We start from the raw sequence: 230,787 nt of genomic DNA, 5'->3' as shown, positions 1-230,787 counted from the left end.
TTAGCCTGGATAACTTTAGTCCTGTCCTCTAGGAAGGGAAATCACAGAGGCCAAGCATCAAACACCGACTCACCTCTCCCCTCACTTCCCCCAAGTCAGGAGGTCTGGCTCTGCTGCAGCTTCCATCTGGAGGACGGTTGGCCGGGATTTTACTCAACAACGCAATGCAGTTGGCACAAGCCACAGTGGGGGAATCTAGGAGAGAGAGAGGCTGTTGATGTGTCACAATCCCCATGTTCTCTGATTAGTTCATCATTCTGGAGGATTTGGTTAAGTTGTTGAGGAATATCGACAGCATTTTTCTATTGCTCCTGTTGATAAAAGGCTTTAGAACTAGCTGTAGGTCACCTGCATTGAGCTGCTAATCATGTCAATATTGCGGAGAATGTGAGATAATGGGCCTTGTGGGTATGTATATGAAGTCAGGGGAGGGGATTAATGATTTATTCTGCTCTGCTCTATGAAAAGAGCCTAATTGATGAATGAGTGTTATCTCAGTACCAATTCTGTGGCTCTGAGGCAGACGTTAACAGAGCATTAAAAGGCTCTGTTATTTATCATTCAGCATTAAAATGCCAAAGAGTTTATCATTGAGCCCCATATTTCCTTGTATTTTGAACAATGCTTCTTGGAGTTTACAGTTTGACAAGTATTGGAGGATCAAGGGCATAAGTGTACTTTGACCGAGGATGTGCTCGGTTTGTTGTTTATTCTGGCATAGAATCTATCAGGGTGGGATCTGGTGAAGGGTGAAAGTAAGGACATAAGGAAAGTGGACATTTCCTTGAGCAATGTGCTGTAATGGTTGGTCCAGTCAGACAAGGGGGTAGAGGACAAAAGGCAGCTAGTCTGGCATATTGACGAGGAAACTAAATATGGCTGCACTTCAATTCATTATTCGTATCTCATTTCACATCTTTACAAATATGATGTCATATATTTATGAATTAAATATGGGCAGAATTGGTGACTTCTAGTCATTTCAATAAATGATTCAAAGACTTTCTTCACTGGTGCCATGCAGTTTTTATGGTAGAATATGTAGGCTACACCATTGGCCAGAAATATAGCTTTGAGTGCCTTTTGAAAATGATATGAGTGATATGAGTCATGACTGGTTGCCAGTCCATTTTTTAACAAGATAACAATATGGTAATCTCAGTAATCAATGCTCATCAAATGTATATAATTTACTCATAATTATTTTATCATCACTTCCACAATGGGTAAAACCAGCTATGATCACATAGCTGCCTGGTAGTCATTGTTGAATTATTCTGTAATACATGACTGCTGTGTTTTTGTTCACTCTTGTGTGAAATATCACCTCATTGTTGTAGCTATCAGAGGAGTGAAATAACCTTGGCAGTGCACACACAGGTCCACAGTGACATTGTGTAAATATGAGCACATGCAACTGCTCTAAAACCCTCTTCAGCAAAGCCTTGAAGGACGTTTCACCAGCTTCTGTATCTATAAGAGATGATATCACTTATTGTGTCCTCTCACCTCCCATGTGTTGACACAATGTAGTGATCTGGAGCTGATGATCACTACACAATCAGGATCTGGAGCTGATGATTGGTCATGACCTCCTCTTTATCCCACCTCATACAGACACAACAATGGGGCCTGTGTACCATTTTCCTTGTATACCTTCTCTGAGTCTAGACATAACATGGGCAGGCTGGGTCAAGTCAATGCTTTGTGCGATAACAAAATATGGGCATATAATTCCTCTGCAACCCATCCTTCCTGCTCATCCCTGGATGTCGCACCAGATCACGTCACACGGTGAACACACACACATTAGAGCGTTGGACTAGTAACCGAAAGGTTGAAAGTTCAAATCCCCGAGCTGACAAGATACAAATCTGTTGTTCTGCCCCTGAACAGGCAGTTAACCCACTGTTCCTAGGCCGTCATTGAAAATAAGAATTTGTTCTTAACTGACTTTTTATTTATTTTATTTTATTTTTTATCTCCAAACACACATATCTCCTAACTTCTGTCAGTCCTTAGAGAGTGAAAGCAATTAAAGTGTAGGTCTATGGGCCCAAGTCTGGATTGGTCCAGATTTCCTAAACTCTCTGGTTAGTGAAATCATTAAGTTAGTGGCTGAGAGCCAGCTGTAGGGATTCTCCTGGACCTTGAGTTGAGCAGCACCTGTATTTGCATTGATACTCAGTTCAAAAGCCCTTCGGTGATGAATTTGCCAATTTGCTCCTTCAAGCTCTTGTTCATTGATTCCACCAACCAGAACTTTGAGAATGATAAGGATTCCCAAAAGAAGCAAAATTCCTAAAGCACATGCCTGAAAAAAGTGTTCCTTCATCTCAGTCCAACCATAGAAAGCTCTCCCTATGGAGACTCTCTCTGCCAATGTTTTGAGGTGGGGCCATTCTGTCTATCTTACAGGTGTATGATCTTCATGTGAGCCAGTTTGATACAGCAGGAAAATACAGGAAATGTCAATTATTATATGGATTATAATTATTGGCAATTGTTGTAGGGGTTGATACATGTTTCGTAACGGAAAATCAAGTCTGAAATTTCAAAGTGGAAATTACAAACTTCATAAGCCAATAAACCTCAAATACACTACAAGTTGAACATTTCCTGCATAGCTCTCCTGCAACAGGCTGATCAAATTAAGATCCTACACCTGTACTCCTGAGTTCATATTCTGGCAGGGCCTTGCTTTTGCTGTGTTTATACCCCTATATCAGTAAATTATGCAAGAGGTAGTCAACTGGCATGATATTACACTTCTACACCCAACACCATTTTGTGATATATGGTAGAGTGGTGTATCATAAAGTAAAATGGAAGACATGCTTAGAAGAAATTGTAAAAGTATTCGATCCAATTCTCATCCTTTATCCAAATTGATTGAAGATACTAATGTGTGTTTTAAAAGGCCATTGCCTTATTGGATGCAACCTTGTTCATAACAGCAACATGATTCGGCAAAGCTGTTTACACGTCTCTTCCCTACTTGAAGTAAATAAGACACCCAGTCTCATTGCCGTTTTAAGTCTTTTCCCTTGTTTTGTATGTCACTCATACGACTCCATGCTCATTAATCAGACAATGAATAGAGGGGAATGCAGAGGGAAAAAGTGAAACATATTCTGAGTGTATGTGGGTATGTTGCGGGCTGACTGTCAAACAATGTAATTGGAGGCAGAAGGCAACTTTTTAATTTTCCAGAGTGGTTCTAAAGCAGTCTCACGCCTGTGGATTGGGATTAAATTAGGCCCGCAATGACAGAAAGATGCACCCAGAATCCCTGGCTCCATCCATCCTGACAGCTAACTGGGGCTTCAGACTCGCTCCTGGATAAATGGAACGGACACAAGAGCATAGGGCCATTTAGAAAAATGTGCTCCCAGAAAACGAACCCCTGAGAACCCCATGGGTTGCATGGACAAAGTAGCTCTTCTCCACAGAGAATGAATTGAGTTGGATGGATAGATAGAAAATATTCTTACCTATCCAGAGATTATACAGGAGATATAAATGATTTGGCCTCTGTAATTGTGCAGAGCCATTCCTCTGAATTATTCATAAAACACCCAGGTTTATGATTTTTGAATGTGACTGCTGTCTGACAGTAAGAGGCTGAAAGTGAGGTCTGAATTCTGCATACAAGACTACTTCAAGACCTCTTTTTTCATTCTACTTCATTTTCAGCACAGTTATTTCCTGCCTTTCATGTTCTTCCACATTTACTTTATTCACAGATTTATTTTTATTTTTATAAACTGCACCTCCATTATTTTCTCCCACTGTCTTTATAAATCAGTGTATTGGAAAACAGCTTTTGGCTGGGCTTGGCTAAACTGTCATGCCTGCTCTTCCTGGTCAGGACTGTATCTGCAGGGTTTGGGCCTGTCCTGGGGGAATCTATCGCTATAGTAAGAGTAATTACCTTTAATAGTACCTATGTGGGGCTGTGTGTTTTGGACTTTGTAATCCCTGGATATCCAAGGCATATTTCTGTCCATACACTGCCTACTGGGAGAGTGGTACCTTGTCTTTTCCCATCCTACTGTGGACCCCTGGAGATAGCTCTCTCCCCATTTAACAATAGTGTCTCACAATGACTTCAATATACCTAAGAAAAGTAATTTTTGCGGATACAACATCTGGATCATATTATGATATCTAAAGGTCAAGAATGTGGCGATGTTCCCCCTCAGTTGATTTCAAGATGAAAACACAATTGACATTTATAAAGTGTGTACACAGACCTGCTAAAACACATCACCATTATAAAAACATCCTCCTTCTGTGAGGCGGCGCTTGTGGCCCGTGGCATAAGACAGCAATATCCTCCTCACTCTGCTGGGGTCTCCTTTTAACTGAAGAAGTTACACAGTGGCTTGAAAGACTATAGAAGAGGTGAAGAGTGTGCTGGAGTCACTCAGCTAGGAGTGTGATTGTGATGGGGTAGCAGCAGCGCTTTAGGTGTATGTTGTGGAGACGGGGGTAGAAGCTGTGCTTGTGTGTGCAGTTATTTTGTTTTTTTTTTGCAGCCACACATTTCTGTTCCCCTTAGTATTGAGAGTGCTCTGCTAATGAGCACCCCCCAGCATGCATTACTTATTTATAAACCCCACACCCCCAGAGGCAGCCTGCCTTTTGCCGTCTGTTTTCCTCTATCTGTAATCCTTCCCTTTTGTCTGGAGGAGCAGCTCTTCCGCTCTCACTCGATTTATCCCTCCTCAGAAGTTGCACCTTCACACACATAAATATTCATGACCGTGTTACTTCCTTTCTCAAAAATATCAGCCAGTGAAAGGGCGAGTCACCATTGATTTGTAGAGGAATGTGCATATATATATATAACTGACTGTGCATGCCACGATTTGGAGAAAAAAATATATGAAACTGCCGTATAAACTGTAGATTGTTCTAGGTAATATGCTACGATTGGTCTGTCAATCCGAGATAGTCAATGCCATCAAACATCATCCGTATACAAATCCCTAATAAAGACTGTTAAAGGTTGTTATAACAAAAATAGAAAACGTGTATCAATTCACAACCACTAATATGAATAGCATCCCACCTTGACTGTTTTGATTTATCTTCTAGGGGGAATATGGTTGTAATGATCTGTTTTTCAGCTTTGTTTATAATCCTGCTTGATGTTCTACATCTTTGATCTGCTGTCCTAATTAATGAAGTTGAGGATTCTGGTACTATTTTTTCTTAATATTCCACACCTAGATATGGTTTCCATGCATACCTGTACCACAAGTGCCCATCTTTATGTGTCAGGCCCAGATTAATTCATCTGTTTTTGATGAAATGTGAATATGGAAATCCCTGTACATAAAACGGTCTGCAATCCCATTTTTCTCTCTGATCTGTATACCAAATCCTCTGCCCTGCTTTTAATCCAGGAAGGCAGAGAAGAAAGCACAATCTCCCCCTTTCATGATAAAGAGATGATATCTGGAAGGTGGGATAGATTTGCAATCTTTTAAAAAGATGTGATACATATTCTGTTTTTATTATGAACATGCTCACAGCATCACTGGTCATTTCAAGTGTATACTTCTTAGACTGTGAATTGATCTCCTCGGTTAGTTTTGTAACAGTATTTTGTGTACTGAAGGAGCAAAGGAAGGACACTGAATTTCATATACGTGGTCCACTTTGGATAATCTTTGTGGAATTTTTACTAAAACACTTGCCTTTATTTGAATTCAAACATTGTTCAGAGAAAATAATCATTGAGGATCATACACGAATAAAACATTCAAGAACATACAGCATCATCCACATATTTTAATTAGCAAAACAAAACACCATGCTTGTCATTTCAACATTAAGTTAGAATCCAATCTTTTAAAAACCTCTGACTGAGTAAAAAAAAGTGCAAATATATACAAAACACTTCATTGCAGCCAGCGTTTAAAGGACTCATTACTACAACTCCTTCAAACTAACAAAATAAAATATAAAAAGAAATAACAATAATTTAAAAGGAAACATTTTAAACAAATAATTATACAAAATATATTTATATATTTATATAGAATTAAGGACTAGGCAGAGCAATCATCCATTCGTCAGTCAGTCACAAAGCTACCTTCTCTCCAGACAAAGTTAATAAATTCCATATATCTTTGAAGCAGTAAAGAAATTTGTTACGTTAAATCGATTAAAACATTTGGGATAAACAGACAAAATCAACAAATAAATTATAATTAATTTATCTGAGACAAAAGTTTAACTTTTTTACTAGAACACTGACTGAAATGTAATTATGGATCTAAAACTGACATAGCTTCTACAGTATCTACTTAGAAACATCACAAGTTTGCACTCCCTCTTTTCTTCCTTACATGTTACAGGTGCTTTTTTTTATGTTGCTGTTAATACAACATCACAAAACCAGACGTACGGCCGCGGCTCTGAGTTCTACAGCCCAATCACCTGGCCCTTCACTAGTTGACATATGATGTATGTGTAACAGTGTGGATTCAGTCCCTCTCTTTGCCTCAATCTGGGCTCGAACCAGGGACCCTCTGAACACATTGGCAACTGCCTCCCAAGAAATATTGTTACCTATCGCCCCACAAGCGCCACGTCAAGGTCTCAGAGCGAGTGACGTCACCGATTGAAACGCTACTAGCGCACGCCGCTAACTAGCTAACCATTTCACACCGGTTACATATGGCAGGCAGCCAAACTACTTTGGATATGATTACAGATTTCACCACAAAAAATGGATACCTTATTGCAGTTACTATTTGAATTGTTTACTTATGTGGGTAGATTGCAACCAGATTCAAACCCTATGAGATGGCGTTAACCAGAGGTACTAAGTCAAAATTCAAGACGTTCTCTTCCAGATTTATGATAAACTTTAATTTTGTAAAGTGGCTCAAGCAGAGCTTTGATATCTGTAATACACCTGCAATGCTGACAGGGCAGCTCTGGCAACCAGGCCGTCATTTCTGACTGAGTCATTTTCACATATGGTGGAAGGTGATATCCCCCCCAGAGCTAGATCCAGATACACTGACCCAATTTCTCTGCCCCAAAATAACACCAGGATGTTGAAACCCATTCTCCTTAATTATCCTCCTGCAGCTCTTAACATGCTAATGAGCTCCAGTTTTATTTGAAAATGTATTTCCCTCAGAGTTCCAAGACCAAATTCTAAATTGATTTGGTGGTTATCTACAATGTGCATCTTCCATGTATAAAAATGGGTCTCTCTCTCTCTCTCTCTCTCTCTCTCACTTGGTGTGGATTTAATGAAATGTGTGCAGGGTTATGACAATATATAATAATGGCTCTTTTGTTCCTGGGCTGATAAGCAAGCCTAATTAGTCTACAGTAATGAGTTTGTTTCAGATCCATTTCGGTTAGATCTAAACAGAGCATAACCGTGTTAAAGGTCCCTATAAAAAACAACACACAGACAGCGTCTAGAGGACTAACACCTGTACACTGATAGACCAAAGTATTGGTTTCATTTATTAACAATAAATTGTATTTCATCTTCGAGGAATTAATGGATAAAATAACTGTTAGTTATACTGAAATATTTATATTCAGGAACCAGGATTACCACAAACCTCTGGCTTCAGTAGTACAAATACATATTTGTCTAACATTAGTTATGGGGAACATTGGAATTTGAGGCTTTATCCTATTAAACTAAAAATCTTTTAAAGGTATGTTTGTAGCTGAATTTTTAAACGTGGTGTAATCTATGGTTAACATATATTGTAACATGTGGGTCAAGCCTTACGGCATTATTCAACCCAAAGACAAGAGCGTGATCATCTGACTGTTCTCTGTGCCTCCTTTGGTCAGTCTGCATTCCTCACTGTTGTCACCAAACACTTGATGTGGCGACCAAAGATTTACTTTTCAGTTATGGATGTGAAGGAACTCTGTTATTTACTGAATCTATGATGTATCCTAAATGAACCCGGCCCTGTGCGGGAATTGGCATCAAAAAGACTCCTGCAGCAGTGTTGCAGACTCGGCCTATAGTACAGTACAGAGCACACCAACTGTGTTCAGGTGTACAGTCACTAAAACTGTACAAAACAAGAGTTCACATTCTTGTGTAAAATGTAAATAAATATGAAATAAATAAAGACAAAACAATAAATACTTCATCATTGGATAGGGCCGAACTCAGAACCACATGTAAATGCACTCAAATAATATTGAGGTATAAGACCACCAGACTGCATTCCCTCCTAGTAGAGAAGTATGGAGAGGGAACATAGGAGTGTGTACAGTAAGCCGCTGTACCACCACTGAAACACACAGAGCTTCTACTGTCTGTCATGGAGGGAGTCAACACAGAGCAATGGCATTTACCAGCTGATCAGAACCTACAAAACAGCCTACTGCTGCTGGCTCCCTGGGACCGTGGGGTAAACAGAATGAAGGATTAAGGTCTCCTGGGTTGGGAATCAGAATTCAACACAGTAACCTCTAGCATGGTAATGGAAACACGGGCAGCATAGAGGCATTTTCTCCATTAACTACTGCGAATGACCTACAGAAGTGAACTCACAACCACACAGGTTGTATTTAGACCGCATTCTGTTTCTAGAATTAAAAAAACAATGAATACTGGTGTCCCCTGTCTGTTGTGCTTGGTGTTGCGTTACACATTTTGATCAAGCTGTCATTTGCAATACGGAAAAAATCGGGAACAGAAAGATTACTACACAGAATGATTATCGCAACATAGAGATCCTCTAACATAACTATTGGTTTAGTGTAATCTAATGAAACATGGCTTGCTGTTTTAGAACTAGACTTATTGCTCGTGACGGATCGATTAGGTTTAGGATGCTTGATATGGGTAAAAATAGTTGTTTCCACGACAGCAGTGGCCCTGGGCTCTAGATGGGAATTCCTCAGATCCTGACAGATCAGATTCACAGTGGTGCAGACTGACACGGGGATCTAAGTATAATTAGCTGGACAGTTACAGTAGGGGTGGAACGTCTACGAGGAGAGGGCTTCACTTCCTGCAACACAAAGGCAAGCTTTAAAACTCTGGACTCTGAGCTGAGCCTCACCATCAGCAAAGGTCCATTTGGCCCCAAATTTCAAGAACAAAAAAAAATAAGAAAAGGAAAAAGGCGCTTTGTCGCTATGGCATTTGAGAGACGGGGGGGATGGCCCAGCCTCAGCCCAGCCCCAACACTCCCCTCAATTTGTAACTTAATTAGGCCTCTGGTGCTTCCAGAATTTGGTCTCTTTTGTCCATACACTACCTCCTTCATCACGCACTGGCATTGAATCTCCCACCCTAACACATCAAAACAGAGCCTCAAAGCTTTCCTTTGGGGCCAATAGGTTATGGTTTCTTACAATACTTGTAGTAAAGCCCATACGTTTCTAGATAAAATCCAGTCCACACCTAAATGTTACTTTTCAGCACTTTGTACAATTATTATCCCAGACAAAAAGCTACTCATCCCATGGCACTAGCTTGGCAATTCAGAACAGTTCCCAAAGCAACTTACTGTATGCCTCTATTGGAATGTATCTCATTTTATCCACAGTAGTCCTCTTCCATTAGATTAGGCAGTTACTAAAGAGTCTGTCATTGAAAAGGCCAGTGTGGAGAAAAAAATGACTCAGAATGTTTCACTGGCAATGGCAGGTAGAGGTTTGAGGGAGTGAGGATATTGGGCACAGAATCTGGTCAGTAGACATTGGGCTTAATGTGCTGTGCTGTGGTTCATTGTGTTGATTGTCCAGTGTCTTATGTCTTCATTTTTACTAGCACAAGCTGCGGATGTTCCAACACAGGTCCGTTCCCCAGTTCAACCAACCCCCCTCCCCTCCTCCCGACCCCTGACCCCTGACCCCCTGTTCCATCCTCCGCCCTCAGCTGCTGCCCGACATAAGGTTAATGGCTTGTTCCAGTTTGTGTCGCAACTTGTGTTTGCGGCAGTACCCATCCCTGTCCAGTGCTGTCAAAATCTGAACAGAAGAGTAAGAGAAAGAATTCCTCAACATTAATAAGAACGTTAATTTACATTACATTTAGTTAACCTTAAAATAAGTTAACCTGTGCAATATGAGAAATAATAAAGCAGAGGATTGGCCCATGCCTCTTACCTCCTCTTTGTACTTGTTAATGTAGAAATAGAGCTCACTGAGAGCACTGAGAGTGTTGAACTCGGTGCCATGGAGACGAGACTGCTCCACCAGATAGGCATCCATGTCCTGGTCACTGATGGTAGGCATCTTACTGATATCTCTGTAGTACCTGACACAAGCAAAGAGACACAAGAGTGCTCAGTGTTTGACTCTTTGAGAGAAAAGTCGATATGACAGCCAATAAAATTGATGGTAACTGAAATTGTACCTCTCCACCCAGCTCTTGTAGTTGGGGATGTCTTTAGCGTACAGCAGCTTGTTGGAGGGGGAGTCCTTGCCCAGGCGGTGCTCTGATGTAGAGCAGGAGTCCATGAAGGTCTGGGCCACCACAGACAGACAGGCGTCCGTAATGCTGCTCTTGTGGATGTCAAACACAAACTGAGGGTTCTTGATCACATTCACCCAGAAACGCAGGGGCAGACTGTCAGAGAGAAAGCAGAGAAAAGGTAGGAGAAAAGGTTTGGGACCATTATAAGGGAATCTTAGAGTTAGAAACATGTATTAAAGTGTCACTCCACAATGATACAATAGTTGGCAATACAAAATACAGATTTTAAAACCACATTGTGGACCACTCAAATAGAGCTTTGAGACAATAAAAGCAGTCATAGTCATGGTACTGTACGATACAATCTTATGAATTTTTATTAATTAGATCTATATTCCAAGTGTCCCATTTTAGTCATTTGTCATAAACACTTGACTAAAAAGACTCAGTTCTATACCTTTATAAAACGAAAGCCAAAAGCAACAGTGGTGAGGGAAAAACTCCCTTTGGTTGAGGAAGAACCAGAAATTGCACATAATTCTTGTCATTACTCCCTCCTTTGAAAAGTTGATTATGGAGTGGGCTTGTAAGTATGCCTGTGCCATTCCTGCGAGGCTAGTAGCACTGCCTCATTAGTGGCCATTTCAAACAGCCAAGAAGACTGAGACAGATTGAGACAGAGGTCCCAAACTCTTTTACCAAATGCACAGATACAGCTTGGGTTCCAGAGGCTTATTTAAGGGGCAGCTATAAAAAACAGGGGCAGACAGAGAGGTGACACTGTGCTCACCAGTTGCTCTTCCAGGTGTGGCGGACGTCCGGGTCAGTGATCTGCCTCCTGTCGGCCTGCTCGTCCAGGAAGTCAAACATATACTTGATAGCCAGAGGGAGGGCACTGCCGCGGTGGGCCGTGCTGAACACCGTCTCAAACAAATCATCTACAAACTTCTGCAGAGTTCCCTGTAGGGTGATCAGACAAGTGGTGTTAATACAGTGTCCAAGAAAGGAACGTGTGCCTGGCAATGATACATTATCATGACACATTATGAGACAATTCACAAAAATACAATGAAAAGAGACCTTGGTTGCCAGTAGGCGGGTGAGATAGATCTCAGACACCATCTTGCTGCCGCGGTCGCCCTCCCGTTGGTCAGCGTGCTCGTGGTTCTTGACCAGGTGCCAGAGCTTGGTGCCAGTCTCCTGGTCAGGGGTGATCATGGGGGCACGGGAGCGCAGGCTATCTGGGCTGCTGGATGTCCTCAGGAGGCTTTCTGGAAACACAACGACACACAGTCAGATACTGTAGGAGGCTGGGTGGGGCCAGGCTTTCAAACAGTACTGTAGGTATGGAAAAACTGAAAGGGTCATTGATAAGTACCATAGCGGCTCAGAGAGCGGGTGAAGGTAAACGAGTTAGCAATATTGTAGGCTGAGACTTGCTTCTGGACCAAGGCTACCAGAGAACCATCGGTCACCTGAAGGAGGAGAGATCTTTAATGTTGTATAATCACATGAATGACCATCAATATGATAGTATTTGTCTTTGTGTGTGAATAATGTGGATGAGTATTATGTGGATGTGTCCAGCTGGTGTTGCTGTCTGACCTGATAGTGGGCCAAGGTGTTGAGCCTTTTCCAGTCACTCTCAATCTTTGTGGTGACGTCCTCATCTTGAAGGATAATTCTGGTCAGTCTACCTTGTCGCCACTCTGTGAGGACATAAAAAAACAACAGAAAATTGGTTAGATCTGATTAGTTTAATCTGTATCTTTAGTTTCAAAAGGGAATCACTATTAACCAATTTCGCAATTAGTTACAATAAATCCTTCACATCCTTCACAATAAATCCTTCATACCCAAGAAGACTCAAGGCTGTAATCGCTGCCAAAGGTACTTTAACAAAGTACTGAGTAAAGGGCTTGAATACTTATGCAATTAAGGTATTTCAGTTTTGTCATTATGGGGTATTATGTGTAGATTTATGAGGACAAAAAATGTAATTTAATCCATTTTAGAATAACGCCGTAATGTAACAAAATGTGGAAAAAGTCAAGGGGTCTGAATACTTTCCAAAGGTTCTTACCCAGGTCCATGTCGTCAGCCTGGGGTCTCTGGGAGTAGGGGATGCCCTTGTATACAGCGTCCAGCAGCTTGTCCTTCACCTGAGTGACCGTGTCACAGTTCAGCACCTTCACCGGGACCTCCGTGCCTGCCTCTCCCTCTGGAGGGATACACATCAGAGTCTGGGGAGGGAGAAACCATAGGGCCGTCAGTACTAGGGATGATGCACTGTCAAACCTTTGTATAACTTCAGACAATCATTTTGAAAATAGCGCTCACAAGCCGAAAGTGGTCGCCGAAAATTGCATACTACGTCACATATGAGCAGATATGAGCACCACGTTATTGCTCTCTCAATCTCTCTCTGCTGTGTCCACTTGGACCCGCCCTGCAACCACATTGGATAATGCTGGACAGGCCTTTTGCTAGCTGTCACTCAAATGGCGAGGGGCAAGCTCATTGGCTAAAACTCAAATTACCAGGGGGCTGGTGCACGTGGGGTAAAATGGAGCAAAAATGGCGCTGCACAGCTTCCAGAAAACAAACTAGGGATTTTGTGGCTAGTTGAGGTAAAACAATAATTCTGCTCATAGATTATGCATGTATGAACTACACATTGACACAACCATCCCAAAGCGGGAGGTTTAAAAAAAGACTTACTAGGCGTTAAAGTACCGTTCAATCTCTTTAAAGAAAGAGAGAGGTTTTGACTGCAATATCCTCAGATGTTTTTTTTTTAATGAATCACTTTATATGCAATTTTATCAATAGTCCCCCCAGATATATTAACTGTATTGTCGATAATGAAGATTTCATCTGTTTGAAGACAATCACCGAAGAATAAAAGCGATCTGGAGGACACATTTATGAGCCATCCTCAGGTCAATATAAAACTGACAGAGGACATTGATTTAACTACAAACAAGGATTTATATGACACAATGTACCATAGTTAAAAGGAGGAGATTGAGGATAGAGAGCAACCACATAACATCTTTTTAACAGTTCTGGCACCCCTTCACAGCTCACTCAGTCACAATATAGAGAAGTCAGGCTCTATTTGGGAAACTGTCATTATAACAAATGAAGATGCATTCAGCCTAATTTGCAACTTGCATTGACAGATGAACTAGCATAGAGGAGTGGTGTCACAACGAGTCCGTCTTCTGAGTTCATATACAAACTCTATGCAGGGATTACCGTGTCACTGTATAGTGGACATAAATAATAGATTCCGTATTGTCTACTGGCTAATGTCTTTCTGTAAACTAGTGTGCCATGCTGACGGACGATAAAAAATGATGCTGTAGGCCTGACAGGTTTTCTGTGTTCAACACTGTTTCGCTAGAGGAATCCTGACTATTGGATAAGCATTGATTCTTGTTTTCACACAATCTACTAACTAAAACACCATCAAATGACCTACGTTGCCTTTTGGAATAACCAAGGTGTCCAAAAAGGATAGTGACCAGAGAGTAGAGGGGTCCTTCTAATGTATTTATATACTGGGCATGTACACACCATGCTGCCAGTCCATATAAATTCATGAGGAGACCTTTGGTGTGGGCTGGGTGCGTTAATCAGGTGATTAGCACAGTGTGCAGCTGGCACAGGGTACCACAGACATCTGTACCACTGCCACTCACTGATCATTAGCAAAGTCAATTTCCTTCTTGCCATGCACTGGAAATAGTTAACAAGTGGGGCATTTGTGATTAAAAAGCAATTATAAAGCAAATTACAGGAATTCTCAAGGAATGGGAGAATCCTCATCATTTGAGGAGGTCCAAGGCCAAGCAAGTTCTGACAAGGGAAGATTTGTGGCACCTTGGTGGTAAAAGATGCCTTCAGTGCCTTCAGAAAGTTTTCATACCCCTTGACTTATTCCACATTTTGTTGTGTTACAGCCTGAATTCAAAATCAATGCAATATTTTTGAAAATATCACCCATCTACACACAATACGCCATAATGACAAAGTGCAAATTCATTGAAAAGGAAATACAAAAATATCTAATTTGCATACACTACCATTCAAAGGTTTGGGGTCACTTAGAAATGTCCTTGTTTTTGAAGGAAAACGGGCCTTCTCTAGACTACCTTCAGTTTCTTGGCAATTTCTCGCATGGAATAGCCTTCATTTCTTAAAACAAAAATAGACTGATGAGTTTCAGAAGAAAGTTCTTTGTTTCTGGCCATTTTGAGCCTGTAATCAAACCCACAAATGGTGATGCTCCAGATGCTCAACTAGTCTAAAGAAGGCCAGTTTTATTGCTTCTTTAATCCGTTTTCAGCTGTGATAATATAATTAGAAAAGGGTTTTCTGATGATCAATTAGCCTTTTAAAATGACAAACCTTGATTAGCTAGCACAACGTGCCATTGGAACACAGGAGTGATGGTTGCTGATAATGGGCCTAGGTACGCCTATGTAGATATTCCATAAAAATTCAGCCGTTTCCAGCTACAATAGTGATTTACAACATTAACGATATCTACACTGTATTTCTGATCACTTTGATGTTATTTTAATGGACAAAAAAATGTGCTTTTCTTCAAAAACAAGGACATTTCTAAGTGACACCAAACTTTTGAACAGTAGTGTATGTATTCACACCCCTGAGTCAACAGTTTGTAGAAGCACGTTTGGCCGCAATTACAGCTGTGAGTCTTTCTGGCTACGCTTCTAATGCCCTTTAAAGATATAGAACGCTGCTACAGTAACGCTGCTACAGTAACGCTGCTACAGTAACGCTGCTACAGTAACGCTGCTACAATAACGCTGCTACAATAACGCTGCTACAGTAACGCTGCTACAATAACGCTGCTACAGTAACGCTGCTACAATAACGCTGCTACAGTAACGCTGCTACAATAACGCTGCTACAATAACGCTGCTACAGTAACGCTGCTACAGTAACGCTGCTACAATAACGCTGCTACAGTAGCGCTGGTACAGTAACGCTGCTACAGTAACGCTGCTACAATAACGCTGCTACAATAACGCTGCTACAGTAACGCTGCTACAATAACGCTGCTACAGTAACGCTGCAATAACGCTGCTACAATAACGCTGCTACAGTAACGCTGCTACAGTAACGCTGCTACAATAACGCTGCTACAGTAACGCTGGTACAGTAACGCTGCTACAGTAACGCTGCTACAATAACGCTGCTACAGTAACGCTGCTACAGTAACGCTGCTACAGTAACGCTGCTACAATAACGCTGCTACAGTAACGCTGCTACAATAACGCTGCTACAATAACGCTGCTACAATAACGCTGCTACAGTAACGCTGCTACAATAACGCTGCTACAGTAACGCTGCTACAGTAACGCTGCTACAATAACGCTGCTACAGTAACGCTGGTACAGTAACGCTGCTACAGTAACGCTGCTACAATAACGCTGCTACAGTAACGCTGCTACAGTAACGCTGCTACAGTAACGCTGCTACAGTAACGCTGCTACAATAACGCTGCTACAGTAACGCTGCTACAGTAACGCTGCTACAATAACGCTGCTACAATAACGCTGCTACAATAACGCTGCTACAGTAACGCTGCTACAATAACGCTGCTACAGTAACGCTGCTACAATAACGCTGCTACAGTAACGCTGCTACAATAACGCTGCTACAGTAACGCTGCTACAGTAACGCTGCTACAATAACGCTGCTACAATAACGCTGCTACAGTAACGCTGCTACAATAACGCTGCTACAATAACGCTGCTACAATAACGCTGCTACAGTAACGCTGCTACAGTAACGCTGCTACAATAACGCTGCTACAATAACGCTGCTACAGTAACGCTGCTACAATAACGCTGCTACAGTAACGCTGCTACAGTAACGCTGCTACAGTAACGCTGGTACAGTAACGCTGCTACAATAACGCTGCTACAATAACGCTGCTACAGTAACGCTGCTACAATAACGCTGCTACAGTAACGCTGCTACAGTAACGCTGCTACAATAACACTGGTACAGTAACGCTGCTACAGTAACGCTGCTACAATAACGCTGCTACAATAACGCTGCTACAGTAACGCTGCTACAGTAACGCTGCTACAGTAACTCTGCTACAATAACGCTGCTACAATAACGCTGCTACAGTAACGCTGCTACAATAACGCTGCTACAGTAACGCTGCTACAGTAACGCTGCTACAGTAACGCTGCTACAATAACGCTGCTACAGTAACGCTGCTACAGTAACGCTGCTACAATAACGCTGCTACAGTAACGCTGCTACAGTAACGCTGCTACAGTAACGCTGGTACAGTAACGCTGCTACAATAACGCTGCTACAATAACGCTGCTACAGTAACGCTGCTACAATAACGCTGCTACAGTAACGCTGCTACAGTAACGCTGCTACAATAACACTGGTACAGTAACGCTGCTACAGTAACGCTGCTACAATAACGCTGCTACAATAACGCTGCTACAGTAACGCTGCTACAGTAACTCTGCTACAATAACGCTGCTACAATAACGCTGCTACAGTAACGCTGCTACAATAACGCTGCTACAGTAACGCTGCTACAGTAACGCTGCTACAGTAACGCTGCTACAATAACGCTGCTACAGTAACGCTGCTACAGTAACGCTGCTACAATAACGCTGCTACAGTAACGCTGCTACAGTAACGCTGCTACAGTAACGCCGCTACAGTAACGTAACTGCTACAGTAACGCTGCTACAATAACGCTGCTACAATAACGCTGCTACAGTAACGCTGCTACAGTAACGCTGCTACAGTAACGCTGCTACAATAACGCTGCTACAATAACGCTGCTACAGTAACGCTGCTACAATAACGCTGCTACAATAACGCTGCTACAGTAACGCCGCTACAGTAACGCCGCTACAGTAACGCTGCCACAGTAACGCTGCTACAGTAACGCTGCTACAGTAACGCTGCTACAGTAACGCCGCTACAGAAATGTGCTGATAGCGACAATTGATAACCTTTCAGACAATTATTATTATTTATTTTTTTATACAGTAGAATTCTGGCATAGAATGTTCTGTATTGTTTCCCTGACAACAACAAACGTTGCTGACTGATGTGCTGTTGTGCTGTTTACATGCTGTTTTTTTATGGTAGGGAAGCTAGATGTGTTTTCTTTTGACTAAATGTGTTGGTATTTAATGAACTTTAAAATACATCTTTTAGGAGAGAGTGATGTGTGTGGAGGCAGCAGACATGCAGGCCGTGCGCAGGCAGTTTATTTGATTGACAGTTCTGGTTGCCTTGTGATGGACATTAGTCCCGCTTCAAAAGCGTCATTCCTTTGCAGACAAGTAAAATGCCTGTTCAGTGGCGCTTCGAAACTATCTCCAGAGAAGGTTTCGTTTTGGCATTTAAAAAGCTGTAGTGTACCCTTACAGACACGCCGTAGCCGAGACGCTTTCAAGGCAGCACATTCCATGTGTCTGAAAAGGGTGTAAGAGCTTTTCACACCTGGATTGTGCAACATTTACCCAATATTATTTTCAAAATTCTTCAACCTCTGTCATATTGGATGTTGATCATTGCTAGAGAACCATTTTCAGGTCTCGCCATAGATTTTCCAAGTAGATTTCAGTCAAAACTGTAACTCGGCCACTCAGGAACATTCACTATCTTCTTGGTAAGCAACTCCAGCGTAGATTTGGCCTTGTGTACTAGGTTATTGTCCTGCTGAAAGGTGAATTCATTTCCCAGTGTCTGGTGGAAAGCAGACTGAACCAGGATTTGTGCTTAGCTCCCTTCCGTTTCTTTTTTATCCTGAAAAACTCTCCAGTTCTTAACGATTACAAGCATACCCATAACATAATGCAGCCACCACTATGCTTGAAAATATGGAGAGCGGTACTCAGTATTGTATTGTATTTGCCCCAAACATAACACATCCTGAATTGCTTTGCCACATTTTTTGCAGTATTACTTTAGTGCCTTGTTGCATGTTTTGGAATATTTATATTCTGTACAGGCTTCCAGTTCCCTCTGTTAATTAGGTTAGTATTGTGGAGTAACTACAATGTTGTTGATATATCCTCAGTTTTCTCCTATCACAGCCATGCCATCATTGGCCTCATGGTGAAATCCTTGAGCATTTTCCTTCCTCTCTGGCAACTGAGTTAGGATGGATGCCTGTATCTTTGTAGTGACTGGGTGTATTGATACACCACCCAAAGTGTAATGAATAATGTCACCATGCCCAAAGGGATATCCAATGTCTACTTTTTCATTTTTATCCATCTACATGTACCAATAGGTGCCCTTCTTTGCCCTTATTTTACTTATTGACTCAAGACATTTAATTTTTTATTCATTTGTAAAAAAAAATATATATATATAAAAAAATTAGTTCCACTTTGACATTATGGGGTATTATGTGTAGACCAGTGACAATATATCTCAATTTAATCCATTTTAAATTCAGGCTGTGACACAAGAACCAGCTGTCAGAGCAGCTCACAGATTACTGCACCTGTACATAGCCCACCTATAATTTAGCCCAAACAACTACCTCTTTCCCTACTGTATTTATTTTATTTATTTATTTTTCTCCTTTGCACCCCATTATTTTTATTTCTACTTCCACTGCAAATCTACCATTCCAGTGTTTTACTTGCTATATTATATATACTTCGCCACCATGGCCTTTTTTTCCCTTTACCTCCCTTATCTCACCTCATTTGCTCACATTGTATATAGACTTGTTTATACTGTATTATTGACTGTATGTTTGTTTTACTCCATGTGTAACTCTGTGTCGTTGTATGTGTCGAACTGCTTTGCTTTATCGTGGCCAGGTCGCAATTGTAAATGAAAACATGTTCTCAACTTGCCTACCTGGTTAAATAAAGGTGAAATAAAATAAAAAATAAAATAAATAAACAACAACAAGTGGAAAAAGTCAAGGGGTGTAAATACCTTCTGAAGACACTGTATATCTATCCGATCTGTGTATCTATGATGCATAGAATAACTTTACAGTATCAGAGTATCAAATACTGAAGTACTTCCCAGTAAAGTTGCCAGTCTTGGTTAATGCCATTTAAAGGGATACAAGAGATAACCATGAATGATAGTTATCGATAGAGTGCACAGATGGCCCTAGATGTATCAATAACAGAGCCTCCATCATCCATAGGTGGTACAGATTATGAGTGATTTAAGGGTATATGGAACCAGGGGGCATAAAGCCGTCCTATAGGGTTGACCTTTACTTGGGTTCCCCAGGGCCAGAGATATAGACAGCTCCTCGGGGAGCATCTGTCTCTTTAGGGCTAATTCCTCTGACATCTGCCATTCCTTCTATCGATCCCTCTGAAGGAGGTAGAGATGAACCTGTCCTGAGTTGATGCTGCAGTGTTTTACCAGGCAGTGTGCTCGCGAGTGAAGAATGGCCTCGGATGCAGATTCATGGAGAAGTGGAGGGGTGGGTGTGGGATGGGCTACTAGTGTATCCTACTAAGTCAGAGTATTGTTATTGGTCAATATAAATAACTAATATGAGGTCATATTTAGAGAATTCCTGTGCTGTTTCTATTTTTTATTCGCAAATGTGGGGTGTGACGCTTTTATGTGGAAGTCAATGGGTTGCTGACGGTGAGTAAATCAATAATTGTTTAAGTGTAGTATTTCCTGGCAGTGCTGCTTGGCCGCCTCGTTGGGGAGAGAGAGCGATGTGGTGGGAAGGTTTGTTTTATGGGCAGACAATAAATGCTTGATTTGTTTGAATCATTACTGGCCCGCAGCAGGTCATTGTGTGATTGAGTGATGAGTGGGTTCGTTCCAAGAGACCTCCCTCACCCATACAGCCCCAGCTCTGCCTACCACTGCCTACACTGGGATCCCACAGCCAATGGGGGAGCCACAGCCCACATCACTTCCTCAGTAACATGACAGGTGATTTCCATGGCAAAGCATGCTAAACATCCTCCTGTTTGTTTTGCTTCTGCAACCACATTAAGAGAGAATCAGTACATGGATTCATCTTGCTGTCCTGGGACTGAGGGGGTTGGCTCCGTTGGGCCACACTCAAATGAAACATGAAACTGGTGTGTGAGAGCTGTGTGTGTGTGTGTGGAGGAGGGTCCTTCCTTACCAGCTGTTTGTAGTCAATCTGCTGTCTGATGAGCTTGTCCTCACTGAGGGAGTAGCGCGCCTCTCCTGTGATGGAGTCTATAGGCCCCTTCTCCATCTGCTGCTTGATGGCACAGTACAGCATGAACAGAGGTTCGCCCGCACACTCCTGAGAGAGGGGGGGGGCAGAGGGGGAAAGAGTAGAAGCGGAAGAGAGGGAGTGATTGGGAGAAGGGGAGAGGGATCGGCAATCACATCCCTTTCAGACAGCGTAGTGAAGAGTGGGGAAGTTACCAATTACCCACTTACAGGCTTTTGATTACTAACCAGTGATACTGAGAACACTATTATTTAGTTCTTAAGGCTGATTAATTTGACATCATTAATTACAACGTGACATCCTGAGTCTCAAGCTGCTCGCACAGAGTGGCCTTCCAGCCCAGACACACAGAGGACAATGGACAATCTACCAGGCCTCCAAATCCTGCTGTCAATGAGCAAATGGAGCATTATTCAAATCCATACTCAAACAAAGGAAACCCCAAACACACAAACGACCCCAAATTGTCAAATGTAAGTAGGGCAATGAGAGTATGAGCAGCATTCAGTAAAACTGATTGGTCATGCTGGGATGTGTCAGGGATTTTCTGTATTACCGTACTGTTTTCAAGGACATGCTCTTCTGTGGTCTTAATCTTTAAAGTTGAGTTGACGTCATATTTAATAACATCATAACTACAGATTTCAAGTTACTCTCCAGAATTTCTTCTCAGTTGAAAACCAGTCAAACTTCTATATTTTTCCAGACCATGTCCAATTAGATTAAATTCTCAGATAATTTATTCTTCACTAAATGTGTTTATGTTGCTAAGTAAGTTTTTTTGTTTGTTTTCAGAACTTTAGAAATCTTAACATGGCATTACATTTGTTATTTTAAACAAGTCTAGAACCTTTACCTTCCCGAATAACATTTTTAAATTTTTTAAATTTAACTAGTTAAGTCAGTTAAGAACAAATTCTTATTTACAATGACAGCCTAGGAAGAGTGGGTTAACTGCCTTGTTTAAGGGCAGAACGACAGATTCTTACCTTGTCAGCTCAGGGATTTGCTCTAGCAACCTTTCAGTTACCAGCCCAATGCTCTAACCACTAGGCTACCTGCCACCCCCATCTACCGTAAGGTACTGAACTCCCCCAGTTAAGATATATATTTGTGTTAAAACAAATGTTTTGCAGTGATAAGCCTTGCTAAGAAAGATGAATATTGCTATGCAAGCTGAATATGAAAGTCAATTCTGAATAGAAGTTTAAGTAAGGCTTGTGGAAACATTTCAGGGTAATTACTTGGGGAGACTGGGGAGATGGCCAGAACACTTTAACATCTGCACTGATGTAACTTAAATTTACTTGGCTGCTATCCATAGCTACATTCCAAGAGGCATTTCAGGCATGAACGCTCAATGGGCCTGATGTTCGTGTCCTTAACGCAAATGGCCATTTCGATCCAACCCCAGAGTAAAGCAGGAGCAGCATATGGGCAGGAAAAACACAGAAAGGCCATTTTGGTTGGTGGATGTGGTTAGACAAAATGACCACAACTGCCCCTGGAGTGATTCCCCGATATGGTCCATGCTGTGGCCGTGCTGTGTGTGCACTCAACTGTGCTGCGGTCACACAGAGTGAGAATTAACAGCACCAGGACCATGATTAGCCAAAGAACTCCACCTCAAAAATATAATTACAACTCACAGATTACACTAATAATAGTCATTAAAGATCATTTTACAGAATTTCAGGTTAAAAAATGAAAACGTGAACAGAAAGAATACTACAGTCCACAGTGTTGCTTTAGGCCTACTAGTGTTTCAGCCAAACAGACATTTTTAGAATAAATCACGAACATAAATCTTCTGCTATGTACTTAAATCTCTCTTCTCTGAATCTACATTAACCCTTAGTTAGAAATAAATTGGAGCACCATTAGAATTACCTTGAGGAATCGATGCAGCAGAAACGTAAACCAGTTGGTGAGCATCTTCTCCGCCACAGACTCTGTCCTACAGGAGAGATGAGACACCGGTCAGTTTCAACAACACGTGTCCTGTACACATACAGCATGAGTAGAGGTGTTAGTGAGGGAGCGAGAAGAGAACACCCAGCCCGTTTCTCTACAGGTAAGTAGCCTCACCGTCGGAGCAGCAGTTTGGGATGGTTGCGGTTCTCAAGGTTCTTCTCGATGAGGTCTGCCAGCAGCTGTTTGAGCACCATGGTGGCATACTCCATGCGGCCCTGCAGCGCGGCCATGAGCAGAGAGGCCACGTTGCCGCGATCCCGCATGGAGAAGGACCTCTGGGCTTCCAGGGTGTGGATGAAGGTTAGCAGAAACATCTTATTGTGCAGCAGCTGGCTGAACAGACGCAGGGCTTTCTCCACATTGGCCGGGGACTGAGGGACAGGACACAGGAGGATGGGGGTGTACACAAATCAAATTTCAAAGGGGGTGGTGTACACAGAGGTGGGAATAGACAAAAGGAGGTCCAAAGGGTTAAGAGGGATAGAGAGGGGGAAAGTGTAAGAGAAAAAGGGGGAGAGAAAATGGTTTGTCTTTTGTAGTATGAGTATTACATGGAGTACCAGATAAAAACTTCACTATTTTCCAAACATTTCTGCGGCAGTCTCTAGACGAGTAGTCTACGGAGGCCTGGTGGGGCTCCTGCTTTGATTCTGCCTCAGGTTTTAATTAAAAAGAAAAGAGGTTGAGAGGAAAAGAAAAGAGGTTGCTCTGAAGCTCAGCACTAAGAGAGGAGGAGTACTGCTGGCTGAGCTTGGGGGATTTTGAAACAGGATCTGTCGCTTTTTATATTCCTTATTTTTTGGGCAGTGAGTTACAGTACAAGAAAAGTGAACCTCATGAAAGCATACTCTTCTAAGTTACCAAGACAAATGAAGATAGAAACACAAGGCAGTGAAGTGAAGGGAACTGGCGCTGTAGTTCTCTTACACTTACATCCAGCTCCTTGAGGACGGGGTGCTCCTCGATACCGGGGAACATGACTCTCATGGTGTAGGTGCGATACTCCAGGAAGGGGATCTTCACTCCGTCCATGTCATTGGTCAGCTCCTGGATGTCTGTCTGCAGCTCAGCGAATGCTGTGTTGACAGAAGCAGAGGAGACAAATCTCTGAGTCACTGTCTGGATGCTTTGATAATCCTCATACTGTACACAGTCAGCCGTGTGACATGAGTAATACTTATTTTACCTCGTACAGAGTCAACGTCTGAGAAAACATACGGTAAAGAATGTGGAGTGATTCACTTGTATCGTGTTGTCACATATCGACTACAGGAGCATCACAGTAACAGAAACTGTTCAGAGCAAGCAAATTCTGATAGCACCCTTGTCACTACTCGTACAAAAGTACACACAGCTCTCTGATAAGAGAATATCAAAATAACCTGCGAGCACTGGTGTCATTTCAGTGACAGCCATGTATGTGGAACACATACACATAAACCTGTTTGTTAGTGGTCATGGTGAAAAGGACAGGAGAGAAATAGGAGAAGGAAGACCAGTGCTCCTACCTTCTTTACACTCCAGGGCCACTCTGGACTCCAGGTTGTCCATCTGCAGCTGCAGGCGTTTCAGGGTGCGGTCAGCGTCCCGGGTCTTCCTCTTGTAGGCGATAAGTACGGCGATGATGGCGATGAGGAGCACCCCTCCTCCCGCCCCGATCCCGATGATGGCCGGCAGGGTGAGGGTGCTGTCGGAGTAGATGTGCAGGGTGCCTGGGAAGTACTCCAGACCACCCACCACAATCTGGAGGAGAAACGCAGAGATGGAAAAATGTGTCTCTGTGATACGAAGGGTTTCATAACTACAGTATGTAGCAGAGTCTCAGAGATACGTGTTGAAAGTTTTTAGATTGGACCCAGGTTCATTGGAGCCCCTTCTAACATCTCCTTTTTAAACTTCAGGCCAATTACTGATGGCCTCCAACAGGTTTGGCTAACGAGTTTCACCTTTACCCGCCCATTCCACTCTTGCTGAGTGCTTTAATTATTGAGTGGCGTGGATGGAAGGGAACAGGGAGAATACCACTCTGCTGTCTGTCTGTGTGTCTGACTGTTGCTGTGCTGTGTGTCAGGTCATTAACACAGCTGGCCCAGCCTTCTCGCTATACCATGCATCTCCATCCCTCCCTCCCCCTGGGAGGGAGATCACTCCACCTCACCCATCACCGCTACTGCTCTCTCTTCTCTCTATCTTCCCTCTCTCCCCCTCTCTTTGATCTCAGCTTTGATTTGTAAACGTACCCTTCTCTCCACAGCTGACTCTATTGATCTGATGAAATTGAGTCTGAGCGTTTCACTGAATCAACAGCCAGTTACCTCGTCCAGGCGTGTTAATGTCAAGTCAATACCATAGGATCAGGACGATGCCTTTGATACAAAAAGTAAACAAGCTGCCACACTCCAGACTAAATCTACCTGCTTCTAATCATTCTGTGCCGTGATTGTCTTGGCAGCTGGCACTGTATAAGAATACATGGATAAATGCTTATGACACTTGCAGTTATCAAATTGACCAGACTGCCCTCTGCCGATTAAATCACCTGCTCCGACAATGGTTGTCTGTCCATAAAACTGTTTAAAAAGGAATTGCATTTCATCAATCCAAGATGATTATTTTTCACCTTTACTGCTTAAGCCCACAGCTGAAATCATTGTGCGCTGAGGCGTGCCTGTAATAAAGAGAGGTAGTCCTGTCTGGCATTGATGATAATGCTCCGAGCTGCGGAGTCAACAGATAGTTAGATTAAATGGGAAATTGCTTGTATCAGCAGGCCTCCGTAATCATCATAAGTGCTTAATGCAGGATGACCCTTTCCCATTTGACCTTTACATTTGTTGGATTAGCATTCAAGTTAAAAAACATCCAGACAGCCAGAGCTATTATAGAATTGATTATGGATGTACAAAGCCCTCAGAGTCAGACATGTTCCCAAATAGCACAGATAAAAGTGCATTAACTACATGGCAAATATATTTAGGGAAATAACAGCACTGGGTTATGGCCAGAGCAGTTTTGACAATGTCAATAAAGGATACTTCACAAAAAGCTATTGTTGACATAAAATACTCAAATTACAGTAAATGGTGGGCGGGACATCTGGTCTTACCAGGACTCTCTGCTCCCCGGTCAGGTCTGGCGAATCACAGAGCAGCTGAGACTCCGAGACGGTTAACAGACAGGGAGTTTCACCAATCATCACACTATAGTTCAGGCGGGTGTTGCCCGGAGCAGGGGGAATCAGATTCTTTCCCTGTTTTAAAAAGAAGCATGTTGTTAGTTTTCAAAATACATTTTTTGGGGACAATAATATCTTTATCAGACTAAAGCACACACACAATAAAGTGTTTTTATGGGTCTTCAATCCTGACTTGTAAGTCCATCCTCAGCTCAGGGATTTGTAAGTAGACATGTAGGGAAGTTGTCTTTGTACTGGTTCTGTCTCACAGGACCTCTCTTGCTTTGGGCCAATACCCAAGACGCTTCATCTCTAGAGATTTTTTCTCTTTTCTCTCAACTGACAAAAGTAACAGAAAATGAAATCAAACGAACACAATCTACTTACTTTGAGGATAATGGGAGAGCCAGGCTTGACCTCCAGTATCCCAGAGTTCCCTAGTGTTTCAAAGGTGGGGTTGGGGTAGTAGGTGAAAGGTGTCCCATTGAGGACGAGCAGTGTGGCCACGTGATCCAGGATGAAACCGTACTCGTCGGGGTGCAGGCCTGACTCTGGCGCCTGGTGCTTGGTGTAAATGATGCCCGGGGCCAGACAGGTCATCACAGAATCATTAACCACAGTGCACACCTAGACAGGAAGAGGAAGATGAAGGAGGAGGGTCAAACCAGGAATACGTATGAGACAAAGGGCCTTGTCTTACCAAAACTAGCCCAATGGTAAATCTTAGCGCTGGCGGTAGCGCTATAGGTCTGGGGGTGTGTCAGAAATATTTTTTGCTATTTTCACAGCGGGAATTATGGGCACAAGAGGTGGCGGTGGTGTGAAAGGGCTGCGTTTTGATTAACAAATAAGTTGTAGGTGTGACAAAGGCTTGACCATTCACTGGCCAATCAGCGGCTTCCATGGCTTAATACTGCATGCGGTTTTCTCAAGTGGTGTAGCCTACAGTATGTTATTGACGGTCTTTGCTTTGTCATCAACTGCAATTGGTCTGGGGGCCGGAATATCCTCGTCCTAGTCCATTGTATATTGATATGTTTATTAAATACATAGCATAGGTTACAGTAACAAATAATACAAACAGTTTTTGCTAAATATGTTTGAAGAGTTGGCAGTCAACATTGATGTAATTGCTTCAATGAGTATAGGCCATACATGTCTTGATGTATCGCAATTCTCCTGAAATAAAAAAATACTAGGCTCCCCTTTAAATGTTATGCAGCCTATTGCATGTGTGAGTCACATTCGCAATAAGCAAGATATAGGCCTATGCACCGTTGTGGCGTTGTAAGACTGAATCATTTTGTTTGGAGGAGCGTGTCTTTGGTAACCGGACAAGAGGAGCACTATTGGAAATGGGGATGGATACAAGCGAAATGGAGTATGCAGGTAGGCCTATGTGAATTGTGAATAATGCAAAAGCATGACTGTAAAAGCCTCACGATTAGACCATTTGGAAACCTTTTATGGATAGGCTACTTTGCTAATGCATGGCCAGGACAAGAAAGACACTCGACACATTGCTGTGGAACCAGCTTTAAGGGTAGCTCACTGAGCAGGGTTGGGGCAGGGTTGGGGTCATTACCATTTAAATTCCAACCAATTCAGAAAGTAAACCAAATTCCAATTCCGATTCCAAATCTTCCTCATTGAAAAGCATGGAAGAGAATTGGAATTGGAATTCCAGTGTACTACCTGAATTGACTGAAATTGAAATGGAATTGACCTAAACCCTGCTCCCGAGGGCTTGTTTTTCAATAAAATGAAACGGAAAACAAGCTATTTTTACAGGAAATAACATAAACGTTTCTAAATACGAGGGTCATCGACATCATCTCATCTCTCGTTCCATGATGGACATATGGACATGTAGCCTAACTGGAGGGGGTTTTACGCACATCACAAATAATAACAGTAGCTGGCTGAAACAATGTAGGCCTACAATACATATACGAAAAGGGGATGTCAGCTAGATATTTGCGGCTCCCAAACGTAATCTTTTAATAAAGCTTTGGTGATTAAGATTTATGTAAAAGCGTTCTCACGAGCCAAACCCTTTCTTGATAGACTTGGCTACTTTGTGAATGCATTGGCAGGACAAAAAAACAGCCTTCATTGAGGGGAGGGCAGGCTAATCTTGGGTTTTTATTAAATTAAACAAAGTGTTTCTAAATACAAGGTTCACAGGCACAAAAAGCACATCTCTCTGTTCCATGTGCATATGGGCACTATGAGTCACGGCTGGATAGGCTACGGTTCCACTGTCCAAATTCATGCCATAACCAACAACGTTACTGCTATGACCTGCTTTTAGTGAGTCTTGAAGTCCCAGTGGAGTGTTTTATATATATATATATACACACACACTATGATCCCTGATCTCTCGTTTGACGAACATATCAAGACTGTTTCAAGGACAGCTTTTTTCCATCTACGTAACTTTGCAAAAATCAGAAACTTTCTGTCCAAAAATGATGCAAAAAATGTAATCCATGCTTTTGTCACTTCTAGGTTAGACTACTGCAATGCTCTACTTAAAGCACTAAATAGACTTCAGTTAGGGCTAAACACGGCTGCTAGAACCTTGACTAAAAAACGTGATAATATTACTCCAGTGCTAGCCTCTCTACGCTGCATTCCTGTTAAGGCTAGGGCTGATTTCAAGGTTTTATTGCTAACCTACAAAGCATTTCATGGGCTTGCTCCTACCTATCTATCTTGCTCCTACCTATTACTGGTGCTCTTTCTTGCCGTCCCTAGGAGGGGTGCGCCACTTGAGTGGGTTGAGTCACTGACGTGGTCTTCCTGTCCGGGTTGGCGCCCCCCCCTTGGGTTCGTGCCATGGGGGAGATCTTCGTGGGTTATACTCGGCCTTGTCTCAGGATAGTAAGTTGGTGGTTGAAGATATCCCTCTAGTGGTGTGGGGGCTGTGCTTTGGAAAAGTGGGTGGGGTTACATCCTGCTTGTTTGGCCCTGTCCGGGGGTATCGTCGGATGGGGCCACAGTGTCTCCCGACCCCTCCTGTCTCAGCCTCCAGTATTTATGCTGCAATAGTTTATGTGTTGGGGGATAGGGTCAGTCTGTTAAATCTGGAGTATTTCTCCTGTCTTATCCGGTGTCCTGTGCAAATTTAAGTATGCTCTCTCCAATTCTCTTTCTCACTCCCTCTTTTTCTCTCTCTCTCTTTTTCTCTCTTCTCTCTCTCTCTCGGAGGAGGACCATGCCCCAGGACTACCTGGCCTGATGACTCCTTGCTGTCCCCAGTCCACCTGGCCGTGCTGCTGCTCCAGTTTCAACTGTTCTGCCTGCGGCTATGGAACCCTGACCTGTTCACCGGACGTGCTACCTTGTCCCAAACCTGCTGTTTTCAACTCTCTAGAGACAGTAGGAGCGGTAGAGATACTCTGAATGATCGTCCTTGAAAAGCCAACTGACATTTACTCCTGAGGTGCTGACCTGTTGCATCCTCTATAACCATCTGTGGTTATTATTATTTGACCCTGGTGGTCATCTATGAACATTTGAACATCTTGGCAATATTCTGTTATAATCTCCACCCGGCACAGCCAGAAGAGGACTGGCCACCCCTCATAGCCTGGTTCCTCTCTAGGTTTCTTCCTAGGTTCCGGCCTCATCTAGGGAGTTTTCCTAGCCACCGTGCTTCTATACTTACATTGCTTGCTGTTTGGGGTTTTAGGCTGGGTTTCTGTACAGCACTTTGTGTCATCAACTGATGTAAGAAGGGCTTTATAAATACATTTGATTGATATAAATCCATTTGATTATGAGGTTGGAATAATACTGTGAAAATGTGAAAATGATGAGAATGCCCTTTTAGTGTAAGAGCTGTTTGAAAAGACGGCGACAAACAGCTGCTTTGGGCCTTCAAATCTCTGTATTTGCACTGAATGAAATTGCCATTTTCCACTTGTTTTTAAGGATACACCTCAAATATTGCCATCCTCCCACCTCAGCGCAAGTAATCTGATGTTAGACGGGTAAATTGCAGAACCTGGCACAAGGGGTACTTTTTCACATATGGAAATTTCCAAATAAAGTGTGTTGACATTTGCGCAGCCTTAGCGCCAGACAAAAATAGAGCCCATAGATTACTGTGTAAAACCACAACACTGATGTTTCACTAGAATTCCATGGGCTCAGTAGCAAAAGCTTATTGCATAAGTCCTTGCTGCTACAGATGTGGTCAAATATATTGGCACCCTTGCACTTTACAATGGAGTGCAATGGAGCAGAATGTTAAGATTTTCCATTTCAAAACTGGTTGATTAGCTATTTTTACCATGTAGACACCTGCAACTTACCACAGTTGAGATAAATTACACAGTAAACAAGAATAATTGTCTCTAACCAAATTCATTTCAATGTTGAATAATTTAGTCCAGGCCATTCTTTTTGGTTCAAAGTGAAAAATCTCCATTTCAGTTTTGATTAGTTTCTTCTTGGTCCTGTGCAGTTGTAAATCAAACAAATATACGTGTAAACACCAAATGTTTTTTCAATTTCTGTAGCTATTATACACGTTAACCAACTGTAATAATCAAAGCGATGCTGTGCAAACATGGAATGTATTATATTTGGAACACTTGCATTAGTAGTCTCTATTCCTCCATACTTGGCACGGACTTTGGGTTCCTGGATGGTGAGCAGGTTGGTACCTGTGACGGTGATCAAGGTGCTACCACTGAAACACAAACAGAAGCATGGTGGTTAAGAGCTATCAAGCTATGCTAAAGACCTGCTAGTTATTGCATACTGGTGATATGCGCAGAGAGAGAAAAAGGAATGAAATAAGAACTTCTGTGTAGCAGAGGTGCTATTTTGCTACAGCATGTTGTTTGTATGATTTATCTTACAGTACTGTTGGGATTCAGAGGAAAGGGAAGCAGTCCCCTCAAAGGTCCCATGAATTCGGATTTTATATACATTAGATACATCATCCCCCATACTGTCTATTGTGCTTTAAGTGTCATGGTGAAATGGCTACAATGGGACTGTGTGGGCGTCTGTGTGTGGCTTTGGGGATCATGTTGTAATCTCTGTGTGTTCCTGGGTCATTATTGGCAGTAATAGATGGTTGGGCTGAGTTTCTCTTCAGGACTCTCCCAGGACCCTGGTTATGCTCTGAGAGGCTCCAGCCCGTTGGCTGGGAGAGGAGAGGAAAGGAGAGTAGAGGAGAAGAGAGGAGAGGAGCCAGGCTGGGATCACCACCACTCACTTCACTATACTCCAGCTGGGCTCGATGCTGGAGATGGTGGGGTCCTCTGTGTAGATGTAGCGTGTGTCACTGCTGGTGACTTCAGCTTTGTCAATTAACAGCTTGATTGACGCGGGGCCTGAGCCAGACAGTGACGATGGTGTCACACACACAATGTCCCTTTTGGTCCTCCTGTGTGGGTTAGGAAGAGAATGTCATATAGTAGTATCTCATAGAATGAATTCACTGTCTGAAATGACACTCAAGACAATGTCATGCTGTCACACTGTCACTGTCACAGACAGAGTGTGTCCAGTATGTTCAGTTCTGAGTGTACTGCACAGACAACACTGCACTACTATACTACCACAGTCCATTCCCCTGAGGTGGGGTCAAGCTGACTGACTACTCACTTAACAAACAGACACTCCTCCTGGGCGATGAATACAGTGACAGTGCTCCCAGCGTCCAGATGACGGCCTGATATTGTCAGCCTGGTCCCCCCAGACACGGGGCCCTTCTCCGGGCGCACACGGTTGAAGCTGGGGGTCTGAGAGAGGAAGAAAACTCACTGTTAACACCCAGCACACAAAACAATTATACAGTTTTTGTGAAAAGCTACAGTACAACAAACCGATTCCCATTATATTTCTGGTAATTGCTGCAACACACTGCACTACAGTAAGTGTTTTCAACAGCACAGTGACAGTGACATGAGTGAGAATGTTACTTTTTTCTGTAATTAGCTACATACGTAATTGCTCCATTCACATGTATTCATTTGGCTGGGAGCTGCGTTTGGGTTCTGGTGGAATAGAACTGCAGGACTGCTATTGATTGCTTGTTTAAGGGCAGCAGTCAAGCCCATTCATTTCAGTCAGCTGCCCACCTTGCAGGCTGAGGAGATTATAAACTAACGCCACATTCCTGTTTCACCGCTGCTTAATGCTCTGTTGGGATAGCTGGGTAATTACTGTATGTCACATTGGCAGGGTTTGGGTAGGTTACTTTCTAAATGTAATCCGTTACAGTTACTAGTTACCTGTTCAAAATCGTAATCAGTAATGTAACTTTTGGAGAACACAAACTCAGTTGTGTAATCTGATTACATTCAGTTACTTTTAGATTACTTTCCCCTTAAGAGGCATAAGAAGAAGAATATGTTATCAATTAAACAACATCTATTGCAGGATAAATCAATGTTAATGTTTACATAGCTGGCCATATATATGGATGTTACATTTTACTTGGTTGGGTTGGTTATGTAGGCTCCTTCTAACCCATTGCTTTCTACTACATAATAATAATATGATTAAATTATATATTTACATCAATATATTTAATTTATAAGTTCAAAAATGGATGTAGCAACTACAGATTGCCCCTTTAAGATTGCCCCAAAGCATTACATGGGCTTGCTCCTACCATCTTTACGATTTGGTCCTGCCGTACATACCTACACGTATGCTACGGTCACAAGACGCAGGCCTACTAATTGTCCCTAGAATTTCTAAGCAAACAGCTGGAGGCAGGGCTTTCTCCTATAGAGCTCCATTTTTATGGAATGGTCTGCCTACCCATGTCAGAGATGCAGACTCGGTCTCAACCTTTAAGTCTTTATTGAAGACTCATCTCTTCAGTAGGTCCTATGATTGATTGTAGTCTGGCCAAGGAGTGTGAAGGTCTGGGATTCTCTGTCTCAACCTTTAAGTCTTTATTGAAGACTCATCTCTTCAGTAGGTCCTATGATTGATTGTAGTCTGGCCAAGGAGTGTGAAGGTAAAAGGAAAGGTAAGGCCTCCAGTATTTATGCTGCAGTAGTTTATGTGTCAGGGGTCTAGGGTTAGTCTGTTATATCTGGAGTATTTCTCCTGTCTTATCCGGTGTCCTGTGTGGATTTAAGTATGCTCACTCTTTCTCTCTTTCTTTCTTTCTTTCTTTCTTTCTTTCTTTCTTTCTTTCTTTCTTTCTTTCTTTCTTTCTTTCTTTCTTTCTTTCTTTCTTTCTTTCACTCTCTCTCTCGGAGGACCTGAGCCCTAGGACCATGCCTCAGGACTACCTGGCATGATGACTCCTTGCTGTCCCCAGTCCACCTGGCCGTGCTGCTGCTCCAGTTTCAACTGTTCTGCCTGCGGCTATGGGACCCTGACCTGTTCACCGGATGTGCTACCTGTCCCAGACCTGCTGTTTTCAACTCTCTAGAGACAGCAGGAGTGGTAGAGATACTATCAATGATCGGCTATGAAAAGCCAACTGACATTTACTCCTGAGGTGTTGACCTGTTGCACCCTCGACAACTACTGTGGTTATTATTATTTGACCATGCTGGTCATTTATGAACATTTGAACATCTTGGCCATGTTCTGTTATAATCTCTACCCGGCACCCCTCATAGCCCGGTTCCTCTCTAGGTTTCTTCCTAGGTTTCCGGCCTTTCTAGGGAGTTTTTCCTAGCCACCGTGCTTCTACACCTGCATTGCTTGCTGTTTGGGGTTTTAGGGTGGGTTTCTGTACAGCACTTTGAGATATCAGCTGATGTAAGAAGGGCTTTATAAATACATTTGATTTGATTTGATTTAAGTCTATCAAAAGTGTGTGATTTTGTACATGTGTCCGTTAGGCCTATGGATACATTTTTTTATCAGCACTAATTAGATTGAGCAATAAAAGCCCCACTTTTATTCCATAGGTTGGGATCCTCACTATGCAGCTGTTGCAAGAGCACATTTTTCACTGGCTGTCCACTGTCCACTGTCCACAAACAATGATTGATAGGCAGCTTAAACTTCTTCAATTCAACCATTATTGGGTTCAAATACACATTTAGATTTCTGAACAGCCATCCACAACAACCAGAATCCATAAGGCACAAATAGCTAAATGAGAGAGCAGCAGTGTGATTCACATCAATGTGCTATGTAGATATCAATAATAAGTGATATCAATATCGCTGTAGAATGCACCATTGCTCTCATCCTTACCTCCAAGCGTTTATTCAAGTTGGATAGTCTTTAGATGCTGACAGCAGTTGCACCATTGGAAGACATAGCTTGGACTGTAGTCTACAAAAGCTTATTCTTGCTCTATTCCCACGATCCATCAAACACATTTGGTGTGTCATCATAGTGGTCTCTGACTTGAGGTCAGACACGCTCAGGTGGAACAAACTTAAACTTGCGCCTTTTTTCAATGCTGATTTGAATTTGATTGAGAAAACAACCTTTTTTTTTGCAAACATCCTTTCTGAATTTAAAAGTAATCCTCAAAGTAATCATCAAATTTTTCAAAAGTATCTGTAATCTGATTACAATATTTTTTTGGCCGGTAACGTAACACATTACAGTTTCCGTTTTTTTTGTAATCTCTGACATGTAACATCGGCCACACTTTCTTTCACAACACGTTCACCATCTCTGTATTGCAGCATAAGACTAGTTAGTTGCCGGTGAAGAACCACTGCAATTGATCGGGTATCCTTCCTTCGCCTCCGGAAACGGCCAGACACTTTCTTCACAGTCATCTTTCTGGGAAAAGATGGGGTCATGTGGGGTCATACGCACCACAAAGGAGTAGGTCTGGGATGACTGAGTGCGGTACTCTGCACTGCACACCCCGATACACAGCTCCACTGGGCCACCTGGAGAGTGGGGCAGTAGCGCCTCGGCCATGTCACACACGATCCTGAGGGACAGAATACACTCAGCTGTCAGTCAAAGGCCCACTGCTTATGTTGCCTAATGTTAAAAGGAAATAAAGTTAGAAAACATATGACCAAGTGTCACTAATTTACTTGCATACCATTCAAGTGAAACCCTATTGACAAAGTCACCACACTCACCTCTCAGCGCTGATGTACTCGGAGGGCACAGGGTTACAGCGAACCCCAGCCACCTGGACGTGGGCGATCTCCCGCACCTGCAGCCCGAGGTTCTCCCCCTCGATCGTCACTCGCGTGCCCCCCTCTTTGGGCCCCGTCAACGGGCGGATCTGTCCATGGAAACAGGGTCAAGGTCACGGAGAAGCAATCTCCCTGTCAGCATGCTCGCACACAGCAGAAGGCCTGGGTTCTGAGGCTCTAGAATTAAACACACCCGTACAGTATTATACACAGTATATCTCTGTGCTCCAGCCTTACCATGGTGATGCGGGGGTGGCTGCAGCGGACGTTGTGCCTGCCGGGGTGCATCCAGTTCTGCTCCGGCGTCTGGCAGTGCTGCTTCAGGAGACACTTCTTGTTGTCCAGGCACCAGCCACACTCAAACGCTGTGCTGGCCTTCAGACACAAGCCACAGCTGTCCCTCTGGGCCTCACACTTATACAGCAGGGCTGAGCACAGACAGACAGACAGACAGAGAGGGTTAACACTCGTCTAAGATGGAGTCTGAGCCAGAAAGGTGAGTGGTGAGGTGCGCGGCACTGTGCTGTCTGTATGTGACAGCACACGTCCTGAGCTGCTAATCTCCCTTTATCCCCTTGCTCAGCCTCGTCCTCGCTCCTATGCAGCCGCCTCGATAAAAACAGGTTTGAAGGTGAAGATGGTACACAGAGTTATTGACCAGTTCAGGAGGAGAACATAATCAAATACTGTGCAGCTAGCTACATGACTAGCTCTCTCCTCTCAGCTCATCTTCGCGCAGGGCCAATCGCCCAGTGGAGAGATGGTATCTGCAGTCTGATTGTGGAGAGCTACGAGTCTCTTTCAGAGTGGTCCGATGAAACCAGTGAGATAAAGCTCCTTTGAGGGAAGTATTGACAACCACTATGTGCCCCCGACTTGCAGCTATACAAGGTATGTTCATACAAAACATGGGACTGCACATTTAATTCTTTATTTTTTACATCTTACTCATCTACAAAAATCTTTGTCAATTTAACAGTTTTGAAGACAATAAGAAAAAAAAAACTGCCAAGGCTTAATCCACATTTGCGACTGAATTATCCCACTGAATATGATTTATTGTGGTAGCCATAGCCCCAATCCCCATAGAGTGCCACTAGAGGGCTCAGCATGGGATGACCACATATTTGACCAGTGTGTCTGCTGTTTCCCTGCTGTGTGCCAGTTACGTCTTCGACTTGTCCTTTACACTACTTAGCTGCAACACTATTACGAAGAACGTTTAATTCTGAAAATTATAAAACAACATACCTTTCATGGTGGAAGGCTTGTCGATGAAGAAGTCTCCGTCCCAGACGATAGAGAAGTCAACAGGCAGGTCTCCCGTCTCGTCCCCATCATACCAGTACTGCAGGAAACACACACATATAAACCATGAGTCAATCATCATACTGTACTGATGGTGCATAAAGCCCAACATCATTCAGAGCATGACAAGCCTTCATAGGGCCCTATTAATAAAGACAGTGGCACTCATTCCACTTATTGTGGTTTATGACTTGGCTCATCAGTATAAACTGAGTTCATGGCTGGCATGGCTGGCTGGCACAGTGCAGTGGAAACCATAATGCTATACTATACACTATACTGTACAACGAAAAAACATTTAATCTGCTCTGTGTAACAACCCATTAGCCACCAGCCTAGCCACTAGTCACAACATTCCATAGTTGTGAGGGAGTCAGGGAAACATAGTGGCTTTTTTGACAGACCTGGCTTTGAGTTAATCTGGCTTTTTGCAGAGAGAGAGAGAGAGAGAGAGAGAGAGTGTGTTGCTGCTGCTGTGTGTCTGTCAAGTGAAGGAGGGGGTGTGGTTTTACTGCCTGTGTTTTAATTAGCAGCAATACTCAGAGCACTAAGCCAGCAGCAACCCTGAGAGAATATCGCTGATCAGCCACATTGATGCACGGCCAGAACACTTATGGGTGTTCTTAAGGAGGCAATGGAGGAATGAGGGCAGACTAAAAGCAAGCGAGGCCCTGAATTCAGCTTTAAAAATATAACTTATTTCAAACCACATTAAGATGACTCTCAGCAGATTCAAAGAGAGAGAGAGAGCAGCTACAGTATGACCACCAAGATGGAGATACAGTAGAACCTGTAGGTTCCTGTTGAACTGTTAAGTCTTTATGGCAGTATCAGATGTGGCACGTTTATCCATCCACAGCTCACCTTTATCCATCCACAGCTCACCTTTATCCATCCATACCTAACCTTTTATCCATCCACAGCTCATCTTTATCCATCCATACCTAACCTTTATCCATCCACAGCTCATCTTTATCCATCCATACCTAACCTTTATCCATCCACAAGCTCATCTTTATCCATCCATACCTAACCTTTTATCCATCCACAGCTCACCTTTATCCATCCATACCTAACCTTTATCCATCCACAGCTCATCTTTATCCATCCATACCTAACCTTTATCCATCCACAGCTCATCTTTATCCATCCATACCTAACCTTTATCCATCCACAGCTCATCTTTATCCATCCATACCTAACCTTTATCCATCCACAGCTCATCTTTATCCATCCATACCTAACCTTTATCCATCCACAGCTCATCTTTATCCATCCATACCTAACCTTTATCCATCCACAAGCTCATCTTTATCCATCCCACCTAACCTTTTATCCATCCACAGCTCATCTTTATCCATCCATACCTAACCTTTTATCCATCCACAGCTCACATTTATCCATCCATACCTAACCTTATCCATCCACAGCTCATCTTTATCCATCCATACCTAACCTTTATCCATCCCAGCTCATCTTTATCCATCCATACCTAACCTTTATCCATCCACAGCTCATCTTTATCCATCCATACCTAACCTTTTATCCATCCACAGCTCACCTTTATCCATCCATACCTAACCTTTATCCATCCACAGCTCATCTTTATCCATCCATACCTAACCTTTATCCATCCACAGCTCATCTTTATCCAGCCATACCTAACCTTTATCCATCCACAGCTCACCTTTATCCATCCATACCTAACCTTTATCCATCCACAGCTCACCCTTATCCATCCATACCTAACCTTTATCCATCCACAGCTCATCTTTATCCATCCATACCTAACCTTTATCCATCCACAGCTCATCTTTATCCAGCCATACCTAACCTTTATCCATCCACAGCTCATCTTTATCCATCCATACCTAACCTTTATCCATCCATACCTAACCTTTATCCATCCACAGCTCACCCTTATCCAGCCATACCTAACCTTTATCCATCCACGTTGCCTAGTGGGTAGGAGTATTGGGCCAGTAACCGAAAGGTTGCTGGATCGAATCCCCGAGCTGACAAGGCAAAAATCTGACATTCTGCCCCTGAGCAAGGCAGTTAACCCACTGTTCCCCTGAGCAAGGCAGTTAACCCACTGTTCCCCTGAGCAAGGCAGTTAACCCACTGTTCCCCTGAGCAAGGCAGTTCACCCACTGTTCCCCTGAGCAAGGCAGTTCACCCACTGTTCCCCTGAGCAAGGCAGTTAACCCACTGTTCCCCTGAGCAAGGCAGTTAACCCACTGTTCCCCTGAGCAAGGCAGTTAACCCACTGTTCCCCTGGTGCGGATGACGTGTATCTCTGAATTCCTCATCAGTCCAGGGGCATGTTAACTGGGAAATCAGCTGTGGTATGTTGTTTTCATTTTTAATTCAAATGTATTTTTCACCACTTTTTTCTCCCAAATTCGTGATATCAAATTGGGAGTTACAGTCTAGTAACATCACTGCAACTCCCGTACGGACTCGGAGGAGGCGACCTGCTTCTTGACACATTGTTCGCTTAACCCCGGAAGCCAGCCGCACTAGCCCGCCACAAGGAGTCGCTAGAGTGCGATGAGACAAGGACATCCTGCCTGGCAGGCCAAACCCTCCCCTAATCGGACGACGGGGGGCCAATTGTGCGCCGCCTCACGGTCGGCTACGACACAGCCTGGGATCGAACCCGGGAATGTAGTGACGCCTTTAGCACTGCGATGCAAGTGCCTTTGAACACGCTGTGGTATGTTTGACTGTGTTTGAATGTGTGTGACTATTTGTGTGTATGTGTGTGTGTGTGTTGGTTCTTCTCTCCTTGTGGGGACCTAAAATCTCCCAAACTCCCTACGACAATAGTAAAACAAGGAAAATTCTCCTTCGTTGGGACATTTTCCATGTCCCCATGAGGACAAAGGCTATTGTAAGTTTAGGGGTTAGGTGTAGGGTACGAATTAGGGTTAGGGGTTAGTGGTTAGGTTTAGGGTTAGGAGTTAGGTTTAGGGTTTGGGTTAGGATTATGGTAAGGGTTATGTTTAGGTTTAGGGGTTAGGGAAAATAGGATTTTGAATGGAAATACATTTTGGGTCCCCACGAGGAAAGAAGAATAAAACGTGTGTGTGTGTGTACGCTCACATGCCTGTGTGTGTGTGTGTGTGTGTGTGTGTGCACGTGTGTGCACACGTGTGAAGTCTTGAATCTTTATGCAGCTGCTCTGCGAAATATCTGGGAGCAAGTCAAGCAGGGAATGCAACAGTGTGGGTGCTGAAAGGCTGAACTAAAGCCCACTGAACCTGTTGACACGTGGCTCCAAATGTTCTTACATCTCTATAGGGTCCAGTTGGTTCTGCAGGCACCAGTCCATAATTGAGGTAACTGCAGCTCCCTGGGTGGGGTCACTGAATTAACTTCCCCCAATCATATCGCTTCACAGTGTCACACAACAAAAACTCAACTCAACTTGAGACCATCCTCACTCCTATCCATCAAACAGACATATAAACTAGTTAACCTTTGTGGTCTCCGTTTATTCAGCCGAAAAAGGGAAAGTCTATCGAAAATGCCTCATTCAATAACAGCATTTCGTGAAATGGTTGATAAGGCCAACAATATTCTTCACAGTCCAATGAGGCGTTACATTTGTTCAGTAGGTAAACCAAATCAGGTTGGTGAGTTGACAGCAGCGTTAAAGCCTTGGCAGGTTCAGAAACAGATATTCATTTGTAAATATCTAGGTTGTTGTCATGCAGTCTTCCCAAGGCCCTGATAATGAAAGCCACAGGAGAGCCATACAATGTATTTCTGGAATTAATATAATATGCATTTCCTAGCCTTCTCCCTCTTTTTCAAGTGAAAGGCAGGCAGCTTTGAGGAGATTAGTGGATATGTGTAAATGGGGGGACGCTTTTGTGTTGGGCCATACAATGCAGCTTATCTCTGCCAGTCGTGAATTGATTTTCCTCCGGCCTTGGTTCCACTGGATCTGAGACTAGCGAGTGGAGACAAATTGGCCTGGTTCTGTCAGACATGTCTCTGGGATGACAACGAGGCGAGTAAGTGAGGTAATCTTACCTTTAAAAAAACAAATCCATCACTGGATACAGATACAAACTTGCGCTACCTCTGAGACAGAGACACTATTTTCATGATTTATTGTCTACTTATCCTTCGGTTTTTATGGGTTGCAAACAACAACAATGGAAGATATTCCTTTTGATATTCCTTTTGATATTCCTTTTGATTAATGAGAATTGGGTCTATTGAAGGGATTCATGCGAGAGGTACACAATGTAAGCAAGTTCATTTTACTGTAGGAATTGGAATGGCAGGTAGCCTAGTGGTTAGTGCGTTGGGCCAAACAAGGTCGCTTATTTGAATACACGGGCTGACACGGTGAAAATATGTTGATGTGCCCTTGAGCAAGGCACTTAAACCTAATTTGCTCCAGGATGGCCGTACTACTATGGCTGACCCTGTAAAACAAGACATTTCTCTGCTGTATGTGACCAAAAAATATTTATACTATATATCAAAGACGATACACGATACGTTCAGAGAAAAAAATACACATTTAGAATTTGTGTTTATTCAGAATAAAGTCATTAAGATTTCAATTAAGCCATTGAACATTGACACAGATCGACTGTAGTTATCTGCAGCGGCTCAACCATCAGTCTAAATGAAGAGGACAAATACTGTGAGTAGCAGAATTGGCTGCAACTGTGCCGTCGATGCTGGCTCCTTGTAGTGACAGAGTGAAAATCTATTTACCTTAATGATGAAGGCTTTCCTGTTTCATTTAATTAAGTTTCAAAATTCAACCGACTTCAGCAAAATTACCTTTGAAAAAGGGCATTTTTTCCTTCATAAACATACACAGTAATTAATAGGGAGTCCATATTAGTGAACATAAATTATATTTTCTGCAAACCAAACTTTCATCATTATGATTACTGCACTAGGAAAAAATGTGTACTTCGTCACGGTGACAGATTTAAGGTCACAAGGTTTTGGTTAAAGAAACAGACAGGGTAATATGGAGTGGTCTTATTGCCCGTGAAGAATTGTGCCTGGTTCAGAGCTCACTCCATAAACACAGAATATATGACTTGCTTGTTGAGGCCATGCTTGAACTTGTGTCATCATATTTGAGGTAAGTGCTTTAACACAAGAAAACCAAAGCATTCTTTGTAGATGACTTTGGGAATCTAAAAAAAAATGTCAGAGCAGGGGTAACGAATGCCCTGATTTCTCAGTTAGGGGAATACAGCTGAGGCTCTCTCCCCTTCCATTGCTAGTGCCTAAAACAAACAGGATGAAACACAGACATGATGAAACAGGCTCATAATTCATGCTATTGATTGATCACCTCGTTTAGTGGACAATTTATTCCACCAGAACCCACCTGCTACAGAGCCTCACAGGCACAATCCAGTATATCCAACCTCAGAGACTGACAGGGGTGCAATATGCAACAATCAAAATGGAAAGGATAAATACCATAGCATTAGACTGCCATTTTCTATGGTAAATACAACGAGCAGGCATAAGATAAACCTACATTAAAATATATGCATGCAGTGTACAATATATCATATCCTACTACTTAGTGTGCACAGAAGCATGTTTCCATTGACCATGAGGTGACATATCCACAGTATCACTAACATGTAGATTGTTCCATGCTACATCTTTTTCATTAGTGGGGCCTTTGGTGTCAAGAGAAGGGCAGGTCATTTCTATACCTTCCACTTAGAAGCACCAAAGACGTTGATAGTCTGATTGGACACTTGATGAGAATAATAGAATAATGAGGGCATGCCGGTTCAGAAAGCCTGAAAAAAAGAACATGTAAGTGTTTTTATTCAAAAAAGCTTTGCCACCATCGTTCGGGAATAATGGTGTTCTTTGTGAGAGCACTTTCCATCAAAAGGGTAGTTCAGAACTTGGTCATTGTGCAAAAGGCTTTACTGTACGTTTCCTGGGTAACACCGCCAATGCCTGTCGCTAAGGGGTCAGCAGCGCTTAGCAACACTTACGTCCATGGGATTCATTTGGATTTCCTCTCATCTTGATACAAAAGATGAAAAGTCCCATGTATGCCGATTCAGCCTATCAAAGGTTTACATGTGTGCCATGTGTAATCTGCAACGTAAAGCGTGCTGTCAAGCAAAAATGCACAAAAACCCTTTACATTATCTAAGCAAATGCTTATTGAGTTTCAACGGCAAAGACCCTACTTATCATTTACTTGAAAGGCCGTGTGTATATGTGTGGGGGGTGTATCATACTGATTTACTCCGGCTGTGGCAGCACATTGTCTGCAGTACAAATCAAGCGGGGAGACAGATAAAAGAAAGAAACAAGCAGGCCTGCGTTTGAGCTGAATTACAGTACATCTACGCCTTTTGACGTGATACCCAAATCACATTTCTGAAGGATATCCCACAGTTGGGGAATGTGATTGATGGATTGATGTGGATCAGCATGAATTATCACACAGTGTTGTCTCATCTTTATGCATATGTACCTTACAAAAAAAGGTCACGTATTTCTGTTTGGATGCAGGATGCACCTGCTGCAGTAAAATTTAAATGACATGTATCCAGCCATGCCAGCAGGAAGCCAGTACAACAGCGTAACGGTATCTATTCTATTTAGCTGGAGAAAATGAATGATTGGAAATGCCAAAGTAGAGGCAGAGAGACGGAAGAGGTGGAGCATGGAAAGAGGATGGCATGTATTTGACTTCAAGTTGTATGTGGGCAGAGGCAAGGGCACAACCTTGTGTTGTATTTATGCAGGATGTGCTGTCAGACATGTGTGTTGCTCTGGTCTGTTCACTGGTCTGTCTGTCTGAGGGCAAACTGTTGTTATCTGTCTGCATCACTTACACAGGGCTACTCGAGATCTGTGGCAGATGCATCTTTCACATGCTGAACTGCACATCACGGGTCAAATTCACATACAACAGTCCTGGAAACACACGCACACCAACATGGACACACGAGCCTCAGGGCTAGTTTCTCTGGTGAATGACATCTCTATGTACTGTATAGTGGACTTTTAAAATGTACTTACCAGGACAAACCAGCTGGCTCTAAATGTAGATAAGGGTGTACATACAGAGAGAGCATTGTGAGAGTGAGAAAGGCCAGGCGGTGGGAAACAGCAGAGAAGTGAGGGAGACGGGAGGCCACTAGAACGGCCCCTCTCTCCCAGGGAGGGCCAGGAAGGGGCTCTCATTAGAAGAGAAGATCGTCACAGGGATAAGAGTGCTGATAAGAGGACAATTATGAGGCAGTGATGGGGTAATATGAGGGGTCTGGCTGTGTGTTTAGTTCCCATAGGATGAATCAAATCAAATCAGAGTTATATCTCTGTTAGTTCCCCCATGAGAACGTTTACATCATCAAGCAGGGCCAAAGTAGCCTGGGCGCCAGTCTGTTTCTGCTCTCCTGTCAACTCCTTATGGAATCGTCATGCCAAACAATGACACGGAATACAAGGAGTGAAATGTTAACTAAGCAGACGGGTACCCAGGCTAGGGCCAAGGCTACAGCTGAGTCACAAAACGATCACTCAATCTCCACATTACTCTACCTACAGTAACAGTTTTAAAGCAAGACCTGACAGTGAAATCACATCCAACTGCAACATTCAACTACACTAGAAGTTGAAGTTGCCCTGTCTGGTAAAACATACTGTCACAGCTGGTGAACATGTCCAGCAGCATGTTTAACCTAACTAACCCCCACCTCAGTGGCCTCCCATCAGAGCAAAAGTGCTGACTGATACCTGAAAGTTCTCAGTGAGGGGGAGACTAAACAGCAGATGAAATTGATTGATTCAGCATTGCCCATCTGAGGCCACTCACAATTGCATTAGCATGGACCCCATGGCCTCAAAGTCACCTGGCTGCAGCAGTCTTGACAGCCAATCGTCTTGACGGCCATACTGATTGATAGCCGTTGAGTGTGAGGGGAGGGAGGACAGCACACACCCCAGGAACTGAGTGTAATCTGCGGCATGTCTTCACTATGGCTATATTACTATTCAGGAGAGATCCATCAGATAGGGGCAGAAACAGAGAAGAAGGGATGATGTGGCCCCAGCCCACTGTGTCACAGGTAATCACACTATCAATTCATCTAAAAATCCCCTCCAAACAGAGAGAGCGGGAGAGGGGAGGGAGAAAGAAAGAGATAGAGACAGTGGGTAGTAGCTATCAGTCAGAATGGGAGAGGGGGAGGGAGAAAGAAAGAGATAGAGACAGTGGGTAGTAGCTACCAGTCAGAATGGGGGAGGGAGAAAGAAAGAGATAGAGACAGTGGGTAGTAGCTACCAGTCAGAATGGGGGAGGGAGAAAGAAAGAGATAGAGACAGCGGGTAGTAGCTACCAGTCAGAATGGGGGGGGAGAAAGAAAGAGATAGAGACAGTGGGTAGTAGCTACCAGTCAGAATGGGGGAGGGGAGGGAGAAAGAAAGAGATAGAGACAGTGGGTAGTAGCTACCAGTCAGAATGGGGGAGGGGAGAAAGAAAGAAAGAGATAGAGACAGCGGGTAGTAGCTACCAGTCAGAATGGGGGGGGAGGGGGAGGGAGAAAGAAAGAGATAGAGACAGTGGGTAGTAGCTACCAGTCAGAATGGGGAGGGGGAGAGGAGAGCGGGGAGCTAAGTCAGAATGGGGGAAGAAAGAAAGAGATAGAGACGGGTAGTAGCTACCAGTCAGAATAGAGACAGCGGGTAGGCTACCAGTCAGAATGGGGGAGGGGAGGGAGAAAGAAAGAGATAGAGACAGTGGGTAGTAGCTACCAGTCAGAATGGGGGAGGGGAGGGAGAAAGAAAGAGATAGAGACAGCGGGTAGTAGCTACCAGTCAGAATGGGGGAGGGGGAGGGAGAAAGAAAGAGATAGAGACAGCGGGTAGTAGCTACCAGTCAGAATGGGGGGGAGGGGAGGGAGAGTCAGAATGGGGGAGGGGAGGGAGAAAGAAAGAGATAGAGACAGTGGGTAGTAGCTACCAGTCAGAATGGGGGGGAGGGAGAAAGAAAGAGATAGAGACAGTGGGTAGTAGCTACCAGTCAGAATGGGGAGTCAGAATGGGGGAGGGAGAAAGAAAGAGATAGAGACAGTGGGTAGTAGCTACCAGTCAGAATGGGGGAGGGGAGGGAGAAAGAAAGAGATAGAGACAGCGGGTAGTAGCTACCAGTCAGAATGGGGGAGGGGGAGGGAGAAAGAAAGAGATAGAGACAGTGGGTAGTAGCTACCAGTCAGAATGGGGGAGGGGGAGGGAGAAAGAAAGAGATAGAGACAGCAGGTAGTAGCTACCAGTCAGAATGGGGGAGGGGAGTAGTAAAAAAACACCAGGGCCTGAATATCAATCTCAAAGTGTGGTTTCTCTTTCTGTCAGATTGAGATGAAGCAGGGGAGTGTGAGGGAGGACTAACATTTACAGTTTAATGTGGTATACTCAATGTTTCAGCCTGTCCTTGTGTGTGGTAAACAGCCTCAAATATTTACCTTTAGGTTTTTACTTTTTTATTTATTTAACCTTTATTTAACCAGGCAAGTCAGTTAAGAACAAATTCTTATTTACAATGACGCCTACACAGGTGAAGTGATTAACACACTAGAACACATCTATTTAATGCTGATTTCCTCACTATATTCATAGAGCTGTTGCATTGTTCACACAGCATCTGCAGTTTTATGCTTTGAACAATCCAAACCCCAATGCCCAATCCTCTAACCTTTGTGCACTCACTTAATAATTGTCTACCACAAAACGACTTTTCAATTTCATTTTAAATGCATAGCCGCAGCACGCGGGGCGGGGGTCAGAGAAAGACATAACGATGAGGGGGAGGAAATGAGTGGAAACAGATGGAAGGACAACAGTTGCTCTTCGCGGCAGGGTCCTTCCGAAGGCCTTCACAATGTAGTGCGCCAGACAGCATGTGTCAGCCAGGGAAAGGACAACAATCAATCCTAACCCGACCCGCTGGGGAAGGGCGTGTGTGCTGGATACGTGATCCTCATTATTAAATTGCCACGGGACATCAATTGTCCTGTCAAAGGACAGTGGCCCACAGCCTGACCTTTGACCTCCAGGGGTTAAGGGGGTTAGAGGGGAGACACTCCGTGGCAGAGGGCTAGTCAAACCCTACCCAAGGAACGCTCCAGCACCTCCACCCACACCACATTCCCTTTCCCTAGGTCACATTGTCCAACCAAATTAAGACCCGCATCCTGTGACTGGCTAATTATTTTACAAGATTCCCTGGGGTTACTGTGACAACCAGATGGGTCACAGAAGGCAGCCGTCTGTAACATTACTACGAGACAGAGGGAGTAGGAGAGAAAAGGAGAGAGAGAGGGGGTTCTAAGGAGCAATAGAGAGAGAGAGAGAGAGAGAGGGGTAGAGAGAGAGGGGTAGAGAGAGAGGGGTAGAGATGATACTCTCAATGTCAGCTCTTTGACATGCCACATGTTTCACTGGGATTGAGAAAACAAGTTTAATGCTCTGAATTGATGCCTTTGCTGATTTTGCAGATAACGTTTTTTTGTGATCAGTGACTCAGTGGAAAGTCACCTTGATTTTTCTGCCTATTATTTCGATGAGACAGAGAGGAAGAGAGGGAGAGGGGAGGCATACTCTTTCTTTATACACGCATTAGTAAAATACCTGTGGAAAAGATCAAAAGATCGGTGTAAGAAAAAATAGTTTTTACACTGGATCAAGAACTCAAATCCAACAACAATTCACATCATATTTAACAGTGAATACTGTATAAATAACAACATTCTGCAGGGCCTGGAAATAAGGCTGTCAGGGCGGGTAAGTCATAATTATAGGCCATGTACTCACTGAGGTGTTCTGGCATTGGATACAGGAGCTGTTGAAGCGCACAGCTGGGATGCGTTGCATCTTGCCTTGGATGTTGAACACACACTCATAGTTCTTCTGTCCAGACTGAGGCTGAGGGAGGTTCCGGGCTCGCAGAGTGATTGGCCGAATGATCCCTGCAGGTACCAGGATGTCACTGGTGGGCAGGATCTGGGGACAGCCCTGAAAATCAACAAACAAAGTTACAAATGAACACAGCTCATTTTCTTTGTAAACTCATCAGAATACGGAATGCCAGAACTGAATAATAAACATAATCATTCATTAAAACTTGGTCTCCATACCTAAAGAAAATGTATTGATTCCAGTTTATTGAGCGGAGAGCAGCAGTGAGTTATGTCCATTAGCAGCTCTACTTTCCCAACAGAGCAGTGGTACAGCCAACCAGATGTGAAAGATCTGCACAGAGGCCATTAAAAGTGGAATAGTTTGAAACCAAAGCAAACGGAGGTTAAAATCCCTATTACACAGCTGTTGGATCCATCTCTGATTTTATGAGCCACAAATCATACTGATGAAGCGGGAAATTAATATCTTCCTTAGTCCTGCATGTCTGCCTGTGCTAGTGAGGTGAGCACAGCTCCAGAGCCCAGTTAGGGTCCAGGCATTTATTAAAGGGATTACTAGTGACATTGTGGGAAAGAACACATAAAGGATCTCGGAAGTCACAGGAAAGTCACTATTGATGCAATGATTACAATCCGAGAAAATTGCTGATGTGCCCATCCCCAACCGAGATGCCACAGCAGGCTAATGTCCCTTCAGACCCCCTGTGTATTAAAGGATCTTTAGAAATAATCTGTTATCCATTTAGCGCTGAACAATAATCAAGGAGGCTGTAAAAGCAATTTGCCAGACTGGAGGTGATAAATCAGAGGCCTTGTCTGGGCAGGTGGAGGCGGCAAGCGACAAGGAAGGCGGTGGGGTGGAGGGGAGGGAGAGAAGCCTCTGTCTGCAGGACAGATACACGGAGCACCAGCCAACACCATGGTAACAATGATGCAACTCCACAGCTCACACAGCCATAAATCTTGCGTCTGGCAAGCGATTTGTAAAGGTTTGTATATTGGTGCATCAATAAATTTCATTTTCATATTCTGTGGATGAAGAGAAAGATTTACTTCCTGCAGGGAGGTGGTGGTGGTGGTGGGCACAGGTGGTGGTGTTAGCAGGGTTCTGCCTGCAATATGAATCCGATTTATCAGCAGCACCATTGAATAACCACCATCTCCATAGTGAGGACAGAAGACTTCAGACTGGAGATGGTTAGCCTTTTGGAAATGATGAAGTGATGAATGGCTCAGATCGCTTCTCAACCCTGCTTTGTCAATTGGCAAATTGACGTTCAAAACACCAAATAGATGAACTGATATCAGATATGCCACATTGAGTCATCAGGGATCTAGCCTCAACACCTGGTTTGCCAAAAAATGCAAAATGATGTCCAGTATGACAAATGTATAAATCAAAGGTAATGTGAGTGAAAACATTTGTGAATAGCAAAACTTTCCCTGGTAACAGCCAAATACATTTGACCACATTTGTCAATTTTGACTGGATTCATGGTGAAAAATTTGATGAGACTGAGATGAGATGAGACTAGAAACATCCTAGCAACCAGGCGATGGTGTACAGTAGCACATCTCTGATGGCCTAAGAGCTACTATCTTTGTAGAGAGCTCTAATCAATGGCTGACATAAACAGTAGGTACAGTGGATCTGGTTACTTAGAGCCTGTTTATTGGATTTTATGGCTACCTACATCAGAGTAAAAGTAGCATCACAAAGATACTTCGAGAGGTTGGCACAACAGAAACACATGGTTCATCTAACAGAGTAGTACAGTCACAACTGTGACATATTTTAGGCGAGGACTCATGATGGAACTTAATGTTTTCTTTTTTTCAATTATGTGAGTGGACACATTTTAAAACCCCAAACTACTATTACATTGCTTTGGAAGTACTTATTTCTGCTTCTTTTATCAGAAAAGCGAGAGTGTGTTTAATCCTAAATGTATCATTCTATTGGCCATTCAAAATAAACTTTAAGCTTTCTCTAAGTCGAAACACGGTGTTCTCTGTATCTGCAACACTGTCCTGTATAAGGCATTTCTACTGGTTTATCTCAGTGGATTTTGAATTTTTATGAATTCCTCTTGTCTGTGTTTCAGTGGAATTGAATATAAGCGTAACCCCAAGACGCCACCACTATTTCCCCTTCATTCCCATCTACAAAATTGCATTAACAAGCTTTAATCGGCTGCATATTAGGGTTGAAGCAAGCACAGGATAAGTGGTTTGTTTATCAGAAATGTTTGTGTGACATTCTAAAAAGCCCAGGGCAGGTAAGTGAGGTTTGTCATGATGAATTGGGACTCTTTTCATAGGCTGACTGGAAGACAAAGAAGGGGAGACCCATCCTCCTCAGTGAATTTCATACAAATAAAATAGTGAAACACTAAAAAAGTTTTCCTTTTTAGATAAAACTATACTGAATATTTTCACATCACCAAATAATTGATTAGAACACACTGTTTTGCAATGAAGGTCTACAGTTGCCTCAACAGCACTCTGTAGGGTAGCTAGTTTCCGTCCTCTGGGTACAGCTCATGGTTCTCGCCCCCTTCCATACACTTACACAATATTTATGACAACTTCGGGGGGCATACTCCAACCTATCAGATTTCTTGCAGCATGAACTGACATGTTGTCCACCCAATCAAAGGATCAAAGAATGAATCTAGTACTGAAAGCGTAAGCTACATCTAGCTAGCACTGCGGTGCACAAACTGTGGTGGGTAGTAGACTCAAAGAGAGAAAGACTATAGTTGAACACTTTTGAACAAATAAAAGTATTTAAAAATGAAAGAGAAGCAAGAGAGAGAGGGAGAGAGAGAGAGAGTGTTATGACTTCTATGAATGGTGAGTGGAGGAGTCAAGCGCAGAGAGCAGGTAATTCCGTACGTGGATCTTTTATTCCAAAGACAGCGGAGACACGGACATGCAAAACACAAGGGCGCATGAAACAACCCGTCCAAAATAAACAGGACTAAAACTGTCCGGAAAAATAGAGATCACACTAATAAACCAACACCAATAAACAGAGAACAAGCCCGCACAATACCCAGCGGGCCTAGTGCCCTTAAATAACCTACAAACAAAACTAACTCAAAACAGGTGTAACCAATTAGACCCAACTAACAGAAACAAAAGGAAAGGGAATCGATGGCAGCTAATAGGCCAGCAACGACGACCGCTGAGCGCCACCCGAACAGGAAGAGGCACCATCTTCGGCGGGATTCGTGACAGAGAGAGAGAGAGAGAGCTAGCTACAGTGGCAAGAAAAAATATGTGAACCCTTTGGAATTACCTGGATTTATGCATAAATTGGTCATCAAATTTGATCTGATCTTCATCTGTCACAACAATAGACAAACATAGTGTGCTTAAACTAATAACACACAAATTATATAATTTTTCTTGTCTATATTGAATTAGGGATGCGCGATATATTGGTGAACATATCGGAATCGGCCGATATTAGCTAAAAATGCCAACATCGGTATCAGCCCGATGTCTAGTTTAACACCACTGTTAAAAACCGATTTCAAAGTTACCGTGGATACCTATATAATGTAGGTACATAATGTAATGACGCCACGTAAAATGTTGCGCTACACGTGCAACACAGCATTCCTAACCTAGCCTACAATGTCTGCTGTGTGGATCGAGCAGTCAACAAGTCGAGCAGTCATTTTAAAGAGTAAGAACATTTCAGCAAGACAACTCAAAGGCGAAATCCATTAAAGCCAAGATAATGGAATTCATTGCCCTTGACAATCAACCGTTCTCTGTCGTGAGTGATGTTGGATTTCGCCGACTGGTCGAGCACCGGTACACACTACCAAATGCACTATTTTTCAGGTGTTGCCTCACCGGAATTACACAGTAATAGCGCCACTGCTATTAGATTCACGACATACATACTATGGAACGCCGTTTGGGTCTTTGCGTGTCAAAGCTGTAGAAAAAAGTCTGCAAACAAGCAAACACCGGCCACGAACGATGTGTTTGCAATACCGCGTTGGTAATAAAGCATAATTTGTTTGACCGCAACTTCTGGGGTAGCTAGCTTTAGCTTGGCTCCTAGCTAGCACCAATACAACCAGCCTGAAAACAATGACCAGTAGAAACTACAGTCATTTTCATTATTCTTAGCAATGATTTAGGAATCCTTGTGAGTAAGTATTAGCTAGGTTGAAACCTTTGGCATACTTTGATTTTGAAGGCTAACCGTAAAGTCCACTATTGTGGCTAGCTTCACAAAGATGGGTCCGACCACCCTTAATCAAATAAGATCTGTCTTATAAATTAGGATTATTTGAGATGATGACACCTAGCTACTGAAACAGATTATGTCATTTAGCTATGTTTTTGGGGAAGAACAATGTTATGCATCCATGAGCTAGCTAGCTTTTTTTATGAACATCAATGTAGGTGAGCGAAGCAACTTTACCAGCATCATAGCATACGTATTGATGAATCGTTGTGGCATATGAAATACGAGTGATAGTGTAATCAACGTGTAATAATTATGTAAAAAATGTATGAGCGCGTTAAATGATTATGTGACGTGCAGTCATATTCAGATCCTGATTGGTCAACAAGTTTATTTGACACGTCAAATAGTGTTATTTGACGTGTATCTTTTTTGACACGCAAAGACCCTAACGGTGTTCCATAGAAATCCTGGTTGAGAATGAATGAGCCCTATGGGACTCCCAATCATGGCCGGATGTGATACAGCCTGGATTCGAACCAGGGACTGTAGGTAGTGATGCCTCTTCCACTGAGATGCAGTGCCTTAGACCGCTGTGTCCATGTTTGTGTGTTAACTATTTAACTGTACTAGTATGCTTAAAAGGCCTTTAAAAATTTTAAGTATTGGTTATCGGTATCGTTTTTTTGGGCAAGGACAATATTGGATATCGGTATTGGCTAAAAATGTCATATCGGTGCATCCCTATATTGAATACATAATTTAAACATTCACAGTGTAGGTAGGAAAAAGTATGTGAACCCCTAGCTAATTGGAGTCAGAAGTCAGCTAACCTGGCGTCCAATCAATGAGACGAGATTGGAGATGTTGGTTAGAGCTGCCTTGCCCTATAAAACACACTCACAAAATTTGACTGTGCTATTCACAAAAAGCATTTCCTGATGTGAAACATGCCTTGAACAAAAGAGATCTCAGAAGACCTAAGATTAAGAATTGTTGACAAAAGTATCTCTAAAAGCCTTGATGTTCATCAGTCCACGGTAAGGTAAATTGTCTACAAATGGAGAAAGTTCAGCACTGTTGCTACTCTTCCTAGGAGTGGCCATCCTGCAAAGATGACTGCAAGGGCACAGCGCAGAATGCTCATTGAGGTTAAGAAGAAGCCTAGAGTGTCAGCTAAAGACTTACAGAAATCTTTTGAACATGCTAACATCTCTGTTGAGGAGTCTACGATACATAAAACACTAAACAAGAATGGTGTTAATGGGAGGACACCCCAGAAGAAGCCACTGCTGTCCAACAAAAACATTGCACGTCTGAAGTTTAAAAAATTGTACCTGGATGTTCCACAGTGCTACTGGCAAAATATTCTGTTGACAGATTAAACTACAGTTGAGTTGTTTGGAAGGAACACACAACACTATGTGTGGAGAAAAAAGGCATAGCACACCAACAACAAAACCTCATCCCAACTGTAAAGTATGGTGGAGGAAGCATCATGATTTGGGTCTGCTTTGCTGCCTCAGGGCCTGGACAGCTCGCTATCATCGACGCAAAAATTAACTCCCAAGTTTATCAAGACATTTTGCAGGAGAATGTTAGGTAATCAGAATGGCTTCAACAGAAGAAAATACGCATTCTGAAGGGGCCCAGCCAGTCCTAACCTCAACCCAATTGAAGAGAGCAGTTCACACCAGACATCCCAAGAATATTGCTGAACTGAACAGTTTTGCAAAAAGGAATGGTCCAAAATTCCTCCTGACTGTTATGCAGGTTTGATCCGCAACTATGATGTCTAAACGGGTTATTATCCTGGCTGGGTTCTGTGTGATGTCTAAACTGGTTATTATCCTGGCTGGGTTCTGTATGATGTCTAAACTGGTTATTATCATGGCTGGGTTCTGTGTGATGTCTAAACTGGTTATTATCCTGGCTGGGTTCTGTGTGATGTCTAAACTGGTTATTATCCTGGCTGGGTTCTGTATGATGTCTAAACTGGTTATTATCCTGGCTCGGTTCTGTATGATGTCTAAACTGGTTATTATCCTGGCTGGGTTCTGTATGATGTCTAAACTGGTTATTATCATGGCTGGGTTCTGTATGATGTCTAAACTGGTTATTATCCTGGCTGGGTTCTGTATGATGTCTAAACTGGTTATTATCCTGGCTGGGTTCTGTGTGATGTCTAAACTGGTTATTATCCTGGCTGGGTTCTGTATGATGTCTAAACTGGTTATTATCATGGCTGGGTTCTGTGTGATGTCTAAACTGGTTATTATCCTGGCTGGGTTCTGTATGATGTCTAAACTGGTTATTATCCTGGGTGGGTTCTGTATGATGTCTAAACTGGTTATTATCCTGGCTGGGTTCTGTATGATGTCTAAACTGGTTATTATCCTGGCTGGGTTCTGTATGATGTCTAAACTGGTTATTATCCTGGCTGGGTTCTGTATGATGTCTAAACTGGTTATTATCCTGGCTGGGTTCTGTATGATGTCTAAACTGGTTATTATCCTGGCTGGGTTGAGGTTATTGCTGCCAAAGGAGGGTCAACCAGTTATTAAATCCAAGGGTTCACATACTTTTCCCAACCTGCACTGTGAATATTTACACGGTGTATTCAATTAAGACATGAAAACGTATAATTGCTTGTGTGTTAGTAGTTTATGCAAACTGTGTTTGTATATTGTTATGACCAATTTATGCAGAAATCCAGGTATTTCCAAAGGGTTCACAGATTTTTTCTTGCCACTGTATATTTTGTTGCGAATGCAGCTAGCTAGTTTAGCCTACTCAAACACCCGGCTGAAACAGAGAGGGATGCTATGCTAGCTGGCTATGGCTATCCAACACTGGAACTCTTCCAAGTCAAGGTAAGGTTTTGGTTTTATAAATGTATTGCCATTGGGACCAGCCGGTGTAACTGCTAAACTTCTTGCTGAATTGCACACTGTACTCCATGATTGTAGTGGGTTTACTAACAAGTTAATTCTAGTAGCTATGTTGACTATGGCATTAGCTAATATGGTGACAATGATGTAAGCTGTGTGTAGCGGTTAGCGGATATGATATGAAAGTTTGGCTTGGAAAGTTTTCTTCAGCTGGTCAGTGACAGCTGATGTGTTTTGCACTGAAGTCCATAAGCGAAGTGAAAATGTGAGAGGAGGAGAGCATATAGATGCGAGAAGGAATTATAGAAGCAAAAATATCATGCTGCTTGTATGTGATCAGGGTTGTATTCATTCGGCCGATTGTGTTGAAAATAGTTTCTTAAACGCATGTAAACGGAATGAAATGGGGATAAACATACCTGAATTTGTCCAATGGAAACTCTTGTTTGTAACTGTTGGACTAATGATTACACCCTAGATCAGCTAGATGTTGGCAAGAGTGTATAAGGCGGTATAGAATCTGTCACTGTCTGTCACCATGATTACTTTAATTTTCCTCTCGACCTTGAACGTTGTAAACGTAACCTCATGATGGGTAAAGAGAAAACCTGAGTCTCATGTAGTAGCTTAAACCTATCAATGTTACATTGAGCTGGGTGAATGGAATATGAACGACAGCCATCCAATATGCTGTAATAGCCATGCTCATAACAAAAGATTTGTCCTCCCTCATCTTAAACCTCACGACCACCACTGCTGGCTATGCTATAAGACATGTAATACATGTGAGGCTAATGCAATAAGCCATGTAATAGAGGAGCAGTCCCTCCTCGGTGGTAGGCCTACAGTACAGTAACAGTATAGTCTCCGAGGCAGCTGTATATTCTCTCCCAGCAGGGCCGTTCCCTAATGCTGATTAGCACCCCATTAAGAAAGCCCGGGAGTTTACAGCCTGTTGACAGTGTTTCCATTAACCTTATTGTGCATATCCCAGTTATCACACAGCTAAGCACTTTTCTCTGTTGAAACATTAAAAGCCAGAGATGGTAGTGAGGTATAATTTTTCTCTCGCTTACGCCCTCTCTCTCTCTCTCTCTCTCTCTCTCTCTCTCTCTCTCTCTCTCTCTCTCTCTCTCTCTCCCTCTCTCTCTCTCTCTCTCGCTCGCTCTCTGAAAGCAGTGACTAGCAAAATCGGGCTTGTGCTGCTTACATATGCGTACATTTCTCCTTCACCATTGCTTAGCCACTGTTCTTTCCCTTTTCTATTTCTCCTCTCTTAATCCCATTTACAGTCTCCATTCGCTGTAGTCCTTGAAATGGGCTCCCTTACGCGTGGTAGAAAAAAAACACAACCCCCCAAATCATCTGAGAGCTGCTCCAATTAAACGCTAGCTACACGGCAGGCTCCTAATTCTTCCTAAACTCAAACTAGTAGCATCTAAACTCAACGTGGGAAATATATGGATTGAACACTGGCAGTTTGCTATTCTGGACTCCAGCATCTTCTACAATTTATGGATAGATTTTGATTTGATTTTATTACTAATAGAAAAGCAACCAAGAAGAAAAAAAAGAACTGTTATGATATCATAGCTGACATGGAAACAACCCTTGATGACAGAGAAGGATTCAAGCCACTTTGTGCCACAAAGATGGGTAGACTGAGGCAATAGAAAGTTCTCACATATAGGCTGTTACCAATAACAAAGCATGCAGGGAACCAATCTGATCTTGATGTTTTACTTGCAAAGTCTTTTGTAGCTTATCTTTCTTGTTTGGCATGAGAAGAGAAGACAGGGGGGTTCTTATGCTTCTCCTCAGTGGGTTGTACAGTGGCCTCTGGGTTACACAGTGAGTAATGGGCCAACTTGATTTCTGTGGCCGTGGAGGGGGCTCGGTAATGGGCTACTGGTGACAGATGCACACAGTGTCACTTCCTGTCTTGCTGAGGCACTGAACCTCTTTTGCCGTCCCCACCGCTGAGTGCCAGGACCACTGCCATGCTTCCTGCCGGGCTAATGGCTCCTCGGTCACTCATCCCACAATTAATTACTGGGCCATCACTCGTTAATAAAGGGCCGTCCCACTGAGACACAGCACCGAGGGGAACAGAGGGTTGTTTTCGAGAGCCCAGCAGAGCGCTGTTTGATCTCAGGGGCCCTCTGGGAAAGGCCAATATGAAAATGTGTCTTTGAGCTCTCACTAAATATTAGGAGTCCCAGTGAGACGCTCCCCCTGAGCTGGCGAGGAGCTCCCTTTAAGGTTAAAGATCTGCATGGTGTAATTAACTTTAGTGTAATGATTCATGTGGGGGAAATGTGGGACGGAGCAGGCTGCACAGTATCTATCTGCCAGCCTGTCTGTCTGTTGGGCTCTGTGGCTGGCTGGCTGGCTGGTGGGGCCAGAAGATTTTCTTCAGATGGAAAATCGATTCCTACTCTGATACTCTCAACTGAGGAGCTGAGGCTGAGAATAAAAGAGCATCCTTGGCCGTGAACAACTCTGCGATCTCTCGGTTTAACCAACCAATTAATGTAGTAAATAAGGAACCTTTCACATCACAAAGCCTGTTTCCAAAGTCTGTATGCAAGATTTGGACTCTACCCTTACATTTACAGCACAGCAACTTTTTAAACCCATATCAGGTTTCAGTCATTCAAAACATTCCCCTCTCAGAAACCAAACAGTTTACGGCTGCTGGTTCCCACAGGGATGACTTTTCCCACCCTAATGAACCTGGTGAAAGACCAGTAATGAGCTATATATCTCATGTCAATAGTAGTCATTATCACATCACTGAATACACCAACTAATGACGCTACCTAATCTAAATGACAACACATGACTAAGGGCAAGAACATTTCAAATTAGCCTATAGATACATACAGAATGAAACTTTTATTCAGGGGGGAAGGGTTTGTTTTTTATTTCTCATTTCCTGTGAGCCATACATCCTTGTGGAGGACAGTGAGTTTGGACGGAGCTCAGTTCTGATCCAGTCCTATCTCTCTCTGCACACTCCTGGAATGAAGTAGGCCACTGTGCTGTGGATTATACAGTAAGATCTGGCGGGCTGGCGTGTCCTTGGAGAGACATGGGGGAGAAACCTGTTCTGAGTAGAGCAGCACATCTCCTCCCCCCAGCCCATAGCCCTCTCTCTTTCTGTTTGTCTGTTTGGAGTGCCCCCGCTGTTTCTCTGAAGCACCTCTCCAACCCAAGGCCAACAAAGCCCTGGTAGCACACTGGAGAACAGGGCTGCAGATGAGACACGCTCCACTGACACAATCACACACATATGCAACCAGAGAGATAGACACACTAGAGGGCTGCATTCCTGCGGGACCTGCATGTCCCGACAAAGATCATTGCTTCATGGGCTGTATTTTTTGACCTGCGGTTGGGAGCGGGCGGTCAAATAAACAGCTTTGGGATTCAAATATTTGTGTTTCCCACAAATCATTTGGAAACGGTTGACTTTCTGCTTTGTATGCGCTAGACTAGGCCAGGGATGGGCAACTCCAGTCCTCTGGGCCTGATTGGTGTCACACTTTTGCCCCAGCCCCAGCTAACACACCTGACACCAATAATCAACTAATCATGATCTTCAGTTTAGAGTGTGATTAGTTTAATCATCTGTGTTTGCTAGGGGGGGAAACGTGTGACACCACTCCAGCCCCCCAAGGACTGGAGTTACCCATCCCTGTCATACCTCTTGTATTAAAAACACATCTTTGTTGCATTTTTCACACACTCAGAATTCGCTGCTTCAAGTTCAGCAGCCTACTTCTCCTCTCCTAGCTGGGCGTGCGAGATCATGTGTGCCTACTATATGTGTAGTCTACAGGTTCACTAGCCATACGTGGTGCGCGTGTGGTCTCAATTCAATAGAGTAGGCTATAGCCTATGCATAGACGGAGAAGAACGGGGCAGTTAGCTATCCAAGGAAATGTACTTCACAAATATGATTAGCCTCTAGTTTACTATATTGTCTAGAAATAAATAATGGTCAACCATATTTGTCTCCATCTGAAAATCGTCCCTCCCCTAAAAGGTGGGCTATAAAACGGAGCTCAAGAGAAAGTGCAAGTCTCTCCAACTCTTCTCTCTTGAAACTATGTCTAGCCTATTGGCTGATATTGCCCAGTAAATACAGATAGCCTATATAATGGACCATGTGAGAATCTCTGGTAATTAAACATTTTCTTTGGTTATTTATGCGCATTTTGATATTGCCAATAGGCTGCCCAATTGCTGCGACCATGGCTGGCAAGTGAGCTGCGTCATATTCATCTAAAATAACATTGGATATATAACGTGGGAAATAATGTGGGACTGCGGTTGGTTCCGGAACCAGTTCTTGCGGTAGCGTGTGGGAGTCAGACAGAAAGTCAGCGGGTGTGGGCAGGTGTGCTATGAAAAGCCGTGGGTGGGAGCGGGTTGAATAAATCAGTCCCACACAGACCTCTAACACACACACATATGCACATAGAGACAGAGACAGACGCAGACACGCGCACGCACACAGATCCACACACTAACAATCTAAAACTTAAAACCTGAACAACTGACATTGACCACTGGACAGAAATACTATCAGTTGAATAATAGACCACTGTGCTAAGTACAAAAAACGCGCTCTGACAGCCAGGCCTATGTCAAAATAGATTTTTCCCCTCTGCTTTACTTTATAGCAAATGACAGTGAACTTGTTTAATCACAACATACCAGTCCAAGCCTACTTCTAAAATCCTCTTATGATATGTGTGCTCGTTTGTGAATCACCCCCTCTTTCTCTGTGGGGGTGGAGGAAGAGGAGACAATACTGACCTGCTTCTCCACCATATTCCCCCTCCAGTATCAACAGTGCATGAGTCACTCTTTTTCGCTGAGTAATTCCTTTTTTTTCTCAGAGGGAGATAAGGAGATTGTCAATCGTGGTGCTGGGGGCAAGGAGGCTGGGGGAGGCAGTGACGGGCTGGCTGGCACATCCCTGCCGCCCTGCTGTTGGCTGCCTCTGTCTGATAAGCCTAGATAAGGCATCGCTTTGATGTTCAGTTAAGTGTCAAATTAAAATGTGCCAAAAGCCGAAGGGAGCGTGTTTCCACCCCCCTGTTACAAAGGGACGCTGCTCCTCTTTTCTCTTAACTTCTCTCCCCTACCCCCTGTCACCCCTGATCCGTATTCTGAACAGAGATGGCTCTACTTGTAAAGTAAGGTGGTTGTTAATTAGGGGATGTATTTTTCTATGATGCTTGTATTAGTCAAATGACTGTTTCATCTTCTGTCTCCAATTCATTACGAATCATCCATTATGATTATCCTGCTAAGAATACAGAATAATGGGGGCAATTTGCTTTATTCTGTTTGTTTCAACGTTCATTGCTAATCTATCAGCATTTTGTGTTTTCAATCATGTTTGAACAGAACATGGAAGTTTACAAGCTGGTAGAATCTTCTGTAAGAAGACAACAACAGCAGATTGGGGGGGGTCTGTCTGTATCCCAGTCATATAAAGGGTGTTAAGGTTCTGTAGGGCATCTCTTGCTGAAAAACAACCACCGCAATAAAGCTACAGTGTTAAGTCTGAGCCTCTCAATACCCTCCTTATATACTGCTGCCCTGGGATTCTCAGCTGGTCTGTGGACCAGTCAAGTGTGTAATCAATGTGTTCTGAGACACTGAGAAAGAGAGCGACGGGGTAAGGGTGGATGCAAAGCCATTATGAGATCCAGACAATTACTCTGGTGTCACTCTCTGTCACAGTAAACCATCATTTGGCCTAGTTTGATGGTTTGACACTCTCAGGGGCATTGGGGAAGGAGCAGAGGCATATAGACGATGTGGGTTTTTATATATAACATCAAATAAATACACATTGTACCAGATATTATGACGTACAAAAAAATAAAAAAGTATTGTGAAACCACATCATAGCACATTAGTTTATTGTTAACCGAGAAGCTAGTGACCTTTCTGGTCAGTTCGCTAGTCAGCTCATGCTCTTCTTTCCTGCAATTTTTTTGGGAGGGGAATACTACAACCCACCTTAAAGTGCCTGCATGTAAACAAAGGAAAATACATTTGCTTTGAAAAGATGGGCGAACAAAACTTCTATGGTTCAATATGACAAAGAATTCCAAGTTTACGACTGAATGGGACTTTAAGACCACTCCAATAAGTTTGTTCACAAACGGTGCCGACAATGTGTCCCGGTCGTAGTGAATGCTCCGATTGTGTGGATCACACACACAACATTGGGACCAGTGTGTTAAACTATGGGGTCAGCCAGACCTAGGTTCACAGGACCATGACCAGGTTGGATTCTCCACGGGCTGTAAAAGGGCCACAGTGCTGAGGTCATATGAATAATAAAAGCAGACAGGCAGCTCCATGGACAGCCTTCCTGTCACCCCGGGGGCCTCATCCTGTGTTCAGTCTGCTGTAAGATGCCATTCATTAGTGTCTGTTTGGGCAGTATAGTCTCTTACCTCCACGCTGCTGACCCGTCCCTCCTGGAAGGAGCACTCTGCCAGGTTGTTGGTGCAGATGTGGCGGTATTTACACCAGTTGCAGGGGAAGGGGCTGCTCACACAGGAGGTGCACCTGGGGAGAGAAGGGAGAGAGGGTGAACTCTCAGATTTAACAGCCTGACTTCGACTAAAGAGATCTACTGTCTGTGTGGATGAGAAGGGCTGCCTACAGATCTCCTGGTCAATATGTCATCAACCTCTCTGGTAAGCCTGCAGAGCCAATGGGCTAGGCTAGCATCATATTCTAGCTGCCTTTCAATTAGAAGCTAGAAATTAATTACAACCTGAAAAGCTATTTCATCTGCAATCAAAATGATGATTCCAATTAAATAATGCATCTAAGGACTAGGAAATACCTGTGAACCACTGACAGTCCCACCATCAACGATAGGCAACACAGGTAAACGTCAGACTCTCAACGCATTGTAGGACGACAGAATAAAAACTCAAGTGGTTTCCTTCCATGCTCGTTCCACTCTTACTCTGAGCCTTTCTGCGTTCCCCTCCGCCCATCCTCCGCACTACAGCCTATTGCATTCTGAGCACAAAAAGGTCTGCATGAGGAGAGGAACATCCACTTTGTCCCATACTAATCATAGCCTTCCTCTGGAGGCACAGTTCAAATCCCCTTTGGAGGGTACTCAGCAGTCTGCTCACACTGACTCCTTAGCTACACTGCACTGTATAATCTCCAGGCTGACTGCTGCCTCCCTGTCGGTGTGGGGGATATCGGAAAGCATTCTGCAGGCAAGCCACATTTTATATACACCTGGAAATAATACAAACACATTTTCAATACGGTGGACTGGCTTCTTGTCGACCATGTTAATATAGCATTTGAGTCCGTGTATTCGTAGAGATTTACAATGCCTGCTCTACACATATAGTATACCTCAGCAGCCCTGACTCTTGTAAAGGGAATGAAAATGCCTGCTTTAATATGAGAACAACGAGTGCCACTGGCTGTAGGCTGGTGCAGTGCTGCCTTCCACTGCAGAGGGAGGGGATCTGTTGTAAATACTGTGTGCAGATCAGCATGTCTTGACTGAAATATGCAATATGCTGCGTCAGGGGTATAAACTCCATCAATTCACTTTGGTCTAATTTCAGTGAAGCCTGAGAAACACAGCACGGCCAAAACTTGACACACTGATGAAGTGAGTTTCCTTCCTAACATCACTGCTTGGAAGTGGATTCAGTAGCCAATCAGAGTGGTGTTTCTGGAAACTGGTCAAATCAAATTTTATTAATCACATGCTTCGTAAACAACAGGTATAGACTAAAAGTGAAATGCTTACTTATGGGCCCTTCCCAGCAATGCAGAGAGAAAGAAAATAGATAAATCATAGAAAAGTAATAACACTTAATAATACAAGTAATAATAAATACACAATGAGTAACGATAACTTGGCTATATGCACAAAGTACCAGTACCAAGTCGAGGTCCAGGGGTACGAGGTAATTGAGGTAGATATGTACCTATAACTAGGACTATAGTACAGTTGAAGTCAGAAGTTTACATACACCTTAGCTAAATACATTTAAACTCAGTTTTTCGCAATTCCTGACATTTAATCCTAGTAAAAATTCCCTGTCTTATGTCAGTTAGGATCACCACTTTATTTTAAGAATGCGACATGTCAGAATAATAGTTGAGAGAATGAAGATGATTGAGAGAATGCCAAGAGTGTGCAAAACTGTCATCAAGGCAAAGGGTGGCTACATTGAAGAATCTCAAATATAAAATATATTTGGATTTGTTTAACAATTTTTTGTGTTATTTTATAGTTTTGATGTCTTCACTATTATTCTACAATGTAGAAAATAGCAAAAAGATGAAATAAAAAAGAACCTTGAATGAGTAGGTGTGTCCAAACTTTTGACAGGTACTGTATATCTCTGATCTTTTATCTCCATATGAGCCAGGACGCAGCTTGAGATCCTCTGGCAGACCATTCCAAAGTCTAGTTTGAAAACTAAAGCAGACTGGGAATTTGCCATTAGGGCCCCTAGACCTTGGAATGGTCTGGCAGAGGAGATCAGGCTTGCAAATGTAGTGCCTCTTTTAAATCCCTGCTGAAGACATACTACAGTATTATAAAAATACTTGATTTCACTGTAAGATTGTAACGAGCGATCTTGTTTCTTCTCCTTCCTTCTGTCTATGTTTCTTTGTTAGCACTTTTATTCTATTTGATCATTTTATGATGTGAAGCACTTTGTTACTTGTATTGAAAAGCGCTATACAAATAAAGTTATTATTATTATTATTATTGGAATGCCTGTGGAAAATATGACTGACAGGTAAATAATGGAGATAGGAAGGGGAGAACTGAAAGGTGTTGCAGGGGAGACGAGAGAGAGCCTTAAAAGGTATCCCAGAGATGTAATCATTTCTTACCTTCCAGTCTTACAATAAGAAGCTTTTGTGCTTAAATGCCTAAAATGGCAAGGGGAGATACGGTGAAAGTATATAATCAGTCAGAGCTTCAGAACTAGCTAACTTCCCTTTTACAGGTGGTCATTATCCCTGAGGATGCAAGAAGGGAAGGAGCTCTTACAAAATTGCGGGAGAAGAAAATGAGAGCCAACGTGGCAGGGCTGGGGTGAGTGAGTGAGTGCTGTCCACCAGCAACACCAGAGGGGGAAACAATTCAAGGGCTAAATGTTCCCACAGGGTTTTTGTGAAAACAGGAAATCTGGCTTGGCTTCAGGCAGACTACTCTGGCAAGGTAGGCCTCTGCCGAGGTTGCCATGGCAACTGGCGAGCCCTGCATGGATTATGTTACCCTGCTTCCTTACACTAGAGAATTGATCGTTGTGTATGTATTCTGCCAGCCAACAAGGCCATTTTTATTCTCTGACAAAAAAACGCATTCATTTAATAATAATAATAATAATAAGTAGAGCGCTTATCAATTTACAGATGTAAATAACCAAGCTCTTTACATTGAGAGCAACCATTAAAACAATTAAAAGGGCTCTACAAATAAAAACATTAAGCGAGAAATTAACAGATAGCTAGCGGTCTAGTCCTATACAAGACACAGTAAAGGAGGCAACAAGGTCAAAACAATAGAACTCGACACTAACGTACAAGACCAACGACAGACACCCCAACAGAGATCACATTAAGTGAAAGCCAGTTTGACAAAGTGTTTCTTAATCTCAAACTTAAAGGCAGTGGTGGTCTGGGGCATGCAGAGGGTGGGAGGGATGCGGAGGGTCTGGGGCATGCGGAGGGTGGGAGGGATGCGGAGGGTCTGGGGCATGCGGAGGGTGGGAGGGATGTGGAGGGTCTGGGGCATGCGGAGGGTGGGAGGGATGCGGAGGGTCTGGGGCATGCGGAGGGTGGGAGGGATGTGGAGGGTCTGGGGCATGCGGAGGGTGGGAGGGATGCGGAGGGTCTGGGGCATGCGGAGGGTGGGAGGGATGCGGAGGGTCTGGGGCATGCGGAGGGTGGGAGGGATGTGGAGGGTCTGGGGCATGCGGAGGGTGTGAGGGATGCGGAGGGTCTGGGGCATGCGGAGGGTGTGAGGGATGCGGAGGGTCTGGGGCATGCGGAGGGTGGGAGGGATGCAGAGGGTCTGGGGCATGCGGAGGGTGTGAGGGATGCGGAGGGTCTGGGGCATGCGGAGGGTGGGAGGGATGCGGAGGGTCTGGGGCATGCGGAGGGTGGGAGGGATGCGGAGGGTCTGGGGCATGCGGAGGGTGTGAGGATGCGGAGGGTCTGGGGCATGCGGAGGGTGGGAGGGATGCGGAGGGTCTGGGGCATGCGGAGGGTGGGAGGGATGCGGAGGGTCTGGGGCATGCGGAGGGTGGGAGGGAACTCGTTCCAGAACCGGGGTCCGAGAGAGCAGAATGCTCGGTCACCCATTGTTTTTAGGCGTGTCTTTGGGACTGCAAGGAGTCTTTGACCATTTGACCGGAGTGAACGTGAGAACTGTTAAGGGCTGAGAAGTTCACTGAGGTATTGGGGACCAGAGGCATTTTTGAGGAATAACAGGAATTGGATGGGTAGCCAGTGCAGATAGGCTAGAATGGGGGTGTGATGTGGGTTCTTGTGAGGACCCTGGCATTTCTGTTCTGCACAAGCTGCAGCCTGTGGATGCCTTTTGAAGGGAGAGCACCAAGGAAGCCATTGCAGTAATCAAGTCGGGAGGTGATGAGGCAGTTGACCAGCTTTTTCAGATGACGTTTGGAGAGAACAGGACAGAGCCGGGTGATGTTTCTCAGGTAAAATTATTGTTTTTTTGCAGACGGATTTTATGGGGTCGGAGAAAGTGAGGGAGGGGTCCAGTAACACTCCAAGGTTGGAGACGGAGGAGGACAGTTGGATGGAGTGGCCGCCAAGGTGATGGGATTGGTTTTGGTGTGATGGCGAGTGCCGATGAGGATTGCTTCTGTTTTAGTATTGTTGAGTTGTATGTGGTTGTTTGACATCCAGGCTTTGATGTCATCCAGACTGTTGGTGAGGGTGTGTATGAAAGAGAGGGAGTCTGGAGTTGTTTTTATGTAGATCTGTGTGTCGTCAGCATTACAGTGGAAGTGGATGGTGTGTTTCCTGATTAGGAGACTAAGGGGGAGCATGTAGATGATTAATAGAATGGGGTCTAAGACGGAGCCTTGAGTGACGCCACAGGTGATCGTGGTGGGTTCTGACTTGGCATTTCCTTAGCCGCAAACAAATTATAGTAAGCATGTTTGGATGTGATGAAGACCGAGTTTGCCAGATAACCACTTTTTCTACGTTAACGTGTTCATCTTAAACTGTGAGGCATCATGTAAATTCAAAAACAATGGCAATATACACCATATTCAGTAAGATACTGAGTGTCATACACTCCTCCATGCCAAAAAAAGAACACTGACACCCACACCATCGACCCAGGGCTAACCGAGAGTCTTGTGCAGCTGAAATGCAAATGCGCACATATGGCAGTAAAACGGTGCAGCTCCACAAACGAAGCAGAAGAAAGACGAGACCTCAGGCATGGAGCTCAGCACTTCACAGAAGCTGCAGCCAGCGAGAGGCTCTGAGCGAGGGGCTCCGACTGATCCTAAGAGAGAGGCACAGTCCCATTGTTCTGCCTCAGCACAGATGTGGTCTGGAAGCCTGGCCCTGCCCTGCGTGAGGCTGCTGCTGCTGTTCCAGACCAGGACCATATGAAATCATATTAGCCAGCAGCATCTGGCCAGCCTGTTCAGGACGTTATCTGGTCATGTGTCCTGTGGTCGTATGATGGATAACAGCGACAAGGAGTATGGACGTAGCAGTGGGACATCACCCTGTGAATGGCATGATTGCCAGTTCTCATTGGTTTTGTCATTGTATTTATGTGTCCTTCCTTGTATTTTTGCTTTCCAACATGACGAGTTTCTGAAAGTCCTTGTTGAAAATAATGACAATAAACATAACTTTATACCATCTACAGCAGTGGTCACCAACCTTTTCTGAGTAAAGATCACTTTCGCAGTCAAAAAGCAAAGCCGAGATCTACCACTCAGATTTGTTTTAAAACATGACTTGCATTTTTTAAACATTAACCTAATAAAAACAGTTACGTTGGAATGAGGTTTGTGCAGTAGGCAGGCCTAAGACATTATCACAGCATATTGGCTAGATGTCAATATTGTTCTTCTCAGACCACATTATATTTCAAAACTTGAGCTTTGATGACAAAATAGAACAGTTGGTGTAGCACCTGCGAGGCACAGCTGAGTATAAATTGAAATCATTTGCTTTTTTATTTTACTGGACTGATGGCACCTGTATTTGATGGTGATGGTGCTTTCAAGGCAACTGGAAAAAAACTAGATAAAATCACGACGTCAGTGACGTTCAGGTCGGAAAGTCGGGGCTCTAGAAAGACGCCAAAGATTTCGAGTTGGATGACCATTCAAAGCAATTTTTCCCAGTCTAATCTAGTTTTTTCCCTAGTTTCCAAAAGTCTTGAACGCACTGAAGTCGGAGATGTCGGAGTTACGAGTTCCCAGTTGTTTTGAACATGGCATTAGTCTCAGCGGATTGAGGGAGAGAGCAGCAGAGGGTCCACCTCTCACGGTCCATGCTCTCTCCTTCCTTTCCTTCTGGTGAGACTGATCAGAGAGAGGGGACACCGTTGTCCACTTGATGGTGAAACTCGAGTTGCATCGCATCAGCATCTGCCTCAAGCAGAAATTCATGTTGTTCCTATGACCAGAGAAACTGAAATATTCCTTGATGTTAAAATAGACATAACGAGCTGCTAATAATAATACAAATGCAGGGCTACTCATTCATTGCAGCTGCAGTGCAAACGGCAGTAGGTGTTTTATGTTTTGTAATAGTGTTGAATAAAAACAGTGACAGTGCTGAATGAAAAATTGAACCTGAGCTCACTCATAAAAACAGCAGCTCTTTTCTGTATTCTTTGACAGTCTCTCTGGTCATTGTTTTAAAAGTTATGAAATCTCAGGTAGGTTAGTATCAAACTTCTAGGCATGGTGATTTGAGCTATCCAATTGGCCAGCGCAGTAGGCGCACTCGATTTAGCCACAGGTCTCCTGGTCCACCAGGTAGGCAGAGTTTGTATTTTCAGACAAATGAAATGGTTATAAACTTTGCCAACCCGGTATGCAGGGCTTCTGAATCAAGTGTACCTACAGCCAACAGCGCAACACGAATAATACAAAAAAAGAACGCAAGCCTTTTATCGTCGGCTTTTCTACAGAAATGTTCGGTAATCGACTAGAAATGTGATCGACCAGTCGGTGACCACTGACCTACAGTATTTTTATACCATCATAAAAACAACTTGACGAGGAGATAAATGAATGAAAAAAAAAACAGGTAACCTGTGACTTGTCAAGGCAGTTTCTCAGCCTGACGTGGCTACACAGTCCCATAGAAATCATCAAGTAACTTCAAGTGACGGACTGACCCAATCAATATGTTACTTCACTGAACGCTCCTCTGTATTTCCTCTCCTCAGAGAGCGAGATGAGAGATCGTAATAGATAGATACTTACGACTGGAGCACGCTGCAGTTGTAGAAGATGAAGTCAGTGGTGATGAACTTGTGCCCTGTCTCCTTGGACTTCAGGAAGAACTTGACCACTCGCTTGTCACCTGAAATGACAAAAGACCCACAGTGAGCCAAACAGCCTGGAAGCTCGGAAACAATTATCCGTCCGTCTGAGATCCCATACCCCAGGAAAATAATCTTCTTCTAAGCAAATGAAATCATGTAGATTTGTATAAAAATGTCTAATTGCTCCTGCCTTTTATCTAACATTTCCATTACCAAGAGAAGTGCACTTATGGTCCTAAACAGGAACCCATGAACAGATGTACTATTTCATTTGAAGTAAAGGCCGCATCTCAACTAGTCCAATTATACCTGTAGGCCTGACTTCAAGATAATTGGCAAAGCATTTCTAGTGGACTTGAAATAATTGCCGCTAATGGAACAAAACACGAGCTACTGCACTTTTCAGGTTCCCATCAGTAGATCCAGCAAGAGCATTCAGTTGTTTTCGAAAAACACATTAAGGCCCATGTCCACAAGGCTCAGAAAAACCAAAACACTGTGTACGTCAGACACATTACAGCAGTCTGAACAAAAAGCAAATATGATACAACCAACTGAAGTGTATGAAAACGTATAGATAATATCATACACAAAAAGTATGGCTATAGTGATAAATATGATCATCAGAAAATAACAACATTATTATTCCACGGACAACCTTTGAACGTGGTCCTCTGTATCTCAGTTGATAGAGCATGGCGCTTGTAATGCCCGCATAGTGGGTTTGATTCCCGTGACCACCCATATGTAAAATGTAAGTCGCATTGGATAAAAGCATCTGCTAAATGGTTTATATTATTAGTATTATTACTATAGATTTATAGTGGTATCTGATAGAAGCTTTACCGTATCCCTGTGCGAGGGAGGGGACATCTCTGAGGGAGGGGGACATACAGAGGATCTGCCCCTTGGCCAGCACCTCCCCTGGGCTCTCTGTCAACTCCTCAAACACACACGTCACCCCGGCTGACAGGCTGGGCACGTTTACCACTTTCACACTCAGCTGGAGGGAGGAGGGGGGAGAGAGACGGGAGAGAAGCATATCAGGTGACAGGTGGAGTCGTCCCTGCGCGTATCCTTGCATCTCAGTGAAGGTTAGACTAACACCAGAAATCTTTAACGACAGCTTAATGAGCCAACTCCATATTGGTCATGTTGAGATTAGCTAGCGTCGTGCTTTTCTCTGGTGAGAACATTTTTTATTTGTTTTATTTTTTTACAGCCTGTAATTACCTGGGTGGAAGTAGAGGTCACAGATATGTTGTTAGGTGTGACACTAATGTCCACACACTGGTCCAGCTCTGTGTTAAAATGCTGCGGCTCGGCCCACTTCTCACAGGCCTCCTGTCTGGAACACCTGGGAGAAAACCCAATGAGGTTAGGGGTCAATAATGATCACAACATTACATGCTGTACTACTCCTAAAATGACACTCAGCTCAATGCAGTACACAGCCTGCAGCCATATTACTGGGTAAAAATCCATCCACTCCATTGTCCAACAGAGCACCGGGAGTCTGGCACAAACGTGTAACCTCTGGAATAAGATTTAGGTGTAACAAATGACTGAGGTGGTTTAAGTGGGCAGGTCAGGTATGAGCAGCATAGAAATGATTCCAGTGTATGAACTAAGGTAGGGCTAACATGGCACCAATGGATGGTGCCTCGCTTCGAGCTCCTACAAAACATGGCAGGTTTCTACTTTTTCTTCACACCTGCACTGTTGGAGCTCGGAGCTTAAGTATTTCACTGTGTACTGCAACTACATATTCAACCCAGTGCATGTGACTAAATAGACATCTAATCTACTCTAATCATGAACACACATTTAGGAAAATACATGGAAATACCCCAAAATGACACATTTTGAAATATTCTGAGCCAAGCATCACGTCGCAACAAACTTCAAAGATGTTTTTGTCACCAATTTCCCCATTGTCAGGTTAATGTTGCATAGCAGAAACTTTTATACTGCTAATTTACCTAATTTACCTGGTCTTTATGATTGTAACCAATTCTTTCATAAATCCCTATTGAAGCCAGAACAATGACAATTCAACCAAATGTTTTTTTGTGACAAAAATATGAGCAGGTTAATAGCAGCCGTTCTCTCTCTTGTTGCAGTTTTGTTTTAAGCCTGTTATTATCTGCTGTGGAAGTGAATGTCCTATTTTTCTCCTCACAGATTCTAAGGAGCAGCCGGATATTAAAACATTTATAACAGCAGCACATTTGTTAGACGTGGCGTTACTGTAAGTGCAGTTAAAAGTTTCACATGTTTAAGCTTGACAGCTGCACTGAAAGTGGCTGAGGATTATCCCCAATAAAAACTCCTGCTTACGCACCAACCAGCCCTGTCCTTTTTACCATGTCCAATATGTCACTGGATTTTACTGCAGACGATTAGGGATTATTTCACATGGGGACAGACAGAGCAGAGCATGACAACACACAGCATTATCTCACTACAATCTCCATTAACACCATGTCCAGAAACCATTCAATAAAATATTGTAACGTGATGAAAACTAAATATAAGGAAAAAAATAAACATCGAAATGAAATGAATGAATATATAAACTGTTTTGTTCTGCCAATAAAATAAACTTGAAATGTGTCACATGCCTACTAATATTTCACAGGCTCGTCAATGCGAGAAAGCAGAAGCAGTGAAGCACAAACTTGATTTGAAGGTTAGCATTCAACTTAAGCGCATTGATAAGCGTGTCTCCGGAAGGAAATTTATTTTATTTTCCTTTAGAAGAACATCTTCTTAAAGAATTAAGAAGCCGCTACAGTTCCAGGGCTGTTTTTTTTTTACCCGAGACGCAACACACCATAAATGATTTGTTTACTTCTAATTAAAGCCATATGTCTGGGGAAAGAATGGGGGTAGGCTTAATAAAAAATGCAGGGCCTAGACATGACTGCTCTCTGTAAAGTAAGTGGAACTGTGGTGCGTCTCCTCGCCAGCCAACAACAAACAATTCATATCACTGCGACTCTTCTGTTGCTTTGTCATTTCTTCTCATTCAGTTTCCAGGAATGAGATTTAATTCAATTACAGTGCAGCCCTCTTCCTAGTGGAATGGCAGATATGTGATTTATGGGGAAACGTTGTCCCCCTGGGGTGGAGGTCCCTTCAGCTGCTTTCTTTCTTTCTCTCTCTAACAGCCCTGCAATGACGCCATGAGAAATCCAGGGGATCAGGGACCTGCATTAGTGACTGTTCTTTGTGGGGACAAAATGGACTCAACACATCTTCAATTAGCAGGTGAGGAGTCCTCTGTAATATATGATCAGGTGAATGGGGATAGAAACTGTCAGAGGAGAATGTAGCGAGGCACTAACGGCACTAGAGGGACATGGGTGAGAAACGGGAGATTGGGGGCTCACATTAACCCTAAGAGAAAGCCACGCGTTGAGCACATGGCTTCATTTAAACTTGAGAACAGGCTTTTTCTAAGGAATAAGCCCAGGAGAGTGGAGTAACTGATTTAGTCATTTATTTTGGCAGATAGGCTCCCTCCCTACATGCCCAATTCACCACTTCAGGTTATGTGAATTCTATTAAATAAATCCTAGGCCACATTCAAACCACATTATTTAATTTTTTTGTTTCACCTTTACTTAACCAAGTAGGCAAGTTGAGAACATGTTTTCATTTACAATTGCGACCTGGCAATTATGACCTCTGTGTTCATTCTGACACGAAAAGGCAAAGTTTCAACTTGTTCAAATTATTAATTGGACGGAGGAGATTAAAAAAGCCTTTCATAACACATTTAAATCATCTACTAATAATGTCATTACATAACTAAAATGGCAGTGTTGGGGTTAACTGGGAAGCATTGGGACACAGAGACAGGATCAATTGAGCACATTAATTGATATGGGGAGGGTGGGGGCCGTAACAGCCACTAAGGGTCTGGGTTAATTATCTATTTGACTTTGATTAGAGAGAAAGACAACACAAGAGACAATCATGTCTGCTGAGGGGGCAAAACTATTGAAAGGGCAGTCACTTATCACAGGCTTTCTTCACTGTCCTTTTTACTATAACCTTGAACCATGTTAATTTGAAACACCTTCTCTCAAAGACATCGGACAACATTTTCAGAATGTGCATTTGCTGCTCTGCAAAATGTTGGATAAAAGAAAGGCTGTCTTTAAACAGTAAACATTGCAGATGTTCCATATTACATTAAAAGCAAAAGCATATGATATTTTCATGTAATAGTAGTTGCTCTCAATGATCCTCTAATTATAATAATACGCTGACAATCCCAGTCTTATTTAAACTAACGCAGAGGTACCTTCACCATTCAGTGAGCACTTTACATTAATAACTGAACAGATACTGACATATGATGGCGTGCTGTCATTTCACGGTGTGCTTTCATCATTTATAGAACATTAATGAAGTCTCTTGAGTAGGGGAAGTTTCCACAAGATAAATGCCACATGAGACATCCTAACCAATGCCCCACTCAACAGATAGAGTAGCAGAGAAATCACTAAATAAGCCTGATTTGAATCACACTGCAAATCCATCTTCCAGTTTCCTGTTGTTGCCATGGACACAGACCATTTCCCAGGGTGCATTTTTTTTCTCCTCTACCCTGGCTCGACTAACATGATGGCTCGAGGCTAAAGAGCCCTGGAGGAATAGCAGACAAAGCAGAGACAACAAGTAAAAGAAAGGGAAGCAGGTCAAAGCTAGTCTCCCAAACAAGAGTGTTTTTGGCAGGGGGTGTTTTTGAACAGCCATCTCCCATGGCAACCCATCTTCCCAAGGGAAGGGGAGCTCTGGCAACACGGTTTAAGAATTAAGATTTAACAACCCCCAAATTTCACTGCATCGTTTTTCGGAGCATCACTCCAATACGTGTCATAACAGTAGCAAGACAAGTGATAAGTGCCTAGATAAATGTAGATATTACAGATCAGAGGAGCACATGACAACCCACACCACAGTTTTCATATGAAAACTCATCATACCACCTTCAAAAGCTTGAGGCAGTGCATTCAGATTGATAAGTGCCTTAAATGAGGTCTTGAGAGTTATGTCACACAGATGTACCAAAATAAAGCTCTCTATCCGTGAAATGAGAGCAAGGGTTGAATGGGGCCATTGCAGACATCTGTGTTAAACACTGAAATATACAGCTGAAATAGCTACCTCATGATCAAAAAAGCAATATCCCACAAAGGACTCAAAATAAAAAACCTCAAGACCACAAAAAAAACTGCTTTAGAAAGTTCAGTATATTATTAGTTTCATTTTAGGACCTGTGACCGCATCGATTGGCCTAGAAAAAGTAATATCAAAGATATCGAAGAAACCACAATGAGTTTTAGTAGTCTGGTCAGAAATTCTAAAAATTAAAGACAATTTAAAGTTGAGCACCAAGTAAAGTGTGTGCTGAAAACGTGGCTCATTGACTGGGCTTGAATAGGAGATGCCCATTGTGGTCCATGGAAGCGAGTCATCCCAGTAATTTGAGTTACCTCCTGCACATGAATGAGCAGTCTGAGGTTGCCTGGCCTGGCCTGTACCCTGCTAGGAGGAACAAAGCCCTGCTCTCTATTTCTCATGGGCCCCAACACTGTGAGACGACACAACTCAGACTCCACCGAGCATATGACCTGAGTGTGTCTGCTGTCCCACTGACTGAATGTGCCTGTCACCCCATCTCAATCTGACCCAATCAAATTCCCTTTGTTTCTCTGTTTGAGCATCATAGGGGTTCAAGTAGACAGCAAGCCTGACAGACAGCACGTTGAAGCCCCCTAAAGGAGCAGAACACGAGTGGATGGGAATAGAAGCGGATTGTGTCACACAGGAATGACGCTTCACCAGAGAGGAACAGAGGTTGGACGTATGAATCAGGCACAATTCAGCCATTCAATCTATTCATCACTTTGCTTGATCTCACACTAATTGCGCTGTGCAGTGGTTGTCACAAGGTCATGTAAAAACTGTTGGGGATATCGCATTAATATGCAAACAAATGTCACTTTCAAACTAGTTTGGCAAAATCTATGCTATTTATTACATCATCAGTCCGAAGATTGTTATCTTGATTAAAGTATGGATGGCAGGGAGAAATATAAAAGGACTGAATTCATTTATTTGTAATTTTTTAAAATTGGATATCATTGAGGTCTTAGGCTCAGAAAAAAAGATTTTCATCTACCTCTGGACATTATCTAGATATGTAACACAGTGACAAAACCAGGCCTTAGTGTGAGAAATGTAACATAATGAAACAGTTTCAGGACTTTTCCATGGCTTGCTATTTGAAAGACGTGCTTACATTTCTGGACCTTTCATTGAAATCCACTCAGGGGATTTCTGCTCTACTTTATTAGTGTTACTTTGTTTTTCCGTTAATCATATGTCAGAGAAACCCCCTCCATATTGTGGCCATTACACTCAATAAATTAAAGTGTACACTATGCAGCAGCCACACATGCTTCTCCCTTCGCAGGAATACCCTTCTCCCCATAACTGAACACATCACTCTGTCATGACGTACCCAGTCATGGGACTGGAGGAAAAAGTTGCATGATGACAAGTGAGGGAGTGAGAGAGGAGTGGCAGAGGGCCAGCAATATTTAGACATTTCCTGAGCTCCTACTAGCTGCTGCCCAGGGGTCATCCCAGGGGTCAACAGGAAGGATCACATCTGGAGCAGCTGTCACCTGTCACTTCCTGTGTGGAGCAGACTAGAGCGGGCCAGGTGGACTGGGTGACAGCAGGCAGCTTCCCACTAGTTGGGCTGAACCCCGGATCTCTTAGTGGTGCTATTAAAAGTCCATAATAAACTGGCTGTATTGCTGCTAGACTTTTACATTCCAACAGCATCTGGCCACCCTGATGTTTAACAGAGCCTCCATTATTCTCACTTTGATTGGTATCAAATGTCACCTTGGAAATCTGTGCAGCAGTTCTGGAATCAATTAATTCTGTTAAAGTTGGCATCAACTGAGGCAACTTGATCACACAAACCAACCAACCATTCTTTTCCTCCCCCAATACATTCATTTAGCCTTACAAGATATGAATGTAAAGTGATCCACTTACTTGTTGTGAAGAACACACCATCCACAGTGGGGATCTCCAGAGCCCAGACAGGTCTTGCAGGTGGTGTACTGGCCACAGCTCTCCACAGGTAACCTGCTCACCTGCAGAGCACAACAGAGCTTCAGCTTACCATCTGATTCAACCCACACACACCCTCATAGGCTCACGCTAGCACGCTAGCACTGTGCTTTTCACACATACAGGTTTTTTTTTAAATGCGAAGAGAGTGTCAAACAAATCTAAATCCAAGCCATAACCGTGAATTTGTCATGATAGCATTAAGTTTACGTAAGATTTTCTGCTATGAAACAAAACAGAGTGAAAATTTTATGCTCACAATTTTCATGGGTTTTAGGGCACATCCAGGCTTCACAGACTAAACAATTCCCCGACACAAGGTCTGAATCAATTTATTAAACTGTGGCTTTCGACACAGACGTCTCGGATGCTGAAAATCTTTTTTTAGTGTAAGAGATGATGTGGATGCATCAGACCAAAAAACTGTAAGCACTACACTACACTAGACTACACTACTTTACACTACACTGTATTTGGTTCAGTGACACCAGCTAAGCCTCCAGCCTCTGCAGTGATAGAGTGGGTCAATTCAACAGTGTTAGTAAACATTTCAAGCCTTTAAACGCTAGACGACTTATTCAACATACCACCCATGGCTAACTAAGAGTGACACAGTGCAGAGTCAGTGGAAAGAGTCATTTGCGGTTGTTCCCGTGTCGTAAACAGGCACAGTCTAATGGGTTGCCTTGAATGATTGATTTAAATATATAAAAAAATATATTTTAGTGATCATCCCCCTCCCTTTGGCATCAAGTGAGACCATCCTTTTACATTTCCAGATGTCACTGGGTAATATGCCACATACACCGTATGCACAACGCCATTCTCTGCATGTCAATCATGTGCCCGGAAAGGACTTTAACAAAGACATCCTTGCCACTTTCATCTCTCCTAAAGTGCTGAAATGCTTACGCTGAGGGTACCTAATCTCCTTTGATCGCCTTAATTTTTTATAATTTTGAAACAGAGAAAAACACAATCCCGCCCAAAGGGATGTGGCGTTGCCTTTCAAGTTGCTGAGCTTCTGGTTCCAAGTACTGCTGCAGTGGAGAGGGCTACTAGCATTAACGCTAAGCGTTAAGCCTGGCAGGCCCTGTGGAGCGCAGGCCTGCCTCTCTGCCTCTAGTGTCAGGGAGTCAGGCGGTGGGTGGGCGAGGTGTTATGCCGAGATCTGTGCTTCCTGTCCCATGCTAATTTATGCAGCAAAGAGCCAGCATGTAAACACACCACCACCACCGACATGTTTTATAATCCTCTGCCCTAAGTCTCCGTTTATGACATGATGCTCGGCTTTCAGCATCCCACAAGCACCTTGCAGACAGACAACTCACAAAGGGATGGAATTAAACAAGTACATTTTATTGAAGCTGCAATATGTAACTTTTTGGGCGACCTGACCAAATTCACAAAGAAATGTGAGTTATAGATCTGTCATTCTCATTAAAAGCAAGTCTAAGAAACGGTATATCTGGTCTCTGTGCGCTATTTCTATGCTTCCTGTCCTTAAGTTCAGTTTTTGCATCTTTTACTTTCAGTTTTGTACACCAGCTAAAACCAGCTGAAAATACAATATTTTTGCTTATGGAAAATATATATCACAGTGGTTTAGATGGTACAATGATTCTCTACACTATACATGCTTATTTTGTCACATAAACTGAAATTAGGTGAATTTTAATAACCAGGAAATGGCGGAGCGATTTTTGCATAGTGCAGCTGTAAATCGATAATAAAAGCAGGCCGTCCACTGAGTACTATCTTTTATCCTTTTTATGTATGATGGTTATATATTATATATGCACAGTACTGTTAAAGTTAGTGTATGAAAATAGCATCATCAACTGCCACACATTAATCAGTGTTTAAAGTGGACCCGTGTGAAAGGCAGAGCGCTATAGGAGTTCATCTTTGATCCAATGTATTTACCTCCCTGTGATGACCTACAACAAGAGGGTCGTTATGGGGCTGAGGTGCCCTCACGCCAACCTGTGCACCTGCCTTTAATGAAATATTCAAATCTCCCTGCAATGCTCTGCTCTGCCGGTCAGTGTTGCCTATTAATTATTTACCTACCGCAATTCATTCACATTTCATAAATACTGAAACCGTAAGCAGGAGGAAGGCTCTGAAGACGCATGTACGGTACAGTAGGCAAAAATCCCAGTGCAGGAGTGGTTTTAGAGAAGATGAGAAAAAGGATCGACTCTACATGCTTTTCTTTAATCAGTTCCAGATAAACAGCTCTTAATACACATTCTGCATACAAAACAAATCAATTGGGAATCATTTGACACACGCTTAAGCATCGGAGTGCCTCACATTTAATCATTATGGGGAAATATCAATATCTGGAGCAGACCCATGTGGTTTTACTCCATCATGCGTAAGGAAGCCCATTGTTTGAGTGAATGAGCTCGGCCGCACAGAGCAGTGCCATTCTCCCTCTATCAGATTCCATTCTTTCATTCTGGCATTAGGGGATCCTCCTCTCCTCTGTGATTCCTGTCCTCGTGGCCACCCCCCCCCCCATGCTCCTGGAGGGGCTGCTCTATTCCTTTGATCATGCACCACTTCTCCCTAACATCAGTCTCAATCTAACAACTCTTCAATGACAACTCTGGATTATAGCTGGGAGTTTAGGGAAAAGTTGTATTTTTTTTGCTGTCCACTAAACTGTAGTACTGAGGTTTAACAAGAGCTCTACAAGCTGCATGGCGTATATCTACTTATATAACACTGCGCCAAAATCATATCTCCTCATTTCGACGACGCAGACCTTTTCTAAATCACAAGACAGCCTGCCAAGTCTCCTCATTGGAGGGCTCTTTCTTTCTTTTCTCTGAGACATGCATTCTGGCGGCAAAAAGTGAACGGCCAAAGATCAAATCTTTGTGAGAACTGCACAACGACAGCGATTCATCCTTTCTTTCAATGAATTGCTCAATTCCGAACAAAACAAATAACCTCTGAAAGATGTATTATGCAGGGAACCAGCATCATTATTGTGCGCAGCTGCGTGTACTGTATGTATGTGGCTCTCTTCTAGTCAGCTGCAGAGGAACTTGGTGTGTTAACCTTCCTATCCGATCCTCAGCTGTACAATAAGACCTCTTAGAATAGAGCTATTCTGCAAGCCTCTCCATGGAGACACTTCCCCGAGGTTTCCTATTAGGGAACCAGCTGAGGCAGAATTCAAAGACAGAACTGGTGTTTCATATTCCGTCTTCCTGTCGCGCAGATTCTAAAACAACATAACTGAAATTCCGGTTAGGTTTTAAAACAAAGCAGACTGTTGACAGTGCCTGAGTCTAATTTGATTCCTTTTGACAAATGTATCTTTATATGGCCAAGATAGGTCATCATAGCGCAGAACAAATATTTTCACACGCATTATGATTGGAACCATGAAACAAAAGTAAATCTCTCGAGAAGTAAATAAGCTAGAGATTACATAAAGGTCTGAGAATCTCTGAAAGTAAGACAACACTGTATTGGGGCGGCAGGGTAGCCTAGTGGTTAGAGCGTTGAACTAGGAACCGAAAGGTTGCAAGTTCGAATACCCGAGCTGACAAGGTACAAATCTGTCATTCTGCCCCTGAACAGGCAGTTAACCCACTGTTCCTAGGCCGTCATTGAAAATAAGAATTTGTTCTTAACTGACTTGACTAGTAAAAAAAATTAAAAAAAATAAAAATTAAACTGTGGTCGTTAATGCTGGAACAATCTACTGTAGACGAGTTCATACTTTTCCTTTCTCACATCCTGAAATAAAACTATGGATCGTCTTTTGTGGTCAGTGCTTTCTTTATGCTGTGTGTGTGTTTGTGTGTGTGTGCGTGCTTCTCTCACCTGTTTGTCACTCAGCAGGTAAATGTATTGGTAGTCAGGGCTGAATACCATGTCACGCAGAATAGGTTTCCCTTCAACCACTGTAACGGTCTCATACAGCAAAGCACTCTGGGATGGGGGAGGTATGCCATCCACTCGGATCTAAGGAAGAAAGAGACAACAAATTGCAAAATAATTTCATAATTTTTTGAATTACTATTTCATGAATCATGACTATGTAATATCATGTGGAGATTTGTTATACACCAAACTGCATGTGGGGAACATTTTTAAGGTTTACAAACATATATATGTTTTATTTTGCTTTGCATCAGACAGAAATAACATTCCACAAATCTCCCACAAATCCTCAGCTCTTTCGATGACCTAGAAAAGAAATTCAGAGGAATTCTGAATATGGATGGCAGAGGGGGGCTGATGAGGAGGAATATCCTCAATATGTAAGATCAGTAAAAAAGATTAATCAAATTTTAATGATGCTTACTATACACAAACAGTAACACACACACACACACACACACACACACACACACACACACACACACATCCACACCCACACATACACCCCCCCACACACACACACACACACACACACACACACACACACACACACACACACACACACACACACACACACACCCAACCCCCACTGTTTCATCATTACCACCTTCTCTGTTTCCTTACACTGATAATTAGAACGCTGAGCGGGCTTGGTAAAGGAGTTCTAAAAATGTCAAATTCGCATAATCTTTGATGTGATTGGGAATAAATGCTGTGAGCTTTGACAACTGCAGTTACAGCTGCAAAGCTCACCTATATTCACATCCTTTATTCAGGAGGGAAAAAAAGGTGTCAGCTTGCTTTTCTGTCCTAATCAATTGTGATGGAAATGTGACAGGGGGAGGAATGGAACGGTAAACAAACCAAATGAATGCAGAGGAATCCATTTTGAAAGAACATGAAATAGAAACGTAGAATTCTAAGGACAGATAAAGTGGAGCAGATGTCAAGGTGACAAGCTCGGCTTTCTCCTAAATATCTGGGTCAGCCTGAAGTGACAAACATCGTTAGTCTGTTAATTAGCTGCCTCCTCATTGCTGCAGTCTTAGTAATTAGTGTTGACAAGGTGGCATCAATTAGTCGAAGGCTGCCATATTGGATGTCACAAGTTTCTGGCCAAGATGAAGACTGACTGAGGCCATGTCCCCCCCAAAGCAGTGGGACAGCAGGGATGGAAAAATATGACGTTTATTGTCAGTGCTTTGTCAGTTCAAGTGATACCAGCTGCAGTCATCTCACACCCAGCTATCCACTGCCATGTTCTTCATTTTCACAACTTCCAAATGCAGCACCATTAGCATGTTCCTCTAGCCAGTTCTCTCTTTTTTCATTTTTTAAATCCAGGGCCATCAGAAAATTTGGGAAATGGATCCAGGGGCTTATACCTGATTACACATGATCAAATATGAGATGTTAAACCACTTTGCATGGCTGTTACGCAATACTTTACATACAAACATTCAAAGCTATGATGTAAAATGCCCTCAGATCAAACTGAAGAAAATCTTACTCATAATTAGTTGACGTCGTGATCAATAGTCTCAGAATCCCATTTCATGGACTCATCCTCTCAATGTAGTGAGTTGGAATTTATTTTATATGTGTTTTAAACTACATCCAACTATATTTTCAAAAATAAATTCAAATCAAAAATAGCAAAACAAAAAAAGTGGGCTACTTCACTGACAATGACTGAAACACTGACTGTAACAATTGTTGCATTATCAAGCAACTAAGCAAACAAGCAGCCAAAATACAGCAAGTTCACACTTAAACACATCGCTGATATGCAAACAGCTAAAGGAAAACAACCTGCCAACCTGACATGATGCAGGACCTGCCGGGTCCAAAATAAACCACTGTCTAACAGTTGACCTTTTATTGTGCCTGTTTAAGACTGAAGAATATGTCAACACAGCAGAGTGAACTCCTTGCCCTGGTTGATGCTGTAAAACCATGTGGCATACAGTTTATCAGGCCTGATGGTACAGTACAGTTGGGCTAGCCCTGTGGGAATATGACATGCTAAACCAGAACAATATCACTGATACTAAAAAGATGCTGAGGAAAATGCTGGTTCATCTGACTAAATGAAAGTGCGGTGTTGTTTTAACGGAACAAACATTTGAAAAAAATCCTAATTAATAATCGGTTCTTATTTGTGAACAGTCCTCAAGCCATTTTAGAATTACGCTGGCAGCCCTGCAGCAATGCTTCATGAAAGTAACACTGCTATGATCCACAGATATGGTGCTGCTAGTGATAGACAACATTTAGAGACCGCATGTGTCTAAATCAGTGGAGGTCAGTGCCATTTAAGATGAGGGAGAACAATTTATTTTATTTCTATTAAGGCATGTTGAATGACTATCATTTATGTTTCATTCACCCAGTTCAATGTAACAACGATAGGTTTAGGCTACTACATGATACGCAAATTTTCCCTATACCCATCATGAGGTTGCTACAACCTAGCCTATGAATGACAGTTTACAACGTAGGTGCACACAAGTCGAGAGACAAATTGACACATGGACAGACAGTGTGATTCAATACCGCGTTGCACACTCTTGCCTGCATCTAGCTGATATAGGGTGTAATCATTAATCCAACAATTGCAAACGAGAGTTTCTATTGGACAAATTCAGGTATGTTTATGCCCATTTTGTTCCGTTTGCTTCCATTTAAAAAAAAATATTTTTGAACAGAATCAGCAGAATGAATACACCCCTGATTACGCGTAAACACAGTTCACTTTCCTAGCAGCAACGTTGTATTCCTTCTCGCATCTATGCGCTCTCCTCCTCTCACCTTGTCCCTTCGCTTGTGGACTTCAATGCACAACACATCAGCTGTATGTGACGAGGTGAAAAAACCTTTCCAAGCCAAACCGCTACACACAGCCTACACCGTTGTCACCATATTAGCTAAAGTAATGTCATAGTCAACATAGCTAATAGAATTAACGCGTTAGTAATCCCGCTACAATCATGCAGTAACGGTACAGTCATTACAGTCAATAAGCAGTTACACTGGCGGGCCCTGGTGGCAATAAATTAGTAAAACCAAAAGCTTAAATTGACTTGAAAGAGTTCCAGAGATGTGTTGGAAAGTGATAGCCAGCTAGCTAAAAAAACATCCCTCTGTTTGAGCAGGGTGTTTCAGTAGGTTAAACAAGCTAGCTGAATTTGCTAGCTAAATAAGTTAAACTAAATGTGACAATCTCTCTCTTCCTATTTCTCTCTTGCATCTCCATCGTTTTGTAAGAAAGGAATTTGTTTACCCTAACTACTGTCTTTCTCTCTCTTTGAGTCAACTACTCACCACATTTTATGCACAGCAGCGCTAGCTGTAGCTTATTCTTTAAGTACTAAATTCATTTTCTGATCCTTTGATTGGGTGGACAACATGTCAGTTCATGCTGCAAGATCTCTGATCGGTTGGAGGATGTCTTCTGGAAGTTGTCATAATTATTGTGAAAGTGTGTGGAAGGAGGTGAGAAGATTGAGCCTCCTAGGTTTTGTATTGAAGTCAGTGTACCCAGAGGATTATGGAAGCTAGCTAGCTACACCATGGTGCTACCCTACAGAGTGCTGTTGAGGCTACTGTAGATATTATTTGCAAAATAGTGTGTTTAATCAATTATTTGGTGACATGCGATTATATTTAGTAAAGTTTTATCTGAAAATTATAACTTTTTCTGAAATTCACTGAGGAAGATGGTCCTCCCCTTCCTCCTATGAGGAGCCTCCACTTGTCTAAATGTTTATACTGTAGGTGTTGTCTATCACTAGCAGCACCATATCACCAAGTAACATTCTGAGTATGAGTAAATGTGCTTGGCGAATCAAGGTGATTCTGATAGTTGTCTGCAGTCCGTATACTGCCACTGCCCTCCACACAAGCCTCAATATATCAGGACATAATGAAGTCTGGGATATTGCAACTGCATGTGAGTCTCTGGGAAGGTAATGTCCTCCTCAGTGTCGTTGGGAGTGTTTGAAATGCAGAGAGCTTGCTACAGCCTGCTGAGAGCTGACCTCTTGACATCAAACAGATCAGATGAAGGTAATTGGAATTTAGATAAATATTACACTCTCCTGTCAAATGATGTCATGGTGGCACAGGGCTCCGATTCATCCATTAATGAACTGGGCCCGGTTTCCCGACAGCGATGGAACTTAGGCTTACGAGCATTTTAACAATGCATCTTTCCTATAACGGCCGAAGCTGTAACATGCGTTTCCCAAATTACCACCTGGAGAAAACATTCACTAAGTGCGTCGTTGAGGCATGTGTCAAGACTGATAGGATCGACAGAATGGCAGCGCTGCTCTCGGATCAGTTATCTCCATTCAAATCTTACCTTAACATTAGAATACTGATGAAGGATCAGCTCCTAGAAAGATATTATCTCATATGGCTGCAAATATTGAGGTGGCTTATTCGAATGCTTACCCTATAATAATACCCTATATCAAGAATATGGCACATAAATGCACGCATGTTTTTATACACCATGCAATATATTGAGGCAAAAATGGTAGCCTACAATAAGCAAAATATAATTAAATTGAATGACATGAAATGTATTAAAATATGAATGAAATACAGGCTTATAGCCTATACTGTAGGCTATTTATATTTTAATGCATGCAGTCATCTCGGTTTTCATTTGATGCATATTTTTATCTTTCGCTTGTTTGTAACATTTGCAAAGACATTGGCAACTTTGTATTTGTAGTCAACTTCATTGTGAAGTTATGGGATGTCACAGAGAGACAGATAAACATCTTGATTCTATGTTTAGCGGAGATCTTCTGTGTGTAAAGTGACGCGGTAGGGGAAAAAACGCATCTAATGACGCACTTAGCTGTTCTATGAGTGGTCTGAGGCAAGCGGTAAATGACAAGCGTTTTTAAGTGCAACTTTAGTAATGATGTTTTTGCGAAACAGCTCTGAGATTTAACGATGCTCCTACGAAGGTTCTAACAATGAGCTTAGCCTTAAGATGCTTTTGGGAAACTGGGCCCTGGCTGGCTGGTGGGAGAGAGCGAGACTGGGCCCAAGTGCTCTGACTGCAACACCGCCTGCCTGACGGGTTTCATCATAAGCCCATTTCCCCTCTATCTGCTTGTTTGGTTGCTTGCCTGCAATTGCAAGAACTCATCAGGCCTTCTTTATAAGGGCCAATCATGTGTAGTTTAGGCTGATTTGTACCTTCTCTCTGTGAATCTGTAATTTATCTTATTTCAGTCTCCTATGATTTTGCACTGCTTCACGGAATGGTGAGAGATACTTTATATTATGTAGGCATTCTTGCATGTTTTCTGCAAATATGAATATCAATTGATTATAGTTACTATTTCCGTAACTGCACTGAATGTTCTGTAAAATTGTACTTGATAAAAGAGATCATCTTCATTTTTGATTAAATTTGAGATAATAAAATAAACATGACTGTATCCTATAATCCTTTTATTTAAATGTATGCATATCCTCCGAAGCCGTTACAGTAAATCAATGTAGCTATGTATAAGGTCCTCCATGCACCAGTATGTAAACACATGTCAAAGAGAGCAGGGCGTTGTGAGAGCTCTGACCTCTGTCTGTGTTCCAGGGCTGTGAGAATACACAGGCCGCTGGCCCTGGGCCTCAGCCATACAAGGTAATTGTGGGAAAGAGATTACATTTTAAAAAATGGCAACAAACACATTAATTAATAAAGGTGGAGAGGGGACGGAGCATTGTGAATCAGAGGTCGAGCAGGGGTTGTTGACTTTACTGCCAATCACAGCCGGATGGATTGTCTGTCTCAGGAAGGTGGCCATTCATCCGACAGAATGGAGGGTGAAAAACAGAAAGAGAAAGATGGAAGGAGGATGAAGAATGAGAGAAATGACACCATCTTAGGCCTTCATTGTAAAAGGAAATTAGAATTTGGAGGCAAGTACTTCAAAGAAGAAAGGTACAATACCTCCCCCTTCCATAGACAGGAAGACATTCTGTGGGACTGTTAATGAGCTATATAGTTCATTTGTCAAATCTCTCCCTAAATATCTAAGAGACTCACATTTCTCCTTGTTGCAAATGACACTAAATGTGGTCATTTTCAGAAATCGGCATTCGGCATTCAACACCATAGTACCCTCCAAGCTCGTCATCAAGCTCGAGACCCTGGGTCTCGACCCCGCCCTGTGCAACTGGGTACTGGACTTCCTGACGGGCCGCCCCCAGGTGGTGAGGGTAGGCAACAACATCTCCTCCCCGCTGATCCTCAACACTGGGGCCCCACAAGGGTGTGTTCTGAGCCCTCTCCTGTACTCCCTGTTCACCCACGACTGCGTGGCCATGCACGCCTCCAACTCAATCATCAAGTTTGCGGACGACACAACAGTGGTAGGCTTGATTACCAACAACGACGAGACGGCCTACAGGGAGGAGGTGAGGGCCCTCGGAGTGTGGTGTCAGGAAAATAACCTCACACTCAACGTCAACAAAACTAAGGAGATGATTGTGGACTTCAGGAAACAGCAGAGGGAACACCCCCATCCACATCGATGGAACAGTAGTGGAGAGGGTAGCAAGTTTTAAGTTCCTCGGCATACACATCACAGACAAACTGAACTGGTCCACTCACACAGACAGCATCGTGAGGAAGGCGCAGCAGCGCCTCTTCAACCTCAGGAGGCTGAAGAAATTCGGCTTGTCACCAAAAGCACTCACAAACTTCTACAGATGCACAATCGAGAGCATCCTGGCGGGCTGTATCACCGCCTGGTATGGCAACTGCACCGCCCTCAACCGTAAGGCCCTCCAGAGGGTAGTGAGGTCTGCACAACGCATCACCGGGGGCAAACTACCTGCCCTCCAGGACACCTACACCACCCGATGCTACAGGAAGGCCATAAAGATCATCAAGGACATCAACCACCCGAGCCACTGCCTTTTCACCCCGCTGTCATCCAGAAGGCGAGGTCAGTACATGTGCATCAAAGCTGGGACTGAGAGACTGAAAAACAGCTTCTATCTCAAGGCCATCAGACTGTTAAACAGCCACCACTAACATTGAGTGGCTACTGCCAACACACTGTCAATGACACTGACTCTACTCCAGCCACTTTAATCATGGGAATTGATGGGAAATGATGTAAATATATCACTAGCCACTTTAAACAATGCTACCTTATATAATGTTACTTACCCTACATTATTCATCTCATATGCATACGTTGATACTGTACTCTATATCATCGACTGCATCCTTATGTAATACATGTATCACTAGCCACTTTAACTATGCCACTTGGTTTACATACTTATCTCATATGTATATACTGTACTCGATATCATCTACTGTATCTTGCCTATGCTGCTCTGTACCATCACTCATTCATATATCCTTATGTACATATTCTTTATCCCCTTACACTGTGTATAAGACAGTAGTTTTTTTGGAATTGTTAGTTAGATTACTTGTTCGTTATTACTGCATTGTCGGAACTAGAAGCACAAGCATTTCGCTACACTCGCATTAACATCTGCTAACCATGTGTATGTGACAAATAACATTTGATTTGATTTGATTTGATTTGATTTGAAATGGATTGAAAATCATCATTTGATGGTGAAGAGAGTGGAACCTAATATAGTGTGTTTTTCCACACAGGGGATGCACAACATTTTTCAGTCTTAGATCAACTTCTTCATTTGGTTTCCCTTTATCCAGAATTTTTACCACAGATATGCAGTAAGCACTGAACACAGCTGAACTGAACTGTTCAACTATTTATATCTTATGTTCTACCCATGTTTCAGTCAGTATAACATATGCATCCTAAAACTGCAATTGCAATGCTCAGTGTTATCCATATAAGAAAATACATTACAAAGGACTTGAACACAATAACCATGGTCTGTACCCTCTGAATCCAGCCAAAACAAATTCCTGCTGCCCCAATGTGACTATAGTTAGGGTACGTGGGAGGACCAGAGAACACGCTTTTTGTTCAATAACTGCAACATATATTTGATCCACTGGTTTCTGTCAAAGTTGGATATAGCCTGTCTTACACTCAGGTCAACCTCGCAAAAGAAAAAACTCCCAGCAGCCTCAACATTATGTAATAAATGTAAAACAGACATTGGCACTTAAAAGCACTGCCTTCGGATATGCCCTAAGCACTGCCACGCTGATCCTAAATATCTAACCTTTTCTTCAAAGCGTTTAATAAAAGCTGGGTACCTGGGCCAGATGTGGCCGTTCCTGGCTCTAAAGGTATAAGTGTGACTGGGGATGGTAATGGCAGATGGCTCATTCCCTTGGCAAAGGTGAGTTTCCTTCGATGGAGAGAGTACTAACGTTTTTAAGTGATTCAAGGGATCTGACTGAGCAAAAGTGCTGGAGAGTATTTTGCAATAACTGTCAGACGTGGGGCTTGAAATAAGAGATGCGGGAGGAATGAGACACGAATGCTATTTCCTTTTCTTTCTTCGTTTGCCATGTGTTGTATTGTATGTTAAACGTCATCAAAGAATATGATTTTATCGCAAAATCACACAGATATGACATGTAAAAGTATCACTTGAATATAAATACATGGTCTGCCGAGTGTATTCGAGTTAAGGAATACATTGAAGCAGCAGCAGTTTAAGTGAAGTGATATTTACTGCATGTTCAGTATTTATGTCTTCATGTGCCATATGTTTCAATGCAGAGCAAATGTCTACATAGCCTTGCTGTATTATTCATCATATGATATTGGCATATATAGTGCCTTCAGAAAGTATTTACACCCCTTGACCTTTTCTGCATTATGTTGTGTTACAGCCTGCATTTAAAATGGACTAAATTGAGATTTTGTGTCTCTGGCCTACACAATACCCCATAATGTCAAAGTGGAATTTTAGACATTTTTACAAATTAATTAAAAATGGAAAGCTGAAATGACTTGAGTAAATATAATAACTATTCAACCCCTTTGTTTTTGCAAGCCTAAACATTAAACACTAAACATTGGCTTAACAAATCACATAATCATTTGCATGGAAGGGTACCTACAGGTAGATGGGTAAAAAATAAAATAAATAGCAGACATTGAATATCCCTTTGAGCATGGTGAAGTTACTAATTACACTTTGGATCGTGTATTAATACACCCAGTCAATACAACGATACAGGCGTCCTTCCTAACTCAGTTGCCGGAGAGGAAGGAAACTGATCAGGGATTTCACAATGAGGCCAATGGAGACTTTAAAACAGTTAGTTTACAGAGTTTAATGGCTGTGATAGGAGAAAACTGAGGCTGGATCAACAACATTGTAGTTACTCCACAACACTAACCTAAAGGAACACATGAAAAGAAGGAAGCCTGTAGAGAATAAAAATATTCCAAAACATGCATCCTGTTTGCAATAAGGCACGAAAGTAACACTGCTAAAACTTTGGCAAAAAAATAACTTTATGTCCTGAATACAAAGCGTTATGTTTGGGGCAAATCCTACACAACACATCACTGAGTACCACTCTTCACATTTTTTAAGTATGTTGTTATGGGTATGCTTGTCATCGGCAAGGACTAGAGAGCTTTTTGTAGGATAAAAATAAATGGAATTACATCTAAGCACAGGCAAAATCTTAGAGGAAAACCTAGTTCAGTCTGCTTTCCAACAGACACTGGGAGACAAAGGTTCACCTTTCAGCAGGACAATAACCTAAAAGATAAGGCCAAATATACACCGGAGTTGCTTACCAAGAGTGGCCTAGTTACAGTTTTCACTTAAATCTGCTTGAAAATCTATGTCAAGACTTGAAAATGGCTGTCTAGCAATGATCAACAACCAACTTGACAGACCTTGAAGATAAAAAATAAAATAAAAAAAGCAAATATTGTACAATCCAGGTGTGCAAATCTCTTAGAGACTTACCCAGAAAGACTCACAGCCGTAATCGCTGCCAAAGCTGATTCTAACATGTATTGACTCAGGGTATGAATACTTATGTAAATGAGATATTTCTGTATTCATTTTCAATAAGTTTGCATTTGCCGTTATGAGGTATTGTGTGTAGATGTGTGAGAGAAAACAAATCAATATAATCTATATTGAATTCAGGCTGTAACACAACAAAATGTGGAATACATCAAAGGGTGTGAATCATTTCAGAAGGCACTGTACATTACACTGAAAGTTTTCACATACAAAATGTAGAATTTTATAATTGTTCATTTCATATTGCACCTTATAGACCCCACAGTACAGTGAATGTTAAGAAAGAGCTAATGCTGTTACTACACATTTGAAAAGAGAATGGGTAAAAAAAGATCCCTGATTCCCTATCAGATTAAAAGGGAGAGATACACTCCTGCAGTTAGTTTCATTTTCAAAAAAATGCCGACCCTTTTGTGTTAGAAGGGAATTTATTCTACATTAAACCTGAAAGCTCTGGGTCTGTGAGATGAGGTCAAAATCCTCAAGCTGCACATTTATCCTCTTAAGAGAAGGGAGGACACAAAGCCCTGCACCCCAGGAACTGAACAAAGGGCCTGTGATTCAATTAAGGGCCTTATCCTGTTTCCCCGCAGCCAGCCTGTCACATCAGGCTAAAAGCACTGGTGGACCCAGCAAACAGAGGTGGCTCTCAGTCTCCACTCACACTCAACACCTGCTTTGTTCCAGCTCTGCTCCATGGCTCCACGGCCACATAGCCTGAGGACCAGCTCAAAGTTTCCAACACAAACGGCCATTCCTCTCTTACACCTCGATGGTTGGCCTATGGCTGTGTCTCTCTGACCCCTGACCTAATCTGACCTCTGTCAACAGGAATCTGTGGTGCATCTGTGATGAACAATTAATCGACCTGTATTTTTTTCAATTAGTCTTCATTCAAATTAATTGTAGGCTGTGTGTAGAGGTCAACGTGATTGTGAAATTGCTGCCTCACGTAGAAAATCAGCTACACAGACATGATACTGACCCCAATTTGCTACAGAAATCTGTAAGGTGTGCATGCCGTGCGGCACACTAGAAATGAAATCTTGTTTGAACCAGGTCAGCAAATATTGGTTCAACAAGTATGGTCACAGTAAAAATCCAATCAGGAATGTTGATGTCCAAGGGTGTCAAATAAATGTCTGACACTAATTTTCCTTCTATGACACAATTCTCAGACTCTTCACATCACTTACACTAGCATCTGCTCTAGCGACATCAAGAGATACACTTAGGTAAAAATGGCCTCTTTTAGAGAATCTTTTTTCAAAATGTGAGTGGCATACATGTTTGCCCTCCTCTCAGACCTGTTTCTAGCATGTTTCGGTGGCCAAGCAGTACTTGGTTTGTGTGTTATCATCATGTGCCTCCCAGGAGTCCTCTTTTCTGATCTCTAGGCCGGTAGGGTGAAATCTGTGTGCCCACACTTGGAGGTCCTCCACCAGCCAAGCATCATAGAGTGGCTCTCACCAGCCTAACTAGAGTCCTCCACCACAGTTGTCATCTATCTCACCAACAACCATAACTGTAGTCCTCCACTATGACATCCATCAGGTCTCATCTAAAATGAGCAATTACTGAGGAGTAGTCATGCTTACTGTCAATCCCCTACAGAAAAAGACAACGCAGGTGCAACACAGGTTAGTTTATTAGGTTAGAGTATGGCCTATCTTCTCCATTACTCTACAGCCATACTTACTGGACCCCCTGAGGTGACATCAGCAGATAATGTAGGCTGATCATGTGACATGGTTCTGGTTGATTAGACAACTAAATGCTGCACTTTGGTCAAGTTGCTAGGTCTATCCCTTTAATCACAAGCACTACGTAAATGATCTAACGTATCACCAAAAGCCATCAGTAGTCACTATCTATTATCCTCGCTAGTTAACCAATCATTGTTTTATTATTGTAGGAAGTCAACGTGCCAATTGGTTGCAGATGAATCAAAGCAGTGGTGGTGAAATATTTCTTCCTGTTTGTTCTAAAATCACGACCTGCCAGAGAATCCCGGCAGCCAGTGATTGGTGGTGAATTCCGCTCAGGCCTCTGAGCCAGTTACACAGAGTAAAAGTAGTATCCCAGGATGTTCCCTTTCAAGAATTGCTGTCAGGAAGCAGAGTCTGGTCAGGCTCCAGTGATCACAGCGGAACCAGTTGCCAGCAGCCACTCCTCAGGTACTGGGCTGGAGCCAAGGGACTGTCAGTAGACTGCCCAGTCATCTCATAGCAAGACTACGAAACACACACACACACATGTACGTGCAAGCATACACAAACGCACACGATACACACACTCACACAAACACACATACTCAAGCATCAGGAAGGTCTTTGTCAGGGCTCTAGTAAAAAGGAGCTAAACTTTGTCTATGACCCCAAAGAGACTCCTAAAACTCCTATAAGCCAATCCGCCCTCCACCTCCTGGCCAGCCACAAACACCCTGAACATGAAACTGCACTTAATCTTGGAATTAATTAAGCAGGAAATTGCTTGTTGGTTTAGCACATCCTCATGCTAGGAATCCACCCCTAAAAGTGAACTGGTATATGAGTGGACTGACAGTGTTTGTGTTAGCTGAACCACAGTCCAGGGAAATGTATTTACATCAAATCTTTAACAATGTTTGAAAGCTTTCCTATGGTCTACAACATGAACAGTGTGAAGTATAAAAAGCAGATAGGCCTAGTTGCCCACAGGGCGGGATATGACGGTTAGCTAGGGGAAAACAATTGGGACTATTTATGTGTAGAAACAGAGTAAAATGGAGCGGCTGCCTAATTTATGATCCATTATGCTTCTAACGCAAGTGTGAACCAACAAAAGCAGGAAACTAGGAAATTCACACAGGAAATGCAAACAAATGTCAGAGCTCTTTAACGTGACACGTGATATGGCAAATGATTACTTACAAACCTTTCTTCTACCTGTTCCAGGGAAGAATGTGGGTACTTTCTAGAACAATATTAATCATTAGAGAGGTCAGTACTTACATTTTTGTCAATTCTTCTATATGGAACAACCATTCGATTCATGTATTAAGAGGTTAGAAAAACATGATTACAATCATATAATTGTAATACACTCATGTTCTACTTCTTGTTGACTAATATGCCCGAAGCAGTACAAGTTTGAAGATTTCCTGGTGAATGAACGACAGTAGCCTATACAACAGAATACATTATCATCGCCAGCAGTGTACACAATATCTGCATGACGAGCTATGCTGTTATCCTCCAAGTGCCAGTTCTAATCTGTCAGATTAATTTGAGTCATTTTGAGCAGAAACTGTGTACACTGTCTGTAAGGACAAACAACCGCCATGTCCCGATGTTTGAAGGCAAACAGAGTTAATGGAGCTTAGTGTGAGGCACTCTCCTGGTTCAAAACACTCCAGTGCTGTTGTTGAATCTCTCTCCGACTGTCAGGAATACAGGGCTTTGGCACAGTACAGTACAGTGTTGCCATGACCAGTACTCCTTCTCCGTCATCTTTACTGATAGTTTTGCCTATCGGAAAGTTGATTAGGATTCAATTAATTTGCAAACAAAGGCGGTCTTTGTTATTCGCCTTCATTGCATGATCAACAGGGGCACAGAGAGATAAATTATATATATAACGTCTGAAATAGTTCTGCTGTTTATCTTAGTTTCACTTTTTTAAATTTTATTACTTATCGAAGCATCAGAGACAGACACCATGGGTTATGTTAAATCATACATTTGGCCAATTAAAATTCACTTAACATGTTGATTGTGTTTGGCTGGGCCAAAATGTGAGGCCCTGAGAAAACCATTAAACAGAGATTGAACGAATCCAGGTGTCCTACTCTCCACACCCCTATGCCTGCCAAAGCAGAGGTGTAGAGTTACTGAACAGGAATGCCATGCACTCAGGTTCTGTGGCTCAGACAGGATGGAACACTTGGAACATCCATTTCCCCTCTCTCCCCCCTCTCTCTACGTCTGTGGCTGGTGCTAGACCATGAACGCCCTCCTTTCTCACCCTAAATGGGGAATGACCAGCTGCCAGTGGTGGAGACTTCCTGGGACTCAGTTACTGTAGATATCCAAATTCCTCATCCCGCTCGGGTTCATAGACTTTTTACTCTCTACTTCCCGTTTGCATTCTCTCTTTACAATACCTACATGTCTGGTAGCATTCCTGGCTTCTAGGGCAATTTAACACACACTTACTCAACTTAATGTACTGTTCACTGTGCTGGAGACATTGTTATTTATGTGTGCGTATGAGGCATTCGTTTGATGTATAGGTCTTCATTCCATTGTATTTTTTTTAAGCTGTCATACAGTGGCGTCGCTGCTAATAAATCTATGGCAGAAATGTGACTATTCTCCGTCACTGTGCGTTACGCTCAATAACATTCCGTGATTTGGTGTGCATACACAACACATATACTGCACATACATGAATCAGACCCCATGAATAACACTGACAACTAAACAATCACACCGACCCAGGAATATTGTCACCCGTGTTTATTTGTGTTGAGTGGACAGGCCAGGGAGACACGGTAGTACCCTGTTGTTCTCTACTGTAGAACACAGACTCAGGAAGGCGGTGGACCTGCAACACTCCAACCAGCTAACCCTTTACAACAAGTTCCTGGCCACGATTTATGACCTTTGAGTTGCAAAAAAAAAATAATCAACTCAACCTCTATATAAGCAATTTCAAGTCATCCTATATATTTGTGGCTGACCCGAATTGGTTTTTATGCACTAAATAATTACATTTGAACCATCTGGAAGGAAGCCTTGTGATCTAATTCCATCCATCTCCAAAGAGCTGGCTGGCTGTAGTTTACAGCGTTTCCACCCATGCCTTTGTGGAAGCAGAGAGGGAGGAGAGAAGGGGAAAAAAAGTACCATTTTAGAGTGATGTGTCAGTAAGTCTCCCATATCTCAGAGCAGCTTGAAACTGCCTGGTCATCTCCGGGTGGGATATAGACCCGTTACTTCTTAGCACACACACAGCCTTGGCCTGAACTCCCGAATCAATCAGAGCATGTGTATATCTCTCAAAACAGATCTGTCTGTCGGGAAAGGTGGGGGTGTTGGTACTCGTCTGTAAATGGCTGACATGGGTTGGCCCTTTGAACCGATCTCTCTCTGCTCTATGGGAATGGGGGTGTCTGTACGCCCCTAACTTGAATAGCAGCATGTAAGCGTAGTCAACACAGAGCCTTTAATCACACCCCTATCCTGGGCTTTTTGTGTACTGCTGGCATCTAACACGTAAAACCCCACCCACTCGTTATCTGATAAGTTAGTGTTAAGACACAAGCAGTCTGTGTCAACAGAGCTCTGTATGTCTGTAGGAGAGGAGAGCCTCCACAATAGAGGAGCAGCACCTGGCCAAGTGATTCTTTCACCCATCCCCCATCCCCACACCTCCTCGCTCTGCCCACAGGCCCCCAGCCCCGTTTTAGTATGCACTTGCTAACAGGAGGCGATAATGGCTCCTTTCCACAGGGTGTGTGCTACTCCTAAATTAGACACTTTCATAGCATATAGAGAGGCTGAAGCTTCACACAATTGTCAGAGCTGACTGAGGTTGGCAGACTTTCTCTCTCCCAGGACATTTATCCTGAAAAAAGGGACCGTCTGATCATACATTATCATATATTGACTCTGATTCAAAATATGTGTGGCCAAATGTGGGAAGAAGGACATTTTTTGACATTCCCTCTAGTAAAGAAAGCCTGCAGCTCCTGTGTGAATATGGACACTGCGGTACAGTCCCTACCTGTTCGACCTCTCTCTATCTCTCCTCTTCAGGCCACAGATTAAGAAGGCCAGACCCATTTGGCCATATAAAGCACTTTTAACTCTCTTTTTAACATTGTGAGTGCTTTAGACCGTGGACTGTCCAGAGGGTCTTGAATAAAGGATTGATTAGGTGGATAAAGGGAGGCCATTTTGCTGATCTTTTGCTCTCCACCATGGAGGGAATTATGGGTGTCTCTGAGAAACCAGGGGAGGGAGTCACTGTCGACTCCTCCACAGCAGCATGCCTCTCCCTCTCTCTCTCTCATCAGGGGCTGGAATGAGCTGAGGATGGGGAGGGGGGGGCTATGTTGTTAGCTGGGGTACATGAAATACTATCTCCAATATTAGTGATGACAGCGATGATGATAGGACTACAAGAGTGGTCTGAGCCATAAGCAAATCCCAGCTATACTCATATACCCACTTAAAGGCCCCCAATAACAAATCACTGTAATTATATGACTAAAGCCATTGTTGATTATCTTAGCTAATATCTTTCAGCTCATTTGTGTTTCAGTGACGTATTCTAATCCAAGTCGACTCCTGGCACGCTTTGCTGACATTTCCAGTGAACAGGTGTTTCAAAACATTCAGAGCTATTTAAAGCCCTGACTTGCACTCCCTACTTCTCTAGCTCTTGTACGACTTCCTTAAATCCCGGTCTTACTCTATAAACCTGCAAATGTTCCTGCCAATAGCCATTCTGAGGAGAGAATATTAATCCAGAGAATATCCTGACATGAACACAAGCCAGTGCCAGAGAAATGCCCTTAAAAGTGAAGTAGACATATTACCTGTATATGTCTGATAGGATTAAGTGTCCTATTCCTCAATCCACAAAAACAAGCTATTTCATTTGTAAATAAAAATTGTTGATGAGGCTTAATCTTTATTTTGTATCATATCATATTCGGTTTGTATTTAGTGGATTTTTTAAAAAGTAACAGATTGATTCGTATAGAAACCAATTAAATCAACAGTGGTGTAAAATCAGTGGACATCAGTTAACAACAAATGGTAAAAGGAAGGCAAAAGCTCTCCTTTGTTCCAAGCAATTGTTGCAACAAATATCTAGAGACAAACCATTGTCATAGCGATGGAAAATACAGTAGGTCGTTGTGGATATTGGATGAAATACAGTGAGGTCCAAAAGTATTTGAACAGTGACACATTATTTGTTGTTTTGGCTCTGTACTTCAGCACTTTGGATTTGAAACAATACAATAACATTTGAATATCTACATTAATGTGGATCCTAACATGATTACGGGTAATTCTGAATGAATAGTGAATAATGATGAGTGAGAAAGCTACAGAGGCACAAAGATCATAACCACAAGACATACTAACCTCTCACCATTACGAATAAGAGGGGAGGTTAGCATTTGGGGGTATGATATTTACAGTGCCTTCAGAAAGTATTCATACCCTTGACTTATTCCACATTTTCTTGTGTTACAGCCTGAATTCAAAACGGATTAACCTTTTACTGCAGTGGGCTAAATCAGGGTCACACAAAGTGTTTCTTGGTAGTCTTAAACAAGTCTACTTTGAAACAAAAGTATACACCTCACACACATGGTTATGGGCTTAAAAATAGGAAGACACCTGTACCATGTCAGATATAGTGTATTCACACCCCTGAGTCAATGCATGAATCAACTTAGGCAGTGATTACAGCTGTGTGTCACGATCGTCGTATGGAGGAGACCAAAGCGCAGCTTGGTGTAAATGCATCTTTTTAATGAAAGATGAAAAAACATGAAGTACAATAAACAAATTAACAAAACAACAAACGACCGTGACTGCTAATGAACACTGTGCTAACATGCAACATAACATAGACAATAACCCACGAAATACCCAAAGAAGATGGCTGCCTAAATATGGTTCCCAATCAGAGACAACGATAAACAGCTGCCTCTAATTGAGAACCAATCTAGGCAACCATAGACATACATAAACACCTAGATGATAAACAACCCCATAAACCTACAAAACTCATAGACAGTACAAAAACACATACATCACCCATGTCACACCCTGACCTAACCAAAATATATAAAGAAAACGAAGAATACTCAGGTCAGGGTGTGACACTGGGTAAGTCTCTAATCCAGCACACCAGGATTCTACAATATTTATCCATTATTCTCTTAAAAAATGTTCAAGCTCTGTCAAACTGGTTGTTGATCATTGCTAAACAACCATTTTCAAGTCTTGCCATAGAATTTCAAGCAGATTTAAGTCAAAACTGTAACTTGGCCACTCAAGAACATTCATTGTCTTCTTGGTAAGCAACTCCAGTGTAGATTTGGCCTTGTGTTTTAGGTTATTGTCCTGCTGAAATTTGAATTCATTTCCCAGTGTCTGGTGGAAAGCAGACTGAATCTGGTTTTCCTCTAGGATTCTGCCTGAAAACTCCCCAGTCCTTAACGATTACAAGCATACCCATAACATGATGCAGCCACCACAATGCATGAAAATATGGAGACTGGTACTCAGTAAAGTGTTGTATTGGATTTGCTCCAAACATAACACTGTGTATTCAGGACAAAACGTTAATTGCTTTGCCACATTTGTTGCAGTATTACTTAAGTGCCTTGTTGCAAACAGAATTCATGTTTTGGAATATGTTTATTCTGTACTGGATTTCTTCTTTTCATTCTGTCAATTAGGTTAGTGGAGTAACGACAATGTGTTGATCCATACTAAGTTTTCTCCTATCACAGCCATTAAACTCTGTAACTGTTTTAAAGTCACAATTGGCCTCATGGTAAAATCTCTGAGTGGTTTCCTTTCTCTCTGGCAACTGAGTTACGAAGTTACGAAGGATCTTTGTCGTGACTGGGAGTATTGATACACCATCCACAATGTAATGAATAACTTCACCATGCTCAAAGGGATATTCAAAGTCAGATTTTTTTTACCCATCTATCAAAACGTGCCCTTCTTTGTGAGGCATTCGAAAACCTCCCTGGTCTTTGTGTTTGAATCTGTGTTTAAAATCCACGGCTTGACTGAGGGACCTTACAGATAGTTGTATGTGTGGGGTACTATGTGTAAAACACTATTATTGCATACAGAGTGAGTCCGTGCTACTTATTATATAACATTATAAAACATAATTCCATTTTGACATTATGGGGTATTGTGTGTAGGCCAGTGACAAAAATTCAGGCTGTAACACAACAAAATGTGTAAAAATGTACGGGGTGTGAATACTTTCTGAAGACACTGTATATGCCAAGGTGGAAAAATATCATATGGTGAAGAATACAGCAAGGCTATGTAGACATTTGCTTTGCATTGAAAAATATGGCACATGAGGACATAAATACTGAACATGCAGTAAATATTACTTCACTTAAACTGCTGCTTTATTTTTTTTTTTTTGGGGGTACCCCCTTTCGATCTTGTCTCATCGCTGCAACTCCCCTTCGCTTGGGAGGCGAAGGTCGAGTCATGTGTCCTCCAAAACATGATCCGCCAAACCGCGTTTCTTAACACCTGCTCGCTTAACCCGGAAGCCAGCCACACCAATGTGTCAGAGGAAACATCAGGCTGTCGATCGAAGTCAGCCTGCAGGCGCCCGTCCGCCACAAGGAGTTGCTAGAGCGCTATGAGCCAAGTAAAGAGCCCCCCGGCCAAGCCCTCCCCAAACCTGGGCCAAATGGGACTCCCAATCACAGCCGGTTGTGATACAGCCTGGGATTGAACCCGGGTCTGTAGTGACACCTTAGACCGTTGCGCCACTCGGGAGGCAAACTTGAATACTTTCTGAAGGCACTGTATGGTTCTGTAACTTTCTCACTCATCATTATTCACGATTTATTCATGATTATCCATAACAGTACATCCACATTAATATAGAAGTGTTCAGAAACATATTTAATTCTTATTTACAAAAAAATTACTCCAAAATGACACAATACATTATTTAGCATTAATTTCTATTGGGCACAAAATCATCTGAAACACAATCAAAACGAACTGCAAATGCATCCAACAAGTTTGAGAGTCACAAGCTTGATGTAGTCATTGTATGCTAGGAATATATGATCAAATAATAAACTTTTAACTCCTTTATTACACATATACTGTAAGTGAATTCGTCCAGATACATTTGGTTCCCTAAAATGAAGGGACTATGTACAAAAAGTGCTGTAACTTCTAAACGGATCACCGATTTGGATGAAAATACCCTTAAAATTCAAACTGTCAGTCTGCACTTTAACCTCATGGTCATTGTATCATTTCAAATCCAAAGTGCTGGAGTACAGATCCAAAACAAACAAACAAAATTGTCACTGTCCAAATACGTTTGGACCTCACTGTAGTTGCATTCAAAGAGAGCATTATCTACATAATTCGTTTGACACTATATCTAAAAGCGATCATTTTGGCTGACCCACTTTTTTTATGAGCTAATTGTTAATGTCCATCTGCCTTTTTCTGTGTGATGACGGCCTGCCTCATGTATTAGATATTACATTACTGGTGTAATACATCCGTGACTATCCAGTGTCATGAGTAATGAACCTTATTGGCCAAGGGTGAACAGTACACAATAGATTAACAAGATGGACGACAGCAAGTCTCCTCTCCTCTGTCTGCAGCTGAGCTGACCATCATGTCTGCTTATCTCAAATAACTACCCAGGGAGCCCCTGGATACACCACCCAAGCATTGCCCACTGAACCATTAACCCTTGAGGAGAAAATGGGGTAAGGGGAGGTTTAAGCTCATTAATCGCCTTTCAGTCCCCCTTGTCACACACACACACACACACACACACACACACACACACACACACACACACACACACACACACACACACACACACACACACACACACACACACACACACACACACACACACACACACACACACACACACACGCATCAGTCCACAGAGAGAGGGGAACAAACAACACAGGACCACCAACCAGCGTGGCTATCCCCCAAGGCAAGCAGCCACACAACTGTCCCTCCCTTCCCCCTCCTCTCCCAGAGAGATGCTCTGTCTGGACACCCCCTGGTCCCCCCTGTGCTGCCACTCATTGTTCCAAATTGATAGAGGCAGAAGTGGGGAAGAGGTGAAAGCTACAGGACACAGACAGGCAGATGAAGCTGTTTCTACCGGCCCCCAACCAAACCAAACTGAAGGTTGCCGTCAAATCAAATCAAATTATATTTGTCACATGCGCCGAAAACAACAGGTCTACCTACACCTGACCTTACAATGAAATGCTTACTTACAAGCCCTTAACCAAAAATGCAGTTAAGAAAATACCTTAAAAAGAGTAAGAGATTAAAAAGAAAATATATAATAATTAAAGAGCAGCAGTAAAATAACAGTCGTGAGGCTATATACAGGGGGTACCGGTACAGAGTCAATGTGCGGGGGCACTGGTGTCGAGGTAATTGAGGTAATATGTACATGTAGGTATAGGTAGAGTTATTAAAGTAGCTATGCATAGATAATAAGCAGAGAAGCAGCAGCATAAAAGAGGGAAGGGGCACACACGAGATACCAGCCAGTTCCTTTCCTTTCTTCATCTGGTTACATACAACTGCTGTAGATTTTTGTTGTGTGCACTGTCTTCCAAAAATAAAACCAACGTAACTGTATTATTTATAACATATACTTATTACATATGTCTTATAACGCAGCATTGTACATCTATTCACATGGCTTTATGCAAAACAGAAAACACTGTGTGTTTTGTTTTCAGCATTTTTCAGGTCTACAGCCTGTCCCCATTTGACAATAGGCTCATTGTAAACTTTAAGCCAATAGTCTAGTCAGGCCAGGTGTTGACACCGGAGACGTCAGTGTTTGAGGCTTGCTATCTGATTGGCACCCTACTATTCTTCTGAATCCTCTGAAAGACCATTTTGTTGAATCAGATGAGTTTTAAATGGTGTTATATCATACTGCGACTGTGAAGAATGTGTTAGTGATGAGGTCAAATGAAAACAGACCAGAGGATGGACTTAAAGTTGACATTCTGGTAAATATTTTTTAAATCCAAGCACACTGGCTACCGTTCTGTTGCTCGTGCACATTTTGTATACATGGAAAATGTATATTTACTTCCGAGAGGGCTCTTAAATAATTCAACATGAAGGTTACCACACACTGTACTTCTATCACAATTTTATTTCAGTGCCCCCGGAGACAACTACCAAGGTCAGGCCTAAGCAGGCTCACTCCATCCAAGCAGCAAACCCCAGTACACTCCCAGACTTTACTGCCTAATCCACAGCTATGTGCCAAGGAGCATTCTCAAGTGATCCCAGTGGTTTCTCCCAGACAACAACACAAAAGTTTTAATCACATCTTGAGGAGAGAGGGAGAGAGATAGGGACGCAGGGAGAGAGACGAAAAAAACAAGGGGAATCATTGGGGAATGCCAGATTTGCGTATTCCTCTATTTCCCTGGCAAGCAAATAGTAATTAATTTACCTTTAATTATGGCCTTATCAGATTTTTTGACTTTGTCTGTATCTGTGTCATGTCTCAAACAGCTGCCTAATGTTTCGTTTTCCAACCAATTACAATGGACAATTTACATTATTTCCCCATAACGCTCACCGCTGAAACCAACTGAGCACCAGTATTGATGAGGTTGGTTTCATGGTTACTCGTCTAGCTCCACTGTCCTATGCTGCAGACATACACAGTATTACCTTGGTGCTCAATGGAGTCATAATCCTGGCAAATCAATATAATTGATTAAGATATCTTTAAGCCATTCTTTAATAATTGGATGAGGACATACTGTCTCTCAGGGACAGATGAAGCACTGAACAATACTAACTAGACAACTAGATATAAAAATGTAAAAACATAATTAAATCAATTCATGCTATTATAAGGCTTACTGCATCAGCCAGATTTGATGAGCAAATTCTTTATCTACATTTTAATAATCTGGCCAATGATGATACTACAATACCATACATTATACATTCATAAGCTAAAGTCTAAAATGGTCACATTCAGGCATTTACTCACTCCAGTACACTTCATTTTGATTCATTTAACAATGGACTCAATCATGTCTGGATGCAAGCTGAGTTGTCTTGCTTCTGTTTCGAGGCAGATAGGCAGAGGCTAATTGGAAGGAGAGCAGAGGGCTCTCAGAACTGGGGCTGACTCAGCTCTTTGTCAAGTAAAGTGCTCTCACTCCAGTGGTAATTCTAAAGTCTGAATCTTAAATGTACTACTGTAAAGCATTTTGTTATGATTCTCTGAGTATTCACCCCCTTCCTATTCACCCCCTTCCTACGGACCAAGGTCGAGCCAAAAACAGATCCTCACAAAGGGAGGGCGGGGTCACCTGACCTAACTTCACCACCTACGTACGATAAAAACGCAGATGAGACAGACCTACGTTTCACTCTGTCTGCGTTCGTTCCTCATCTCTCTATCCCTCGCAGCCCGGATTCAATCATTACATGTTTAATATTCCTTTGACATTTCTGTCTTATTTTCATTAGCTTCTTTCATCTTTATGTAGGTGCCCTACCCTTTTGTTGGGGTCAATGTGGATTCCAGACCCAGCATCTCCTTCCCTGACTTCATCAAGACAAAGAGAGAAGAGAGAGAGAAGAGAAAGTGCAGCACAGTGGGGCTCGGGAGAATTGTAAATGTTTTCAGCATGAGGTAGCCAGCCTGTGCTAAGTCAATCCTGGTGAGGGGAGGCCTGGCTGGCCCGGTGGCTCAAGGGGAGTGTTGGACCGGTTCCCTACTGGATCCCTAATCATAAACACCGGGAACAGAGTGGTATCTCGTGTCAAAACCAAAATGTATCAGTTGGAGTTTTCTCTATCTCTTGCTCTCATTCTGTGGCACTGATATATACTGTGCTGGCAGCGGCAAAATAAATATGATTAGGCTGCATTCCAAATCCTGGTTTGGATCTGCTACTGGTTTCTATTGTCTAAAGACATAGACAACACTTTCTAGAGATTATATAAAACTTCTGTGAAGATAAAATGAGATGTAATCTGCTTTCGAGCAAACTACATTTGTATTTAAAAGGAAACATTATTTAGCTATGTTAATTACAGTATTACGTAATTTACTCATCTTAAATGAGAAACAAATGCAACAAGTAACTCATCTTATTGATGAGTGGTGATTTAATCAAGACCAAAAAAAAATGGTATCTAGGGGTTTCTGCTCTGACAGGAGACAGAACCCGTCCATCTCTCTATTTGTGTCCCTTATTGCTGTACATCAGTGAGTTCTCATCTGGACAGAGAAATGGTCATAACATTAAATGACACAAAGCAGACCAACCACAAGACACGTATTTCATGTACGGTGAAATAAACATTTCAAAACACAGAAAACGAGGAAAGCTGAAACTAGGGCAAAAGCTCATATCAGAAACAGATTTTTTTATTTTTTATGTTTTCACAACTGAATGAATAAAACTATTGTCATAAACCTCACCGCACCACTCCTGCTAATCCTTGTCAATTTTCAGAGGTGGTTATGAAAATAGGTTGCTAAATAAAGGGCTTTAAGAAGATTTTTTCCCACTCTGCCATGAGTGTGTGAGATTTGCACCGACTTCAACGTCCTCTCCCCGTTCAAACGACTGTTCAGGCTGACAATGCCATTAGCAGTGAGAGCCTTAAACGTAATATTGGGGACAGAATTGGACGCATACTGTTCGCAGCCCATAACACCACACTGACGGTATGTCTCTTTCATCAATGCACTCTGTCATAGTGATGCTGTGAAGACAAAGACAAAGGAGGCTGAGTAGACAGGAGCGGCCGTGTAGCAGCATGCTACTCTATAGAGGTGCTGGAGGAGACTGTAGTTACATAGGGGGACTGTCAACTCTCCCACAGGGAATGTGCACCCCACAATGCACTTTAAGAAAGAGCCAGTCAGGGTTGATTAAGTCCTGGGCTGACGGGGAGGGTGGGGGTGGGGAACGGAGGTTGAGGGGGACACAACCAATATGACACTGCCAGCAGGGTATGATTACACCTCATGTGAAGGCGGAAAAATCTTCTGAGGCACACTATCTTTCACACAGGCATCTGCCATGTCCTCTCTGTGTGTGCCTGGAAGTAATCAATAGTTATCGAGCAAATAAATGGAAAATAATAATTGATTTATAGAAAGGAGGAAGATGCCTTCATTTGCCATCTTCACATGATTTACAACATTAGAGGGGAAGACAAAATCACATTTCAAAAAGGATGATCACATCATTACGAAGGTACTTCAAAAACCCAAGGTCACATTCCCCTCAGGTTCTCAAACTAAACAGTAAAAGCTTGGAGGCTGTGCTGTGGATGAGGTGACGACACGCTAAAATGTGGGCAAATAGACGATTAGAGCTGTGCAAACACAGGACCGGGCTAGTGGCACCGGCTCACTCATGGCTACAAAAGCATTTCCCCCCACAGCGGAACACATAGCAAATCTGCTCAGCATAGATAAACCCAGACAGAACAAGACTGAGCAGCACCACAGCCCAAAAATGATCAGGCACGCACAGAGGTCAAGGTGTTTTTGGTAACTGCACTGAGAAACCCTCAGTCTCTCCCTCTGTCTGGGGTGTTGATTAAGAAAACAAGCATCAGCACGGGGCTGGACTGAAGGCCTCGGCCGTGCAGAAAGTATAAAGGCTGGAAATGTAATTAACAGTAAGAGCATGAGCACCTCCACTAGCAGCTGTTTCCAACCAATGTAAATTATCAATTAAGAATGTTCCATCCTCAGATGTTCCTAGCACTAAATCTCAGCCAGGACCATTCATTTACAGCATCTAAACACGGTCAACGCTGCTGCATCTTTAGCAGAGGGAGACGAATCGCTGCACCACTATCTAATCTGGGCGCAAGGGACTGGGGTCTGTCTAATTTACTGTGCAAACTACCATAAAGCAACGCTATTCAAGATGGCATGATTCATTTACAAATCCATCCCGGGCAACAATGATGAGGGCACCCGTCACATCCTGCCGCTCAGCATACTAAACACTAAACACTGCCGAGCTAACGAACAGGGGAAGCAGTGCTGAGGAAGGCCTTATTATTGTAAGGAAATAATTGTCACTTGGCTCTATCTAGCTCAAAACAAACTTGCCAATAACAGTGTATGAACCTGATCAGCATTTTGATGAGAGTATTTTCTTGTTGAAGCCATTGTCTTCCAGGGGGGTAAATGCAATTTGCACAAAACTTTCCTTGAATGTGTTTACATGACCTTCCTGTTCTTTATGTAACAACAAACACATAAACCAGATTTGACCGTCAGTCTACATGCAGTATGTGTCTTAAATAGACCTTTAGAGACTAGAATACAGACCGCCTTGTCAGGCAAATGTGAGCATCCAGCCAAACTATAAGAAGCGTCTTATCAAGAACATCACCAGTGAAGCAACAGAAGACTTAATTAAGCAGATTTTGTATGTGGCACTATTAAAGCCCATCAGACAGACAGACAGACAGCCCTTTGTTTCCTCGTCATTGTGCTCCATAGAGGAGCGTTTCCTGCCTTCAACTCCAGAGACAATGGAGAGCACAATGAACAGTAATCATAGAATTATCAGAAATACAAGACTGATTCATTTGACAGATTTCAATCCCTACCCTTTTCAAGATCGTCAACAGCTAGCCTACAATTCTTCTAGCGACAATTTATATATATAAAAAATAATAATAATAATTCCATGAGGATTGTATTCAGTCTTTGGTTGTTGTCCTTTTCCTCAGAGAACCAGGGATTCCGAAAGCAACACAAACAAAAGGTGTTCGAGCTGACACTTTTAAATAGAATATCAATAGGTAGATGTGATTGCAGAAAGAATCATTAGCCCATTTATTGTTTAATACACCAAACATGACCCTATGTAGGCCTAGTCGTCATGTCCATGTTTAGACCCATATATGAGTCAATAAACAATATCTAAATGCAATTTCTGGTTCCCAATACACCCCCACCCCCTTTTCCAATACACCCCCACCCCCTTTTTGTGGCATTCGCTTCACTGCTCAAATCAGTGTTCTAGCGAAATACCCCTCTCCCCTCCCTTTCCCTCCCTCATTCTTCAATTCGTTTATTTTTTTTCTGGGAAAATGACCTAGTTCCAGGTGCCGGGCTTAGAAAGTCACTGAGCAAAATCCACTTTCACCTCTTGCCCTCTGAGGTCCCCGGAAACATATCCTACAATCCACTAGCAATGACATCAGACATCTGAAACGGCTGACACACCACACACTGACCTAAAACAGGATTCTGACTCAACAACAAAATGGAGGGAGAAATGGAGAACAAGCCTCCCATGAGATAAGGAGAGGCCAGTCAACCAGCCAGCCAAGCAGTACGTGAAGAGAACACATTATAGGTTTTGTGTTTGTCCTGCAGGGGAAAGGAAGGGGAGGATGGGTGAGAAGACACAATCTGGAATGGATAGCCTACTGTTCAATTCAATTGGAGGATCTGTATAAATCCATTCATGTAAACATTTGTTATCTACAATCTGGGATTGCTTACATATTCATCCCTTCAAACGTGTTTGGGGTGTTACAGACACTTAACTCCAATGTGTACAGGCTCAAATAAGCTTTAAATTGAACTGTCTGCTTGGTCATTTAGAGCAGGATTGAAGGTGGCTGTTGTTGAAATGGGCCAGTGTCTTGTGACGAGGCTTTTCCCCATCTGTCTCTTCCAGTTAGCTCGTTGCCTCCAACAGGATCCCAGAAGTTAACCAACACTAATTACCTTGGACAAACCATGTCAGTCTCAAAATATTATGTTTCCTTACTTCACGGAAAATCTAGAAAAGCAAAAAAGACGGAAATTACATGAAACAAAACATATATAGTCCAGTGATAGTTGCTTGCCAAAATGTGGTGTTGGGCCCATTTTATAAACCCACGACTAACCATAGGCTTGGGTCACTCTCTTGAAATATGGAGCTAGGCCTAATTAAATTAAAATAGGTTAGATACTGCACTGTTGGAGCTAGGAACACAAGCATTTCGCTACACCCGCAATACCATCTGCTAAATATGTGTATGCAACTAATAACATTTGGTTTGATTTGATAAAGGGAGAGTTACCTCTTTGGCCCAACTGTGTAACAGATAGCTTGTTTAATAATGTACGATTCCTCCTCTTTCTGTATTCTGTCCTTGGTAGAAGCCATGTCCAATGATGTTTTCTTATGAGACAGTCTGTCTGGACACACTCGTCACAAAAAGGAATGGCTGACCAATAAGACATTCCACAACAGTAGCAGAGATGTAACTTGGCCAAGAATCAGGCCCATGTCATTCTGTACCACACTGTAAATTCTGCCCAAATCTGCCCAATTCCAGCCTTGCTAAAGCAGCCCCAGTGTCTCGCACCCAATGGAATTTGGGAGAAATGTTGTCAGTAGTTCATTGAATAAAACAAAAAATAATAATTTTACCCAATCACATACCTATAAAATGGTAAAACCAGAGAAACGGATCATTTTGCAGTGGTCTCTTCATTTTTTCCAGAGCTGTATGTGAAGGTTTGAGCTACCCTGTCACGATCCACAATAGGGTCTGTATTGAGGACTGGTGAGAGTGAATAGGGTCAGTGTTGGTCAGGGGGAAAACCGGTTTGTTATGTGTAGTAGTATCATGCAGGTCACAGACACAGAGCTCTTCTTTGTTGGCCTCTTTATTAAATAACTCATCTCTAATCGTCCCATGTGAGGAGGGTAACATTTCCAGGGAAATTTCAAGAGACCCCTCAATAAAAACAAAAAATAAAAACAGAGTGTTCATTGAAGGTACCTTCATTTAAGTGCTAAGCTCTTAACTCAGGACTCTCGTTTGCCAAGAAATTTCACACACATGCTATGCTGCGACTTAACCGGCGCCATTCTTGTTTACAGGAAAACAGCAACGTGGGTAGTGGAGAGTTGTTAATAGTTAATGACAAATGAATAATGCTGTCCGTCTCAAACACTGTACATAACTACAGTGAATCTACAAAAGTATGAACATATTAAAACAGTATGAAAGGAGGAGAGTCTGGGCCTCTAAAAAAATATGCATGCAATAACAGCATGCCTTCTCCTTTGTCAACATAATACATCTTCACTCATGACCTTTCATCGTTCTTTGGGAGTCCAGAAACAGCAGGGAGTTGATGTGGGGCCATAGAGGAAGAAGAATGATAAACCTGCTGGATCATTTCCCCAGCAGACTCCCAAGGTTAGTTCCAGCCTGATGCTAGAGCCTGCAGTCAGAGAACGAGAGACAGCAGGACAGCAGCGGAATGATCAAATGTGCCAGGCAGGCAAAGCCAGGCTTTGCAGCTACGTCGCATTTTGACCAACTGAAAAATGACACATCATTTTCTTATCGAAATTTCAGAAACTGTTCTGGTTCCCGACGGAGTAGCCTGCACAGTAGTAAAGATGAAGTGAAATGTTTCCTTGCTACAGAGGCCAGCTACTGAATCACGAGGAGGGAGGCAGGAGCACTGGGCCTTTATAGCAGACAGCCAGACACAGGTGCTTAAGTGCTAAACACCCTGCATTTACGACGGTGGCAGCACTGACCTTAAATGAAGTTATGAGTGGTAAGCCATTAAATTATAAAAAGAAAATGCCCAGACGAGGGCTTATCCAAGAGGGACAGAGTCGGGCTGCCTGCCCAAAGGGGCGTAATCCCAAAACACAACACACAAGCACTTACTGTACCTGTGTCAGATAGGTCAGAGGGGTAAAACAATTATTCTTGACAAGCACATAAAAACAACAACCATAAACACATACAGTAGCAGTAGTAGGAGCCTGCACACAGTAGTGAGCAATGTCATGGCAGTGAACGAATGACATTCTTATTTTTCACCATGACAATCTTTTTTTGGGGGGGCGGGGTCCTCAACTCTGTAACCCTTTTATGTTCCAATTACAGTACATGGATTCTTGTCATAACATACATTCCCATATTCCAAGTATGGTGTAAAAAATGGCCACTTTGTGACACCCTCTTTGTTCTTCCATCAGCAACATCGCTTCATCACAACAAGTTGTCGGCACACATTTAAGACGGAAGGAAAGATCAGTAGAGAGAATGGGATACGCATCTGGAAGCTATTTCCCCCACCATGTCTAAAACTCTCTACTGTTTAACAGCTCTCCCCTCCCCATTCTCACCACCATAGCAGCGACATCCCTCTCTGGTTCTCCCTATCCCCGTGCTCCCGTCAAACAGAACAACAGCTCACTCTGGACATGGCAAAGCAGATAGGAACAGCTGTGTGGTGGTCTACTACTAGTCTGCTACTCGGGTGTTGGGTAATCAGTCCACTTGGGCAACAGAGAGCTTGTTTACAATGAAGGTATGTAGTATAGACATGGACTCTGGGACTGAGGCATCTACAAAAAGGCTGAGGATCTGATGAATCTCTAGTTTATGAATAGATTCTGAGGATCTGATGAATCTCTAGTTCATGAATAGATTCTGAGGATCTGATGAATCTCTAGTTCATGAATAGATTCTGAGGATCTAAGGGCTCAGACAAACCAATAGAGTACTTAGCAACTCTGAACGGAATTTGCAAACCGAGTGCACAACGATTTTACAAGTAGAATCGGGTGAAATGTCGGCAGTCAGATGTCTATAGTGGGTGGTCCCTAAAACACAGCACTCTGAACGATCGGCAGACAAACGCTAGATCCATATTCGGTGCGATGTGTGCGAGCCTTAAAACCTGTCCCTTGGAAAGGCTGAGTGCTTAGCTATGTCAATGACTCACCAACCATATGTTTGTGAGACAATGCTTGAATGGCTCGACAACCTTGACAAGGTCAATGAACAGCAGCACAAGCGCAGGAAATATTTCTTAACCATAAGAACATTTTCTAAACAGAATGAAAAGCATCAAAAGTGAAAATGTACAGCTTGGTAGAAAACAACGCCTTTCCACACAAGAACGACATGACAGAGATGTGGTAGGAAAAACGCTTGAGAACACTCCCATTCATGTGATACAGAGTGGACACTTCAGCAACACTCCCCTTAAAACAACACATGGAGAACAATGGACCCTGCTCTCCAGACACAACATCACTCAGCCTTGTTCTGGACCGGGGGATTTACAGCAAACAGATTTCCCCATGATCAAACCTGTCGTGGGCCGGGAAGGCTCGTAAATCTAGGCCCTGGCCTGCTCCACAGACCATTCACCCAACACTGATTTATACTGAAGAATTAGCTCCCATACCAATTTGAGGCTGACGCCAGATGCAGGGAGAATGGAACAGGAGACATTGGGATGCAGACCATGTCATTTAGATTAACACCTGACCTGCTTTACTTGTCTACTGCTGTAGATATAAACTGTTATAAGTCATCTTTAGGATGGTGGGCTCTGCTTGAACATCCTATGGATTGCCAGTGCTGTAAAATGTTGAAGCTCTATAATATACTGTAGTAAATGTCTTCGCTTATGGCAGTATTTCTTATTGAGTCCCAGCTATTCAATATTTCCAGTATCATAAAAAGCCAACATCAAAACAAACCATTGCTTGGCATCTAATATTAAAACAACGTATTCAATATTGAAAACTGTTGAAGAAACTTGATTCTTGTCGCATTAATTCCCTATGGAAGACGAGTCAAGACGACTAGCATTCGGAAAAATAGGCCAGTTTATTCACACACACACTCGATCGCATGCGCTCGCGCACACACACACACACACACCAGCAGTGGCACCACACCAACATAAGCAATAAAATATACCTGAGAATCTTGGTCTCATACACAGCCTGTTGCTTACTCACAGACTATATAATCCAGAAAGGCCTTTTTCTATTTCAGCAGTAATATATTTCTCAGCCTCCTCCACAGTGGTGATGGGAATATGAGGTGTACTTGGACAAAATGAAAGAGAGGAAATGATGCAACCAACCACTGCTGCATTAATGATACTCTATTGTCTACATTTCAATACTTTTTTCAAACTGTTGATTACATTACAGTTGTTTCAGCTGAATGCATCTTGCTCAGTGTCACAGTGTAAGTATCCAATAGTGTGTAATAGAATTAGCAGAATCCCAAACAAATACACAGCTGTTCATTACCTACACAAGAGTACAGGTGCAAAATCAAATCAATCGGATGCAATCATCATTCATTCATAATTATAACTTTACAGTAATTCTTGCCTGAAAGTATCATCTTACAAATCAATACAAATACGTTAAAAGCAGTGCTCAGTTCGGTTCTCGCCACTTAAAATATTTCATATTTTCATAATAGCCTATTCTCAGTTACCGTAGATCTAATGTTGGTTCCTCATTCCTACAGATGACATTGTATCCCAGTGAAAGCCATTGGTAGGCAGCCGGAAACAGGAAGTACTGGGGCTCATGGGTGATTTCCACATGGCTCCAGAAAGCAGCTTGTGTTCTCTATTCTTTTGCCAAAACAAACAAGCCATTCTGAGAGGAAATATGGTGCAATTATACAGCCTACTCCTTCATTCTCTAGCTCCCGGTTATGGCAGGTAGTCTAACACTTCACACTGACATACAACAAGCTATCTCTCAAAGCAGCATTTCACTGGCATAAAAAAAACACAACATCCACAGGATGAAACGTGCAATATCCACTTTCTGCTAAACTTTTACTGCAGTGGGCTAAATCAGGGTCACACAGAGTGTTTCTTGGTAGTCTTAAACAAATCTACTGTGAAACAAAAGTACACCTCACACACATGGTTATGGGCTTTAAAAAAGAAGACACCTGTGACATGTCCGATATAGAGTTGAAATGTATGATTATTTTGAGTTTGCATCCCAATGTTACACTTTATATTCATCACAGAAGACTGAAATACAACAAAACTGTTTAACATAGAAACACCAGATTCTCTGCCTTTTTTCAACATCATTTTCATCATCATCTCCAGCACAATACCAGTGTCTACATATGTGAAAATGGAGCATTTCTATATTTTGTAGAAGAAAAATTATATAATTATATAATTAAAAAGTTACGTTTCTTGCTCCCCCATGAGCAAGGAACTTAAAAACAGTGATTTTAAAACACTACGAGATTTGCAGTGTATTGTGGAGCAAGATAATACCCTCCCCTCTGGCTAGAAACTATTTGCAGGTTTGGAAATCACTGTTTTTCATACTTTCTAATCCTACCCTGTGATGTCACAGAGAAGCATTTTTTAGGAACTTTCTTCTTCTCTTTTTAACCACAGATCATAGAAATGCCCCATTTTCAAATTTGTAGACACTGGTATGGTGCTGGAGATAATGCATATGAGGTTGAAAAGTGGCAGATTTGCCCTTTAACTAGAACTGTGATGCAACCTATCTATTTGGTTTCTTTGAGGAAAATACAGTGAGCTTAACACCAAAGCAGCCAGTGGCTGGTGGGAATAAGCCCTTTTAGATTGTGTGAAAATGTTACTTCCCTGCCCGGGCTTGGCCTCTGCAGTCTCCTGCTTTTTCTTTCGCAATAATACATTGTCATGCGCCCCTAAAACATGATTCACTCATAAATTCAAACCTCAACCCACTAAAATTGTGTGTTTGCAAATAATGGAGTTACAGTTTTTTAATACACCTAATTAATTCATGACGATGATCTATCTGCATTTAAGACAAGTGTATTAAAGTGGCAAAAAAGCAGCATCTTTAAAAACTTGAAATGGGAAAATGTGCAGAGAGATGATCATAAATGTCTCGCTTTATTATTATTAAGCAGATAAACATATTAGGTACAGAATCCTCTTGACAGACACTGTCATCAGTATGGGCTAAATACTGCAAACTCTGTTTGTAGGCATAGCCTTGTGACCCAGTCATTTTAGCAACAAGCAAGCAGATGGAGGTAGGGAATATATTGAAACATGCATCAACAGGAGACCTCATAAATAACTGAAATAGAAAACAAAACACGAGACTACTCTCCAAGGAGAAGAGATTCTAACTAAACCCGTGCTTTTCAGTGTGTATGTGAGCACAGTTTAATTTCTCATCTGGGAATAGGATGGCAAGAATACAGAACTGGGGTGTAATTAATTTTCTGTATGAAGCATTATAATTACTGTGTCGAGTGAAAAGTAGCAAAGTCAGCCTCTACATCCTGCCCAACATCTCGTCTAACATTAGATGCTCACTGTCAACTGGAAGTAAATCCTGTCAAAATAAACACAACAGACCTCCCATTTAACATACACAACAAGGACGAGGGACTGTGGCATTTATAATAGAATGATTATTGATTCCAATAAAAACATGATCTTACGTTTGAACTATAAAGATTTCTTCTCATCCAATCTCAAGCTATTATGTCAAATGCAGAGCACAGACTAAATGAATTGATGCTCAAAGATAGAAGGATAGTTTTAACCCAAAGGAAAACTAGAGGAGGGATGAGAGATATTGGAGTTGGCTGGGCAGGAAAGTAAGAGGATCATTTCTCAGAAGCACCATTTGGAATACTGTTATTGTTCTAGGCAGTGGGTACAGAGGGCAGAGTGAGTCATGGGGTGTTTTTTATTTTAATGTAACATTGTGGGGGTAGACCATGATTCTCTGGTAGGGTGCAAAACTAAATTCTCCTGTCCACAAAAACAATGGAGGGTGACTGAAATAGCATCATACAGTAGGTATCCCTCTCCCAGTCATCGTCACATTTAGTGGAGGTATCATTATGTCATTAAGTCCAAAATGAATTCAAAATCAGTGGTCACCATCAGGTCGATGGATCATTTCTGTACAAAAGCCAACTATGAAGACTAAAGGCTTGCACTCCTTTTTTTGATGTTGTGCTGTTAGTGGTAGGTACACTTGATTCAGAAGCCCTACGCACCAGGTAGGCAAAATGTTACCATTTTGAACCATTTAATTTGCAGCTCATCGTGTCTATTTTAATATCGAGGAGTATTTCACTTTCTCTGGTTATAGGAGCAACATGAATTTGTGCTTGAGGCAGATGTGGTGCAACTCGAGTTTCACCATCAGGTGGAAGATGGTGTCCCATCTCTTTGGTCAGTCTCACCAGAAGGAAAGGAAGGAGAGAGCATGGACCGTGAGAGGTGGACCCTCTGCTGCTCTCTCCCTCAATCCGCTGAGACTAATGCTGTGTTTAAAACAACTGGGAACTCGGAAATCTCAGACATCAGTGCGTTCATGACAACTGGGGGGAAAAAAGGTCAAGTCATGGCGTCAGTGGCCATTAAAAACGAGATCGTTTTGAACGGTCATCCAACGGGCATCTTTCTAGAGCTCCGACCTGAAGTTCACTGACGTCATGACTTGACCTCGTTTTTTCCGGGGTCCCATTTGTCTTGAAAGCACCATGACCATCAGATGCAGATATTGTCAGTTCAGTAAAATAAAAAAGCAAATTATTATCAAATCAGCTGTACCTTGTAAGTGCTACACCAACTGATCTATTTTGTTATCAAAGCTCAAGTTTTGGAATATAATGTAGACTGAGAAGAACAATATTGGCAGGCCATGCATATAGCCAACATTCTGATGTATTCCCTCATTCCTTCAGAACTGTTTTTATTAGGTTAATGTTACATTTTTTAAGTATTGTTTTAAAATAAATCTGAGCAGTAGATCTCGGTTTGCCTTTTGACATCAAAAGTGATCTTGACTCTGAAAAGGTTGGTGACCACTATTCTAGATGGTATTTCAATAAGTATTTTTACAGTTAGACAGTTATGAAAGCACAAAATCCATTTTTTAAATTAATCCTAGACGTCACTGGTTAGTGATTATAATAGAGGTTGAATGATCATGATTTTTCAACGCCGATACCGATACCGATTATTGGAGGACCAAAAAAAGGCCGGTACCGATTAATCGGCCGATTATTTTTATTTATTTGTAATAATGACAATTACAACAATATTGAATGAACACTTATTTTAACTTAATATAATACATCAATAGAATCAATTTAGCCTCAAAAAAATAATGAAACATGTTCAATTTGGTTTAAATAATGGAAAAACAAAGTGTTGGAGAAGAAAGTAAAAGTGCAATATGTGCTATGTAAGAAAGCTAACGTTTCAGTTTCTTGCTCAGAACATGAGAACATATGAAAGCTGGTGGTTCCTTTTAACATGAGTCTTCAATATTTTAGGTTGTAGTTTTAGGTTGTAGTTATTATAGGAATTATAGGATTATTTCTCTCTATACCATTTGTATTTCATATACCTTTGACTATTGTTATATGCACATATATATATATTCTTATATGCACTTTAGTATTGCCAGTGTAACAGTATAGCTTCCGTCCCTCTCCTCGCTCCTCCCTTGTCTCGAACCAGCAACACAACAACAGCCATCATCGAAGCAGCGTTACCCATGCAGAGCAAGGGGAACAACTACTAGAAGGCTCAGAGCGAGTGACGTTTGAAACGCTATTAGCACGTGCTAACTAGCTAGCCATTTCACTTCGGTTACACCAGCCTCATCTCGGGAGTTGATAGGCTTGAAGTCATAAACAGCGCAATGCTTGACGCACAACAAAGAGCTGCTGGCAAAACGCACTAAAGTGCTGTTTGAATGAATGTTTACGTGCCTGCTTCTGCCTACCACCGCTCAGTCAGATACTTAGATACTTGTATGCTCAGTCAGATTATATGCAACGCAGGACACGCTAGATAATATCTAGTAATATCATCAACCATGTGTAGTTAACTAGTGATTATGATTGATTGTTTTTTATAAGATAAGTTTAATGCCAGCTAGCAACTTACCTTGGCTTACTGCATTCGCGTAACAGGCAGTCTCCTTGTGGAGTGCAACGAGAGAGAGGCAGGTCGTCATTGCGTTGGACTAGTTAACTGTAATGTTGCAAGAGTGGTTCCCCCGAGCTGACAAGGTGAAAATCTGTCGTTCTGCCCCTGAACAAGGCAGTTAACCCACCGTTCCTAGGCCATCATTGAAAATAAGAATGTGTTCTTAACTGACTTGCCTAGTTAAATAAAGGTATAAAAATATGAATAATAAAAATAATTACAAAAAAATCGGCAAATCGGCACCCAAAAATACCGATTTCCGATTGTTATGAAAACTTGAAAGTGGCCCTAATTAATCGGCCATTCCAATTCATCGGTCGACCTCTAATCACCATGCACTCTTCTACCACTCTGTTTCCCTGCCAGTCTGAGGTTCACATACTGATTACAAACCACAGATCCACATGAGGGGATGTGATCAAAAATTGCCATTCATACGTGTATATCAATCAAAAAGGCTATAATGCATAACACATAGAACTACAATGAATTCAATAGACTAATAATAATTATCCATCTATAGAGTTTATGTCATTAGTCAAGACCCACTAAGGTTTTTCTTTTTCAGAAATGAAGTGCAACTGGGGCAGAGATTTCCTCAAATAAATGTATACTTTTTGACGTGGCATTGAATATAAACTACCCAGCATTTAAACCCAGTGGGTCTCACTGCTGATGATGTTCATCTATTTTAAATGACAGAGCAGCAATGATAACTTGTGTCAACACAAAATAAATCCGTGCAGAAGAAGAAGGAGGCTGGGCATATACTACCGCCAACTCAAGTCAGAAAGGCCATATCTATACAACACAAAGTCCCAAACTAGAGAAACATCATTGATTTTCATAAAGCTTTTATAGACTCAACTGACAAAAGACCTCCATGGCTTCCACTAGCAAAGTCATGGAATAGTCAGTCCTGTTTTTGACAGAACAAGCATTCTACATCAAGCAAATAAAGGTGAAATAAAAATAAAAACAACAAACTGTGAACCATCATATTCATGCATAAAATACCTAATAATGAAGGGAAAGCATTGTAATTTTGAATTTTGTAAAGTTAGTGTGGGTGAGGTGGAAAAGGAATTCTTGTCCATCAATAATGACAAACCACCTGGTAATGAAAAATTAGATGGAAAGCTACTGAGCATGTAGTGGACTATATTGCCACTCCTATATGTCATATCTTGAATCTGAGTCTGGAGAAAAAAAATTGTCCTCAGACCTGGAAGGAAGCCAAAGTAATTCCACTACCAAGAATGGTAAAGCGCCCTTTACTGGTTCTAACAACCGACCATTCAGCTTATTGACTCTTAGCAAAAAAATTGTGTTTGACCAGATACAATGCTATTTCTCTGTAAACAAATTGACAACAGACGATCAGCATGCTTATAGAGAAAGGCAATCAACATGTACTGCACTGACACAAACTAATGATCATTGGTTGAAAGAAATCGATAACAAAAAGATGACTGATGATTGTGGGAGCTGTATTGTTAGATTTCAGTGCAGCCTTTGATGTGATAAGCTGTTATTGAAAAAACATATGTGTTATGGCTTATGTGTTACCTCTGCCATATAGTGTATTCAAGAGCTATCTATCTAACAGAACAGAGAAGGTTTTCTTTAATGGACACTTCTCTAATGTTAAACATGTAAAGTGTGGTGTACTGCAGGGGAGCTCTCTTGGTCCTCGATTCAACATTATACATGTCAGCAACCACAGCTGGTGAAATCACTGCAACCATAAACAAAGAGTTGCAGTCAGATTTAGAATGGGTGGCCAGTAATAAACTAGTCCTGATCATCTCTAAATCTAAAATAATTATACTTGGTACAAATAATTTCCTAAGTTCTAGACCTCAGCTGAATCTTATAATGAATAACCTGGCTGTTGAGCAAGTAGAGGAGACTAAATTACTTGGTGTTCCCTTGGATTGTAAACTGTCATGGTCAAATCATATTGATTTAATGAATGTAAAATGGGGTGAGGTCTGTCCTTGATAAAGAGATGCTCTGCTTTTTTGACACCACACTCCACAAAGCAAGTCCTACAGGCTCTAGTTTTATATTATCTTGATTATTGCCCAGGCATATGGTCAGGTGCTGCAAAGAAGGACCTAGAAAAACACCAGCTGGCCAAGAAAAGAGTGGAACGTCTTACTCCACTGTAATCAGAGGGCTAATATCAATACTATGTATGCCAGTCTCTCTTGGGGATAGACTGACTGCATCACTTCTTGTTTTTATAAGAAACATTCATGTGTTGAAAATTTCAAATTGTTTGCATAGTCAACTTGCATACAACACTGACACACACACTTATCCCACCAGACATGCCACCAGGGGTCTTTTCACAGTCTGCAAATCCAGAACCAGTTCAAGGAAACGTACAGTATTATAGAGCCATGATTGCATTGAACTCCCTTCCATCTCCTATTGTTCAAGTGAACAGCAACCTGGCTTTAAAAAACAGATAAAGCAACACCTCGCGGCACAACGCCTCAATAGATATTTTGTGTGTATGTACTGACAGATGCTACAGAATGTAAATCTAACATATGAAAATGTTCCTGATAAATGGTCAGGATAAATGTAGACCTAGAATAGTAGGCCTCTCTGCGTTTTTTCTCTCTCTGTGTTTTACATGTATGCAGTTCTGTCCTTAAGCTGTTCTTGTCTATTAATGTTCTGTATTATGTCATATTTCATGTTTTGTGTGGACCCCAGGAAGAGTAACTGCTGCTATCACAACAGCTAATGGAGATCCTAATAAAATACCCCTAAAAAATACCAATGTGCTACAAATATTTAATCACATTCAAAAATAAATCAGACAAAACGGTTGGTGTTTGGTGAAATCCCATCTCTGCCTCCAACACCATAGCTTCCCCAGGCCTTCACCTTTTAAGCATTTATGTAAAGAATTCTAACACAGCTACCGGGGGAATAATTGATCGGCCCAACTGAACAGAAAGAATCAGAATTTCTCTCTTTACCTTTTTGAGGTGTCCGCTGCGGGTTCCCACAAACACCACTGAGTGGTCTCCATAGGTGTAGGCTGCTACTGCTCCCATGCCATCTACGCGGTCATCATACAGAGGGGTCCCCTCTATCACCCGTAGACCCCCCAAAGGCTGATTCAACACCAGCCCACAGAAATCATCTCCAATCTGCTTTGGCTGCAAAACAAAACAAGAAGGGGACAATGTTCAGAATGTATCAAGGTATTGGATCAAATGTAGCCTATTTACTAATTTGGGACCTGGAATAAACAAAACGGTAATAGATTTTGGGAGCTTTCACTACACACCTCTAGGGGTACACAAAGGAAAATGACAATGCAATTAATTATAAAGATAAGAAATTTAATAAGACATACCCCTCTGAGCACAGGTGACATTTGTGGCATGTTAAATAGAGATATTTATTTTTGCTCCGAAAGCTACACACTGGGCACAGACTTGTTCAACATCTAGTTTTGATTTACATTTGGTTGTCAACTAATGATAATTCAACGTGAAATCAACCAACAAATGTAACATTTGGTGAAAAATATATGAAATTCCCTTATGTTAATCACTTTTTTCAAATCCAATCAGTTTTCCACATTGATTCAACATCATCACATTGAATATTTTGGTTGAAATAATATGGAAACAATGTTGATTCAACCATTTTTTGCCCAGTGGGTAGGCTGGCTATGTCAGTCTGAAACATGCCGGTGTAGGAGGAGCAAACGGTTGTTGATGAGCCTTTATGAAGGATAAATATATCAAACAAGGCCTGTGCCAGACTCTGGCACGCACACTCTCAATAAGAGGTCAAGGGCTATCGCTGTGCATGAGAAGGGGCTGATAATGCAGATGAAGCAGGCCATAATTTATCAAAAAGACCCGATTTGCATCAGCAATGGGGAGCCCTGTTCCTCCTAATAAAAACATCCCCTGCAATCCTAAAGGGATCCAGGTCAGCTACTGATGCTTGTTGTTCTCCTCTCCATCTGCCTTGCTCTGCCCTAAACACTAACGAGGTGGGTTTGGATGGGGGTGGAGTGCCCTCAGACATTATAAATGTACAGTACAGTTATGGGAGCAGCTCATCAACTGTTCCTGATTTCAATCCTTGAGACAGGTACCCTAATAAGATGCATTCTTTTAAATACCCTGTTGTATTTAAATGGGTCACAACTTAACTGTATGTTTTATGAGATCCCTCAGGAAGCTGTGAGACAAATAAATGATACTGTAATACAGTGTTATGACTGGAGTCAGCTTCATTTGACATAACCTTCTAAAGAGAACATTTTCAGAATGTTTTATCCCAGATAAAGTTACTGTAACATACATTTTTCAATTTTTCAAACATTGTATAGATCAGCAGGGATTTTTTATTCTGCAAAAAAATATCTGGATGGTAAAAATACCAAAATAGTCGTCATAGCGTCAGAGAGTTGTTAAGATATCATAGGCCTAGAATGGGTTCGCAAGCCTGTTAAGGCTAGGAACCAAACCCTAATAGGGTTTTTCTTCTCTTAATCATATCATAGTCAACTTTTACCAGTTGAATGTAGACACACACAACAAAAATTGTATTACAATCAAGGGTTGGAACTGTTTCAGGGGAAAAAAATTGAGGAACAGAACCCGAACCGAAAACAAAAGTGATCTATACTGTTCCGGAACAGAACCGTTATACTAAAAGCATGGGAACCAGTTAATAACATTCCTTTACATTTCGAGCCTTTTTTTCCAGTCCCACAGAAATCGTAACAAAGCGCCTATGCAAAGCCCCAACTCCGTCACTAAGAAACATATTATTGCATCTGCCTTCCAGCTGGAAATCTTTGCCAGTGGGTGTGCGTAGGCTACCTGCCCCTCCCCTCCCCTCTGAAGCATAGGTTACTGTAGCCTACTGATGATGTCACAACCATAATTCAGAAATTACGGAGCTATTTAATTAGAGAAGAAGGGATTGACTTTTTCAATGCTAGTTAAGGATACTATAGTTATCACATTTTACATTGGATTTATTAACTACAATCAGGTAAGTTAGCCTATTGGCAGGTAGCCTAGTGGTTAGAGCGTTGGACTAGTAATCGAAAGGTTGCAAGATTGAATCCCAGGAAAAAAATAAAGAAATGATCTGACTCCAATACATTTTTATAGAAAGTTAGCAAAAATAGATAAGATCTTGCTACCATGGAAAGGAAAATGCCTGTCTATTTGTGGAAAAATCACCCTGATTAAATCTTTAGTCATATCACAGTTGACCTATTTGCTTATGGTTTTGCCTACACCTAGTGCCCTAAATGATATGAACATAAAATATTACATTTTACTTGGAACGGCAAGCCAGATAAAATTAAAAGGGCCTATTTATATAACGAATATGAATTTGTGATTAAATATTAAAGCATTAGACCTCTCACTAAAGGCATCAGTCATACAAAAGTTATACTTAAATCCAAACTGGTTCTCCAGTAAATTGGTACGAATGTCTCATCCTATGTTCAAGAAGGGCCTTCTTCCCTTTATTCAGATTACACCGGCCCACTTTCGATTGTTGGAAAAGGAAATAATCTCCAAAATATTTTTATTTTTTAAACAATCCTTAGAAAGTTGGTTGCAATTTCAGTTTAATCCACCTGAAAAGACAGAACAAATAATAGAACAAATATTGTGGTTAAATTCAAATATACTAATTGATAAAAAAGTATTTCGAAGAAATTTTTAAAAAAGGTATAATTTTTGTGAATGATATCATAAATAGGATTGGTGGAGTTATGTCACACATGCAGCTAACACAGACATATGGAAATGTGTGCTCTACCCAAAATTACAACCAATTAATTGCAGCACTAAAGAAAAGTGTGATAAATAAAAAAAATATACCAATTTAATTTAAGGACAAAAAAACTGACAAGCTGTGCCATTTAAATTGCAAAATAGTTGGGAAGAGATTTTCGATGTACCCATTCCATGGCACATGGTTTATGAATTGATACACAAAACAACACCGGATGCAAAACTTCTAATGTTTCAATTTAAATTACTATACAAAATTCTTGCAACTAATAGAATGTTATATATATGGGGGATACAATCTTCCCAGCTCTGCAGATTCTGCTGTGAGGAGGCAGAGTCATTAGATCATTTATTTTGGTATCGTCCATATGTAGCTCGTTTTTGGTCACAGGTCCAGGAATGGCTGAAGAATTGCAACATTTGCCTAGAACTAACGCTGCAGATAGCAAAACTGGGTAATTTGAAAAGCCATAGTCAATCAATCAATAATATAATAATTATTTTAGCAAAAATGTTTATTTACAATCTGTAGAAGCTATGAGAATAGAAAGGTTCAATTAGTTTGTGAAGCATCACAGCACAGTTGAAAAATATATGGCAAATAGAAATCCAAAATGGATGATGTTGAGAGATAGATGGGAGGGGTTGAATGGAGCTGAAGGGTGGGACTAATAGCAAGATAAAACATGTAATACATACGGGATCTGTAAAATGTATATATGTTCAGAATTTTGTGAAATAGCACAGATTGTAACGGTTTTCTAGTGGTGATGAAGGAGAGTCGGACCAAACTGCAGCGTGTCGATTGCGATCCATATTTATTAAACAAAACGTAAACACGACTAAACACTAAACACTACAAAACAATAAACGTAATGAAAACCGAAAACAGCCTATCTAGTGCAAACTAACAGAGAGTACAAGTAAGACACTAAGGACAATCACCCACGACAAACTCAAAGAATATGGCTGCCTAAATATGGTTCCCAATCAGAGACAACGATAAGCACCTGCCTCTGATTGAGAACCACTCCAGACAGCCATAGACCTTGCTAGACAACCCACTAAGCTACAATCCCAATACCACCACCAAAACCCCAAGACAAACACACCACAATTACAAAAACCCCATGCCACACCCTGGCCTGACCAAATACATAAAGATAAACACAAAATACTTTGACCAGGGCGTGACAGAACCCCCTAAGGTGCGGACTCCCGAACGCACCTCAAAACAATAGGGAGGGTCCGGGTGGGCGTCTGTCCATGGTGGCGGCTCCGGCGCGGGACGTGGACCCCACTCCTTTAATGTCTTAGTCCCCTCTCCCTTCGTCCCTGGATAGTCCACCCTCGCCGCCGACCATGGCCTAGTAGTCCCCACCCAGAACCCCACTGGACTGAGGAGCAGATCGGGACTGAAGGACAGCTCGGGACCGAGGCAGCTCGGGACTGAGGGGAAGCTCGGGAGTGAGAGAAAGCTCAGGAGTGAGAGAAAGCTCAGGAGTGAGAGGAAGCTCAGGAGTGAGAGGAAGCTCAGGAGTGAGAGGAAGCTCAGGAGTGAGAGGAAGCTCAGGAGTGAGAGGAAGCTCAGGAGTGAGAGGAAGCTCAGGAGTGAGAGGAAGCTCAGGAGTGAGAGGAAGCTCAGGCAGGTAGATAGATCTACCAGCTCCTGGCTGGCTGGTGGTTTCAGCAGATCCTGGCTGACTGGCAGATCCTGGCTGACTGGCAGATCCTGGCTGACTGGCAGATCTGGAAGAGTCTGGTTGACTGGCAGATCTGGAAGAGTCTGGTTGACTGGCAGATCTGGAAGAGTCTGGTTGACTGGCAGATCTGGAAGAGTCTGGTTGACTGGCAGATCTGGCGGCGCTGGGCAGACTGGCGGCGCTGGGCAGACTGGCGGCGCTGGGCAGACTGGCGATGCTGGGCAGACTGGCGGCGCTGGGCAGACTGGCGGCGCTGGGCATACTGGCGGCGCTGGGCAGACTGACGACGCTGGGCAGACTGACGACGCTGGGCAGACTGACGACGCTGGGCAGACTGACGACGCTGGGCAGACTGGCGATGCTGGGCAGACTGGCGATGCTGGGCAGACTGGCGATGCTGGGCAGACTGACGGCGCTGGGCAGACTGGCGACGCTGGGCAGACTGGCGACGCTGGGCAGACTGGCGATGCTGGGCAGACTGGGGGCACTGGCGGCGCTGGGCAGACTGGCGGCACTAGCTGCTCCATATAGGCTGACAGCTCTGGCGGCTTCTTACAGACTGACCGCTCTGGCGGCTCCGTGCTGACTGGCAGCTCCTTGCAGACTGGCAGCTCCTTACAGACTGGCAGCTCCGTGCAGACTGACAGCTCCGTGCAGACTGACAGCTCCTTGCAGACTGGCAGCTCCATGCAGACTGGCAGCTCCATGCAGACTGGCAGCTCCATGCAGACTGGCTGCTCCATGCAGACTGGCTGCTCCATGCAGACTGACAGCTCTGGCTGCTTCATGCAGACTGACATCTCTGGCTGCTCCATGTAGACTGGCTGCTTCATGCAGACTGGCAGCTCGGGCTGCTTCATGTAGACTGACAGCTCTGGCTGCTCCATGCGGACTGACAGCTCTGGCTGCTCCATGTAGACTGACTGCTTCATGCAGACTGGCAGCTCGGGCTGCTTCATGTAGACTGACAGCTCTGGCTGCTCCATGCAGACTGACAGCTCTGACTGTTCCATGCAGACTGACAGCTCTGGCTGCTTCATGCAGACTGGCAGCTCTGGCTGCTCCATGTAGACTGGCTGCTTCATGCAGACTGGCAGCTCGGGCTGCTTCATGTAGACTGACAGCTCTGGCTGCTCCTTGCAGACTGGCAGCTCCATGCAGACTGGCAGCTCTGGCTGCTCCATGCAGACTGACAGCTCTGGCTGCTTCATGCAGACTGGCAGCTCTGGCTGCTCCATGCAGACTGGCAGCTCTGGCTGCTCCATGCAGACTGACAGCTCTGGCTGCTCCATGCAGACTGGCTGCTTCATGCAGACTGGCAGCTCTGGCTGCTCCATGCAGACTGACAGCTCTGGCTGCTCCATGCAGACTGACAGCTCTGGCTGCTCCTTGCAGACTGGCAGCTCTGGCTGCTCCATGCAGACTGACAGCTCTGGCTGCTCCATGCAGACTGACATCTCTGGCTGCTCCATGCAGACTGACATCTCTGGCTGCTCCATGCAGACTGACATCTCAGGCTGCTCCATGCAGACTGACATCTCTGGCTGCTCTATGCGGACTGACAGCTCTGGCTGCTCTATGCGGACTGACAGCTCTGGCTGCTCCATGCAGGCTGGCAGCTCTGGCTTCTCCATGCAGGCTGGCAGCTCTGGCTGCGCTGAACAGGCGGGAGACTCCGGCAGCGTAGGAGAGGAGAAAGGCTCTGGCTGCGCTAAACAGGCGGGAGGCTCCGGCAGCGCTGTAGAGGAGGAAGGCTCTGGCTGCGCTGAACAGGCGGGAGGATCCGGCAGCGCTGTAGAGGAGAAAGGCTCTGGCTGCGCTAAACAGGCGGGAGACTCCAGCAGCGCAGGAGAGGAGAAAAGCGCTGGCTGCGCTGAACAGGCAAGGCACACTGAAGGCCTGGTGCATGGTGCTGGAACTGGTGGTACTGGATCGAGGACACGCACAGGAAGCCTGGAGCGGGGAGCTGCTACCGGAGGACTGGAGTGTGGAGGTAGCACAGGATGGGCTAGACCGTGAAGGCGTACTGGAGATCTTGAGAGCAGTGTTGGCACAGGATGTGCAAGGCTAGGGATGTGCACAGGAGGCCTGGTGCGTGAGGCTGGCACCAACTTCACCAGCCGACTAACACGCACCTCAGGACGAGTATGGAGCGCTAACCCAGGTGCCATCAAATCCCCAACACGTTCCGTCGGGCGAATTCCATGCAAAAAGCACCAACACAGCAACTCCCTCATTTCTCTCTCCTCCAATTTCCCCATTAACTCCTTCACAGTCTCTGGTTCTGGTCTCCTCCTTGGCTCCTCACGATAAACAGGGAGAGTTGGCTCAGGTCTGACTCCTGACTCTGCCACACTCTCCCTGAGCCCCCCAAGAAATTTTTGGGGCTGATTCTCAGGCTTCCATCCGCTACGCCGTGCTGCCTCCTCATATCTGCGCCTCTCAGCTTTCGCCGCCTCCAGTTCTTCCTTGGGGCGGCGATATTCTCCAGGCTGAGCCCAGGGTCCTTTACCGTCCAGTTCTTCCTCCCATGTCCATTTCTCCAGGTGGTGCAGCCTCTCCCACTGCAGCTGCTGCTGCTCCTGCTGCTGCTGCCTCTGTTGCCTCTCCTGTGGTTCCTGCCTGTTAACACGCTGCTTGGTCCGTTGGTGGTGGGTGATTCTGTAACGGTTTTCTAGTGGTGATGAAGGAGAGTCGGACCAAACTGCAGCGTGTCGATTGCGATCCATATTTATTAAACAAAACGTAAACACGACTAAACACTAAACACTACAAAACAATAAACGTAATGAAAACCGAAAACAGCCTATCTAGTGCAAACTAACAGAGAGTACAAGTAAGACACTAAGGACAATCACCCACGACAAACTCAAAGAATATGGCTGCCTAAATATGGTTCCCAATCAGAGACAACGATAAGCACCTGCCTCTGATTGAGAACCACTCCAGACAGCCATAGACCTTGCTAGACAACCCACTAAGCTACAATCCCAATACCACCACCAAAACCCCAAGACAAACACACCACAATTACAAAAACCCCATGCCACACCCTGGCCTGACCAAATACATAAAGATAAACACAAAATACTTTGACCAGGGCGTGACACAGATACAAATAGAAATCAAACTAGATGGACATCAGAAATAGAGGAAGGACAAACAAATAAAAATAAATAAATAAATAATAAATAAATAAATAATAAATAATAATAACTATTGTAAAATAGGCTGTGTATGTAAAATGTGTATAAGATGTATAAATTGAAGGTAAAAGCCGAAGTGTTTATTAGTTTACTCCAATTGGGGGATCGGCGGAAGGGTTTGCGGGGAATAATAATAAAGGTATATTCTTTAAAAAAGTATGTATGTCTATATAGGTATGTGCATGTATATATGTGTATATGTATGCATGCGTGTATGGATATATATATTTACCAAAAAAAGCTGACAAGTTAAAAATCTGTCATCCTGCCCCTGAACAAGGCAGTTACACCCACTGTTCCTAGGCCGTCATTGAAAATAAGAATTTGTTCTTAACTGACTTGCCCAGTTAAATAAAGGATAAAAAAATGTTTTTTTTTATTATAGTGATGCTCTACACACACAATCTTGTTAGCTAGCTAGCTAGTTAGCTAACATATGTTCTGGTCCAAAGTAGAGGTGATTTTTCACCGCCGATACCGATACCGATTATTGGAGGACATAAAAAGCCGATACCGATTAATCTTCCGATTTTTACCATTTATTTGTAATAATGACAATTACAACAATTACAAGAAAAACTTATTTGAACTTAATATAATACATCAATAAAATCAATTTAGCCTCAAATAAATAATGAAACATGTTCAATTTGGTTTAAATAATGCAAAAACAAAGTGTTGGAGAAGAAAGTAAAAGTGCAATATGTGCTATGTAAGAAAGCTAACGTTTCAGTTCCTTGCTCAGAACATGAGATCATATGAAAGCTGGATGTTCCTTTTAACACGAGTCTTCAATATTCCCAGATAAGACATTTTAGGTTGTAGTTATTATAGGAATTATAGGACTATTTCTCTCTATACCATTTGTATTTCATATACCTTTGACTATTGGATGTTCTTATAGGCACTTTAGTATTGCCAGTGTAACAGTATAGCTTTCGTACCTCTCCTCGCTCCTACCTGGGCTCGAACCAGGAACACAACGACAACAGCCACCCTCGAAGCAGCATTACCCATGCAGAGCAAGGGGAACAACTACTCCAAGTCTCGGAGCGAGCAACGTTTGAAACGCTATTAGCGCGCACCCTGCTAACTAGCTAGCCATTTTACATCACATCGTTACACCAGCCTAATCTCGGGAGTTGATAGGCTTGAAGTCATAAACAGCAGAGCTGCTGGCAAAACGCACAAAAGTGCTGTTTGAATGAATGCTTATGAGCCTGCTGGTGCCCACCATCGCTCAGTCAGACTGCTCTATCAAATCATAGACTTAATTATAACATAATAACACACAGAAATGCGAGCCTTAGGTCATTAATATGGTCGAATCCAGAAACTATCATCTCGAAAACAAGACGTTTATTCTTTCAGTGAAATACGTAACCGTTCCGTATTTTATTTACCGGGTGGCATCCATCAGTCTAAAAATTCTTGTTACATTGCACAACCTTCAATGTTATGTCATAATTACGTAAAATTCTGGCAAATTACTTCGCAATGAGCCAGGCGGCCCAAACTGTTGCATATACCCTGACTCTGCGTGCAATGAATGCAAGAGAAGTGACACAATTTCACCTGGTTAATATTGCCTGCAAACCTGGATTTCTTCTAGCTAATTATGCAGGTTTAAAAATATATACTTCTGTGTATTGATTTTAAGAAAGGCATTTGATGTTTATGGTTAGGTACACGTTGGAGCAACAACAGTCCTTTTTCGCGAATGCGCACTGCATCGATTATATTCAATGCAGGACACGCCAGATAAACCAGTAATATCATCAACCATGTGTAGTTATAAACTAGTGATTATGATTGATTAAGTTTAATGCTAGCTAGCAACTTACCTTGGCTTCTTACTGCATTCGCGTAACAGGCGGTCTCCTCGTGAGGCAGGTGGTTAGAGCGTTGGACTAGTTAACCGTAAGGTTGCAAGATTGAATCCCTGAGCTGACAAGGCAGTTAACCCACCGTTCCTAGGCCGTCATTGAAAATAAGAATGTGTTCTTAACTTACTTGCCTAGTTAAATAAACATTAAATAAAGACGTATAAAAAATAAATGTAAAAAAAAAATCGGCTAAATCGGCGTCCAAAATGACAGATTTCCGATTGTTATGAAAACCTGAAATCGGCCCTAATTAATCGGCCATTCAGAATAATTGGTCGACCTCTAGTCCAAAGTCAAACCAACTTGGAAGTTTAAAGACAATAAAAGTTCCTCCATAGAAGCTGCTTCTCCGTATGTATAATTATTTAGGCCTATTTCAGATAATGCATGTCATAACAAGATGCCCAGCACTTTAAGGCAAGCTTCCTCCATCCTCTCGCCTCTCCCTCAAAATGTCAGCTGCATCTTGAGTCCTACACTCTGACTGGTGTGTGTTTGTCTTTCATTCTGATTAACCATGCTGTTACGGCAAAATACAATTTGCTTTTCACGACTTTCCTACACAGATTGAATTGCTTATCAGGTCCACAGCAAGCTGATCTAGCCACGCTGACTGGTGAAATAATTTGTGATGCACCGATATGACATTTTTGGCCGAAAGCGATATCCAATATTGTCCTTGCCAAAAAGAAACGAGCAGCGTGGCCAGGAGGAGCAGACATCCTGGACATGGGAGGATATCTTGGATGGTAAGGGATCCTGGACGTGGGAGAAGATCCTGACCGGAAAGGATCGCCTTCAATGGGAGCAGATGGAGGCAGCGAGGGAACAACAACGACGACACCAGGTTTCGCGGCCACGACGGAAGCCCGTGAGGCAGCCTCAAAACAAAATGGGGGGGGAGGCACACGGAGTGGTTGGCGGAGCCAGGTTTTGAACCAGAGCCAACTCCCTGTACTCACCGTGGGGAGCGTGTGACCGGTCAGGCACCATGTTTTGCGGTGATATGCACTGTGTCTCCAGTGCGCATTCACAGCCCAGGTGCGTTCTGTGCCAACTCCTCGCATTTGTCGTGCTAAAGTGGGTATCTGTCCAGGGCGGGTTGTGCCGGCTCAGCGCGCCTGTTCTCCAGTGCGCCTCCCCGGTCCAGGATATCCTGCGCCGGCTCTATGCGCTGTATCCCCAGTGCGCTTTCACAGCCCAGTGAGTCCTGTGCCAGCTTCCCGCACTTGCCGTGTGGTCATTTGTGGTCATTTGGTCATTTGTCAAGGACGCGTTGTGCCAGCTCTACGCTCCAGACCTCCAGTGCATCTCCACAGTCCAGTACATCCTGTGCCTCTTCCCCGCACTCACCCTGAGGTGCGTGTCACCAGCCCGGTGCCACCTGTACCGGCCCCATGCATCAGGCCTCCAGTGCGCCTCCACAGTCCAGAGCTTCCGGTGACAGTTCCCAGTCCAGAGCTTCCGGCGACAGTTCCCAGTCCAGAGCTTCCGGAGACAGTTCCCAGTCCAGAGCTTCCGGTGACAGTTCCCAGTCCAGAGCTTCCGGCAACAGTTCCCAGCCCAGAGCTTCCGGTGACAGTTCCCAGCCCAGAGCTTCAGGCGACGTTTCACAGTCCGGAACCTCCAACGACGGTCCACAGTCCAGAACCTCCTGAGATGTTTCACAGTCCGGAACCTCCAACGACGGTCCATAGTCCGGGACCTCTTGAGACGGTCCGCGGTCCGGAACCTCCTGAGACGGTCCGCGGTCCGGAACCTCCTGAGACGGTCCACGGTCCGGAACCACCACAGACGGTCAACGGTCCGGAACCACCAGAGACGGTCGGCAATCCAGAGCCTCTAGCAACAGTCTGCGGTCCAGAGTCTTCAGCGACGGTCTGCGGTCCAGTGCCTCCAGCGACGGTCTGCGGTCCAGAACTTCCTGCGACAGGCGGCAGTTCAGAGTCTTCAGCGACGGTCGGCAGTCCAGAGCCTCCAGTGACGGTATGCAGTCCAGAGCCCCCAACAGGGGTTCCCAGTTTGACGCCTCCGGCGACGATCTACGGTCCGGTGCCTCCGGCGACAATCAACGGTCCAGTTCCTCTGGCGATGATCCACGGTCTGGAGTCCCCGGTGACGATCTACGGTCCGGTTCCTCCTGCGACGATCCATGGTCTGACGCCTCCGGCGACGATCCACGGTCCGGTTCCTCCGGCGACAATCTAGGGTCCGCCATGGAGGATGACGTATATCTGCGAGCGGACTGGGTACTTCACCCCGCACCAGAGCCTCCCCCGACGGTAGATTCCCACCCGGACCCTCCCCTATTGAGTCAGGTTTTGCTGTCTTAGTCCGCACTTTTTTGGGGGGGGGGGGTACTGTCACGCCTTGACCATAGAGAGCTGTTTATTCTCTATGTTGGTTGTGGCGTGACAGTGACTAGGGTGGTTTAGCCATTTCCCCATTGTGCTTTGTGGGATATTGTCTAGGTATAGTTGCCTGCGAGCACTACTTTGAGCTTCACGTTTCGTTTTTTTCGCTTTATTGTTTTTGTTCTTTGAGTTTCTCTTCAAAATAAAAGGATGGAAACATATCATGCGGCATCTTGGTCCACTCCTTATAACGATCGTGACAGTTCTTCCCCCAAAACATAACAAAACAACATAATCTGTTTCAGTATCTATAGTTAGCTAGCTAACTATATAGCTAGGTGTCATCATCTAAAATAACCCTAATTTATAAGACAGTTCTTATTTGATTCATGGTGGTCGGACCCATCTATGTGAAGCTAGCCACAATAAGGATTAGCCACGATAGTGGACTTTGCGGTTAGCCTACAAAATAAAAGTATGTCATTGACAGTGATGCAAATGAATACAAATAGAATAATTATGCCATAATTTAATAGATCATGATAAACGAGGTTGGAATGTTGTTATATAAAATCAACAAAAGACAGTTATTTGTTAAGTTGACAAAAATCTGTTGAAATCACACTGGATGTATTATACTTTAGAATTGTGTTGGGGGCATACTTATTTCACTGTACAGCCTTACCTATGGAATGTGGATCAATGACATGGATTATCAGTCTACTCAGTGACACCCAGAGAAAATTTGCATCGTAGCTCTTATTGCGGGACTCTGAAACACCGGTGAATTGAGACACATTTATTGTCAACCTATGTGTATTCAACACTATTCCCAAGGAAAAACAATACTGTGTGGATGTTTTGGAGTCTGATAACTGAAAAAAATATTGGGTATTAAAAAATATATATATATTGGGTATTAAGTAGACTGTTACCCCATTTTATTGATCCACAATCCTTATGTAAAGCTGTACAGTGCAATATGAATGTCAATACACACAATAGGCTGAAGGGGGAGGTGATTTCACAGTCACAGTCCCGCGATAAGAGCTACAATGCTAATATTTGCGTAAACTCTTCACAATTGTGTTCTGTATGTGTCACCAAGTAGACTGATACCCTATGTCATTGCTTCACATTCCAACCTTGTTTAATATTATCTAGTCTAAATATGGCATGATTCCACCAATTGTATCCTTCTGCATCACTCAAAGAGGTACTTTTAATTTGAAAGCAAACAGCAAATTCCACAATTGTGGTCTAATCCTTACTGTGGCTAGCTTCACAACACATAACCCAGTTAGGTCGAGCTTCACTAGCCAGATGAAGCTAGCTAGCTGCTTATTAGGTTAGCTTTGGGCAACAGGGTTAAGTAACTGGCTAGCTATTTATTTTCATGAACTGAAGTTCAATTTCAATAGGCAAACAACAAGTGGCTACCTAGCTAATACTTACTCACAAGGATTCCTAAATCAAGTGAAAATGACTGCAGTTTCTACTGGTCATTGTTTTCAGGCTGGTTGTATTGGTGCTATCTAGGTACCAAGCTAAAGCTAGCTAGCTACGCCAGAAGTTGCGGTCAACAAAATAATGCTTTATTACCAACGTGGCATTGTAAACATATCGTTCGTGGCCGGTGTTTGCTTGTTTGCAGACTTTTTTGTACAGTTTTGACAGTGCTACTGATAGTAGTGGTGGCGCTTGGCTTGCACTTGCAAATTCAGAACACACAACATTCTATAATAGAACTGTGTTATTTGACGTGTCATAGTAAAAGCTTATTTAACTCGTCAAATAGTGTTATTGTCAAATAGTGTTATTTGACGTGGATCTTTTTTGACACGCAAAGACCCAAACGGCGTTCCATAGTATGTCGTGAAGCTAATAGCAGTGACGCCACTCCTGTGTAACTCCGGTAGGGCAACATCTGAACAATAGCGCACTTGGTAACGTTAGTGTGTACCAGTGCTTGACCAGTCACGAAAGCCAACATCACCCACGACAGAGAACGGTTGATTGTCAAGGGCAATGAATTACATTATCTTGGAGTTAATGGATTTCGCCTTCGAGTTGTCTCGCTGAAATGTTCTTACTCTTTTAAGTGACTGCTCGACTTGTTGACTGTTCGAGCCACACCGCAGAAATTGTGGGCTAGCTTAGGAATGCTGTGTTGCACGTGTAGCGCAAAATTTTAAGTGGCGTCATTAAGTCATGTACGTACGTTATATAGGTATGCACGTCAGCTTTGACATCGGTTTTTCACATTGCCGTTAAACTAGACTAGATGTTGGCATTTTTAGCTAATATCGGCCGATTCCGATATGTTCACCGATATATTGTGCATCCCTAGAAATAATTGAATGTCGAGCTAAATGTAAAATAAATAAAAATGTATATTTCAGAGGTTTAAAAAGGAACAGAAAGGAACGATCCAAACCGTGACTTTTTTTTGGTTCGAAACCAGTTCAAAACTTTATTTTGCTGGTCAGAACATTGGGGGAAAAAGAAAAGATGGTTCTGTTCAGAATGAAACGATCTGATTTTTTTTTTGTTTCCCCTGATTACAATTCTGAAATATTGTATAAAATCTGCAAATGAGGTTATATCTCATCACATTTGAGCATATTTGCATATAACACAAATACATTTTTGGGGACACGGGATAAAGACAGCCTTAATATTTTGGTTAAGACATCTCCAGGACAGGACTTACTTAGCCCAAATTATTGATATGTTCTTTTTTATTCTTTCTAGCTAAAATACTAAAGACGTATGTAAAATGCATTTCTGGCAAATTATTTCAAGAAAATGTTATCAATTCCCTCTGAGTAAGACTGGAGAATATATGTAAGGATAACCACAAAACTTCGGTGAATGTAGATGCTTCTGTAGCTGAGAAAAATCTGTCGGCGTGTGGGAAGAGTCTAACTTTCGGGAAATGGCAGTTAAAGGCAAGTACACTGAATTTAGCCTACGAATCGCCAAACGCCTATTTTGACCCAATCACTATCTCTTAAAAGTAAGTTAGTACTGTATATACTCCAGTTTCTAACATTCTCTATTAAATGGGCTTTACAAGTATGTGTGATTCAATGTAGAGAGCTCTTGAAATGATGGATGTATGTCCATTTAAAAGTGCTTAAAATTAATGAAATGTTAATGTCGGTAGTATGATCAACTAAATAAAAGACACATTTACATTAAGTTTTTGACATTTTGACATTTACTTTTTGAACTCATATAGTACTCATATTAAAGTACCAAAACAACCCAAAATCTCAAAATGTATAAGTAGATGCAAAAATCTCTGGTGCCTGGCTTTAAATGTTTCAATATATTCATAGGGCATTTGGGCTATTTAAGTTAATGAGGTATGGATGAAATATGCAAGTAAAGCCAGCAGAATATTGCCTTTGGGGCTAGGGCCTGAGGCTGGATAGAAGTACTTCATTTGAAGTGGAATTACTAAAAAGAAATGGTGATGACTCACCGTGTTGATGCAGGGTAGCTCCTTGTTGAGCAGCCAGGGCAGGGACAGCTTGCCTTCCCCACGGTAGCACGACTTGATCCTCTCCCTCATGGCCAGGTTGATCTGATGCAGGGTAAAGAGACACAGGACCGTTTCCCGAGGCGGGTTGGCCCGGTTCTTCTGGCCCTGGGAGAACACCACAAACAGAACATCCTCGTCCTCAGACAGCCCCAAGGCCTGGGCCAGCATCCGACCTGGACGGTGCTTGTATGCAGACTGGACCAGCCGGTACTCCACCCCATCCTTGGTGCAACCCAGGGGGAACTCCACGTAAGAGTAGAACTCGGTGTCATTAGAACACATCCGCACTATCTTGGAGGTGAAGAACTTTTCACCGGTGGCATCCATCTGGGTGAGCTGTGTGTCCAGCTGCAACGTCAGGAAATAGATGTAAGTACGGCTGGAGAATCCATACACGTAGTAAATGTCAAACGCCGGGTAGAGGGACAGAGTGTCGGAGGGTATCTTGATTTGTGAGGACACAAACTCGTCCTGGTAGACCAGACTGAACATGTTAACACTCTCTTCATCAGCGACCAGTTTACGGCTAGACAGGGTAGGGAAATACTCTGACTTGCCATCGATGGCTGCCCCGATAAACAGCCGGCTAGCCCCCTTCTTCTCATTTTTCCACTTCCCTTCTGTTCTGTCAACCACCACTCCTGCCATGCCGTCAGCCTCCCTGGCTCCAGAGAGGTAATGCTCCTTGCGGTGGTGGGGCTCTCCCAGCTTGAAGAGGTCCTCCAGCCGCAGGAACTGACACACACCCTGCCAGATGCTTCCACATGCTACCAGGCGGTTGCCAGCGTAATCAACCAGCAGCAACTTGTTGACGTTGTCAGAGGACTCCAGTTTATGTGCACAAGCTCGGACGCTGGGAGGGGGGTAACATTTGGCGTTGTCATCCACGGGGCCAGTCATGTGTGAACGCAGCTCTGTTAGGTTGGCAGACAGCTTATAGACCCGGTTCACTGCTCCCACATAGACCTCTCCCGTCCGGCTGTGCACTGTGAGATGAGTGAGGCTTGTGTCTGTGACCCTGTAGGTGCCTGTCTCAGGGGGAAGCTTGGTCGGGGCCATAGGGAATGCATTTTCGGTCCCAGATTGTAGAAAAAGGAAAATAACCAGCCATTTGGGTGTCATGATTGAGATCTTTTGGTGATGGGAGAATAGAGCTCGTCACGTGAGCTTATTGCAGTCCTTGTCCGTCTCAGCTTCAGTGGTTCATGTCTGAAATGAAAAAGAAATGTTGGTTAGGATAGGATAGGATAAAGGATATTACCTTAATTTCAACAGGGAAGTCATATTGAGACGAAAGTCTCTTTTACAAATGAGGCCTGAACAATAAAAAGACAAGCACATTACAACAGGCAATGGATTGTATGCACAAGTAAATAGCGTCCACTCTTCAAAGTTTAATGGGCTTCATGCACTCCAAAAATTAATTTGCGTGAGAAAAAGCACATTCAAGGAGTTGGTGAACTCCTCACTGTAGTCCATTTTGAGGTATTAATGACTAAATGTGCGAGTCAGCCACTGAGACAGTTGTGTGTGTGAGGGAGGTTTGGTGGAGTGTATTGATCCTAGGGCTTCTGCTGGTGCCAGGGATTGTCACTCCCGCTCCCTTCACTCAATGGATTGCTAATAAACTTTTACAGCCATCACCAACACTAATCCAGAGCACATTTGTTAATTAGAAAGTATCGCTACTAAGAAAAGAGAATGTGACGACAACAGAAGATACACAAATGTACAGGGGTAAATTACACCAAGATGTCTGTGCTGCGATATATTAGTAGCCGACAACAGGATAATGCTCTAGTGCTGGGATAATGATCTAGGACTGGGATAGGAAGTTGGAACACAGGAAGAATGGGCCTTTAGCCATCTGACACATTTCAGCAGTTTGGGGTTTCAGGTATTAGCAGCACACAGACAGCACCTCTAGCTCTTACTAACCGCTACTTTGTTCTCTGGGTGAGATGTGCACGATACTCTGTCGTCAGCTCATTTAGTGTGTCCACAGTGTTTGGTGAGTTTTGATATTGACGTTAACTCACAATAATAACAGTAGCTTTGTTAGGTTGCTGTGAGTGTAAACATCTTTGAAGACATGTCTCTGACCTCACTGATTATGAGTCATCATGAAGTAGTTACAGAGAGGGCATGAAAAAACAGGAACTCATCACAAATCCAATCATCCATGTAATAGTGTTTTTCCAGAAAATAATTGTGTCTTACTAGCATTACCTACTCTCCTTTAATGCATTTTATGTCACATTCAACAACAGTTGGGGATTTCAAATCCTTTGTTTCGCAAATAGATGCACCCCAAAATAGCACTTCTATCAAAACTGATTACCTTCATTGTGAGAAATGATTTATTTGTGCTCACAGGCCTAAATGGATACGCATGGATAATAATGACATTGCAAGACCTCTCCTAGTGATAGTCTCGTGTGAAAAGTGAGCTTTTCCCATGTTTTTTTCTCTTTCATCCACCCATACATACCCTCATGACAATGACTATGCTTCATGAATACAGAGAATGGATAGAATCATTCCCCCTGCAAAGATCAGTGCAACACTTTCTCATTAGCAGCCACTATTTGAAAAATCTGCCCCTGAGTGTTTTAAGTTTCATAACAAATGGTAGAATGTTTCAATGAATACAAAATATCTATCTGCTGCAAAAATGCTCAGGGGCAGATGGGAAAAATCTACTGCAAAGGAGCAATTCTGAAGATAGTGGATGCACCCTTCCCTTACACGTCTGTGACTCAACAAAGCACTCACGAAGTTCTGAAACAGAATAGGTGAGGCCACTTGCTGCCTTTAAATTCAGCGCAAAACCCCCAATCATTGTCCATTGTAATACAATGCAGTATTGTAGTACATTTTCTGACTTGTGGAATACTATTGAGCAGCAGTCACAATGATTTCATTACCACAGAAGAGAGAGGAACACTGGTGCCATTTAAAGCTGAATGCCCTAGCAGAAAATCAGGACCTGGAATCTCAGAATTCTAAAGCAGGGATGGTGCTACGGCTGAATTGAAAAGAAGACTCCAATGATTGACTTAAATAACAACTGTAAATAACATATGAAACCTCAGCGGGAAATAAGACCAGCGAGAGAGAGAGAGAAAGACAGAGAGAGAGAGAGAGATAGAGTGTGTGTGTGTGTGTGTGTGTGTGTGTGTGTGTGTGTGTGTGTGTGTGTGTGTGTGTGTGTGTGTGTGTGTGTGTGTGTGTGTGTGTGTGTGTGTGTGTGTGTGTGTGTGTGTGTGTGTGTGTGTGTGTGTGTGTGTGTGTGTGTGTGCGTGTGTGTGTGTAACTATTAACCACCCGAGAGTAAGCTCATTTGACAGTGATTAGGTTTAGTTGAAGACTTACTAGTGTGGAACATATCCTATGGGTTTGTGATGCGATATGTAATAAGCTATAGATTCACTAGGCTATTACACAATACCTACCGATGGCTTTGTTCAGGACATGACATCTAAGACATTATAAGAACAGATCGCACCCAATATTGCACTATTCTGATACGTAATAAAAATTAACAAGCAAGTTCAGGTTATGTGTAGTGCAATTCCAAGGCTCAAGACAGCCCAACTCCACTCTTTCTCCATTATACCATTATTTACCTGAACGTCTATCTACTAGTGCAGTTGGATAAGATGAAGGATGGAGGGGATGAGAACATCAGAATCATCCTTAAATACTGACTGGCTGCTGCTGCCTGCCATCAAGCTCAATATCCTTTATAGGAGGACATGGGAGGGGGCCATGTTTTTAGATGAATGGTTAGGAATGGAAAGAGTCTGTGGAGTGTCTGTGAAACGTGTACTCAAAGAAGCAATCAGTGCAAACACCATTTCACTTAATCAAGGACTCTGAAAACACCACTCTCTCTTCACTCATACTTCTCTAATGAGGGTCAACAGAGCTTGATAAAAAAAATTGCTCTATTTGCTAAATTAAAGATGCTGTACACTCATGGCTACAGATGACCAATACCAAGAATCTATTTGAGAGGTTCATTTCAAAAGCACTCACCCCTACTCAATTTTTAAAAGTTCACATAGGGGTCCGTTGGCCTCTTACTTCGTACAGTAAACTACTGCAGGGTGGAAGGTAGCCTCGTGGTTAAGAGTGTTGGGTCAGTAACCGAAAGGTCACTGTTTCCAATCCCCAAACCGACTAGGTTACAAATCTGTCAATATGCCCTTGAGCAAGGCGCTTAACCCTAATTGCTCTGGATAAGTGCGTCTGCTAAAATACTTAAATGTTGGATTGAATAGGACCACCAAGATCTTTCCTTTTATAATCAAGTCATATTTTTGCCATAAAAATGTATATGTATTGGGACGAATACAGCATACATTTATTTTGAGATTGCCTGCAATGACAACAAGCTCAGTCCGATGATGCTGTGACACACCGCCCCAGACCATGACGGACATTCCACCTCCAAATCGATTCAGCTCCAGAGTACAGGCCTCGGTGTAACGCTCATTCCTTCGACGATAAAGGCGAATCCAACCATCACCCCTGGTGAGACAAAACCGCGACTCTTCAGTGAAGAGCACTCTGTGCCAGTCCTGTCTGGTCCAGCGAAGTTGGGTTTGTGGCAATGTTGTTGCCAGTGATGTATGGTGAGGAACTGCCTTACAACAGGCCTACAAGCCCTCAGTCCAGCCTCTCTCAGCCTATTGCGGACAGTCTGAGCACTGATGAAGGGATTGTGCGTTCCTGGTGTAACTCGGGCAGCTGTTGTTGCCATCCTGTACCTGTCCCGCAGGTGTGGTGTTCGGATGTACCGATCCTGTGCAGGTGTTGTTACATGTGGTCTGCCACTGCGAGGACGATCAGCTGTCCTTCCTGTTTCCCTGTAGCACTGTCTTTGGCGTCTCACAGTACGGACATTGCAATTTATTGCCCTGGCCACATCTGCAGTACTCATGCCTCCTTGCAGCATGCCTAAGGCACGTTCACGCAGATGAGCAGGGACCCTGGTCATCTTTCTTTTGGTGTCCTAAGATTCATAACTGTGACCTTAATTGCCTACCGTCTGTAAGCCGTTAGTGTCTTAACGACCGTTCCACAGGTGCATGTTCATTAATTGTTTATGGTTCATTGAACAAGCATGAGAAACAGTGTTTATACCCTTTACAATGAAGATCTGTGAAGTTATTTGGATTTATACGAATTATCTTTGAAAGACAGGGTCCTGAAAAAGGGACGTTTCTTGTTTTGTTGAGTTTAAGTCCATTACATCAGTGGATAAAGGAGCACATAAGGGGACAAACGAAGGAAGTCAAAGAGTCATCTGATTGTTTCCTCTTTCTGTTATTTTAGTACTGTTTATCATCCTGTAGGGTCAGTAGTTCCCTCTCTATCCTCTCTCTATTACAGCAGCAATAAGAACAGGAATCCTGGCTGAGACACTGGCCCAATGTTGTTCATTATGAACCCAAACCAATCCCCAAAGACCACTCACTTGCATAAAGGAAACAAACGTATTGCACAGCTTATTGCACAGTGCCATGAACTAAACTAAGGAACAACAAGGGTATGGATTGGCTAATACACTGCAGAGGCAGAGAGTGGTATGGAAAACCAGTGTGTGTTCCCATTAGGATGTTCCCTTTTGTCTTTGGTCGGACAATCAAGAAATTGGTACCATTACTTTCCCCATTAGAATTTCAAAGATAAAGCTTAATGTGAGCATGAGCCTCAGCACATGGTGTTCACATTGTGAGTGTGGCTATAACACATTAGGTAACTATTAGGTCAATCTATTGGAGGTTGCTCAATGTGTTTCTGCTCTACTTGTTGCCTATCATTTGTAACCACATAGGGTGTTTCCTTGAAAGCCATTCCCTGGCTGTTACCTTTGGGAAGAGGGAGAAAGAAATGACCTGCCCAGGAAAAAGAAAAACAAAAGTTGTCATTAAAGATTAAAGCTAAGTGTGTTACCTCCATGGCAGAGCAGGAGCAGACCATGGAGAGGATGATATTAAACTGAGAAACGGCTTGCAGACAGAAGCTATAACCAATGTCTGTGACTCTCCTTGCCAACTAAGCCTGGACCTTACTCGGCCAATGATATCATGAAACTCTAATGCCCCTTGTATACAATGACAAATACAGGATAGAATCTTGCTTTGGTGATTTCAAGATCGCATGTCTGAACTGGCTGACCATATCTGCTCTCTGATATAGATGAGCCAATAGGTTTTGAGGTATGCAAATTAGTTTATTAGGTGTTCCATAGCCTTTATTTCACCACCAATTTTCCCATTTATGAGTGTTAGCTGTAGCTTAGAGGAATAGGCTAAAGCACTAACAGTTTCATTCAAACTCATTCATACAGGGAGGGTAAAGTGAGGGTGAAAGAAGGGTGAAGGCCGGTCCCTCCATTAGTTTATTTCCTTATAATCTCATATTGTCTGGATTAGTCTAAAAACTGGCATTATTATGCTGTGCTGACATTAAAAATATTTTGTGGCACATGAACAGGGCGGCCCTTGCGTTGGCCCTGTATTAATTGCAACCTCCCTATAACCTATGGTTTAAACATCATTTTCGTCAACAGTGGCTATAATTTTAATTGTTAAAATACACATTGTATCGTCTGCAGTGTCCTCCCTTATGAAAACCGTCAATATTTCATAGGGATGAAATAGGCTACGTGATTTGAAATTGCATTGTGAAGAAATCCATTGTCTTACTAATTGAGAAGGACATTTGAGGCAATGGGTAGCCTATTAGATTATAGTTATTCACAGAAGGGAATGTGTTTCTAATTCGCGTCCACATTTTCTGATAACAAATGCGAAGTCACGTGACAATATATCACAGGAGCTGTTACAGATGTATCAGGCAGTAGTAACCTGTGTGAAAACAACCCGAAGACGAATACACCCTGTTCGTGTGGCAGCCAGGTTAATCCAATTGGCAGGTCCTGCTTGGAAGACTATTGTAGTCACATAAAAAGCGCAGATTCCCAATTTGATAACATTAATCTGCCAAATTAAACCTTAATGTTGACATTCAACGTATATAATAGCCTACTGTGTTTTGGTTTAATCAACTCTCTAGGAAAATAACCTACCCATGATGTTATCAGATATTTGCAGATGTTGGATAATAATTCATGTGTCGTTTTGTAAATAAGAAAATGAACTATGTATGAAGACCAGGGTTTTGCCATGTTAATTTCAATGAAATGTAAGGCAAATCGATCTGTTTTTCAATCAGATAAATAATGTTTTTAACGCCCCCTTTGTTCTGAATGGAACGGCGGCGTCTCCTTGCATCACACACTATGCTACACATCCAGGCAAAGCCCGCACGCATCCTTTCAAAAGGCATGATAAAACTAAAACATGCAGTCCTAGTGACTATTGCTTATAGATATGTTATAATCACATTCAAGATACAAACTGCATGGTGTTCTAAAAGCCATATAAAGCCCCGTCATGTTTTTTTTTTAAAACATGCTTCGGAATCAAATGTTAACGTTACTCTTTCTCACCAGCATCGGCATCGTGAGATGAGATCTGCAATGAAACACGGGCTCATGGACCTACCTGTATTTAAAGTGCAACAGTTACATCCACAACCACGTACAGTTCTTTTTCCCGCGGTTATCACATAGGCCTATAATTATTTGTTCATTAATTCTGTGCAAAATCCTCGAAATAAACCAGCAGGGAATTCACTGCTTGAATCTCATGACAGTCTCTAACCATTAGGAATGGTCTCGCTTTCTTCAGGAGGAGAAAGGCTTGGGTAGCAATCCCTTTATGGAACGTACCACTTTCAACAAGGGGATTGAAACTCACTGTTGTTCGATAAACCATCGAATAAGAACAAATACGATTGTTACACTGAGTTACCTATGAACTATTACATCTATTTAATTACAATACACAGTTTTTTAAAACTTTTGGTCTCTATGTATTAGAATCATATATGATCACATTTGGCATGTGCTTAAATCTATCCCAGTACCCTATTTGGAACAGGCTTGCCCATAATTTAGTATTTTTCTACCAAACCCACTCCCAGATGTTAGGGAGAAGGCTGGATTTCCAAGGCGGGTGGAGATGTTTGCTACAATATGACGACGAGATACATGAATGAATGATACATATGTTGCAGATAAATTAGTCTAAACTCTCTCACTGTCTCCAGGTTATGACTTTGAGGGACTTTCTGTGCTTCAACTAAAGGAAAATGTAACTCATATTATCAGTCATTTTAACTCTGTAGAGTAACCGATCAATATTTTTATACAGATCTCTTGGAACTGGACAATGTGTTGTTTATAAACATTTATAACTGTTAAATTAAATATTTAAATTACAGATGAAGAAGAAAAAAAGTATTTTACAATTTCATAAACCCAATGGTTACTTCCTGTAATTACCTGGCTCCATCAGCACCTTTGTTTAAGACACTCAATACCTTGTCTATTTATGACATGAATGTATGCCAATTATGCACTTTCATCTACTAATACTCATACCTCCCAGACAGTTTACCTAAAACCTTCAATGGATGCTTTGTTAGAGTAGTCAAGGATCATATCACCTCTACCTTACTTGTCACCCTAGACACACTTAAATTTGCTTACCGCCCCAATAGGTCCACAGGCGATGCAATCGCCATCACACTGCCCTATCCCATCTGGACAAGAGGAATACCTATGTAAGAATGATGTTCATTGACTACAGCTCAGAATTCAACACCATAGAACCCTCCAAGCTCATCATTAAGTTTGAGGCCCTGGGTCTCAACCCTGCCCTGTGCAATTGGGTCCTGGACGTACTGACGGGCCGCCCCCAGGTGGTGATGGAAGGAAACAATATCTTCACTTTGCTGATCCTCAACACTGAGGCCCCACAAGGGTGCGTGCTCAGCCCCGTCCTGTACTCCCTGTCCACCCATGACTGCGTGGCCATGCATGCCTCCAACTCAATCATCAAGTTTGCAGACGACACAACAGTAGTAGGTTTGATTACCAACAACAACGAGGCTCTCGGAGTGTGGTTTCAGGAAAACAACCTCTCACTCAACGTCAACAAAACAAAGGAGATGATCGTGGACTTCAGGAAACAGCAGAGGGAGCACCCCCCTATCCCCATCGAGTGGACAGCAGTGGAGAAGGTGGAAAGTTTTATGTTCCTCGGCGTACACATCACGGACAAACTGAAATGGTCCACCCACACAGGCAGTGTGGTGACGAAGGCGCAACAGAGCCTCTTCAACCTCAGGAGGCTGAATAGATTTAGCTTGTCACAAAAAAAAACTCACAAACTTTTACAGATGCACAATTGAGAGCATCTTGTCAGGATGTATCACTGCCTGGTATGGCAACTGCACCGCCCACAACCTCAGGGCTCTCCATAGGGTGGTGCAGTCTGCACAATACATCACCGGGGGCAAACTAACAGCCCTCCAGGACACCTACAGCACCCGATGTCACAGGAAGGTCAAAAAGATCATCAAGGACAACAACCACCCGTGCCACTGCCTGTTCACCCGGCTACCATCCAGAAGGCGATGTCAGTACATGTGCATCAAACCTGGGACAGAGAGAGTGAAAAACAGCTTCTATCTCAAGGCCATCAGACTGTTAAACAGCCATCAAGAGCACAGGGAGGCTGCTGCCTACCTACAGACTTGAAATCATTGGCCACTTAAATAAATGGAATACTAGTCACTTGAATAATGTCTACATATCTTGTGTTACCCATCTCATACAGTTGAAGTCGGAAGTTTACATACACCTTAGCCAAAAACATTTAAACTAAATTTTTCACAATTCCTGACATTTAATCCTAGTAAAAATTCACTGTTTTACGTCAGTTAGGATCACCACTTTATTTTAAGAATGTGAAATGTCAGAATAATAGTAGAGAGATGTCACGCCCTGACCTTAGAGATCCTTTTTATGTCTCTATTTTGGTTTGGTCAGGGCGTGTGTTGGGGTGGGCATTCTATGTTTTCTATTTCTGTGTGTTTGACCGGGTGTGGTTCTCAATCAGGGGCAGCTGTCTATCGTCGTCTCTGATTGAGAACCATACTTAGGTAGCCTTTTCCCACCTGTGTTTTGTGGGTAGTTGTTTTCTGTTTTTGTGTCTGCACCAGACAGAACTGTTTCGGTTTTGTTCGTGCTCTTTGTTATTCAGTGTTCTATTAATAAATCATGAACACTTACCATGCTGCGCTTTGGTCCACTTCTTCATGCAACGATGACCGTAACAAGAGAATGATTTATTTCAGCTTTAATTTCTTTCATCACATTCCCAGTGGGTCAGAAGTTTACATACATTCAATTAGTATTTGGTAGCACTTTCTTTAAATCTTATAAATTGGGTCAAACGTTTCGGGTAGCCTTCCACAAGCTTCCCACAATAAGTTGTGTGAATTTTGGCCCATTCCACCTGACAGAGCTGTTGTAACTGAGTCAGGTTTGTAGGCCTCCTTGCTCACACACGCTTTTTCAGTTCTGCCCACAAATTTTTTATGGGATTGAGGTCAGGGCTTTGTGATGGCCACTCCAATACCTTGACTTTGTTGTCCTTAAGCCATTTGGAAGTATGCGTGGGGTCATTGTCCATTTGGAAGACCCATTTGCGACCAAGCTTTAACTTCCCGACTGATGTCTTGAGATGTTGCTTCAATATATCTACGTAATTTTCCTACCTCATGATGCCATCTATTTTGTGAAGTGCACCAGTCCCTCCTGCAGCAAAGCACCCCCACAACATGATGCTGCCACCCCCGTGCTTCATGGTTGGGATGGTGTTCTTCGGCTTGCAAGCCTCCCCCTTTTTCCTCCAAACATAACGATGGTCATTATGGCCAAACAGTTCTAATTTTGTTTCATCAGACCAGAGGACATTTCTCCAAAAAGTACAATCTTTCTCCCCATGTGCAGTTGCAAACCGTAGTCTGGCTTTTTTATGGCGGTTTTGGAGCAGGGGCTTCTTCCTTGCTGAGCGGCCTTTCAGGTTATGCCGAAATATGACTCGTTTTTACTGTGGATATAGATACTTTTGTACCTGTTTCTTCCAGCATCTTCACAAGGTCCTTTGCTGTTCTGGGATTGATTTGTACTTTTCGCACCAAAGTACATTCATCTCTAGGAGACAGAACGAGTCTCTTTCCTGAGCGGTAGGACGGCTGCATGGTCCCATGGTGTTTATACTTGCATATTGTTGTTTGTACAGAAGAACGTGGTACCTTCAGGCATTTGGAAGTTGCTCCCAAGGATGAACCAGACTTGTGGAGGTCTACAATTCTTTTTCTGAGGTCTTGACTGATTTCTTTTGATTCTCCCATGATGTCAAGCAAAGAGGCACTGAGTTTGAAGGTAGACCTTGATATAAATCCACAGGTATACCTCCAATTGACTCAAATGATGTCAATTAGCCTATCAGAAGCTTCTAAAGCCATGATATACTTTTCTGGACTTTTCCAAGCTCTTTAAAGGCACAGTCAACTTAGTGTATGTGAACTTCTGACCAACTGGAATTGTGATACAGTGAATTATAAGTGAAATAATCTGTCTGTAAATAATTGTTGAAAAACGTTCTTGTGTCATGCACGAAGTAGATGTCCTAACCGACTTGCCAAAACTATAGTTTGTTAACAAGAAATGTGTGGAGTGGTTGAAAAACAAGTTTTAATGACTCCAACCTAAGTGTATGTAAACTTCCGACTTCAACTGTGTGTATATACTGTATCCTATACTCTTCTACTGTATCTTATTCTATGCTGCTTTGACATTACTCGTCCATATATTTCTATATTCTTATTCCTGTCTGTGTGATGAACAGCAACGCTCCCCATCCAACCTGACAGAGCTTGAGAGGATATGCAGAGAAGAATGGGAGAAACTCCCCAAGTACAGGTGTACAAAGCTTGTAGCGTCAATACCAAGAAGACTCAAGGCTGTAATCACTGCCAGAGGTGCTTCAACAAAGTACTGAGTAAAGGGTCTGAATACTTATGTAAATTATATATTTCAGTTTTAGATTTGTATAATTGTTCAACAAGATTTTGCTTTGTCATTATGGGGTATTGTGTGTAGATTGATGAGGGGAAAAAACAATTGAATCCATTTTAGAATAAGGCTGTAACATAGTAAAATGTGAAAAAAGTCAAGCGGTCTGAATACTTTCCGAATGCGTTGTACAATTCTTTTAGAGTACTATTTGCCCTGAACAGCGTAAATATATAATAAATAATTAATGCAATGCTATTCTGATTCTGCAATATGCACCTTATGTGTGGGAGCCATAACCTATCAATGATGTCGTCTGTCATTCACCAGTGATGAGGTTTGATGCTAACCACCAGTCAGCAGCAAATCAATCCACTTATTCAAATCATGTGGCCAGTAATAGCCTGTTTAGGAGAAATGACACCTGCAATACCCCACTGCACTAAACACAAATTCAGCTAAAATACATTAGGTATCTCCACAAACTGCTTTTCTTTGTTGTGGTTTAAATTAATAGCATTGGATGCATTTCTATTTGTCAATGTACAGAGTATACCAAACATTGGGAACACCTTCCTAATATTGAGTTGGTGGACTCTACAATGTGTCGAAAGCGTTCCACAGGATGCTGGTTCATGTTGACTCCAATGCTTCCCACAGTTGTGTCAAGTTGGTTGGATGTCCTTTGAGTGGTGAACCATTATTGATAGACATGGGAAACTGTTGAGTGTGAAAAACCCAGCAGCGTTGCAGTTCTTGACACAAACCAGAGAGCTTGTCAGCTACTAACATACCCTGTTCAAAGGCACTGAAATGTTTTTTTCTTGCCCATTCACCCTCTGAATGGCACACATACACAATCCATGCCTCCTTCTTTAACCTGTCTCCTTCCCTTCATCTACATTGATTGAAATGGATTTAACTAGTGACATCAATAAAGGATCACAGCTTTCATCTGGATTGACCTGGTCAGTCTGTCATGGAAAGAGCAGGTGTCCTTAATTCTTTGTATACTCAGTGTATGTGGGCCTTTATGAGGCCTGGGAAGTGGAACCATATAATGCAAAACATTTCATTAGATAGTATGGTATTCTAGGTTGAATCACACTCATTGAGTTGATGGGATTGGAATTGGACCAGTCCAGATACAAAAACCAGAAAGTTCCTAAAATAACCCTTGGTTTGGGTTGGGTGGGTTAGGAATGACCAAGTAGCCTGGCTCGCATTGGTAGCCTCCCTGTCCCTGTCCCTGTAATCCAGTTGGAGTGTGAGCATGGCAGGTTTGGCCACGTGTACTCCCTCCCTCTGTAATTGTGACTGTCTCTAATTGAAGCCACTTGAGGAACACAGCCCTTCCTCCTCAGTTCCTCGACCACACTGTGCTTTCGGAGGATGGTGCCCTGCTGAAAGCCGGGAGATGTGAGCAGGGGAAATGCAGGACCATGAACCTCCAGAGCAGATGAAATGTCCATGTGGTTTCCTTAGGAAAACACAACCCTCATCACAGGGACCCCAGCATCTTTACTGGAGCCACCCTCCAATCATATTTGGTGTGGGGTGTTCTTCCCAGATGTGTTTGTTTACATTTATTTGGTCTTGGGAACTACAAAAATACACTGCACCAATGAAGTTTCTAAATATAAGAAAAGTATTAGTCAGCAGTCATAGCTAAGTTCAATGGATTCCGGTTGCTATGTCTGGAGATGTCATTGCGAATAGATGACTCCCACTGAGGACACACAGTAACTAATTCTATCAATCTAATTACAGTTATTTTCTTATTCAATGAGCAGAGATTCATAAATGTACAGAATATTCTGATATCAGTCTACAAAGCAGGTCTGTGTTATCATGGGACAATGATAACATGCCAGATACGAAATGGAAACCAGAACGGTATTGGCATTTTACATACAGGCCTATGGCACATGGTCTCTTTAGTACTGTATATGATCTCAGTCCAATTCTGTAATATTCATTTACCATTTGATAGAATAAAATAGTCTAGGTGGTGTCTGTCCTTTATGATGATGTCAGGTTCTCCCTGGAAGTACCCTTATTAATTAAATTGCATACATTATTATCAGACTTTTGCAAGAGAGCAGTTCAGAAGCAGTAGTCCCCTATGGGTCCTGTCTTCTCGTGGGGTTGGAGCGGGGCCAGAGGGTATTAGAGAAAGGCACTTCTTGAGTGTTACACAGATATATTGTTATGTTGAGGGACCTATGATTTCTGCAGTTAAACTTCATTAACCTCAATATGAATAAATTATTTAAGAAACCATTAATACTTTAAACTCAGCCTTTGAAATAAGAAATGATGTTGGCAATTTCAGAGGCTGGAAACATCTAATGGCCAAAGTTAATTCCACATGCTTTAACATTACTCTGTGCTGTAGTCAGCCTGAGAGCCTGCCTTGAACTGCACTCTGCCCCCTGGAAGCCACCACTGCCTCCCAGTGGCTACAGGAATGCAACAATCAAACAAATTAGTTATTTTTGTAGGCAGATGCACATCGGGCTCTATTCAATCATAGCAAGTTGTCTAATGTCTCCAGGGTTAGAGAACAACATTTTTATTGCACTGAGAGAATATATGTTTGGGTTATTTAATCAATAAAACAACTCAACATGTCATCCCCAGCTCTACTCCAGTCAGTCTTTGCCAAACGCTCAGCTGTACTAGAATATTCTGCTGGTACAGAAGCCTACCTACAGTATATATTTCCATTTTAACACAACACACCCTCTTGTCCCCAATAGTTGTTGTCCTGTTTTTGCAGTAATCACAATTTCAAAACTATTTGCCTTCAGCCAAAATCACAAGATGTGAAGCATTCTTAATTTCACAGAAAACCATGCCTGTAGTTACTGTTGCGAGTTCACCTATCATTTAATCTTATTTTCACACCCCCCAAAAAGTTAATTGCCATTTGCATTTCCAAGGATCAAACTGAAAATAGCGCTCCCCTGATGTGTATCTTTGTAACACAGTAGTAGCCCAGTGTAAAGAAGCAGGCAATTCTAATTGTTGTGAGGCATAACCACCCTCACATCAGGGGCTTTAGGTTGTAAAAGTTTGAAATGTTCATGACACACACACACACACTCTCGTTGGTTTTACTATCCATGTGGGGACCAAAAATTGTATTCCCATTCAAAATCTTATTTTCCCTAACCCTAAACCTAACTACACAGAGAGAGAGAGAGAGAGAGAGAGAGAGAGAGAGAGAGAGAGAGAGAGAGAGAGAGAGAAAGAGAGAGAGAGAGAGAGAGAGAGAGACTTGGCAAACAGAAAATGTTACTATTACGGAGGAGGAATGTATGTGTAAATTGATGCCTACTCCCGGTTAATTTGCTCAAGTCACCATAAAAAGGGTTGCAGCATGCATGACAATGCCCCTTTCTATTGACTGCTGGGTGGTTAGGCCGGTCCCCAGGCTGCTTCTTCCACAGCACTGCAGCTTTAGTCCCATGAGCCTCACATCTGGCCCCTATAAGCCACTGCAGCTGTTTGTGAAATCATGTGTGTAGTTTAGAGGATCCAGACCACAAAGAGCCCCCTCCTTCCCTTAACCACAGCGAGGTGGAAAGGAAAACTGGTAAATTTGACTGTTTGAGCCTGTATCTCATGAAGGTTCTCGTTAAAATCAAGCCAGTAGTCCTGTTTCATTGTAAAGATGTATTTTTAGGCCTTTTATGCAGCGGTTTATGTGCTAATTCTCTTTCAACTGTGTGTGATTGCTTGGGTTCGTAATGGAAAACAACTGATCTCAAACTCTTAAAAAGTGACATGAGAGAACACTTATCAAGTATGGCGATACAAAGTCAAAAGACAGAAAAGCACTATATAGCTGCTTCTCATAGTGCATTATATAACTGCAGTTTACAAGAGTGTACAATTTCCATTGTGTTGTTTTTATCTTATTGCAAAAAAATTAAGTAAACTTCGAGATGGAGCTGAAACAGTTGCTAAGCAACACTTTTTTTGTGCTGTGCCCCAACAGCAGTATTTACATTATTCCAGTCGGTGGGATATTCCAGGGGGGAAATGACTTTTCAGTTTGCATTAAATGCTGCATAGATATCTGGGAAAGTTCTCCATGCATTTTTCTACTTGATTGACATGAAATTGCTTGTGGCAATATATTGAGTAAAACTCAAAACATGAGATGCCAAAAATAATCTACAGTAAACACAGCAGTATTTTACAGTATACAGTGATATTGTGAATACCAGTGTATGTGGTAATACTAATAGGCTAGAGAGAAAAAAAATATTGTTGTTCATATAGAGATAATAGTAGTATGAAGTGTATGGCCATACTTATGTACGATGATCAATAAAGATGGCCTATGCTCAGGGCATCACAGTAGATGGACAGTAGGTAATGGCTGGTATCAGTGATGGGTTGAGTGGCAATATGGTAAGCAGCTGTTGTTCACTGATACACAGGCCTTTCCACTTGAATTCCAATTCATGCATGCCTGTGGTCTCCTTTCCCCTCTTTGAGCCAACACCCCAAGTCTTGGAGCTGCATCAGCAAAGCCACTGCCACGCAGCACACTCACTGTGCCACCCCCCCCACTTCTGCAATTTCAGAAAGAGACATACTTTGTGATTGGAGAGAATGAGTGAGTGAGTGAGATAGAGAGATAAAGAACGCGAGCGAGAGAGAAAGTTAGAGAGGAAGTGAGAGAGAAAGTGAGAGCGAAAGGAGGGAGAAAGAACACAGTATGTATATGTTTCAGGGGGAGTATAATACATTTGAACCACAGTTCCTGCTGCACTACCAGCATCCTTTGCTGTAATCATTGTACACTCCCAAACCTCCTACACCCCAGCTCTTTGCCCCAGAGAATCCAACTCATAGGCATTCTCAAACTGAACTGGAGATCATTCAGTTAACTTGACGCTCGCCTCGAGCCTGTAGCTTAATCCCATATCAATGTATTAATCAATAAACATACCCAGTGATGGTGACATTTACATTACAGTTTGAAGTCTAGGGTGGAACTGACAAAGGCACTAAGACAGGAAAACATTGTATGTTGCCCAGACACTGTATGAGACAATCCTTAAAGGCCCAGTGCAGTCAATAATGTGATTTTCCTGTATTTTATATATATTTTCACACTATGAGGTTGGAATAATGTTTTGAAAATTATGATAATGTCCTTTTAGTGTAAGAGCTGTTCGAAAATAGCCTCGGAAATGTCAGCCTGTATTGGTGGGATTGCGTTTTGGCCTGCCTAGTTAATAGACCAATAAGAAAACGAGTTGCACACCTCTCTGCCAATAACAGATCATTTTCAGTTTTTCCCCTCCCAACTCAGACCAATCCCAGACAGTCCTGGCAAAATTCTTGTTTGAGAAATTGCTCTTTGCTATGAAGCTTTTTTTGTTTATTTTGGATCATTTTAATTGAAATCAGTCACAGTAAGGTACTTAATTGTTACTCAGAAATGATTTGATAGAGATATAAATGGCTGCATTGGACCTTTAAAGGTGCACTGTCACTCACTACACATTCTGTAGCTATGACGTAATCCAGTGGACTTTCTGTGGGTCTGGAAGTGTCATGTCATTATGTGGATTTCATTACAGCTATTGAACTCTTGCCTCTTTTCACCAGAGTCAAACTGCTGAGCGTCCAGTCCTGCCAGGTATTTAATTGAAACCAGCCTCTTCCCCTCTCTCCCTCCTGTCTTACAGCACTTTGACACCGATCCAACCCAACTCCCTCTCGCCCCTTCATCCCTCTACTTACCTTCTGGCTCTAACCCTCAGCAGCTCAGAGCAATATACATCCAAAACCCCTATTCAGTCTATGCCAACACACATATTCACAAAGGCCAGAGTTGATGTTGTAATCTTCACCCTTCACCCTCCCTCACACTCATTTTCGTACCGAACAACACTGTGTGCAATTGGATTCCTGTTATTTTTCTTTATGGATATGGATTTATTTTCATTGATATTTGACCTAAAAGATAGGAAAGGTCTTACTGTAAAATTGATTTCTCTGAATGTATTGAATAGCAATTGAAGCAAAAAAACAGATGGGTAATGAGATCAGATGCAAGATATGGACCAATCAATAATTTTCCCCCCGTAAAAAAGACTAAACAAGCCAGGATCAATTTCTAAGTGCCTACCCCACACACTCTGTGTCTGTAGTTTACACAATGGCCACAGGCTATGGTTGACTATTTAAATTTAGCTTGGTAATAATGTGAAAAATGTGTCTATGGAGAGCAGTTTTACACCTAATCTGCATTTTACTCACTGGAAACATTAACAATCCTAAGAGATCAACCACAGAATGACCCACTTAGATGAAATAGAATAGCTTCTGCCACATCCATACTGAATAAACTGATACAAATAATAGAACTTGTGGCATTATAACGTAATGCTATCCAGATAACTACTCCTTTCTCTGATGTATTTGCACACAAAGCAAATACGTCCCACTCAGTATGACAGTTACTGTACGATGTAGAGGCACATCTTGTTCGGATTTATTTCTGAGTTTGTTAGGACGAGATTCTATTGATCCCATAAAGGGAGATTTGATATCAGCTGTCGATACAGACACACCAGCAAATAAACAGAATAGGTCTAAATGTGTTCCGCTTTAGTGCATTTGAATGTGTGTGTGTGTGTGTGAAGCTGAGTGAGGGGTTGCTATGAGATAGCTGGAGGCTTGGGTTGAGAAGCCATGGCAGAAGGTCATTAGATTCTCATTTCACATTAGCATCTGCTGAATGGGATTAGCCATCCAGCCGAGTTTAAACCCCTGACATGCCACAGGCTCTGCCAACTAGAAAATGGAGTGGTCATTAGCAACACCCCCTCAAGTGTCTTTTTTTCTGCCTAAATCCAATACACTCTCACTCTTTCTGATGCTCCTCCCAGCATTGGGTCTCCATGGTGGGGTAGACAAAATGTTATTGTGGGCAAGTTTCTATAGGAACATGACATAGGACCACACATTTAAACCAGTGGCTATAATTGGTTAGATATTGAAGTGTATTGCAGACTTGATGTCCAGAGACTGCTCCCAGTTTTCTGCAGACAGAGTATTAGCTTGGTATCTGGAAGATACACAAATGTTCATTTCTTAGTATAAGAACCTGGCTTTCGATTGATTTATGTGACTGAAACATCATAGCTTTGAAGAGGTCAATCTTCAAAGCTGCACAGAATGTTCAACAAACTCTTTTCCAGTACAGTACAGTTTTTACTGTGATCACAAGAACATTTATTGTAGCTACACTGCATTTATTGTGTGGTACACAGGGCTAATACAGACTTATTTCAAAGAACCTTGAAGAAATTGTCTTTATTGTAAGTCCTTGTTACCAGCAATTAGTAGACAAAGCAATAAAGCATGAGTCTACCTGTGAAAACACATTTTACAATACCTGAAACGTCAATAATGAAAAAAACCCGAATTATCTCCTGTTACTATAGTGCCACCTGTTGGTTACTACAATCACACTATAGCACTTCAATCGGTAAATGGTATTCAAAACCAATACTTGTCTCAGAATTTAAAGTTGTTTAATATAGTTTCTTTCATCAGTAATATAAATCACAAGATCTGAAAAATATACGGACTCAAATGGGTTACAAAAGATCGATAAATAGATGTATTTCTGTGATCACATACAGTAGATGTTCACAGCAAGTAAAAATAAATAGAGCCTATTCCCATTGCTTGTCAAACATGAATGAGTAAAGATGTGTCCAGGCCTGGTATATGGCTATGTCATCTCTCCACACGACTCCACTCTGCCGGGGGATCCCGAGGCCCTTTGGGTTTTTTAATGCGACAGTTGAACTCTGAGGGAAAGTTAAGAAGTGTGGTTGGAATTACTTGAAGACACCTGCAAGTGCATCTAACAGATGACATAGCCTTGTTTTGACATCCAGTCGCAATCATTTTACTCATGAGATTCTGAGGAAATGGATATTACATTGGGTAGCTATAATGGCTTTAGATACAGTATATGGACATTGGACAACATTATTAGAAAGACAAGCAGATATTCACCCATGCTACCAGGAGTGCAGCTGTTGGTCATGCGTTTGATGGGATTTGAGACATACTCATAGTCATCTTCGGTCGAGGAATAACGATCAGCTAGAAAAAAAAGCAAACGAGAAGAACCAGTAAGACATTTTCCACATAAACAGTTCAACATGGCCGTCAAGGAATTGTTACTTTCAAGAAACCTGAAAGTATTGGTCACTAGATCGCAGTATTTTGTGCAGGGCACTGATGACACATAAAACCATATCTGGCCTCACATTGGTCTCCAAACACTGCCCTGAAATTCTCTCACCTGCGACCAGCTCATACCCACTCTGGTCCTCCCCTGCCGAGGCCTCAGCTAGCCTGTGATTGGCTAGTCCGGCTGTGTCATATATGGGTGAGACAGCTGGTGGCGGTTTGGCTGGAAGACACCTGCTCTTGGGCTTGACCATGCTGTAAAGAGCACCGACATGGCATTTTGGGACGCCCAGCTCTTCGTTGTCATAGTGATGGAGAGCGGCCAGAGGGGCGGTGGAAGAGGCTGGTGGCGGGAGCTGTTTGGACTTGTTGACCACGGCATACAAGTCATTCATCTTTTGCTGACGAGGCCGAGGCGCTCTGTACTGCACATTAGAATATCTAATGAGGAGTAGATATCAATATCAATTCACACAAACAGCGAAAAGCAAAAAAAAGGTACAAATATAGCCTTGTTGTTTCTACCCTACACACCAGATGGTCATGCCTATTATATAAGGGACTGGATTTTCATAACCAAGTCTGTTTTCTTTTGGAGCATCTACAGCGGATCTTTACTAGTCGGATAGTAGAAATGAAGATTGATAAGGAATTGCAGCTTTACCATGATGATTTCCTACTAACTATATTATTGTTTATAGAGAAATAGATCATTTTTCTCTAAGCCTGTGACGCGAGCTGAGGGATTTTCAGTAGCAGTTTAACATATGGGAGGGAGGAGAGAGGGTGTGAAAGTGAAGTTTAACAGCCCAGTTTGTCACTTCCTCTGCAACATGATGAATGTTTAGTAGTACAAGCATGGTGAAATCCTTCTGCTTCATTAATCATAAGGACGTTGTGTCTTAAAGTTCTGTTAAATGTTCATCTAAAGCTAACTGGATTAAAGTAATGTTTTATTCAAGATCATCAATGTGTACCACAACACAGTATTTCAATGTACAGTACATATTTCAATGTAGCCAACTAATTGCTTAACTGTCAAGGCAAGGAAGGTGTGTATATATTGTAACAATCAACTACTATGAAATAGTACTACATAACTTGGTGTTGATAAGCCTACGTACACTTAAACGTCATACCCTACACACCCATCATGTAAAGCTCGCAAACATAAAACTGTTGTACTGCAAACTAAAATAGAAGACTGTGAACTCACTTGAACAAAACAGGAAGCATTCTTTCTTCCCTTGTCTCAAAACACGCCATCTCTATCAACCGGAGTCAACTTCCCCCATTGTGTCTGAGCACCTTACTGTGGTATCATTAACTCAGGCTGCTTATTAAAGTCACAACTGTTGTTGTAATTGTGTGTAATACAATCACACAGTATAGTGTACAGCAAGCAGTTTAGCAGTTACTGGCGGGCCCCGGTGGCAATACATTTATAAATGCTTACCTTTACTTGGAAGAGCTGCAGTGTTGGATAGCTTTAGTCAGCTACCTAACATAAATAGCATTCCTCACTGTCATTCCTCTCTCAGGTTGTTGAGTTGGCTAAATTAGCTGCATTAGCTAAGTGAAAGGTAAACTAAGAAGAAAAAAATAACGTCCTACGGAAGTCGTCATAATTACTGTGTAAGTCTACGAAAAGGGTTGAGAACCATGAGCCTCCTACTGTAGGTTTTGTATTTAAGTCTATGTACCCAGAGGAGGATGGAAAATAGCTGTCCTCCAGCTTCACAACAGTGCTGAGATTGTGAGATTGCTGTTGAGGCTACTGTAGACCTTCATTACAAAACAATGTGTTTTAATCAGTTATTTGGTAACATATATTTGGTGATATATTTAGTATAGTTTGATCTAAAAATTAACATTTTTATGTTTCACTATTAAAAAAAAGAAATTCACTGAGTAGGATGGTCCTCCCCTTCCTCCACTGAAGAGAAAATTTGTTTCAAAGTTCATGTGTCCATGAACTCTTACCTTTCTGCAAGTGTCTGAGCGCTGGCTGATGTTGGTGGAGATGTCTTCACAGATGCAACACCATCATATAAAGGTTGGTTACTCTATTCAGAACAAAATCAACAGTACATGAGAGAGTTATAGGACTTTGTCTCTCATGTTCAGGCGCTGCTCTGTCTGAAAATGGGTGAAAAATGATTTTAATGTGCCAGCACTACATATAGAGGAAGCATGCAGGCTGGATGTTTCCTGCTTAACATTTCTCTTTTTTTCCTAACTCAACGCATCACATTGAAATCTCAGAGAGAAGTGTAATATAGTATGATCTGATGAAATGGATGACACAATGGGTTTGTCACAGAAAAACACACTGGCAGCTGAAGTTATTTTCAAACTGTATAAGCTTTGATCTCATGCAGCTTTCTGACTGCATCACAGACATGCCAATAATTATCATAATCAGGGTTTGGGAGTAACTGATTACATGTAATCTGATTACAAAAAACAGTAACTAGTCGGTTATGTAACCGGCAAAAATTTTGTCATCAGATTACAGATACTTTAGAAAAACTATTACTTACTGGATTACTTTTAAATTCAGAAAGTATGTTTGTGGGGGGAAACAATTGATAAAAGCATTGACAAAAGAAGCAAGTTTAAATTTGTTCCACCTGAGCGAGTCTGACCACAAGTCAGAGACCACTATAATAACACACCAAATGGGTTTGATGGATCCTTTTTGTCTTCTTCTAATGCCTCTTAAGGGGAAAGTAATCCAAATGTAACTGAAAGCAATCAGATTACATTACTGAGTTTGGGTAATCCAAAAGTTACATTACTGATTATAATTTTAGACAGGTAACTAGTAAATGCAATGGATTACATTTAGATTAACCTACCCAACCCTGACAATAATACTGCATGCCCTCTCATGTCATTGCTTTAGTAAAGCTTGCTTGACCATGAATGCCAGTATGGCATGTGCTGAATACTGTGATGTAGAAAGGCTAACACCTGGGGGTTGGAAATAGCAATTACAAAAACATGATACTATGGTTGAACAAAAGTAGCAGTTTCTGTCTTACCTTGGTGAGATTCTGGGAGTTGTTCTCAGCTGACCGTAAAGCCTTCTCAAACATGTAAGCCACGGCAGAAAACACAAACCGATACTGTTCCTGAGTAGAGAGATGGGAAAAATATTATTTCCACAATAGAGTATTTCAGTATGTACTATAACATAGATGTAAATAAACAATTTTGATCTGATATTAAATTACCTTTGTCTGAACTGCTGATGGCCTCTGACTCCTTAGCTCCACTACAATCTTCATGATACTGAAATCTTCTTTAATTTGCTGGTGTGGAAACATGGATTTACCAAAACACTCACTTATCGTTTTTACAGTTTGTATTGTTCTTGTTTTATTATTCATCAACATGTGCAGCATACACATGTTTTGTTAAACCAATTCCCTAAAGGATGCCATCAATGTACTGTCCTGAACATAAGTAGTAATACCTTTGTGACAAGAAGATCGTGAACATAATCCAAGGCACAAATCACCCCTGTTCTTCCGCAACCAGCACTGGAAATACAAGAGAAAAATACCTGCTTCATTTATCACTCTGGTAACACTAGAACATAACCACAGACGGCCACAACATGGACATAAGTCATATGAGTCGACGGACCACATCAGGTCCTGAATATTGAACATTTCTCACTTCATTTAAATTGTGTCATTAAAATGCATTGAGCTCAAGGAGTACATGTGGCCTCGTGATAAACAACATTCAATTATATGCATGGATGGATTTTAATGGGCATATGGATCATAATCTGTCTGAGCATGATCATTACATCTCAGAGCACAAAAAGCCCACCAGGCAGACAGTAATGACAGCTTGGCATTTTGGGCAGTGCTGTATCAAATGTACTGTAGAGTAGGAGACAAACCTGCAGTGGATGAGAACAGGGCTAGTGTTGTTTCCTTGGTCTTTGCGAGCCATATCCATCATTCCTAAAATACCATAAACGGTGTATGGAACGTCATGATCAGGCCAAGCTGTGTATTGGAATTGAGAGATTTTCCGTGTTTCCTAGCACAAAACATGGTTTGCATTACTACCCTACCAAGCAAAAGAACGGTAACTGCACATTGTCAAAAATGAGTTATTATGCTTTATCATGTGGACAAATATCCTGCCTACATTGTGTTGTGGAGAAAATGGGGGGGTTATGTTTACAGTAACTGGAAAAAGGTAGTAACTGCCATCACTCAATTCAGTTACTGCCTTTCACCTTGGTTTCACTGAGCTTTAGACTGGTGTCCACGGTATTATTTATTATCCTTTACTGATATAGTTTGTATGACACTGACAACCATGTACAAATAAATACATTAACACAAGTTTGTGTAAAAAAATAAATATATATTCCAGTGGGTGTACCAAGCAAGAAGGCAGTAACTGCCGTCTAGGGTCAAAGGTCATGTCAGGGGTCAGGGTCAATATTAATAAAAAATAACCTCATAGTAACAATAAAACAACTTTGAAGTCATTTCTCAGTTTCACTCTATGAGCAAATACTACTAATTTGCTTGGTCGGGCAGATTACTTCACTGGCTCGCTCATTCAACTTCCTGGAAATTTACAAACAATGTGAGATTATCCAAAGTGAATAACGGTTGTTGGAAAATACTGATTAAATTCAACCATTTTGAAGAATTGTGTAACTAGTGCTGCACAGAAATAAAACAATATTTCCCCTTTTTCATAGTTGGACAATTACCTCATGATATCTCACTGTCAGAGCGCGGAAAACTACTTCCTCATTTGGGCTGGATTCCTGAAACTGAAAAGACATTTCACTAAACATTTTCTAGTGTTACCTGAAATAGATCCCTATGTTCCATGCAGACAACATATGGGTCAATGTGCAGTGCCATGAAATAACAAAATATAGTACACTTTTTTTTACCTTTATTTAACTAGGCAGGTCAGTTAAGAACAAATTCTTATTTTCAATGACGGCCTAGGAATAGTGGGTTAACTGCCTGTTCAGGGGCAGAACGACAGATTTGTACCTTGTCAGCTCAGGGATTTGAACTTGCTGTTACTAGTCCAACGCTCTAACCACTAGGCTACCTTGCCGCCCCTTAGTTCACAGGAAATGACAAATCTCTGCAGGCTGTTAGGTAAAAATGGAACTCTTCATGAATAGTTTCAGAAGACTATGTGCACACTGGAACATTGGTGTGGGAGGCAACCCGTCTGTCTAGAGACACCATATTTCATCAATAGTAATACAACTGTGCACACACACTACCGTTCAAAAGTTTGGGGTCACTTAGAAATGTCATTGTTTTTTTTTTACCCCTTTTCCTCCCCAATTGTTTTAGTAGCTACTTTCTTGTCTCATCGCTACAACTCCCGTACAGGCTTTGGAGAGAAGAAGGTTGAGACTCGTGCGTCCTCCGATACACAACCCAACCACGCCGCACTGCTTCTTAACACAGCGCCATCCAACCCAGAAGCCAGCCGCACCAATGTGTCAGAGGAAACACCGTGCACCTGGCAACCTTGGTTAGCGCGCACTGCGCCTGGCCCACCACAGGAGTCGCTGGTGCGCGATGAGACAAGGATTTCCCTACCGGCCAAACGAACCCAGAGTCTCTGGTGGCACAGCTGGCGCTGCAGTACAGCGCCCTTAACCACTGCGCCACCCGGGAGGCCAAAATGTCCTTGTTTTTGAAAGAAAAGTACATTTTTTGTCCATTAAAATATCAAATTGATCAGAAATACAGTGTAGACATTGTTAATAACACAAATTACTATTGTAGTTGGAAACAGCAGTATTTTTATGGAATATCTACATAGGCCCGTTATCAGCAACCATCACTCCTGTGTTCCAATGAGACGTGTTAGCCAATCCATGTTTCATTTTAAAAAGTGAATTGATAATTAGAAAACCTTTTTGCAATTATGTTAGCACAGCTGAAAACTTTTGTGCTGTCACGACTTCTGCCGAAGTTGGTGCCTCTCCTTGTTCGGCGGTCATCGTCACCGGCTTTCTAGCTGCCCCCGATCCACGTTTCTGTTTCCCTTTGTTATGTCTTGATTTGTTATTTGTTATGTCTGGTTCCCATTACGTTATTATTATTTCCCTATTTAACCCTCTGGTACTCATTATGTTTTGTGCGTGATTGTTCCTGGTTTTGTGTTCGTCTTTTGTGTTAGGGTTTGTTATCCCTGCGTGGATTTATTGGCTGTTTATTTTCTGAGTAAAGTACGTTATTTTACTCAGTTCTGTGTCCTGCGCCTGACTCCGTCCTCATCTCTGCACAACTGACACTTGACATGTGCTTATTATAGAAGCAATAAAACTGGCCTTCTTTAGACACGTTGAGTACCTGGAGTGTTACCATTTGTGGGTTCATTTACAGGCTCAAAATGGCCAGAAACAAATAACTTTCTTCTGAAACTCGTCAGTCTATTCTTGTTCTGAGAAATGAAGGCTATTCCATGTGAGAAATTGCCAAGAAACTGAAGATCTCGTACAACGCTGTGTACTATTTCCTTCACAGAACAGCGCAAACTGGCTCTAACCAGAATAGAAAGAGTGGGAGGCCCCGGTGCACAACTGAGGCCAGCATCCCGGAGTCACCTCTTCACTGTTGACGGTGAGACTGGTGTTTTGCCGGTACTATTTAATGAAGCTGCCAGTTGAGGACTTGTGAGGCATCAGTTTCTCAAACTAGACACTAATAGAATAGCTTTCATTTTTGAGAACAATAATAGACTGATGAGTTTCAGAAGTTATGTTTCTAGCCATTTTGAGCCTGTAATCGAACCCACAAATGGTGATGCTCCAGATACTCAACGAGTCTAAAGGCCAGTTGTATTGCTTCTTTAATCAGTACAACAGTTTTCAGCTTTGCTAACATAATTGCAAAAGGGTTTTCTAATGATCAATTAGCCTTTTAAAATAATCAACTTAAAAATCCAACACAACGTGCCATTGGAACACAGGAGTGATGGTTGCTGATAATGGGCCTCTGTACACCCATGTAGATATTCCATAAAAAAATGTGCCGTTTCCAGCTACAATAGTGATTTACATACAATATAATGAAGATATACTGACAAACACTTACATTTGACACAATAAAGGGACCAAAATGGGTTGTTTCTTTGAAAGTAGTCCAGTAGCACTCACACTTTTTCTACAAAAAGACATTGAATAAATTGTTAAGTGGACACAAGCATCAAAATCACGCAGTCCATAAATCTTACAGTACACTAATACGTTTACACTCCCACTGTGGCTTTTTCAACAAGAGGTGACTAAAAGGGCATTTACTTTTCCCATTTCAATTTCTCTGCAAGCCATGATTATGACCTAAAACAGGGAGAGAAAATATGGCAACCATAAGATATGGAGACAATTCTCCCCTTATTCATCTTTTAGTGTCATTTTTTCCTACATATTTAGTAATAGAGTAAATTATATGGAAACAGAGCTACTGTACAAGCTGCACTACATGTATATAAAGCTGAAAATGATCTTCCATACCTTTACATCATACTGCCAAATCATTCGCCAGAAGTCCACCAAAGTGTGTCTCAGAGGCCCTTGGGTCGCTATGTATTTTTTGGTCTTTGTTGCACCCTAGAGGAGAGATTAAATAAAGCAATCATTTTAAAGAGCAAATGCTTTTTAAAAACAAATCCCTTTGAAAATGGCCTATGTGACATCGATATGAGTCAAAAACAGTGATTCTAGTGTCAAAATGTACTACAAAGTGTAAATAGGATCATTTTGGTCATAAAGTCAGTCTGGTCTAAAATAGAGTTTGGAACATCTGTGTGTCACAACAGGTGAATTAAGGTTGGGTTTTGATTTGACGATGTCCATTTGCCCACAAACATATGGGTGAACAAATTAATTACTGATTAATCTTGAATCATTCTGTGGATTTTGATGGGGAAAAAAAAATAGGCTTCCCTGTCTAGTGTCTCATGGGGACAAACATCATTAACCAAATGCGGAATCTGTCAAGAAACACACCTCTAAGACTGAAATCAAATTTTTCTAATAAGCAACAGAAAAAACACAGGTGCCAATAGATGTGTTCAGTGACTCTTTCAGATTGAGCTGAATAATGATACAAAATAGGACTGTTACTAAATGGGAGCAATACTGTACCTTAATGAAGCTGGCGTTGATATAGTCCAAATCATTCTCATTTGTCAGTAGAGTCAGGGGAACACGGGTCTGGTCATCTATATAAAAATACATTAGTTTTTGTTCAGATAAGTTTAATATTAAGCAAGAATCTCATTTTCAATTAGAGTAAAAAAAAATTTTTTTTAAAGAATTTAAGCCTCTATTGTGGTGCTTACATGGTAAAATGTCTCTGTAACGGTTCTTCTTTACATTCTCCATCAGTTCCCCCGCTATTGTGGTAAAGCCAAAATCTTTCTTGATGACAGAAGTCTGAGCACGAATATTCTACAAACAAATAAAGACAAACGCATGAAAGCTGAGTTTGGGAGAAATGTCCATTGTAAAAGTGAAAGTCACCCAGTAAAATACTACTTGAGTAAAAATCTAAAAGTATTTGGTTTTAACTATACTTAAGTATCAAAAGTAAATGTAATTGCAAAAATATCCTTAAATAGCAAAAGTAAAAATTCCTTATATTAAGCAAACCAGACGGCACAAATGTTTTTAGCTTTTATTTAAGGATAGCTTGCGGCACACGTCAACACTTATTTACAAATGAAGAATATGTTTAGTGAGTCTGCCAGATAAGAGGCGGTAGGGATGACTAGGAATGTGCTCTCGATGAGTGTGTGAATTGGAACATTTTCCTGTCCTACTAAGCATTCTAAATATAATGAGTACTTTTGGGTGTCAGGAAAAATGTATGGAGTAAAAAGTACATTATTTTCTTTAGGAATGTTGTCAAGTAAAAGTCAAAAATATAAAGAATAAAGTAAAGTACAGATAGTGGGGAGAACAAGTATTCGATAACACTGCCAATTTTGCAGCTTTCCTACTTACAAAGCATGTAGAGGTCTGTAACTTTTATCATAGGTACACTTCAACTGTGAGAGGACGGAATCTAAAACAAAAATCCAGAAATCACATCTCTTAACGTCATTGACCAGGTCCTGCCGTGTAGTTCTGGGCTGATACCTCACCTTCCTCATGATCATTGATGCCCCACAAGGTGAGATCTTGCATGGAGACCCAGGCCGATGGTGATTGGCCCTTCATCTTGAACTTCTTCCATTTTAGAATAATTGCACCAACAGTTGTTGCCTTCTCACCAAGCTGCTTGCCTATTGTCCTGTAGCCCATCCCAGCCTTGTGCAGGTCTACAATTTTAACCCTACAATTTTAACCCTGATGACCTTACACAGCTCTCTGGTCTTGGCCATTGTGGAGAGGTTGGCGTCTGTTTGATTGAGTGTGTGGACAGGTGTCTTTTATACAGGTAACGAGTTCAAACAGGTGCAGTTAATACAGGTAATGAATGGAGAACAGGAGGGTTTCTTAAAGAAAAACTATCAGGTCTGTGAGAGCCGGAATTCTTACTGGTTGGTAGGTGATCAAATACATATGTCATGCAATAAAATGCAAATGAATTACTGAAAAATCATACAATGTGATTTTTGGGATTTTTGTTTTAGATTCCATCTCTCACAGTTGAAGTGTACCTATGATAAAAATTACAGACCTCTACATGCTTTGTAAGTAAGAAAACCTGCAAAATCGGCAGTGTATCAAATACTTGTTCTCCCCACTATACATAAAAAATTACTTAAGTAGTTCTTTAAAGTAGTACTTTAAAGTATTTTTACTTAAGTACTTTACACAACTGCATACAGTGATATCTAAGATGTTACACATGAAACATATAAGAAGCCCTTAGCTTAGTGCAAGAACTCACAATCCAATTTACGCAGGAGCTAATGTAGCTGACAGTCAACGACACGCAACAGTATCAATATGGCTTGCTATTTTTTTTTTTTTTTTTACATGTATCTGAGAAATGAAAGGCCCCTGAGTGGAAATAGACTTGTCTTTGTCAACAACAAAAAAAATATTGGTTGCTTACACATATTTTGCAAACGTTTTCGTGGGTGTGGTGAAATATCAGAATAAACACATAAAAACCTGTGGTGTCTGTTTTTCACCACAGATGTCTGTGTTAAGCTACTGTAATGTGGAACCAGTAAAGAAAGGCTGGGCAGTTATGTGATAACACAGGTCTCTTCACAGCCTACAATAGACATCATTACGTGACCACCATTTCTCACTTTGCGCATTCTGTCACTTGAATTGGGCTACTTAGAAAAGAGTTCACCTGTATTACTATTTTGGTCATTGTTGTCATTGATTCAACATACAAACATAACCATGTTTATTGATAAAAATCTGGCTCTGGAAATTAAAAGACACTGACATGATTCACAATGGACCAGTAGGGCTGAAAGGGCAGTGCTGTAACAAGGAAATGTTAGTGGACTCAGTGTTAATAGATAACTCACTTTGCAACCTAAATGAGGAACAAAATGACTAGCCTACCTATCTTGAAACAGAGGTTCAGATGTAACAAAAACCTACAGTAGCTACAGTTGAAGTCTGAAGTTTACATACACTTAGGTTGGAGTCAACCACTCCACAAAAGTCTTGTTAACAAACTATAGTTTTGGCAAGTCGGATAGGACATCTACATTGCGCATGACACAAGTCATTTTTCCAACAATTGTTTACAGACAGATTATTTCACTTGTAATTCACTGTATCACAATTCTAGTGGGTCAGACGTTTACATACACTAAGTTGACTGTGCCTTTAAACAGCTTGGAAAATTCCAGAAAATTATGTCATGGCTTTAGAGATTCTGATAGGCTAATTGACATAATTTGAGTCAATTGGAGGTTTACCTGTGGATGTATTTCAAGGCCTACCTTCAAACTCAGTGCCTCTTTGCTTGACATTGTGGGAGAATCAAAAAGAAATCATCAAAGATCTCAGAAAAATTATTGTAGACCTCCACAAGTCTGGTTCATCCTTGGGAGCAATGTCCAAACACCTGAAGGGACCACGTTCATCTGTACAAACAATAGTATGCAAATATAAACACCATGGGACCACGTAGCCATCATACCACTCAGGAAGGAGGCGCATTCTGTCTCCTAGAGATGAACATACTTTGGTGCGAAAAGTGCAAATCAATCCCAGAACAACAGCAAAGGACCTTGTGAAGATGCTGGAAGTAACAGGTACAAAATTATCTATATCCACAGTAAAACGAGTCCTATATCGACATAACCTGAAAGGCCGCTCAGCAAGGAAGAAGCCACTGCTCCAAAACCACCATAAAAAAAGCCAGACTACGTTTTGCAACTGCACATCGGGACAAAGATTGTACTTTTTTGAGAAATGTCCTCTGGTCTGATGAAACAAAAATATAACTGTTTGGCCATAATGACCATTGTTATATTTGTAGGAAAAAGGGAGAGGCTTGCAAGCCAAAGAATACCTTGACTCAGTTACACCAGCTCTGTCAGGAGGAATGAGCCAAAATTCACCCAACTTATTGTGAGAAGCTACCTGAAACGTTTGACCCAAGTTAAACAATTTAAAGGCAATGCTACCAAATACTATTTGAGTGTATGTAAACTTCTGACACACTGGAAATGTGATGAAATATATAAAAGCTGAAATAAATAATTCTCTCTAATATTATTCTGATGTTTCACATTCTTAAAATGAAGTGGTGATCCTAACTGACCTAAGACAAGGAATTTTTACTCGGGTGAAATGTTAGGAATTGTTAAACCGAGTTGAAATGTATTTTGCTAAGGTGTATGTAAACTTCTGACTTTAACTGTAAATAGACTTCTGCAAATGTCACTATTCAGTGTTTTGTCAAAATAAAACTGAATTCGTGGTTTACTTCTATGTACACTTCTTTCTAAATGTGCCTTAAAGACTTAATCCACTGATTTGAAAGGTTTGTGTTAAATAGGCTACATTTGAGATTGTGCATTTATTTATACTATAGAGAAAGCAAAGAGCCAACATGATTTTCAGCTTTATTACAGGGGAAACATTTGAGTAGCCTACTTTTCCTTTATCCTACCTTGCAGGTTTACCCCATCTGGACCAGTGATAGACATGTTGCACATCACAAAACATCATTAGACCTATTTTAACCAGTTAATTGCAATCAATTTATGAATACACATGCCCTAAATCATATATTTTACATCTGAAAATATTGCCTGATCTTATTTGTCTATATATGGGAATTAATTATAAACTAACAATAGAGAGTTATGGTGATGGGCACTCCAAGGATTCCCACTTACAATATACTCAGATGAGATGTTGCCCTCCGCTCTGCTGTCATCTGCCAAGGACATCTGACCCACGAACCTCGATAGGTGCTCCATCTGCGCGACTATGGATGTCAATTTCACTTTTTAAATGCCAGGCAGTGGTTGACCGCTTTTGCCTATCAATACAATTCGAGACAAACGCAGAGCGCCTTGCCGCTCCCGTCTCTACCGCGATGATTAGCCTTTAAGTTCCGCGTGTACCTCTTGGAACGTTCCTCATGTCACTGTCACTATAGGACAGTCATGTAAATTTCCGCATTGAAGGCTACTTTGCCTTAATTATTGGCGTGAGGTGAGGAATTTTCACATAAACTCCAATACACTACAACAGCTGGAAACATGTATAGCATTTATTTTTTGCAAACAAGGATATTTAAAGCATATTTAAAAATAATTTAAAGCTTTTTCAAAGCTTTATCATGAAGTTAGTTATACAATTAAATATAGGCGAATGTTTTATTTTTACATAACGTTATCAAGCAGGCTATCAGTACACTAATCTAATTTAGACCTATAATATAAGTGAAATCTAAAACGTGCACCCTGATAAGATTTTCAGAAAGATTGATAAGCCTTACACGTTCTAAAAATATATATCATATGCGGTTTATTGCATTGGCCAGAGGATTCGTAAACCCATATGAACTCAAAGCCTCTGTATTCTAACAGGAATTGTAACATCACGGAAGTTTCCTGAGTGTTTTAGATGGGTGTTCTACTGCCTATTCCTATTAGGGAAGGCATATCGAGACATGGTTTACTGTAACTGTACCTTCAATGCATCAGAAGATGCCTCATCAGCACGTGCCTTGTTTTTGCATCGCAATAATCCCAAAAAATGGCTAGCCTATCCATAGCTGTGTCCAGATTCACACAGACACCAGTTACACTCAAAACGGGTGGCCTTGTTTACCTGACTTGCCTGCTTAAATTTAAACAGACTGGGAAAAGGATTGTCAACTTAACTGTGAATGGTGAAAGATTTTCATGCGAATATTCTAAAATCCGCATTTTCCACAGTTTTTATGCCGTTAAAGTAAAGACACATCGTGACAGCTGTAATCGAAACAGGAAGTTTCGGTCCAATGTATAAATGCCGAAAGATAGGCCTAATTTGTTTGTTCGACATGGTATGATCTTTTTGTGTCGGTTTAATTAATTATGCGAGAAATGGCGATGAAACGCATTAATGCGATAATATTGATGTAATAAGCATCATATCGATGTAAACTTGGAGTCATGCGATGATATGGTGTGTGGTCCTCCCACTACGACTAGGGAAACCATGCAGTTTATTAGGCTACAGATGAAACAACTCATGTTGAACTTCACAGGGTGATGAAAGTGCATGGTGATCTTGATGATCTTTTCCAATAAATATTGAGGGTCTGATTCTGGTGACAGGATGATGGATGCTTGATTTCCATTTGACAATAATAAATATTCTTGCTCTTATGCAAATAAGCTCATCATGTAGACTAGCCTAACTGCACGGTATCTGCAAACTGTTCAGAGCAAGTGTCAAGACCACAGTAGGCATATTTGCTACATATTTAACTCAACTGTTTTTTTTTTACAAAACTATTGGTAGAGTAGAAAATGCGATGGAAACACATTGAACTTTAGATGTTTATTTGGTACATGAAAACATAAACGAAAAAGTACATTGTGTGCACTGCCTCATCACACACTATTTTTTAAATCTGCAACAAGTCAATTTGGTGGAAACACCACTGGCTGGAAAATTGGCATATTTTCTTTAAGAGAATACTAGAATATTCACATGACAATCACCAATTGGATGGAAACCTCGCAAATGACACTGAAATGTTAGTTCAAAAGCTGGTGGTGGACTAGAGGGTCTGAATTTACTTTTCGTAGCAGGTTAGTAGAACTTATGCAGCAGGTTAGGATAATTAACGTAGCAGGTTAGGAAAAGGATTAGGGTTAGCTAAAATGCTAAAAAGTTGCACTTTTGACGTCAGTTTGACATAAACTGTATACCATCTAGCCATGTCCCTTTCCCACTGCCTCTGGAAGTTGGTGAACCCTGCCTAAACATTTAAAATGTCAATTTAATATAGTACCACAGTATGAGCCATAATATATTGATAAAAGTCACTCACACAAGACACAGCCCTTATTTAAAGTTTTTCTGAAATTCCCTATTGGAAAAATCAATGGTGGAAAAACGATTGGAACCATTTCCCTGTATGACCGCTAGGTTTTAAGGGAATATGACACCTCCACCTTGGCGATCTATTGGGTGGTAGGGACTTCCCAATGATCCCGTATAGCAAGGACCGGAAACGCAACACCATATTGTAGAAAATATGGCGGATAATTTAGGATGTCCCACTCAGGCCGTTTACCTTTGTAAAAAATGGTCCCCGGTGTGCTTAAGGGATTGGCTCTCCCATAGGCACCAATGCATTAGCAGTTGGGTCTGAACTCCTTAGTTCATAGCATTCCTTCACGGAGTGATGTTCACTGCGATCACGTGGGTCTTACTGGGGTACGGATGTAAAAAATACATTCAAATTTGCTGTTGGCGCATATTCAAATTAGCCCGAAGGTTGCCTTGATAAATCTAGTTCATTCTCTAAATGAAATACCATGACTATTTTCTCATTAGCTGGGAATGTTGTTTGAAATGTCTGATACAACATACTTTATTGATATTGTTATCAACCTACTGTTGTTCAGGTTAGTTATAATTGTTTTAGTTTACAATGGAGCCCCTAGTTCCACTCTTCATACCCCTGATACCTCCTTTGTCCCACCTCCCACACATGTGGTGACCTCACCCATTACAACCAGCATGTCCAGAGATACAACCTCTCTCATCATCATCCAGTGCCTGGGCTTACCTCCGCTGCACCCGCACCCCACTATACCCCTGTCTGCGCATTATGCCCTGAATATATTCTACCATGCCCAGAAATCTGCTCCTTTTATTCTCTGTCCCCAACGCTCTAGGCGACCAGTTTTGACAGCCTTTAGCCGCACCCTCATTCTACTCCTCCTCTGTTCCGCGGGTGATGTGGAGGTAAACCCAGGCCCTGCATGTCCCCAGGCACCCTCATTTGTTGACTTCTGTGATCGAAAAAGCCTTGGTTTCATGCATGTCAACATCAGAAACCTCCTCCCTAAGTTTGTTTTACCCACTGCTTTAGCACACTCTGCTAACCCTGATGTCCTTGCCGTGTCTGAATCCTGGCTCAGGAAGGCCACCAAAAATTCTGAGATTTCCATACCCAACTATAACATTTTCCGTCAAGATAGAACTGCCAAAGGGGGAGGAGTTGCAGTTTACTGCAGAGATAGCCTGCAAAGTAATGTCATACTTTCCAGGTCCATACCCAAACATTTCGAACTACTAATTTTGAAAATTACTCTCTCCAGAAATAAGTCTCTCACTGTTGCCGCCTGCTACCGACCCCCCTCAGCTCCCAGCTGTGCCCTGGACACCATTTGTGAATTGATCGCCCCCCATCTAGCTTCAGAGATTGTTCTGTTAGGTGACCTAAACTGGGATATGCTTAACACCCCGGCAGTCCTACAATCTAAGCTAGATGCCCTCAATCTCACACAAATCATCAAGGGACCCACCAGGTACAACCCTAAATCTGTAAACAAGGGCACCCTCATAGACGTCATCCTGACCAACTGGCCCTCCAAATACACCTCCGCTGTCTTCAACCAGGATCTCAGCAATCACTGCCTCATTGCCTGTATCCGCTACGGAGCGGCAGTCAAACGACCACCCCTCATCACTGTCAAACGCTCCCTAAAACACTTCTGTGAGCAGGCCTTTCTAATCGACCTGGCCCAGGTATCCTGGAAGGACATTGACCTCATCCCGTCAGTTGAGGATGCCTGGTCATTCTTTAAAAGTAACTTCCTCACCATTTTAGATAAGCATGCTCCGTTCAAAAATGCAGAACTAAGAACAGATATAGCCCTTGGTTCACTCCAGACCTGACTGCCCTCGACCAGCACAAAAATATCCTGTGGCGGACTGCAATAGCATCGAATAGTCCCCGCGATATGCAACTGTTCAGGGAAGTCAGGAACCAATACACGCAGTCAGTCAGGAAAGCTAAGGCCAGCTTCTTCAGGCAGAAGTTTGCATCCTGTAGCTCCAACTCCAAAAAGTTCTGGGACACTGTGAAGTCCATGGAGAACAAGAGCACCTCCTCCCAGCTGCCCACTGCACTGAGGCTAGGTAACACGGTCACCACCGATAAATCCATGATTATCGAAAACTTCAACAAGCATTTCTCAACAGCTGGCCATGCCTTCCGCCTGGCTACTCCAACCTCGGCCAACAGCTCCACCCCCCCTGCAGCTACTCGCCCAAGCCTCTCCAGGTTCTCCTTTACCCAAATCCAGATAGCAGATGTTCTGAAAGAGCTGCAAAACCTGGACCCGTACAAATCAGCTGGGCTTGACAATCTGGACCCTCTATTTCTGAAACTATCCGCCGCCATTGTCGCAACCCCTATTAACAGCCTGTTCAACCTCTCTTTCATATCGTCTGAGATCCCCAAGGATTGGAAAGCTGCCGCAGTCATCCCCCTCTTCAAAGGGGGAGACACCCTGGACCCAAACTGTTACAGACCTATATCCATCCTGCCCTGCCTATCTAAGGTCTTCGAAAGCCAAGTCAACAAACAGGTCACTGACCATCTCGAATCCTACCGTACCTTCTCTGCTGTGCAATCTGGTTTCCGAGCCGGTCACGGGTGCACCTCAGCCACGCTCAAGGTACTAAACGATATCATAACCGCCATCGATAAAAGACAGTACTGTGCAGCCGTCTTCATCGACCTTGCCAAGGCTTTCGACTCTGTCAATCACCATATTCTTATCGGCAGACTCAGTAGCCTCGGTTTTTCGGATGACTGCCTTGCCTGGTTCACCAATTACTTTGCAGACAGAGTTCAGTGTGTCAAATCGGAGGGCATGCTGTCCGGTCCTCTGGCAGTCTCTATGGGGGTGACACAGGGTTCAATCCTCGGGCCGACTCTTTTCTATGTATATATCAATGATGTTGCTCTTGCTGCAGGCGATTCCCTGATCCACCTCTACGCAGACGACACCATTCTATATACTTCCGGCCCGTCCTTGGACACTGTGCTATCTAACCTCCAAACGAGCTTCAATGCCATACAACACTCCTTCCGTGGCCTCCAACTGCTCTTAAACGCTAGTAAAACCAAATGCATGCTTTTCAACCGTTCGCTGCCTGCACCCGCACGCCTGACCAGCATCACCACCCTGGATGGTTCCGACCTTGAATATGTGGACATCTATAAGTACCTAGGTGTCTGGCTAGACTGTAAACTCTCCTTCCAGACTCATATCAAACATCTCCAATCGAAAATCAAATCAAGAGTCGGCTTTCTATTCCACAACAAAGCCTCCTTCACTCACGCCGCCAAACTTACCCTGACTATCCTACCGATCCTCGACTTCGGCGATGTCATCTACAAAATTGCTTCCAACACTCTACTCAGCAAACTGGATGCAGTTTATCACAGTGCCATCCGTTTTGTCACTAAAGCACCTTATACCACCCACCACTGCGACTTGTATGCTCTAGTCGGCTGGCCCTCGCTACATATTCGTCGCCAGACCCACTGGCTCCAGGTCATCTACAAGTCCATGCTAGGTAAAGCTCCGCCTTATCTCAGTTCACTGATCACGATGGCAACACCCATCCATAGCACGCACTCCAGGTGTATCTCACTGATCATCCCTAAAGCCAACACCTCATTTGGCCGCCTTTAGTTCCAGTTCTCTGCTGCCTGTGACTGGAACGAATTGCAAAAATCGCTGAAGTTGGAGACTTTTATCTCCCTCACCAACTTCAAACATCTGCTATCTGAGCAGCTAACCGATCGCTGCAGCTGTACATAGTCTATCGGTAAATAGCCCACCCATTTTTACCTACCTCATCCCCATACTGTTTTTATTTATTTACTTTTCTGCTCTTTTGCACACCAATATCTCTACCTGTACATGACCATCTGATCATTTATCACTCCAGTGTTAATCTGCAAAATTGTAATCATTCGCCTACCTCCTCATGCCTTTTGCACACAATGTATATAGACTCTCTTTTTTCTACTGTGTTATTGACTTGTTAATTGTTTACTCCATGTGTAACTCTGTGTTGTCTGTTCACACTGCTATGCTTTATCTTGGCCAGGTCGCAGTTGCAAATAAGAACTTGTTCTCAACTAGCCTACATGGTTAAATAAAGGTGAAATAAAAATAAAATAAAAAATACCCCTACTGCATAAAATATTTATTTTCATGTGCAAGGTGTTCTATTAGCGTGCTAACACTCATTAAGACAGGTAGAATAGCTAGCCATCGCTAGCATTCACTGGTTAAAATTGAAGTAACTTTTGAGTGTAATGGAGTTGACTGGTGACTATGGCATGAATATTTAGAGAGCTTGGGACTATAAGGTTCTATATGCAATTTTGTCCAACTGTTGTTATGGACATAGCCTTGTTCAGTTCAATGTTCTCTATGTATATAGCACTATAATATATAACATAGCACTCAATATATAATTCATGACATTTGGTCAGGAGCTATCCTGTTATAACAAATTGAGTTTTTATATGCGTGTCATTATTGCTTGAAATCAGGCTTAGCTGCATTGCTTTCAATGCTGAATGATTGCTTCCGTACCCCACTTGTCCCAGCTTGCGTGAATTTTGTGGAAAACATCACTTTGCCATCTGGACCTATTGCTGTAGCCTACAGTGCCTTCGGAAAGTATTCAGTCCCCTTGACATTTTACACATTTTGTTACATTACAGCCTTATTCTAAAATGGATATAAAAAATCCTCATCAATCTACACACAATACCCCATAATGACAAAGCAAAAACAGGTTTTTATACATTTTAGCAAATTTATTACAAATAAAAAACAGAAATAACATATTTACATAAGCATTCAGACCCTTTGCTATGAGACTCGAAATTGAGCTCAGGTGCATCCTGATCCATGGATAATCCTTGAGATGTTTCTACAACTTAATTGGAGTCAAACTGTGGAAAATACAATTGATATGACATGATTTCGAAAGGCACAAACCTGTCTATATAAGGTCCCACAGTTGACAGTGCATGTCAGAGGAAAAACCAAGCCATGAGGTCGAAGGAATTGTCCATAGAGCTCTGAGACAAGATTGTATCGAGGCACAGATCTGGGGAAGGGTACCAAAACATTCCTTAAGCATTGAAAGGTCCCCAAGAACACAATGAGCTCCATCATTCTTAAACCACCAAGACTTTTCCTAGAGCTGCCCGCCCGTCCAAACTGAGCAATCGGGGGAGAAGGGCCTTGGTTAAGGAGTGACCAAGAACCCGGTGGCCGCTCTGACAGAGCTCGAGAGTTCCTCTGTGGAGATGGGAGAACCTTCCAGATGGACAACCATCTCTGCAGCAGTCCACCAATCAGGCCTTTATGGTAGAGCGTCCAGACGGAAGCCACTCCTCAGTAAAAGGCACATGACAGCTCGCTTGGAGTTTGCCAAAAAGGCACCTAAACGATTCTCAGACCAGAAACAAGATTCTCTGGTCTGATGAAACCAAGATTGAACTCTTTGACCTGAATGCCAAGCGTCACATCTGGAGGAAACCTGGCACCATCCCTACCATTAAGCATGGTGGTGACATCATCATGCTGTGAAGATGTTTTTCAGTTGCGGGGACTGGGAGACTAGTCAGGATCGAGGGAAAGATGAACAAAGCAACGTACAGAGAGATCCTTGATGAAAACATGCTCCAGAGTGCTCAGGACCTCAGACTGGGGCGAAGGTTCACCTTCCAACAGGACAATGACACTAAGCACACAGCCAAGACAACACAGAAGTGGCTTCGGGACAACTCTCTGAATGTCCTTGAGTGGGCCAGCCAGAGTCTGGACTTGAACCTAATCGAACATCTCTGGAGAGACCTGAAAAAACTGTGCAGCGACGCTCCCCATCCAACCTGACAGAGCTTGAAAGGATCTGCAGAGAAGAATTGGAGACACTCCCCAAATAAAAGTGTGCCAAGCTTGTAGTGTCATATCCAAGAAGACTCAATGCTGTAATCGCTGCCAAAGGTGCTTCAACAAAGTACTGAGTAAAAGGTCTGAGCACTTATATTTAATTTTTGTATTTTTGATACATTTGCAAAAAATTCTAAAAACCTGTCTGTGCTTTGTGATGATTGGGTACTGTGTGTATATTGATGAGAACCCCCCCCCCCCAAACAATTAATTCAAATGGACCAGTAAGCTCGTAGCTCAAGATCAGGTGGTAATTCACTGATAGAGGCACCTCAACGCTGTTACATATTCATGCATTATGGTTCTGGTCTCCAACTACTGGACAGGTGTGATTATTGCAAAGACAATTACCTGGCTATGGTGTAATGTTTAGACTAGTGAAAATAGTTAGTGCGGCCCTCCCTTATTTAATAGCCAAGTCGACCCATAAAATTACATTTCCCTATACAACTACTCTGCGTTTTCCATAGGATGCAGCATGACGTGAAAATGTTGACGTTTATTGGCATGAATTTTGCCCCGGAGGCAGAACTCTCGATTTTCGCTAGATGGGCCAGCAGCAAAGTTAAAATTGGCTATATTGTAAAAATATATGAAAACAAAATTAGCTTTTTGGTGTTAATTTAAGGTTAGGCATTAGTGTTAGCGGTGTGGTTCCGTTTAAAATTAGATTGTATGACTTTATAGCTGTTCCAGCTAGTACGCTGCAGAGCTGCCTCCAGAACAACATTTGTGACGAAAAACGCTAACCTGCTGAAATTGTAGCCTACTTCTCCACACCGACTCCTATCAAACCTCTACTAACAGCAGAGTCCTTCCTAGCTCTTCAGTGAAGATGGCGCAGGCACTATCAGAGGAGGAGTTCCATCGAATGCAGGTAGGCGGAAACCTGTCCATTTTCAATGCCAGTTGTTTGAAATATGCTGCGATCTTCAGAGTATTTCCTGAAAATTGGACTGGCCATCAATCTGTCCAGCGCTAAACTACTGAGTGGCAAAAGCATCACAACCTAGCTAGCTAGCTTCCCCTAGCTAGGCCAAAAGCAACACTCCAACGAAGGAATGTAGCTATCTAACTAGCTAGCTGCTAGCTAAATAGCTAATATCTGCATTCATTGCTCTTCGAATCCAATAACCGGTAGTTAACATATTTGGTCATTTGGCTCTGTCATTTTAGTATTCAATGCAAATATATGGAATTGTGGCTTCGTGTTCTAGCTAATAACATTATCAACTAACTGGTTTGTGAGTTATCTAGTCGGTGTGGATGGCTACCTAGTTAGTTAGCCAGCTGGCTAGCTAGATATCTTGAAATTATACTGGTCTTCGTTGTTATCTTAATAACAACGAATCTGTTATTGTATTCGTGTTAGATAATGATTTCAAATGGCTGTTTCTTATAGTTGTTTGCTGGGTCACGGGTTTGGTCAGATAACGTTAGCCTAGTGTTAGCTTTCAGCCTGTGTAAGGACTGGATACCAGTTAACGTTACTTAAGTTATTATTATGGTTGTGTTCAGCTTTCCAAACCAGATATTGCACAACAACTTTACTGTTTGTGTAGTAGACAATTCTCATTTATTAACGGGTCATCAACACACCTAGCTAACATCCAAAGCGTTGAAAACAATGTGACATTTCAGTGTGTTGGATTTGACACATCAGTTAATAACACACTAAAAGCAGTGGCATCAACACACCCAGCTAACAGTCAAAGTAGTGTTGTTCAATAAGCTATTTTACGTTTTAAGTTGAACCTCGATAAAGTCATCCACTCCGCCTATAACCTTTTTTCCAGGCTCATCTTTTAGAGCTGAGGACACAGAACTACCAACTTTCTGATGACCTGCGGAAGAACACAGCTGGTAAGCAGTAGCTAATAAAATAAAGACATTCTGTAAGCCAATTTGTGACCATGAACAGGGATCAATATTTACTGCTGAAATTAAATGAGCATTACATTGCAACTCCAGGATGGGCTTCAGATTTAGTATCCCTCCTAAAGGTAGGTGTGTGTGTGATGCATTGTCTCCAACTTCAAAATGGGTTAGTTCAAGTGACTGAAATTAAAATACTAGTAACTGGTGATAAAGATTTGTGGTTGTTTCTATTTCAGAGCTAGTGGCTGTTCGTCAGAAGTCAGTGACCTTGGAGAAGGATTACATCAAAGCACAGAAGGTATTGCAAGCTAATCTACATTTGATTAAACAAACTGATAATAGGGTTGTGGATTTCAATACACTGAAACTAAAGGCATCATCATGTTTGAGGAAGAATAAAAGGTAACTTTGTTTGGGATTTGACTTAGTTTCTAATGATCTTTTTGTTTCATTTGCAGGCTTTGAATAAGAGCAAGAAAGCTCAGGTGAGTTCCTTGTCCTATTTCTGTTAATCTTCTCAAACTTATCAAAGCGGTCTATAAAATTATCTTGAAAAGATGGTCTGAACATTACTTTGTTATATACTGTATGTGTATTACAATAATGGATTGAAACTTCCTCAATGAAGACAAGGTGATTTTTAAGCCCAAGCATAGGTAAAGAAAGGAGGAATACACTGCTGTAAATTCATTTTATACATTTACTCATTAGGATCACAAATGTTATATTGGCCTGGTTTATAATGTATTAATGTAGTTAACTGCGCCATCTGCTGTTGCAATATGCATATTCCATCTTTCCCTAAAGTATTTTAGATCATTTGACAAAAACTGATTTTGAGTCTCATCAAAGTATGAAACAGACATTTGAGATGGAAGTACAGCAAAGTCCTCTCCAACTTTTTGTTTTGGTTAATTTCACCATCCAGTCTCACCAGCAAACAATATTGTTATGTTTTTTGTGAGATTATTCAAACTAGAAATCCGGGGTATCATAAAGTCCTTAGCCTGTGTTTTTCTTATTGGATTGTTATTCAGTGGATATTCTCATATTGTATTACATTTGTATTGTGCTAGTTAGAAATGCTTTCAGTTCAACAGATCAAATATTTCAAGTAGGGTTTTTCTATTAAAGTGCCATAAACCCCAAGGTGAGGAGAGTCTGTAATTTGTGTTCACATGGGTTGATTTGCTGTCTGTCTGGTGGGTGGGTGGGTGGGCGCGCACGCTCAGGAGGTGGATGCCTTACTCAGCGAGAATGAGATGCTGCAAGGGAAACTGCACAGCCAGGAGGACGACTTCAGACTGCAAAACAGCACCCTGATGCAGGAGCTGTCCAAGGTACTATATCTCCCCTGCTCCCACTCATGCCACTGGTGATGGGTTGTGGTTATGAGTAGTTGCGCCTCATTACAGCAGAGGGGAATGTTCTTGTAAATGAAGATGTGATATATGTCTAGCTAATGTGACATAAAAGCCCCACCTTTCTGATCCCGTTTCATGATTATATTACAGAAATATCTATTTATTTTATTCCCTTTTGTGTTTTTAGTTATGTACCCAGATAGAGGAGCTAGAACATGAAAACAAAGACCTAAAGGATGGAAAAGTGTTTCAGGCAGAATCCTCCAGTCCCACCACCAGCTCTGTGGATGGAGAGCTACTCCGTCTCCAGGCAGAGAACGCTGCCCTTCAGAAAAAGATGACGGGTATGTTTATGTTGGTTATCATTGTAGGAATTCCACTTTTTCAAAGACATTTCTTAGATAAGATGTATCTAAGTAATGGCAACACATCAGTTTTTCAAGTTCTAGCTTATATTTCCATCCCTGTGTTTTTCCCTCAGCCCTCCAGGAGCGCTCTGAGAGTGCGATAAAGAGCCAGAGGGGAGTAGATGTCACTGACACCAATGCCTCCAAGATGGAAGGGCCGGCTGACACTAATGGTGTCCAGTTGCATGCTGATGTCAGTGAGAACATGGAGGATGCTGCCGCCGGAACCAATGACAGACTGGAACAGGTGACCAAAAAACAAACACTAGGCACTGACAAAAAACAAAAAACATTAGCACTTTTCTTTTGCGCCTAGCACTGACTTTGCTGATAACTAATTTGATGACAAATGTACTTACTACGACTGTGATATGTGGTTGTCTCACCTAGCTATCGTAAGATGAATGCACTAACTACGTCGCTCTGGATAAGAGCGTCTGCTAAATGACTAAAATGTCAGTGTGACACCATGAACAAGTATGTTCTATGGAACTGCAATTTGACAATATCCTGAAGTTCAAGTTTAGTCACATGCGCAATTACAGTGAAATGCTTAACTTGCGAGCTCTACCCAACAGTGCAGTAATTAATATCAAAAGGCTAATGATATATTTTTTTATTATCTACAGTACCAGTCAAGGGTTTGGACACCTAATCATTCCAGGGTTTTTCTTTATTTTTACTCTTTTCTACATTGTAGAATAATAGTGAAGACATCAACACTATGAAATGACAAATATGGAATCATGTATTAACCATCAGTAGTTGTGACAAGGTAAGGGTGGTATATAGAAAATATCCTTATTTGGTAAAAGACCAAGTCCGCGTTATGGCAAGAACTGCTCAAATACGCAAAGAGAAAAGACAGTCCTTCATTACTTTAAGACAAGGGGTCTGAATACTTTCTGAATGCACTGTACATGTAAACCTGAGTAATGGTTACCAGTAGCAGGATACATACTAATGTTAATGGCAATCAATAATCAATGAACAGCAGAGCGTAGTGATAATAACTCTAAATAAATATTAGATGCACTTTCACTGTTTCAGGCATACACTAATTTGGGTTGCTCTGTTTATTCTGCCCATTATTATGTGCCTGTATGTTTCTACATCATATTGAACCGTTCCAGTATGGTACAGCAAATGGGATATTACAGCAGACATGAATCAACCCCTATTTAGATAAAACCTTTGAATTATGCATGGTGTATGGAAATGTGTTGAATTGTTCTTAAATTACTTTAATTTTTTTTTCCCAGGCAGAGGCAAAGTGTGCCAAACTGGAACAGCGAGTGAATGAGCTTATCGGTGAGTTGTCTTTTTCTTATGGAGAATATATCTTCAGAAATAGTTGGGAAATCTCAGCACAGCAGTCATTTATCTCAGTGGAAACTTTCCCATTTCGTTGTTGTGCTACTTTACATGAGTAATTGACTTAATTTAAGTCTTTGTTAACAATGTTGACTTCCACCACCCAATGTTGCGTAAATAATTTAACTGCTGGTTTCCTTCCAATCTGATAGGACATAGTCCAGTTCACTGTTCCTCAATGCAGGCTCTGGGGCATGGGTCCAGCAGGTGTCTAGTTTTTCTCAACAGCATGTCAGACTAATTTGTTCAGGAGCGTGTGACTGAAGCCAGTGAGAGGGGTACTGTAATTGTAGATGCTAAGTTGGACCCTTGGGACGACCCTAGCTTAAACCTAACCTTAACCCTTACCATAACCGTTAATTTCAACTTCAATCGGGTGGCATCAGAGTTGGATGTCCCAAAGATTCCTCTTAGCATTTACCGTACTGTAATTAAGACTAAGATGGACTACCTGCGTGCCCAGCAGGACCTGCAGTGAGGAGCACTGGTCTAGTTATGAAACAGGATGCTCTTAGGTGGTCAGCACTGTGTCCAAATCCAATAACGCAATGCTTTGGGCCAGAGGTGGAGCTGCAGCTGCACACTGAGGTGGAGGAGAAGCGCCTACTGAAGGAGCAGCTCCAAGCACTAGAGGTAACGACCAATCTCACAACCTTGGGCTAGGTGTCAACATCCCAGGGTGAGAGAAATGGACATTCTTAGATTTTTTTTTGCTGCTAAGTGATAATTGCACTCTAGGTTAAGAAGAGTTAAGTTGTAATCAGTTCTCGTGTTACCTGCACCAGTGCCTCAAAGTGAAGCAATAAGTTACCTCATTTACTATGCTAATTGAGGGGACTTTGGCATGTATAAATATGATGAGCTGGACAACAATTTGGTTTGGCTATTTCGAAGTCTTCATTTTAAGTACTTATATCTTTCTCTTCTCTCCTCCAGTCATCCAAACAGACAGATGTCACTAAACTTCAAGAAGAGATAGCTAAGGTAACTATAACAGATGTGTTCTTCAGTGTATAAATTAGGCTCTAGTGTACATTACCATCTAGGCCCCTGCATGTAATCTAACACTGATTTTGTTCATGTGTGCCCTAGCTCTCTGAAAAATTGAAGAAAAAGCAAGACAGGTAATCTATTTAGCTTGCAAATGTTACGAATGCATTTCTTTGGTTCTTCATATAGTCAACCTTAAAGCCAGTTTCAGTAATGTCGTTTGTGTTTATGAATTTTCAAACGGTCGGGCAAGACGTCGTAATGTGGTCTACCTGAGAGTTCACAAGCGGCCTCTGGGCCAGCCACTCTTGATCAGACAGATCGTAGCTTTCTCATTTGCTTGTAGCCTATACAACAAGCGGACTACTGTATTAAAAGGGAAATTTGTAAGTCGAGTCAGCTATGAAAGTTACAGCAGTAAAATGTTATTCTAATGTACATGAACAACATTAATAGGCTACTGCGGTGCAATGTTAGCAGTTTTCTGCTTGAGCCCTTGCAGTGCAAACACTTATCTGGAAAAGTAAACGATCATATACGGTTGAGTTATTATGAATTAAATCAGCCATCAAAAGGTTGCAATAGTAAACTCCATACCCAAGAGGAAAACATTTAGCCAGCTAGCAACTTTAGCAAAGTAAAAGCAGGTAAGTGCAGGAATGTTTATTTGGCTGTATAATTACCCAGCGGTATGCTACCAATGCATGTGTGGCTATATTAGCTGTTTGCTAGCAAGCTGAATTGGCTAGCGAGTGAGCGAGCTAGCATCTTAAATGTCTTCATTTACCAGTAGACAGGTATAGCTGGCTTTCGTGATTATTATTGATTTTGGCTCTAATCTTGCGGAGGAGACTAAAACACGGTTCAACCAGCAAGTATTACACTAGGAAAATATTCCATTGCTGAATCAAAATCGCCCACAATTCCCGTTTCATTCCGAAGCTCAAGCAACATCAAAGCAACTTTGTAAATGACCCGCCTGTGTTTTCAAATATGCGCTGCTGCACATCAGATCAGCTGTCGCACAGACCGACAGAGGGACTGACAGCCAGGAGCCAATATGAACCGTTACCACACACATCTGTCGTCTAAAAATGACACTTGTTCTGTATCACTCAACTCTTGTTTATAATGAGAGGGATCTACACTTGATATGTGATGTTGTTGTGAATCGTGGATGGATTAGAGGAACAGATGGAAAGTGCGCAAGATAAATGATAAATAACATATGCCTCATATTTACCTCGTGAAAGCTGACCTGCAATTTGTAAACAAAGCTGCTGTACTTAAAATGTGTATCATTTTGAAGTGACACACATGGCAATTATGCTTTAATCTATTAATTTTGAGATATATTAACCCCCCCCTCCCATTGGAAGACAATTCCATGATAAATTGATTGTATTTCCTTGCAGAATTGTGGATGAACTTATTTAAGTTATCTTGGCTCAGATGTGATGAACTACATAAGAGTAGGACAGTCATGATTAGCCCCTGTCCCATTATAGTGGTATTTCTCTGGCAATATTGGGCCGCTCTTTCAGGCTCAGTACTCCATTGTGACACTAGGCTCTGGCCCCATGTACAGTCAGCAGGCAAGAGTAATGAGACTGAACCTGTCATCTGCTGCGTCTGCAAAGTCGCCTGCCCAAAGTTGCCCTTATGTGCTCAGCCCTGGCCTCCCGCTCGAGAAGTCTGTCTGTTATACCTCCTCTACTGGGTGATTTCAGGGTTGAATAGTTTTCTGACTGGCTCTTTGCGATTTGTTTTATAGCTTTCTGCATTTGCAAGGCGAAAAAGAAGACCTTTACAATGACAGCAGGTAAGGGTATAAAGATTCAACTTATATTTCACTTTCACCAAGCTTCTGAAGGTGGTGCTACTTGTTTATGACTTAGAGAAAAGTAACAAAAAAACCTGCCAGACGCCTTTTGGAGGCGAATACGACAATTCGATGAATATACATTTCTTTCTGCACCAGGACCAAAATCGACGAGATTCAACAGAGGAAGGAGGAGGAGCTGAAGTCAATGAACATCCGCATCCAGAAGTTACAGGGAGATCTGCTGTCAGCCAACCAGGTTAAACATCCTGATGTTGCCTGTTCTGTTATGAGATCAATCACCCAAAATATATATAATCTGGTTTTGTACCTGGAGTACTCATATTGTTGTATTATGACAATACATAGGCCTTCTTAACCTCACAACCTGATCTGTACCTGGGTTGCGGTATGCATGCCATGGAACCATATCCTAAAATGATTGACAGAATATAGTGGGAAGCTGAAGCTGACTCTTGCTACCTGTTTTTATATCTAGAGTGTTGGTGAGATGAAGGAACAGCTCCAGAGTCGGCAGAAGGAGCACGAGTTAGTTCTACACGCACTTAAAGATCAGGTAAACTCAAAACTTTCTTGAACTATACGCTCTCTTCCCTTCCTGTTGAAGTTCCAAAACACTCAAATGATCTTAGCGTCAAGACATTTGAATTGACGGTTAATGAAAAGGCAAAGTGGGGATCACCCTAAATAATTGGAGATTAGTCTGTGTCTGAAGAGGTTGTCTGGAAGAGAATGGTCCACAGTCTTAAGTGGGCACAGTGCACCTCATTAGGGACCAATCTGTTTTCCACTTAATTAGGCCTCCTAGCACGACTGGCACTTATGTCTTCTGTGATGTCGCACGTCTTAATTAACTTGAACTCCGCTTTGGGTAGACGACAACAAGATAAGGCATTCGAACCTGCTCTTACCTTCTCATCATTTTCTCTTTTCAATATGGAAGTTCATTGTTATTTGAAGTCCAGCTTTCTGTTTTGGCTAGTCATGCAGAAGTTCTGTTTCTGATCTGGCTTCTGTCACCGTTCTTTGTTTCTTTTACATTGCCTAATTTATACTTATTTTTCACATTTCTTTGCCATCTGACTTTCTTGTCTCACTGATCCTCTTCTGGTCATTTCACCCTGCCCCTTCTGCCTTCATTCTTTTAATGATGATCTATCCACCCTATCAAATCCCCCCCCCCCACTTTTCTATCCCTATTCTCGAGCTGCCAATCGCCACCTTTTTGTATCCTTCTCTTCACCTTGCACATTGTCTTTTTCCTCCCTCTCCCCTCCTTCCCTCCCTGGGTGGTGCCCCCTGTGTTACCCTGTGTGTGGGGCTGTGATACAGGTAGCTTGTCAGAGTGCTGTGAGTCAGGAGCAGGTGGAGAGTATCCTGACTGAGAACGATGCTCTCAGGACTAACCTAGCGGCTCTAGAACAGGTACAGCTCATCTTACTGCCCTGCCACTACCCCGCGGAACCTCCTCAATATTCATTCTGCTGCCGTCACCACTCACCAGCCATTAACCATGATGCATCACCAATATGACAAGTCATGCTAATGTGAATAAAGTCAGGGAGGTACAGAGATGTTTCACATAGTGACGAATGGTGTTCACACATGAGTTGCTAATCCTTACAATAATACTGTCTGTTTTGCCCTACAAAGCTTAATCCTAAATCATCATTGTGTGTCACCTCTGCTCACCTGCTTTTCATTTCTCACTTTTTCCACTTCTGCCTTACTGACCCATTTGATCCACTACCATGTTTCATTAAACAAAGTTGTCAGATGTTGGTCCATTGTGATGGGGACTGTGTCCTGACTAGTGGGTGTTGTGTGTCATTAGATTCAAACAGTGAAGACTCAGGAGATGAACCTTTTGCGTGACCAAAACACGGCTCTGAATGTGGAGCTGCAGCAGAAACGGACGGAGCAGGAGAGCTTTCTGGCACAGAGAGATGACCTTAACTCTCAGCTACAGGTTTGTGTGGCCCTCACACTGTCCTAGTACATGCATACTAAGATAGAGAACCAATGTTAAATAAATGTGGAGCACTGTCTATGACAAATAATGCAGGACTCGGTCCTCTTAATTGGTAGGTCAGAATCCGTTCTTTTTTTACTATGATATAGTGCTTATCTTGTAGGTCGGGGGGGAAAAAGCTCCCGTTGCAAATGTATTTTTATACCCATCTCTTGCTCATGTGCTCCTCTCTGATGAATGTATCTGTAGGAGTCAAACCGTGCCAACAGCAGACTGTTGGAGCAGCTGACTGAAGTTGGCCAGGAGAAAGACAGGGTACAGCAAGAGCTGGAGGAGGCTAAAAAGGTATCTGACACGCACACTGAAAGGGAGTGATCAGAGACACATGCAGGAGGCTTCATTCCACTCACCAGAGCACTGGTTATTAGAGCACAGTGACTATTGTTCTGTAATACACATGGCACTCTCATTACTGGCATTCTCCCAGGGAAGGTGGGAATGCTGAGTTGACCTCTCTCAAGCTCCACTCGTTATCCCCACAGGATCACAGACCGTAAATGAAAGTAACAGCTTCAATGACCTTATGTGCCTGTCTTAGACTTAGCATATCACAGAGTTATATTTGAGTCCAATTTATATTATGATTCAAAGATTTTTCTTATGGTTTGTTTAAGTGCCAAGTCAGATGTGAATGTTATTGGTCGTGTATCATCACAGTAAATGTCAGAGATGTGTAGTAACATCCAGAGATATCATCTCCCATTCCCATGTCCCTCCACCTTCAGACAGCAGACAAGCGGAAGGCCATGCTGGACGAGCTGGCCATCGACATTATCACAGAGAAGTCACGACACAAGGAAGAGCTGAGCGACGTGCGTCTGCAGCACGAGAAGGAGGTGCTGGGGGTGCGGGCGCGCTACGAGAAAGAGCTGAGGGGACTCCACGAGGACAAGAACCGCACCGAGGAGGAGATCCGCTCACAGCTTCGAGATGAGAAGGTGGGGGGGGTGGCGCGAGTCTGGGCCAAAGGGCCAATGAGAGGAAAGAGAACATGAGAAGGTACACTGAGTGTGTATTAATGTGACCTTTGCCCTATGACCTCCTAGGCTCGCAACAAGGAGTTGGAGGGTCTGCAGCAGAGTGTAGAGGAGCTGCAGGCCCAGGTCCAGTCTATGGAGGGAACTAAGGGCTGGTTCGAACGCAGACTCAAAGAGGCTGAGGTACAGTACCAACTTCAGTTTCACATTGATTTATTCACCACGATATTAGTGTATATACTGCCTGCTCTGTAGTAATGCTGGGTTCTACCACTATACACTTTAAAGATTTTACATTAACATGAATAGATGCTATTCAAGATAAGGTTAATAGGTGATCAATATTGTTTGTTGAGAGTGGAGCTCTTCACTGCCTGGAGTAACCCCTGTCACATTAACACTGACCACTTGGTGTCACTAGTGTGTTTCTTCTTTCTGCTCAGATAGTTTTGTTTGTTTTGTAGCATGGTTTAAGGACCTTAAATATTTAGTTTAGCCTTTAAAAAAAAAAAAAAAAGAATGCTAAGAATAGATGTGTGCTGATGATTAGGTGATGGCTTGTTCCAACGTTGTCCCTGTTGTATTCCTGTGTTCAGGAGAGCATGGAGGAGAGCAGGCTGGAGCACCATGAGCAGATGGAGAAGCTACAGAAGGAACATTCTATCCAACTGGAGGTAAACTTGTTTTGCTCTTCCCAGACAGACATGGCAGAGTGCTGTACACAGCAACACACTCTGACACTTTCATCCGGGCCCAGGGGAGTACTGACTGGTATTATGTATAGTGTATGTAGGCTTTGTTCACTGCAGCATGCCCTGAGACATGAAGGCAGGACTCAAATTGCTATTCTCATCGCCTGAGTACCTAATGTGTGTTTAACTGTACATCTTCAGCAATTAAGTGTTTCATCTATTTAACTGTCATTTCTCAGCATATGGTGGCCCTTAGGTTGCTCATAGGTTTGACGATATGATAGTGTTTGACGTGGTCTGGTGTGTTTTTGGTGACATACCCCAAATTCTACCCCCACTGTTCCAATAAAAATCCTGTTAGGACACTATATATACAAAAAGACACCCCTTCAAATTAGTGGATATTTCAGCCATACCCGTTGCTGACTGGTTTATTAAATCGAGTATACAGCCACTCAATCTCCATAGACAAACATTGGCAGTAGAATGGCCTTACTGAAGAGCTTAGTGACTTTCAATGTGGCTTCGTCATAGGATGCCGTCTTTCCCACAAGTCAGTTTCTGTCCTGCTTAGCGCTGCCCCGGGCAAATGTAAGTGCTGGTTTTGTGAAGTGGAAACGTCTAGGAGCAACAAAGGCTCAGCCGCGAAGTGGTAAGCCACACAAGCACACAGAACGGGACCACCGAGTGCTGTGAAGCACGTAAAAGTCGTCTGTCCTCGGTTGCAACACTCACTACCGAGTTCCAAACTGCCGCTGAAGCAACGTCAGCACAAGAACTGTTCGTCGGGAGCTTCATGTAATGGGTTTCCATGGCTGAGCAGCTGCACATGAACATAAGATCACCACCCGCAATGCCAAGCTTCGGCTGGAGTAGTGTACAGCTCGCCGCCATTGGACTCTGGAGCAGTTGAAACACGTTCTCTGGAGTGATGAATTACACTTCACTGTCTGGCAGTCCGATGGATGAATCTGGGTTTGGCAGGTGCCAGGAGAACGCTACCTGCCCCAATGCATAGTGCCAACAGAATAGTTTGGAGGATAAATAATGGTCTGGGGCAGTTTTTCATGATTTAGGCTTGGCCCCTTAGTTCAACTGAAGGGAAATCTTAACGCTACAGCATATGACATTTGGTGTCCACATACTTTTGGTCATGTAGTGTATCATGAAGTTAGTTTCAAACTGTTAAATATTGTCCAACTGTTATGTTAATCTTGTAATTACTGTAAGTGACGCCATTAGCATGGTGTACATAGAACCCTAATTATGTTGAAACTGATTTAAAATGGGGTTTTCTCTCTAACCTATTAAACCCAGCAGATTGTATATAGGAAAATAACAGAACTGAATACATATTCTTTGTGTTTCTCATTCAGGGAAAGGCATCTGATATAGATGGTGTGAAGCTGCATTTGACAGAGGTGGAGAAAGAGAGGGATGTGCACAATGAAACCATTGGAAAACTGAAGCAGGTAAACTAACCCCCTTGCAATTAGCATAAACTACTATTAACCCCCCCCATCACATTTTCAGAGGAATGTTCCATAAATGTACACAATCCAGTATAAGCAGTATAATGAGCCTGTGTGGTCATCTAATGATTTTCATGATGTACTCTCCCTGTTGGTGTGGTATACAGGAAATTAAAGATACAGTGGATGGCCAGAGGATCCTGGAGAAGAAGGGCAGTTCAGCAGTAAGTGGAACACCTCTGTTTCTGTCTTACCACTAACAGCTGAGCTGAGGGGAAACTGAGTCAGGCCACTTCCATTTGCTATGGAGAGGGAAATTGAATGATTACTTCCAGGTGGCAGGTAGGCAGTCGGTGCACGACGCCGCACCCACTCTGCTCTTTAGAAGTGGAATCGGGGCAGCCTTTTCAATATGCCAGTTTGACCCCTTGTAACCAATTATTCGATGCCTGCCTTGATGATAAGAATCTGCCTCTGCAGATAATTGCAAGAATATGGGCTAGCCTGAGGCGTAGGGGTCGTGAGGGCTTTGCAGTTCCTTCTTCCAGCCAGCTATCTAAATTGTTTTCTGGGGAGGATGGGTCATCTTATTTGATTGTTTTCTTTGTCTTAATCTGATGCTTGTCTGAGATTACCTTTGTCTCCCTGAGTCAGACTGGCACTATTGTCTCTAGAAAACCACCCGTATGCTGCAGTATTTTTCAAATTAAGTAGTGTACTCTCCTCTCATGGGCTTTGTAATGCTGTTTGTAGCTGAAAGACTTGAAGAGGCAGCTACAGCTGGAGAGGAAGAGAGCTGATAAACTACAGGAGCGGCTACAGGAGATCCTCACCAACACCAAGACCAGGACAGGTGAGAGGACATCGGAAAGCCAGGTTGACCGCCACACATTTTATGTAGTCAGGCAAAAGTCTTTATACCAGGTCATGTTCTATATTGGCATTTGAGGGAGGGAGATGGTTGACTGTTTTGAAGGACATCCTCTCATTCACTGAACCATGATGTAATGTATGTCTGGCCTACATCATCACAGAAATGAAACATTGAGTACAGGTAAGAGAATATGCAGATTACATATCAACAAGAGAGCAGATAAACTGCCATGTCACAGTGTGGTTTGCTACATGTGATCTGAAGCATACTTCTACGTATCACAGACAGGAAATAATGAGGGGAAAGAGGTGCTTTGTACACCAACCTCGTACATTGAAGAAGTGAAATATGTTTAGCTATGGTAATTGTTTGGGACCAATGGTGTGCTTGTACGTTAGCTTTCTTGAGACAATTATGTTCTAGTACTGGGCATACATACAGTGGGGTCCAAAATGATTGACAGCCTTGATAAAGATGAGCAATAATGACTGTATAATACAAATAATTCACATTTTGAGCTATATTTTATGCAACAAAAAAATGGGTAATCACTCTTGTGACTCTACAGACTTGATGGATGCATTTGCAGTTTTAGTGCGGCAGGTAGCTTAGCGGTTAAGAGCGTTGGGACAGTAACCAAAAGGTTGTTGGTTCGAAGTGAAATGCATGCATTGCATGCTAGGAATATGGGACCAAATACTAACCACTACCTTTGAGTAAAATGAAATGATTACTTGTTAAACAAGTAATTTATTTTATAGTCATTATTGTTTATCTTTATCAGGGGTGTCAATAATTTCAGACCCAACTGTATATGGATGAACAGCTCATTGTTGAACCAGTTAAATGTGATACCAATATGGAGAGGTTGGTTTATTTACTAAGCTAGTAAGGATAAAATATTTACTTGCCAACTGGCTAGGTGGTTATCCCACACCCTTCCCATTACCATGATAGCATCACATAGTCTGGAAAACACCAAGCTCTGTCTGGAAAGGCTGCTTGATGTTGTAGGCACGATGCGTGTTGATAATGAAGGGGGCTGTGCTTTTTTTACTGATTGGTCCTCCTCTGTGTCTTTCTCACTCAAGCACTTACATGGACAACCACACACAGTCCTCAGGCGCTGTCCCCTTCCAATATAACTGAATTTTCTCATCCAAACCACATGAGGTCTCAATCCCCCAGGAAAGAAAAATAGTTTTGAGAACCAATCAAATCTACAACCGCTGTGATTATTATTATTTGACCCTGCTGGTCATCTATTTATATTTTGAACATCTTGGCCATGTTCTCTTATCTCCACCTGGCACAGACTGAAGAGGACTGGCCACCCCTCATAGCCTTGTTTCTCTCTAGGTTTCTTCCTAGGTTCCGGCCTTTCTAGGGAGTTTTTCCTAGCCACTGTGCTTCTACATCTGCATTGTTTGTTGTTTGGGGTTTTAGGTTGGGTTTCTGTAGAGCACTCTGTGCCAGGCTAGGAACCACATGCTTCTGTCCTCTGAATTTAGCTCTTTACTTTATAAATCCCTATATCTGATAGCGCCGACAGAGATGGTCGCCTCGCTTCACGTTCTTAGGAAACTAGGCAGTAATTTTTTTATTATTTCTTACATTGTTGCCCCAGGAAATCTTAAGTCTTATTACATACAGCCGGGAAGAACTATTGGATATAAGAGCAATGTCAACTTACCAACATTACGACCAGGAACATGACTTTCCCGAAGCGGATCCTCTGTTTTGACCACCACCCAGGACAATGGATCGGATCCCAGTAGGCGACCCAAAACAACGGCTCCGCAGAAGGAGCGGTCTTCTGCTCAGGCTCTGTAGACGGGCACATCGCCCACCGCTCCCACATCGCCCATCTCCCACCGCTCACCGCTATACTACTCGCCAATGTCCAGTCTCTTGACAACAAGGTAGATGAAATTCGAGCAATGGTTGCCTTCCAGAGACACATCAGAGATTGTAACATTCTCTGTTTCACAGAAGCATGGCTCACTCGGGATATGTTATCAGAGTCGGTACAGCCACCCGGTTTCTTCACGCATTGCGCCGACAGAAACAAACATCTCTCTGGTAAGAAGAAGGGCGTGGATGTATACCTTATGAGTAACGAGTCGTGGTGTGATCATAACAACATACAGTCACTCAAGTCCTTTTGTTCACCTGACCTAGAATTCCTTACAATCAAATGCCGACCGCATTACCTACCAAGAGAATTCTCTTCGATTATAATCACAGCTGTGTACACCCCTCACCAAGCAGACATCTCGATGGCCCTGAAAGAACTTCATTGGACTCTATGTAAACTGGAAACCTTATATCCCGAGGCTGCATTTATTGTAGCTGGGTATTTTCAGAAGGCTAATCTGAAAATAAGGCTCCCTAAATTTTTAGCAGAATATTAAATGCGCGACCCAGACTGGCATTATTCTGGATCATTGCTACTCTAACTTCCGCGACGCATACAAAGCCCTCCTTTTGGCAAATCTGACCACGACTCAATTTTGTTGCTCCCAGCCTATAGACAGAAACTAAAACAGGAAACGGCCGTGCTCAGGTCTGTTCAACGCTGGTCCGACTAATCGGATTCCACGCTTCAAGATTGCTTCCTTCATGTGGACTGGGATATGTTCCGGATCGCCTCAGACAACAACATTTGATGTATACACTGATTCGGTGAGCGAGTTTATTAGCAAGTGCATCGGTGATGTTGTACCCACTGTTACTATTAAAACCTTCCCCAACCAAAAGCCTTGGAATGATGGCAGCATTTGCGCAAAACTGAAAGCGTGAACCACTGATTTTAATCATGACAAGGTGACTGGAAACATGACCGAATACAAACACTGTAGCTATTCCCTCTGCATGGCAATCAAACAAGCTAAGCATCAGTATAGTGAAAGTAGAGTGGCAATTCAACGGCTCAGACACGAGATGTATGTGTTAGGGTCTACAGTCAATCACGGATTACAAAAAGAAAACCAGCCCCATCGCGGACACAGTCATGCTCCCAGACAAATTTAAACAACTTCTTTTGATCTCTGAGGACAATACAGTGCCACTGACACGGCGCGCTACCAAAACCTGCGGGCTCTCCTTCACCGCGGCCAACGTGAGTAAAACATTTAAACGTGTTAACCCTCGCAAGGCTGCCGGCCCAGACTGCATCTCTAGCCGCATCCTCAGAGCATACACAGACCAGCTGGCTGGTGTGTTTATGGACATATTCAATCAATCCCTATCCCAGTCTGCTGTTCCCACATGCTTCAAGAGGGCCACCATTGTTCCTGTTCCCAAGAAAGCTAAGGTAACTGAGCTAAACGGCTATCTCCCCATAGCACTCACTTCTGTCATTATTTTGTGCTCTGAGAGACTAGTCATGGATCATATCACCTCCACTCTACCTGACACCCTAGACCCACTCCAATTTGCTTACCGCCCCAATACGTCCGACGCAATCACACTGCCCACTGCCCTAACCCATCTCGACAAGAGGAATACCTATGTAAGAATGCTGTTCATCGATTACAGCTCAGCATTTACACCATAGTACCCTCCAAACTCGTCATTAAGCTCGAGACCCTGGGTCTCGACTCCGCCCTGTGCAACTGGGTCCTGGACTTTGACGGGCCAAACCCAGGGTGTAAGGGTAGGAAACAACATCTTTACTCTACTGATCCTCAACACTTGGCTCCCACAAGGGTGCGTTCTCAGCCCTCTCCTGTACTCCCTCCTCACCCATGACTGCGTGGCCATGCACGCCTCCAACTCAATCATCATGTTTGCAGACGACACTACAGTGGTAGGCTTGATTACCAACAACGACGAGACGGCCTACAGAGAGGAGGTGAGGGCCCTCGGAGTGTGGTGTCAGGAAAACAACCTCTCACTCAACGTCAACAAAACAAAGGAGATGATCGTGGACTTCAGGAAACGGCAGAGGGAGCACCCCCCCTATCCACATCGACGGGACAGTAGTGGAGAAGGTGGAACGTTATAAGTTCCTCTGCGTACACATCACGGACAAACTGAAATGGTCCACCCACACAGACAGTGTGGTGAAGAAGGCGCAACAGCGCCTCTTCAACCTCAGTAGGCTAAAGAAATTTGACTTGTCACCGAAAACACTCACAAACTTTTACAGATGTACAATCAAGAGCATCCTGTCGGGCTGTGTTACTGCCTGTTACGGCAACTCTGCCCACAACCTTAAGGCTCTCCAGAGGGTAGTGAGGTCTGCACAAAGCATCAGCGGGGGCAAACTACCTGCCCCCCAGGACACTTAAACCACCCGATGTCACAGGAAGGCCAAAAAGATCAATGACAACAACCACCCGAGGCTCTGCCTGTTCACCCCGCTTCCATCCAGAAGGCGAGGTCAGTACAGGTGCATCAAAGCTGGGACAGAGAGACTGAAAAACAGCTTCTATCTCAAGGCCGTCAGACTGTTAAACAGCCATTGAGTGGCTGCTGCCAACATACTGACTCAAATCTCTAGCCACTTTAATAATTAAAAATTGGATGTAATAAATGTATCACTAGTCACTTTAAACAATGCCACTTTATATTATGTTTACATACTGTATTCTATACCATCTACTGCATCTTGCCTATGCTGCACGGCCATCGCTCATCCATATATTTATACGTATATATTCTTATTCATTCCTTTACACTTGTGTGTCTATAAGGTAGCTGTTGTGAAATTGTTAGATATTACTGCACGGTCGGAACTAGAAGCACAATCATTTTTCTAAACTTGCATTAACATCTGCTAACCATGTGTATGTGACCAATACAATTTGATTTGAAATCATGTGGCAACCAAAGATTCTAACAGAAAAATAACCCTCTTACTGCTGTACCTGTATGTTTCTCAGTGATGTGTATGGCATCTTGAAAACATTTACTCCTGTGGGGACCCCCCCACCCCAATCAAACCGTCAACAAAATGCAGACCTCTTTAATATTTTATGGTGCCCCCCGCCCCTTCTTAAAATGTGCCACAGAGCAATGCATACTCTTGTTTCCTGGCTGTAGGTTGTTGGTGATGCCAGGGAAATCCTCTTTTGGGCCATGTATAATTTACTAGGGGTCCTTTTAAATGTTTAATGGTTGCTCTACAGAAAGTTGAGAATCAGACATTTTAAAGTCGGGAGCTTTTATCTTTGTCCAAAGTTAGTGCACATCAGTGGGGGCCTTAAAGGTAGATACCTATATCCCTGCAAAGACAGGAGTTCTTCCTACATTAGCCTTTAGTTTACTATAGGGAATCCATCAGTGCTTATGGACTGAGGTTTCCCTCTATGCACAATGCAATCGGTCCTAACTTAATTAGTGTGTGTTTCCCCATCAGAAACACACAATGGATGTTGTTAGTTGACAATGTTCTGTAGTTATCATTGGGATGATTGGAATGCTGCATTTGAAAAACTGCCAGACTTAAGAGGGTTGAAGGTGTGTCCTTGCTTTGATATGGCCTGAAAAGTCATATTAACCACGTCAAGAAAATGCCAAAAGGTGTCTGACGTTAGAACAACTTTTTTTCCACACTTAGAACATTTACTTCTGATGTAATTCCTGAGCAAGACTGCTCGATTGAGTATGTGTCTGTTTCCAGGCCTTGAGGAGCTGGTGTTGTCAGAGATCAGCTCTCCTAATCGTACGCAGCAGAGGGGAGATAGCAGCAGTGTCTCCTCCTTCAGCTATGGGGAGATCATGAAGGAGGGCGCCTCTGCACAGAGCACCAACAAGGTACACTACACCAGTCTGCACAGAGCACCAACAAGGTACACTACACCAGTCTGAACAGAGCACCAACAAGGTACACTACACCAGTCTGCACAGAGCACCAACAAGGTACACTACACCAGTCTGCACAGAGCACCAACAAGGTACACTACACCAGTCTGCACAGAGCACCAACAAGGTACACTACACCAGTCTGCACAGAGCACCAACAAGGTACACTACACCAGTCTGCACAGAGCACCAACAAGGTACACTACACCAGTCTGCACAGAGCACCAACAAGGTACACTACACCAGTCTGCACAGAGCACCAACAAGGTACACTACACCAGTCTGCACAGAGCACCAACAAGGTACACTACACCAGTCTGCACAGAGCACCAACAAGGTACACTACACCAGTCTGCACAGAGCACCAACAAGGTACACTACACCAGTCTGCACAGAGCACCAACAAGGTACACTACACCAGTCTGCACAGAGCACCAACAAGGTACACTACACCAGTCTGCACAGAGCACCAACAAGGTACACTACACCAGTCTGCACAGAGCACCAACAAGGTACACTACACCAGTCTGCACAGAGCACCAACAAGGTACACTACACCAGTCTGCACAGAGCACCAACAAGGTACACTACACCAGTCTGCACAGAGCACCAACAAGGTACACTACACCAGTCTGCACAGAGCACCAACAGGACAGCAAGAACCTGGCAAAAGCACATACAATGTTTGTTAAAGCAATAGTATGCAGAGTGTTGACAAGATTGGTAATAATCAGAATGTGAATGTTGAATATACATTTTGTAGTCAACAGAACAGCGTAAGCCACATAGGAAAAAATACATTATTTGATGTAAGGGAACCACAAAGAGAACCAATGAGGTCGTCTGCATCAACACATCACCTTTTACATTGTACTCTTGGCAGTTAAAAATGCAAACTGTACATTCTGAGGCAGAGATGAGTCTGAACTTTCACCAACCACAGCTATGACAGGCAGCTCAACAGGGAGCTCACATGCGTTTCACTTTTATGTGCCGCTGTTAATAGCCTATAAATAGCGTAGATACTATTATTATAGCCCTTTGAATAAACACATGTCCTGAATGTTTTTCTTTGCAGGGGAGGTGGATTGTTGAGGAAAAGGTGTGGGAAAGACTGCGAGAACTCTCTGAAGAAAACAATTTAGAATTCTCCAATTGTTTCCACTTAACATAATGTATTCCAGTTCTGTACCGAACAGACCTCCTGCCTAGGTTGTGTACAATGTACAGATGAGCCTGTACCATTAGAGCTGTCAAGCTCTGAGCCAGTGATGCAGAGATAATGAATTATATTACACAGAATGCACAAAATAGCTTCTCTCTGTCTGACTCTCTCTGAGTGAATTATGTAGGGAACAGACGTTTAACAGTTGTCTGGTCCTGTGTTCTAAGTCCGCCAGCGGCAGCCCCCAGTCCCAGCGACCTGCTGACCTCTCTGATGATGAGGTTGGGGAACTCTTCCTGAGGCTGGCTGAGGTGCAGCAAGAGAAATGGATGTTGGAGGAGAAGGTAGGCATGCTATTCATACTTGGAATACAACTGTATTGTCTGTTACTAGCGAACAATGGAAATGTGTCTCATGCTTTGTTCTACTACGTTTTCAACTTGGCTATCATTTACTATAAACTGTGTAATATATTCTATACATGGGTGGCAGGTAGCCTAGCGGTTTAGAGCGTTATGCCTGTAACCGAAAGGTCGCTGGTTCGAATCCCTGAGCCGGCAAGATGGAAAATATCTGCCGTTCTGCACTTGAGAATTGCAGTTAACCCCCAACAACAACTGTTCCCCTGGCTTAATCGACATTGGGTTAAATGTGGAAGGCACATTTCGGTTGAATGCATTCAGTTGTGCAACTGACTAGGTTTGTCCTTTCCCACTCCCCTTCGTATTTATTTGCACAGTTAAGATCAAATTTGTACATTTGTCTCTATGCTCCAGCATTTTGGATTTGAGAACACATGTTTCATATGAGGCGACAGTATAATATGTAAACATATTTATTTGAGGTTATTTTCATGCGTATCTGTATTACCGTTTGGAAATTAAAGCACTTTATGTATCTACTCCCCACCATTTTTTGTAAGTAGTTTTTTCCCTTCTAAGTATTTGTACAAAATCACTTAAAATGTAGTATTTGGGGTGATATTCTTTCTCACTCATCATTATTATCCATAATCATGGTAGCATCCACATTAATGTAGAAATGTTCAGAAATATCTTGTCAAAATATTTATGAAAAAGTCTTCAAATGGTGCTATTAGATACGAGATGTGCTTTCATTTCTAAATGGTAAATCAGATATGTATGAAAAAAAACTGGAATAAAAGGTGACATTTCTATACTGTCGCTTCATAAACATTTAATCAAATAAAAATGCTGCAGTGTTGAGCCAAATTCACACATTTTAGTAAACAAGGTGGGGAGTGTATGGTTGTACAACTAAATTACAGTTAATAGTATGAATGTAATATCAAATGAAACCAAACACAATTTAAAAAAAATAATCAACCTGAACTGTCAATATTATTTGGGAAGAAACTGACATGACAGATAGTTGTGAGATAATGATAATGTTCTTCACTGCAATTTATGGGCATTCATTAATCCTTTTTTCTTACCACTAGAATAGATTTTATTTCCAATTAAATTGTGAAACCATCTTTTACTGGTGACTTTATATCAAATTCACCAAAATATGGCTACACTGGACAGGGATCTGCTGCTATTACTTGTTTTTGTGCCTTGATGTTCTTCCCCAGATCATATGATCTATTCACACTTGCTGCCTGCCTGGTCTGGGTGTGAGAGATGATTGATATACATGCTAGTAGCTGTGACAGGTCCTTTGTGTTGACATTTGGTGCCCCTTTTCTCAGTAAACCAGCTGTGGGGTTATCTCTTTAGGTGTATCTAATGTGTGTGTCTAATATGCTGCAGGTTAAACACCTAGAGGTCAGCTGCTCCTCCATGGCTGATGACATCTGTAAGAAGAGTGCCATCATCGAGACCTATGTCATGGACAGCAGGATAGGTAACCATCTGTCTCTGTCTCCTTGCCTTGTTGAACTGGTTTTCCCCTCCTTTAGATGTGATACTTGTTTTTCACTGACAGGAATACAGTGGGGCAAAATAGTATTTAGTCAGCCACCAATTGTGCAAGTTCTCCCACTTAAAAAGATGAGGCCTGTAATTTTCACCATAGGTACACTTCAACTATGACAGACAAAATTTGAAAAGAAAATCCAGAAAATCACATTGTAGGATTTTTAATGAATTTATTTGCAAATTATGGTGGAAAATAAGTTTTTGTTATTGACCAAATGTTTATCTCAATACTTTTATATACCCTTTGTTGGCAATGACAGAGGTCAAATGGTTTCTGTAAGACTTCATAAGGTTTTCACACACTGTTGCTGGTATTTTGGCCCATTCCTCCATGCAGATCTCCTCTAGAGCAGTGATGTTTTGGGGCTGTTGCTGGGCAACACGGACTTTCAACTCCCTCCAAAGATTTTCTATGGGGTTGAGATCTGGAGACTGGCGAGGCCACTCCAGGACCTTGAAATGCTTCTTACGAAGCCACTCCTTCATTGCCTGGGCGGTGTGTTTGGGATCATTGTCATGCTGAAAGACTTTTTTTTACCTATGATGAAAATTACAGGCCTCATCTTTTAAAGTGGGAGAACTTGCACAATTGTTGGCTGACTAAATACTTTTTTGCCCCACTGTATGTATGCCTACATTATAGTTTGTCTATTGAACTGTTATGTACAGTGTAAAGCCATCTAAGATTTACTTGAAAATGGGATTATTTTGTCTGCTGAAATGTAGCCCACCTAGGGAGTTCAGAGTTCTTTCGCTCTTCGCTCAATTTATTTTGAATCGTGAATCTAAAACTTCTTATGGATCTGACACTTTTTTTTTCCAATTTCCGCCTAAAATGACATACCAAAATCTAACTGCCTGTAGCTCAGGACCTGAAGCAAGGATATGCATATTCTTGGTACCATTTGAAAGGAAACACTGAAGCTTGTTGAAATGTGAAATGAATGTAGGAGAATATAACACATTCAATCTGGTTAAAGATAATACAAAGAAAAAAAACTTTTTTTTTTTTTGTACCATCTTTTGAAATGCAAGAGAAAGGCCATAATGTATTATTCCAGCCCAGGCACAATTTAGATTTTGGCCACTAGATGGCAAGTGTATGTGCAAAGTTTTAAACTGATCCAATGAACCATTGCATTTCTGTTCAAAATGTTGTATCAAGACTTCCCAAATGTGCCTAATTGGTTTATTTATAACTTTTCAGGTTCAAAATTATGCACTCTCCTCAAACAATAGCATGGTATTATTTCACAGTAATATCTACTGTAAATTGGACAGTGCAGTTAGGTTAACAATTTAAGCTTTCTGCCAATATCAGATATGTCTATGTCCTGGGAAATGTTCTTGTTACTTACAGCCTCAGGCTAATTGCATTAGCCTACGTTAGCTCAACCGTCCTGATGGGGACTCGACCTCTACAAGATTTGTGAGGTTGAATGTATGAACCAAAACCAGAGAACACTCAAAAGATGAGTTGACTCTCTATTATTCCAGTACATCTTGTTTCATGTCTTGAGGGTAAAACTATACTGAACAAAAATATAAACACAACATGTAAAGTGTTGGTCCCATGTTTCATGAGCTGAAATAAAAGATCCCAGAAATGTTCCATAAGCACCAAAAGCTTATTTCTCAAGTTCGGTGTACACATTTGTTTACTTCCCTGTTAGTGAGCATATCTCCTTTTGCCAAGATAATCCATCCACCTGACAGATATGGCACATCAAGAAGCTGATTAAACAGCATGACCATTACACAGGTGCACCTTGTGCTGGGGACAATTAAAAGGCCACTCTAAAATGTACAGTTTTGTCACATAACACAATGTAAAAGACATCTCAAATGTTATAACCCGGAAGCCAGTCGCACCAATGTGTCGGAGGAAACACCGTACATCTGGCGACCGTGTCAGTGTGCACTGTGCCCGGTCCGCCACAGGAGTCGTTAGTGTGTGGTGGGACATGGACATCCCTGCCGGCCAGGCCCTCCCCTATCCCGACGACGCTGGGCCAATTGTGTGCTGCTCCATGGGTCTCCCGGTTGCGGCCGTCTGCGACAGAGCCTGGACTCGAACCCAGAATCTCTAGTGGCATAGCTACCACTGCGCTACTCGGGAGGTCCCAGATGTCTCAAATTGAGGGAGCATGTAATTGCCATGCTGACTACAGAGATGTCCATCAGAGCTGTTGCCAGATAATTTAAGGTTAATTTCCCTACCATAAGCCACCTCCAACGTCATTTACATCCAACCAGCCTCACAACCTATGACCATGTGTAACCACGCCAGCCTGGGACCTCCACATCCGGCTTCTACACCTGCGGGATTGTCTGAGTTGGGGTGCTGCTGAGAAGTATTTCTGTCTGTAATAAAGCCCTTTTTTTGAGGAAAAACTCAGTCTGGTTGGCTGGGCCTGGCTTCCCAATGGCTGTTCCCCTGCCCAGTCATGTGAAATCCATAGGTTAGGCCCTAATTAATTAATTTAAATTGACTGATTTCATTATATGAATTGTAACACAGATTTTGCAGAGTTTTTTTCAACTATTTTTGTTCAATATAGAAACAGTATTTTACTGAAAAGAACCTATGTTAACAGCTTGCATAAATAGACACTGTCCCACTCTTTCACAGTTGGGAAGTTATTCAATTCTATTATTACATTTGAACCTGTTTCACTGTCTTGCTTTTATAATCCACTCGTAAATGTTTCACCGGTGCTATTTATAATAATTCTATTTTAAGTTTGCCGCTATTGGAGCGCTCAGATACACTTTGTTCAATCTAATAACTCTATGATCTGAGCTGTGGGCTCTGCTTAACATTTTATGAGTTTCTCTTTAAAGATTGGGGTGTTTTGGCTGGCTGTGTTTTTAAGATTCCTCTGCAACCTGTTCTGCTACTCTCCTCAACCAGATTAGCACATAATGTCCCCTCCATATTATCCTGCTTCTATGCTAATCCATGAGGCATGATTTATAGTTTGGTGATAATTGCCATATGGAACTGGCAGAGTTTACAAAACAAACTAGAATGAAATATGATTACCTTAGGATTAGCACTGTGAGTAATGCATTTACTACAAGCATGCTAGCTGTGGTGTTTAGACACGAGTAAAGACAAAGTTTCAGAAACTCAAATCAAAATAGCAGATTTTGCAGATCCAAAATGTAAACTATAGCGATATTTCACATTAAACTGATGTAGATGGGCTATGAAATGTATCGTAAGCTTTGGAATGGAGACTGACCCAGTTTCAGTACCTGGACTTGTCTGAAGTGCTCAGACTTGTGTCTCTGTCTGACTGCCTTCCTCGTGAGCATGCAGGCACTCAAGCTCACTGATATCATCAGGCTTTCGGGATAGGGCTGCACTGCACTCAAAGGGCACCCTCAAGTGTATGCCTTTTAGGAAAGCACTATTAAAAAAAAATATTTGAGGCAGTTCACTCTCGAATAAAACGCTCGTTAACCCTCATATGTCGTATTGGTCCCATCCGATATGCTACGTCAAAGTTAATGGTTTCATTAGCTTTTTCTTTGTAGATGCAGTGCCCTTAGCTGTAACTACTACAATGATTGAATTAATAAGACTTTCATATAGGCCAAGGCATACAGAGTACACAGTTTCTAGAAGGGAAAGCCTTTCTGAACCTAGGAATGTGTTTACGCCACACTGTTCTAAAACACCTCAACGTTTAAAGCTTAACTTTGAACAGTTAGCTCTCATATTGAAAACATTTTTTTATTTGTCTAATGCGCCCTTTCCGTGCCTCCTCCTATAACCCAGTTAAAGGAATCTCAAAGAGAGGGAGCGAGAGAAATGGGGAATTGTTTGTTTTGGAACTGGTGCGCTGTTGGAATGCATGAGGCCACTGCATCTTTCATATTCCTTAAAAGTAAGCTAAACCACCGGCAATGGAGAGGGATGATCTGTGACTTCAGCAATACTGCAGTAGTCTAGTGTTTCAAAACTCCATAAAAAGAAAGGCTCAATCACAGCAGATAAGTTTCTCAAAGCAACTTGTCTTTCAATAGGGATTTCTTTTTTTTTTTCTTTTTTTTTTGCCAAAGGAAAGACTGCAAAAATAAAATTGAATGGCTTGAATATGAACAGGCTTAGATCATAGCAGATTTTTTCATTGGATATAATGCAATGAAGTAGAGTGTAAAAACATGCCAATCTATGTTTACTTCCATTAGGCCTACTATAGAAGTTCCATGGTCCGTAGTGCTTTCTGTCTCAGCGCTGAGTGGAGGTTTAATAAAGAAATAATCTTCCAAAGGCCCTAATCTCTTTCCACAGTGCTTGGTACATGCTCCTTGACACTGGTTATGTCCTAATAGCCGTACTTGGGTTCTAAATAGTAGGCATTTTGGGTATGCGAAAATGACAACATCAAATCAATATTTCTCAGATGTTATTTGCGGGTGTAGAGAAATGCTTCCTAGCTCCAACGGTGTAGTCGAATCTAACAATACACACATCTAAAAGTAAAAGAATGTCGTGTTATGGTATGACATTTCGAAAATGTAGTATGCTTTAAATGCCAGGATGTCATACTCCATTTGGGCTTTTCATCTAGTAAAATTTGCTGCTCTGGAGGAAGATGATCATCTTTCCGGACCCACGTGTGTTTGACAACAGCTGATATTCAAAGAAGGGGATGGGCTGCACCAAAAATTAACGTATGGCGTATGTTGATATTTGTGGCTTACTGCATTAATTTTCACTAAATAGTACATTCTAAATAGTATGTAGTACAATTATTACAGTATGTTTTAGGATGTAGTAGACAAGAGATGTGACATGAGTGTTGCATGGTTTACTGAAACTTTGGTACTTTTATGTATGTTTACCCTTCGGTATTTCTGTAAAATGTGTCTCACGTTATCTACTGATTTGAGGATCAAGTCTATCAGCGCAGCCGATGTCCCCTTATAGAGCGAGCTTACTGCGGCTGCTCCACTTTAGTCATTGCCAGCTCTATTCTGTTCTGAAAAACCACTGCACTCACTGGGAGTCTGGGCTGTGTCACCACTTATGCTGCACAGAAGTTGACACACTTGAATAATGCAACACGCCATGTAGCAATGTTGAAACTGTTAATTACTGTTCGCAATGTCCATTACAGGATATAACACTTGACAGTGCAAGAAGATACCGGTAGCATCCAACTTTGTAGGCTAACTTTCCTTGCTCGCTTACTGCTGAAGCTGAGATCAGTTCACTACCCCTAGTACCTTGTTTGTGATATGTAAAATATTGCTGATTTCAAAACTGATTGTGACCAAAAACTTTTCATTCACTTAGTCGGGGTTCAGACCCAGGGCCCCGAGCTTAATGATGAGCTTGGAAGGTACTATGGTGTTGAAAGCTGAGGTATAGTCAATGAACAGCTTTCTTACATGGGTATTCCTCTTGTCCAGATGAGAGAGGCCAGTGTGCAGTGCGATGGTGACTGCATCGTTTGTGGATCTATTGGGGTGGTAAGCAAGTTGAAGTGGGTCTAGGGTGTCAGGTAAGGTAGAGGTGAAATCGCAAGACTTCCGGGAACGTTTTCGAAACAGACCAGGCCGGGGTTTGATTCAATTCGACGCGAGACAACTGTTAGACCCAATGCGTTTCTATGCGTGAGCTTAGCTAGCCAATGTCGACATCACATCTCTTCCAAGTGTGCTCAGGATTTCTATTGGAGAAGCAGTTTCTGCCTATCGTCATACTGCACCGCCTTTGCTGGAGCTGTGTGTTAATGAGGTCACGGGTCTTCGACAGCACTTTTATCATGTAAGAGATTGCTTCTTCTATGCTAATCAGTACAATAAAATAAGTCTCAAATGGAAGGGAAACATATATTTTTCTCTCTTCATCTGTAGCCCCATGAAATCAGCCAAAACAAGCTCAACTTGATGCATGCACACACTTATTGAACATACATTCATCTGTATTGTGCATAGGCTACATATTGAGTTGCCCAGTGTAGAGAGTGTTGCCCATTAGAGATTAGTTTTTGTTTTTTTACCAATGTCAAATTGATTGTATAATTTGATTCATTAATGCATACAAAAATGTAATGTAATTATATTGAACTCAATATCTGTCTGGACTAAGTGCCATTCTGCGACAGGCTAATGCCCCCCCCACCCCGGGGTATTGTTTTGGTATCTTCATACTAAACCTGGTATCGAAGTAAAAATTCTGTTATTGTGACAACACTATTTAGGACACACACACTGATGCCAGTTTACAGAGGGGTGGAGGTAGGATGCGTAGTACATCCTGTGCCCTGTAACAACCTTTGTTTAGAACCACAAGATGATGGTAATTACTGTGTTTCACACAGTCATCCCCATTTAGCGGAAGTTGGTTAGACTTCTTATCCCCTGCTTATAAGAGAAGAGCTTTCCCTTCTACCACTGTCTGTGTGCTCTCCTCCTGTTTTAATTTCATGACTGACTGATTTAACATTTTAATGCCAGGCTAGATTCCATTATGGCCAGTTTCTTCTAATTGTAAATGTTGTGCTATAAAAGCTGAAGGTCTCCAGTTGTCTGGGCTTGTCAGACTGCGTAAACAGAAGGGTGAAGAAGAAAACATTTCTTTATCTGATATTTTTAAAGGGAAAATAGGTGTGAGATATGAGAGCTAGCACAACTTTTAGGTATTTTCGGGGGAGGGGGTTCTTGCTTACATATTGCTACTGGCTAGTTGCATGTTTTCATTTAGCTGGAGTGATGGCAGTATTTTAGTCTATTCAAATACTACATTGTGTAAACATTTTACAAGGTTGCTCGTGAACATGACTTGATATATTTTGAGGCATTTTATGAGTGTGTTTTGTGACACTTATTTAAAACAGTTTGTAGCGTTGCTAGATATTAACATGTTCACGTCTGTCAAAGGGGCGCACATGAAAGCAGACACTCAACCTGATGTTTATGGCGAAGGTGCATAAAGATGGAGAAATTCAGATATGGCGTCTTCGTTTTAGCACTATGGACAGACTTTTTAAACTACTGCCGCGCGACTTGGTTCAATGGGCCAGCAAATCAGCACAATTTTTTCTAATTGCCGTTGTCTTGGAGCTAGAACTGGGATAATTCTATACTGTGCTAATGCCAATACAAAACTGAGGGCAATGTACACTGAACAAAAATATAAACGCAACATGTAAAGTTCTCATGAGCCGAAATAAAAGATCCCAGAAATTTTCCATACGCACAAAAGCTTATTTCTTTCATATTTTGTTCACATCCCTGTCAGTAAGCATATCCTTTTTGCCAAGATAATCCATCCACCTGACAGGTGTGTCACGTCCTATGTCATTTTAGAGAATTTAGCAGTACTTCCAACTGGCCTCACAATCACAAACCACGTGTGGGCGAGCAGTTTGCCTGACAATGAACACAATTGTATTTTATTGATGTCAATTTGAATGCACAGAGATACTGTGATCCTGAGGCCCATTGTTGTGCCATTCATCCGCAGCCATCACCTCGTCTCAGCACGATAATGCATGTCGCAAGGATCTGTACACAATTCCTGGAAACTGAAAATGTCACAGTTCTTCCACGGGCTGCATACTCACCACACGTCACCCATGTTTGGGATGCTCAGGATCGATGTGTTCCAGTTCCCGCCAATATCCAGCAACTTCGCACACCCATTGAAGAGGAGTGGGACAACATTCAACAGTCTGCTAAGGAGAATGTGTCGTGCTGTGTAAGGCAAATGGTGGTCACCAGATACAGACTGGTTTTTAAGGTATCTGTGACCAACCGATGCAAATCTATGTTCCCAGTCATGGGAAATCCATAGATTAGGGCCTAATGAAATTATTTAAATTGACTGATTTCCTTATATGAACTGTAACTCAGTAAGATCTTTGAAATTGTTGCCTGTTGTGCTTTATTTTTGTTCAGTATAACATACGGCGAACTTAGCAAACAAGGCATTTGTATAAAGTACATGGGGGCTGCCATCTTTATGCACCTTCGCATCCCTAGAATGGTCATACAATGGGCATATTTACAGCCAGGCGTACTGTGTAATGTTAGTGCAGCTATTTCTTGGTTCAACATCAGGAGACCGGGTGGGACAGCAGTGGCAAATATCTTTGGTAAATACCCCCCCCCCATAACAGCATCCGAGAGATCCGCAGAGAAGGCTGTGGAAAAATGAAGGGCCTAGCCTCCAGAAAGCAGGCAGTAGGACACGGTGCTAGATGAGAGCTGACATTGGCAGGATTTAAATGATTCAGGGTGCAGACATGCCTGAGTGAACCCAGCACATATTCAATAATGCAGCAGCCGACTGAGACCTCAGCCCTGCTGGTGAGATGGGAGGCGCACACAGTAATGTTACAGTGCCTGCCAGACTGCCTACCTGGTCAACACAGCCTACTGCTGTCTGTCTGCTCTGCTGCACCTTGCGTCATAACATAGTCCCATCAGCAACTAAATGACACCACATCATGTTCTTGTAGCTAATGGTAATGTAAACACTTGTGCTGCTGTAAACTGGTGGTGTGCACAGTGACAGTTCTTTGATTAATCTTTTTTCAAATGGTTCCAACCTGCTTTCCTCAGCTTATTTTGTTCACTGAGATCTTATGAGAGGGCTTGATGGATAATGATTCACAAACTCTCCACACGTTACCAGCATGTTGATGAACCATCTCTGAATCAGTTCATTGGGCTTCTGTGGAGGAGCACACTGGCACTCTGTTCTACTTCATTTCTCTATCTATCTCTATCTATCAGTTAGTGTAATGGAGGAAGTGTCTTGACGAGATGTGTAAGACTGCAGTCTGGTGATGGAGAGAGCGATGGAGAGTGTAGAAGGGATTGTGGGAGTTGGTTAATTGAGCAGTCAGATTCAATGCTGCAGTCATGTGTGGAGTTGGACAGGGAGTTTATTTGTAGATGAGCTTCCTCTCCTGGCTAAGTGCTCTTCCCTGCTGGAGAAGTCAGCTTGGGTAAGTTTCCTACTGCTGCAGTCTGTAACCCCTGCCTCTCACCTAGTATTGTACACGGCTGCTCCCACTGTGACGTAGCCTCTAACCTTTTCATCCAACACTGTTTGTTCTGCATGGAGAACTCCAGGAACTTCACAACCTTCAAGAATGTTAGGATATGAGTCCGTTATAAAGCAGCCTTCAAGTTGACGTTTATAGGTTGTAATTAATAACAATAGGTTAAGACTTGGGAAATGTGTTGTCAAATTACTTGATGGTTATTCTATTTTCTGAACTTGTTTAATGGAAAACTTGTCTTGGGATTGCTCCGCACAAAGTCGTTTAATGATGAAGTTGTTTTTAAGTGAGCATTGTAACTCTCTTGCAAATGAGCGATTCATCACTGGGAATGACACCTGTAATGGACGAGGGGGTACATTACAAGAAATGACGCATACACTTTAAACAGGCAGGGCTACATTTCTATAGATCTAGCCTGTATTTTTCCTGTCAGTGTTTCCACTTAGCACACTGTGATCCTGTGGGAGTTGAGAGCAGGCAGAGCTGCAGTTAGTTGTAGTGACTCTGGCAGCAGGCAGGGCTGCAGTTGTAGTAGCTGTGTGGTGGCAGCCAGCCACGGCTCACTGTGTTGCTTCAGCAGTTCAGTAGCAGCAGGACCACTTAGATTAGTAACGTTACTGTTCAGCCATGTTGGCATATCAGTGCACTTCTGCAGCACACTGCTCTTAGGGGAAGAAAGACCTGGAAGGTTTCCATGATTCAAGATGAGAAAAGAAATTGTCACCTATTAGGGAGACTGGTGTTTTTTTTCAATGTCTGTAGAATTCTTCCCATACCAGGGCAAAGTAGAATAACTAATTGACTACATTTTAGCTAATCCGAGAACGACTTACAGGAGTAATTAGGGTTAAGTGCCTTGCTCAAGGACACAGACCGATTTTTCACCTAGTCAACTCCTTTCGGTTACTGGTCCAACCCTCTTAACTGCTAGGCTACCTGCCGCCCCTGACTAGAGGTATCATTGGTTAAAGGGAGTTGAGAATGTCTATCTTCCAGCTGTGATCTCAGCCTGGCTTTCAGCATCAGCGAGCCAGTGTTGCAGATGTCAGTTTGGGTTATGTTATTCTGCTCTGAGTCAACTGAGTCTCCCCTCACTGCACTCAGCACTAGTCCCAGAAGAAGAGATTGGTTTGGAGAACAAGTATATCTAGGCTATGTTCATGTATAGCTTTAGAGGTTTGTTTTATATTTTCTTTTAATTTGTCAATTAAGTTCATTTCTTAGAACAATCACATGAATATAAGGGTGACCTTTTTAAAGTCAGGACCGTAGCATTTCTGTACTGTATTATAGCAATGATAGAAAGAAATTTGTTGTTTACTGTCTGTCTGCACGGGTGAGTGAAATGCCAAGCAAGGTTGGAACTAATGTTTCCATTGACAATGTGTTGTCACTTACCTATAGAAAATATGTTCTCAATTAATCACACCGTAAGCTTGTCCAGTTACAATATCACGCCAATGACTGCTGCCATGATCTTTAGGTAAAGCCAACTGCGTTTAGGGGGACAGTTGCTCAACTCTAATGTTTCATTGCATAACTCAATTTCACTCCTTTAACTTAAACTTCCAGAAGCTTTGGTAATTCGAACACTTTGTTTGAACCTGTAACACTTTAGAAATGGGTATGCCCTAGTTATAATAAACCTGAAAATGTTATGCTTTAAGTCTTGAACTGCGCTATGGGTACACTAGAAGACCTAAACTCATTATCACACGTGAGGTTCAGTATTTCATCTCGACTGTCGTTGTTTGGCATCAAATGTATACCTGTCTTGTAGAGCAACTGCAGCGTTGTCGTTTGAAATGCTGTCAGACGTGAGGAACAGTTTCTCATTAGTCAGACAGATATTTGCTCCAAGGCCTCTAGGAAATTGTTGAGCGGTTTGAGGTTACCTAACCAGGGATCTTACAGCTGGCTGTACCCCACCCAGAACAGACTACAATCCATAGAAATGGAGCAGCTGACATAATGTTATCAAGGCAGGAGTGAGATTCTCGAGTGATTGATGTAGGCTAATGAATGGATGATACTGCTGCATTTAAAACAATCATGAACATGTACAACATTGTAACCAGTGTAATTGAGCTTGCAGACCACTCGAGAGGTGGGACAAGTACTGCATTGAGCAGAGAAGCATAGCACTGCCACCACCTATGTTTGAACTGGTATGATCCGGCATCAGTCTTGGATGCACCAGAACTCAACACAGATCCAGTACCTTGCCTAGTTAAATAAATCAAAACTTAAAGTATTCAAACGCCTTGACTTTATCCACATTTGTTGTGTTACAGTCCAAATATTATTATAAATATTATTTATTTTGACATTTTTGGGCACTGACCCAGACACACTATACCCCATGTCAAAGTGGATTTTTTTTTTTTGGGGGGGGACGGGACAAATAATACAAAATTAAAAGATGAAATGTCGAGTTAAAGTTTTCAACCCCTTTTATGACGAGCCTAAATAAGTTCAGGAGTAAAAATTAGCCTCCAGTTGCATGGACTCACTCTGTGTGTAATAATAGTGTTTAGCATCATTTTCTTTAATGACTGCCTCATTTCTGTGCCCCACATACAATTATCTGTAAGGCCCTTTAGTCAAGCAGTCCCTCACTGCAAACACAGATTTAACCACAAAGACCAAGGAGGTTTTCCAATGCCTTTCAAAGAAGGTCACCTATTTGTAGACAAAGCAGACATTGAATATCCCTTTGAGAATGGTGAAGTTATTAATTACACTTTGGATGGTGTATCAATACACACAGTTACTACAAAGATACAGGCTTCCTTCCTAGATCCGTTGCCGGAGAGGAAGGAAACCGCTCAGGGATTTTGTGACTTTAAAACAGTTTAGGCTGTGATGGGGGCGAACTGAGGATGGATCAACATTGTAGTTAGTCCACAATACTAACCTAGTTGACATGGTGAAAAGGAAGCCTGTACAGAATAAAAAAATATTCCAACACATGCATCCTGTTTGCAAGAAGGAACTAAGGTAATGTGGCAAAGTAATTAACACTGTTGTATTTAGGACAAAAAGTTATGTTTGGAGCAAATCCAATACAACACATTGGAATGTTATTGGAATGCTTGTTATTGTTATGTACGTGGGAGTTTTTCAGGATAAAAAGAAATGGAATGGCGCTAAGCACAAGTAAAATCCTAGAGGAAAACCTAGTTGTCTGCTTTCCACCAGACACTGGGAGATTAATTCACCTTTCAGCAGGACAATCTAAAACACAAGGCCAAATCTACACTGGAGTTGCTTACCAAGAAGACAGTGAATGTTCCTGAGTGGCCGCGTTAGTTTGGACTTAAATGGGCTTAAATCTATGGCAAGACTTAAATGGTTGTCTAGCAATGATTAACACCAATTTGACAGAGCATGAATAGTTAAAATAATAATTGAGAAATATTGTACAATCCAGGTGTGCAAAGCTCTTTTGACTTGCCCAGAAATACTCACCACTGTAATCACTGCCAAAGGTGATTCTAACATGACTGAGGGGAATTAATACTTATGTAAATGAGAGGTTTCTGTATTTCATTTTCAATACATGTTTTTTTTAATCATGTTTTCACTTTCTCATTATGGGGTATTGTGTGTCGATGGGTGAGGAAAAACATATTTAATCGGTTTTGAATTCAGGCTATAGCACAACAACATGTGTAATAACTCTAGGGGTATGAATACTTTTTATGAAGGCACTGTACAGCAAACAATTCTATTTTTACTAGAGACATACAATTTCATTAGATAATGTGGATTAGAGAGAAGTCCTGCTCAATTCCTGTAACCCATTGAACATTGATACAACAATAATTCACATTGAAAGAATTGCATGCGTCTTGTTACAAATAACAATGTTCATTAGATATAATTCATGGGCCCGTTATAACTAGGGCCCTAGGTTTTTCCCTGGGTTTGTCAAACACTCTAGTTTAATGAAGCATGCCGGAGGTTGGTATGATTTGTTCCCTCTCTCCCCTGCAGCACATGGTGCACATGGTGCGGTGGCAGTGGCCAATCACGGGGGCCAGGTGGGGGGCCATGGACATGGTCTGGGCTCTGTGCTCCGGGACCTGGTGAAGCCTGGGGACGAGAACTTGCGGGAGATGAACAAGAAGCTGCAGAACATGTTGGAGGAACAGCTGACAAAGAACATGCATCTACAGAAGGTAGGCTGCTGTACGCTACAGAAGGTAGGCTGCTGTACGCTACAGAAGGTAGGCTGCTGTACGCTACAGAAGGTAGGCTGCTGTACGCTACAGAAGGTAGGCTGCTGTACGCTACAGAAGGTAGGCTGCTGTACGCTACAGAAGGTAGGCTGCTGTACGCTACAGAAGGTAGGCTGCTGTACGCTACAGAAGGTAGGCTGCTGTACGCTACAGAAGGTAGGCTGCTGTACGCTACAGAAGGTAGGCTGCTGTACGCTACAGAAGGTAGGCTGCTGTACGCTACAGAAGGTAGGCTGCTGTACGCTACAGAAGGTAGGCTGCTGTACGCTACAGAAGGTAGGCTGCTGTACGCTACAGAAGGTAGGCTGCTGTACGCTACAGAAGGTAGGCTGCTGTACGCTACAGAAGGTAGGCTGCTGTACGCTACAGAAGGTAGGCTGCTGTACGCTACAGAAGGTAGGCTGCTGTACGCTACAGAAGGTAGGCTGCTGTACGCTACAGAAGGTAGGCTGCTGTACGCTACAGAAGGTAGGCTGCTGTACGCTACAGAAGGTAGGCTGGGTTGGGGAAACTGTTGAGGGTGGTGGTCATGCTAGTGAATTAAATGATTTGTGTTCCGTAAACACATTGGATGTGTTTTTAAGTGGTTCAGAACCTGTGGACATCCCTGGGGCCTGTAGTTAAAGTGTGGGGATCCATACCAATGACCACTGACTGGGTGATGTGTGTGTAGTCAGTGTGACTGTGCGTGTGTAGGTGGCATGCCTGCCTGTGTGCTGCTGTCGTCCAGCTCTGAGACTAGCGCATCATGGGGGGGGAGTATTCATCACAGGCCAAGGCGTGGGCGCTCCTTAATGTTCAAATGGTTTTCTATGCAGAAATAGAAATGGGTCTCCTCCAAGCAAAGCATGGTGGCGCAGTCTCATGTGTTTGATGGGATTACAGTGTGGTGTTTCTATCTTCATGCAGATTTTTACCTCAGAACACGAACCTATCAAATGTCTCCTGGCCTTTTGACGAACTGTGGTGAAGTAATGGGGGGAGGGCTCTTTCCACTGTCCATACTGAGTGGTAACTGACCCTGCTCTGTTTAGTGTTGCATCAGTAATACTGTGAGATGTCTGTGTTTAATATTTTTGTGTGTGTGTGTGTGTGTGTGTGTGTGTAAGCTGGTTAGCTACAGTGAGGGGGTGTAATGCTGAAGTCGGTCTTGGAGACAGTCTGGATCCTTGGCTGTGTGGTGTGTAGGAGTGCTGCGTGCCCATGGGGAGTTGTAGGTTACACAAACACCCGGCTTAAACTTTGGCTTGGAAGACACCCGAGAAATCTAGGATAGGACTTGCAGGCACTCTGGCTCTGCGTAAAAATAAAGCTAGCCTGAAATTCTGTTGTAGTCCTCTTCGATATCCAAAATGAAGAAATATACACTTTTTAAATTTTTTATTTATAGACAGCCGTGCCGATGATCCTCTTTGACGTTGTCATCGTAAAATATAATAATTTATGCATGATACATTTTCTGAGAACTTCATGCATTGGTTTTATGCAGATAGGAGCTCAATTACAGTGCCCAAAAATATGCCAAGGGATAGACTGTATACAAAATTACTCATCCAAGAATGAGACATGGAGAATTGTCATTCAGTCACAAAGCCTTTACATGGCAGCTGGAAGAAGCGGCTGCAGGCTCTGACATGAGCATCCCAACGCTGGTGGCAGTTGTACCATGCTTGTTAACAGCAACATAACGGTTTGCTTTTATCCAAATTTAAATGAGAAAAATCTTGATCTGATTTAAACAGATAAGAGGGTGCTCAAGGGGAGAGCAACCATGTGTAGCTGCCCCCATCCCTCTCCTCCTTCTCCTTTGCTCATGCCTTTCCACCCACCCCCTTCCCTCCCTCCTGCTACCAAGCAGCCCTTCAGGCATGGGCTCCTAATCATGCACTAGAACATGATGAAGCAGTGTCACAGCCCACCAGAGCAGAATGACAGGGCGCCATGGCGGAAGTGCAAGACGGTTGTGTTCGCTACTGGTGAACCTGCAGATGGGCAGGCAGGCTCCTGGTTGCCCCCATCTTCTCTCTGGATTCCAGGGGCAGCGGCGGGCAGCGAGCTCATGAATATTTAGTGCCTGTTGGGGCCGCCAGCCCAGAAACAAACAGGCCTGTTAATATTTCATGGCTCTTGCTTTAGTGAGCACACAGAGGATGGGAACGTTGGCTTTTTATGGGAGGAGATTGCAGCTGAACCCGAGTCCGTCTGTCTAATGGCTCCCCCGCACCCTCCACGCTATAATTGTCACTGTTACAGTTCTTTCCCAACACCTTGAATCAACTCTCTGAAGTTCAGTAGTCCGTAGCTGAAGTACATCAGAATGGAAGAGGATGCATGATGAAAGAAATGTCTTGCAGTTACATATGAAGCTGCCTGAAATTAGCAGAGGTTGTTGTTTGTACCCAGCTTTGTGGTATTAAAATAGCAATTTATGTGTTTGTCTTTTTTTTTAGGATCTTGAAGTTCTGTCTCAGGAGATTGTCCGTTTAAGTAAAGACTCAAGTTATGGAGCTGGCTCAGCCATGGGCTAAAAGACTGGACCCAGTCCTGCCGACCAGCACTTCTCCTTCACTCTCATCACCTGTTTCTGTGGCTAATAAGAGAACACTACTCATCCATGCTGACTGACTGAACTTCTGGCCGGGAACGCAGAGAAATGGAGAGAGGGGAAGGGGGGGTTAGTTATTTTGCAACTGCTTTACAACTGAATGTACTTATTGTAACATGTCTTGGTTCTTTCTGTAACTCTTGAGAAAAATAGCATATTGTGGCCTGACTTCTATGACAGGCTGCTCTGTCTGCTCTTTCTGCTCTCTTCCCCCCCCCCCCACACACACACACACTGGTGTGCTCTGAAGAATGCAACGCTGGCAGGAACCAGGATGCCAGGAAATCTCTAGGACAGTGCATTACTGGTTCACATCTTCAAGAGATTGTTTAATGTCGTGAATAACGAGACATTCTGCTTACTCATACAGAGAGGCTTAAGCTGTTGTGTTTTGCCTGTACTCGTATTAATTTCGCTAAACTTCAAACTCTGCAACTCTTGTTTTTTTTTTTTTGTATGAATCTTGTATATATGAATATGAAAAATCAACTGTAGTAATTTATCGGTCTCTGAGTTAGAAGTATTGCATATGAAGCAAAATTATTGTCAAAGATTTACATCCGGCATAGATTATAGATGCTGTGTCCAGTTGAATATGTCTGGGAAAATAGCAAGTATCCTAAAGCCAGTAGTACAGTAATTAGACAAAAACCTCAATAGATTGCATAGCCTATCGTCTGACTAGCATTGCGGACTGGACCAAACCACCGGTGTCTCGACTCACTGGGTTAGATCTCTGTGCTCTTTTAGTTTGCACCCAGCACCAGGGCTGTGACTGCAGCAGAGGATGAGGCCTTGGCTGCTTGAGCATCTGCTGTCAACTTGAATAGGCTGTCCAGGAACTGGCTAGATGCCTGCTTTGTGCCCCGCTTTCAAATGTCACTTTGGCTGCTTTCTCTATCCCCAATTACCCCCCCATGGCTAGATTTGTGGATGTAATTCCGGCTTAACTCCACTTTGATATGTTGTTAAGATATGAGATTATAGATGCACTAAGAAACAGAGGATTCTCTTTGGGAGGATTAATTAGTTTGAGAACTAATCTCCCCCTGGCTAAGGTCTAACAGCAGTGTTGGTAGTCTGAGTGAAACTCTTCCATTCCCTCTGGCCAAGCTCATCAGAATGGTCTCGGAGTTTCACATGGACTGGAAACTCCTCACAAATAATTATCTGGCGTCGTTACCCGGCCATTACCGTTTTTATAAGAAGAACTGGCCAAGTGTACTGGAGTGACGGTCCAGATGAGGGTAGCTTGGATCATGTGAAGTTGGGCTCTTCGTTTGCCTTTGACTAATTTAGCAAATGTATTATTTGAAGTGATTTCTCAACGTGACTGATCAACAGTAGCTTGGCAGATGAAATGTGGGATCGTTTAAGTGGACGTGAACGTGTGTACTGGTGTTAGCCTTTCACACTTTGAGACAAGTTTCCCTTATTTGAGGATGTTTTTACTTCAGACCTCAGTGAAAACTTTAGGAACAAACAGATTGGTCCATTGGAAGCCCCACAAGAGTCTTATCTCCTGTCTACATATCTTCCTGAAATTAAGAAGGATATAAATGTACATCACTAGTTAATGTCATTTAACATTACTTTTATCTTTAACATTTTTAAATTATCTTTTTTTTATAGCAGTAATCTGTGTAATGCTAAGTTTATACAGTAATGTACCATAGGCATGTTTGGCGGATGTGTTCCGGAAATTTCTTTGAACACCCAGACCCATTGGAGACAAAATGGACTTTGATTCAGATGAGTATATTGGGTATAATAGGTGATACTGTAGATAAGTACACTCTGCACTTTTTCCAATACATTAAAGATTGTGTGCTTTATTTAAACAATCCTCTCCCCTTTTACTTAAATGTTTGAATTGCCAAACTCAGCTACAGCAAAGTCCTCATAACTACTAACAGATATAATCATTCAGGGTTTTATTAAAAGGTCAAATATACAACCCAGCACTCGACTGCTTCCCCAGTGGACTATTCCTTTCCTTCAGATGTATGCATTTGTCAACTGTTTCTCCAGCTAAATGATATTCATGCAGTGTCAATAAAAATGGCTGTAAAATGTATTCCATGTCTAATCTCTTTGGTGATTTGTCATTTCGGAAAGTAAGAGCAACTTGTTTCCCTAACTTGTAGAGAATAGAAGGTGGATCTGAAGTTATATTTGCGCTCGTGTTTCTACAGTTGTCAGTATGTCTCCCTTACGTATAGCTCAACACCTCTGTTCGAACACCTGCTGAGTTCATATTGTGTGTAAACTAATATGCTGAAACAAGGACATGTGAGACAAACGACAATCTCACAAACATTTTGTGGGATTGTGTTCTTTATAGTTGTTGATGACTGGTCGCTGCACCACTCCAAATGTTCTCTCTCCTATGCCTGCTGTTAGAAAACAGCAACTATTATTTGTGTATTCTTTGAGCATTTGATAATTCTGTCCCTGTTGAGAGCAGTGATTCTTTTTTGTTTTCTGTACCACCAAATGCCTTTTGCTCTGTCCGGAGTACCCTACTTGTGCATTTTACCAGTAAGCCCTATGGTCTCTTGAGTCATCTCAAGTACCCCCTGTGGATTGGCCAAGTACCCCCAGGGGTACTAGCACCTCCGGTGGAGAACCACTGCTTTAGGCTGTTTACACAGCCAATCTAAGAACCCAATTCAGATTTTATTCTGACTGTCCATACTCATATCCCTTTCATTCCTAGTCAAAAAACCTGCCAACTTCAGCATGCCGACAGCATTTGACCATTCTTTACTTTGTACAGTTCGTTCGGAAAGTATTTAGACGCCTTTTTCCACATTTTATTATGTTAGACTTATCCTAAAATTGATTAAATAGTTTTCCCCCTTCATCAATCTACACACTACTCCATAATGACAAAGCAAAAACTTTTAAAAAACTTTTTAAAAACTTTTTAAAAACTCTTATGGAATAGAGGACGCTTGCGTCCCACTTGGCCAAAAGCCAGGGAAAATGCAGCGTGACATATTCAAATAAAATGATATAAAAATCAAATTTTCGTTAAATCACACATGTAAGATCCTAAATTAAAGCTACACTCGTTGTGAATCCAGCCAACATGTCAGATTTTAAAAAGGCTTTTCGGCAAAAGCATAAGAAGCTATTATCTGATGATAGCACAACAGTAAACAAAGAGGGTAGCATAATTCAACCCTGCAGGCGCTACACAAAACGCAGAAATAAAATATAAAACATGCCTTACCTTTGACGAGCTTCTTTTGTTGGCACTCCAATATGTCCCGTAAACATCACAATTGGTCCTTTTGTTCGATTTAATTCCGTCCATATATTTCCAAAATGTAAATTCATTTGGCGCGTTTGATCCAGAAAAAAACAGCTTCCAAATTGCGCAACGTAAATACAAAATATTTCAAAAGTTGCCTGTAAACTTTGCCAAACCATTTCAAACTACTTTTGTAATACAACTTTAGGTATTTTTAAACGTTAATAATTGATCAAATTGAAGACTGGTCTATCTGTGTTCAATACAGGAAGACAACAAACCAAGCTACTTTTCAAGTCTTGTGCAACTATCAACAGTGTTAAGCAGTTCCTAGATGGCCATACTTCTTCATTGCACAAAGGAATAACCTCAACCAAATTCCAAAGACTGGTGACATCCAATGGAAGCGGTAGGAACTGAAAACAAGTTCCTAAGAAATATTGTTTCCCAATGAGTACTCAATGAACAGAGACCTAAAAAAAAAAAAAAATCTGAATGGTCAGTCCTCGGGGTTTTGCCTGCTACATAAGTTCTGTTATACTCACAGACATGATTCAAACAGTTTTAGAAACTTGAGTGTTTTCTATCCTAATCTACTAATAAATGCATATCTTATATTCTTGGCATGAATAGCAGGAAGTTGAAATTGGGCACGCTATTTATCCAAAAGTGAAAATGCTGCCCCTATACCTCAAGAAGTTAATGTGTGCAAATGTATATATAAAAATGAAAAATGACATTTGCATATGTATTCAGACCCTTTAACCAGTACTTTGTTGAAGCACCTTTTGCAGTGATTACAGTCTCGAGTCTTGGGTATGACACTACAAGCTTGGCACACCTGTATTTGGGGAGTTTCTCCCATTCTCACTCAAGGACATTAAGAGACCTGTCCCGAAGCCAGTCCTGCGTTGGCTTAGGGTTGTGTCCTGTTGGAAGGTGAACCTTCACCCCAGTCTGAGAACCTGCTTCAGAGCGCTCAGGACTTCATTAAGGATCTCTCTGTACTTTGCTCTGTTAGTCTTTTCCTAGATACTTACTAGTCTCCCAGTCTCTGCCCCTGAAAAACATCACCACAGCATGATTCTACCAACCATGCTTCAATGTAGGGATGGTGCCAGGTTTCCTCCAGACGTGATGCTTGGCATTCAGGCCAAAGAATTCAATCTTGGTTTCATCAGACCAGAGAATCTTGTTTCTCATGGTCTGAGTCTTTTTTGGTGCCTTTTGGAAAACTCCAAGTGGGCTATCATGTGCCTTTTACTGAGGAGTGGCTTCTGTCTGGCCACTACCATAAGGCCTGATTTGGTGGAGTGCTGCAGAAGAACTCTGGAGCTCTGTCAGTGACCATCGAGTTCTTGGTCACCTCTCTGACCAAGGCTCTTCTCCCCCGATTGCTCACTTTGGCTGGGCGCCCAGCTCTAGGAAGAGTCTTGATTGTTCCAAACTTCTGTCACTTAAGAATGATGGAGGCCACTGTGTACTTGGGGACCTTCAATGCTGCAGACATTTTTTTCATTTTTTTGTACCCTTCCCCAGATCTGTGCCTCGACACAATCCTGTGGACAATTGCAGACAATTCCAATTCCTTCAACTTCATGTCTTGGTTTTTGCTCTGACATGCACGGTCAACTGTTGTATCTTATATAGAGAGGCGTGTGTCTTTCCAAATCATGTCCAATCAATTGAATTTACTACAGTTGGACACCAATCAAGTTGTAGAAACAGCTCAAGGATGATCCATGGAAACAGGATGCACGTGAGCTTAATTTTGAGTCTCATAGCAAAGGGTCTGAATACTTACGTAAATAAGGTATTTATTTTTTACATTTTTAAAAATTTGTCAAATTCTAAACCTGTTTTTGCTTTGTCATTATGGGGTATTGTGTGTAGATTGAGGAATTAAATTAGTGTAATCAATTTTAGAATGAGGCTGTAACAAATTGTGGGAAAAGTAAAGTGATCTGAACACTTTCCAAATGCACTGTAACTGAAAACGTATTGCTGGTAACAAAGCCTGTACTTTTATTTCCGCCTACCGAGGTAGTTATGATTGCGGTATTATATTTAAAAGTCCCGCCAACGCCTCAGTATAAATCATGGCCTTTCATCTTACTGGCTTTGGCACGCATTAAATCATGAATGTTCGATTGTTGTCCGACATCAAACTTGTCCTTGTCAATCGCAAAGCTTCACAGAAATGCTTTTAATGGATCTCTATTTTAAATGTTCTGTATATAGGTCTTTCCTTCAGCTGTTCTTGTCTGTCGTCTCAAATGCTTTGTCATTGAGCCTCGTGGAACGGTGCATGCCATTTCATTTATTTAATTGACAGGTAAATATTAAAGGTCCTTTTTTTAATTTTAATAAAAAACTATGGGATAATATGCATACGTTTCTAACTTGGCCTGCTAGCGATTTGTAGTTTCTCTCTTCGGCCAAAATAAATAGTGGGGAGTTTTGAAATTGTGCAAATTAGATTCCATTATATTCTTACTGTAAAATACTGTATATGTGTGTTGCCTGATAAGGGCAGGGGAATGTCTGTTTTAATGAACTAAATAACTATTTAAGTTGCATTTATTTAAGTTGCTTCTACAGAAACCGAGCCTAAAACCTCGGAGTTCAAGCAATGCAGATGTAGCAGCATGGTGGCTAGGGGAAAAACTCCCTAAAAAGGCTGGACCTAGGAAGAAACCTAGAGAGGGAACCAGGCTTTGAGGGGTGGCTGGCCAGTCCTCTTCTAGGTGTACCGGGGGTAGATTAAAGTACATGGCCATATCATTCTTTAAGATGTTCAAATGTTTATAGATGACCAGCAGGGTCATATAATAATCGGTGGTTATAGTGGGTGCAACATATCAACACCTCAGGAGTAAATGTCAGTTGGCTCTTCATAGCCGAGAGCGACTGCAGCACGACAAGGTAGCATGTACAGTGAAAAGGTCAGGGTTCCATAGCCGCAGGCAGATCAGCAGAAACTAGATCCTCAGCATGAACAAGTGGGCAGGCAATGGGGACAGCCAGGAGTCATCAGTCCAGGTAGTCCTCATGCATTATCCTAGGGCTCAGGTCCTCCTGGAGGGAAATGGGAAAATTAGAGGGAGCTTGCCTAAGATCTCACAGGACACCAGATAAGACAGGAGAAATACACCAGACATGACAGACTGACCCTGGCACAAAGACTATTGCAGCATAGATACTGGAGACAGAGATGGGGTTGTGGGTCACTGTGGCCCTGTCCAAATTTACCCTCGGACAGGGCCGATAAGGCAGGATATAACCCCACCCACTTTGCAAAAGCACAGCCCCCCCACACCACCAAAGGGATATCAACAGACCACTAGCGTACTACCCTGAGACAAGGACGAGCATAGCCCACGAAGATCTCCCCACCGCACAAGCCCAAGTACAGGAAGGAAGATCACGTCAGTGACTCAACCTACTCAGGTTGAGTATAGCGGAAAAAGCCTGGCACGACGTGATGCACACCTAGGGACGGCATGGGAGAGTGTGAGCAAGCCAGTTACTCAGCCCCCGTAATAGGGTCTGAGGCAGAGAATCCCAGTGGAGAGAGGGGACCCGGCAAGGCAGAGACAGGAAGGGTGGTTCATCACTCCAGTGCCTTGCCATTCACCTTCACACTCCTGGGCCAGACTACACTTAATTGTAGGACCTACTGAAGAGATGAGTCTTCAGTAATGACTTAAAGGTTGAGACCGTGTCTGTCTCTCTCACAAAGCTTGGCAGACCATTCCATAGAAATGCAGCTCTATAGCAGAGAGCCTTGCCTCCAGCTGTTTTAGGAACAATGAGGCCTGCGTCTTATGACTGTAGCGTAGTGTACTGCAGGACCAAAATGGTGAGATGGGTAGGAGCAACTCTATGTAATGCTTTGTAGGTTAGCAGTAAAACCTTGAAATCAGCTCTAGCCTTAACAGGAAACCAGCACTGGAGTAACATGATCAAATCTTTTGGTTCTAGTCAAGATTCTAGCAGCCGTATTTAGCATTGGTAGCCAGATAGTAGAGCATTGCTGTAGTCTAATCTTGAAGTGACAAAAGCATGGATTAGCTTTTCTGCATTCTTTTTGGACAAACATTTTCAGATTTCTTTCAATGTTACGAAGATAGAAAAAGGCTGCTCTTAATCTTTTTGATCTGTTCGTCAAGAGATCAGTATCCAGAGTAACACAGAGGTCCTTCACAGATTATTTCAGACGACTGTACAACTATCAAGATTCATTGTCAGATCTGACAGCAGATCTCTTGTTTCTTGGGACCTAGAGGATGATCATTGTAAACAGGATGCACCTGAGCTCAATTTCGATTCTCATCGCAAATAGTCTGAATGCTGAGGTAAATAAGGTATTTATGTTTATTTGTTATAAATGTGCAAACATTTGTATTGTGTGTAGATTGATGGATTTTTTATTTATTTTTAGAATAAGGCTGTAATGTAACAGTGGAAAAAGTCCAGGGGTCTGAATACTTTCCGAATGCACTGTATACGGTTAAGAATGAAGTATTCAGAACCTTTGCTACGAGACTCTAAGTTGAGCTCCGTTGCATCCTGTTTCCATTGATCATCCTTGAGATGTTTCTACAACTTGGAGTCCACCTGTGGTAAATTCAATTGATTGGACAGGATTTGTAAAATCACACACCTGTCTATATATGCTCCCATAGTTGACAGTGTATGTCAGAACAAAAACCAAGCCATGAGGATGAAGGAATTGTCCGTAGAGCCCTGAAACAGGATTGTGTTGAGGCACAGATCTGGAGAAGGGTACCAAAAAATGTCTGCAGCATTGAAGGTCCCCAAGAACACAGTGGCCTCCATTCTTAAATGGAAGAAGTTTTGAACCACCAAGACTCTTCCTAGAGCTGGGCGCCCAGCCAAACTGAGCAATCGGGGGAGAAGGGTCTTGGTCAGGGAGGTGACCAAGAACTCGATGGTCACTCTGACAGAGCTCCAGAGTTTCTCTTTGGAGATGTGGAGATGGGAGAACCTTCCAGAAGGACAACCATCTCTGCAGCACTCCACCAAATCAGGCCTTATGGTAAAGTGGCCAGACGGAAGCCACTCTTCAGTAAAAGGCACGTAACAGCCCGCTTGGAGTTTGCCAAAAGGCACCAAAAGACTCTCCGACCATGAGAAACAAGATTCTCTGGTCTGATGAAACCAAGATTGAACTCTTTGGCCTGAATGCAAAGTGTCACGTCTGGAGGAAACCTGGCACCATCCCTACGGTGAAGCATGAAGGTGGCAGCATCATTCTGTGGGGATGTTTTTCAGCGGCAGGGACTGGGAGGTTAGCCAGGATTGAGGGGAAGATGAATGGCGCAAAGTACAGAGAGATCCTTGAAGATGAGCTCTTCAGACTGGGGTGGAGGTTCACCTTCCAACAGGACAACGACCCTAAGCACACAGCCAAGACAATGCATTGGCTTCAGGACAAGTCTCTGTCCTTGAGTGGCCCAGCAAGAGCCCAGACTTAAACCCGAATGATTACCTCTGGAGAGATCTGAAAATAGTTGTGCAGCGACACTCCCGATCCAACCTGACAGAGCTTGAGAGGATCTGCAGAGAATGGGAGAAACTCCCCAAATACAGGTATGCCAAGCTTGTAGCGTCATACCCAAGAAGAATCAAGGCTGTAATAACTGCCAAAGGGGCTTCAACAACGTACTGAGTATAGGGTCTGAATACTTATAAAAATATTATTTCAGTTTTTATTTGTAATAAATTAGCATCAGAAACATTCTATTGTCGTCCGACATCAAACTGTCATTATGAAAAAGTATAAACACAAAACGACAGCCTCTGCCTGACATCAGCCCAGTGTTCCAAATAACATACTTGCTCGATTTTTAAAACCAGTAAATCCATACGTTTAAAAACACATTTTGTAAATGTCAACCTAGCAAGCCAGGCAACTAAAACTTTCTAAACAACGTTTTGGTTTGTTGCTAGATTATAGCTGACAATGTCTTAGCTACTTTTATTCATTATTACAGGAAAATAAACCCACCACAACAATAGTTATTTACAAGGTAAAATGGCTGATGGTTGTGAAATAAAAGTAGGTAATTCTATAAGATAATTTTAGAACTCCTGCACTATCTAGTCACAGATGTATTTGGTCTTGTTGCTGTAGCAGCCCAGTAACCACAACAGACATTGCAACAGTCGCAGAGACATTTAACTTTTTTCATGTCTGTGCAACAAGAAAACTGACAGTCGCAGCGACGGTCTACAGACACTCCACCAGAGTATAAATTAAATGTAGTTTTGACCAGCGAAACTTGTCATATTCTGATAGAGTACCACAGTATGAGTCATAATACCCATACAACCTAGTGGTCAACAGGGAAATGGTTCCAATCATTTTCCCACCATTCATTTTTCATTCATTCTCTCAACCAGCTTCACGAGGTAGTCACCTGGAATGCATTTCAATTAACAGGTGTGCCTTCTTAAAGTTAATTTGTGGAATTTCTTTCCTTCTTGATGCGTTTGAGCCAATCAGTTGTGTTGTGACAAGGTAGGGGGATATACAGAAGATAGTCCTATTTGGGAAATGACAGTCCATCATTACTGTAAGACATGAAGGTCAGTCAATTGAGAAAATGTCAAGAATTTTGAACGTTTCTTCAAGCACAGTCGCAAAAACCATCAAGCGATATGAAATTGGAAGACCCAGAGTTACCTCTGCTGCCGAGGATAAGTTCATTAGAATCAAATCAAAGTTTATTTGTCACGTGCGCTGAATACAACAGTTACAGTTAAATGCTTACTTTAACAGATTCTAACCAATGGTGCAAAAAAGGTATAAGGTGACTAATAGGTAAAGAAATAAAACAACAGTAAAAAGACAAGCTATATACAGTAGCGAGGCTATAAAAGTAGCGATGCTACATACAGACACCGGTTAGTCAGGCTGATTGAGGTAGTATGTACATGTAGATATGGTTAAAGTGACAATGCATATATGATGAACAGAGAGTAGCAGTAGGGTAAAAGAGGGGGTGGTGGGTGGCAGGACACAATGCAAATAGTCCGGGTAGCCATTTGATTACCTGTTCAGGAGTCTTATGGCTTGGGTGTAAAAACTGTTGAGAAGCCTTTTTGTCCTAGACTTGGCACTCCGGTACCGCTTGCCATGCGGTAGTAGAGAGACCAGTCTATGACTTGGGTGGCTGGGATCTTTGACAATTATTAGGGCCTTCCTCTGACACCGCCTGGTGTAGAGGTCCTGGATGGCAGGCAGCTTAGCCCCAGTGATGTACTGGGCCGTACGCACTATCCTCTAGGACCTTGCAGTCAGAGGCCGAGCAATTGACGTACCAGGCAATGATGCAACCAGTCAGGATGCTCTCGATGTTGCAGCTGTAGAACCTTTTGAGAATCTGAGGACCCATGCCAAGTCTTTTTAGTTTCTTGAGGTGGAATAGGCTTTGTCGTGCCCTCTTCACGACTGTCTTGGTGTGTTTGGACCATTCTAGTTTGTTGATGTGGACACCAAGGAACTTGAAGCTCTCAACCTGCTCCACTACAGCCCCGTCGAAGAGAATGGGGGCGTGCCCGGTGCTCCTTTTCCTGTAGTCCACAATCATCTCCTTAGTCTTGGTTACGTTGAGGGATAGGTTGTTATTCTGTCACTACCCGGCCAGGTCTCTGACCTCCTCCCTATAGTCTGTCTCGTCGGTGATCATGCCTACCGCATTTGTGTAGTCTGCAAACTTAATGATGGTGTTGGAGTCATGCCTGGCCATGCAGTCGTGGGTGAACAGGGAGTACAGGAAAGGACTGAGCACGCACCCCTGGGGAGCTTCGGTGTTGAGGATCAGCGTGGCAGATGTGTTGCTACCTACCCTCACCACCTGGGGGCGGCCCGTCAGGAAGTCCAGGATCCAGTTGCAGAGGGAGGTGTTTAGTCCCAGGGTCCTTAGCTTAGTGATGAGCTTTGAGGGCACTATGGTGTTGAACGCTGAGCTGTTGTCAATGAATAGCATTCTCACATAAGTGTTCCTTTTGTCCAGGTGGGAAAGGGCAGTGTGGAGTGCAATAGAGATTGTATCATCTGTGTGGGCGGTATGCAAATTGGAGTGGGTCTAGGGTTTCTGGGATAATGGTGTTGATGTGAGCCATTACCAACCTTTAGAGGCTAACTTTTGGCAAATGTACTCATGGGTGCATCAAGTAATTTAAGCCACTCCTGTGGGTCTGAGGTTGAGATCAATCTTATGGTGTGCACATTGGACACAGGACGAGAGCCAGAATAAAGTTAGCAGCACTAAAGTAGGACAGGCCATCAAAGATTAACATATAGAGGTGAATAGAGTACATTATTCATAGAATAAAAAATCATGGGTAGTTGTACCAATCTCATAAAAATTGTGTTATTGCATACCCAGGTGACATGATGGATGTTGTACTTGTAAGAGAGCTGTTTGGACTTAAAAAGGGTTCAAGCACTGCACCAAACATCTGCTAATACAAAATGGCACCAGGAACTGCATGCGATTTGTGTTCTTCACTGACCTCTAAACAAATCTCTAGACCATGGATAAATCATAGAACCGCTTAAAGCTAAAGTAGACATCTGGCCTGTGAACACACATGTAGCCCTCCATCCCTTCAATCATTCAGTCGTTAAGCCTTATGACTTAGAAGAAATTGTGTGTCTGTGTTAGCAGTGTGCCGATTTGTTAAGCAGGTGCACTGGATTTAGTGATGATTGACAGATGGGCTTGTGGGGAAACTCAACCTTTTCCCACCTTGCAAGGTGGGATTACGAACTGAGCGACAACTTAATGGGAAGTGAGACTGAGGAGAATTAACACGTTAAAAGTTGATGTGTTGCTGCTTGTAGGAACTAGATGTATTTTTTTTTTTAGAACGTGTAATATAGCCTAGGTGTACATTCGTTCTAAATTTGTTTTATTGATGTCATATCTTCTGAAGTGCATATGTTTTGTTACGCTAATTGCTTTTCTTGTATTTCCTTTCCCATTGGGAAATGAAGTATCGAAAGGTGAAGACAAGTTTTATTGAGTTAATTTAGAACAAGATATCGACGAATTTGGTGGTTAAGGTTAATTGTTGTGTCATGGTACCAACCTTTCCAATCTGTTTTTAATTAAACACAATTCACTGAGGTGTCTCGCTCGTCTCTCATAATTGGAATGATGTGGGCCTACAGTGGTGGTTCAACAGTAGAATTAAGTTTTCCTCCTGAGTTCTGAATTATTCAGTTAATACCTTTATGTTTACCTCAGGGGTGCTTCTGAACCAGTCTCTGAGACGTGTTCTCTATTCACCCAATAGTGAATAATTCCATGAACTGGTAACGAGTAGATCGCTTTAGAGTGATTCCATAATATACTCTACGGGCATATCAAAGTTCCAGATCTCTGCTAGTTAAAGTTATGGCCCATTTTATACAGATACATTGGCACCTTAGGCGTTCCTTTTACACATCCTTCAAATCACCAGCAAAGGGTGACTATTTTGAATCCATTTTAATATAATTATGTTTGTAATGCTTACAAATTGGATCATAACTCTAAAAGTAGCAGAGATCCTGCTCGGTCAACAATATAGACAATGTGCCACTTTTTTTTCCCAATATTCTTGTTTAAATGACTATAATAAATGTTTTTTGGAAATCAAAATACCACTCATATTAGAGAGAAAGTTGTAAAGCTTCATATGACACCAATTTTAGCTTTGTAGGACCTACAGATGAAGCACAGTTAAAGGACGCCTGGGTAAGACCAAAATGTAATAAATATGTCAAAATTGATTAATTATTTCTCAATTATGCTTTTAGATACAAACGTCAAATATGTCAACAATCCTTCCACCAAAGGACCATTCTGTCGATTACATTTCGTGAAAATTCCCAATTCCCACTGTTGTTGAATTTGATACCTACTGTATTTTTTTTTATTACACCTAGTGGATCGAACGATGTGTTTAAGATATAAAGTAGGGCCAGCTAACACACGCCTCATACGTTGTTGTTTTGTGTGATAGTACACTATTTGTAAGTTATTCACTTCTCCTCCTCCCTCACTGCCTCTCAAGAGTCTGTCTTTTCTCCCTCTTGAAAAGATGTCATATAAAACAAGATGGCAAAAAAAGGAGACCAGAAAAATGAATTGGACAGACTGTCCTCCTGTCATCTAAGCAACACATTTAACTGGCAAATGAGAGAGTGCTGTAGTTGCCAATTGTAAATGAGCAGTCATGTTGTGAACAGCCTCTCAGCAGAAACAGCTGACCCTACCCTCCAGCCCACAACCCATAAAAAATTAAAGCAGGTTATTCCAGCTAATCAACAAAATCTGAGAAATTGCAAGCATTAAGACATGCCACACACGCTTAAGTATGGCAACACATGTTGCTACTTAAACTAAATAAATCACTATCACCTCTGTGATGGTAACATTGAATAAACCATCATATGCATGGTACATAATTAAGCTTTCCACTGGTACTGTATATACAGTGCCTTCTGAAATTATTCAGACCCCTTCACTTTTTCCACATTTTGTTACGTTACAGCCTTATTCTAAAATGGATTAAATCGTTTTTTCCCCTCATCAATTTACACACAATACCCAATAGTGACAAAGCAAAACCAGGTTTTTAGAAATTTATCAAATTTATAAAAATTTAAATATGGAAATATCACATTTATATAAGTATTCAGACCCTTTACTCAGTACTTTGTTGAGGCATCTTTGGCAGCGATTACAGCCTTGAGTCTTCTTGCATATGATGCTACACACACCTGTATTTGGGGAGTTCTCCCATTCTTCTTTGCAGATCCCCTCAAGCTATGTCAGGTTGGCTGGGGAATGTTGCTGCACAACTATTTTCAGGTCTCTCCAGAGATGTTTGATCAGGTTCAAGTCTGGGCTCTGGCTGGGCCACTCAAGGACATTCAGAGACTTGTCCCAAGGCCACACCTGCATTGTCTTGGCTGTGTGCTTATGGTTGTTGTCCTGTTGGAAGGTGAACCTTCGCGCCAGTCTGAGGTCCTGAGTTCTCTGGAGCAGGTTTTCATCAAGGTTCTCTCTGTACTTTGCTCCGTTCATCTTTCCCTAGACCCTGACTAGTCTTCCAGTCCCTGCAGCTGAAAAACATGCCCACAGCATGATGCTGCCAACACCATGTTTCGTCATAGGGATGGTGCCAGGTTTCCTACAGACTTGAAGCTTGGCATTCAGGCCAAATAATTGAAATTTGGTTTCATCAGACCAGATAATTTTGTTTCTCATGGTCTGGGAGTCTTTAGGTTCCCTTTGGCAAACTCCTAGTGGGCTGGCATGTGTCTTTTACTGAGGAGTGGCTTCCATCTGGCCACTTTACCATTGGTGGATTGCTGCAGAAACGGTTGTCCTTCTGGAAGGTTCTCCCATCTCCACAGAGAAACTTTGGAGCTCTGTCAGAGTGACCATCGGGTTCTTGGTCACCTCCCTGACCAAGGCCCGTCTCACCCGATTGCTCAGTTTGGCTGGGTGGCCAGCTCTAGGAAGAGTCTTGGTGGTTCCAAACTTCTTCCATTTAAGAATGATGGAGGCCACTGTGTTCTTAGGGACCTTCAATGCTGCAGACATTTTTTGGTACTCTTTTCCAGATCTGTGCCTCGACACAATTCTGTCTCGGAGCTTTACGGACAATTCCTTCATCCTCATGGCTTGGTTTTTGCTCTGACATGCACTGTGAACTGTGGGGCCTTGTATAGACAGATGTGTGCGTTTTTTTTTACATTATCTCCAATGAATTGAATTTACCACAGTTGGGCTCAAATTAAGTTGTAGAAACATCTCAAAGATGATCAATGGAAAGAGGATGCACCTGAGCTCGATTACGACTCTCATAGCAAAGGGTCTGAATACTTATGTAAATAAACTATTTCTGTTTTTATTTTTTGTAAATTTGCAAAAATGTCTAAACCTGTTTTCACTTTTTCATTATGGGGTATTGTGTGTAGATTGAGGATTATTTTTTATTTTATTTAATACATTTTAGAATAAGGTCTGAATACTTCCCGAAGGCACTCTATTTAATATACACAGTGGGGCAAAAAAGTATTGTCAGCCACCAATTGTGCAAGTTCCCCCACTTAAAAAGATGAGAGAGGCCTGTAATTTTCATCATAGGTACACTTAAACTATGACAGACAAAATGAGAAAAAAAAATCCTGAAAATCACATTGTAGGATTTTTAATGAATTTATTTGCAACACACAGTCTTCGTAAGCTTTGGGGTCCCGCATTGGCGGCTTGAAGTTGTTTTCATCAAAGTGGTCGGAGGTGTTTCGCTCGTCCAGGAACGAGGCGTTGGTGTCCGCGACGTGGCTGGCTTACCCTTATAATCCGTCTCATGTCTGAACCATTGAATTGTGACTCCACTTTGTCCCTGTACTATCATTTTCCCCTTTTGATTGCCTTACGGAGGTTGTAGCTGGTCTATTTCTACACGTCCATGTTATTTCACAGTGGTTTAGATGGTACAATGATTCTCTATTTTCTTAATTGACCGGGTGTCTTGAAGTGTGGGTATTTGTATTTGTTTTGTCCTTATAAAAATAAGCTTTTACTGTGTTTCAACCCGCATATTTTTGTTTTCTAGTTGTAACGGCAATCCACAAATAAAATAGATTTAAAATGAGAAAATCATTCAAATATATATATTTTTTTACATAATAGCCTACTGTAACAAACTAATGGAAATGTTAAGTTCTTTAAAATATTAAATTGTCGTATTCTGTTACTAAACACCTTAAATACAACCACATTTTGACCATCTTGGCGCTTTGAGGATGAAATGATCAGTAAGTTTTTGTCTTTTATGATATTTGTCTGAGAGTACTGCTAGAGTGTAAAATACATATACTGTATTCAGGAAAAGTCAGGGACAGGTGGGTTCAAGGTCTTTATTGAAATTAAGAAACTGAAAACGGTCAGATTGACCGCTTTGGTGGTTCTAGTGACCGTGGACGAATCAAATGCATTATTATTTAAGTATTGAAAAAAATGTGGGCTACAGAGAGACACAAAATAGTGCAATTTGAACTCGTATGGCATAAAGTATTACAAGCACTGGAGATATAAAAAAAAAGAGAATTGGTAAGGGATATTATTGTGGGAAGGACAGGATGGGTATGAATATAGTGGGAGCATGTGGTTCTGAGCATATGTCATTGTTTGTTGAAATGTATGTACACTACCGTTCAAAAGTTTGGGGTCACTTAGAAATGTCCTTGTTTTTAGAAAGTAAAGCACATTTTTTTGTCCATTAAAATAACATCAAATTGATCAGAAATACAGTGTAGACATTGTTAATGTTGTAAATCACTATTGTAGCTGAAAATAGCGGATTTTTAATGGAATATCTACATAGGCGTACAGAGGCCCATTATCAGCAACCATCACTCCTGTGTTCCAATGGCACGTTGTGTAATCCAAGTTAATCCATCATTTTTTTAAATTGATAATTAGAAAACTCTTTTGCAATTATGTTAGCACAGCTGAAAATGGTTGTTCTGATTAAAGAAGCAATAAAACTGGCCGCCTTTAGACTAGTTGAGTATCTGGAGCATCAGCATTTGTGGGTTCGATTACAGGCTCAAAATGGCCAGAAACAAAGAACTTTCTTCTGAAACTCATCAGTCTATTCTTGTTCTGAGAAATGAATGCTATTCCATGTGAGAAATTGCCAAGAAACTGAAGATACAGAGCTGTGTACTACTCCCTTCACATAACAGCACAAACTGGCCCTAACCAGGATAGAAAGAGAGAGTGGAAGGCCCCGGTGCACAACTGAGCAAGAGGACAAGTACATTTGAGTGTCTAGTTTGAGAAACAGACACCTCACAAGTCCTCAACTGGCAGCTTCATTCAATTGTACCCGCAAAACACCAGTCTCAACGTCAACAGGCGACTCCGGGATGCTGGCCTTCTAGGCGGAGTTACTCTGTCCAGTGTCTGTGTTCTTTTG

At 42.3% G+C, this 230,787-nt stretch overlaps 3 protein-coding genes across 11 annotated transcripts; 1 reads left to right on the top strand and 2 right to left on the bottom strand.

Annotated features, from left to right (window-relative positions):
• Positions 1-9,868: 9,868 nt before the first annotated feature.
• Positions 9,869-141,840, bottom strand: LOC112216034 (plexin A3). Of its 2 annotated transcripts, none has more exons than XM_042299430.1 (32): positions 141,670-141,840; positions 134,030-135,298; positions 118,583-118,765; positions 78,924-79,064; positions 74,997-75,097; positions 69,141-69,264; positions 68,754-68,910; positions 67,846-67,945; positions 60,793-60,907; positions 47,094-47,294; positions 36,195-36,291; positions 35,181-35,371; positions 34,884-35,032; positions 34,606-34,726; positions 31,459-31,595; positions 31,067-31,237; positions 30,439-30,532; positions 26,218-26,457; positions 25,762-25,905; positions 24,164-24,398; positions 23,583-23,731; positions 22,770-23,026; positions 22,572-22,638; positions 20,604-20,750; positions 12,522-12,681; positions 12,044-12,147; positions 11,817-11,913; positions 11,519-11,709; positions 11,229-11,398; positions 10,379-10,591; positions 10,129-10,279; positions 9,869-9,990 (listed from the first exon to the last, which is right to left on the bottom strand). In XM_042299430.1, exons 2-32 carry the CDS (start codon positions 135,209-135,211, stop codon positions 9,895-9,897), a joined length of 5,685 nt encoding a protein of 1,894 aa, XP_042155364.1. In that variant the 5' UTR covers positions 135,212-135,298; positions 141,670-141,840; the 3' UTR covers positions 9,869-9,894. The 2 variants fall into 2 exon arrangements, with proteins under 2 accessions (XP_042155364.1, XP_024231401.2); XM_024375633.2 differs by having other exon boundaries at positions 9,879-9,990; positions 23,589-23,731.
• An 11,584-nt stretch (positions 141,841-153,424) lies between these two features.
• On the bottom strand, positions 153,425-166,910 carry LOC112232629 (tyrosine-protein phosphatase non-receptor type 18). 3 transcript variants are annotated; one of them, XM_024399779.2, is made up of 15 exons: positions 166,692-166,910; positions 162,705-162,813; positions 162,508-162,584; positions 161,875-161,970; positions 161,662-161,700; positions 161,456-161,524; positions 159,091-159,153; positions 158,257-158,399; positions 157,819-157,885; positions 157,577-157,654; positions 157,385-157,474; positions 156,321-156,403; positions 154,450-154,778; positions 154,158-154,247; positions 153,425-153,946 (listed from the first exon to the last, which is right to left on the bottom strand). In XM_024399779.2, exons 1-15 carry the CDS (start codon positions 166,773-166,775, stop codon positions 153,873-153,875), a joined length of 1,491 nt encoding a protein of 496 aa, XP_024255547.1. In that variant the 5' UTR covers positions 166,776-166,910; the 3' UTR covers positions 153,425-153,872. The 3 variants fall into 3 exon arrangements, with proteins under 3 accessions (XP_024255547.1, XP_024255549.1, XP_024255548.1); XM_024399781.1 differs by lacking the exon at positions 166,692-166,910 and adding an exon at positions 163,509-163,532; XM_024399780.2 differs by lacking the exon at positions 161,662-161,700 and having other exon boundaries at positions 166,692-166,909.
• An 8,189-nt stretch (positions 166,911-175,099) lies between these two features.
• LOC112232630 (GRIP1-associated protein 1) lies at positions 175,100-215,586 on the top strand. Of its 6 annotated transcripts, none has more exons than XM_024399784.2 (29): positions 175,100-175,129; positions 175,626-175,680; positions 176,600-176,666; positions 176,918-176,979; positions 177,140-177,166; positions 177,914-178,021; positions 178,233-178,389; positions 178,527-178,699; positions 179,715-179,763; positions 180,293-180,459; positions 180,763-180,810; positions 180,919-180,950; positions 182,591-182,638; positions 182,798-182,897; positions 183,138-183,215; positions 183,992-184,084; positions 184,494-184,628; positions 184,881-184,976; positions 185,417-185,629; positions 185,738-185,851; positions 186,265-186,342; positions 187,737-187,832; positions 188,000-188,056; positions 188,586-188,685; positions 194,336-194,469; positions 195,910-196,026; positions 197,458-197,551; positions 210,660-210,844; positions 213,355-215,586. In XM_024399784.2, the coding sequence occupies exons 2-29, from the start codon at positions 175,639-175,641 to the stop codon at positions 213,430-213,432; spliced, it is 2,748 nt and encodes a 915-aa protein (XP_024255552.2). In that variant the 5' UTR covers positions 175,100-175,129; positions 175,626-175,638; the 3' UTR covers positions 213,433-215,586. The 6 variants fall into 6 exon arrangements, with proteins under 6 accessions (XP_024255552.2, XP_024255550.2, XP_024255554.2 ...); XM_024399782.2 differs by having other exon boundaries at positions 180,290-180,459; XM_024399787.2 differs by having other exon boundaries at positions 175,105-175,129; positions 180,389-180,459.
• Positions 215,587-230,787: the final 15,201 nt, after the last annotated feature.

This window comes from Oncorhynchus tshawytscha, linkage group LG16 (genome assembly GCF_018296145.1).
Source record: "Oncorhynchus tshawytscha isolate Ot180627B linkage group LG16, Otsh_v2.0, whole genome shotgun sequence".
Classification (NCBI taxonomy): Eukaryota; Metazoa; Chordata; class Actinopteri; order Salmoniformes; family Salmonidae; genus Oncorhynchus; species Oncorhynchus tshawytscha.
This window is presented reverse-complemented; position numbering and strand designations above follow the sequence as displayed.

Bases quoted from the DNA above. Each gene is read 5' to 3' on its own strand.
- LOC112216034 (XM_042299430.1), bottom strand. From the start codon at position 135,211: ATGACACCCAAATGGCTGGTTATTTTCCTTTTTCTACAATCTGGGACC. The intron at 60,908-67,845 runs GTAAGTATCTAT...TTCTCTCCCCAG, and splicing joins AACTGCAGCGTGCTCCAGTC to GTGCACCTCCTGTGTGAGCA. The intron at 25,906-26,217 runs GTAAGTAGATTG...TTTTTAAAACAG, and splicing joins GCTCTCCCATTATCCTCAAA to GGAAAGAATCTGATTCCCCC.
- LOC112232629 (XM_024399779.2), bottom strand. From the start codon at position 166,775: ATGGAGCACCTATCGAGGTTCGTGGGTCAGATGTCCTTGGCAGATGAC. The intron at 162,585-162,704 runs GTAAGCACCACA...ATTTTTATATAG, and splicing joins TTACAGAGACATTTTACCAT to ATGACCAGACCCGTGTTCCC. The intron at 157,475-157,576 runs GTAATTTAATAT...CTCTCTACTCAG, and splicing joins CATCAGCAGTTCAGACAAAG to GAACAGTATCGGTTTGTGTT.
- LOC112232630 (XM_024399782.2), top strand. From the start codon at position 175,639: ATGGCGCAGGCACTATCAGAGGAGGAGTTCCATCGAATGCAG. The intron at 176,980-177,139 runs GTATTGCAAGCT...TTTCATTTGCAG, and splicing joins ATTACATCAAAGCACAGAAG to GCTTTGAATAAGAGCAAGAA. The intron at 194,470-195,909 runs GTACACTACACC...CTGTGTTCTAAG, and splicing joins CTGCACAGAGCACCAACAAG to TCCGCCAGCGGCAGCCCCCA.